The sequence below is a fragment of the Centruroides vittatus genome, unplaced genomic scaffold (genome assembly GCF_030686945.1).
Source record: "Centruroides vittatus isolate TY-2023 unplaced genomic scaffold, ASM3068694v2 contig_1832, whole genome shotgun sequence".
Classification (NCBI taxonomy): domain Eukaryota; kingdom Metazoa; phylum Arthropoda; class Arachnida; order Scorpiones; family Buthidae; genus Centruroides; species Centruroides vittatus.
The window spans coordinates 1-237,246 of NW_027121128.1; the positions used below are offsets into that span (position 1 = coordinate 1).

Below are 237,246 nucleotides of genomic sequence, written 5' to 3' on the forward strand. Positions count from 1 at the left end.
GCTTGAATAACAGATAAGACTGCATAGGCTCACATGGAATTACTCTCCCCAGATATCATGCAACAACCTGGAAAATAACACCCAACATTCTTACCTCTTTCAACGCTTCGCCTACAGTTTCACGCATCTTCCAAGAATGGAAGAGATGCCAAGTGGTTACTGTGTATACTACAACCTCGGAGATTACAGACTATTTTCCTCTTTTTACCTGACTCAGGAAGTAATGGGAACAACTGCCTTACAAATCATACTCTCTTTTTATCTTTTTTATTTTTTTTTCTCTATACTACTGAAGCTGATAACTTCTATTTTGTGTTTGTGGTATATTATATAGGAGTTTAACTCAACATTATCATAGTGGCAATCAACCAATAATCAAAAAGGACTACTTCACATAGAATAAATATGTATGGACTTACTCAAGGTGAACTATTCAGTCGTTGTGTCACTAATAGTTTTAAAAATCTTAGTTAATATATTTTATTATTAACTATACAAACTCTTTTATTTTTATTTCTATTATTATGGGGGTGTTGAGGTAGTGGTGCTACTAAGAGTGATTAATCAGAGTTATTGAGCAATCATATTTTTTTATCCTATTTATTTGCTTTAACACAAATTTTTTTTTATTCTATAATTTTTTTATTATTTTTATTTTTATATATTTTTTTCTTTCTTTTTTTATTATCTCCTATTTATCTATTTATTATAAATGCTTGGAAATTTCGGGAAATGGGACAGATATAAAAATTTTTTTATTATATTTTTTATTTCTTTTTTATTATATTATGTTAGTATCCTAGTAGTATGATATATCTGAGTTTTATATTGTTTGCTAAAAGTTGTTAATCATAGGATAATAGCAATCAAATGCGTAACTATTCTGTATAGTATTTAACACAAATATGAAAATTTTCATAAGTGAAAAGTGTTGGGTGAGGTCATCGCGGGGAAGATACAGTTAATACCTCGATTTTTCGTTGACTTGGTTTTCGTATTTCTTGCAAAAAATTTCCTCGGGGATTTCGTCCGAGTGCCTACATGATCTCGTTGCCTAATTTCTGCAAAAATCAAGAGCAGCCCCACTATTTTTTATCTATATTATTCCCGGTGGCGTTGTTTTTTTTTGCTGTTTTTTTTTTTTTTTTTTTTTTAATTTTTTTTTTTTTTTTTTTTTTTCTTTTTTTTATTGAGCCATATACTTTTTTTTTTTCTTTTTTTTTTTTTTTTTTTTTTTTTTTTTTTTTTTTTTTTTTTTTTTTTTTTTTTTTTTTTTTTTTTTTTTTTTTTTTTTTTTTTAATAATATTCTTTTTTTTTTTTTTTTTTTTTTTTTTTTTGTTTTTTTTTTTTTTTTTTGTTTTTTTTTTTTTTTTGTTGGTGTTGTGTGTTGTGTTGTTTGGTGGGGTGGTGGTGGTCTTCACCGCGCGCGTCTAGCCAAACAATTCCATTGCTTCCATTCTTTTTAGTTTCATCGTGGGACCAAAGAAAGTTTCCAGAGCCAGTAGCCCTTTGAACAAGGGCAGGAACATGATCTAGTTGAAGGAAATCATTAAAAAATACGTGACCGGCATTAAGATTGCTGAAATCGGTCACTTGTACTGTACGGGAAGTCGGCATCCACGATAAGTTTCGTTGTGGTGAAAAAGAAGCAAAAAGGAGGCTAATGTAGCGAAAAGGCGTAAATGTGCTAATGAAACAGAGACCGCAAACAATTTGAACGGAGGACCGAACAGTTATTGTTAATTTCGATCAATCAAAAACAGTTAGATGCGATTCATGTTTCGGAGACCATTGTATTAGTTTTTTATACTCATTTTATATTAATTTTTTTTAGTATTAAACACTACGAAAACAGGGTATCACTGTATTACATTTACAGAGTAGAAGAAGGGAATAACTCACAATTAAATATTATAAAAGATTAGATATATTACTAGTTTAACAATGAAATTTAATATAAAAGTATTCGATTAGATAAATATAAAGAAAAACAATCGAAACGTTAATAAATAAATAACATTTTAATAGATATATTTAAAAGTTATTATATTCACAAATTATTAGATGGGCAATCTTTACATGATATTTTTCAACAAAGCAAAATAAACAAAGAATCTGTAGCATCGTGCACATTTAACAAATCGAAGATTTTCGCAATTACTCTCGACACAATTTAAATGTCAGTGTTTAAAAAAGAAAAACAAACTTGTTTTACATTTAAGAATTGACACTTTTCATTTATGAGTCCAGAAGCGAACCATGCATGTTTAATCAAATTATTAAATATTGGCGCAGATAACTGATGATGAAGAATCGAATGTAATTTTATAACGCCATTTCTAGTTGTCCAAAACAATTTCATCGAAGAATCATTACAGAATAATTGTATAGCATTTAAAATTTCTTTAGCTAAAAGTTTTAATTGTCTATGAAATCCGACATCTAAAGGTTGGCATATAGACGTACACTTTGGTGGAATAATTAATATTTCGCATGAATTTCGATTTGTAGATGTTTGAAATACTGTATTATAAATATTAATATTTGTTTGTCCACTCCACGAGTCAATTATTAATAAAGAGTTTTCTGTTATATTTGGAGATAATACGTCTTTTACATAGTTTGTAATAATTGCTGTAGATAATTTGCCAGATGAGCTAGCTGTAACAGTTACGTTTGGGGCATTGAACAGCGATGCTTGAACTCTACGTCCAAAGGTTCCACGAGCCTCTTGTAAGCAAATAAATACATTACCTACAACTTGTCCGTTAGCATTAATTAAATATTGAACAGTGTAGGAATGCGTAACTTTATTACTTGGAGAATGTGCAAATCCAATAGTGTTTTTTTCTCCTTTATATGAAAGTGTTCTTGGTGAAATCATTTCGTATGAAAAACCACACTGATCCGTATTGAATATGAAGTTACGCGAATAAGATGGCAATAAATTTTTTACTGTTGTTTGAAATTGCGCAGCTTTTACTAAAATATCCTTTTCGTTCACTATTTCTGTTTTATTTACAAGTTTTGTAATCTTTCGAGATACTAATCTATATTCTTTTTTAAATTTTGCAACCCAAGAATCACTAGCTGTAAATTTAATTGAACTATTCAGTTGAAGAAATTTCTGTAATGCCCATATTTTTAATTGATTTCCTTTAACAATTTTATAGCTGCCTCGAGCTTCGTCAAACATTTGTTTAGTATGTTCTTTAATGATTTTTAACGTTTCAATTCTATGCTTTCGAGATTTAAATTGTTTTTCCCATTTATATAAATCACTAAAACGTTTTAATTCTTTAGCTCCTTTCCGCTGTAATGTGTGTAATTTCCATTTTGGGTGTTTCTTATGCAAGTTAAGAATTCTTCTTTTCGTTTTGTTGAGATTATATTCTTATCGAATTTTTCATCATCTGAACATCCCGATTCACAGTCAGTGTCTGTGTTATCAGTTTCTTTCTCTAGAAGCAGACGTGTTATTTTATTATCTGAAATAGGCCTATCTATAATCAAATTATTATTTCCATCTGACAAAACTCTTCGTCATCTCTACTTACATAACTACTTAAAATATCGCTAAATGCATTAAAAAGCAGTTTGGCTACCTGTTTATCAACGTCTGAAATATTAGGCCTACAAATATTTTCTGTAGGCCAAACATTATCACATAAACGTTTAAATTCTGCTATAATGTTTTGAATATTTACATTTAATTCTCCCATTTTCGAAAACTAAAATTCATTCATAAATGTAATAGCGCTGTCTTCCTCCGCAACCGTTTCACTACTAAAAATTTGCATATTTGTGTTAACACTTATAGTAAACATTACAAATTTGATATAGAGTTTGTATACTTTTAACCTAATTAAACTAAATTTTATTAATTCTTCTCCCATTTTCGAAAATTTCAGCATTTATTCTAAATGTAATATCGCCGTCTTCCTCCGCGACCCTTTCACTTCTAAAAATTTGCATATTTGTGTTAAACCACTATAAAATAGTACGACATTTGATTACTAATAACTCTGATTAACACTTTTAGTGAATTCTAGAAATTTGTCATAGAGTTTGTATACTTTTAACGTAATTATTAACTAAATTTTATTAAAATCTATTAGATGACACTCCGACAGTTCCCTTGTTAGTATAGACATCCAGAAGGCATTTGACACTGCATGGTGGCTATGATTCTTTATAGACTAAGGCAACTACAATGCCTCACAAACATACTCACAAATATACTGATGAAAGAATACCTTCATGAGAGAACTATTGCCATAAAAACAGGAAATATTACTTTTGAGAATGAGTATAATAGGGCTGTCCACAGGGCCCGAGCCCTGTGGACAGCTTCTATGGTGCATCCTTTTCAATGATTTTTTGGCTCAGGACTTCAGACAGGACAAAATCATTGCATATGCGGATGACACACTTGTGCTGTTGATGGGGAACTCTAAAGGAAAGGAAAGCAGGCTATGTCAAAAATAAGCAAATGGGAAGGAATCGTCTGGAACTAGCCAGGTGCTCAAAACTTGTACAAGAGTGTACTGACAATTCAGATGGGGTTGGAAAGTATAAAAATAGAGAAAAACATTAAATATTTGGGGATTATACTTGATTTTAAGCTGCTTTGGACCAAACATATTGAGAACATTTGTAAGAAAACAGGATTAATCTTTCAATCTTTCTCTGAGGTCACTAAAAGTAACTGAGGGCTTGACTCTCATGCTATGGACTCAATTTATAACATGATATTTATTCCAATAATTACCTATGCCTGCCAAATTTGGGAAGAAGCCACTCACAAAATACATAATAAAAGGAAACTAATATCAGCCCAAAGGAAAGCACTTACTGATTCTCACCAAAGGTTATAGAACAACTCCTACTAACAGCCTCCAGATAATTGCTAGAAAAGCCCCATGGATCTTGAAATCAAATACCATGCATTAAAATAGAAACTGAAACATGATAACAACATTACCATTGGGGATGAGAGACTTAAAAAACAACGATTTTGAATGGAAGATCCTTACACACTTATCTAGAACCCAAGTGAAAGAAAATATTTTTACTCTGAACCATTGACAGACAATCATATAGACGTATACACAGATGGGTCTAAACTCGACAATAATGTTGGTGCCAGTTATGTAATATATCATAAATATATGGAAACTGAGAGCAAACTTCTCAATTAGATGATACATCCAGTGTTACACAAGCAGAATTGTTGGTGATTGCCACTGCAGTGGAAGACTGTATTGCTAAATACCCACATCATAACATTAACATCTATTCTGACAACCAAGCAGCTATTTACATAATTCAAAACTCTGATACTCACCCAATTATGAATAATATTAATACTATGATACAAAATTCAAATGGTGACTTTTCCCTTAATTGGCTGAGAGGATACCAGGGAAATATTGGCAATGAAAGAGCTGACGAATTAGCAAAGAAGGCAGCCACCAACCAAGAAAACACCATAATATACAGCAAATTACCACCAGTGATAGGATTCAAGGCTATAAAAAAACTATATATTAAAAGAATGGCAAATGTTTTGGGACAACTTCTATAATGAAACAACTTACTCATACTTACCAAACATTAAAAGTATATACAAGATGAATTGGCTCAAAATCGATCACAATATAACCCAATTTATAACAAACCATGGCTGCTTTTAAAACTACTTACACAGATTCAAAATTACTGATAGTGATAAGTGAGCTATTTGTGACAAAACTGATGAAAGCAACCACTACCTGTTCGATTGCCCTGTAGTCAAAAAAGAAAGGAAGGACTTGGCCAATTTATATGTTTGTAGCCTAAAATTTGCTGCATGTAATAAAAGTCTTCTCCTGCAAGACTAAGAAATCTACAGGTCCTTCAAAACTCTTATAGACTTATATTTCAAATGGACTATAGTGCAAAAATTATACTGAACACTGTCAGTTTTCTGAGAAGCTAGCCAGCCCTTTATTGTGTTAAGTCCCACATTTCGAGTAGTGACAGAGTCCACTCTCACCCACACCATTCATTTACTGTTACACGCATTTAACATCTCTTTTGTACAATGATGACTGTAAGTAGTTTGCCGCCCAGTTGTGCTAAGCGGACTGGGTATGTACTTGTCACTAATTAATAAAAAAAGATACTAAATGGCAAAAATTGAGTAGTCATAATAAAAAGTTCACAAATTCTAACAGCAACTACAGCAAATCACAAACTAGAGGCATTAGAAGGTGAAAATCTTAGACAACCCAGACAAAAATGCAAAAATTGGCCACGCAAAGACTGCAGAGGTGTAGAAACACCAAATGATCATAAATATGACTATTGTTGCATGTAAATCTTTAAGTGAAATTACGAGTGCCAATGCCCAAGCCCAACCATCGAGTAGTAATATCTGACATGGTCGGGTATTTCCACTCGATGGATATCATTGGAAATTGGTTAGTAAAATTTTTTAAAATAATTTGTAAGGGAAATAAAACCAAATTGTAAAGAACACTTTGAACTTATACTTTAGTAATAAAGTTTTGACGTTTGTAAATTTGAATGCATTATTTTAGTTCGTAGTGACATGACATCACCCTACTTTTCCCTGAATAGAATAGCCAGGCAAATTCTTACCTTGTTCTTGCAGGTTATCGAAGAATCCATAGAATTAAAATTTCGGCGACTATAAAGACAAAATGTATCTTTTCAATAAAGCACTTCATTTTTAAAATTCAAAAAGTAAATTCCAAAACTATTTATTCTTGCTTTCTTAACTTTCATCGTTGGTAAACTATTCAGTAACAGTGCATCTACAAGTACAAGATATCATTGTATGAAAAATTCCATAAAAGAAGTAATAATAATATAAGTTATACAACTTTCGAGAGAGTCAAAAATTTTTAACAGTTTTCTTATTCTATACAGTAATTTTTTAAATTAAAAAGTGTGCAATATATTACAATAATAATAACTATTATTTAAAAAATATGTTACTTTGCATAGGCTCTGTTTTGTAGGGTCTGTCTGTGTGCATTCATTGCCATGTTTTCCCAAAAATGAATTTCCTCCCTTTTAAAAATTCTTTTTTGATACAAAGCTCGAGGAAAAAAACACGATTTTTCATGGCCCGTTTCTTAAGATGCCTCCCTCAAATGTAAATTCGATTTGGAACGAACTTACTTCTCTTCTCGCCTTCCAGCAACAGATTACTCGAGTTTTGTTCTTACAAAAGCAGTTTAATTTCTCTTCAAAATAACTCATTGCCCAATAAAAATCTACCAAAAGTTATCAATTACCAAGTTCTTAAATTCTCTCTTTATAAGTTAAATTATAATCTAAATAAGTAGACCAATTTAAAAATACTTTCAAATATTTTGTACTCATTCAATATTGTTTTTATATTGGACATTTCCCACATTTGTTTTTGGAAAAAGACTTCATTTAAGTCAGAAATGCCAAAATAGCATCCTTAAAAAAAAAATAATGTAAGAAAACAAAATGCATACAAAATGGAAACAAGCAGCCTTTAAATTCTCCTTCATATTGAAATTAAAGGCCACCTTTAAATTTATATTGCACACACAATCTGGAGATTGCAGGTCAAGAAATCTTAACATAATTTTGATTTGTAGCGATTCTAAATTTCTAAGTCCTCAAAAGTGCAAATGGAATGGACTGAAAGAGGATCAAGTGGATATTTAGAATCGCACCGTTAACTCGACCTTATGACAATTCCGGTACGGGGTGGGCAGAATTATTTAGAGCTGAAACCGTGACAAAGAATACACACGGATCGACCGAGAAAGACGTTGGGGGTTGGCTAATATTTAAAATACCATCCAATTTACATCATACCTATACATACAAAATGTTCTTATAATGTACATTAATACTGTATAAGTAATTTAAAATATATTTATATATGTACAAAAAGAAAAAAATTACGTACACCAATGATCGAACTCCTAGTCGAAATGCTTGAGACAAACGATTTTAGATTTCTACATCGTGCCGTATTAATACAACGCAAAGAAATTATTATTATACAACTAATAAAAAATACCGTTCTGTTAAATGTAAACAGTTATTAAAAATACCCTATAAAGTTTCCATCCAAGTGTCGTGTCCAGTGGTTCTTAAACTCTCAATGTTAAGTGGTGGCCTTCTAAATTAAAATAACAATTTATAATATTTAGATTCAACAATTTGTCCAATTGTTAACTTAAGAGGACAGAGAAGTAGGCACTGTCTCTACTACGATTTACCATATGCCATGCTAACACTACAGCCGCCACTCATATTTCAAACGTAAATTGGCATTTTAAGTGTGTAAACTCCAAATACACAGTAATTGGAGTTTAGTGTCACCGGTTCAAGATAGTATTTTGCAAGGAATGTCTGAATTTGTATATCAGCTTTATATTACTGCCCCGGTCATCGAATGTAGTTTAAGAACCACTGATCGAAACTAAGTTTTATTTTTATTTCTTTTTTAAGTGTTTGTCGCGTGGTTTGCATATTATATTGGTATTATATTGGATTTATAAAATGTTAACCATCTTCGAATTACGTTGAAAAAATAAATTCTTTCTTTGAGATAAATATGGGAAACCTCGAAACGACGGACTTGGCGCTATTTATCAACTGTCATCTGTTTTATCTCGTAGAAATCGTCATTTTCTTTCTCGATATTTCTGCAAAGTAATAAGTGAAAGCATTAAATTCTCAAAATGCTGCAAGCAGTGGCAGAAATAATTCCAACTTACACTATTTTGCACGGTAATGTTAGTACGATTAAAGAGGAGAAATAACGCGAGAGATCAAAGACAAACAAGGAATAATTTATTAAATACTCAGAACTGTCTTCGTGTACTGTAATTTGGCCATTATTTTCAATTACTGTAGCTTTGAAATATTAAATTATGTTGAAGATAAGAGTTATATGAGGGTGTATCGGAAAGTTTTGACCTGTTTTTTTTCCAAGACACTTTCCTCGGTAAATGCATGATTCTGTTGACAGGGTGAGACAATCAATGAGAACTTGTATCATGAAACCCTCACTCATTTGCATCAAGCTATCAGGAGAAAGAGGATTGCACCAGAAGAACGTGGCATTTTTCAGCTCCTCCATGATGCCCATGGCTGCAACTGTGTCTGAAAAACTGGAATTTTTCAGATGGTAGATTTTGAATCACCTGTTTTATGACCTTCCAATTAGCCTTTTTGGCACTCTTTATCGGGAGGTGCCACCTTGGCTTTGCTCACAAGAAACCACATTTTTGGAAGACTGTATTTAAAATTCATGAAATGGTGGTACAAATCATATGTAGAAAAATAGCCTATTATATGTTTTTTTTGTGTGGTGTCAAAAAAAACTTTCCGATATATCCTCATAAAACAGTAGACTTTAACCTTCCCAGACAGTTTTAAATAATAATATGTTATTATTATTATTATATATTATTGCATTTAATAATAACACAATAATAGTTTTAAACCAAAGAAATTATCAAATATCACCAGTTTCCATTTTAAGGCCATAAATTAGTTTATTACCTGACAGCTTACTAAGTACCACAGACAGCCAGAATAGTTTTAAAAAACTTAGGATCGTATAAAGTATGCATCTAGAAAGGAAAAACAACTCAGTATAACATACCTGCCCCACTTTTAAGAGTTGCAAGTCCAAATCCTCTGGGTTGGTCTTTTCTTCTAGGCCTCTTCTAAAATTATTAATTCTAATCATTAAAATACTTACGAGACAGAAGCTCCTCACACCTCTGTTTCGATTGCGCGACAATTAATTTATAGCCTTAAAATGTGACATATGACAATTTCTCCATATAACAAGTAAAAGGATATAAACTTTTGTCTAGACGTTGAAGAATATTCAAAACATTTCATTGTCAGCATCCACCAATGTTCAAAAATATAACTTCCATTCAAAATTTTATTTTGGCCAACTTTTTAATGAAATTGTATAATCGAGTTAGAAGTATTTTCTCCAAGTCTTTAAGAGCATTTATGGTTTTTTCCCTTAACCATTCTTAACCCTTTCCATGCGGTTATATGCCTTTAGGCATGTGTCACGTGACTTGCCGTTAATTCGTGATGCGGCATACGCCTTTCGGCGTAATTAATCAAAAAATTCTATTATTTTGCGTTATATTTGATTTTTCAGCGATCTTAGCTTTGATTCGCTATTCTGTAGGTTGATTGACTTTGTTTAAGCCAAAAAGTATTTTGTGACCATCCCTGGGCCATAAATATTTTGGTAAAATAGCTCCTCTCCCTGCCAAGTAATTAGAGACATAGTGTAAATAATGGCAATAACTTCTCCCCCGCTCTAGCTAGAGAGCTGCGGTTTCTTTTATTTAAAAGAAGACAGATGTATCTAACTAACAAATGTACAAAGTTTAGCGATTTTCTGTAAATTAATTATTTTTTTCTTTTGTTCGTAAGCTTAAAATTTTAATATTATTTTAAATTTCTATTAAACTAAAAATTAAACAATTGTAAACCGTAATATGTTCTTAATCAAACGCAAAAAACAGATTAAACATAGTGCGATTTTAAAGCGAAATATCGCGATTTAAAAATTATCCAAAAACTGCAAAAAATGCGCCGCATGACGAATTCCACTCAATTATTTCCTATAGATCGCCAGCATGGAAAGGGTTAACCTAAATTCTTATAACTTTACCTTTATGTAAGTTACTATAAATTTTGATCATTTTAGTAACTGATAGCCAAATCAATTAAAAATAACTTTCTTTAGAAACTCTCCTCTTATATGTTTAGATTTAAAATAATAATAATTCTAATAAACTAAATAATAATAATAAATAATCACTTTTTATAATTCTCTGCATCTCCTATGGTGTCCGGGAGTTGTCGGTTGAAGGTTTCGGGAAGTAACATAATGAATCCTCCTGCTAGGAGCGACAATATTCCGTATACTATGGGTGGAACGTAACTATGCGTTGCTTCGCCCTGCGTATATATCCATTATAACCGAGTGCGTTATGGCCATTGCATTCGAAATAAAAATGGCACTCACCAATTCTTTGACGAAGGGTGCAACTGCTGCTCCTATTCGTCCCATCATCAGACTGCTTCCCACTCCCACTGTGCGCACCACCGTGGGAAATATTTCGGCCGCAAAGGTGGCCAATATCATAAAGGCTCCACTGATGCACAGTTTTCCGAGCATTGCAGCAGTTATTTTCAACCAAAGCAATTCTGGAAGGTACAAACGATCAAAAGCTCTCTTGAATTTTATCAAATACTTACTGAAAACTGTTGTCAAAGAAAATGAATTCAACATGCATATTTGTATGTACACTGGCTGTGTGCACCTGAAATTGCTTGGGCTTTTACAGGTATGGGGGATTGGGAGAGGCAAAATGGTCTTAGTAACAAAAATGTGCATTTATTGAGTATTTACAATAATGAAATTGCAAAAAACGAAAATTTGTTCGGACTTAGTTCAGAAAGGATGGGAGTGAGACCACCACAGTATTTTTTCTAGGGTGTCGAAGAATACTCGTTCCAAATTTGTTGCCGATACGTCAAACAGTATAGAACTCTACCTAACGTACATACAAACATACATATTTTGACTTTTATATAGAGATATACACATACCATCAGTGTTTGCAATCATAAAAAAGCAGGACACTCCACCGATAACGTAAAATCCGAGAAGGGAAGTCCTTCGATACACATACTTGATCAAAAACATACAGATAACATAAGCCGGAAATTCTACAGATGAACCAATAAAAAAATTCAAAAAGGGATTTCCACCCAAATTAGTCTGTCCCAACGAAAGACCGTAAAATACAAATGCAACCGAGAAGCTAAAAAGAAAATAAATACGTCAGTAGCTATCGTATACAAAATAAATATTTAACAAATTTTTGGCTTTGTAAACTTTTGTAGAAAATATAAATAAATCAAACTGATTCTGCCAATACCAACCTGGTCAACACAATGAGAATTCTTAAAATTCTCATTACGTGGAAACAAAATTTGGAAGCGCAAACCAAAAAATGTTAAAAATTTAGTTTATAGATTTACATAAATCCTAGAAAATTATTTCTTGTATACTTACTAACAGAAGTATATAAAAATTGTATGTTTTCGTAAATTTGACGTCCTAAAGAGATCAAAGACATTAGGATTTTTCTTCTGCTCCTCCTAAAATAAATAAATACTTTTAGTATATGTCAAGTTAACAGCAACTTACCATTAATTATACAAATGCATATCTATAAAGCACATACTTATTTAAATTTCTGTACATAAAACTGCAGCTTAACACTGTTTTACAACATTTGATTTTAAAAAAAATTATCCCTTTACATCTTTTCTGACAAAATCATTCCAAAACTGAAAATTATTTTAAAAATAACAATAAAAAGTAATTAAATCATGAGAAATTTAGAGATTTATTAACATTCATACAGTAAAGATGGAGTCAAAACATTTCATTTACTCTCTTCATTAATTTTCTCATTTGCAGTTTACACGGATTATAAAACTAAATCATAGTCCAAAATTACCACCAGGCAATAATATAACAGATTTTATTCGAAACTCAAAATGAGAAAGCATGTAAATTTAACTTAACATTGGTCAATTACATGAAAATATTTATAATAGGCACCTATTACACAATATACGTGAAGTGTTGGTTGAATATTTGATAAAATATGTAGGATTCAAACTACGATTTAATAAATAAAGGACATGTTCTTAGTGTGAAGATTGTTTCTGTAATTCCAATTTAGCAGACCCAATGAGAATTCATAAATTCTCATTACAAATATCTGGAAGATTAATTCTAATGCCTAACTTACTTATTATAAAAAACATCAATTGAAATTAAGTTTTGTTTTTAACTGTCAAGTTCAAAATTGGTTAAATTTTGTATTTTGTGAACTTAAATAATTTTTTTTTGACATACTATAAAATGTTTTCATAACGTTTATTGGCATTTTAAATTCAACTTAAAATGATTAATGTATTAAATATGTGGTGCCATGTTGACAGAACCAGTTCTAACAATAAAAATCAAAAGTTTTTTGAAATAAACAGCAGATCCTGCTTTGCAATGGGTGGATGGCCAAGGCGGTAAAGATACCACCTTGGCAGGAATCCGTGTTCCAGCCAAGATAACCTAGTCTTAATTTTGGTAATATCGATGTTTTGGTACCCAAGAGTGAGAGAAGGCTTTGGCGATGCTTCTAAAAACCACACCATACAAATAACTGGATACTACCTTCTTAAGTACTCCTGTAATGTAAGTCTTGTATTGCCATTGGATTCAAGAACTTCTATATTACTGAAAATATCAATAATTAAGCTAGGAGCCTAGTCTTCACTCAGTTTTCATGAGGGGAATTTCCTAGATTGGTCAATTGGTGAGGGATGGAACTTGACATGCAAAAACTGCTTTTCAAACTGTTAAATTTTTAAATACGATTATGAAAAGCTAAATTTAAACAATTTTTTGTAGATGGTTCTGCCACAGTAATATAATTCAAACTGTATTTCCAGGATCGAAATCTCAATTCATTACATTGTAAATTAAACCCTAATCTTCCAAAGATATTCAATGATGAGGGGAAATTTGACAAGGTTTAAAAATGACCAGTCTACCATCTAGTAGAACCAACCTAATTGGTTTGAAAAATTGCTATTAGGCAAACAGTTGCATATTTTCCGTAGGCTCACGTGACATGAATTGAAACTACATTGCAGAAATACAATTTGAATTATACAATACAATACCAAGATGGCCAACAAAAATATATGCTATAATATGTTGCAGCATCTCATGTAATCATAATACAAAATACACACCAATCATAAAAGTAGGATTCTGCTATGCTACATTAGATGGAGTTGCTATTACTAAAATACTATACAGGACTCAAATTAACACAAAATTTAAAATTCATAACCAACATAAAATATTTGTATTATATAAAAACATTTATTCTTAAAATATTGATTGTATAGTCTCAAAAAGATATTAAAACAACACTGAATATTTATATAACAACAGTAATGTTCAGTTCTAAATGCAGAAAAATATCATCAGGTATTTTATTAACTTCCACAATTAAATTACTTTAAAAAAAATACCATAATTTGGCAGCAGACTTGAAAACAGCAGTAGGTAATTCAACTAATATTCTTCCCCAACCAGGACAAACAACAATGCATTAGATATTATTCATAAGCTCTTGTGATATTCTATCAAAAATAATGTTTTTCAAGTGGAAAATAAGAGGTGGTCAAAAATGACAAGCGTCGTCACAGTGGATACGACTGGAACAATCCGTTTGTAAATCAAGCATTTGTTTATATAAAGATTCTGTTACTCGAAAACACAGCCACCAAGATAAGAAATTAGATGGAAGTATTAAACCAAAAGAAATTCTTTCTAGCAACATATATTGATATCCTTACTTTACAACTCCCACATCTATGGTATGAATATATTCAATATAGCATTTTATGAAATCAATAAATACTGTATTTTTACAAACAAAAATTACAATAATTTCTTGGATTCCTACTTTATAATAGCATGTAAAATTCTACAAGAGTAGAGTGTGTTATATAAGAATTGGAGATGACTGTATTCTTAAAAATATTTAATAGAGATGTAATTATAATTCATTTCTTGTAACTTTTCAATATATGAAGTGTAAAATTCTCCATTTTTTGGCCATTTGAGAAGCCAAAATAAAAAGTGAAGAAAATTGTATTTATCTAAAAAGTTGAATATAATTAAAATTTATGTTTAGTCAAAGAGAATCATGCTAAAGGTGAAATTATGACTTCTTTTTAACAAACAAAAACACAGTCTGAGTGAAATAAAATGAGTACAGATGAAATAAATTTGAATAAAATTATTCCATTATAAATCAGGAAGCTAAAGAAAGTTACAAATTTTATAATTCAATGGCTTATTAACAAAACCTTTAGATTCATTTAAGACTATAAATCATATAATTGATTTAATTGTTTTTAATAAATTTTATTTTAATAACTAATCTAAAAATGAATATTTCACAAACAAGTTTAAATTAGAAGTTTTAAATAAATATGCATTTACAGTTAATAAATAACATATACAATACAGCCTTGCTATACACAATAAATTCCAAGATCCCTCAGGTAAAATAGCAAATTCTGTTAATTATTATTTTCTAAACTAACATAACTATCACACATTTTCATAAATCATACCATAATCAGCAATATCATAAATCATAGAACAATTTTTTAAAATTTTGGGAAGCTGATTTTTTTCCCCCTTTTCTCACTAAATCTAAAATTAATTTTTTTCCTCTAAAATAGCCACTTTATGGCCTTTTTATTTACTTATCAGAGCTATCTGCATCACTATTCTTGCATTTTGTAGCCTCTTTTGCAAAGTTATTAGCATAAATGAAACTAAGAGAAGCACCGATATCAAAGGACACCTGTTACAAGCGAGAACATCACACAATGACTGATGTGAGTCCCAGTGTTTACTGAAAAACAAAAAAAGGCATTACAGTAATACTTCCAGAATGAGTAACACTAACAGTCCCAGAATGAGCGAGATGCTGTGAAATGAGATTAATCTTAAAAATGGTTTGGATTTAGTGCACAATTAAGAATTCTTTTTTATCTATTTTTTTCAGACTGCCACCAGCTAAACCTGAAATCGTGTGGTGAGTCCACATATGGTGGGATCATACCATATATTAAATTGTAATAAATAAAATAGTAAAAAATATGAGGAGATTAACTTTTTAGTTTTTGAGTTGAATGGTTTATTTCCTATAAGCTGTATACTGGTTAAAGATTATTTTAATATTATAATTTTGTTATTTTGGTAAATTATTTTTGTTTTAAATTTAATTAAGTATTTTCACCAAAACAGATCAACTTCTGTCAATTAAATCAAACAGAATTCTGTTCAACATTATTAACTTAAAAACATTGTTTATTGTAAAAAAAAAAACTTGATATATATTCTAAATTGGTAAAAATAACAGAACAACAAACTATAAACTTATTTATTTTCTCAGTAGAACAAGACTTTAATAATTCAACATTTATTTATTTATTTATTTATTTTTAAACTGTAAATTTGTCCATTAATTTTAAATTAAGGCATTTTGTTTTAAGGTTAATTTTTAGTAATAATAGGTTCATTTTATCTGCACAGAATTAAATATTTTACCCATACATCATTTGTTGATATTTAAAAGAATTGGAATAAAAGAATTTGCACTCAAATTATTGAACTGCATAGTTTAGAAGGTGATACAGAATATCTTCTGTCTTATAAAGTATAAAACTTATCTGTTATTGCTTTTCTTGAACAAAGTGAAATGTTATTTGCTTTTTGTCTTATATTTTAATTAATCTTCTTAGTAGCTATTTTTAATTTGCTATAAATAACAATGCATAGATATCTGTATGCCAGAAAAACTACGAGGAGGAAACGGATTGTGTTAAAATTTAATGTCAAGTATAAATTGGAAAAGACAAGAATACTCAAAATATAACCAACTGAGAAAGGGTAATAATCGGCCTGAAATGTACATATTGGTTTAATAAAATCTCAGTAAACTTTCCAATTGAAAACTGTGGTCTGATAAGTCCTTAAAATTTATAGTAAATTAAAAGTAGCTATTAAGATTAAAGTGAAATATAAAGTGAGTGTCAATGTGAATAAGTGTTTGATAGTATATAAAGATTCCTTACACAGACAGTATGACAGTCACAGAGTAAAATATATATATATATAAGTATATTTAGTACTTTAATAAGAATTCATTATAACATGAGTTTTAGCCATACTAGGCAATCAAATAAAAAGCTAACTAGCAAGAAGTAGACTTGGCAACAGTGATTCAGCCTTGCTACACATTACAACAAACACTTAAATCTTAAATGTTTATTATGGATTAAGGATAACAGTTGATACTCTTCACTAATGTCATCAAGTCTATTACTCACAAATAAACTTTCTGTTTAATCATCCTGTGTAAGAATATTTAAATCTAAATTATATATTAATCTAATTTCATTTACGTAGACAAACTTAAGAGTTAGTTGTAATTTAATGATTTTGTATTACTCATGCAATTAAAAAAATTAAATTTATTAATTTTTAAAAAGTTTTAATGAATAAGTCATTGAAATCTGTAGAGATATGAAATAAAATTGACTTTTCAAAACTATCTCACTTGTACACATCTGTTTTTCTGAAGAATTCGCACTCAAATTTCAATGCTGTTAAAGTACACTAAAGACAGAACACAAACAAGTTTTTCTCATCATTGAAAAATAGATTAAGGAATTAGAAAATTATTATTACACTTATAAAATTGTTTTGTATATTTATGTTAATTAAGTGAAACAATTAATATGATTAAAGTGTATTTGAACTGTGGCAAATGTTTACATTATCACTGTTATTTTTCTTATAATAAATACTTACACAGAGTTATTAAATGTTGCAGCAGAAGGCTTATACCTTTTCTATGTTTTCCTTTAGTTGCACAATAGCTTGCTGCATGTTTGGAATTTCCATGTTATTTTTGTCGGCGGCAACTTTTATGATGTCTTCAGCACTCTTGTACCTTCCTCTGGTCAACAGCCATCTAGGAGACTCTGGAATAAAACTGTGAGAAATATAATAATCATTTTACAATTGCTTAATTGTTAAGTTATATTTGGAATTTAATCTATTAAAAATTCCAAACCATTACATGACAAATTTATTTATTTAAAATTATAATGACTAAGAATTAATTTTTAAAACTAACAAATTACAAATTAGAAAGACAATTTTAAATTAAAGTAAGATTTATAAATAAAAGACTTTTTTATTTTACCTAAAAACTTATTGACAATAACAATCATTAACAAAACAATTCCATTTTTAATTCTTTCTGCCCTGAGCTAAAGAGCCTTTTTAATCATATCCATTACAAGTTTGTTACACACACATACAATAGGAATGGCTGGATAATGAGGAAAGGAGCCAAATAAGTAGCTTGAACTGGCTTGCAAGACCTATAATATGGGCCCTTAATCAAAAATCAGATCTAACAAAATTCTTGCAGCCAGGCTCTCAACTTCTTAGTTATACTACTGAGTTCAATACATCTGTGAGACTGCCCACAAAAAATTCCCAAAATGACTTGGACTAACCCATGTCCCCAGGAGTGACAGGCTGATATCTTTACTACCTTTGCCAACCAGCCATCTAATAAACAACATTAATTGTAATCAAAAGCTAAAAATATAAAAAATAAATTTAAAATTTTCTATTTTAACAAAACTGCTTAATATTTTTTGCATTAAATAACAATTCCTATTTTAAATACAAAAACAAAAAATATATGTAAACTGTAGTCACATATAGTAAACTCTCATTTTTTCAACTGGTATAGATTTTTCTATTATTGTATGAAATAATGTAAACAAATGCAATATTTGTCTTTGTTAGCCATCTCTGTGTGATAGTAAATAGTTCATATTGCCTTTCCAGGAATATAATTTTAATTTTACACTAAGTTTATGTGAAATAAGACTACTTATTTAATGGCAGTTTTCCATGAACCAATCTGAGTGCTTAGTCTACAGCTATGCGAGTAGCAACAAGAATCGTGTTGACAGTGACACATGATACAAAATTCAGTGTAAATTAACCCAATAGTTCCAAGTGATAAAAGTAAAGCTCCACATGTTTCACTAGAAAATGCTTTGGCCTTCATATACAAAGGCAGTTTTGTATCAAAAATATAGAAAACTGGAAATTTATGAATCAATTTAAATTAAAATAATAATAATATGCTGCTTTCTAATATTTAATATAAAATATTTTAATTTTATATTCATTTGATTTCTGAATGTTAATAATTGTCTATTTGTTTTACATAATTGTTATGAAACAATTAACTTTCTTAAATCTGTCAGAAACTTGAAATATTTTTATTTTTTTAAACTAATTTCCTGTTGCACATGAAAATATTTACAAAATTCAATTTAAAACAACAATTTAAAAATACAGAAAAACAAATAAATATAACTAGATTCTTGCTTAATATCCCCTTAATATAATTGTAAAATTTCCCCACAAAAATTTATTATATTAAAAAATAACATAAATAGAATAATAAATATTCTGGCAAATCATACTACTAATAAAACCATTAATAATTTATTTCAATAAAAAATAACCATCTTTAACAATGATTTGCTATTTGAAATGTAAAAACCCATCAATGAATATGTAAATAATATGTTTCCTCTTTTCATTATAAGGGAAAGTAATACAGTAGAGCGTCATTTATCCAAAAGCCGGTCAACCAAAACGTCGGTTAACCAAAAGTTTTCCAGTCGGACTGTGTTGTGCTGAATCAAACATTTTTGATACTAGATTAACTTCTAAAGTATAATTTTCATGTTTTTATATTTTTCAATATACCATATTTTACGGACTATAAGACGCTATGGACTATAAGAGGCACCTTAATTTTTAAACAATTTTTTAAAAAAATACCCATAAGACGCTACGGACTATAAGACGCACCTGAATTTTGGAGACAATTTTTCAAAGAAAAAAGTGCATCTTATAGTCCGTAAAATACAGTATTCATTTTGTTTGTACAAAATAAAGAAATAATTTTTAACGATACAATAGCCTCGATTATTATTATAAAAATTTTCGTTAGGCTTAAAATTGACAAAAATTCAACACGGAGCAACACCCAACGGAGAAAAATTTCAACATGGGATAGGTTAATATATTTTTTCGTACATAATTGGTTATCCAAAAAATCAGTTATCCGAACAACCCCAGTCCCCAATTGATTCGGATAAATGACGTTTTACTGTATTTCAAACTTTGAAAATACAATTAAAAAATTAAAAAGAATAACAAAGAATGCATGAAAACAATAAATCAATATGAGTTCTATTCCAATTGCTGGTAAATCTGTACAAAATTTCTATATATTTACCAGCAATTATACTATCTATATAACAAAATAAAGTCATTACAAATTAATAAATGTAGAAAAAAATCTAATAATGCATTATGCAATTATTAAGATTTGTAACTTAAAGACTTGCAGTACAGAGACTGAATGAAGACACCTAACTATCAAATTTGGTTCTTTATTTATAAACAAGGAGGTTACTTATAAAGAGTTAGAACTCACATTTTAAAAATACTTTAGCTGATAGGAATGAGACAAAGATCCTGATATTCATATTAAATAATATTTCTGTAAGGTATTAATATAAATCAAAGTAAAGTTATATTTGAAAATTCAGAAAATGCAATTGAATGCACAATTACTGTAAGTATGCAATTTAACACAATAATAGAGATTTCTTGACAATTACAAAGTTATCCAGGCAAGAAGTTTACATATAACATGAGCAATTATTAAATATTTATTGTGACATTGTCACAATGCCAGGCTGCAATTTTTAATCATATTTTTAAATTTATTTAATTTAAATATATACTTTCAATTTTAGTAGTCTTGCTCGTATACATCACACTTTTTCTGTTAACAATAGAGTTGTGACAATCATCTATCTAACTCTGTTTTGGAGAAAATTTTTGAATTGAAATAACATGATTTCCAGTCCAAACGGGAAGTTTGTATACAGTTAATCGGTGCCTCCTGTCCTAAGCTTTCCATATCCAGCCTCGACTTTCATCTACCTAACTCTGTTCTCGTGATTAAGAAAGGATAGACAGACGAATGCCAATGGAAATTTATAGGTCTGTAATTTGAAAATTGCAGCCCAATTTGTACAGCAAAGTTTCTATTCTCTCAAAATTATATATATACAATCACTTTCTTCAATGTTAAAAAGGAAAGGGCTACTTTAGAAACATTAAAAATAAACTGAAAAAAGAAAGAAAAAGCTTACTATGAGAAATTTTCTAGTAAACCAGCAAAATTAAGCATATATTGAGGATGATGGTTTATTTGAAATATCATACATACATACATTTGGTGCTGAAGATTATTTATGTAAGAAGGTATCAATATTTCCACATTTTTATTACTTTATTGCTCAGAACACTGTTTTCGTTGCTGGCATAAATTTTATGTTATGTTTGAATAAAATAATGTACTTAAATACTTCACTTTTTGTTGGGTATCTTAACAATGGGTTATATAGTTCAAACTACACTTTTATCAGAATACTTCTATCTGAATTCATAATACTGAACCTGTAGGAAGAATTATGGCTTGCTTACCAGTTTTCAGAGAATAAATTAAATTGTAAAGTGTAGGTAATTTCTTTCATATTGTCTTTATATTAACTAAATTATTCATACTACGAATAAATAAGAAATTAGTCTACAAATATTGAAATCTTAATGTAGGTGCACATAGCCAGCAGTATTAGATGAAAATGAACTTAGACAGACTTAACCAAGCATCTCTCAATTGTCAAAAGACAACTGATAGAATCAGTCATTCATGCTCATTGTCATCTTAATTTTGCCACTCATGTGAATTGGCTTTTAAAATGATAAAAAATTTTACACTTACCACCAGTATGAAAGTAATATAGATCCTAAAGCAGTACTGAATATTTGCAGATAGACCCAATCTCTTAACAGATATGCTATTCCAGGTAGCAACATTAAACCTGTAGCCCATCCAAATGAAAATGCAAAAGTAACTTTTGTTCTGTATTCTGGTCCAAGAACTTCCATCACTAAATGGAAGGATGCAATTCATACATTAAGCAAGTGTGTTTCATTTTTTATTTAATATTTGAAATATTATGTAGATTTAAGAAATACTCACATAAACAGAAGGCTGTATTTTGTGCACCGGCAACACCGAGAGCAAGACAAAATCTTGCAATATTAAAAAATATATAAGTAGGAGAAAGTGCTGTTGCAATACCCGCAATCAGCATCAGGGTTACGGAATATCTTAGAATTGGCTGGCGCCCAAATCTTGAAAAAAAAATTGAATTAAAATATAAATGATAATTTAGTTTTAATCTATTTATAATATCCAATAATAATTTTCTAAAAAGAATAAGTTTCTTTAAAAATTTTTAATTTACCTGTCAGCAAGATGTCCAGATATAATAACTCCTGCTGTCATCCCTCCCATATATACACTCTGAGACAGAGAAATAAGCCACCCATTTTTACAAACTAAATCAAACTGAAAATAATATTAAAATAGAATATTACTCTGAAATCCTGGCTATCATCTTTATATTTATGTTTATTATTAAATATTAACAATAAGTATAAAAATTAAATTAAAATACTTTATACTTAAAAATTATAAAATGTTTAATAACAAAATTTAATACAAAAATTCATATGCTGTATTTTAGATCTGTATTAAGCCTTCTTAAAGGTGCAGAAAACATTCTTTAAAATAGAAACGATTGTAAATTTAAGTCACTAATGACATATCAAAGCCTATTTTGACCTCCTAGAAGTTATGATGTTAAAAAATTAAATATGGAGTCATTACTTTTTACTTTGATGTATCTTATTTTAAACATTCTTACAACAAAATTATGAAAGATTTTATTTTGAAAATTTGATAAGAAAGAGCAAAAGATATCTGTTCTGAAATTTAATAGACAAATTATAATTTACTAGAGTGGAAAATTATTAATCTATCAACTCTTTAAAAAGAAAAAACTTAAAAGTTTAGAGATTATGAATGATAAATTTTGTTAACAATAAATATTTGCCTCTAATTGATTTAGTCATTTCATTGAAATGACTCAGCTACAAGTTTTCCTGAGTGAAATGAGAAACAAGTAGATGTTCCGAACCAGTTTTAGCCATATGTATTAAAATAATCTTAAAATATATCTCAGTTAACTGACAATAAGTGTATGTATACCATATTGAGTGCAATAGAATCAGCAGAAAATATTTAGATAAATGCTTTCTAGTCAAATTCATTTATAGAAAAAAAAGATTTACTCTAGATTTCATGCTAAACATGTTATTATGAAAAGGTAAAGCCTTAAGAATCAATTATAACATATTCTCATTAAATATTCAAAATAAAATCTTTTCTTGATTATTATTTTCACTTGGGCCTAAAACTAATGGGTCTATTATGTATATAAATATTAGTTTTCAAATTTTTTTTTTAAATTTAAAAAGAATATGAATTAAAGAATCTAAACAGATTAAGAATTTGGATGAATTAATGGATTATGAACTTCAAATACAGTATTATATTTTGCTAATGTAATATTCATGAAGACATTTTACATTTACACTTGTGAGAATTATTTATAAATAGAACTAAAACAAATGAAAATAGGCTAGTTTATTTTTTATTTTGTTTGTCTACATGCAATGTTTTAAATATTAATATTAATTTTATTTTTACTTACATCATTAATTATTGTCGACTGATAAAAACTTCTATCAAATTCCCACGAAGAACAATATACAGTTTTATTTTTATTAACATAAATATCTTCTATACTACTACTACTGCTACCATTTAATCTCTCCAGTTTGTACATGTAGCAATGGCTATACTCTACTTTATCGTCATGATTTTCTAAAGGTATGGAATAGTTTTTCCAATCTGCTATACTCCAATTTTGAAAAAGTGAAGGCCTCTTACACCAGTGATCCACGTCAAATGCAAAAAATGGAGTGCTGAGATTATGGAATGCAGTAGGTAATCCTCGTAAAAGAAATAATATAAAAATGACTCTCTGCCATGGTCCATACTTTCCGATGACATCAGTCACGTCTTTCATTGCTTTCTAAAATAAATAAAAGAATAAATTATCTTACTTTGAAATTATTCTTATAGTGATGTGAAAATGCTTTCTACATTTTACAAACAAAATAAAATGATTCAATTTTTATACATACTGTAATAATCAATACATATGTTGTTAGTGTTTTATATAATATTGATGATAAAAATAATAAATTTATTAATATTAATAGATTTATGCATTTGCCAATCTTAACAAAAACAAAAGTTTTGCTATACAAGGAAAGGCTAGAAAGCCTAAATGACTAGGGTTTTGGTGAATTGAACAAAAAAATTGGCAAACATTTGGCAAATACATTATATATATACAGTATGCCCACCAGTGGCCAAGCAGTTCCATCCCTGATCACTGGGAGTTCGGTTGTGGGAGTTCGCCACGTGGCCAGCCTGTGGCGTTTTCCAGGTTTTCTCCACATCTGTAATGCCTGAATAGGGACCAGTTACCCTTAAAAAGACCTCTCGGAAGGCATTCCTCCCCTGCATAACATCGCATATCCAGAGAAGGTAATAGGGAAACCACTCTGGTATTAACTTCCCCCAAGTCATCACTTTGGTGTGCAAACTAATCTGCATTAACCTGCACCAGGTGTTCGCCAACATCAGTGACTCGATATGGCACATGAAGAGAGATATATACAGTATACAATCATTTGAAACAATATTTAAAATATAAAAACAGATAAATGCAAAATATATAGCATATATATTTATTATGTATAGATTTGGTTACTTTGCTGAAAGTGAAATTACAGATAGTGTACAGTATGAGACAGCCATTCTTAAAAAAAAAAAAAAAAAAAATGCATTGGTTAACTGCTTTTTGGGTAACCCTGTGCTGTATCATTTATTAAAAATTATATAAATATATTTAATTAAATATGTAAGAACAAGAACAAATTATACAGCAGTAAAACTATCAAGTTAAATTTAATTTTATAAATCATCTAATTAAACAACAGTTAGTCCAAAGCTGATGTGGCTATACCTGACAAGTTCTTAAGCTTAAAATACAATTAAACAAATTTATAATCTAATTAAAACAAAATATGATAAATTTCAAATATATTTAATTATTAATAATGAATAAAATTCTAATTTCTTAAACTATGACTAACTTTTCTAAACTCAGAATGCTGCTTTATAAGTTAACAAATTCTAACAATTCAGTTTTGTGGTTATATATATTTAATATCGTCAAAAAATCCAGCAAGTTGCTTAACTTTCCCAGCAACATTTAGTGGTGCCCTCTGTTATCGTATTTTATTTTTAAAACTTTTTATATTTTTAACTATTATAAAATGGCAAAGAGCTTAATTTTGAGGGTAGGAGTGGGTTTATAAAACATTGTAAATGCTAATAACAAGTAAAATAGTCATTAAGTCCTATCCCATTCGAGATACAATACATGACCCCTTTTATCTCCCCACCAAAATTTAATAGCATCAGTCCCCCTAATATGCAAATCTCCCTGCAAAATTCAGAAATTCTCGACAAATATGAAATGTAAGAATCTTGCAATCATTTTTTTGACCAATTGCCATACTTTTCCTGTGTTATATATAATAACTGGAAAAGTAAAAAATTACAATGAATAAACTCTTCATATTATAAATTATTTAAATGTCTTGGAAAAATATCCAGATTTTTATAAAAACAAAAATACTTCATTAAACAGTTCTATATGGAAAAATTTATTAATCACAAATTCATTGTCAAAATAATGATTCATTTTAGACATTAAGTTGCAATATTATTGTTTAGAAAGCATTTCAAACCATTATGAAATGCTTTCTAAACAATAATATTGCAACTTAATATTGGAAATTTCTATATTCATCATTAGGATATCTTTATAAATTTACCACAATTAAAAAAATCTTAAAAAATAATATGTTTAGAAATTTGAATAGCCTAAATATCAATAAAAATGATTTCATAATAAATCATCATCATTTCAAGCCTATATCCATTCACGTTGGACAATTATACAGAAATAAAATTAACTGTGTATGTAGTGTTTATATTAATATAGTGACCACTGAACATTAAAATTTAATACCGGTGTACTGTTATCTAGTCTGATAAATAAATATTTAGTGTATTATAAGTAGTACATTAATTAACAGTTTGTAATCTATTTTAGCATTATCATATCTGTTATATTTATATCACATACACACAGGTGACTCATGCCATTATTAAGACATCTTTTATTTTACATTGATGTTTCCTATTTGTATTATTTGACCTGATTATAATTCTATTGGCTGATAATAAAGGATGCCTTGATTTTCCTACTGTATTAAGACTTTTTCTAATATGTTATTTCAATTATTTACAGTATATAATGTATAGTCTTGTTGTTTGTATTCCTCATACTTTATAATACATTATGATATACAATTTTAATTTTTTTGTCAGTTTATATAGAGTCTTTTTTGTTTTTATGGCTGAAATGTTTCAAATAACTACTCAAGGTTCAAATGGCTTTTGAATACTTGCATGACAGTACAAACAACACCTTAACACTGGGGTAGTTAAATCACTTTACTAAATGTTTTTCAACTCTATCGACAAGCCCTCATCGGTAAATAGTGTTCAAATTCAAAACAATTTAACATCAAACATTTAATATTAAACTGTAATGCCACTTTCAATTAGAAAAAAGTCTTTGCAGACAGTGCAGAGTTTTTTTATGAAACAATTGAATGTAAAATTCTATCTACATTTGCATTAAGTTACTTTTTTTATTAACATATTTATAACACAGACTTTAAATAATGCTATTCATTACCCATTTATGTAAGAATTTATTTACCTTTTTTATATTAATTATGCATATTCACTTATTAGTTTCTAGTTACTCATGTATTAATTTATATTAATTGTGCTAACTTATGATGTTGGGATGAGTTGCAACAAGTTATGAACTGCTGACAAGAGAAGAGGAGAGGCAAACAGGAATGAGGGAAGGGATGGAGACATCGAGGCAAGAATCAAGAGAGCTGTGAGCAAACAGGAGTAATCTGGGGAGTAGAAACTGGATGGTAAACAGGAAAATGTGAATTTGACATAATGGTTGAAATTTTGAAATTTCGGACAAAGACTAAGTCGGATCTAAGAACTAAGGTATGAGTTCAAGCATCCTCAAGAATAAGGTATGTTTCAAGCATCCTTAAGTGATGTTTGTCACAGACTCACTTTATTATTTTTGCTTCATTTAGATTGAAGATTTTGAAATTTTGTAGTTTGAAATCAAAGATAGATTTATAAAATAAACTGAAAACATTTGTTCATTAGACCCATATGCTGGAAAAGCGTGAATGATCTTGATTTTACAAGTTATCAGTTCCAGCTTTGATTTTGGATTTTAGTTTATTAAACTCTTTTTCATCTTGTAAACCGAGTTATCTTTAGGTAGACAAAGAAAATAGTCTGAGAAAACTCTGTTTCTTTTACATATAAAACTAAATAGAATTTATCTTTATTTTGAAGTATTCTATTTCCAATATACCTAACAATTAATTCCAAATAGTATGAAGTATTTTAAAAATTATAAAAATGTTTGTATGCAACAGGATATGGTACAGGAAAAGATGTATATACATTAGGATATGGTACAGAATATGATGTAATATAATATTTTTGTTACTTTGGTAATAATATTTAACAATTTAGAATTGTTTATATTAAAATAAACATAAATAGAATTCTAGTTATGTAAATTACAAATATTTGTTTTAGTAAGACAACTTAATGTGTTAGTGTTAAAAATTTTTTTACCTGTTTTGATAAAATTCAGCCACACATTTTCTTTTACTGACTTATACAACATTATAATTTGCATTTAAAGATGAGAAAACTATAATTTTATTTATATAAATATGGTATATGACTATATAAATATGGTATAGAGCAGTGTTCCGCAACCGGTGTGCTGCGGCACACTGGTGTGCCGTCACATGGTAAAAGGTGTGATGTGAACTTTTACATATTCTGTTAATTTCAAGTTTTATTTATATATTTTTATCACAATTGTTATGTTTCTTATGCATGTATTTCATTCTCTGCTGCAGCACTGATGAAATAAGATGATGTTTGTTTATTCACAGGTTTATTAACTTTATTACAAGTTATGCATTTTTATGTATTCTATTCTAAAAAATTATATGTAAAATAAATTTGCTCACAGGTGTACAGGTGTTGATGTCTGTTTAATAATAATAATAATAAGTTAGTGGCATTACATAATTCTATTAATAGTATCACATCATACATTTTTTAGGGGAATAACATTTTGGTGTGCCCCGTTGAGTCATGGGTGTGCTGCAAGTAGAAAAAACACTGGTATAGGGCATACTTATGGCATGCATGCCCAAATGAGAAATCATCTCGCACCAGTGGCAAGCCATGACATTTGATGATAGGGAAGCTGTGTTTCTGTACAAGTCGACTTCCAGGGGCAATCAATTAATTGTGCATCAGTGATGGTCTACGGTCAATTCGTACATGCATGGTGGCAGAGGAGACAAAGACGACAAGTATCTGACAAAAACTGTTTATTTTATGTTAAAATAAACATACACTAGTTTGTTTTAGGACAATCAGCAGTCCTGGGCATCAATATGGTTCTTCGATCGTTGATCGAAGGTGGCCCCAGGACAGTGGCATTGACAAGTCTGTAAGGCATGGGGAGACTTCGTCTGTTGGCGTCAGGGACATGGTCCAAGTCCGAAGTGGCATGGGTTACAGGTTCGCACAATAGATGAGAAACTGTTTTTTTTTTTTTTTTTTGCACGTTGACACATGATGTTTTGGTTATTCAGAACATTAACCAAGTGCGAGGTATCCTCGATTGTTGGGGATTATATCAATCTTCGTTCTTTCTTTCGTCCATTTTGATTGGTCATTCTCCCTCAATCATGCTTCCCGAGTGGCTGGTCCCTCATTACTAAGCATAACGAGACTCCTACCTGAAGCGCGAGAAAGGTCAAAATAAAAGATGAATTCGATCTTCCACCGATCGTAAGACAACTTCCTTCTGCGATTTATAATTTCTGCATCACAGTTCATATATCTAAACAATGGGTGTCCAACTACAAATGATTTTTTCCTGTTTTTTAAACTAATAAATTTTTCTCTAAATTAACAGATTTTTCGCATCTCTTGTGACGGTTCGGACCTGTCCGGAACCTCACATTTCCATAAAAATTTTAAACAAATACTGGAAATGACAAAAATAAACAATTTATGTATTTTAGTTCTAAAACACGAATAATACATACATAATACAAATTGATATGATACAAACAATGATAGAAAAACTTGTTTTTTAATTTTTTATAAACTAACTCTATTCGGCGAATTTTTCCGCAAAGTTGTTAATTACTTTATCATAAAAGTTGCTGGTTGTCAACTCCATCAACGTATTTGAAAGCTCTTTTTCTATCAAAAGCAACACTAGTGACGACAATTTTTCCTCCGACCAAGTGTTCCTGGCCAATTTATGAATTTGCTTCGTGGTTGAAAAACTGCACTCAACAGACACACTGGTAGATGGTACCGTAAAAATTAATGATATTAAATCATATAATTCTTTTAGTACATCTTTGTTCGGATTGTCATTAATTATAATACTTTTTATGTCTAAGAGTTACTTATCAATATAGTCTGGACACGAATATAAATATTGCGATTCACTACGTAATTTAAATAAATCAAAAATTTTTCCATAAAATTTACTTAATTTAAAGAATTAAAATTCGCTTGGGAAAATTGTTTTTCATAATATTTAAAATTATTAACATCTAAATAGTGATGAAAATTCTAAAGATTTTGTCTGAAAATCTCTCAATATAATTATAATTAAAAGAAAATTATAATTAAATATAACTTTGCAAAGAAACATACATAAAAATAACATTGAATATTCTTTACTTGTTAAATCTTAAAATAATTCACTTAGTCAAATAGCTCCCTACCAGTGGCTAAGGGATAGAATTGTTGGAAGCATTATGGTGTGTAACATCCACAGGCTAAACTGTGAGAGGTTGGTGCTCTGTAAAGCGCGTACGCCAATGCCTGTAAATTGGCTGCTTTACACCATTCAAATATTTTTGCCCTGGAAGCTGTCCTGTATTTGACAATACAGCGCTTCCATTGGGAATATGCATACACGAATTTAGATTCAAATATACAATAGCAATCTTATCATTGTTTTTCATATATATTTTATTACACATTATGTATTTTATTAATTTCTATGTGAAATCTGTAATAAAATACATAATGTGATTATAATAAAATATTAATTTTAAGTAATTCAAAGTACATTCAAATATGAAAATAATCGCATAATATGTATTTATATTTTAGAAAATACAAGGAAAGCGGCACTTCCACAGCTTCCAATGACGACATGCCATCTAGCACGTAACATATCATACTATTTTTTGATTTATCATCTTTTTCTGTCATCCTTTCGGTTTATCACCCAATCATCCTTTCTCAATCAGCTTTTTTACATTTATTCTAATTAAAGGATATTCATTTAATTTATTTAAATATCATTATTTGAAATCTAAAACTTTCTTCACATCTTTAATGCTAAGTATGCTTACTATATGGCACACAGCTCAAAAAGGTTCACCACCCCTGGTATAGCGAATATAGTGCAATAATATAAACTAAAATAATCATTTTCTCCCTTATATTTCATGGGGCAAGAGTATTAAAATAACACACTCTTTACAAACATTTTATTTACATTTTATATTCATATATATATCTATAATACAAGCTTAAATTAGATATAATAACTAAGAAATAGTTTTATTTCATAAACTATCAGTATTTAATTATCTATTAATTTATCAATAAATAAAAATTTAATTTACTGCATTATCATCATACAGGGAAAACACTATGAACTTTAAGAGTATAGAAAAAAACAAACTGTATTTTTTTCTATACTCTTAAAGTTCACAGACTTATCACAGTCTAATAGAGGATATTGTTCTAACAGGAGAAGTTTTACTTTACATTTCTTATCGTTATATCGATAATCGCTATATCGAGATTTGATTATATTAGACGATGATAACAATATCCGCGATTACAATAATTGCATCTACTGTATTATGATTTATACTTTCCCATTAAAAAAAAGTAAGCCGATTACCATCAATTTTATCAATATTAACAAGACTTTTGTGCGTATTAGTTAATAAAATGAGATTTTTTTCTGTTATAAGTACAGTTAATATTAAAAAAAATTCCTCCAAGATGTAGATAATCCTCGACTTTCGGACATAATTCGTTCCTAAAAATGTACCAAGCGAATGCCAAAGTATAGCAGTTGAAAATATACGAAAATGGGAATTTGTCATACTAAAAATTAATTAGGAGTATCATAGTATTAAGTACGAAAGAGTGAGCAGTCTGTATAAAATTATCATAAGACAATTCCTTCGATTTGAATAAAAATGTACGCAAATAAAACAAAAAATTTGCTCCAGACATCTTTACATAAATTTCATAAAGTAGAGAGGTTGCGGCCGACGTTTTCATCGCAAAAATGTGTACGTTGGACATTTTCGCGATGAAAACGTCGGCCGCAACCTCACTAGTATCTATCCTGGAATTTAAAAGATTGCAACCCAGTTAACTGATCTAAATTAAAATTATGAAAAACTTTTAAAATATAGGCTTGTTTTTATACAATAGCGTTTTATTTTCCGCGCCGCTTTCCTGTAAGCCTAGAAGTTTGACAAAGGCGTTTGGAATGTCGAGCATTATTCCACTCACTTTCCAAATGCCATTGTCAAACTTCTAGGCTTACAGGAAAGAGGCGCTGAACGTCCGACGTACACGTTTTCGCGTTTAAAACTTCGGCCTCCAACCTCGCTAATATATCAAATATTTATTATGTATTTAAAAAGAAAACGAACGTGTTCTTTGCATATATGTTACACACAATATAACGAAGAACGAAGAAACTCGAAGATTTCCGTGAACGGTTCGCATAAATTAACTTAGAACCTATTAATTTAGTAATCCAGAAGAATTTTATAGCAATATTCAATAAAATCAATCTTTGGACCTCTAAAAATAATTCAAGAAAATTAACAATTTGTCGATAATTTATCAATTTTCGAACACTCACGACGTTCAATATTACGCATTTGTTTTTTAATTAAGCAGACTAAATTGCATTTTAAAAATGCACAAATATACGAAAAGTGATAGAAAAATTAACAATAATTATTACTAATTCAATTAGATCCATAATGAATGATATTATCGCTGCTAGAGAGTGAGTAGAGATGTTTAATACACAAATAATTTGTGTAGATAAATTTACGTTGAGCATTCAGAGATGTCTGTAACATTTTCAAAGTCTAAATTTAAAATTAAAGACAAGACATATTCATTTATTTCTTAAAATATTAAGCAAATTGCTTGAATTAATCATCCTAGGTCAAGAATTCTTAACATTTTACTCCTTTGCTTTCGTCGAAAGTGAAATTAAATAATTCCTTTTACCTTTATGTCCTTACTCTTTTAAATTTCTGTGTATAAGAAGTTAAATGTTTACACGTCTTTCCCCAAATTAGAATTTTATCCACTGAGAAAACAACTGCAAAAATTTGAGTTAACGCATATCTTCATGTAGCCGCTGCAACCCCCGTCGGAATGATTGTTTTTAAACAATGCCTCTTACATTTATGTACAGTACATTTGTACTTAATCAATTCCCCCTGTAACAAGGGCTCATTTATTATGAATAAAGACTATTATTATTATTATTATTACATTTATGTATATTTTATGTATGTATGTTATCGGCATATAATAGAATAATTTGTAAAATTAACAGCCCATAAAAAAATTTGTATCCTTTTTATCGTTTTAAAAACAGGTGCACGGAACAAATTATGCCGTTATGGCTACATGAGAATTTTTGAAGGTCAAATAATTAACACGCTTAAAATTCGAAAATAATATGAATTTAACCTTGTATAGCATATAAACAAATACCAAACTACTGACGAAATAAGTTACTAAACAAAAAAAAAAACATTTTAATATAAAAATTTGTTAGCTAAAGAAAATTTACAATTGAAATTTGAAATTTTTCATGGGAAATAAGGGACAGATTTCCCATTGTTCTCATTATGGTCAAACCCACGACTGACATAATTAAAAGACCTTAGTACTCAAAGGGCGAAGGAATGAAAAGAAAATAAAAGAGTTACTTAACTTTCCCGGTAACATTTAAAATTGCGTGTGTGCCGCCATGTTATGATATAATAAAAATACAAAAAGATTTTTTAAATAAGATAATATGATAAAAAAGCTTAATTTTGAGAGTTAGGACGGGTTTTATGAAAAATTGTAAATGCCAATAACGAGTAAAATCGTCAAAGTCCGACCCTACTCAAGATACGACTCACGACCTCTCTTTATCTCTCCACCCCGTAGACATTTAACCATCAAAATTTAACAGTATTAACCCCACAATAGACAAACCGTCCTAAAAAATTTCAGAAATTATCGACAAAAAGCACGGGAGTTATTAAGCTTCAAAGTGGGTGAACAAAATCGCGCCACAAAAACACGCTAACAACCGACCATACATACAGGAAATTGTTTTTGCATTTTCTCAACGTTTCAAGGTCCAGAGTCCAAAATTGTAAGAATATTGGAGGGTCATTTTTTGAATGATTTCCATACTTTCCCTCTTTTATATATAACAGAGCCGGGAAAGTAAAAATTTATGGATACAAACACAATGTTTACGTGTATTTGTAATCTATTGTATTATGTAAAACGCGATTTTCGCGAAAACAATATTTATTTGATGGATCCAAAATGGAAAATATAAACAAAGCAATACCAAAATAACAATAGTATCTAATTTTTGTCCTATTTTAAGTCAATTTTATCACTTTACTAATTGACAAAAATTAAATTTTATCAGGCAAAAAAATTAATACCAAATAAGACTGAACTCATGAAGCTTATAGGAAATTCTTCAGCTAATCAGAATCGCAGAAAGAAGCATAGGCAATTTTTCTGTGCTTCTGGTAAGCTGAAATATAGAGAATAAGTTTAAAATATTTCATGGAAAATGCATATGAAATGAAAAAGCAGACAGTATATTACATATTGCACAAGATAATGCAACGGGACGTTATAAGAAGGTTCCACAAATAATACAAATATTGCACAATTTGAATATTCGTTTCCATTAAAAAATATATTTTATCTAATGAAAAAAGTGTCAGACACACGAAAACAATATCATAGCGAAGACGAAATCAAAAAAGTAAATAAACAGTCTTCAAATTTCGGACGTAATGAAATTAATTTTCACAGATGATTTTGACGTTACCGAAACCAAAATTGGTGGAAAGTACAACGTGAGAGCTCGAAACTTGTAAAAAACCCCGTAAGAAATGTGTTGTCCGCAATAGAACTGCTTGCACATCAACTAATTCGCAAAAATATAAAACAAATTTTAATATTTTTCACAAGAACTAATGATTTTTTCGAACTTTTTTTAAATTTTAAATACACCCAGAAATGCTTGCATTTTAACAATATTAAATTAAAAAACTAAATATTCATTTAATGAGTGTACTCAAACACATCACATATAATATTAAAATACTTTCCTGAAAACAATATTTGAAACGATTTTAATACCGTTTTCAACACATTATTATTCTTGAATTAAAATTCAATAACTCCATTATTAATTTCACATTCAAAAATTAATTAAAGAAAAGACAATTAGTTTTTCCAAAAAAATAAATTCTACCTCTTCTAAATACCATTTCAAAAAAATAACATACATTTAATAGGCAGAAACTGTTTGTACTATACATCTACTTTAATGAATGAATGATTATGAATGCTATTCAATATTTTGCAATTATTTATAAAATAAATAAAGATAACTGACACACAAATTATTTTTTGGGGTAAACAAACTCTAATTTTCAAGCTTATCCTAAACATAATGAATTTCCTTTCATAATATTTTTCTAATTACTTAAGGAATTCTTTTCATTTATAACAGATATATATATTATATAAAACTCTAAATTTATCACTACTATTAATTCAAACAAAATTTATCTTTGTTTAAATAAATAATATAATTAAAAATTGATTGTTTAACTATCCTACCTCAGTTAAAACAATATTAATTGTGACATTTTAAACAATTTAACAAAATTTTTAAGATTTCTGTATGAAATGGCTATTTTTTACTATTAATATTAAATATTCTATAAAATAAACTTATATCTTTAAAAATACAAAGACTTTATAGACATTTTACTTAAAATATAGTATAGAAATTATACTATTAATTAAGCTCATTAAATTCAAATATACAAAATGCTTACACTTCAAACAAAAAAATATTATTAAATTAAATTCAACACAATTTAATTTTATTCTTTTATAAAAACCAGACAACTTTCAATAATAAGTTACTTATCATTTCCCATTTAATGAAATTTGAAAACAGGTGAATCATTACTTTATGTAATTCTTATTAATTTTCTCACATTTACCTTTTTTTTTTTTAAAAAAAAAATATAATATCATAATCAATTAGAGAAGTTATAAAGGTCATACATATGGACAGATTATAACCTAACTTGTGTAAAATTTCACTTATAAAGATCAATTGAGATTAATAGAATAAAAGAAAAACAATATTAATTAAAGCTTGATTAATTTAATAAAACATACCTTGATTAAAGCATTATTAACTGCACCGTTTAACATGGTAGCCATTTCTGTATCGGTCATGATGTTTATAAAATACTAAAGAACTTCATCACTTGATATTCGATTTAATAAAGTCAAATATCTGACAGAATATAAACAATATATAAGCAAGGTATCTATTATCAAGTACAAAGGTAGTTTACGTAAGTAAACATTCTTGGAAATTCTATATACACATCCTCTCGTATTTATCGTGGATAAATAAATCGATCTATTTATAATTAAAAATGAAATTTAAATTCGTCACGTTCATTTAAGCTTAGCTTCAATTATTTAAGTGCATTTATAAAAAGCTATTTTTATTTTTTTTTTTAAATTATTAAATTAGCCATGCATCGGTTCTGATATTTTAAGCAGAATTTATAAACGAAATCAATAATTTTGCTACTTACTGGTCATGACATTTAGGTTTTTTTGTTTTTTTTTTAAATCACGGTTTCATTTTGCTTAGTATAATGCCTATCTCTTCGCCTATCGAAGTAATTTTCCTATATATTACCGAAGAAATGGATGGTGCAGTATTGTTTCGTCAACGCTCCACGATATGACCACATCTCGTAGCAACAACATTAACCACAAACGCATGGTCGAACTACACATGTACAAAATGCCGGTAATGCGCCACCTAAGGTTGCCAGCTCGAAAGAAAATAAAATTTCTTTCAATTTCCGGTTGTTTGCGTTTACCGCATCATTAAAAAAATTTATGAATTTCTCTTCTGTATTAGTTACGATCGAATGATTTTATTTTCGGATTTTTGTACACGTAAAGTTTTAATTAATATTTTTATTGTTTTCATATTATTATTTATTTTTCCAAAAAAAAATTTATCTCAGTCATTCAAATGGAAACGTATGTGGAAAGGCGCTCTGCTTTTTTTTCGTCTTTCTGCCTTGTAGACACTTAGAGGGTCTTTTTTTCGGGCCTCTAATGAGGACAGGAATAGATCTGAAAGTATTTTTAATGATTTTAATGATTGAGCAGTTTGCGGCCGAGAAGAGTCAGAAGTTGTACTGTACACGATAAACTGTATATTAATGATGAGTTTAATTTTTCCTTCAATTTCTGCCTTTCTTTTGACTTCTTGTTTTTCAGTTTCAAGGGACCTCGAAAAATTTAAATTACTTGGGGTCTCTGCGAAGGTGAATCTGGCACTGACCCTATTCAATAGGTACAGAGGTATTCGTATGCGGACTTTTGAGGTTATGCCTCTATCTACAGACATTTAAAACATAAAAATTGTACTATTGAACTTCTATACAACAGACTAAGAGGTGAAAGCGATGATCCGATAATGACATTGTCTACCGTATCCAAATATGTCATGACCATCAAAAGTCAATATCAGCTTAATATGAGATATGATAAGAAACACAAATAGTCTACATTATAGTAAATACGAAGATACAAACATTATAGTCACAATAAGGAACGTAAACAATAGCTAAGACGTGCCTACTAGCGGATATTCCAAGCACTAACAGCAGTTTGATATTCTGAAGTACTGTACACTTCCGGTCCCACAGATGTCTCGGGACGAATAATTTAGTCGTAATCAGGCTTCGTAAAATCGAGAGTAATTTATAAATGATTTGAGATTAAATATACATTATACAACTTCTGTTATCTGAATAAGTTTACATTAAAACGTATGTAACAAATTAAAAAGTGAAACTCTTGCGATTAATAACTTTGTAATTTTATAAATATCATCATCGTAATATATAATCATTCCGCCGGCGAAAAGAGAGCCGAGTTTTGGCTCACTTCACAATTAACCATGAACACTAAATTATTTAAAATGCTATCTATTATCAGTTGGAAGCATTAACTACCAGGTTTTTTTTGTGTGTGTGTGTGTGTTTTGTTACAAAACTGGGAATAAATTATTAATTAGAAGATATTAAAATAAAATTCCGAGAAAAATAATCAGCATAATATATTAAAATATATCGAACGCAATATAATGTTAAATTCGCTTCGTATAGATATTAATTATAATAGAAATGAATGGTAATTTTTGAGATTTTTATTTATTTTATTCATCAATTTGTACAATTTTTAGTATTTTGTTTTTTGACACGTTCCATTAGTCGTTACTTTTTACTGGAATTCATTAAGTCACGGATAAGCGTCAGCGTAAAATCCACCCTGGAAGCTTTCCAGCAGTGCAACGATCGTTAACCCTCAGATCCATAGACAATGAGTCAAGTCACGAAGAATATGACGTCACCGTGCTGTTCGTCTGTAGTCTGATTTCGATCAGTCGTGTGCCATGCACCTTATATCTAGTATTTGCCTGTTTAAAATGATACAGATGACTTTAAAAAAAAATTTATTTTTCATTAATTTAAAATTTTGAAATATAGACAAGTCTTTCAGGTATACTTACAACAATAAATTTTTCTCTCATATTTTTGTAATTGTTCATTTTTTAAAAAAAAAAAAAAAAAACTTTAAGAGTATCTGCATCCGTATCTTTTAAAACAGATGAAATACTAAATATTAATGTATTAATAGCACGTAATTGACTATTAGATATTCATAATACGCACTGAAGAACATCTCAGCTGACAAATAATTCCATAAATGAGCGTGACTGAAGGCAATGGATGCTTCCAGTTACTCAGCTAAGTAAGCAAGAGCACCTTATTGATTCAGAGTTACTCGGATCCATAGACACCGAGTCAAATCGCGAAGAAAAAGTCTACGTGGTATTAAAGTACAAAAATTCCGAGGAAAGGTGAATTATTTGAAGATAATGTAGCTTCTTCGGATTTAAAAAGAATTTACTTTTCCTCGGTAATTTCATCTTTTAATACCACGTGGACCTTAAACTAGGCGGCGCCATATTGAATGCTACAAAACAGCGAGAGTAAAGATTGCTAACTTCACTTAGCAGCGAAGTCGGCGATGACAACGTCATTTCCGTTAACAATTATCGACTATAGACGGCGATTTTATTAAGCAAAGTCATCCAGTTGTTAACGGAATTTATGAATAGCAAAATAAGCGAAGCGCTTAGTACCTTTTTTTTTTTTTTTTTTTTTTTTTTTTAACTCTTTCCGCCCTGTGGGCACTAAGAGGGCCTCTTTTAGTAGGCCCATTATGGGTTCGGCCAGGCCCACAATGGGGCGACCGGGTGGTGAGGGACGGGGACCGACATATCCGAACGGACCACCCCCCGAAAAATTCCTGGGGATTATTCGACCCGTTCGGATTCGATCCCGGGTCCCCTAGAGCGGTAGGCTGCCACCTTTACCGCTCGGCCATCCGGCCGTCGCGCTTAGTACCTGAAAGCACCCATTATCCTTCCAGATAAACATGATTAAAATGTCAACTGTTATCAAAAATAAACACAAACATTGAAAAAATTAAGATCTAATCATATTTATACAAAATTAAAAATACAAAAAACATAGAAAACATTTAAATATATAAATATTACAAAGGCAAATACTGAATTTATCTTATTACAAGGAATTATTTTAATATTTTATTTAATGAAAAAAACGTCACAGATTGGATGTTGGATTCACAAACAAACACTTTTCTAGATTCGATAGAAAATGTTTATGTTTCCTTCGATGTTTCAATTTTGAAAAAAATCCAAAAAAATAAAAAAAAGAATTGAGTCAAACGTAAATAATAATACCGCATCACTGCGGAACCAATTACAATGGACACAAATAATCTGGAAGGTCGTTCTCGTGCAAGAAACAGCTTGCATTTTTAAATGTAAATAATAAATGCGGCGCATTTCATTGATTAATAACTCTGGGCTACCCTCTCCAGTAGAGTCATATTTATGAAATCAATAAGAGGGAGGAGAAAAACTAAATGGTGTACAGAACAGAAACGGAATCGAAAAATGTAATTGGAATAATTATCCATTTTTAATGGATGCCAAAAACGTCTTCCATAAATCGTAGCAATTGATGCTACGATTTTTGTATGTTGCAAGTTACATTTTATAAATTCATTTAAAACTAATTTTTAAATATATATATTTGATTTATAAGAGTGCTAAAAGATTTTTTCTAGTTCTCTACAACCTTTCCTAGTTCTCGCAAACTGCTCCAAAGCCTACTTTGGAGCAGTTTGCCAGTGAAGATTATTGTTTGAGAGAGTGTATCTGTGATTTTAAAATGTGTGCTTTTATTCTAAATTAAAATAGATTTTAATGTATTTTTTCTAAAAAAAATTTTTTTAAATGTAATAGAACTTGTAAAAAGAGCTTCGTCGCTTTTTCAGTTAAAAAAAATCCAATCAACTATAAAAACAAGTTCATTATGACGAAGTAGCTGCTTAATTGACAAAGTGGCATCACACAACAGATCTTTTTAAAGAGGTGTTTTGTCATTTTGAACTCGTTCTTATAGTTTAAACGAGCAATTACTTATCGTGACATGATCACAATGTCGGGCTGCAATTTTTTAATCATATTTTAATTTTAAAATAAGCTCTTTCCGATCTGGTCTCGACTTTCACTTATCTAACTCCATTCTTGATATTAAGGAAGGATGACGAACGACAATACGAATGTATCTTATTTGAAAATAGCAGTCCAATAAGAATACATTTTAAAAAATTCCAATAATCTCTATTCTTATGAATGTAATACATTAAACTTTACAATGTCTAATTGAATTTCATTGTCATATATAACATTCTACAGTCCTTGAGGAGGAGAAAAAATAGGTTGATGCATGTAAATGGTATAAGCCACACGCTAAAAATTTTTCCCACAGTTACAAAATATACATTCAGCAATAATTATTACCATTGATTTTTCCACAGTGTTATGACTAATCGTGTGAGTATTTCCTGTGAAAATCAATGATAAACAATCGAATTTCAGAAGTAACAAATAATGGATAATAATAATAACGAGCGAATATTTGCAAAAATAATGGTAATTCTGAATATTAGAAGAATAAAAAAATAAATTATAATTGAAATTAAATACAATATCGTTTTTCAAATGGAACAAATAACGTATAATTATATTAATTTTATCAAATCCTTTCTCATTAAAAAATAGTGAAGTATTTGAATACATATATTAATTTTTTTTTACTTTTGGCTCTTTCCACCCTGGGGGCATTAAAAGCTAAAAAGGGTATTTTTCCCATATCCATCGTGTGTTCTCTAAGTCCGTAATTAGGAAACTAGGTGATGAGGTTCCCATAACAGCAGGATGATTCCTTAACCCCGTTAGCCTGATTGTCAGTTTTTAAATATTGCCACACAGTTTTTGAAATCTTTCCTCTCTGTGGCATTAAAATGGCTTATATAATAGATCAATTGTGGTCTACTATATTAGCCATGTGAGAAAATTTTTTACAAGAATCAAAAAAAGAAAACAGAATAGTCAAATGTAAATAATCATACCACGAATCACTGCAGAACCAATTACAATGGATACAAATAATCTGGAAGGTCGTCGTCATACAAGAAACAGCTTGCTTTTTTTCGATCAGGAGAGCAATAGAGATACCCGGTGATGAAGAAGAGGATTCAACATAGCTCACTTATGAAAATTTCTGAGAATGCGACTCATATTCAAATCCAAGTTTCTCAAAACTGCAGGTTGAACCTCGACCTCCGATGGATTCTTATGTTTTATTTATAATGTGACATTTAAAATTTCTCCCATTAAAAAATATTATAAATTAATTAAAATATTTACGTATTCATTTATCGTCTCGATATGTGAACGAAATAATTGGTTCGGGCTCTATCACGAGGAGAAGACCCGAGCCTCCTATTTAAACAGGTCTAAAAACATTTGTTACAAATTATTCGTTCCATTGCACTTCTTGTATTAAGAAAAAACTATTTTAAATTAAATTTTAAAATTTAAAAATATAATACAATTTTTAAATGCTGACTTTTTTAAGTACAAGCTGATTTTCTCAGAGTAAAAGAGAAATATTAATTGCACCATGTCTTGCAATGTAATTATTACATATTACGTAAGAATACGTAATACATTGCAAGACATGGCGCATAATTATTATATAATTTTTAATAAGTCCAAGATAGTGTTTCTGTTAAAGAATATAAAGTGTTTAAAATCGAAAAACTATTTTTGTATTTTTAAATAGTTTATGTTGTATTTAATGGTTTATATATTGACTATACGATATATATATTATAATGTAAAAATATATAATGATATGTAAAGGTTGTATTCTTTAATATCTATAAATTGTATTTAGAATTTAATGATTTTTTTTATCTGGAAGTCGTCCATTACTTTGCGACATTTTGTCGATAAGAAATATTCATTTTCGAATATTGAATAATCTAAAACCTTCTATAGTTAAAAAAATTTAAAACTCTAAATAAATAATAGATGTTCGAATAAAGAAATATTATTTAACTTTTACATTACTTAGATATATCATATATACAAGTATAATATGGAGAGTAACCCGTCACGCCCCCATACAGGTTAACTGACTTTTAGGCCACCATGTCAGTTTGACTTTAGATTTTTCCCCTAAATACTTTACGTAGATTTTCATAAACGAATTTATCGTTATTTCTATCCGTAACAAAATTTTCAAAGTTAATTTAAGCCGAATTACGTTTAAATTCAATAAAAATTATCGTTTTAGCAATTGAAATCTAGTGCCATCTGGTAGCAATATTTGAAAACAATCAGGAGAATTTTTATGAATGTGTTAGATAGTGAAATATAATCGAATGCTCAATTGAATATCTAACAAATTTCTATTACTAAATTGAATATGCACTCTTAGTAGTAACAATTCAGTCTACTATTATTGCTAGACAGGATGAATATATTAAAAACTGCAAATATGGAATACAAAGGGCCTCATTAACGCATGGACATAACACAGCTAAGGTCTGGCTTTCTTAGGATCCTCACCTCATGATCATTACTACTTTTGTTCCATCCATATCTGTAGCTGTATAATGCCTCTAAAGAACTTAGGCTGGGCGCTCATACATACTTAAAACAGCCCTGAGAAAAATCCACGATTTACAGATTATAAAACTAAGAAGAAAAGTAATCTGAAAATTACCTCACACCAAATATGAAAATCAGAATATCATATTAAAAACTTATTTTATTTCTTTTCTGAAGAGCAAAGCTCACCAGTGGCCGAGTGGATGAAACCACCGAACACTGGTAGTTGATGGTGGGCAGTGGCGCGTTATGGGTAAAAAGGGCAATTGCCTGGGCCTCCACCAACAGGGACCCCCATACCAATCTTTTATAAACTCATTACAGTACTAAGAATATCGAAATTTAAATTTAGACTATATATGGGACCCTAGATTGCCAGTGTGGCGCAGGCGCAGGGTGCACTGGCACAGAGCAGAGGTCGCGTTAAAAAACGAATGAGAAAACCGGGGAAATTCCCCCAAAATCCCCCCAACCAAAATGTTTGAAGTTAACACTGTACTGTACATGGGCCCCTAATTCAAATTTGCCTGGAGCCCCATGAATCTATAACAACCGCCCGTTGGCGCTAGGCCAACGGGGAGTTTTCCGGGTTTTATTGACGTTTATAACACCTAAATAAGAGCCAGTTTCCTCAAAATTCCTCCCGGGAGCCATCCCCCTCGGTAGATCTCCTGTGTTGCCGTAATCAAATAAATCTAAACCTAAAGAGGAAAAATAATTTTTAAGAGGTATAGATCATAATTATTTATAAAGCATCTTGTAATACGGTTCCGGTTTCATTTATACCGAACTTACACTTTCAAAATCTACATGCAAATTTTTCAATTTCGCAATTTTTTGCGAAATAGTTTACGTTGTTTCACGTAGCGAATTGACGTCAATTGATCGCATACTAAAACCGCTCAATCCGATATGCAATAACTTAAATCTAACCAGGGATAGCCAAACCTTGTCACTATATGTGCTACATACCATGTGTCAGAAATACGTGAGAGCCGCATCCTATATTGAAATGGTATTTTATATATATACCAATTAGGAATATGGGTAGAGGTCCGATATACGGGAGTTGCAATAACGGTCTAGAAAGAGCCAAATACGGCTCGACAAGCCATCGTGGCTATGCGTTATGTGCTGTAGTCACTATGCATATGCATTATATACTGTACAGTACATGCTTTAGATAATGCGCTGTAATTACTATATAAGTTATATAAATGTATATATACAGATTACGGAACATTATCTGAAGAAACTATACTGCTTGACTAATAAAAAATAATTTAAAATGCATCTTGTTAAATATTTCATTCATAAGGAAAACCAACATCACGCGAAGAGTATTACCTATCTTATTTCTTCTCATAGAAGAAATATTAGTGTTTGTCTTTTTCATTTTATAAATGGAAAAATAACAAAACTAATATACATAAGATATATTTTAAAACGTATGAAAGTAGAATTTTATTAAATAACCAAATAAAAGTGTAAAGAAATAACTTTAATAAAGAAAATCATAGCGCAGTATTTTAGTAGATGTGATTTTTAAATTAACTTCTATTAATTAGAAGAAAAGGACCAAAAAGGAAAAAAAGTAGTAAATTCTTTCTCCATTGCATCGAGGTAAAATTTTATACCAAGATTTAAAGGTTGAAACCATTCGTATGAATAAATATTTTTTATTTTTTGAATTTCACTCCCATTTACATCTCCACACTTAACGAATCTTGTATTCTTTCTGAAAATTCAATTTTCAAACTGTCTTTTTCTGTTGAATAAGAATAAAAAATAAAGTTATTTCTGTAATTTAAATTATAAATTAGCTAACTTGTAAGTACTAACTTGTATTATTAATAGCAAATAGACAGGATGGACAGTAGTATAACTAGACATTTCTCGTGTAACTTTCAGTTTAAAAGGTTTTCGAGAGTATTGAAACTTATAAGTTTAGAATATGATAAATATTACAATGCTATACAAACTAAACGCAACTGTTACGATGTTAAGATTTCTAAATTTGCCCAATCAAATTAAATTTTTTCTAATTAGGAACTTATTTTTTATCGTGTGTTTAGTCCAAAGTGTAAACAGTTTCATTAATAGTCATATCCTGTTGAGTTATGGTTCCAAAAATTAACGCATTAAATTTTTGGATCCATAATTCAGCCTGCTAGATACTTTCGTGATAATCATTTACGTGCTAGGAAAGGTGTCTCACAAGCTAATTAATCACATTTCATTCGTGTTATTCTTATGAAGTTCATCGTAATTATTGATAAACGAAACACCCGTGACAATGTTAACGTGTTGCATTAGCACGATAGTATATCGGTCACATTAAAGTCATTAATAGACAACAAGATATCGGTGTTAAAATAATTACCATACGTAATTATGTTTTAGATTTGTACTCGCCCAACGATTGTAAACAGTTATATGTTACGCTGCTGTAATTTTATAATTAATTGCTATTGTTTGCTAGCGTACGGTATGTTTATAAGCTAACACATGGTAGTGTAGTGTAAACTTACATATTTTCAAGCAGAAATTTGATAATTTAAACCGGTGTTGCTCGAACTTTTTAATTGGCGAGCCAAATTGAGCATATACATAGAAGGACCACGAATACTTTTTATATTGGTCCAGGGGGACATAATTTCAACACTCATCTAAACAATAAATATCGGGAAAAATTAAATAATTTAATAGTAAATATAATTTTTACTACGTTTCTATTCAATCAGAGTGCCACTGAACATCCCGCGTGCCATAGGTGTTCGACCCCTGTTCTATGGTAAAAATCACCTGTTTAAAATGGAAATATGTCATACAGGAGAAAAAAATATTTGGTACCGGGCGATTCCGTTTACACAGATTTACTGTAATTTATTTAGTTAAGTAAATTTAAAAGTTAGAAATGTTTCGCTTATATTTTTAAATCACATTCTGAATCTACCGTTTTTCAAATGATAAATAATGACGTAAAAAGTTTTCTAAGCCGAAAATTACACGAGAAAACACCTGGTTAAATTGTCCTGCAACACCCTAGAGTTTTTAACTATATTAAATTTAAATATGATCGATTTTAAAGCAAGACACAAAAGTACATATGTACGATCGGCAACGATTAAAAGAAAATAAGTTCTAATTTTTTTGTATATTTTTAATTGTAAAACGTAAATTTTCTGATACACAAAACTCTTATTTCCGCGTTAGACAGGTTTCTGGCTTATAATAATATTTTACATATAAAATCGTTTCTTTCCGAGATTTATTTTCTGTATTTTTAGATATATTTTATATATATATATATATATACTGTAAAACTCGTTTAAAACGCCCGTTTTACTGTACAAAACCTCTGCATAACGTAAATACAATACAGGTATACCTCACCTTACGTCGGTAATTGGTTCCAGGAGAGGCGACTTAAGTCGAATTTACTTGCCTCCGAATTCACTTGTCACAAGGCTGAACTACAAATAACCATTTCCAGTTCTGTGTTTTATTTATAAATGCATTTTTAATAAGAATCTATTTTAAGCTTACAAAAAAATAAATTTTAGTTTTTAATACAGTACAGAAAAAAAGTAATCTAAATTTACGAATACATGTACAGTACATGTTTACAATTTGGCGACGTTTACAGTACATCGCGGACTCTATTTGTGAATGTGGTTTGCTCTAAGACATTATAAAATAAAATGATTTTGTAAGGTTAAATAACAAAAACAGTTATTAAAATTATTTTGCGATAGTGGAAAAAACTAATTTATGTTAAATTTACTAATATTTACATTCAATTTTTTTATTTACATCGCGGACGTAGATGGCTGTGGATCGTTAGCATCAACAGCTGATTCTGATATTTCGATTCTGTATTTTAATATTTTTTGTATTCGATTCGAGTATTTTAATATGATTTTATATACTTTTATTCTTATTTATTGTACAGTAACATGACTTTATGCGCTTTTAACGCTTTTCTAGTGATATTACGACTTCATATTTGTGACGGACAGAGGTGAAGTCGAATAAAATGACTTAAACTTGATTTTTATTTTTCCATATATATATAATATATATATATATTGACAAACGACGTATAATCGAGAACGACTTAACTCGAAACGACGTAACCCGAGGTATATCTATACAATTACTAACGTTTTACTGTACTGTACAGTACATTTTATGGGGTGGATACCTTTCCGAAAAATCAATGTAAAAAAGCACTTTGAAGAAGTTATATTTTATTTTTAAAAACTTTTTATTTTTTTAATTATTATAAAATGGCCAAAACCTTAATTTTGAGGGTAGGGATGGGTTTTATAAAATGTGGTAAATGCTAATAACGAGTAAAATCACATTAAGTCCGACTCTACTCAAGTTCGCCCTTTATCTCCCTACCCCCTCGACCTTTAGCCATCAAAATTTACTTTCCCGGCTAGATTTATGCTATAAATCTAGCCGGGAAAATAAATTTTGGTACCTTGACCCTATAGTAGCGTATCGAGCAGAAAAACACAATTTTAAAACTGATTTTTTAAATTTTAATTTATTACCAAGTTATTAATTTTGTATTATTATTATTGTTATTTTAATATTCTATCGGAAAAAAGAAATCTTACACAAATAATTAATTGCTGCTCTTTTATAATCAGTTTGACAACCTTGACTTTTCTATTCATATTTATATAACACTACGGTTACAAAATTGATTGATGAAATTCTACCTTGTTCTCATAGAGAAATTTTATTACTTGAATTTCAAGAATTAGTAAGAGAACTACTTGCAATTATCAAATTATTTATACAGTAATTAAATAAGAGTGTCTAATTTATATAAATACGTGCGAGTAACGACTATGACTAGTTATTATATAACTAAAATGTTATTAATAAAGATTATGTAATTGCTAATTAATGCTTTCTAAAAAGAATTAAAATCAAATTTTTTTATCGATTTTCACTTTCCCGGTTGTTATAGGCCTATATAACACAGGGAAAGCATGGCGATCGTGAAAAATGGCCCTCTCCCCAAGATTTTTACATTTTTGGACTCGGGGACATTCAAACGTTGAGAAATTCAAAAAAATTCAGGTTTTTTTTCTGTATGTATAAATGTTAGTGTGTATGTGAGTGGGGGTCGATTTTGTTCACCCTCTTTGAAGCTTAATAATTCCTGTTCCTTTTGTCGAAAATTTCTGAAGTATTGCAGGAAGGTTTGTGTATTAAGGGGGTTAATACTATTAAATTTTGGTGGTTAAAGGTCTATGGGGTGGGGAGAAAAAGAAGAATCGTGTGTCGTATCTCGAGTAGAGTTGAACTTAATGACGATTTTATTCGTTATTAGCATTTACAATTTTTTTTATTAAACCCATCACTACCCTCAAAATTAAACATTTTGCCATTTTATAATAATTAAACATAAAAAATTTTTTAAATAAAACGTCCTAACAGATAGCGCCATACACACAGTTTTAAATGTTATCGGGAGAGTTAAGTAACTCGTTGCTGGATTTTTAATCTGTTTATAATATTACTAAAAATTATAAAAGATAAACATTTGTTTTCGGACATTATTGGTCATAATAAACAATAGTAGTAGAATGAAGTAGAGTCTACCATTAAAAATCTATCATAAATATATAGGTCTACTGCTATATCAATAACAGAGAAGAAAATTATGTTTAAACCTTTACTAGATGACCTACACACTGTATTAAAGTTATAACATTTCTTACATATGTTTCGGAGAAGAAAGATAAAACGGAAATTACTACCATATAAACCATCTAAACATGGACGAAATATTGCTTATATAATGGAAATAAGCCCATTTGTTCTAGAATATAAACATTACTTTTTGCAGAAATTATTTTCTATAGTGTATTACTGCTTATATAGTTTATATTAAGGTATCATGCACGTTAACAATGCTATTATAGAAAGTCAACTCTCGTATAATTCCCGTTAATGGGAATTTTACGAGAGAGATCTTTAATTTATAAAAACACGTGGTTAAAACCACGTGGAGTAACCACGTGTCTTTATAATTTATAAAGACACGTGGTTCCTCCAGAAAAATGAATTTACATTCTGATTATCATGTTCAAGTAAAGTTGAACACGCTCATAATGTGAAATTTTACGGAGATAAGTCGTTGAAAATTGAATAATTCTTTAAAATTATCGGACGTGACTGCGATCGACATCGTTCTATTTTATTTAATAAGTGCCCAGCACACTACCTAAAAATGCGAAAATGATAATTAGCACGATTTATTTATTATTAATAGAATATTATGTAATTTTAAAATTCAGATACACTAATAATATATTAGCCTAATTATCTAAATATACCATCTTTAATCACGTTAAGTGACTTAACATACGGAGAATGTGAAGTCAATGGGATGTATCGCTATTCCTCTTGGTTATTAACATTAAATTACACGCAATAATTCGAAATTTGAAGGCAATTTAAGCAATTTATTTTTGTTCGAATTATTCGAACATTAAGTAAACTGTGCCAGACATTATATATGATGATTATTGCATAAAAACGAAAAACATGGCTTAACCAAGTGACGTAATTGATCCTTCTAGTCACACCTTGCTTTATATCTTCCCCAATTAATCTGTAGTGGAATATTCCTGGAATGTTAACCTTTATGGCAATCTGGCAAAATTGACCTCCTCAAGATTTTTACATTTTTTGGACTCAGGAGCTTGAAACGTCGAGAAATTCAAAAAAATTCGGGAGTAATTTCTGTATGTATTGATGTTAGTGTGTGGGGGGCATGCTTTTGTTCACCCTCTTTAAAGCTAATAACTCCCGTGTTTTTTGTCGAAAATTTCGGATATTTTGCAGGGTGATTTGTTTATTAGCCCCAATTAACTATGTACGAGCTTCCATTCGGACCACAAATCACGTAAATTTTTAAATTAAAGGATGATTAAACATTACAGATAGGCATTGTGATGATGTCACAATAATATACATTCGATTCTTATAATGATTTACCTTAAAAATTCATTTTTATTAAATTTTCATAAATTTAATAAATTCCATAAAAAATTAAATTATAATTTACTAAAGAACCATCTAAATTCGGAGCAATAATAATATATATATAAAAAATGATAATTTTGAATTCTAAAACTAATTTCCTGATAATTTTTTTATTTAATTTTTTAAAATTAATTCACATATTCTAAATTTTATGCAAAACGACATTTTTAATGCAAGTAACACAATATTTTACATTACATACTACTATGTTAATAATGATATATTATAATCTTCATTACTCAATATTATTGTAATAGTTGTAACAATATAAACGGCAATTAATCTAGAAGTAACATAAAATAGGAAAGTTTCAAGCTGTAATCATGACTTTGTAAAATGTTAATTAAGTTTGCATTTACATTTAGACTTCATAAGGAAAAAAATTTGGAGATACTATAGATTACCACCTATGGAATTTCGGGACTTTGAGTATATATCTGAACTGAAGAGACCGAGACGAGTTCAACAATACCCTACTTTTGGACCGGAGACGAAAAATAAGAAAGTTATCATAGTTTTTAAGTTATCATACTTTTTTAATGCTTTCATGCAGACGGCACCATAGTTGCTAGGCTGCGATCTCGCGGGTAAAGTCTGAAAACAAATTTTAAAAAAGCACTCTGAAAGGCAAGAAATTGCACGAACAGTCGAATGCCACTTCCTTTTTCTTTTCTTTTATTCAAGAACTACCGTGAATCAATAACTAGTGACGTTACACAATCGGCGGCCTGCCGGCGGCTCCCCTCCCGGGTGGAGTCCGTCGGGAGCACGAACAGTCGAACGCCAATTCCTTTTTTTCAAGCATCGCGACTCCCGATCACGATAGCACGGTCGGCTCGTAGTACTAGCCGACTGCGAGCGATAGCGAGACTGAGGAGCCGTAGCCCCCGAGGTCGACGAGTACGAGGGTGTGCAAAAAGGACTTAACTCGAACTGTAGACGATCAATGTGCTCGTGGATCAACATCTGCCTTTGTTGAAGGTATATATGGCCGAGTGCCGGACTGCCTGTTAAACACGCAATAGGCTTAGCGGAGAGAGCGACGCGACTCCCGATCATCGCGCGATCGCCGAAAAAAGTGTGACAACTTTCTTATTTTTTGCCTCCGGCTCAAAAGTAGGATACCGTTGAACTCGTCTCGGTCCTCTGAGTTCAAATATATACTCAAAGTCCCGAAATTCCATAGGTGGTAATCTATAGTACACCCAAAAAGGTCCCGTAGAAAAAGTATTTATTATTTAAAATATAAAAACAAATATTTTAATTTTGTTCAATACAATTGATACTTAAATAAGATTATTTATTTCCCGTTTTACGACCTAATTGATTCCTTGAAAACCGTCGTTAAACGAGCCTTCGAACTAATTTCTCGTAACTTCGGTATTAAAACTTGCGATTTTATTCATGGAAATGAACTCTAATCGCTGGAATGACCAACTAAACACAGGGTATTTAAATGAGATATTTCATACAATCGTAGTAGAAAATTTATACCAACGGTATAAATTTTCTACTACGATTGCAAAATCTACTACGAAGCAACAAATCGTAAAAAGAGCGGTCGTAAAGCAATGTATAAATGTATATACTAAATTTAAATAAATATTCGAAAAAAATATACCTTTTCCATCGTTATTTATAAAATTCCACTACAACATTACAATTCCAACACTAGAATGAATTTTTAAAATTTATATACATGAAATCCCACTGATGTTTCGTATGTAGAATTTTTAAATTTTGCTTACTTGGCATATTTTTATCATTTAATTTATACATAGTCATGCTTATACTATTTCTTCCGCATAGAATGAAATACATAAAGTAGAACAAAAACCTAAATAACCGATCCATATTTTTAAATAAAAAATTCATTAATAGAGTAACAACTAATTATTTAGAGATTAATTCAGCTTCGACCTTGCCGAAAAAGGAAGAGGTAAGTGCACAGAGACAAAAGTATCCTCCTACTAAAAATATGATAGTTAATTACTTAAACTGTATTGAATCATGTACGGTTTATCATTTAAACATTCGAGTATCATTAGCTAGAAACTGAGATTGAAAACATTTTCAAAATGTCAGTACGTTAAGGACGAGGATGGATGGAACATACGAAAAGTTCTTTGTGAAGTTTAATACAAAATAAATTTATTCCAAAACTGTTTTTTATGTTAATTATATCTGAAATTCCCAATTTGATAAGTTTTTTTGGAACATTTAAGCATGAATTAAATATATTGAGTCATAAGCAAAATAGCTTTGTGATTAAGTGCTTGTTGTATATTCCAATTTTACTTTCCCTCTGTTATACTCCTATATAACAGAGGAAAAGTATGGCGATCGTGAAAAATGGCTCTCTCCCCAAGATTTTTGCATTTTTGGACTCTGGGGACTTTCAAACGTTGAGAAATGCAAAAAAATTGAGTTTTTTTTCCTGTATGTATAAATGTTAGTGTGTATGTGAGTGGAGAACGATTTTGTCCACTCTTTGAAGCTTAATAATTCCTGTTCCTTTTGTCGAAAATTTCTGAAGTATTGCAGGAAGGTTTGTGTATTAAGGGGGTTAATACTATTAAATTTTGGTGATTAAAGGTCTATTGGGTGGGTGATAAAGGGGGATCGTGTGTTGTATCTCGGGTAGAGTCGGACTTAATGACGATTTTACTCGTTATTAGTATTTATATATATATATATTTTTATTAAACCCATCACTACCCTCAAAATTAAACTTTTTGCCATTTTATAATAATTAAACATAAAAAGTTTTCTTAATAAAACGTCCTAACAGATGGCGCCATACGCAGTTTTAAACGTTGCCGGGAAAGTTAAGTAACTCGTTGCTGGACTTTTTATTAACTGGCCCAATCATAGACATTAAATTGGGCATTACTTACAGAGCCACAAAAACATCTTTTACAAATCATTCATTCCCTGGAATAACATACACGTTAAGGAAAAATCATTTAATTTTTTGTTGAACGTTATTTAAAGAATATAATACAATTTTTAATGCTGTTTCATTTTATTGTGTAATATGTTGGGGCTCAAAAAGGCAAGTAGTCTAGATCTCTCCGCCGATCTCGGACAGGATGACTTGATATTTTGTATTTAGTCACTTACTGGTATTTAGAAATAGTATTTCATATTTTTCTCATTGTTTGGACTTTTAGCATTCGTATCATTTATCAAAAATATAACTAATTAATAATGTTCTAAATAAACATTGAAAACTATACTCATTCCGGATTCATTAAGAATATTTTTCATTCATTCACTGATCTAAATTTTAAATTATTATTAAATTGCTAAAGGAAGTAGCATGCCTCTACACAATTTTTATTTATTTTTGAACTTTTTATTATATTTTTTTAATGATATAAGAATCATTTTAATGACTTCGTTATCATCAGAAAAGAGAGAAATTGATTATCATTAGGAGCAGTTTTTTTGACCCATTTCGACCGACCTTATACGTGTATAATTGTCTTTGGCATTTCTTCCGTGAAGTGCCAATTTCACCAATTTATCCTGTATTAAATCAAGTTTCATTCTTCTTTGATTCTCTATCGCATCGTCTTCATTAAAAATAAAGCGAGATATATATATTTATTTCCATACAAACTCAATTATCTACTCGTATATAAAAAATAATTGTGTTTCATCATAAGCATGGAAATAAATTCACTAATTTTTCTTGCTGCTTTCAATAAAGTTTATTAATTCCTGGTGATAATTTATTGAAATATCAATTTACTATACTAATTAGTAACTTTAGCCTAAATATTTCGTCTGTTCGTTTGTTAGAGAAAATATACAATTTAACGCCAATATGTCGTTACTCTTTAGTATTGCAAATGAGAAATTCTGGAGAACGACACTAAATTTCAAAATATGCGCTACTTCAATCAATCGAACAGACTTATATTTTGAATTATTTCTCAAATAATCACAATAATAACAGTGTTAAATTTTATTCTCTTCTAGACAAGGGTGTGCGCAGAGGAGGGTAACGGGGGATTTACCCCTCCCTGGAATAGAGCATCTTTACTCTAATTCCACAAATTATAATTGGATTCCTTGGTCTGTTGTAAAAACTTTTGGTCTGTCGTAAAAAATCCAGCAACGAGTTGCTTAACTTTTCAGGCAACGTTTAAAACTGCGTATGGCGCCATCTGTTACGATATTTTATTCAAAAAATTTTTATATTTTCAATTATTATAAAATGGCAAAAAGCTTAATTTTCAGGGCAGGATGGGTTTTATATAAAAATTGTAAATGCTAACAACGAGTAAAATCCGACCCTACTCGAGATACGACACAAGATTCCCCGCTCTATCTCCCCACCCCTCGATATTTAACCACAAAAATTTAAGAGCATCAATCCCCCTAATACACAAATCTTCCTGCAAAATTTCAGAAATTTTCGACAAAAAGCATAGGAGTTATTAAGTTTCAAAATGGATAAATATATCGTATGCTCCCCCCACCCACAAACAAACATCCATACATACAGAAAAACCCCTCGAATTTTTTTGCATTTCTCGACGTTTGAAGGTCCCCGGAGACCAAAAATGTAAAAATCTTGAAGGGTCATGTTTTGCTCGATCACCATACTTTTCCTCTGGTATAACATAGCCGGAAAAGTAATAATTAAATAAAAATTTATTAATATAATTGTCTCCAAGCTTTGTAATCCCTTGGAAAATTTTCCTCGGACTCCCATGCTTATAGATCTATAATAATTCTATAATCATAGATATCTACAGTATATTAATATATATTATATATATATATATATATATATATATATATATATAAAGATTGTAGGAAAAATAGTTTTTAACAAAGATTTAAGAAAATACCCAGGTACAGAGTTGAGAGCAAAAGTAAATGATTTAGGTTTTTATGGCCAAGTAAAACATTTTAAATGACAATAAACATTTTTTAATATCAATCATGGGTTAAATAAATCGATCATATATCATATATGTCATTTGTATATTATAAAAATATATATAATGTAGGTCACTATAATGTATCACCTAGACTTAAGACGTTCGCATTATTTCTTTTCTACGCTTGACTGACGTATAAGATAAACGAATACGAAATTTCAAACAACTTATTCTTAACAGATTTGTCACATGAATAAATCATTAATGTTTAAAAGCATCAAAAGATAGAAAATTGTTCCTGCTTTCATTTAATGTACTAAAATAAAGAGGGAAAAAAGTAGATCTACTTCCTTGTAAAATTGAAACTATAAATTAACTGAATGAAGTAGAAATTGCATTATTTAGAGTAATTCGACATAGCATAAATAAATATTAGGGTAAGTGTAATTTTATTTTTATTTATATAATTTCATTTTAAAAATATATTTATCAATTGATATTTTTTACTATTTTGTTAAATTTATAAATGTAATTTTGCCATTTTAAGCTCGAATTGGAGAGAAGGAGAGGGAAAACGATAGGTGTTCTTATATTTATCTTCTTCGGTACAGTAAAATAACTTGAAAGTTGTATAAACTTGATTAATTATTGTTTTTTGTACAAGAGTCTATTAAATTAGAATGCCTCATAATATATTAACGTAATAAGGAAAGATCAGCCATTAAAACGTCGACTTATACACTTATTATATAAAAATTATAAAAAATATTTTTGTCATAAATTATCTAAATTATAAAGATATTATCTAGCATATCGGTTATAAGGTATAAATATTATAATTTTTAAGATTCTTCTAAAATTATAAAAGTCCTCATAAAATTGTGTAGGTAATTGGGAGAAACTCTTCTGAGAAATATTACATTTAACAGTTTAAAGAAAAAAATTATTAATAATATATAAATATTTTTTTCTAAGTATATTTTATAAAACAGGACATATTTATAGATCGTAAACAATTCTGTCATCCTAGAACCATATCTTAATGTCAGAATTCGAAGGTTAGCTAGTGTCTACTTATAGTTGATTATTTTTTATTCTTTCGGATCTTAGCTAGATTTTAAATCCGAAATTTCTTGTAAATATTCTCATTTATATTTTCTTAGAAATAATTTAAATTAAATCCTTCTCAAACCGGTTAAACTGCATTATCCCGTCCATCCAAAACGGGATGACTCTTGTTTAATGGCAAATTTTAATAACTTGCAAGGCAATATATTACATAAATAGGTGATAATAATAAAGCTTAAATCACAAACTTTCATTCAGTTACTTTGCATTAGTTTTATTTTATTTTGTTTTTTACTAATAATGACTTAGAAAGTTTTAAAATATCAAAGTCATTCTTAGTAGAAAAGAATATTAACTTTCGAAGCGATTTTAAACTTTTATTATTATCTATTTATGTAAGAAATTTTAATAAAGAAATATTGGCATCAACCTTTGGCATGATAATTATATTGAAATTTTCGATAATAAGGTAACTTTTGATGTATTTACCATGAAAATTTTTATAATATTTAGTAAGAAAGAAGCGAGACTTGAAAAGGAGGTATAAATTATATTCAAATTTCATATAAAAGAATTAGTTAATTTTATTACAAATTCTAGAAATACGTACTGTACATATAACCCTCAAAATTATTTAAATATTTCCACATATCTTAGTTCAATTCGCGGGGAAATATTTAAATATATTCTTTCTACTTACGAGGAAATATTTTTAAAATAAATCTAGAATATTTTACTCGATAAATACGGAAAAATAACTTTTTATATTGTGAAAAACTGCTTCGAAACGATGAAATAACACGTCGCATTTGTATAGACACATTTCCATCTTTTATTTGAAAACAATAGAAGATTTTGGTACTTTTAATTATGCAATTCGTTTAAAGAAAAAGGAAAGAAAAACCTTCAAAGACCTATAAATTTAACAGATTTTTTTTTCAGCTAAACAAATTTATAAGATTTGCTTTTATATATTTCTAAATTCGATATTATTGATAGAGTGGTTAAAGTTCATAGAAAATATTTCCGATAATTTTGACGAATTAATTGACGCAAAAAAGCACTAAACTTAATTAATTCTTAAATTTATTGACACTGATTAAGGATTATAAATGATCTTCATTCTTCTTAGAAACGATTAAAGAGAAAAATAAATAAATAAATAACAGGAATATTAAGCAACCTTTAAGAACAAAACTCATAGAGGAGCTCCATTATGCAACTTAACTAGAATTCCGTCAAGACTACCTTGTAGTAATCAAGGATTTTTTTAAAAAATTACTGGCAATTTGCCCGTAAAATATCCCTATACACCGCACGTGTAAAAAACATTAGGAAAATTTTCCAAAAATTTTCCACCTAATATTTTGTTACGCCAAATTTCATGAGAGGAAGGTTGAATCTTCAAGCCACTCGTATATTTTTTTTACGCTTTAAAATACGAGAAAATTAGGAATAATCGTAATAAAATTACGCATTTAAAACCGTATACGGCCTCGTATAGAAGAGAAATATTGAAATTATTCGCTAAACAACGTAACTATTTATTATTTATAGGCACGGCACGAATTCTTACTCATGCTAATGATTGTCGACATAATCGTACAAGTAGGCTATATTAATAATAAAGGATAGTGACCTTCTGAAACGCAATTTACTTCTCTTTCTTTGTGCATATTCTTAGACACGTGAGTCTGCTTCGAATATTTATCGCACAGAACTTGACAAGAATTTTCTAATACTTTAATAGCTGTCAATTGAAGAGAATTTAATAGAATTTCTTCAAGTGAATTCTCCAATAAAGCTGCTAGAATTAATTACATGACAGGACTAAAAGACAGCGTGTAAAATGTATTATAATAGCCTTAAAATATATTTTTATTTTCAGATAACCGTATCCGTGGTCTATAAATATATTAAAACTGCATAAAAGTTTCGTCTTTTTGGTAGAAAATCTCTCGATAACCTTTTTAAACTTGTAATCTAGGTTATTTTAACATTTACATCATTTAATAATTCTATTCTTATGTAAAAGTTATGATAAATACTTAAAGAAACTATAAGTAAATGTGTAAATTTATGCATAATTATGAATAAATAAAGAATGAATTGAAAAATAGACAAGTATTTAAACTGATGGGTGGTAATTTTTTATTTTTTTTCCGGGTTCGTCCCTCGGAAAATCCTTAAGGTTGTGAATTTAACTTAAAAATTATGAAGATATTCTTGATAACACGATGTAATGAGGACGACAAAAGAATAATAAAGTACTTTACCTTAGATATATTTGATGTCTCTCTGGACTGCCTGCCTGCCTGTATTTGATGATCTTAAATAAGATGTATATATATGATTTGAAAAGATTCTCTTGCATAATTTTTTATCTTTAAAGCTCAGAAGTTATTAATTTATGAAGCAGAGTGCCAAGGGTAAAACATTTTATCACAATTTCAACGAAGATAATAAAAAATGGTCTCTCAACCACGTTGTCTCAATTTCGAAGTGATTCGGCAGAAATTCTGTTATTCTGTGTAATTTCCTGTTTAAACTGCATATTTAGATGCCAATAAAATTTAAAAAGAACATTTAAGTAATCACAAACCTTACTTTATACTTAAGAAACGGCAGGAGGCAGGGATACTGATACCAAAATTTTATTAATGCACGTGCTAGGTATGGATATATACCGTAAATCGATCTCAGGCCCTCCAGGTGGTGAGCAACAAGGAATATCGTCAGTTACGTAAGGAATAAACATAACTATTAATCAAGAGGTAGAACCGTAACGTAAATTTACTAACGGAAGCGCGATAAAGATACATAAACACATATTAATCAAGCGGAACGATACAAGAGGAGTTAATTTAGAATATAAGCTAATTTAGGAACACGACCAATTCGATTCTTTGTTTCATACGGGTCAAGAATCGATGTTTATAAGAATACTACAAGGAAGATAACTTACAAAAATAGTTGAAGAACGTAAAAAAACTTCCGAAAATCTTTGACCTTTCACTTTTCCTCCAACTCAGATCGGTAGAGATTTTTTCCTTTCTTTTTTGTTGTTGTTGTTGTTATTATTAAAATCCTCTTCGCTGAGTTCAAGCTCCTCTTCGTTTCAACTCGGGTTCATCCGACTTGCAAGTGCATTGTAACTCGGACCTATCGCAAGTTTTTAATCCCTGCTAAAATGACGCAATCGATTCGTTGAATGGTTGGCTATCGTCTACTGCGAAACTGGTTATGAACCGTTTTTAATTCGTCCTTTGTTCGGAACGAGTTCCTTTTTTTATATATATATATATTGCACGTAAATAAAAATTTGACTTCATTGCCATCAACTATTCACGGATTTCCAAGCTCAGTCTACTAAAATTAATGATTATAAAAGGATTTTTTATGACGTATAGAGATTTTAAAATAGTCAGTGAGAGAATTCGATGGCTACTTTTAATTGAAACAAGAATGTAACATACTTTATTTAAGAAAACGTTAAAATATAAACTAGTCAAGGGATTAAGTTTTAATTATTTTTACACACGTCCAATTATTTAGTTGTGACTTTTTCAGAGCTTCCCACGACAATTAAATTTAAGTTAATAAATTAAATCAGACAGAAAAAACTCATAGAGTAATAAATATTAAAGATTTACTCGTCACAATTTATCTAAATTAATTCATAAAAATATTCGTATTTTTAAGAATTTTTTAACTTAAACTTAAAAACCGAAAAAAAAGTAATAATAACAATAATTTTGAGAGAATTCAAGAGCAAATTTTTTATGAATTTGCTCTTGAATTCTCTCAAAATTATTGTTATTAATATTATTATTGATTCGATCATAAATTGTTCATTGTACCACGTATTAGAACAGTTTGATCACATTATCGTCATATTACTTCGTTAATTAAATGAAATAATAATTATTTATATCATAAATTCGTCAATCTGACCTATAAATTTAATTTCTAATTAACTTCATTTCTCAGTATAAAATTAAGCGTTATTTAACAATAAAATACATATACAGTATATAATAGGCGTATAATCCAAATTTAACGCACGTCTTACTAAATAATCACTATCTGGAATGAAATTTTATATATTTTTGGGAAATTTTTTTAATGAAATTCAATGACGTTTCTGAGGAAAGAAATAACACGTAATCACGTACAGTACTTTAAAGAAAATAATAGAATACTTTTACACTAATTTAACTTAAGCTTATAATAATAAATTTAATATTAAAAGGGTGAATTTTAACCGGAAGAAAATTGTAAATAAGGGAAATTCATTTTAGTTTTACTTTCCTGCTTACGAGTTAGAGGAAATAACCTTATTCAAGAAAAATAATATCATACGATAATCCCTTTTACTTTACATTCTCGATTCGAGTATTTTGTAAATAATGTAAATGACTAATAAAGTTAATTTACTTCCTTTTTACTTCGGCATTAAAAACTCGTCACATTAGCTAATTTATTATAATCAACCTAGAAATGTTATTTAATACAGTTCTAGTTTTAACGAAGTGGCACAATTCGAAATGAACGAAATGACAGATCACAGAAAACTGTTTTTCTCTGAATATTTTGTTATTCTTTTATAATATATTTCAACTTTTAAGTTAAAATCACATTTAAGTTCCTACGCTTCGTGTATATTGAATTTTATACATTAAAAAAATTTGTAACTCAAAAAGTGTATCCAGAATTACAAAGTTTAAATAACAAAACTTTGTCCAATTATTTTTAAATAATTAAAACTTTTGTATTTTTAATAAAATATACAGTTTAATTTTTATAATTTTGTAATTTTAATGTAAACACTAATGTTTAATAGAATTTTAACACTAATTTAACATTTTATTAAAACAATTAAGCAAATTTCATTGTTAAACAGTATAATAATTGTTCATACAGAAAGCATAATACTTTTTGTATTGATGATTTCGGAAGACATCAGTGAGGACACAACACTGCGATAAATTATATATTTAAGAATTTTATTCCATTCTGATATGATTTTTGATATTTTTTTTATTTGTTACAAACGTCCTTCTCAACTTTGTAAACACGCTGTTGTATTTTTAGTATTATAATAAAAATAAAATAACTATTCAAAAATTAACCTCCATTTTAAATGAATCTATTTATTTTATCATAAAATTAATGTACAAAATACTCATTAACTTCCTAAAAATATTATTTATAATGCTAAGTATCACTTTAATAATATATTAATTTTAATGCGCATGTATATATGCCAACTTATTAAATGTATACGAATAATAAAATTTTTATGGAATTCATAAAGCATTAAGTATAATTTTTTCCATTCCACTAGTAGTAAAATCAAGATCATCGTCCTTCTTAAGGATGCAATATTATAGTTACCCGTTTAACTTGCCAGAATATATGCCTATTGTTACTATAATTATATAAATATTCCTGGCCACAACAAGTTACGAATATTTATATAATTATAGTGTTCCATTTTTTATTCCATATGACCTAAAGCTATAAATAATTGCATGTTTATAAATAATAATATTGTCGTGTACTGTACGTTATAAGTATAAAAAGCGTATAACAATGTAATTATATGTTATTTAAATCTTTCCATTATATAAAGATGATGTTAGAGCTAATATTCTGTTTTTTTCTATCTGTATATTGTACATCAAAAGAAAGAAAAATGATAAGGGAATATATATTACTCTTATGAAACGTGTATAAAATTAATCTAAACTTTTGCAAACAACTTTTATGTAATCATTAAATGTTATTTAGAAGTGTATGAAAATTTTTACTTGACCTAATAAAGTATTGCATTTATGACATTACTTGATATATTTATAATTGTAACATATAATGATAAGGTAGATATCAGTTTTTTTTTTTAACATAAGAAATAAAGAATTTATATATAGTTACTCAATATATAACCTTCTAAATTTTTAATTAATATACACTCTTAATGATGTAAGCATTGAAACGTTAATAGCTTAAAATTAAAGTCTGACATAAAATTGAGGAAATTAAATTTAATAATCCTAATTTTTGATATATTATATTCTGTTAGCGATAAGATATTTTATTGTCTTTCAGTACTTCCTAAGGTTTTATTGCTAAATTTATTGCTTCCATATATTTGTGTATTCATGGTATTCAGTATAATGCAGTGGTTTAATTAGGCTGTTTTGTTATTTTTTTCATTCTGTATGGTTGCAATTAACATATTTAAGATTTAATTTACTTATATATTCGTAGAAATTATTGTTTATGGAGATTATTATCAGAACTAAAGAATAGGTTAGTCATATCTCATTAGTACCAGTAATAAAAGGCTATAAAATAATTTTAAATAAATGCTTTAATTTATATATTTATATATAGATATTTTAACGTGTTTAACATTTTTTATTATTAAAACAATTAGCAGTTTATATCTCTATTGTTTTATGCTTACGATGACAAGGTTACTATCTCTTTTAACATTCTTCGAAAATGATTTAAAATAAATTCCCAAGTGGTAGCAAGGAATGTCTAATGAATGTAATTATAATCATTCCATGCCTTCGAATCGATAACGACATTTCTTACTTAATATTGTGTAATAGTGAAAATGTATAATATAATTTTCTCAACTTGATGCAGAAGAATCTGTCAAAGTTTAGTTTTTATATGCAAATGTTAATTTCTTGATTTATATATATTTATCAGTGGCATAGACAGAATTTGCTGAAGGAAGGCCAGATATTTTGGCCTCCCGAAAAATATTGATAATTTAAATAAATAAATTAAATTAATCGTTCTTTTTATTAGTAGTATAAAAAGTAAGTTCTGAATATCTAAGAGTGGAGTCCACACCCACAGGGTCTTATAGTTACGCCACACACACACACACACACATATATATATATATATATATATATGTATTTTTCTATATATGTATAATAAAATACAATTTAGTTTTATATATTTTTTCATTTATGCATTAGCAATATAAAAATGAATAAAATGTAATTTTCTGAAAAATTTAAACAATTGCAAGCCTTGCAATTAAATTTAGGCCTAAATTTTTATGTATTAAAGCCTTAATTTGAATTAAAAGGCTTAATATTGATTGTAAATATATAAAGGCCTATATAGACCAATACATTTATAATTAATTTAAAGCATTATACAAAATATAACGCATTAAATTAATGAAATAATATTTATTATTCTATATAATTATATAAAATAATCATAAAATTTATATTACATTATACATAAAATTTTACATTATCGTCTGCAACTCATGACAGGCTTATATACATAATATATTAACGAAACCATAATATTATTAAATGTATTCAATATATATTAAAGAAAAACCTCACCCCTTTCAATTTAATGAAATAAAATTCGCCTTCTCCATCTTCCTAAAGCCAGAAATCAACAGCAGATGGAGGCTTTCCCGCTAAATCATCGTCTGTTTCGTCTGTTTCGTTCGTCGATCGATATTAGCGTCATCTCTGTTTTCGTTATGTAAAAATAAAATTAAAAATATATTTTTAATAATACTAATTTGTTAATTATTAATTTTCATTAATTTATTATTTATTTCTACATAATATTAATGTTTTAGATTTAGAGTCAATTATTATGCCTGTTTTTTAATTAAAAATTTTTTGTCTCTTGGGTATTTAGATCACCATTCTTTACTGCTTATTTTAAAAGCTGTAGCTTTTAAAATAAGCAGAAAGTTAATCAGTTTGAGCCTTTGCTCAAATTAAAACAGGTTTAACTTAACCTTTCGTTCATGTTAACACGTAAAAATGAGGCAAAAGTATTAAAAACTGGAAGTTTTAAGGTGTTCATCGGTATGCTTTCGTAGGCGGTCCTCGATTTTCGGACGTAATGCGCTCATAAAAATGTGTACGGAAATCGAACAATGGAGTTTCGTGTTCCATTATCAGAGAGCCAAAATAAAAATATAAAATTAAGACGAGAAACTTTTATTTTATTTATTTACTTCTTTTGGCAGTTCATATGTTACAATGCATAACACGTAATTCCAAACGTTAAGACCATAGATTTAACAGAAAACAAGCAATATAAATTAATTTTCATAGATAATTTTAGAATAGATAAATAGAAGCGAAAACAGGCCATGCATGACTTTGGAGCCGGAGTTGCAACTGAATCCATTTGGATCTTCTATGTTTTGCAAAAAAGAATTAATAAACAAATAAAAATCCCTGCTTCCTAATCTGAATTTTTAAAGAAATTGAAATTTATTTAGTTTAAATTCGAAACTTATAGGATTTTATCTTGTTTGATTCTGTTATAGAATAGCAGTTTTCAACTTGGAAGTTACACTGACCTACAATAATCAATAAAAGATAATAATTTGAAGCCATCTTTTTCTTACGTATGAATCGAGATTTTTAATATTTTATTTCTACTAATTTTAACAGAATTTTTTTATAGAATTTGACGTCTTGATACGTATTCTCAAGCGATCCGTCATCTATCAATTCTTTCTTATAAAATATAAAAATAAAATTAACACTGTACTGTCTTGACCCTGTACATCATACTTTTCCTTTAACAATAGAGTCGTGCCGATCATCCATCTAACACTTTTAAAAGGAAAATTTTTGAATTAAAACAACGTAACTTCTGATTTTCATCAGAAGTTCTTATATAATTAATTGGGGCCTCCTGTCCTAAGGTTTCCATATCTATCTAACATCGTTCTCGAGATTAAGAAAAGACAGTCAGACAGACGGACGACAGTGGGATATTTGAACACGTTTTGAATCTATTCTGTTTCTATTTATTGTGGAAGATTAAACCAGAAATGCCGAAGATAGAGTTGACGGATTGATGTTTTCCTTCCAAAATGGGGAATTTTCAAGACAATTGGGAAAATATGGGAAAAAGATATTAAGGGAAATTTTGTTGGGAATTTTATATTTTTGAAGGGAGAATTGAGGAATAAATAATTTCTTTGTTTTTCCCATTTTTTCCCAATTGACTTGAAAATTCCCCATTTTAAACTCTTTTTATTTCATTCTATATATTATTTGCTTGCCTAAATGGAAAAAATTTTTAACTAAGCTCGTTAAAACATCTATAGTACTTGAATGTTTAAATTAATATGCCATGTATAATTTAACGTAATTTTAGTAATTAACTATCATAGTTACTTTTTATTAGGAGGCTAATTTTTTTAGTGCACTTCTCTCACGTTTTTTTAGACAGGCTGAGTCCTTGGCCATTCTGAAAGCAGTGCAGCACATCAGTAACACGCCAATGCTGTACAGGAAGGAAAACATTACCATTTTTAGCGACAGCAAGATCCAGCAAATTAGAAAGTACAACATCACCCTTCCAATTGTAAATGACACGGTTTGCTCTCCTTGATCACCTGTAGTGTAAGGTCTGCATTACCCTCTGTTAATTGTGCAAGGCACACGAGGGAAAGGGTCCTTCTTATTAGGATCGTGAAAAGGAAAACATGTATTGGCCGTGCCCTTTAAACTCTCTTTTGGATACTATAGATTACCACCTATGGAATTTCGGGTCTTTGAATACATATCTGAACTCAGGAGACCGAGACGAGTTCAATGATACCCTACTTTTGGACCGGAGACAAAAAATAATAAAGTTATCATACTTTTTTCCAGCGATCGCGTGATGACAGGGAGTCGCGTCGCTCTCTTTTCTAAGTCGGCCTCGCTATCGCGATCGGGAGTCGCGTCGCTTGCCGTTAAAATTGCCTTTAGTAGACGTTTCTCCTTTTTTTTACTTTGTTCAAGAACTACCGTGAATCAAGTGACTAGTGACTAGTAACTAGTGACGTTTAGCACATGGCGGCCTGCCGGTGGCTCCCCTCCGGGAGGTGAGTCGGGACCACGAACAGTGGGAACGGCCGCCATGTTCTCTGCCATAAGTAACATTAACCGAAATGGCGATCGCGCGATGATCGGATGTCGCGTCGCTCTCTCCGCTCTCGTATCGCGTGTTTAACCCTACTGGAGATGACCGTAGTCCGACGTCATGGTTTGCAGACTTTACCGTAAGATGGCAGTACTAGCAACTATGGTGCCGTCTTCATGAGAGCATTAAAAGTATGGTAACTTAAAAAGTATGATGACTTTTTTATTTTTCGTCTCCGGTCCAAAAATAGGGTACCGTTGAACTCGTCTCGGTCCCCTCAGTTCAAATATATAATCAAAGTCCTTCAAATCTTTTTTTAGCCTTCAGGACATTCATCAAGATCTTTAATTAATCTGCGGCCAAACTTATTTTCGGTACGCCCCTTCCATTGTTGGAGGGTCTTTGGTGAGCGAAGCCACGCTCGTTGCTGCAGCCTTTCTGTGGTTTCCTACATGCTGTTACTACGTTGTCTCCAGGTATTTTTATTGTACGGATTCAACATGTGTTGGACCAATGTGGGTCAGTGCTTCTGTAAATACTGTTTATTGTGTAAATAATTTGTATCCTTGTCTGTATGCAATCGTTTTATTGGTAAACGATTCCCGTCAAGCGATCATGGGATCCCACCTCTTCTTTCCTCTTTCCTTATCCTCCCGTTTCAAAATCCTTCATTCCCACCCTCACTCTTCTCTCCGTACTATCCCCACCCCCTTTCTTCTTTTCTTGGCTATACCACTGCGTCAATCCAATTACTTACTTACCTTGTCTAAGAATTCTTTTTCCGACAAGACTGACACTGGATTAATCTTTAAATAATATTAATGTTTTTTTTTTTTATTTAAAATTATGAATCTGTTATTTAGGTTTCTGTTCTTCTTCATGCATTTTATTCTATGCGGAAGAAATAATATAAGCATGGCTATGGATAAATCAAATGAAAAATTACGCTAAGTAAGCACAATTTAAAAGTTCTACATGAAACATAAGTCTGATTACACATATATAAATTTTAAGCATGCATTCTAGTGTTGTTATAATTGAATAAATAACAATGGAAAAGATATGGGCAGGGCCGCCCGAGATATAGGCAAAAATTTAAGGGTGCCAGCATCAGTTAAAGGGAAATATTTATCACTTATTTTAAGTAGACATATTATGTATGCATCAAGAGCTGTCGCTTGTAGGTGTGTAGGTTATTCAATGCTCAAGGAGTCTAGAAGTAAAAGGGGAGGGTGCCAAGACTGAAATTTGCCTATAAGCTCCAAAAATTCTTAGGCCGGCCTTGGGTATGGTATTTTCGAATATTTAAATTCAGTATTCTTTTTTATTTTATACGGTAGACCAGGGGTTCTCAAAGTGGGCGTTACCGCCCCCCTGTGGGCGGTGAGTAAATCTAGGGGGACACTGGAGGCAGGGTACTGAACTGTGACGAAAGGCAAAAGTTGGGGTCACTGATGGGTTAGGGGACATTGGGTATAACTTTATGGAACAAAGGGGGCAATGGATCGAAAAAGTTTGAGAACCCCTGCGGTAGACTATTGTTTTATGACCGTTCTTTTTACGATATCCTGTTTTACGACTGGTATAAATTTTCTGCTTCGTTTGCATGAAATTTTGCATTTAAATATCCTGTGTTTAGTAGGCCATTACTGTACAATATTATATAGTCTAAAAGTTCATTTTCAGGAATTAAATTTTAAGTTTTTAACACCGAACTTACGAAAAATTAGAGTTCGATTTACGAAGGTTCGTTTAACGATGGTTTTCAAGGAATCAATTAGGTCGTAAAGCGGGAAATAAATAATTTTATTTAAGTATCAATTCTATTTAGCAAAATTAAAATATTTTTTTTTAATATTTTAAACAATAAATACTTTTCTACGGAAATGGTTTTCTTTATGTAGTGTTTAAATATAAATGGAAACTTAATTAACATTTTGCAAAGTCATGATTCCAACTTGCAACTTTACACTATTTCTGGGTTAATTATATGGATTATATTGTTATAAGTATTCGTATAATACTAATTAAGATTATTTTTTATATATTTTTTTATTGCTCCGAATTTAGATGGCTCTTTAGTGAATTACAATCTAAAATTAATTTTTCTTAATGGTACCTCTAGAATCATTAAATTTATAGAAATTTAATCAAAATTAATTTTTTTAGATAAATTATTATAAAAATAATGATTCTGATGTTATCATCGAAATTAGTTAAATAACTTTTAAGTATAATTGTTTAAATATGAATGTAAATACTTTGCCAATATGAAAAATATAATTTATTACTGTATAAATAATTGTTATTACGATGTCACTGATACTGTAATGTCTGTTCACGAATAATATTTTAGTATAATTACTTTTTTATTTCATTACTCTACATATAAATAGTTATATTTTTAATTTATTTAATATGCTCTCCACCTCATTTAGTAGTGGCTTGTCTCTGCACATCATACTTTTCCTTTAACAATAGTCGTACCGGTCATCCATCAATAATACTTTTCAAAGGAAATTTTTTGAATTGAAATAACGTAATTTCCGGTTTACATTGAAAGTTCTTATATAATTAATTGGGGCCTCCTGCCCCTAAGGTTTCCATATCTGGTCTCGTCTTTCACCTGTATAACTCCGTTATTGAGATTAAGGAAAGACAAACGGACAGACCGTGAAAATTTCTAGATCTACAATTTTTCAAATTGCAGCCCAATAAGAAACATTCAGAAATATTGTTGACGTTCGAAAACAAAGATATTCTCCGAGACTGGACAGAAAAATTGACTCTAGTACGAAGCAATTCGAATTTTCCTGTTAAATTAGTAAATTTCTAAAATCACTCATGAAAATTTTAATAATTTTATTTTTTATTGACGTTGAAAATGAGGAAAAATTCAAGTTAGAACTTGTTGATCTTCAATATAATAGCTCCTTGAATACGACTTCGTTGAAAATAATCTTTTAACTTTATAAAAAATATATTAAAGTTAAAAATTATGCCAACCTTACAAAGCGGTCCTTCAAAAAATATTTCTATTTGGCAAATTAAAATAAGCTACTTGTAGATAGTTCTTACAAGTGCCTACAAGTGCTTACAAATGCTACTTGCTACTTTCTACTTGCTACTTGCTACTTCCTATTTCCTACTTGCTACACGCTACTCGCTACTTGCTACACGTTACTCGTTACTTGCTACAAATGCTTGCAGATGCCTACAAGTGCATACTACAAGTTCCTATAAATGCTACTTTCTACTTGCTACTTGCTGCAAATGCCTACAAGTGTATACAAGTGCCCAGAGCCGTAACTAGCCATTCCTGTGCCCTGTGTAAGAATTTGAATTTAGGCCCCTTAATTTATTTGGTTTGGGAAAATAAAACAAATACATTACAATAGATTTTTAATAAGATTTATTTTAATTGAACTTTTCTGGCTTTCATTTCAGCAAATTCATTAATTACATCAATTTAGCAATTTAGCAATTAAAAAAATCCCCGGGCAGATTTACTTTTGTTACAAAATTTTATCTTTGCAGATTTCTAGCTCTGCACACTGTAGAAAAATCTAAAAATACGGTTTTGTATATCGTAATAATAATATTCGTTTCCAGAGAGCGCTATAAAGAAAAAATTGTAAATTTGAAAACTGTAAACATAAATTTAAATTTCTCAAAAAAATAATAGATAAATAAATTTCAAAAGTTGCTACTTTTGAAATTTGATTTATCTGCGGTTGCCGCAACGCCACTACGTCCCTCTAAAAGTCGCACGGTTGGGAGCGCTGGTGAGCAGACATCTATGGTCTAAGTAAGGCAAAATGTAATCGCCAAACCGCGCTGTAGAAAGGCGGAAACATTTAAAATTTAAAAATATAATTTTTTTTAAACAGCAGTTTAGGCCCCCCTTTCAAGTGGGCCCTGTGCGGGTGCACCTGTTTCACCTGCCTAGTTACGGCTCTGCAAGTGCCTGCAAATGCTTACAAATGCTACTTGCTACTTGCCACTTGCATTAATTTCCATAAATAAAACAATCGTACTTAAAGAGTTATATTTTATGCTTTGATGTATTGTTAACTTATAAATCAGTCCATATATTATAGATTTCGTTGAATGACCCTAAGATAAGCAGTATTACACAAAACTTATCCCATCTCTCGCTGCTTCAACTAAGAAGACACATGAGAAATCACACGGGAGAGCTGCCATATTCATGCCACTTATTTTAATTTAGTTATTATATTTAGTTATTTAATTTGAAGTTGAGATTTCCAACTGTTCTTGTGTTTAGAGATGTGCACAATTGTTTACTCTTAAGTAACAATAAAAGCATAATATTATTCTTCTAACATTGTTCTAAAATTATTATTAGATGAAGCTTTCTTATTAGAAGATATCTTATTAGAAGCTTTTCCATATTTTTTGTTTTTTAAATTTAAATTATTATTCGTAAGTAAAATCTTTATTTATTTTGTGAAATACATTTGTAATTTGGCAAAGTGTTTTATTAAGAGTTCAAGAAATTTTGAATTTTAATCTCGGGTCAGAATTATAGTAGTTAGGTTACTATAATCAGTACATATACATTTTACCATAAGATTTTAACATATCACAGAAATTTATGTTTCTATAGAAAATTTTTATTTAAATTAATAAATTATTTTTACTTAACTAATTTTTTAAAAGCAGATAATGTTCCAACATCTTCTACCTTTGCTATTACACTCTCACCTTTCGAAAATAAAAATCGACGCAAAACTTAACGAGTGCCCGCCCGACAGTCTCGCGAATACTATAAATGAATTGTTTCTGTCAGAAAAATAAAAGACTAGAATTACAAGGGAGTATTTCAAAGTTCGAGGAATACTATCTGATCAGTATATATCGGGTTGAGCGTCGATGTCGACGTCTCCCGTGCTCCGAAAAGGTTTCGAATTGTTACCTAAAGACAAGGGAAAATCAATCGGTATTTGCTATTTTCGTCGCTTCTTTCTGTGTTTGTTCAGTGAAGTGTTCGTTATTCGAACATATGTTCGTTGTCCAATCATAAAAATCTTTTGCGAAAGTGTTCGTTATCCGATTTGTTCGTTAACCGATCACCTACTGTATTTAAATGTTTAAATTACTAACTTAAATTATTGCTTATAGAAAAATATGTGAATAAAAGTTTTATATTTATTTATTATTAATGTTTATTTATTTATTATTAATGTTTATTTATTTATTATTAATATTTATTTATTCATGTGTTCAGTCGAAACATTACGTGGTATAGACTTAAACCTTACAGTTTCACGTGTTTTCACTTCGTGGATTCTTTTGAAGCCAATTATTCGCTTGTTTCATAAGATCTCTGTTTTAGAAGAAATAGAAATAAAATTAATATAATATATTGTTTATGGTAACACAGTGATTACTTTCTTCATTTTTATGTATACTTAACACTAGAAATTATTAGAATCGTGTCAAGTTTGACCTTGCGGGGGATTTTTTCGAATCTCGACGTTTTGAGATCATTAAATCCAAAAAATCAGAAAAAAATTCCGTGGATATGTAAGTGTCTATTTCTTTTAATATTTAAGATTGGGGTAAAGATTAAAAAACAAAATTTGGCGTGGTAACTTGTATATAAAAGTCACAGATGCTGTTGAATTTTGGTGATTAAAGTTTGAGGGCGTGGACAAAAAGAAGGATCCTGTGGTCGGAATCACCTATCTGAGGTGATTCCGACATAATGAAAATTTTAATCATTTTTGGCATTTATAATATTTTTAAAAATTCATCTCTACTCTCAAACTTAAGGCCTGGATTCAGGAAAGTGTCGTTAGTTACTTCGTATTCTCGCGATATCGTTAAATACGACAGATTTATAACATATCGTATCTGCAATTCACGAAGCTCGTCGTAATTCGATTTACTATTTACGATAAAATAATAATTAAATCAATTATTAAATAAATTAAATTAACATAATTGATTGAAAAATGGATGAAATTAGTGTACTAAATTGAACAATTTATGGGGGCCTCCTATCCGTAAGCTTTTTATATCCGGCCAAGACTTTCATCTATCTAACACCATTCTCGAGATTGAGCATGGACAAACAGAAGGAATTTATAGGTCTCCAATTTTTTTAAATTGCGGCCCAGTGAAAGTACTGGCATGTTACAGTTAAAAATTTTATACTCACTTAAAGCCATCATAAGTTGAATCGGAACGTAATCGCGGAATGAAATCTTTAAAATTCCACTTTACAGAATCATTTTGATTATTTACTTGGCAATTGTTTGGAGGAGAAATGTTTATTTCTTTTGTTTTTCCCTCAACTTTTTTCTATTTAATTTTCAATTATTCCTTAACCTTATTCAAATACTGAATTGCAGCAAACTTCTTTAATTGTACATCAATTATCTGAAATGGTGAATCATATGACAATGAAAAAAGTTCTTCTGAATCATTCTTTATAACACATGAATGTGCGGAAAAATAACGTTCTATTTTTTCTATTTTATTATTGTATTAATCCACAAATAGCATTATTAAGCATATTATTAAATGCAATAAACATTTTAACAAATTGGAAGTGGATAAATTATATTTAATGAAAATTAAATATATAGTTTAGAAGAGAGAAAAGTGTTTTATTCAGTCAATCGACTGTGAACAAAATCACAATAACATTTAAAAATCAATTTTGTCCTTTCAATCAATGATTAATAATTGAATTAAGATTTAAACATTTTTAATATATCAATATTAAAAACAATAATAAAAGAAATTAGGAAAAAGTAGATCGGTTTTAAATTTAATTAATACAGTAAACCTTGATTTAACGGACTATTGGGAGAAGTGTCAGCTATCTTCAAAAACACGTTAAATCAAATTTCTTATAAAAACATATATTAAAAGCATTCTAAACTGGAGTAAGGTGTAAATCTAAAGAGTTAATTTGTATCGAATTTCTCATAATTTTTATTATAGATGTTATCTTGTTAACTTATTTACATAAATGGCATAAAATAAACGTAAAATTACAGGGTGTCCAAAACTAAACTTGACATTTGCTGACTGGCTACAGAAAAAAATATTTTTCGTTCTATTCTACTTTTGCGTTATACTCTACTTTTCGCTCTATTCTACTTTTCGTTCTATTCTACTTTTCCGTCATATTCTACCTTTCGTTTTATTCTGCCTTTCGTTCTATTTTATTTTTCGTTGTATTCTGCCTTTCGTTCTATTTTATTTTTCGTTCTATTTTGCCTTTCGTTCTATTCTGCCTTTCGTTCTATTCTACCTTTCGTTCTATTCTACTTTTCGTTCTATTCTGCCTTTCGTTCTATTCTACTTTTCGTTCTATTCTGCCTTTCGTTCTATTCTGCCTCTCGTTCTATTCTGCCTTTCGTTCTATTCTACCTTTCGTTCTATTCTGCCTCTCGTTCTATTCTACCTTTCGTTCTATTCTGCCTTTCGTTCTATTCTGCCTTTCGTTCTATTCTGCCTTTCGTTCTATTCTACCTTTCGTTCTATTCTGCCTCTCGTTCTATTCTACCTTTCGTTCTATTCTATTTTTCGTTCTATTCTGCCTTTCGTTCTATTCTGCCTTTCGTTCTATTCTGCCTCTCGTTCTATTCTACCTTTCGTTCTATTCTACTTTTCGTTCTATTCTGCCTTTCGTTCTATTCTGCCTCTCGTTCTATTCTACCTTTCGTTCTATTCTGCCTTTCGTTCTATTCTACCTTTCGTTCTATTCTGCCTCTCGTTCTATTCTACCTTTCGTTCTATTCTACTTTTCGTTCTATTCTGCCTCTCGTTCTATTCTACCTTTCGTTCTATTCTGCCTCTCGTTCTATTCTACCTTTCGTTCTATTCTACTTTTCGTTCTATTCTGCCTTTCGTTCTATTCTGCCTTTCGTTCTATTCTGCCTTTCGTTCTATTCTACCTTTCGTTCTATTCTATTTTTCGTTCTATTCTGCCTTTCGTTCTATTCTACCTTTCGTTCTATTCTGCCTCTCGTTCTATTCTACTTTTCGTTCTATTCTGCCTTTCGTTCTATTCTGCCTCTCGTTCTATTCTGCCTTTCGTTCTATTCTACCTTTCGTTCTATTCTATTTTTCGTTCTATTCTGCCTTTCGTTCTATTCTACCTTTCGTTCTATTCTGCCTCTCGTTCTATTCTACTTTTCGTTCTATTCTGCCTTTCGTTCTATTCTGCCTCTCGTTCTATTCTGCCTTTCGTTCTATTCTACCTTTCGTTCTATTCTACTTTTCGTTCTATTCTGCCTTTCGTTCTATTCTACCTTTCGTTCTATTCTGCCTCTCGTTCTATTCTACCTTTCGTTCTATTCTACTTTTCGTTCTATTCTGCCTTTCGTTCTATTCTACCTTTCGTTCTATTCTGCCTCTCGTTCTATTCTACCTTTCGTTCTATTCTACTTTTCGTTCTATTCTGCCTTTCGTTCTATTCTGCCTCTCGTTCTATTCTACCTTTCGTTCTATTCTGCTTTTCGTTCTATTCTGCCTTTCGTTCTATTCTGTTTTTCGTTCTATTCTGCATTTCGTTCTATTCTGCCTTTCGTTCTATTCTACCTTTCGTTCTATTTTGCCTTTCGTTCTATTCTGCCTTTCGTTCTATTCTACCTTTCGTTATATTTTACCTTTCGTTCTATTCTATTTTTCGTTTAATTTGCATTCTAATTGCATTGTAATTTATACACCGTATCTTCTTTATCAAGATTATTTCTATGAATCGTGTTTACACAGCTTCCACATCATCAAATGTCACGGCACGCCACTGCCGCACCCCGAGATGGCCGGCCCCGATTCGGGTTGTTTATTTTATTATTTAATTTATGGAAACAAACGCAGGAGCACGAAAAATTTTAAAATAGAAAAATCAAACTAAAAAAAAATGATTGAATATTTTTAAAAAACTTAACTACAGTATTTACAATATAATAGTGCGAAGTGTATTTTATAAATAAATAATGTTATTCCATTTCGTACGTTTACCAAAATTTTTTTAATTTTTAAAAACGCGATTATCGTTAACATCTCCTGCCACCAGAGGACTCTAACGGTCAAAAGGAAGAAATGGCGCGAAGGATGAAGGGTTGTAAAATTTTTCTTCTATCGCGCGTTGGCTTACGAAAAAATAAATACTACAGTGGCGTGCCGTGACATTTGATGATAGGGAAGCTGTGTTTCTGTAAGAAGCCGACTTCCAGGGGCAATCAGTTAATTGCGCGTGAGTGATGGCCTAGGGTCCATTCGTACGTGCATGGTGGCGGAAGAGAAAGACGACAAGTATCTGATAAAAACCGTTTATTTTATGTTAAAATATATGTATGTACAAAATTTTGTACGCTATGTACAAAATAGTTTCCTTTAGGACAATCAGCCGTTTGGACATTCTGGGCGTCGATGTGGTTCTTCGAGAGTCGATCGAAGGTGGCTTCGGAACAGTGGCGTTGATAAGTCTGTAAGGCACGGGAGACTTCCTCTGTTGGCGTCGGGAACACGGTCTAAGTCCAAAGTGGCACGGGTTACAGGTTGTCACAATAGACGAGAAATTGTTTTTTATTCTTTGCGCGTTGACACACGGTGTTTTGGTTATTCGGAACGTTAACCGAGTGCCAGGTGTCCTCGATTGTCAAAGATTATATCAATCTCCGTTCTTTCTTTCGTCCATTTGATTGGTCATTCTCCCTCAATCACGCTTCCCGAGTGGTTGGTCCCTCGTTATTAAACGTAACGAGACTTACCTGGAGCGCGAGAAAAGTCAAAATCGAAGACGAATTCGATCTTCCACCGATCATAGGACGACTTCCTTCCGCGATTTATAGTTTCTGCCTGGCAGTTTGATATAAACAACGGGTGTCCGACTACAAACGACTTTTACCTATGTTTTTTTAAACTAATAAATTTTTCTCTAAATTAACCGTTTTTTCGCGTCTTTCGTGACGGGACAGACCTGTCCAGTACCTCACATTTCCATAAAAGTTTTAAAGAAATACTGGAAATAACAAAAATAAACAATTTATGTATTTTAGTTCTAAAATACAAATAATACATACATAATACAAATTGATATGATACAAACAATAATAGAAAAACTTGTTTTTTTAATTTTTTATAAACTAACTCTATTCGGCGATTTTTTCCGCAAAGTCGTTAATTACTTTATCATACAAGTCGCTGGTCGTCGACTCCATCGACGTATTTAAAAGCTCTTTTTCTATCGAAAGCCACGCTAGCGACGACAATTTTTCCTCCGACCGCGTGTTCCTGGCCAATGTATGAATTTGTTTCGTGGTCAAAAAACTGCGCTCAACAGACGCACTGGTAGATGGTATCATAAAAATTAATGATATTAAATCATATAATTCTTTTAGTACGTCTTTGTTCGGATCGACATTAATTATAATATGTTTTATGTTTAAGAGTTACTTGTCAATATAGTCCGGACACGAATATAAATATTGCGATTCACTACGTAATTTAGATAAATCAAAAAATTTCCCATAAAATTTATTTAATTTAAAGAATTAAAACACGCTTGGAAAAATTGTTTTTTCATAATATTAAAATTATTAACATCTAAAAGTGATAAAAATTCTTAAGATTTCATGTCTGAAAATCTGTGAATATAATTACAGTATAATTAAAAGAAAATTATAATTAAATATAACTGCAAAAAAACGTACATAAAAATAACATCGAATACTCTTTACTTTTTAATTCTTAAACAATTCACTTAGTCAGATAGCTCCCAGTGGCTAAGGGTCGTTGGAAACGTTACACATGTGTAGCTTCCACCAGCTAAACCGGCTGAGTTGGTGCTCTGTAAAGCGCATGCGCCAATGCCCTCTGGCTGCTTTACACCATACAGTTATTCTCGCCGTGGAAGCTGACCCGGTTTCGACATTCCTTCCGCCACTGATATTCGAATATACAATAGCAATCTTATCGTTTTTTTCACATGTAGTATAGAAATTTGTAATAAGATACATAATACAGTTATAATAAAATATTAATTTTAATTAATTCAAAGTACGTTAAACTATGAAAATTTATATTTTAGAAAATACAAAGGAAGGTCATTGGAAGGTGGAAGCGGCGCTTCCACCGCTTCCAATGACGGCACGCCACTGAATACGAACACGAAAAGTAATGATATTTACATTCGATATACAGGGTGGGCCAACGGAAACGAAACGGCAGTGTGTTCGTGTTCGTCCAAGCAAATCACTCGGACAGGTCGATTTTATTCTCGTGGGGGGGTACAATTCTAGGTCCGAATGAGGGGGTTGGGACTTTAACAGAGCTGTAGAGCATACTGATAGGAACAAAAAAAGTCTAATAAACCATGGGTGTACGGGCGACCCTTCGCGAGATACAGGCCCCCAAAATGACTATATGAACTTTTTGAGACCCTCAAAAATTGGGTAAAATTTAAAAGTGAAAATTTTCGCAAGTACAACTAAAAATTGCGTATCGAACGCTTTCTGTTATAACTGACTAGACACTCCTAAAAACCCCCTAAACACGAGGGTGCCACCTCTCGACCATACGTTAATTTGTTTTTGTAAATTTCAATTTTTTCCTCGCTTGTTGCTAACAATGGGGAACTTGAGGATACTCTCTTTGTTTTGTTTAGCTGTGGAGACCTTTACTTGTGCTATATTGGACAAAACTGTGTTACAGTGCCGTTTTTTAATAGTGAAGTTGCAGCTGACGTTTTCGTCTCTAAAACATGAATGTCGAGCGCCACTTACAAGATAGCGGCACTCGACCTTTGTGAGCTGAGTCTGTCGCTGGCCTGGCAGTCCCTATTAGATGCCGACCCATAGCTACCTCCACCAGCACATGACTGCGCATGTCAGGCGAGATTGACTTTGTTGAAATGACATTCGATCCCGTTGAATTCCGTATGCTCCATTCAGAAGCATTCCTAAGCTAGTTGACCTGAGGAAGAACTGCGAGATAGTTCAAAAACGTTTGTTACCCGCTCTATATCTTATACGTGTTATGTGCTGGTAACAGGTTTAAGGAAGTGTAGATTTTACTCCGGTGCTGAAGTTGGAGTCAGTTCTGTATTAGACAGCTTCATTGTTCATTTACAACATTTCCAGTCATTGAGAATAAATGTTTACATGAAACAGAAGTTGCAATAATGATCGAATATTTTATAGCAACTGTTGTTAAATTTGGATATACTGTATTTGTTTTACATTCATCCAGTATTTCTATGGATGATCATTTTTCTGGGATAGTGGTATTTACAGATAATTATGAAACTTATATTTGCTGTCTTTATGGTTTGATGAAGATCCAGCTTTGTGGAGTCATTCTTGGAGGCTTCATGAAGTAGTAATACATTAAAATACATTTGTATTTAAAACTGATCATATTTGTAATAAAATTTTAATTTTCTTTTTTAGCATGCAACTACACAGGCAGCTCTTCAAGCTGCTCAAGCATCAATAAATCAAACAGCGACTCGAGGTAGACTAAATACTGTTCTTAGCGTCATAGTGGAAAATCAGATCTATCCTGTAACTCTTGACCTTCTTTTTCAGGTATGTGAATGTTCTTATGAGAACATTCACATATTTTATCAATAAAGTACATGGATATTTAAGTAACTTGCAATCATGCTTGCACATGTAATGTACTTATTTCTTTAACGTGCATACATTCATAAGGCAGTGATTTTCCCATTAGTTTTTCACATAATTGCCGTTCCTCAAATTGATGATTTTGAAAAATCTTTTAGTGTGTCTTCTCCACACACAACAAATCTCAACATTATATGCTGTTTTGTTTTCATAACAATATATTGCTGTTTCAAATTCATGTAGTGTCCTTAAAAATCATTAGAAACAATAATTGTTTGCTTTTGAACTGCATAGTGGTAGGAGATTATTATTATTATGTTGAATTATTTTATTTTGAATGCTAGAAATTTTAGAATAATGTGTTTTTTGTTTTATTACATAGTTAATTTACTCTAATTATATTTGAAGGGTTTTTTTAATGAATTTTTACATTTTAATTCAAGGGTAAAATAAGCAAATAAGATTTTATGAAAATGTTCGTTATTTAACAAAATTATTTTATAAATTTACAAAAAATTTAAATATAAATTGGAATTTTTTGTCTTAAAACTCTGATATTAGATATAGCTGATTAAAATGCTGATAATTTAATGAACATTCTTTCCTTATTTGTATTAGATAAATTCTATTAAATTATTAAAGTAGTATATATGTTTATTTGTAATAATGTTTTTGTTCTTTCCAGATATTTTCTAGATTTGGGAAAGTTCTGAAAATAGTTACAATCACAAAAAAATAGTAAGTGCTTTCTTTCATGTAATGGTGTACATTTGTATTGTAATAATTTATAATAATTATAAACACAAACACTTACCCTGTCTGATTTCAGTTTTTAAAAAATCTATTATGGGAGAAATTAGAAAATGTCTTTATGAATTACACATTTTTCAAAGAGAGAGACAAATACTAAATACCCATTAGTACAGAATACAAGAACAATTACAGAATAACAAGAACAATTTATTAAAATTGACTCAATACTTACCTACTTCCAGAACATTCAATTTTCTTTATATTTTATAAAGAAATTCATTTACCAATTTTATTTCCTAACTTTTAGTTTTTATATAAAATGTGGTATTTTGTAATTTGAGTGATGATAATTCTAGGTAAATTAGCAAGAGTTCAGAAAGATTATTATGGTTTGGTTTGGTTTGGTTTGGTTTGGTTTGTTAGGATAAAGCAATGCAACACAAGTGCAATCTGCCAAGAAAAAAGTAATTTCCAAGTGAATTTCTATGGGAAACCAATCTCCATTTAAGTGTAAGTCACATGAAAGAAACTTGGAAAACTCGAAGTAGCCAGGCTATTGATCAGGTGTGAACCTGAGACAATTACCATTGTTGGTGAGTGGCCAAGAAGTATCAGGCCCTTTTCATTATGTTTGCTTTTTATTATTTTTGCATATAAAAAAATCAATAGATATCAGTTCACAATTGAAAAGATTCAACTGGTTTACTAAAACATGAGGAATTATCTAATGAGAACTAATATAAAAGAATACTTTTGATAAGTTTAATTTCTATAAAACAATAGGTCATTCACTAAAACTATATAATTACATATTATTTTATCTCTCAAATACAGGTATACCTCACCTTACGTTGGTAATTGGTTCCAGGAGAGGCGACGTAAGTCGAACTACGGTGGAAAATGCCAATAATGAGCACTTAAAGACTGCTAAATAAGACAACAACACAGAAACACAGATGTTTTCGTGTTTCGTTCTCTAGGATTTATGATGATTATATTAACATTTACTGTAAATGTACATATTTTAATATGATTTTATGTGCTTTTAATGCTTTTCTAGTGATATTACGACTTCAATATTTGTGGCAGACAGATGTAAAGTTGAATAAAATGACTTAAACTTGATTTTTATTTTTCCATATACTTTTTTGACAAATGATGTATAATCGAGAACGACGTAACTCGAGGTATATCTGTATTTAGCCATTGTTACATGAATTACTGTTAATGAAAATTATTATTTTTAAGTATTCATCCAATAATTTGAAAGTTAAAATTATATAAGCAACAGTAATAATATATGCATTAAATTTAAATATTAGAATAAAATTTGTGAATTTTTTTTTATTGTAAGTAATTGCAAAACCATGGTCACACCATTCAATTTCCAGCCATGCAGGCAAATGCAACCGCAACTTTTTGTTCTACTCACACCAATTGCAAATGCGCATCCAATCAGCAAACATCTATTTGTCACGTCATGTGATGGCAACAATGAAAATACTGTAGTTAGAAAATAGTGGCAGAAAGCAAGAAGATGGATAGTTTAATAGAATCAAGATTAATCAGGCTAATTCAGTTTCATGAATGTCTGTGGGATTTTAATTCTTTGTTTTATCGAAGAAAGGATAAAAGAGCGCAGGCATGGCATGAGATAAGTGAAAGTCTCATCATTGATAGTAAGTACCATTTTTAGATTTCTGGATATAAAATGTTGAAAACAATCTTCACCTGTCAGTACCGGTACACATAATGTTCAATACAGCATCATCAACCTTTACATTTCCGGTAAAAAGACGAAAAAATAGCAGAAAAACTAACGTTTTCGAATCTCACATCGAGATCTTCTTCAGGTTCGTTACTAGAATGTAATGGAATTCGAACTCTTTCAAAGTTTAAAAGATCGAACATCTTGAGCGTGCAATGACGATGCAAAAATATATGATAAATTTAATAGACCTGAGTCTACAATCATAACGTCGTAAAATATTCCGAAATAAAAACGTGACTATCATTGCGGATTCACCTCAGAAATATACCGCCACGCGTATGATAAAACGTTGTCTTTGTAATTAATGCATTTCCCCGATTTAGTAGCCCTGTAAATCTCCAGGGTCTCCAATGCCCTAATGTGGTCAGTTTTGAACGACTTCTTAATGAGGGTGGCGTTATCGAAGTCGGCTCGTATATCGGGTCATTGGAGTACGCCTGGAGATTTACAGGGCTACTAAATCGGGGAAATGCATTAATTACAAAGACAACGTTTTATCATACGCGTGGCGGTATATTTCTGAGGTGAATCCGCAATGATAGTCACGTTTTTATTTCGGAATATTTTACGACGTTATGATTGTAGACTCAGGTCTATTAAATTTATCATATATTTTTGCATCGTCATTGCACGCTCAAGATGTTCGATCTTTTAAACTTTGAAAGAGTTCGAATTCCATTACATTCTAGTAACGAACCTGAAGAAGATCTCGATGTGAGATTCGAAAACGTTAGTTTTTCTGCTATTTTTTCGTCTTTTTACCGGAAATGTAAAGGTTGATGATGCTGTATTGAATATAAAATGTTGGTTGTTTTTAGTTTGGTAATGACAATATTGTTTTAAATATAGCTAAACTCACAAAAGAAGTCTAAAACAAGCTACTGTGATTTTATTGGTTTATTATAGGGTCACATGTTTCTGAGTTGCAACGCCAGCGAATAATGTGTGACCATGAGAAGACATACATGACTCATGCTTGTTGCAGTTGTGGTCACCTGTGTGGCTGGAAATCGCATGGTGTGACCACAGGTTAAGAAAAATGTATTCATTATATAAAACAGCATTCATATAATTTTTACATAATTGTAAAATGCACTTTTTATATGAATTAATTGTAAAAATTTTTTTAGATTGTTTTATTATATTTTATTTTTACAATTTTAGACACATACCTAGCTCTCATACAGTATTCAGATATCATTACAGCAGAAACAACAAAATTGGTTAGTCATAATTTACTGTTAAATAATTAGATTGAGTGTTTGTTGGAAATATGATCAGTTGACTATGTATGTTTTTACTGTCATTTAACTGTCATTACGTTTTTACTATCATACTGTTATATTTTAATAATAATCTATTTTTAGTTCCTAGATGGTAAAACTATTTATGGTGCCTGTTGTATTTTGAGAATAGAATATTCCAAACTCCCAAATTTGAGCATTAAGTTTAACAATGACAAAAGCAGAGATTTCACCAATAATAATCTTCCTTCTGATGATGTAACATTAGATTCATTAGGTATCACAGGAATAAAATCAGGTTTGTATATTATTATTTAATTTTTTAATTTAGCATGCCAAATTGATCTTAACATTAGTGATATATTGATAGGTTCTGTGGGTTTGCTTGCATCTATTTTTGGCATACCTGGTTTAGCATCACCACTTTCAGTTTATGCTGCTAGAGGTAATTAGCATATTAAAATTAATTTGATTAATATCACTTCTAATTTGTCTTTGTTGAGTGTTTACTGTAAAGTCTAGAGAGCATGAAATTTATATTGCAATAACAAAATGATAATGTAATACATCTTATTAAGGATTATTCTTAACTATATTAATATATTTAGTTTCTTGCTTTAGAAGAATCTATCCTGTATTTTGGTTTAATTTTTAAGTTATAAGGATATAAAACTAGACTACTGTTTATTTTATAAAAATATTGCTTCACTTATTATAAAAATTGAAATTTCCCCTCATGTAAAACTTATTTTCAGATTAAATATAAAATCTTATTAAAAAAATTGTGTATCCAGAGAATCTCTTACTGTAAAAATATAAAATAAAGATTTGAATTTAAATACTTATGTTGTTTTTCTGGTTTATAAGAAAAAGTAAGAGAAAAACATCAGTTTAAATAAGATTGTATAGTTCTATTACTAAAAACTATCCAATTAATACAATAGTTTATAAATTGAGCAAGATTTATTTTCTTCAGTTAATTTTATTTAAAAAATAATAATAATGTTACAGTAGAAAATGAACTACTAGACTAATAAAAGTGTACACTTTAAGATAATTTTCTGTTAAAAGTTATCTTAAAGTTTACAAGTTTATTAATGAAATAAGGCATTTGAATTGACTGACTTATGTACTTGTTAGTGAAGTAGATGCTTCATAATATGCATAATTCCATACAAAAGAGATACAAATTGTGGTTTTCCGAACGTATTACACTTTTATAAAATACCCATTTTGACTATAATCATAAATACATCTCATTCCGGTTATGTTCTATTTTTTTGTTTTGTTTCATTAGCTTTTTAATTATATACTTTATAAAGTCATTATTTAAATATAAAATCATCCCTTCTATGATTCTAACATGTCTCCATATAGCATTTTTTATGCTGTTTGGTAATTGTAGTGTCCTGAATGGCCAGCCTTCATTCCGTAAGTTACATTTTTTGCTACTAGAAGCCCAATAGAATACAACAGAACAAAACGTGGGTGATTTGCCAAGGAAGGAGTGCATCCTGGACATCTGATGGAAAACTGTCCCATATATATTTAGGTGTTAAACATGAAAAAAAAAAAACAGAAAATTACATTTGGGCAGCCCACGAGAGGTGCAAACTAACCAGTGTTTTCCATTAGAATAAAATGCTCTTAATTAAAGATAGGATATGGAAAAAAAGGTAAATATCCCTAACTTTTCATGATTAGGGATATTTACACTACATATAGTATTTACATATGGTTATATATGATAGGTGACATTTTCTGCTAGTTTTAATTGAAGTAGTTTTAAATCAATTTGTAAAAATTAATTTTTATTGTATTTTCTGAATAATTGACGGCTTTTAAATAAGGTTTTATGTATTATAACCTATTCACTATGTAAAAGTAACAATTTCCTACTTTAATCATAAGTTTTATGAGTTTTCTTTTTAATACTGTAGGACAGAATTTGTTTTTATAACATTCGGAAGTTGAAAAAATGCTTTCGATTGGCTGGCAAATTCTAACTGTAAAACCTCCAGAATTGAATTTGAAAACCCAAACAGCTCCAAAATTTGAAGTCACAAATCACGTATTTATAACTGTACAAATCATATTTGTACAATTATAAATACGTTTAATTAATGTACAGTATATTAAATAATTATGCTTTCACTTATGTAATGTAGTGGTAAATAACATTAACGTATAAGATTAAGAAAAAATATATAGTTCTTTCTGGACTATACATACAAATGAGTCAGACTCTTTCTGTCCTTTCACACGCTTTGTAGAGTCAATAACAAATCCACGGCGAAACAGACCTTTTATTGTAGCCTCAAATAAAAGGTCTGTTTCGCTGTGGATTTGTTATTGCCTCCACAAAGCGTGTGAAAGGACAGATGGAGTCCCACTCATTTGTATGTATAGTCCAGAAAGAACTATATATATTTAATGTGAATTCGTCCTGGCAATTTTTTAATTTAATTAAGTAATAAGGTATCACGGTCGCCAGCACGTCTTGTACGGGCTTATAGAATCGAGTTCGTTCTCAAAATTTAATGGATCGATTTTGATAAAATCTTGCCATTTTCCATCAGTTGAGACGACCAATCCGGAAATGTAATGCGGATCCATTTAAATGTAAAAAATCAGCAACGAATCGCTTAACTTTCTGGCAATATTTAAAATTCTGGTGGCAATATTTTATTTAAACTGCTTACATTTTTAATTATTATAAAATGGCAAAAGGCTTAGTGTGTGGGGATGAGTTTTATAAAAAGTCGAAAGGCCCAACGCAGGGGCATACTAAATTACAAATAAAAATAATATAATACTGAGTATTATACTGTAGAAATATAAAATAATTTATATTGTTAATTTAAATAATAGCTAGTGGCCGTTTTTGGCATACCGTGACGGAAAGAAAATGCCCATTTTTTCAGCTTTATATAGTGGATTGTAAATGCTAGTAACTAGTAGTCATTAAGTCCCACCCTACTCGAGATACGACACACGATTCCCTTTATCTCCTCACCCCCTCGACCTTTTACCACCAAGATTTTATAGCATGAATCTTTCTAATACACTTAAGTGCAAAATTTCAGAAATTTTCAACAAAGTACGGGAATTATTAAGCTTCAAAGAGGGTAAATAAAATCGTGCCCCACATTAAACTGAATGTTTTTGCATTTCTCGACGTTTAAAGGTCCCCTAAATCCAAAAATGTAAAAATCTTTGGGGGGGATTATTTTTTGACCAATCGCCATACTTTTCTTCTTATCTATAACAGAGCCAGGAAAGTAAAAATACGATTCCGTGACTTCGTTTTCGATATACATTGTCACTAATACGTATGTCCATGCTCTGATGTGACGAACAAAAAACAAGAACAAAGCAATTGCCTTCGATTGCTTTGTTCTTGGATCGTCTCCATACCTGGCTAGGTGCAAGGATCGTGTACTTTTCAACACTAAAATGAGACAATAAAAGTTTTAGTAAATCAATTTTGTGAATATTGACTGAAGACTCCACATCTCCGGGAAAAAATCGCTTATTATTAAAAATACTGCTTTCGATCTCGGGTCCCCCAAGTTGGCTTCTACCCTGCCAACTGGGGGGGACCCGAGATTTTCTATTCTGACTGTTCTCTGTTGTTACTTATGTAGTAAAGTGCACATGATGAGTTTCGTCATGATATTTTTTACCTCTTATTTTTATTACTTCCCTGGCTGTTATATATAACAGAGGGCCATCCATCAAAAAATGACTCCTCAAGATTTAAACTCGAATTTCGGGAGAAGTAAATATTTTAATTTTACTACAGAAAATACGATATTTTTAATTCTTTGCATCAAAATATCGAGGTTCACGTATCTGTTCGTGTGTTACATAGAAAATTACATTTTAAAACTTATTTAAATTGGAATAATTTAATACAGTACACACATGAAGTGAACAAAGTCAGTACACATGATACCGTATATCACTTAATTGAAGTGTACATTTGATATTACTGATAAAATAATCTTTAGCGAAATATGAAATATTTGTTTTAAAATTTAAAAAAATTTGTGGTTTTTTTCCTGCATGTATGGAAGTTAGTGTGTGGGTGGCACGATTTTGTTTACCCTATTCGAAGCTTAATAACTCCCGTACTTTTTGTCAAAATTTTCTGAAATTTTGCAGGAAGGTTTGTGTATTAGGTGGATTGATGCTATGAAATTTTGGTAATTAAAGGTGGAGGGGGTGGGGAGGTAAAGGGAATCGTGTGTATCTAGTAGGGTCGGACTTAATGACGATTTTACTCGTTATTAGCATTTACAATGTTTTATAAAACCCATTCCTACCCTAAAAATTTAGCGTTTTGCCATTTTATAATAGTTAAAATAAATTTTATTAAAAAACTTTTTATAACAGATGGTGTCACCAAAATTTTAAATGTTGCCGGGAAAGTTGAGCAACTCGTTGCTGGACATTTTTACTTTAAAAGTTTTATACTTATACATACAATAATCAATTTTATATTAAAGCTGTCCATACATTATGTAAGGTAGATAATTATGATGCAGTAAAGGTGTATGTTTACAAAAACGTAATGCTAGGATGATTAAATTGGCTGGTGTTTGTTAAATATTAATATGTGGGGATTTTAACCCGTTTGAAGTAAGCAGTTTACATTACGTTTAGATTTCAAAGTTCTAGAAGAAAATTTTAAGACTAAATTTTTTAAAATGTCAAGGTAATTATTGGTGTATCTTATTTCCTCGAGTATGAAACTAAAGGCTTGTTTTACTCATAAAATAAAGGGAGAAAATGAATAGCCATTTGAAATGCGATAATTTTATTTATTCCAGAAAACATCAATCGTAATTCAATTAAATTTACATAAACTTTACTGGTAAATATTACTTTTAAGATTGCATTGATTTTAAGCTCCAATTTTCTTCTGACATATTCCTTTTGAATTGGCACTATGTATAGCACTATTATTTCCTTCAGGAGAAGGGTTTTTTACGCATTCCAAGTCTCTTCCACATATACCAAAAATATCAAACGGGCCACCGCAGACATCGCCGATTTTCTACAAGATATAAATAATTTTAGTGATTCTTTAATTAACCGTAAGCAGATAATCTAATTTTTCCTACCTTTGCGCATATATAACAGCATGCACAACCATACTTGGTAACTCCAACTCCGGGGCAATCTTCCTCTGTTTTATCCACGCAATCTACTTCAGAGCAGGATCTGCACTTCAGCGACATCCCAACACTTTAAAAGCAAATAAATTTCTCAGTCGACGACAACTCGAAAATGTAAAAAAAGTTTATGAAATAAGGGCTTCTTACCTGAGAAAACAAGACGTGACTATCAACACGGTAACCAATCGAGCATCCATTTTGCAACTGTATAGGGCGTGATACCAGGATCTGTACGGACTATGAACGGAGAGAAAGTTTATATTCTCGTTTTCCTACAGGTATTCGTCCTGTCTGAAAGGATATTTCGTCAAAGATATACAAAGGTCAATTCGACATTCCGAATGTCAAACGGGTTTTTCAAACTGGACTTTTATCGGGTCATTGTCTGTGTCTAGTGGAGCGTACGGTTGACAATTTACTGTTTATTAAATGTATCCGGGTGATTTGCCCCAAAAATATTTTCATACAGGTTAAGTACCAAATTGCTAGAATCAAAAACATCCTTTCATTCGAAATGTATTATTTAATGATAAATAGAAGTTGACAACTTTATTACTCAATTATCTCACTCGTATTCCTACAAAACACCTTATTACCAATCAAGCGATCGTTTCAAATGAAATCAAGTAAAATAAATGAAGCGCTGATTAGGTGATACGCCGATATAAAAAGAATTAACACAAAATGAGTGAACTTATCACACATTTCTATATTTAATAGTAATAAAAACTACATTTAGGTAATGCCCCAGTAGATAAAACCATGGTCGTAGGTTCTCGCATCACCAACAGGCGGGCCCTGTGGAGTTTCTCGGTTTTTTTTTTCACGTATGTAACACCTCAATAGCCCACCAGTGGCCGAGTGGACTCCGTCTACGCTCATAGCGGCGGAGATCAGACCCTAAGCACTGGGAGTTCGGTCGTGGGTTCGCGTCTCGATCGGACAGGCTGGCGGCTTGGAGTTTTCCGGGCCAGTTCCCCATTAAAGTCCTTCCGGAAGGCATTCTATCTCCCCTCGCGTACTTTTCGGCCGTCTTCTATAAGGCCAGCTTTTCGGTTGCCTAGCGATCAACCACCAGTCTCTTGGAGTAAAAGCGAATAGTAATAAACTCCATATGAACCGCTCCCTACCAACCAACACCTCAATAGGTGCCAATTTTCCACGGAAGACAATCCGCCATACCCGTTAGTCCAACCCAAATTTAGCTTAGATAAATAATTTAATATACAAACCAGAATTAAATTTACAGTATACCGCATATTTGTAAACTAGTCCATTTACGTTGTCAAGCGAATTTTTTTTTTTTTTTTTACACTACAAATAATTAAAAGCACGAATTTCGGGAGAATTAAATATTCGTAATATTTTTGTAGTAAAATTGGATGTCTTTTAATTCTTTCCATCAAAATATTGAGGTTCACGTATCTGTTCGTGTGTTACATAGAAAATTACATTTAAAAACTTATTTATATTGGAATAATTTAATACACTACACAGTAAATGAAGTGAACAAAGTCAGTACACATGATACTGTGTTGCTTAAGTGAAGTGTACATTGGATATTGCTGACAAAAATAATCTTTAGCGAATGATGATTTGTTGAAAAACTTAAAAATTTAAATGACATTTCCTTGAAATCGGTACAGGCCCGGGCATGCAGTTACGGCAGAGGTAATCGAAGAACTAAGTAACGTAGTGCCATCTAGTGGGGATGAGAGACGTAAATATGGTTCCTTTTTATTTGAACTCGGATAACTTTTCCGTAGTTCAACCGAACTTCACCAAACTCTGCAAAAGTATGAAACAACCGTGTGACTTTATATTCCAAAAAACTGCAACCAAAAATATCAAAATACTTTTTTGTTATTAAGCGTCAAAGGAGGCGAAAGTCGACACTTTCGTTGTTTGAAGAGTTAATTATATTTTCCAAAATATAATTTATGCACACGTCAGGATTCTACTGGGCATTTTGACACTAAAATCTCGTGGGAATTATTTTTAAAAATTCGGACAAAAAAGTGTAAACGTTACCCCAGTAGCCTGGGCTTCCCCAGGCAATTAATTTCTTATTTTTACTTTCCCAACTCTGTTATATAAAAGATGGAAAATATGGCGAGCGATCAAAAAATGACCCCACAAGATTTCTACGTTTTTGGACTCGGAAACCTTCAAAGGTCGAAAAATGCAAAAAAAATTGAGTTTTTCTGTATGTGTGAATGTTAGTGTATGTTTGGGGACACGATTTTGTTCACCCTATTTGAAGCTTAATAACCCCGCGCTTTTTGTCGAAATTTTCTGAAATTTTGCAGAGAGGTTTGTGTATTAGGGGATTAATGATATTAAATTTTGGAGGTTAAAGGTCGGGAGAATAGGGAGATAATGGGGTCGTGTGTATCTCCAGTAGGGACGGTCTTAATGACGATTTTACTGGTTATTAGCATTTTCAATATTTAAAAAACTCATTCCTACCCTCAAAATTTAATTTTTTGCCATTTTATAATAGTTAAAAATATAAAAAGTTTTTAAAATAAAATATGATAACAGATGGCGCCACCAAATGTTGCCGTGAAAGTTAAGTAACTCGTTGCTGGAATTTTTACAATTTAATTTATAATTATAAACATACATCAAATGTTACAAAATAGCTGAATAATATTTTTATAATTAATTAATTAAAAATTATTTATTGAGCTATTGTATAACATTCAAAAACGGCAGACAAAAGCCTCTGTAAATTCTTAATTATTTATAGTCAAACCTCGATATTAAGCACTTTTAATTAATGCCACCCCATATTAATTAGAAAATTCTTTCCTCTGTGAATAAACTAAAACTAGAACTTGTGTGTTGACCTCGCTATTACATAAATTACAAATTATTTTGGTTTAACGCCACATTCGATTTATTGGTTATTTTGTAGGCGAACAACGGTGGCGTTTTCAAGGACGACGCCAGCCAATGGGTAAGGGGGGGCAAGATGATGTAAATTGATAGAGAATATGAATTGTATGTAGGTAAAATAGAAACGATTCATAAAGTTTTAATCATTTACTATGTACCGGAAAAGAAATATCTCAAATAAAACATTTTCTTTAACTTACAAGAAGCCTAAGAAGATTATTTTAATTAAAACTTAGCATTTAAATAACTTTTTCGAATTTCTAGGCAACTGCCCCTCTGCCCCTCCCCCTGGCGACGCCCTTGGGCGTTTTATCGAGTTTTCACAGTATTAATGCGTTATTCTAGTAGTAAAATAAAAATATCTAACATTCTGCAAACCTATTCTCAACGCCCCCTTATAACGTTTGCCAGATAAGCCATCCTTATAAGGTCAGAGAACAAGATAAAATTTAGAAACCCTTGTATACCGGCAACAAAAAATAAAACAGCTTTAAAACGGGGTCTCACCTCTTGTAGGGACCCGTAAATTGCATTATATTAAGGCATAGTCGAACCTAAATTCATTCTATAGAGGAAAATCTTAATAAGGAAACTTACGATTGGCACGTAAAAACAATCCAATTAGCAAAACCAGTCACGTGGTGTCTCGTATAAGTAATATATGAGATAAAGTATAATCTAAATCATTAATCTATTACGAAATTTGTATTTCAATGACTAATAGTGTGAAATTTAACCCTGGAGTTTTTTTGCATTTCTCCATGTTTTGAGACCTGAATCCAAAGAAAGGAAACAAATTCAATGGTATGTTTGCGCGTTTGTGACAACTCCTATTTCGTTTAAATATCTCAAAATGGGGTAATGATGAAGAAACGAAATTTGGCATGGTAACTTGTATATAACGGACACTGATGTTGTTAAATTTCGGTGGTTAAAAGTCGACGGGGCGAGGAGGTAGAAGGTGTCATATGTCATATCTCGAGAGGAGTAAGACTTCCACATCGTCAACTGATTTGGAATAGAATATATTTTATTAGGTTGAAAACATTCACGAGTTATGTTTTCCAGATTTCAACATGGATAAATTTGTGGAAGATTCACATATACATGAAGGTGTGAATAAATTATGTGAGGAGCAATTTGATCCTCCTGATCTAAGTACGAAATTACAAACAGATAATGATAATCAGGATGATTTCATCAGTTGAGTCTTGGAAAACTATCAAGAAACAATCATTTATTGTGACACGGTCACAATGCCGTGCTGCAATTTTTAATTACATTTTTAATTTATTTAATTTAAAATAAACGCTCTCCATCTCAAATTAGTAGTGACTTGGCCCTGTACATCATACTTTTCCTTTAGCAAGTCGTGTCGGTCATCTAACTCCGTTCTCGAAATCAAGAAAATACAGACAAACAGACAGTGGGAATTTATAGGTCTACAAATTTTTTAAATTGCAGCCCAAAAAATTAACGAGAAATTGCTCTCAACAGATAAGATCTTTATATTTAATTTAATGCGTATTTTTATATTATTTTCTGTATTGTTTCTATATTATAGAGATGAAATAATTTTAATAATATATTACAGAGGAACAAAGATGATTATTTATTATTAAAATTAATGTGAGATTCAAAATTTTTATAGACATTTTTCTACGTATTTTCCCTCCTATTTTAAAGAACTCGGGGAAAAAAAACAACTTCGCCGGGAAAAGAGATCGAATATCTCATCAACAACGATAGAATGCTATAACTCTCCTTCCTAACTGTAAACATCCACTCATCTAAACATCATCTAGCTAATATTGCAAGAGATAAGTTTATAGGTAAGTCCGATTTTTGCACTTTGTTATGGTCCCGGAAACACTTTTTTATCTTTACACCTGCGAAAGTAACCTTTACTTCTAACAACAGTTAATCACATGACGTATTTTCCCAAGACGAATCTATAAAAGCCCGCTTCTCCCCCCCTTCGGGGGAAGAAGCGGGCTTTTATAGATTCGTCGAACTTCTAGGCTGTGACAAATAGGAATAGACCGAGGAACCGCTTCGCCGATTTTGCCTATTCCAAGTGCGCGTTACGAATCTAGTCGCGATTTTTTTTAAAATTGTGTGCTCCAATGACATCAAGGACGGATTCGAACCTCTGACGAAACATTAAAGAGATATGATAGTCAACCGTGTAAACTCTCTCTCGCCCCCCCCCCTTCTTGTACTCGGAAGTTAGAGAAAAATCTCGATGGATATTTGATGTTCGTATTTGTGATCGTCCAATTGTTATTCAATAAATTTTTGATTTTCTTGTTAATTGATGTCCTTTGCTCGTTTATTGCCTATGTCTTACCGACGACCTCTCTCTCCTCCTCCACTCTACGTGACATAAAGAATCCCGACCCCTCGGGATCATAGATACCTTTATATCTCCTCACTCCGTCGACCTTTAACCACCAAAACTTAATAGCATCAATCCCTCTAAAACACAAACCTCTTTGCAAAATTTCAAAAAATTTCGACAAAAAGTACAGGAGTTATTAAGCTTCAAACAGAGTGAAGAAAATCGTGTCACTCCACACACTAACATCCATATATACAGAAAAAAAATCCGGATTTTTTTCATTTCTCGACATCCCCTGAGTCAAAAAATGTAAAAATCTTGAATGTGGAGTCACTTTTTGATTGATTGCCATAATATCTTTCTGGTATACTCGTATATAACTGCCGGGAAAACGATACAGTTTATTTATTTACCAATTGATGATATCTGATTATTTCATACGTATCCTTACTTATCTTGCGAAATGTGCTTATTTTCTTCCAAGATTCTGTGGTAACACCATTGAAACTCCTCAGGACTATACCGAATCTTCTCCTTTATGTTCTGTAACGTTTCTTTGCTAAGATTTCCAAATTTTTTAGTTTTCCTGGGATAATGATATCAGTTTCAATTTGTGGCACAGAGTTGTATCGAATAATATTAACTTATTTAAATGGTACTGTACATAAGGATCATAACTTTCTCTGAATGGATAAGAAGCAAATTTATCAATTCAGCAGTTAGCATAGAGCTTCAAGCTTCTGTGCTTCCATGATGTGTTATATCCTCTGCTCAGGTGAAGAATATAGTTATGTCTGTATCACAAGAATTAGCAAATTCTAAAATAGAATGCTAGAGCTACTAAGTTGTGGGAGAAGCATTTGCTAGTTAGCTGGATTAATATATTCTGTATTTGCATTACTTCTGCTCTCTTCTATAGAATCCAAGGCAAGTTTTACAAGCTTTTTAGCCCCACACAATATCCAACTTGTAAAATATATTAAACGCCACTGTGTGATAGTAAGGTTTTGCATTATTTTTAACACTGTTTATGTAGATGAAGGCGTTATGTTTTATAATAACAGAGAAAAAGGTGGTGTTAGCCTAGGTCACTTTATTCCACTGGAAAACATCATGTCAATGTAACATAACGCCTTCATTCATTCAACTGTTGAATTCTATTCTAGATAGATGAAAGTGAAAACAGTATAATGTAATCAGGGGCAAGCCACTTCTAATTTTAGGTGGAGAGCATAAATTTTAAGTTAAACATATTAAAAATATAATTAAAAATTGCTGCCAGGCATTGTGACCTTGTCAATGAGTAATTGGACCGACATTATAATACCAGTAGGTACCGAATGTATTTTGTACCAATTTCAGAGTCATCATAAATCAAAACATGCCACCTATGAATTGAATAATAGATTATGACACAACGTTTACGGACATACCAATTGCGACTAACCGGTAAACGTACCAATTGTGAACACACTCGAGTGATGACATCCCGATTTATGGCATATCAACTGTACCAATGCCAAGTTTACTGATTAACTATAAACTCTCTAATCAACTAAACCGACAGCTTAATGTTTGTTTAGTTGATTCCTGAAAGTATCTTATAATTAAAGTAGCTATATGTGTGGTCGTCATTGCTCGGGCTTTTGAGGGGGATGGAGATTGTTGAAGTTGTGTTGTGAGAGGATGATAAAAACAATGCACTTAATAATTGAAATATACGTTTCTTGACCCTATTATTTACAATAATGAAACTGCAAAATATATTGCTCTGGCTTAGGCTAAGTTGGGGGATCCTCACAATATCTTTTTTCTATAATATCGAAGAATATTCATGCCAAATTTGGTGCGGATACATTCAACTGTATAGAATTCTTTACTTAACCTACATACCAATATATTTTGACTTTTTATATACAGTAAAACCTGTGTACGGGACTCGCACGGTACCGAATACTTTTTCCGTTTTGGCAGGTTTTCGTTTAATCAATGTTCCGTTTTGTACAGATATTACTGTAAACATCTACATATTATTCGAAGAACACTGTTTAAATTATATATATATATATATTAAACTATTTAAAATTATATTCTGATAATAATTTTACTTAAATATTTCCTGTATAATAACTCGTAGTGACTCTTAAGATAATACTAATTAAATAAACTTCCCGGAAATCGAATTCGTAATATGCGAACTTGTATAACTGCTTTTATCGTTTTGGTTTATCGGACTATTTTCAAAATTGCTATTATTAATTAAATCTACATTATGAGTAAGTTACGTGTAACAATTTCACGTATTTTATAAACCAGAAGGTGATTAAATTTAATTAATTATTGCTACGATAAAAACAATTATTTCGCTAAAAGTATGAGCAGAAAATTTCTCGGCTGTTATATACAACGGAGGGAAAGTATGGCGATCGGCAAAAAAATTCTCCTACCCCGAGGAATTTTACATTTTTGCACTAGAAATGTCGGGAAATAACAAAAAATTTGTGGGTTTTTCTGTACGTACGGATGTTAGTGTGTTAGTGTATGTGGGGGCGCGATTTTGTTCACCCACTTTGAAGCTTAATAATTCCTGTTCCTTTTGTCGAAAATTTCTGAAATTTTGCAGAATGGTTCGTGTATTAGGGGATTGATGCTATTAAATTTTGGTTAGTAAAGGTCGAGAGGGTGAGGAGAAACAGAGTGATCGTACGTTGTATCTCTAGTAGGATCGGACTTAATGAAGATTTTACTCGTTACAATTTTTATGCAACTCATCTCTACTCTAAAAATTAAGGTTTTTTTTATTTAGAAAAACTTAAAAATTACATCATATAACGATTTTATTTGCAATACAAGCTTTATTTACTCATTAATATTCAATTGAATTATTTATTCAAACAATTTACTGATTATAGAAAGGATTACGTTAGCATTAAATGGATCGGCGTATTGCTGCTAAACAACTGGTTTCTCCTGGCACGTTCCTACTGAAAAATTAACCATATCCTCGTCGATTTCTTCTGAAAGAGGGGGTTTTACGCATTCGAGATTTCTTCCACATATACCAGCATTGTTAAATATTCCGCCGCATTTCTGGCCGATTCCCTACAAAAATGTGTAGACATTTTTGTGTTACTTCCTTCATCCTCCAGTTAACAAATATTATTTCATCACAATATATTTCTTACCTTGGCACACACTTTACAACATTCGCAACCATATATAGTAACTCCAACACCTGGGCAATCCTCTTCAGTTTTATCCACACAGATTACTTCGGAGCAGGAACGACATTTCAACGACAGACCCACACTTAAAATATAAATTTTTATGTATTTAAGACCATCCAAAACGTTAAGAATTTATAAAATACAAAAACAGTTTCTTACCAGAATAAACAAAACGTAATTACAAAGAAGGTAACCAATCTGGGATTCATTTTTACAACTGATCTAAGGATCTGTGTGAAACAAAGAAGACTTCCTGTAGACGTTTCTTGTCGTTGAGGATGTTTCGTCATTCACCACTCGTAAATGTATCGAGGGCAATTATGAGTTAACACTATTTTATATTCAGAATGCCGGAAATGTTATATTCCTATCAGTTTATTACTTACAATTAATATTTCTAAACTTCCTCCCAGGAAATCAATTTAGTTTCAAAATTTTCGGACTTGTCGTTAGATTAATTTAATTTAATTATATTCTAACTAATTTCAATGCTTTCCACACCACTTAAGAGCTTCAGAATTCGAAATAAATGGCTGAAATCAGCCAGGAAATTTTTGATTAGGTCACGAATTTTGTGTTAACCGTTTAATTATTATGCCTTTGTGTACTCTATCGTAATTTAAAATTTATTTTGTATACTAGTACTTTTTTTTATCAATTAACAGGACTTATTATACTGGAATTATGGATGCAGATATTTAATCTTACAAATCAGAAATAATATGTTTTATTTAGTTCACCTGTTTAGGTCATTTAGTTTTTTTATTTAATACCAGTATAATAAGTCCTGTTAATTGATAAAAAAAGTACTAGTATACAAGATAAATTTTAAATTTGTGTTAACCGTATTTATAAATAAATTTCACAAAAGTAGGCGCGCTATGATTTATTATGTAGGGAGTCGTTTGGGTGACTGAGTTACCACGGATTAAAAAATGATGTAAAACGGAAACAATTTTAAAAATTTGTGCTTACTTAGTAAATCCATACTTTAATACTTGTATGCGAATACATATAATATTTAAAAGAAACATTTACATATTTAATAATAATGCATTATTGAACATTGCTCGTCAGTGAGAGCATACATACTTCAGGCGATTTAGGCTTATGGGATTTTCCACGTAAATTGAAATAATTGCCTCCACACCAATGGATTTTCGCACCATTTACTTTTCCCATCTCTAGCCGTATAACGTTTTCCGTTTGCTCTTCATTTGGCTTCTACAATCTTATTATTCTCTTTACTATTATCATTGCCATCTTTATTTGTGAAAATATTATGGTCCAAAATGTGAATGTTATTCACATCTTTTTTATATCTGTCACAGCTTTCATCACTTTTATCAAAATCCCACGAATGTGTGTTCAGGAAGTCTCAAAACGTGGAGATTTGCAAAAAATCGGAAGGTCAAATTTGACACGATTCCAATAGGTAGAAAATGAATACTGTAAACACTCAATATAACACTTGTAAAGAAGCTTAAAAACTTTCAAATAAAAGTACACTTATCATGATTTCCTTCCTATAGAAACCATCACTACATTGGTGTCTGCACGCAGTTTCAACTACAAATAGAGTGAGTGGCATGGAAAGGCACTGAAAGAGTCACGCCAACCTGTATTGACGTTCCTTCCTTTCTCTTTCTCGGAGAAACAACTAAACAGGTGAATAATTAGAACAGTGGGGTAATCAGAAGTATTTCCAGGAAAGGTACTGGAGTGCCCAAAAATTCTATCTCACACGTATATACAGTACAGTATGCATTACAATATCAGTCACCCCGCACACCAACTGCTGGATAAGTTAAAGATTTCATCATAGGAAGAAGAAATTTTTTTTCTCAGTTTCCAGAAAGTGAAATAACTAAATTATATATATTGAAATTGTCAATTACAGAAATTTCTAAAAGATTGAATCGGTCTCATCATATTGTGGCAAGTTACATCAATTCTAGTGGAGAACATAGAATAAAACAGTTATCTGAAAGACCATTCCTGCACTCAATTCTCATCAAAAATAGTAAATTTCAAAAAACTTAGAAATTCTGTAATAAGACTGAGGTAAATTGCATCTCGTCTAGCCATAAATCTATCAAAATCAACAGTATACAAAGTTATCAAATCATATACAGCATAAGAAAATGAAACAAATTCTCAAACTGTAACGTTTGTCATGAACTAAATATCACATGACGTGGATTGATAAATGGCAAGTTATAAGGAGCGAATAGAAGAAATTCAGCAGGGATGGGCCAGAAGGCTGGAAAAGCTATTGGCACGATATTAGGAAGAAATGAATAAATTCACTCAAGACTACAGCAAGGGGCTGGAAGTGGTAGGGTGTGGTGTGTGCATTTCGATGGAGTGGTTTGACAAATGTAGCTTTTATCTCTGGTCGTATTATTTCCGTAGAAAACTTTATGGAAGTATTTCCAATTTCAACAAGCTATGGTACACACTCATAGTACAAAAACTTGGGAGTGGTTTCTGTCAAACGGTGTGTATGTCATAAACTGGTTCTCATATTCTCCTGATGTCAATCCTACAGAAAACATGTTCTGTATTTAAGCAACCAAAGTATACAAGAATGGAAAGCAATATACCACAGTAGAATCATTATTAGAAAAGGCAATAACTGATGCTTGGGAGAAAATCTTATTGTTTGTTTGAGTTATGACAACGCAACACTTGGGCGATCTGCCTTGGGAGGATGCCTTCCGGGAGGTCTTTTTAAGGGAAACTGGCCCCTATTTAGGCATTACTGACGTGGAAAAAACCCGGGAAACTCCACGTAACCAGTCCTGTCCGAGAGAGGCGCGAAACCATGATGAACTCCCAGTGTTCAGGGAACGAAGACCGCTAGGTCAAAAAATCTTATTAAAATAATGCGAGATAGTATACGAAAATCTTAAGATTTTAATAAGAGAAATCACTAAAGCTTGACTAGAACAGATAGAATTTACGAAATAATTAATAAACAAAATGGATTCATTGCTTAATAATAATAAATAATGTAAGGTCGCCGACAGGTGGGGATAAGTTAATCCCGCGTCAGGATGAACCTAAGGGAAGTTTGCATGTGGGTGTGGCGGAGGAGGCAAATGATGACAAGTGTTTTACATAAGAAAAACCGTTTATTGGATAACATTTATGCTTACATCGACAATTGACAGTTCGACTTCTCTACAGTCCTTCGGAGTGGCGAGGATTTCCCTTCCGTCGAAGCCCCGGGGCGGACGAGATGAGATCGCTGGACAGATGCTCGCAGAGGTGCTGAGGCGTCCTACGTTGTTGGCGGCGACACAACAAAACACAGATTACGGCTCTTTGCGGGATGCGGAGGAGACTCCCTCCGACCTTGGAGATTCCGATTTTTATAGTTTTTCGCTCGCTATTCCAATTTCCGATTGGTCCCTCATCCAAGAATCTTGCTGTAAAGATAAGAGACCGATGGGCTGGCCACTTCCAACAAAAATTCTCTATCACTGTATTGAACAAACCCCTTGGACTATCATTGCCATCAACAACAAGAACATACAATGTATGTTACTCACAGAATACAGTGACAATAACATGACAACAATAGCAATCAACCACAAGAGCAAAAACTGGATAATTTGCACATTTTATATTCCAATGGACTCAAATATAACAGAATACCTAGAAAAACTAGACAGGCTCTGCGATAAATACCAACAAAGTCATGCAATGATCCTTGGAGGGGATAGTAACGCCCACTCGTACGTTTGGTTTGATGATAATTCTGATATTAGAGGTGAAGAGGTAGAGGAATTTGTCAATAGACGAAACCTATTTATATTGAATGAACCAGGTATGGTTAGTACATTTGAAAGTACAAATGGCACATCAAACATAGATCTTTCCATAGTAAACAGCCTAGCCCTAAATGAAATCAGTAACTGGATAGTAAATGACGAAATAAGCTTATCTGAACATCGATATATAGAATATGACATCACCCACGACCTAAGCACAGTAACGACTAAGAAATATAATCTACGAAAAGCACAATGGAAAAATATTATACAGGATATAAAACCAACACTAACACATCTGGGAACAGCAACAAACAAAGTTACAGCTGAGCGCGATATAAAGAAACTTATAGATAACCTAAATAAAGCACTACGTGCACATATCCCGATATGCAATGAAATGAAAAATAACACCGCAAAATGGTGGACATCTGACCTGACAATTCTTAAAAGTAAAGTACGGGCTAAACGAAGAAAATACAACAAATGTAGAGACCCACTTCAAAGGACATACCTTAAGGAAAACTTTTTAGTAGAACAACGGAACTACAAACAACAAATAAAAGAGTCTAAACAGAGGAGTTGGGATAAATTGTGTCAAAAAAGTGAAAGTGATCCATGGGGGTTAATATATAAAATCGCTGCGGGGAAATTAAGACAACATTTTCAATTAACAGAAATGAAGAGCAAAAATGGTGATCTTATAAGTGATCAGGACGAATGTATAAAATTACTAATCAATGAATTTGTCAAAGAAGACAATCCCATATTGGACACCATAGAACAAAAGAGAATAAGAGAACAACTTAACTATAAAACAAATGGACCAGATATACCAGAATTTACAAAAGAAGAAATCTCATGGACCATATCTAATTTTAAGAAAGGAAAGGCTCCCGGTCACGATTTAATAACAATAGAAATGGTGAATATCATAAATAAAAAGATTCCATCGCTATTACACACTCTATATAATAAATGCCTACAATACGCAATATTTCCATCAGAATGGAAACAAGCAAAAATCATACCAATATATAAACAGAAAAACAAAGACAAACGGGATCCGAGAAGTTATCGACCAATTTCCCTTCTACCGGTAATGGGGAAAATTCTAGACAAAATGATAGTCTATCGTCTTACAGCATGGCTAGGTTCAATGAAATGGATAAATAAAAATCAATACGGGTTTCGAGAAGGCTGTTCAGCCGAAGACGCCATATCAAAAGTTATAGACGAAATTGAAACAGACAAACAAAAATACAAATGGGTCATAGCTTTAAGCTTAGATATAGAGGGCGCATTTGATAATGCATGGTGGCCTCTCCTCCATACAAAACTAGAAGAACTAAATTGCCCACGTAATCTCTACGCACTCATATGTGACTACTTAACAAACAGGAAGGCCTTCATAGAATACTCAAATATTATAATAGAAAAAGACATGACTATGGGATGCCCGCAGGGTTCGTGTTCGGGCCCGCTATTCTGGTCTATAATATTAAACGATCTCTTAAATGATAATTCTCTAAAAGATAACAAAATTACAGCCTTCGCAGACGATATAATGGTAGTTTGTTCGGCAGGTAGCAGATTAAGAGTAGAGGAGGAATGCAATAGGACCTTAGAAAAAATAGTTAATTGGGGGAAAAGGAACAAATTAAAATTCAACCCGGACAAAACAAACGCCATTGCCTTTACAAAATGTCAAATTGAACGTAGACAACCAACCATAAAAATGAATGGAAAGGTAATCAGATGCACAACTCAAATAAAATATCTTGGAATAACAATAGATAATAAACTCCTCTGGACACCACAGATAGAACAAATAAAGAATAAAGTAGGTAACTTATTCCAAGAGATTGCCAAGGTAGCGAAAAGAGAATGGGGCAGGAGTGGGAAAGCATTAATACAAATTTATAAAGGTGTCATCATACCAATTGTCACGTATGGTGCACAAGTATGGGGAAAAAGAGTAAATCTAATACACACAAAAAGAAAAATAATTAGTTTCCAAAGAAAAATTTTACTAAGAATTACAGGTGCATATAGCACTACATCTAACGACGCTTTATGTGTAATGGCCGGACTGCTACTGTTGGATCTGGAAGTGAATAAAAGAAGAGACACCAGAAATATAATTAAACAGAATATAAATTCCCACGATATCCTCAGAAACGGAGACATAATAGAACAGAAACTAAAAGTGCATCAACATCTGAAAAGATTCGAATGGAAACATATCAAAATCACACAATACAATGAATCACACCCTCACAGAGTATATACGGACGGTTCAAGAAGTTCGACGGGAGTGGGTGCCGCCTTCATCTATTTTACAAGAACACGTGAGCAATATCACAAAAAATTTAAACTAGATAACAGATGTAATAATTACCAAGCAGAGTTGGTTGCAATCCACCAGGCAATAAAGTGGATCAATACAAACAAGAAGAATCTACAAATACTAGTATGCACGGATAGTGAATCAATACTAAAGGCACTTAATGACCCAAACAATACGCATGAACTTATAAACAGTATTAGACAAAACATCATAATTGGAATAAATAAGATACAACTTAGTTGGGTTAAAGCCCATATGGGAAACATTGGCAACGAGAAGGCGGATAACTTGGCAAAGGAGGCCAGTGATTTAACACTAAAGGAAATATACAGTAAGCTGTCAGAGCAATATATAAAAAGAGAAATAAAAAATAAATATTTAATCATTTGGCAAAGAAGATGGGAAGAGTCAAGAACAGGCAGAGAACTATTTGAATATCTACCGGATATAAACCAAAGAGTTACGAATAGTTACTTTATTATACACCATAAAAATACAAGATTTCTGACAGGACACGGAGATTTTGCAGACTACCACAGAAGATTTAATCATGGGAGTGACGGTCTTTGCGAAAACTGCGGAACTGAGGAAACCCCAACACACATACTAATGGACTGTATCAGATATGAATTACCAAGACATAATTTAATGCTGATATGCAATAAAGAAGGATATCAATGGCCAGTACGAAAACGAATCTTGATCAATAATGAGCATATCTACTATCATTTTAATGAATTTATTAAAATAAGCTATAAAAATAGAATATAGAAAAAAATATAGAAAAAAAAATATATTCACATAAGTAAATAACAGTTAGCTAATTTATGCTGGGAAACCTCTATAATCGAAATTATCTCGATAAAAACTAGCTCTTCCTAAGGGATGAATACAGTCTGTGAATGTTTCTGTTGTAGCAGTTAGGGTAGTACAAATTGGTAACAGGTCTTTAGTGTTCACATTCAATGCTGAGTTTAGGACATTCCATTTCACCTCCATCCTCTTTATAAGTTAATTCTCAGTGCTTTCCTTGGGATTGCTGAACTCTATATATAAAATAGGTCCAAAAGTTCGGTGAAATACATAAAATCTGCAATGGGACTTTCACCTCTCTACCGTAACACATAGGTGATTTCTACACTAATTCAAATTGCCTAGGATACTTTCCGCAAATGTACATAACTAAATCATTTGAACGACATAAATGCCAAATTGTTCACCTCTTCAACATCAATAGTATGAGACGGTGCTAATATATTTCATAGCAGACTTTAGACTATAGTGATATACTCTGCACTGCTCACTTAAGTAAATTAAATCATCAAAACCACCTGCACCACATAGGTGCCTTATCTAACATATTCCTATCAACTATTGGAATAGTTTGTGAAATAAACTTTCGTAGCCGACCATAGATTATAGTGATACACCCTCCACTGTATTATAAAGCAATTAATATTATTATTGTTTCTATAACCATAATAACCGACAACTAATATATAATGGAATACATGTAAGAACTCAACCAGTGCGTTCTGAGAAAACGCGCTGAAACAAGAAATGGTTTCATATGAAATACTAACTGCAAACACATTTACAAGATTAACAACGAAGGGAAAATACCAATAAAACTCCATGATAGAATACATTGTCAGCAGAAAGATATAACACAACAACTAGGAGGAATAATCACAGAATACTATGATAGCACACAACGATAAAGACGGGAAACCCCTATCCTCACCAAAGTAAGTATCGAGAACGTGCGACAGAATATGTCAATGGGAACGACAGAATAGTACGACGAGAAAGGATGGAATACAACGAAACGGAGGACAGGAAAACAGCGATAAAACACAACGGGGAGGAAGAAGAAATACACACTAATACCATAGAACAACACAATAAGACATAAGGATCCTCTTAATACCGAAGTGAGTATTGTGCACAATATGTTAGGGGAGTTCATAGGAGCTTAAACAAGGAAAAGACAAACTGTCACTACTCAAAAACTTAACAAACATTCTAACATGAGTGAACTTTCGAACTCATCAACATTATCCGGTTAAATAATAAATAAATATCAAGCAATGGGATCGGTTAGTGTATACGTTAAAAACAATAATCTTTAAAAATTGTAAAATTTGTAAAAATAAACGAGTTTCAAAAAACTTAAACCAGATTCGAGCTACAGTATAAAAAATACAGATCAACTAATCTCGCATCTGTTATATGGTCAAAGTAAGGAATCCTTTAGACTTATGAGTCTGGATGTAAAATCAATGTACCCATCAATTAAGTGGAACTTTGTTTTAGAATGTTTAAGTAATTATAATTTACCTAATTACATTTTAGAATTTATACAATTCGCTTTTAAAAACAACTATTTTTTGGTTTCTAAAGACTTTTATCGACAAAAAGATGGGATAGCAATGGGGTCCGTTATAGGCCCGAAGATTGCAGATATATGCATGACATCATTAGATCAAAAGATTTTCCAGTTCCAAGGCATTTCCTTCTACGCCAGGTATGTAGACGACATATTGTTCCTGTATGATTCCAATATTACCACAGCCAAAAACATTGAAACTTATGCAAACAGTTTAAACAATGACATTAGATTCACCTACGAAGAAGAGAAAAATAAAGAAATTAACTATTTAGATGTTACAATCACACGACAAGAAAAAACACTACTATTTCGTAAGTATACAAAGACTTGCAATAATGATAAAGTAATCAACTATAAATCGTACTGTTCTTTAGGTATAAAAAGAAATGTTTTCCTAATGGAACTAAGAAAAATTTTTAACAGAACGACATTGCAGAAGTATATAGAACTTGAAACTGAAAACCTGTTTAAAAAATATCTGCTTAACGATTACCCCCAACAAGTAATACGTAAGTGGTACAATAGTTATACCATAAGTAGATATAATGTAAAAAAAGAAAAAAGTAATAATCTATACATAAAAATTCCATATATTAAAAAATTTTATGAAAAATATAAAAATAACTTTAAAAATTGTTCTGTCAACTTAGTGGGTGAGCAGAAAAATAGATTAAGCAAAAGTATTTATGTGGTGAACAGAGAAAGGGTAGGACATTCAAGCGACCCTTTGAAAAAAGCAGGAGTCGTCTACAAACTAATATGCACATGTCCAAGAAGTAAGATCTATGTAGGTGAAACAGGAAGACAGCTTGAACAACGTGTTAAAGAGCATGAGGCGGCAATTCGTCTGAAAAGAACCGAATCCCCATGGTATCAACATTGTAAAAATAATAATTGTATCATAAATAGAAGTAATATTAAAATATTGTATAAAATAGATAATATTGTAACAAGACGCATCGCAGAACATTATTGTATCAAAAGTTATGCAAATGTCATCAACCTGAATACGGGTTTATCTGTAGATGCATGCTGGGAAAACTTGATAGAGTATAAATGTAACAGTGTTGAAAAGGTGTAATATCCACTGAAGAGGCAAAGAAATTTGTGAAATGCATTTGGATAGTTCAGATAATAACGTATGGATAAAGAACAATAAAGTAAGGAATATTTGTTAATTTTCAGTGTCCATCTCAGTTCTTGGCTCATTCGAAATCGGATAAAAAAGAGTTAATTTTTTGAAACTCGTTTATTTTTACAAATTTTACAATTTTTAAAGATTATTGTTTTTAACATTATCCGGATACAAATAAATTATAAATTAGATAACAATGTCGGGATAATAATATAGCGGCTACGTCCGCATGTATGTATTTAAACCCTTGCAAAGCAAGATGCGAAGCAAGGTCGTGAATAAAGTTGGAGTACCAACCTCCTGACGAACTGTCAGGAAGGATGGACTGCTCCATTTAAGTAAGTAAGTGGTCCCTCATCCCCTTTCCCGTTTTCCGATTGGTCTCTCCTTTGTTTCTAGGCGAAACTCGGGACGACTCGGGTCATGGGAAAGGTCCGATTCGGGGTGTCCATCTGGCGCCTTTTTGACCAATGTGTTCGGAGATTGTTGATAAATTTACAAGACTCGAACTCATAATTTAGCCCGTTAATTGCGATTTCTGTCATCTAGGAACTTTTACGATCAAGCGCGATGTTTTTTTATCTATTAAACTGTCCCCCTTCCGAAGTTGTCTTCTTAGATTGACTATTTATGAGCACTCGAGTCAGAATTTCACCTATTTATGAGCTTTCGTGTCAGAATTCTACCCTTCCGTTTGACATAGACGGGTCGTTTTTAACACGTGTTTTGGCACGTGTTCCGGCACGTGTTCCGACACTCGTTGTTAACATTTTGCGTCACGATGTCTAGACCGAGTTTTTTTTCCCTCACTCTCTCTTTTCTATATAATTTATTGTTATGATTTAAATGCAAGAATTTCGTGATTTACGGACCTCGTCTGCAAACTCACAATAAAATCATGTATTACTTTAATGTTTAGTGGTTCTATCATTTTGGGATAAGTATAACGTTGTTAAAATTCATTTTATTATTGTGGTATTTGATAAAATTATTATTATTTGCTATCAAAATAAACCGATAGCCAATCCTCTTTCATTATATTGTTATGTGCTTATTATCTTCTTTATTAATGTCATTATTTCACAGTGCCTATATCACTTTGAAACGGACTGTACGTATAACGCAAGGCCAATGTCGTGAAGAAGCAAGAATTTTGAAATTCGATCTATGAATTGAGAAAAAATAGAGAAATTTTGTGTGACGATGTTCACTAGTTCTGTAGTTTCGAAGGGTGATACAATACGAGTTCGGGTTTCTGTGCAAATGTACGGACGGGTGTCGGGGGTTCGTACCCATTCCGCACGAGGTTTTACTGCGTATTAATTTAGTTTGTGTACGATCTCGCGTGATCCCGGCTTGTAAAAACGTTCGGGATTGTTTATAATGATTTATTAAAGTTATTCTCCTCCGTATCAATCTGATGTGTGGCAGAGAAGTGTTATTTACAGGCGCGGGGGGTAAGAACGATGGATTTTTGACATTGTTAATACAGAGAAAGTACTTTTTCGTTGATTAAATTAAAATACTATATTAAAATATACTCTTTATTATTTTTATTCACTCGTTGGGATGTTTGTCTTCTAATTTAGTGTTCTATTCTTGTTAATTAGAAAACGTATAAGAAGGGACCCTTCAGAAGAGGACATATGTAAGTACTTAAATGGTTCTTTGCAGGATGAATTTGGACTGGCGTCAAAGCACATTAGATCAACGTGGACCCGCTTCGCTCAGCAACAATGCGTCTACGTAAGCTGGAGTCTACGTCAACAATGCGTCTACGTCCCATTGGAGTGGATTTCTGGTGAGGACTCCCCTGTGCTGTCTGTCAATGGAAACATTGTTCAGAAGAAAGCATGCTCTAACATCCTAAATGGCCTTGTGAGACTCAGGCACTTAAAATCTCTTCATGATAAGCCTGACCAGGGTAAAGCTTACCGGATTACCAACGCATGCAAAGAAAGCAACCACTTCATGCGGGACGGGAAATACACACAATTTGCGGATTGGCGTTTCATCCACCGTGCCCGCATGAGTGTGGTTCCACTCCATGGCCACCGGAGATATGGCAACTTATCTAAAAAGTGCAGACGCTGCACCCCTCGAAACGAGACGTTAACCCACGTCCTCTGCCACTGCCTTCCAAGCATGGTAAGCATCACGAGGAGGCATAACAACGTTTTGGACCGTCTGGCCAATGCCTTCGACAAAACGGGTGGAAGACTCTTCATTAATCAAAGAATACCTGACTTTCCTGAGAATTGTCGCCCGGACCTGGCTTTCCTCAACGACGCAACGAGAGAGGCTACTATAATCGATGTAACTATCCCTTTTGAAAATGGGTCGGACGCCTTCCAAACTGCAAGGGAAACAAAAATACAAAAATACAAATCTCTGGCAGACTTCTTAAAAGGTAAGGGTTATAATACCTTTGTAGATGCTTTCATCGTAGGTACCCTTGGCGGTTGGGATCCGGCCAATGAATCCATCCTGAGACGTCTAGCCATCCCAAGACGATACGCTGCCATAATGAAGAAATTGATGGTAAGCGATACCATCAGAGCGAGCCGTGAGATCTACATACGTCACCTAAACGGCAACCAAGAAAATAGCAGCTGGCAATGCAACCGCCCAAACAACTACACCCCGAGACATCACCGACAAGCAATCTCAAACCCAGCTGAGCGTAACTAGTCCTCTCCGCTGTATTCTCCTCTTGTATCATCACTTAGCTGGCGTGTGCCCATGGACGCGATTCTCTTTTTGTACATAGTGTACGCGGTTTCTGGCAGGCTCTGAGCCCCTGTAAAGCGCGTTTCTTATCTTCCACTGTATATACCTCAGCAGGCTCTGTGCCCATGGACACGCGTCTATTCAGCAACTTCGCTGAATATACATCTAGTTTTTGTTTTATATAACCTCTATTCATACCACAATTGAAGTATTTTAGCGCTATGCAACTGATTTCATAAAAGTTATCGAGAGAACACGTAAATCGCGCATAATTCTCGTTCCCTTAAATCCCTGAATGTTCAGCGAAGAGTATCGCTCAAATGGATTATGTTGCTTTAGCCGTCTTGAACAAAAATATAAATTGTTTTTTCTATTTACAGTTTTTTATGTTCGACGTTTTATATTACTTCAAAAATAAAAAGAATATATCGTTAGTTTTTATATTTAACGACGTTATTCTATCATTGTGTATAACTTGATATAGTCTGCACGTAATTCTAGAATTTTAAATTAAAATATACAAAAATATTGGGCAAAATTATCAACTAATTTAAAATAAAGGAAATAAATTAATCCTGATTAAGATATTTAAAAAATGACTATTCCCTCTTAATGGAAATTAATCAAAACAGCATTAAAATCCCGAAGGAAAAGCATTAAATATAACAGAGGGAAAGTATGGCAACCGATCAAAAAATGACTCCCCTCCCCAAAATTTTTACATTTTTGGATTGAAGGGACCATGAAACGTCGAGAAATGAAAAAAAAAAAAATCAGAGCTTTTTCTGTACGTATCGATATAAGTGTTTTTTCTTTTAACTGTTTCCACCCTATGGATACTAAGAGGACCTTTTTGCAATCCCATTATGGGTTCAGCCTGGCTCACAATGGGGCGGCTGGGTGGTGAGGGACGGGGCTCGACATATCCGGACAGACCACCCCCGAAAAATTCCTGGGGATTATTTGACCCGTCCAGATCCGAACCTGGATTCCCCAGAGCGGTAGGCAGCCACCTTTACCGCTCGGCCATCCGGCCGTCGGATGTAGTGTGTATGTGTGTGTGGGGCACGATTTTGTTCACCCTGTTTGAAGCTTAATAACTCCTGTGATTTTTGTCGAAATTCTCTGAAATTTTGCACGGAGGTTCGTGTTTTAGGGGCATTGACGCTATTAAATTTTGGTGGATAAAGGTCGAGGAAGTAGGGAGATAAAGGGGGTTGTGTGTCGTATTTCGAGTAGGGTCGGAGTTAATGATTTTACTCGTTACTAGAATTTACAATTTTGTTTTATAAAACTCATCCCTGCCCTCAAAATTAAGGTTTTTTTTGCCATTTTATAATAATTAAAAATACGAAAAGATTTTTGTAAATAAAATATAACAGATGGCTCGACTCCCCAGTTTTAAATGTTGCTCTCAAAATTAAGCAACTCGTTGCTGGATTTTTTTATAGTCTATACAAACATAAAAAAATGTAAATTAAATTTTTCCTTATGAAAACGTTTCCTTATTATTTAATTAATTAAACATATCGTATAAACTTATACGATATGTTTAATTAATTAAATAATAAAAGTATTAAATTTCAGTTTGTCTTAAATGTGGTGTATAGATTCGGTAGATTTTATTCAATCCTACTAATTCGAACCTTAACCTGTAAGAAAATATTTAATGATGTAAACAACCTTGATGTATTTAATACAAATTGTCAACACGCACAGACAATTACCTGATAAAAGTATATCTTGATAAACCTGTCTATCATTCTGAATACCAAAACTTACGGTATATATGTGACGAAATACACATGCAGACAGGTAAACTACCCGAAAAATACGGGGAAATAAGCTCTCTCCACCCTCATAGATCATACTAATCATTAGATCAAGACTTGTCAATTGTAAAATGGATCTAGATTGGTCGCCATCTTGATAACGACGTTTTGTTTATTCCGGTAAGAAACATTTCCTCATTTTCATAAACTTTTTACATTTTTTTCGGTGATTTTCAATTGAGAAACGTTTCCTTTTTAAAGTGCGGGGATGTCTCTGAAATGTGTTTCATGCTATAGCGTAAAGTGGATAAAGCAGAGGAAGATTGCCCTGGAGTTGGAGTTACCAAATACGGTTGTGCATGCTGTAATATATGCCCAAAAGTAAGAAAAATAATAGAAGATAAAATGGATATTTAATTATTTGCAGGTAAACGCACCTTTATATGTTACAGGGACTCGGCGATACATGGGGTAGACCATATAATATTGATGGTATATGCGGAAGAGGTCTCAAATGCGTAAAACCACCACCTGCAATAGGAGCCGATCTTGTTGTATAGGCTATAATATCAATTCGAACGGAGTCTGTCGAAGGAAAAGAAGAGTTGTAGATAGGCATAAAAGTTGTAGAGTTGTGTTAAGGCACAATCTGTCTACAACTGTTTTTGTGCTGTTTTCAACTGATTCTTTTTCTATATTTACTGTTTAAAAATATGTAAACTTGTTAACATGAGCTACTAAAATAATTTTTATCAAATTATTGGCTGTTAAAAATATTTAATAAAGTAAGAAATATTTTTTATTTATTCACAAATTTTAATATGAAAATAAACATGATATTTAAATTTAATGAAGTGGACTACAAGTAATGTTTACCTAGGCCAGATCTTGAATAAAAATGTTATCTAGGCCTAATTTTGAATCTCTATCGAATGATTTTCTCTCGTTTTATTATTTTACATAATAAATAGAATGTTGCAATGTTCGTGCAACATTCTATTTACAGGAAATCCTAGTTAATTTCGAATGTACTGTATGTACGGAAGGGAATTGTTGTGTGATATATGCAACAATGCATCGTAAAACGTTGGCGCATTGCAATAGTCTACTAGATTCGACTTTTAGATAGCATACGGAACCTCACGATTATGTTTTTTTTTTTTTTTTTTTCCAAATATACGGCGTAATTTACATTTGTTAATTGTGCAGCATCGACTGAACAATAAAAAGTAATATATTGATTAGGAGCTTGCACGCCGTAAAGAAAACAAGTGATTTCTTCAAAAAGAATTGGTGCAGGTTGCCTAAATTAACCTTATAAAACTCATAAAATTTGTGATAAATGTGGACTAATAATAGATGAAGTAAGTGCAATACCTAATTCCAGTGGCGGATTTTTGCATAGGCGCCTGGGGCCTCATAAATTAAGAGTACCTCAAAATTCAGCTCTCAAAATTAAAAAAATAATAATAATTCTAATTATTTTCGTAGATTACTAGGTTTTTGAAATACAAATCAGTAGTAAATTTAAAGATAAATTACATTTTATATCCACGGATTACTAAATTTTTTTGTTTTAACACTTACCTATTGAAACTTAATAATTCTTGTACCAATAAGTTTCAATTTTCATAATTAATATAATCTGAACATCAGTAACCTTTTAAATACAGCAGGGCAGATGTAATTTTATATTGATTAATTTTCAATGGTATTTCCCTATGTCTCACCTACCAGAGTAAAAAATGTGTGCGTAGAAGGCACACTGTAGGGTATAGGGGTAGTGAAAATATTTAGAGGAGGCCTCAAAATTGAATTGCGCCTGGAGCATCTCAAGTGCTAAATTCGCCACTGCCTAATTCACAATTAAAAACTACATAATTCAATACAACATTCTTCTTCGTATTATTTAATAGATGAAAATTGAAATATTTCACACGATTTTCAGTTTATAATATAAATTTATTAAAACCATTCTTTTTTAAGTTAAAAATTAATCTATAAATACAATTTACAGTAATTTTTCAGTGAATTGTTCAGGAAGGAAAATTGCAGAGGTCGATTTCTTTTCACGATTTTGTATTTGTCGAAGGCATTTCTGCATAAATAAAAAGTCATTAAAACATAAAGAATGCAAGCATTATTACAATTTCATACATAATTTATCAAATACGACTTCTTAAATTATTTATAAAATTTATTTTTCTGCTCTAAATTCAAACAATAAATGTCACACTTTCATCAAACGATAAATGCATCTATAAGGTATTTTATTTTCTAATTTCGCTAAATTCTGGAGGCAGTATTGCGGTAGCTTTATAATAAAACTTGGATAATTTTAAAAAATAAATAAATTATATTTACTAAATTGAAACTTTGAGTTAAACATTAAAAACTGTCGGTACGATATAATTGCAAAACTTCGTAATTGTCACTCAGTTTAAATCTCGATGACACGCAATATCGATTAAAATCGATTGCGTGACATGATGGACGTGAGAAAATTATAAATAATTTTTTTTCACTCGACTTTATAGTAAATTTTGTCACTTATTACTTACTGTTTCGGTAGGATTTACTTTGGGATCGTCAAGATTTAAAGTAGATTTCGCATGGACACGACACTTCATAAATTTCTCAAATTACTGTAAATACGGATATAATCAACGGAGGAAGTTAATCGTATTAATTACTATGTTTGAACTTTCGAATTTATTACCTGTGGAGGCGAATGCCGGAGCGAGCAGACGTAATCGTCGATTTCTCCCAGTGTTTGGAAAAATTTCTGTTGCTGAGCGCAGTTCTTATAGATTTCGCCAACCTAAATATTCATATTTATTAAACACTAATATATAGAGTAATAATAAATGATATTGTTAAAGAAAAATTAATACAGTATTAATAAAACTTACGAGTTGAATTCTGTTTTCAATTTGGCAAAAACGAAAATCGGCTTTACTCTCGGGACTCAGTTCTAAGAATGAAGAAATTCTTCTATCATATACTCTTCCCATACATATATATCGATAATCAGTAAGAGAACATACGTAAATTATGAAAACACAAAGGAAGAAGGTCAATTAAGTGACACTCGAAAATACCGCAATATTGTATGTATGCTCTATAATCTTAATTTCGTCGGTTAATGAATCCTACTGTCTCATAGCCGCATTGTGCAAACATAAAAAAAAAAAAAAAAAAAAAAGCAAAGATAAATACGAACGAGCGCAGAACATGCTCCATATTCAAGGATGCTCTTACTCTGTAGAGACTACGCTTTGTCGGCTTATTTATGTTTTGATAAATACACGTGTGACTAGTGATTTGATATAACACTAGGGAAATATAACTTTACGACAAACAGAAAAAAACCCGAATTTTATTGCATTTCTCGATGTTACAAAATCTTAAGAAGTGATACTGTTTACCGATCGCCATACCTTCCCTCTGTAAATCCGGAAAAGTAATTATTTATCTTATTAATCGTTAAACGTTGAAGTATTAATATATAATTAGCACGACCAGAAAGAAAAAGATAGGTCAATGATTTTGGATCTTGATCGTTTTAATAGTGTAAAGTCAGAAAAATTTACTTGTCAACGTAAATTAATGTTTATTAATTTTCGTTAGGAGTTTACCGACCTAAAAATAATCGTTTAATCAAATTGCCAACACATATGACATATATCTCCAGGAAAAATACCGGTGTTATTCGATTAAACCAGAGTTTTTGTCGATAAACTCCAAGCCTGATTGACATTAATTTATCTCAATAAGTAAATTTTTCTGATTTTTTACTCTTAAATGATTAAGATCCAAAATTCATTGACCTATCCTTTTCTTTTTGGTCGTGCTAATTATAAATACTTCAACGTTTAACGATTAATAAGATAAATAATTAACTTCACGGTGTAAAAAATTAAGTTTGAATAATTTGTTGATAATTACAGTTCACGATACGTAAAATATCTTCGTCTATCAGAATTTAAAAATAGATTAGTTTTGCACACCCGAATATTTATTAATTTCTTCTATATTAAGTAGTCGGAAAGTTACACTTTCCTAGTGTTATATCAAATCATTAGTCACACGTGTAGGTATTTATCAAAACATATAAATAAGCCGACAAGGCTCAGTATTAACAAAGAGCATCGTTGAATATGGAGAATATTCTGCGCTCGTTCGTATTTGTCTTTGCTTTTACTTTATGTTGGCACAATGCGGCTATGAGACAGTGGGATTCATTAACCGACGAAAATCAGGTACTAGATGAATATTGCGGTATGTTTGAGTGTCACTTCATTAACTTTTTCCATGTGTTTTCATGATTTACTTTTCCTGTACGTATGTTCTCTTTCTGATTACCGATATATATGTATGAGAAGAGTATATGATAGAAGAATTTTTTCATTCTTAGAACTGAGTCCCGAGAGTAGAGCCGATTTTCGTTTTTGCCAAATTGAAAACAGAATTCAACTCGTAAGTTTTATTAATACTGTATTAATTTTTCTTTAACAATATCATTTATTATTACTTTATATATTAGTGTACAATATATATGAATATTTAGGTTGGCGAAATCTATAAGAACTGCGCTCAGCAACAGAAATTTTTCCAAACACTGGGAGAAATCGACGATTACGTCTGCTCGCTCCGGCATTCGTCTCCACAGGTAATAAATTCGAAATTTTAAACATAGTAATTAATACGATTAACTTCTTTCGTTGATTATATCCGTATTTACAGCAATTTGAGAAATTTATGAAGTGCCGTGTCCATGCGAAATCTACTTTAAATCTTGACGATCCCAAAGTAAATCCTACCGAAACAGTAAGTAATAAGTGACAAAATTTACTATAAAGTCGAGTGAAAAAAAAATTATTTATAATTTTCTCACGTCCATCATGTCACGCAATCGATTTTAATCGATATTGCGTGTCATCGAGATTTAAACTGAGTGACAATTACGAAGTTTTACAATTGTATCGTACCGACAGTTTTTAATGTTTAACTCAAAGTTTCAATTTAGTAAATATAATTTATTTATTTTTTAAAATTATCCAAGTTTTATTATAAAGCTACCGCAATACTGCCTCCAGAATTTAGCGAAATTAGAAAATAAAATACCTTATAGATGCATTTATCGTTTGATGAAAGTGTGACATTTATTGTTTGAATTTAGAGCAGAAAAATAAATTTTATAAATAATTTAAGAAGTCGTATTTGATAAATTATGTATGAAATTGTAATAATGCTTGCATTCTTTATGTTTTAATGAGTTTTTATTTATGCAGAAATGCCTTCGACAAATACAAAATCGTGAAAAAAAATCGACCTCTGCAATTTTCCTTCCTGAACAATTCACTGAAAAATTACTGTAAATTGTATTTATAGATTAATTTTTAACTTAAAAAAGAATGGTTTTAATAAATTTATATTATAAACTGAAAATCGTGTGAAATATTTCAACTTTTATCTATCAAATAATACGAAGAAAAACGCCTGTGTTTGACTGTCTAATTTTTAATTGTGAATTGGGTATTGCAATTACTTCATCTATTATTGGTCCACATTTATCCCATATTTTATGAGTGTAATTTTGGCAACTTGTACCCATGCTTTTTACAGAAACTCAGCTTTTACTTTTCCGGTGTTATATAGCCAATACTTAACAAGGGAAACAATTGAAATCATGCGAAATTTTATTTTTTGGGTTTTTTGCTAATTTCCACGGTTTGGAACCTCCTAAACACGAAAAAGGTGAAAAAAAGAAAAAAATTGTGGATGTATACTGCCCGCGTGCTTGCGTGCGTGTGTTTGTTTGCTTATGCGCCCATGTGTAGGGGCACACCCTGTTTGAAGCGTAATAAATCCTGTGCTTTTTGTCGGAATTTTATGAAATTTTGCAGAGGGTTTTATGTACTAGGAGGCTCGATTCTGTTAAATTTTGGTGATTAAAGATCGAGGAAGTGAGGAAATAGAGGGGTCGTGTCATATCTCGTGTACGGTCTGACTTAATAACGATCTTACTCGTTATTAGCATTTACAATTTTTTATAAAACTTATCCATGCTCTCAAAATTAAGGTTTTTGCCGTTTTATGATAATTAAAAATATAAAAAATTTATTTAATATAATATAGTAACAGATGGCGTTGCCGGAAAAGTTAAGCAACTCGTTGTTGGATTTTTTTATTTCGTGTAACTTTATAGGAGTCTTTATTACTTTAAACAATTGAAAATGAATCAATGTGTTCTAAACTAAGCTAAAACCTTGAACTCTACATGATAAAATCTATTTTAATAAAGTAGTGATTAGAAATATTTCATAAAATTACATTCAATAAATCACAATTATTACGTTTATAGATTTTCAGTTACGCAACGACTGCACAAATAACTTACATAAACACAACAGATGTATGTCATTTATCAAAGAAAATAGAACCATTCTCCTTCAATTGTTAATGTGGCAATGTATTCGAAGTTGTACAATTTACATTGTCATAACGCACTATTTGAATAATTAGGGTGCAATTTTTAATCATATTGTGAGAAGCCAGGGGCCAAAGGAGTTCCCTATAGACAGCTTATTCGATAGGGTTATCCACAGAATGACAGGTTAACAGGTTAATAAAACGAAAAACTTTAATAGAAAAATAAAGCGATTTACAATAGCTAGTTACCAAGTACGAGTACAATTATAGGCATATGCATCCCTAAGCGTATGTATAACGGGGTCAATGCCCTATACTATATGTATGAAATATTTGAATCAGCAATAAAATGGTACACTCAAACCTGTTTTTGTGCGGTCTTTTTTTGTGCGATTTTTTATACGTGCAATGTGTTTGGTGCAATTATTTTTGCGCAGTATACCAATTTGATTGAAATTCATATACCGCACACAAAAAATCACACAAAACAAATCGCACAAAAATAAACCGCGCAAAAACAGGTTTGAGTGTATATTATTTAGCACATTGCTATTGTTAATATAATAATCGGAGTCTGTGGGGATGTGCGGTTTTGTTGTCTTTCTTTCTCCACAGATGGCGCTAGTTTATACTATTCGGCTTCGCAATCCTTTATTTAGAATTTTCTTTATCTCAATTAAGAAAATGAAAGAATATTAAGGTCTATATTACTGAGATGACAAAGAAAAGGGATCTGACTGCCTGACTGGAAGAAAAAGATGGACCGTTAACTACAAAGTCCCCCTGTCATGCTCGACAGGGCATCTAGTACATAAATATATAAATAATGATAAATAGCTATAAATTAATTTAAAAAACTAAAAAGTTAAAAAAGTAGATCCATATAAACTCACGGTTTCTTCTCAGATTACCGATTTTAAAATAGATTACCGGTATTTTTGTAACCATAAAATATACTACGCAATGCGTAAGGCTGTCGAGTACAGCTTTTAACAAGTAATTCTTGGTAGTACAGTACATCTCTGAATATATTAACGTTGATAAAATACATAGATATGGTAACGTGTATCTGCTATCCTATGTTAGAGTTCTTGTGAAAGAACTCTGATGTGAAAAATAATAGAAAATATCGAAGTATTTGCAAGAAATAGCTAACAGAAGTCTTCTCAGACAACATAACACATTTTGTTATTACAGTAAACATTTTCCCAGAAGTTAATGATTACATGAGTAATTAACAAGAAATAACCAAAATACATTGCGGACAATCGGAATAGTCCCTCTTCACTTGGTATACATATATAAAAGTTATAATACTTAAAATTATATAAGATAAAGAAACCGTTATAAAGGTACCAATATTGAACATTAAATGAGCGCAGAGAAGACAGGCTTAAGGAGGCTTCATAATGTTACACGGTAGCTTGACGTAAGGGATATAGCGGTACTAACATAAACAGTATTAAAATTAGCGGAATAATAAGGTAATGATGTTATACAAAAGAAATTATATCTACATACCATAAAAGTAGTAAGATGGTTTGAAGGTGGCATTACTAGAAAGTGCAGAGCGTTTATGAGGGAGGTGTGGTACAGGCAACATTTGGAGAACAAGTGGTGACTAACTTCTTAATGGCCTTCATTCCATCACCTCTTAATAAACCATATGTCAGTGTTAGTCCGATAGTCCGAAATGCATTTTGGTTATTTCATGTCAATTACTTATGTAATCGATTTTAATGTACACCCTTTTTGTTTTTATTAAATATACTCTATTGATGCCTGGGTGTTTGTGCTTATTATCACTGGTGTGATAAGTCCTTATTATCTACCTCACGCCGATACAAGTATACGTTTCTCGAGAACAGAGTTAATTTGAATAAAGAATATCTTGTGTTCTGCTTGTAATTTTGCTTATTAGTTCCTGAACACGATTACAATACTTTTCGGTATTATGTGATCCATATTTGAGGAATATATTATCGAATTGTATGAATGTCACCATTCGTTGTGACGTCGTTAGCGTTAACTAATGCTTCTATGTCTCAACTCATAGAATCGATTTCAGATAAGAAACTATCGAACTGTAAAATAAATAAAATATATTAAAAACCTGTAAATAGAACTATAAATTAGACATATAAATTAAAAATTTTGAAAGCAATAAGTTAATTCAATTTTATACAATAATTATGCTTGTTGCTTTTATCCTTCACTGTAATTTCTTACAAAAATTTCAAATTAAACCGTCACTAGAATACTGAAAACTAATAGATTTCTATTTACTGTCGCCTTTTTTTTTTTCCTCTCTAAAACTGAAAATAAATTAAGTATGGAACTAAACGAAAGTAACACAAACAAGAAACAATAGCCTATATAAAACAATAAAATCTACTGAGTTTTATTGTCGCATAGCTTAATTGGGCTGCATTTGAAATAATTGTAGACCTATAAATTCCAACTGTCTTACTGTCCTTCCTTAATCTGTAAGTTGTTAATGAAAGAATTCATTTCGAAGATTGGATTTAAATTTCATCAGAGGATTCACACTGGAGAACGACTGTTGTCTTGCAAATACTGTAATCGTCAGTTCAACAATTCTACCAATCTATTTAATTACGTCAAGATTCATACCGAAGAGAAACCATTTAACTGTGATCATTGCAAACAACGTTTTACACGAAAACAACAACTGATATGACATCAGCGAACTCATACAGGGGAGAAGCCTTCCACTTGTGACCATTGTAAACGAAGATTTTCAGATAAAGGAAATTTGATCAAACATTTGCGAATTCAGGAGAAAAACCATAATCTTGTAATTTCTGTTTTCAAAAATTCTCCGTTAAATGTAATGTAAAACGACATATTATTAAACATCATAAGAACAGGAAACTTCAGTAGTAACATCTTTTATGAAGCAAAATGTCAACGACAAAAGTAATTGACTGCACTTGTTTGAAAATATGTTTAATACTCGTGTTTAGATTTTAATAAACGTAATAAATTATTAAAATTTTACTTTCTTTTATTTGTAACTTCTACGTTTTTTATAATAAAAAAACACTTGATTTTATAGACTTAAACTAAAAATATTTTATAGAATTGTTTTTAATAAATAGAAGTTAAATTGAAATAATAAAAATGCATTATCATTTACTTAGTGGGGTAGATTTCATTTCTATTTATCACAAATAACTCAATAAATGAGAGTATTCAGAAACAATTTATTGAGACATCGTCACAATGCCGAGCTGTAGTTTTTAATCATTTTTAATTTATTTAATTTAAAATATACGCTCTCCACCTCAAATTAGTAGCGTTTTGCCCCTGTACTGTACATCATACTTATCTTGCTCCATTATCATACTGTCATCATCAGAGGCGAATCTGGAAGTGATTAAAATAAGTGCATTCTATTGAATACTGTAAACTATTTATTCCATTTCTTATTGCATATTGCTTAAATTGTAGAATATGTAATATCGAATGGTGCTCGAGTTAGTGTAGCAGAGGAATGGTAAATGTTTATCGTAACGGCTGAAAGGATCGAAAGTTAATTGCAGATAAGTGATTACTTTGAGGAAACAATCGAAGGAAAGTTTTCGTTGGTGTGTCTTCGAGTCGGTCGTTTTTGTTTTCGTTCCATCATCCTGCATCGAAATGAACTGGACAAACACAAAGTTGTATAGACCCTGTCCTCTTCTAAGAGTTTCAATTGTTTCGAGACGTTAACACAATCGAAAAATGAAGAATCCCGAAAATTACTTTTGTATATTTTATTCAAAATGTTTTGTAAAAGGATATATTTCAACATTATATAAATGCATATGTTGCTTCCGAGTGTTATAGACTGTAATTAACGCATTGCTGATTTTCTGATTGCACGCTCTATGTTTTTTCAAAAATGTTTTATAAGTCACTTCGTTTAAATCTAAATCGTCTTATTGAACCTGGAATTAATTGATTTCGTGAACTATCCTTGAATATAAATGACAGTACATAAAAACGAAAAAGTTAATTTGTCTGTCGAACAATTTCCACTTAAACCTTGAATTATTCCCAATGCATTAAATCAAATGCTTTAATGCTTTTTTTAAACAAACAATTTATAATTAGAAACATCTCTAACTGCCGAAACATTTTACAGATGAATTGAAAAATTGTAATTATTCTCGAAAATATCTAAATTCTTGTGACGTAATTAAGCATTTTGATACTTCTGAATTACGGTAATTTACGTAAATGAAAATATCCTCAAATATTTTCTTTTATTCTATTAACAATGATGAAAGTATGTAAGAATGGAGAAGCGTTTTCCTTAAGACACGTGACCTTTGTAGCCTCAAACAATAAAGCGACAAGAAGTATATGAGAATAAAAAGATAACTTCTATGGTACCAGAGATGCTGAGTAACTTGTTCAGTTTGTTAAGTTTCATGCATGCGGCCCGAGTCTCTGACTAAGCGTGTGATGCTCAGCAAATCTACATTAAATGTTTAACTTATTGGGCATGTTGCCTGGAAGAGTGAGTTTAATACAGCAGGGTAAGCCAGCCAACGGCGTAGTACGTTATGAAAGGAAATGGGCTGTCATTGGCTCGCTTATCCAGCCGTAATAAAGCCGCTTTACTAGACAACGCTCACATTTTAGTTTTTCAGCTTTTACAAATAATTGACAGAATGTATTTTTAAAATAGTATGGACCTTACTTTAAATAAAGAGGATAAAAAATAAATCGAGAACAAAAAAAGTTTAATTATATGAAACACACCGGAATAGTTCTCATCTCACCGGAATAGTGTCATGCGTGATGACAGTTAACATATAATCTATTGTCAGATGATTAAGTCACTGACAGTGATATCACTTGCACCCCTCGAATTTGTTTGATTATCTTTCTTTTGCCCTACGAGCACTAACAAGCCCTTTTTAATTTTTCGGGGTTGATTCGTTCGGATATGTCGGGCCCCCTCCCTCACCACCCGGCCACCCCATTGTGAGCCTAGCCAAACCCATAATGGTCTTGCTAAAACGAGGTCCTTTTAGTGCCCACAGGGCGGAACGAGTTTTAAAAAAAGGCCCTTTTTAATTACACCATCAAGTTTTGCCAAACCCACAGTGGGGTAGGGCGAGGGCCATTAAGGACATTGGTAAGAGACAAATTCACTAATTTGTATTATAATTAATTTATCTTAAGTAGAACAGAATTAACTACTACAACATTAAGATGTTTATCAGCACATCCTGGATATGATGATATTCTATTTTTAAAATACTTCCTTTTTCTATAACATGTTTTATCAATATTTTATTTGCGTTAAGATTACGTCGAAAAATGTAAGAATATGAAATGGTTTAGTAAAAAACTTAACGAACGATTTATAATTAAACTAAAGTGATTCGTTTGTAAATTCTTCAACAATTTTCTAATGTATACTTGGTAAGGAAAGTAGTAGTAGTTTCGTGCTTATTACGAAGTAGAATATAAATTAGAAAATTATAAGATGCGTTCGAACTGATAAGCTATTTATAATTTCCGACATTTAGCAAAAAATTTGAGATTATAAAAAAATTACGTCACGCCACGTGTGATCCAAGAATAAACAGAAACACCACGTCATACGACGCGGTGTTTCTGTTTATTCTGTTCTTATCTACGGCGGCGGATTGACGATTGACATACATTTAAGATTCTGCACGTCGACTCCATTCTTATTCTTGGAAAGAACAACGGTGGTAAACATTTTTATTCTCGATTTCCTTAATAAATTTACATGCCCAAAGGCTAAATGTATCTTCATCCTTTCATAAAGGTAACAATTTAATTTTATAATTTGGATATTTTATTTTAGATATAAAATTAAATCGTTTTAATATTTTGAAAAGCACTTGAGATAGAGTATTGAAATTTTCGTCATTACTTTAAGGATTCCAACATCTCTCGCACAGTTTGATTTTTGTAGGATTGGATGCTTCAATGTAAAATAGTTTAAATATTTATAATTTAAATAAGTTTTTAAAATGTTTAAGCTTAAATTAAAGAAAAAAAATCGGCATAAGAATTTACAGAAGATGTAGTTCATAATCGATATAATCCTATAGCTTCAAAATATTTTCGGACTAAACACAAGGCTATTTAATTAAACAAACTGCCTAGATGCGTCTGGATTTGCTTTTCTTGGTAGACTATTGATATAAAAACGTCCATTATTTAATAGTTTCAAATATTAAACCTATTTAACTCCTTTCAGGGAAAAATTTTCGAATTGAAATAACGTGATTTGCAGTTAGCACCAGATGTTTGTATATAGTTAATCGGGCCTCCTGCCCATAAACTTTCCATTTTTGATCTACTCTTTCATCTGTCTAACTCCATTCTCGAGATTAAAAAGGGACAGACAGACGAACGATAGTAAAAATTTATAGGTCTACAATGTTTTTTTCAAATTGTAGCCCAATTAATATATTATTTTCATTTCTGCTTAAAGTATTACATTATTAAGATTAAAATTTTGATAATCTATTGTTGTTACATAGGATATGGCAATGCAATATAAGAGCTAAGTGCGAAGTGGTTGCCTTCCAGGAGGATCCTTCGCTGTTAGATCTCGTAAATACCCGGCAAACTCCAAGCCTTCAGGCAGTAAATCAAGCGCAAAACCGAGTGATTCTGACCAAAGTAAGTGGCTTTATCCATGTGGGCTCCCAAAGCTTTTGTTCTGATGTGTAATTTTGAATGAAATTATTGGATCGGATTGATAGAACAAGGTAAATGTCCATAATGTACTATATTAGTTTAATGTTTGTGAATTAATATTGTTTTCAATGATTAAAAGCAGTATCCACTAGTAGTGACTTTGCTGTTGTAACTAATCATACGAAGTCGAAGATGGTTACTGTTTTAAAAGTATTTTATTCTCAATTTATCTGTCTGACAGTCTATGTGACAAACAAATGGCTACTGCTATTCATTACCTAAAATATAATTCATTTATCTAAGCATTTGTATAGGGTATTAAGTACTATACTAATACCACGTGTTCTTTGCTTTATATGTTCTATGGTGGTATGTATTTTGACAGTAGATGCTTCGTGTCTTTTTCAGTTATAATTATAGTCGGACTTAATCTTTTTATCTTTTACGTAAATTCATAAAAATTCTAATGAAGTGAGGAGATCTAATAAGCAAGGTAGATTGTCCTACAAAACCACATTAGTTCTACTTCATCAAAGTGTATTGTCGTGCAGAAATTGACGAAAGAAATTACTAAGGGTTGAGCATATACAATTACAGCTATTACTCTTTCATTCTAACTTGTTTTTAATAACAATAATAAGCAAACAATTAATATTACTTGTTTTTTTTTCTTTTTAATTTTGGAATAAAACGACAGAGTTACAATAATTGATAGCTTAATTTTGAAAGAAATGCTTTAAGTAGAAATTACTTGGTTTTTAAGTTAAATGCAATGATATATCATTGCATTTAACTTAAAAATTATGGACCCATTTGAAATTTTAAAGTCTTTCTGACCTCTGCTATCAGTGAAATGGAAATATTAAATTTTGTCATGATTTAAGAGACCCCACCCCCTTGAGACATGCAACACAGTATGATTATTTACGTTCTGTTGCATGGCTTCGGAAATATTAATTTCTATATTTTATGTAGGCATCCTGTCGCCTATATATTATATTTTATCAATTCAAAGAGAAAGTAGCATAAGCAATATTCACTTTTAATCATTAAAAGTTATATTTGAAGTAATAGACAAATGTTCTTGGAGAAGTTTTTATCATATTTATCAATGATAAATTCGTGTCTTTAAAAGGCTAATTCTAATAATTTTAATAAACTTTATTGAAATTTTTATTTCAGAAAAATGAAAACAATAACCAGGAATGTGACGTTGATTTGCATTCAAATTGCGACAAATTTGAATATTATTAGTTCAATTGAAATATCAAAGAACACAAGTGAAATTTTAATTCGTGGCACTCATGACAATTTTCACGAAATCAGTTGCAGAGAACTAAAACACTGCAATTGCAGTATGAATGGCGATTATATTACAGTTAATTGCATCAACCTTCGAAACTTTACAGAACTTATGAACGTCGTCAGACAAAAATTTTCGAATCGATCGATTAGTCACGTATACATTTCTCATTCTTCCATCGATAAGCTTCCAGCTAATGCTTTTGCAGGGTTGAACATCATGAACATATACATAAGAAGATCGACGATAGGATCTGTGGATAATGACGTATTCGTAGGAACCAATCATCTCATTCAGCTTAGATTGGATAACATGCGTTTACTGTCTTTTCCGACATCGATTAGACTCTTAAATCTCACATTAAGATGTTTATGGATGGAAAAGGGAGAACTCAACGCACTGGGTACAGAACTGAGGCAATTCAGTTTACAGATTCTTTCTTTGAAACAAAATAAAATTCACTACGTAGACCCCGATGCGTTCGTCGATATGATCGAACTGAAAGTATTAAACTTAGCTAACAACAGAATCAGAAATTTCGGTCCAACGACATTCAGAAATTTGCAACGATTACAGACTTTAACTCTTTTAAGTAATGAATTAGAGAGCGTCAAAGGTTTACTGGACAATCATCAGTTCACCATTCAGGTAAAACAACTTAAAATATTGTGAGCGATTGCTTTATATTTTATATGCTTACATATATATCTTTTACAGATTATACAACTACAAAATAATAAACTTAGGAGTATTCGGAATATCACTGATCGTCCATTATATTCATTGCAATCACTTTTACTGAGTAATAACCCTATTGAGGTTATAGACGAAAACAGTTTTGGTAACAATTTTCCACAATTGAACACATTGTACTTGCTAAATACCCAGTTGATTAGAATAGAGTCTCGTGCTTTTCAACATTTGATAAAACTGCGTCAAGTGATATTAAATCACAACCGATTAGAATATTTAGACGATGACCTTTTTGCTAATATCATGACCTTACAAGTAATTGATATTTCTTCAAATAAAATTAAAGATATCAAAAATTTGTTCAAACATTCCGAAGGAATTCTAAATTTGCTCTTAAGTAACAACTTAATAAACGATATCGAAAATTGCTTTAATTATAACATACATTTAAAAGCGTTATTTTTAGATAAAAACGAAATAACCACAATAAAAAGCGATACATTTTTCAACAATAATAAACTTGAAACTATACTTCTAGACGATAATAAAATCGAATATCTAGAAAAAGATTGCTTTCGTGGATTGTACAATTTAAAGAGACTCCTCTTATCTCAAAATCGCATCACTACTCTTAACGGCTCTCTCGATAATTTGCCACATTTGGAAATTCTCCATTTGAATGACAATCTTCTAACTGTTTTGGACCCAAAGCACTTTCAGAGAACCCTAAACATTAATACAATTAGTTTGAGTTACAACAAATTAATATCTGTAGAAAAGGCATTTCAGAATCTACAAAATCTTCGATATGTATCATTGAAAAATAATTGCCTGAAGACCCTCACAGAAGAAACTTTTTCTCCTCGAGCAACTCTAAAGATCTTGGAACTAAGAAGCAAGTTCTTTAGAAATATTAATTATTAAAAATGATTTTTTTATATACTAGTTGTTGCTAAATTGATTTTTCTTCTTCTTTAGAGAATCCTATAGCTTGTGATTGTCGAATAAGATGGCTGATAGAAGCAGTCTTGGATCATCGTTTTAAATTCGACAAGGTTTACTGTAGAGAACCAAAATGGCTGAAGCACAAACAAATATCAAATCTTACTCTGTCTGATGTTGTAGTATGGAAAACTGATTGTCCTGACAATTGTAAATGTCAGTGCCACGCAAATTTGACAGATTGGTACGTCGACGTCAATTGTGCCAATAAAAATTTGGAAAAATTTCCAGATCGATTTCCAGAAAGGACGAATTACTTAGATATCAGTCACAATGAAATACAAGTTATTCCATCGCAAATTCTGGGAAATTTAAGTCATCTACAACATCTTTTGCTTCATTTCAACAACTTGACTTCATTGCAGAATCTTTCTGATTTAAAATTACAATCTCTAATGTTGTCTAACAACAAACTCACTCGTTTTCCTGTCAATTTGATTCAAATTCAGTATTTAGAATCCATTTCTCTCTCCGAAAATCTTTGGATATGCGACTGCAAAACGTTGCCTTTTGTTAAATGGATACTCTCTGAACAAAACAAAGTAATGACCGTGATTGATTGTGATCCAATAAGTTTTGCCATTTAGTCAATTAATCATTCCCAATTTATTTTCTAGATAATTGATGTTGACGAGACGAGATGCAGCGAAAATAATGTGAAATTTAAAAGGCACAAAATTATATCTCTAACCGAACCACAGTTATGTCCTTCTTTTATTCTTCTATATTCTGTTATCGGAGCTGCAGTTGCTGGTAAATATATTATGAATAACGTTTTTAATTCGAAATTTTATAATTAAAAACTGATTTTTAAAGGTCCTTTTTAATGTTATTAGTGATTCTTCTATTTCTTGCCGGTGGAAAGATCATCTATAATAAATACAGAATGCACATTCGAGTCTGGATGTATTCTCGAGGGTTTTCCTGCTTCAAAGAAGACGATTTCAACGAAAATAAGCTATTTGATGCATTCATATCGTTCAGTCGATTGGACGAATCGTTCGTGAAGCATATATTGGTTCCAAATCTAGAAAACGGAGAGAAATCGTTTCATCTTTGCATACACTATCGCCATTTTATTGTCGGGTCTTTCATCCAAGACAATATCATGAACGCAGTGAAAGCCAGCAAGAGAACAGTGTTGATTCTATCTCAGTAAGTACATTTATAAAATGTTTTTTCATTCACTGTACATAATAAAAGATTTCTTACAATTTTCTCAGGAACTTTTTATCCAGCGAATGGTGTCGATTAGAATTTAGAAGCGCTCATCATCAAGTTTTAGAAGAAAGATTGAATCGATTAATCGTAATCATCTTGGGAGATTTACCTCCCGATGATGATATCGACCCCGAGATATTGTTATATCTTCAAACCACTACTTATCTACGATGGGGTGAGAAAAACTTTTGGAATAAATTATATTATGCAATGCCCAAAACTCCTTGTAATGTTCAAGATAGGGAGTCAGTACGTCTTTTGAGTGACTGTGATTAATTATCTGACAAATATCCTCGAATACTTTTTTTCAATAGAACTTATTTAACCATGTTCTTACACAAAACAAACCTGCAACCTTTTTCTTAGTTACAAACAAGTTACTTTTTAACCATAGATTTTGCATATTTTTGTATTCGACTTCTAAGTGACAAATTATACAAGTCAAGAAAGCCCAGTTTATATGAACACATTTTATCGCATAAAAATTTGTATAATCTAATGGATTTTTATTGCATTTAGAAATGATTTGCAGAGCAGAGTTAATACCCCTGTAAGCGAAATGATAAAGGGGAAACTTATAACAACTACATAACTTTTATCTAGAGATAAACTCTATATGAAAATAAAACAGCAGCGTAACGTTACAGGCAAATGATAAATAATTTATACTTGCCTTTCTATTTGTAAGTAACCAACTAAACTGTATACTTTGTATGCGCTGAAATGAATGAACAATATCTCGTAATTTCTCCGATTATTTTGGAAACTTAAAGACTATTCGTGAAAATTGCTATTTTCAGAATTAGCATTCTTTCAAAATTTCTTACAAAAAATCGACAATAAAGTGAAGAAAATCGTTTGAGAATTGATATACCATTACGTTTCTTCATTCAATGTTAATATACTGTAGACTTGCAATATTCGAAAATTAAATCTCATGAATCTAACGGAAAATATTCATTTGTCGTTGATTTGTTGATTTTTATAAATACTTTAAGAATAATATTTTTTTAATATTTACATAAATTTATCTATAGTAAGTAATAGAATGCAAAGAAATTCTACTCTACTATGCATCTTGAGAAACATTTAAGCCTAAATAAGGACTTAAAGGCTAATATTTGAAACTCTAAATAAATAAACAAGAAGCTCTTGGACAGTCCTTATTTATTAAGGTTGAAATTTAATTTTTTTTCCATAGTTACTCTGAAGGTAATTCAATAACTTGAAATCAACGCCTTCAATATTTCGTAAATATTACTTCTTTGTGCACGGAGTCTCGACGCAAGTCTTTGCTCGGATACGACGAATTATTTTCTAGTTTCAGCAATTAATCGCAGTCAGTAATATGTAGTGAGCAACGTATACACACGCTAATTATGTCATCAAGTCGTATGCTTCGTGTTCGTGCCATTTCCGTTTGAAAGGCGTAAACAAAATAGAAATTCTTGAAGAATGCCCCGATCGGAGGAAACATTTCATTTTATAATAAAATAAAAATAAATTAATAGATAAAAGTTATCAATGATTTCTCATTACCATATTTGGTGTCCTGGTTCTTGGTTGTTTCCGGTATCATGAATCTTGCGTTTTACTATATATCACGTTAAATTTTGATATAAGATAAGAAGCAAATGTTTATTCAATGCGTAATGCAGATTATGGTAATTATCAGCGGCAGCGTTAAAGCTTTTGTATCATTTGCTCGATACATTTTTTTTAGGTTCAATCGTATTTATTCAAAATATTTTAAGTTCAATATTAAACCAAAGTCGAAATTTTCGGTCCGTAAACGTATAGTGTCTTTTGTTTACAAGATTTCATCCTTGTGTAAATAATAATATTAAATAATTGATGTAATTATATAATATTAATTGGTAATTAATAATTACATTAATCGATATTTATTTAAATTAACAATTGAATTATTTTTGAAAATGTTGAATCTATTCTTAAGAGAAATTTGCTATGGCAGCGTTGAAATTTCAGATAATGATTAATAATTGTGCAATATTTTGTGATGTTTGGTGTTCTAATGCTGTCATTCCCGATATTATTGACCTACTCGAACCTCAATGTATGATGACACGGCTGAGTTAAAGGTCGTTCGTGGATTCGGATAAAGAATGCCCCCCCGCTCGCTCTTGAATTTCTAAATACATTAAATATACTCAACTTCCTGATCGATAGACTTTACATTTATATAATTTCCGGTTTAACATAGATGATAAAGACGATTGCCAGAGTTCTACATCTGAATACAAGTACTAAATCTTAGCTAACGGATGGTCACTAAGGATCCCATGCAGCATGTGGCGGGTGATTAATGATCTGTGGTTGTTCGAAATCCTCCACTTCTTCTGTCCTTCCTGTTCTTCTTGGTTCCTTTCGCACTGTTGCCCTGTATTTTCTTTCTTTCAAATCATTTACGAGAAACTTTCGTCTAGGGGTCAATTCCTGGAACATCTGAAATTTTGGAAGATTTATTTTTCTTCCAATTGATACTAAAGTTGATTCTTACTAACTGTATGTGTCATCTGTGGGTGCGTCATCAAAACGTCTACGAGTTGTCACGAGCGGAAGTATTATTCATTTTTCCGTATGGAATTTCTTCCAGATTTTTATAAGATTAATAGATTTAAAGTCACAAACAAATTATAAAATTAAGCAAAACTTTCGAGTTTACATTATTATTGTTACCCTGCATATTTATCACACGAGTTTTTCTTTTGGAACATTTTTCAGCTGAGGACTGTCAGTTCATCGCTATTAAACATAACCAAACGAGAGAAAACGTTCTTGTTTAATTCTATTTAGTGGTGACGAATAGGAAAAGGAATTGGGTAAAGAATTATCTCATATTTTCTTTTCTCTTTTTCCTATATTCTTTACTTGAGTTCTATTTTAATTTTATTTTTTTTACTTTTCCCGGTAGTTACATATAACAAAGGAAAATTATGGAGATCAGTCAAAAAATGACCCCCAAGATTTCTGCATTTTTAAACTCAAGACACCCTGAAACGCCGAAAAATGCAAAAAATTCGAGGGTAATTTCTGTTTGTATGGATGTTAGTGTTTGGGGGGGGCAGATTTTGTTTACTCTGTTTGAAGCTTAATAACTCCTGTGCATTTGTCGAAAATTTCTGAAATTTTGCAGGGCGGTTTGTGTATTAGGGGAGTTGATTCTACAAAATTTCGTTAATTAAATGTCCAGGAGGTGGGAAGATAAAGGAGGTCGTATGTATCTCCAGTAGGGTCGGACTTGATGACAATTTTACTTGTTATTAGCATTTATAATTTTTTTTATAAAACCCTCAAAATTAAGCTTTTTGCCATTTTATAATAGTTAAAATTATAAAAATTTTTAATAATAAAATATGATAAGAGATGGCGCCACCAAATGTTCTTCTTCTATCTCATATGGAGATTTTAGCACTGATGAGGCTCTTCCTCCGATCTGATGTTATTTCGTTGGTTAGTTAAATCGTCCCGTTCGTTTTATATAGGTTTCCAGACCCAGCACTAGGCGGCGGGGTGTGGTATGCTCAGCCGGATCGTAGATCGAGAGTAGCGTGTCTGCTGAGGCGAGGTTTGTATTTAACGTCGAGCCCAGTTCTTGTCGGGCAGCTGCGTAGTGCGGCAGCGCAGCCAATAATGTCGAGGTGTTTCCCGCTCCGAGCAACGGGGGCAGTTCGGCGTCTCTTTCAGTTTGCGGGAGTGTAAGAAGTCGTTCAACATCGCCGTTCCCGTTCTCAGCCGTGCTAGTAGTGTCTCTGTTTGTCGGGTCGTGGCATGATGGTAATACCAGCTCTCGAATGGTTTGATGTGCTCCCGATTTTTGTTCTTCAGTTCTGCCGACCAGGCGTCCGTCAGCAGCAAGGGAGTGTCCTTGCGCCCCTGCTTTTCACGTGCTACATGGCGGATCTGTGGGAAGCCCTCCCGCCATCGGTCACGACTTTAGTGTATGCTGACGATATCTACATCATTGCGACGGGTACCTCCCAGGCGTGCGCGGCCAAGTATGCGCAAAATGCACTAGACTTCCTAGACCACTGGGCGAGTCGTTGGAGCCTCACCTTCTCAGCAAAGAGCGCAGTCATTGACTTCTCTCCCAAGATGAGACGGCCGGAAATTACCTTGACCTTGAGCTCGGGGATTATCCCCCAACGAGACACGCTACGGATCTTAGGGATCCACTTTCACCAGTCTTTCACGTGGTCAGCCCACGCCGAATATTTAAGGTCCAAACTTACGCGAGCCGGCTCGTACCTACAATATTTTACTTCCCGACGAAACGGAGCTCGCAGGGCGAGCATCCTAAAGCTAAAGTGGTACTAAGCCCAATGGCAGAGCTCGGGGCCCCCCCTACTAGCAGGGGCACCCACCACTACGCTGAAACGCATCAAGGTTCCTTTTCACAAGGCACTAAAGACCGCTCTGGGGGTGCCGAAAACTACCCCCTTACTGTCACTGCTGGCGGAAACTGGTTACGTACCGCTGCGCAGCAGGCTCCGGACGCGTGCCCTCTCGCACGCAATGATGCACCTTTCAAGAGGTCAATTCAGCCCACTCCACAACCTCTTTCGTTCGGCGACCGGCCTCACGTATTACAAGTGGCGTCAACACCAGGAGTCCTACTTCCACCGAGTCCTAACGGAAGCCAGACGCAGGAAAATCCCGTTACACCGTCTATATCGACAGCAGCATGTCCCGCCCGACTTAACAAGCATCCGAGGCCGATTAAGTCTCGAAGACTACAAACACCTATCGGGGCTCCCACCTGAGACAATGTGTCAACAGTTCCAGTGGACAGCCTCCACCAAGTGGCCGGGGTGGGAGCAAGTAGGAGTAGATGCCTCAAAAACTAGCACTTAGACGTCTATCGGAGTAGTCATCCCGAGTCATCAGCTCACAGAGGTGTGGTCCCTACACGAGTCAAGCAGCCTCTTTGGGCAGAGGCCCTGGGTCTACTGAGGGCCTTTACCATCTGCACACAATCTGGCCTACCGATGGCAGTTTTCTCCAACAGTCTGTCGGTCTTGCACGCCGTGGAGAATGTGACTTTCACCTCGCAGCCCTCCATTATCGACCTGGCGGCGAGCATAGCTATGCAGAGGGCGACTGTGTGGCAGGCTGGACCCCTGGCCACACGGGAATCGCTATAAATGAGGCGACCGACAAGCAGCACGAAGCGAGAAGGTTGAATGGTTCAGTCTGGCGGACTCTGTTGCGCGCGACCTTGCCCGGTAGTCCGGAAGGACAGTCCACCAAATGTTACAAGGCAAGGTCTGTATAAGAAGGTCAGGACACGCTCCCGTGATTCTATGCGGCAGCGGCCATTTTGGGACTTATCGATAGAGCTTACTACACGTGGTTCCTGCGTGAGTCGACTATTATCTATATAATAATAGAGACGAGTTGATGATTGATGATGATGATGATGATGATGATGATAATAATAATAATAATAATCAGTGCAGAGCCCAAACAGTTAGGAGTTGAAAGTTGAAATGTGGTACACAGTTAGGGTACGTCACGAGGACGCACAATAAGAAGGGATTTTTCGAAATTCCTCCCTACGGGGGAGAGGGACAGGATTAAGTCTTAACACTTCCATCAACAATGGAAGTGTAAGTGACAATGGAAGTGTCAAGTGACAATGGAAGTGTCAAGTAACAATGGAAGTGTCAAGTAACAATGGAAGTGTCAACAATGAAAATGTTACGTAACAATGGAATTGTTAAGAGAAAGCAACGTGCAAGATGCAGATGCAGTTTTTTTCGTTTTTGCGGGAAATCAAACATATTTTTAGATTCATCTAAAAATTCTCTAATTAATCTGGAAACAGGGGGACCCAATTCTTGCATTCTGTGAAAACGAGTAAGGTAATAATCTTAATCTTCGGTATTGTTACTTTTGCCCGAGCAACGCCGGGCCCACCCGCTAGTTACGTATATGCGTACTCAAAACGTTAAACAATGGGTTTACAAAGTTTACAGCTATCTGTATGTTTACAGAGAAAGAAGTTATGTCTCAGATAAGCTCTGTTAAAAATATCATTAAACTGTGTTTAATATTATCTTTTTTGATAAAGTTTATGTAATTAGGAAAATATGACGTTTAAGCTTTTATAAAACCAAAAATGTTCATTAATTAAACGTTAGTCCAGTATTTATATTTTTAATGCATTAATATTTTGTTGGTAAATGCTTTAAAATAAAATTTTGGATAACTTCATTCTATATTCTTTACTATGCTTTAAATTTTCTTTGATGTTATTCCATCACTTTACGAAGTGCCTATACAGTATACTTAATTGCATCAGTTTAATTAGTTTCAATCAGGACAGCAAATGATATGGATGATTGTTTCTTTTAAACTATTTGATCGACAACTTACATAAAATTGGGGTTGCATAATCATCCGAAATTATATTTTTGACTGGAAAATCACTGGATTTATGCAATTTTAGTTTAATTAATGTCGTATAAAACTGACTGCTCGTACAAGTTTGCTTAAAACATGCGACTCAAAAAACCCCAAAATGGCGGCTCAAGAAGTAGGTCACGCGTGTCCTGACCTTCTTATACAGACCTTGACCGGGGGGGGGAATTAAGCAACTCAGTGCAGGAATTTTTTAAAATTTACTTTACAAGATCTCTCGAATATGCCTTTTTAGTTTTTATTGGCAATTGTTTTATAAAATATTAAATTTCTGTTGGCAAATTTACATAGTGTATTTTCATGAAAACCTAATCATTCGTAACGATTTAATTAATAATTCTTACCGTTAAATCAAATCTATCGAAAAAAAGCCAAATTTGAAAATATTCTAAAATACAAATGTATATCGTAATTTAACAATTATAATTCAGAAATAAATAATTAATGAATATTGCTCTTTTGTATCTTTATTCGTATATTTATTAATGGTCTATATTACTATAACACAGTCAGCATTTAGGTTCGGTTTGGTTTATTTAGTTGTGGCAAAGTGGGCAATAAGCGAAGGGGGTGCCTCACGGGAGATCTTTTATGGGAAATTGGCCCGTAGTTAGATGTTACTGACGTGAAGAAAATCCGAAAAATTGCACTTGGTCAGGCGTGAACCCACGACCAAATACCAGTGTTTAGTGGTTTTTATCTACCGGGCCACACAGTAGGCAAGAGATTTATGGCCCACCAGTGGCCAAGCCTGAACATTGGGAGTTCGGTCGTGGGTTCGGACCTTTAGTCTCGAGTCTTCCGTGTTGTACTCGAATTGACGTCATTGAATTCACTCGTGTTACTATGACTCACATAAATTGGTCAGTCTCGAGTTAGACTCATGGAGCGACCCACTTAACCAAGTGAGTATGACGTATTTCCGCTCGCCTTTCGAGGTCGCTCGAGTGGCGAACTCGAAAGCGAGCGGAAATACGTCATACACTCAAAACCTGTTTTTTGTGCGGTCTTTTTTTTGCGATTTTTTATTTGTGCGATTTGTTTTGTGCTTTTTTATTGTGCGGTCTAATACACCAATTTGAAATTCATATATACTGCCACAAAACAAATCGCACAAATAAAAAAATCACACAAAAAAGACCGCACAAAACAGGTTTGAGTGTACTCACTTGGTTAAGTGTGTCGTTAAGCGTGATGGGATTATTTACAATGCATTTGGGTTTGCGAGAAAAAACAAAAAAAAAAAAAAATATTAGCAGCATATATATGACAATAATAAAGAAAATGAACAGTGGAAAATTCGACAATATAAATTTACAAGAAAAAGAATTCGATTTGTAGATAGAATTAGTTTAAAAATTAATTGCGTGATGTTGGAGCTAAACAAGTCTGTTGTGTAATGGAAAAAGTATTTTAATTTAATCCGTTTTTTATATAGTTTTCTTCCTTGCATCTATTTCTTAAATTGCTTTGTCTATTAAGATTATTTATTAATCAGAACTTAACATTCTGATTAATAAAATAATCTTAATATAGTGTCTATGCTCTTTATAATTTATACATATAATTTACTATCATTTTAATTCTCTTTTTCGATGAATTAGATCTTTTTATTTTTGGAAAAATTTGCTGTACAATTTTATCAATTACGAATTAAATTTTTTTTTATTAGTGTTGACTTGACATGAAAAGAAATGGCATCTACTCGTGGTCGAAAAATTTGTTGCCTTCTTAAACAACTCTTTCAGCCCTTTCTAATGCTTCAATTGCGATCAGAATAGCAAATCCGTCAGCCATTCTCACTTTCCTGTAGAGATCTCACATGCTCAACTCAAAGTGAGTAGGAACTCACATGATGAGATGGGAAAGCACGTGAGGTATAACTCGAGACTACCAATTTGATATTAGAGTGTGGGATGGTACCACGTGACACTTCAACACGTTGAAAGTTGTAACACGAAAAACTCGAGACTAAGGGCCCAGAACGGGCTGGCCACGCCTGAATATGGGCCAGTTACCCTTAAAAAGACCTCCCGGAAGACATTTCCCCTAGACCAGAGGTGGCGAACCTATGGCACGCGTTGAAGAAATCATCCGGCACGTAACGTATTATACCATTTCAATTTATCATCTTTTTCAATCAGCTTCTTTACATTTACTCTAATTACAGCATATTATTTTATTTATTTAAATATAGTTTATTTTAAACTCTTTTCGCCCTGTGGGCACTAAGAGGGATTTTTTTTTATCTAGCAAGCCCACAATGGGACAGCCGGGTGGCGAGGAACGGATCACCGCCTGAAAATTTTTTGGGGCTTTTCGATCTGTCCGGATTTGGTCTCGGGGTACAATTCTAGGTCCGAATGACGCGGTTGGGACTTTAACAGAGCTGTAGAGCATACTGATAGGAACAAAAAAAGTCTAATGAACCATGGGTGTACGAGCGCGCCTTCGCGAGATATAGGCCCCCCAAAATGACTATATGTGAACAGATCAACTAACTTAAAAATATAAAATATGGCTTATATATTTAGGTAGACTCACAACAAATCATTACCAACATTAATAAATCGCTTTATAAAACTTGTAAGGGTTAATGTTACCTATGGTATCGAAGATGGAGACAGGGAAATTTTTTCCCTAGCGACTCGTCGGCGACGGGGAAATTTCTCCCCTCTCTACTTTCGAGATGGCCGCGTTTCCGGTAATCTCGAATCAGATTCTCGAGTGATAATCTCTACTGGGGGCGTACCCGTACTATCTGTCGCATTATGCAAATTAATACTAATTTTTCGACGAGAGGAAGTTTCGACGTGCGGAAAGTTCCCTTACGAATAAATGTTCGGGTTTCGATAGACGTCGTCTATCGAAACCCGAACATTTATTCGTAAGGGAAGTCATTTTTTTTTTGTGATTTAGGTTTGTATATTTCGAGATAATTCGCATTTTGTGCGTTAATATTATTAACGATTAGCTTTGTTATTTAATTTGTAGTTTTTTTTTTAACTCAAGATATGAGTGATATAGATATTAATTCCGAAGAATTTTGGCGGGATGTACTTCCCAGACTTTTTTCCAATTGTTGGAACACGATTATACTGAACTTGGACTTGACTCGCGAATAGACAGAGGGTTTAAATTAGCTGTCAAATTGGGGTTACAGCACACTGTAGACATTTGTTCGAAATGTTCCAAACCGTGCAAAGTAGTATATCGCAACGACAGAAAATCGTGTGCGATGAGATGCCACAAATGTTGGAACTTCAGCTCTGCCTTCGACGGTACGTTTAAAGGTAAATGTGGAAACTTACCGTGGAATTCGATTTTGTCGTTTATATGGCATCACCTCGCGCTCGATTGCTCTACAAATATTTCTGCTAATGCCGCCGGAATATCTAACAAAGCTGCAGTCGATTGGTCGAACCATATCAGATTTGTAATGCTAGTAGCACTACATAATATTCTATCGTTCAAAATAGGAGGACCAAATAAAACTGTCGAAATAGACGAGACCGTTATTTGTAAAAGAAAATACGAAAAAGGTAGAAAGCTTAAAAGCACAAAATGGGTCGTCGGAGGCATTTGCCGAGAAGATAAAAGCTGTTTCGTTTGCCAAGTAAACGACAGGTCGGAAAATACTCTCAATTGGATTATATCGAAATTTATTAATTCGGGCACTACTGTATTGACCGACGAATGGAAAGGCTACTACAATATCGACAAATTGGAAGGAATCGAAATATCACACAAGACGGTTAATCACTCTGAAAATTTCGTCGATCCAAAAACGGGAGTCCACACCCAAAATATCGAAAGACTGTGGGGATATTTGAAAAATAAAAAAAAAACCTTCCAAAACACTATACAGAAGACCTTTCCGATTCTTACATGTACGCATTTATGTATAGAAAATACCTGAATTGGCCTTCAAAAAACTAGGAGATCGTTTTTTTACCTTCGTTCGACATTTACGGAATATATATCCCGGACGTGGAAAGGAACCAATATGGAAGGAACCCGCGACAGTCCCAGCAGCCCCTATAGCGGAAAAACGTTCGGAAAAAAAGGAATGCGGGGGGGGCAACTAAGAAGATTGCAGAGAAAAGTACTACTAAAAAGAAACAGAAAAGAACGACGACATCAAGTATTTCCGAGTCTTCAACATCGATTTCAACAAAGCGTCGAAGGACCGCGAAGGACCAACGCTAATGTAAGTTTATTTATACCATCTCTCTCTCTCTCTATATTATATATATAATATATATATGTTTAAAATAGTTTAAAATATCTTTTAACATCTAGTTAAGTATAATTTATTGTCGTCGTCGTAGTCGTCGTCGTCGTCGTCGACGGTCGCCATCTTGTTTGCACGTTAGCTTGCGTGCAGACAAGACGGCGACCGGAAACGCGGCCATCTCGAACGTAGGGAAAAAAATTTCCCCGTCGGCGTCTAGTATCTAGGGGGAAAAATTTCCCCGTCGCCATCTTCGATACCACGGGTAACAATTAACCCTTGTAAGTACTCTGTAATCTGGACTGCTGTATGTTACTATGTATATAATTACGTCTCTGTAATCCAAAAGATTTTTGGTAGACGGTCTCACAGCAAAACTTTAAGTTAGGAACTCTCCTCTATTCCTTAAAAAATGACATATGCATTTCGGGTTGGTATATTCATCACAACCCCTCCTCAGTGCTAATTTTTTAAAGACAAAAAAAGGGGAGGAGGTATAATACCCAATACATGACACAAATACATTACAAGATGTCACACTTACTTACTCTTAAAGTAATAGTTGCGTATGAGCTACCACTACATCCACACACCAAACCATTTGCTTTCCATTTAAAATGCACTTGAAGTGTTTGCATAACGCCACTTCTAAAAACCATTGTACATTATGACTATTTTTGTAAACAACCAGTATATACAATAACTAATACAATACATACCTCTAAAATATAAATATCATGCGGACAAGTAAAACACCAGAATACCACTTTTAAATCAATCGCAACAACATCACCATTTCATCACTATATAGCGCCCTCTATCACTTTGTACCATCTAGAATCTATTTGCATTTTATCAGAAATATTTATCAAATTATTTTGGTTTTTTTTTTTTAATTTCTAAATGTTCTTTAAATCTACGTTTATATATATATCCCTTTCATGATGTAGAATTTTAATATTATCGCGATTAATTTTACATTTATTAATTTCTGTGTGTTCATACCAAGGTGAATTTTTATACCTCAACCTGATATAGCCGAATAAAGGAACATTGAAGTTCGGCTATCAGGTTGAGGTATAAAAATTCACCTTGGTATGAACACACAGAAATTAATAAATGTAAAATTAATCGCGATAATATTAAAATTCTACATCATGAAAGGGATATATATATAAACGTAGATTTAAAGAACATTTAGAAATTAAAAAAAAAAAACCAAAATAATTTGATAAATATTTCTGATAAAATGCAAATAGATTCTAGATGGTACAAAGTGATAGAGGGCGCTATATAGTGATGAAATGGTGATGTTGTTGCGATTGATTTAAAAGTGGTATTCTGGTGTATTACTTGTCCGCATGATATTTATATTTTAGAGGTATGTATTGTATTAGTTATTGTATATACTGGTTGTTTACAAAAATAGTCATAATGTACAATGGTTTTTAGAAGTGGCGTTATGCAAACACTTCAAGTGCATTTTAAATGGAAAGCAAATGGTTTGGTGTGTGGATGTAGTGGTAGCTCATACGCAACTATTACTTTAAGAGTAAGTAAGTGTGACATCTTGTAATGTATTTGTGTCATGTATTGGGTATTATACCTCCTCCCCTTTTTTTGTCTTTAAAAAATTAGCACTGAGGAGGGGTTGTGATGAATATACCAACCCGAAATGCATATGTCATTTTTTAAGGAATAGAGGAGAGTTCCTAACTTAAAGTTTTGCTGTGAGACCGTCTACCAAAAATCTTGGATTACAGAGACGTATTATATACATAAAACTTGTAAGACCAATAAGATTATAATGAAAACATGAAAGAAAAATAGCGCGAGTGAATTAAATCTAAGTACAATGTTAAAGAAATCGTTTTACTGAATTTTACCAAAAAACAGTTTCTGTTTTTGATATAAAATATGTTTACTAAAGTAAAACAATCCAGCAACGAGTTGCGTAACATTCCCGGCAAAAATTTTTTTTATGTTTAAGGAACATATTATGTTTAAAAAATTGTGCGTGGCGCCATCTGTTATGCAATTTTATTTAAAAAAATAACTTTTATATTATTAATTGTAATTAAAAAAACAACAGGCTTAATTTTGAAGGTGGAGATGAACTTTTATTTAGTAAACTAAAACTTTGTACGAGTAAAAATATTTAATAACTTGGAAGCGTTCACAGATACGGCCCTCACTCAACTTAATATCTCTCTAATAATTGGTCCTATTTTCCTGAAAATTTCTAGAAACATTTCTCCCCAATATACAAGTTTCCCTGCAAAATCTCAGAAATTTTTGACGAAAGGCACAGGCGTTATTAAGTTTCAAAGTGGGTGAAAAAAATCCCATCCATCAAAATGAGTCCCCAAACCAATCTTTTATAAACTCATTATTGCAGTAAGAATATCGAAATTAAAATTTGGCGCCATATTTGGGATCCTGGAATGTCGATATGGAGCGGGAGTAGCGGAGAACTTAAAACGTTGGTATTGGCACAGAAATATCTTTTCATTTAAGATTGCTTACACTGTTCATTTGCATAACCCTGAAGAAACTTCTAGATGCTATCTGTCAGAAAACGATTTCGAATATTCTAGAGCAGGAGTCGGCAACCTATGGCACTTTGATTGAATATGTAGAATGTAGTAAAAATTATATTTTAATTATTAATTACACATTTAAATGGAAGCCATAGTTTAGTGTAGGCATAGGTACTGTACATTAAAAACGAATAGAGAGAATAACAAATATTTTCAGCTTACTGCCATAGACCATCATCAGGTTTTTTTAAAACAGTTTTAGAAAATGTTCCAAAAATAGAACATTTCATTTAAATATTAACTTTTGAAGTATCTAAATACAAATTATAAGTTATAAGAATTAAATAAATAAATTATGACAAATATAAGGTTAACAACAAATAAAAATAAGGATTAACAAATAAAACTGAAATTAAGAAAAATATAAAATAAAAACTATGAAAGTATGACTAAAAGTAAAGCAAAATATGAATATCACATTGCATTTTACAAGTACTGCACTGCAATTGAAATGTAAAAGGCAATTCTTCAATACCCAAATGTCTTGCTAATAGTCGTGTAATTGATAACAACTTTTCAATCGCGAATAAGCGAAGTGTGATTACAAAACACGCCAATACTGTTACCTGTGTTACAGTCAAACCTGTTTCTATGCGGTCATTTTTTTGTGCGATTTTTTTATTTGTGCGATTTTTTATTTGTGCGGTATAGTTGGCGACTAGTCTCATGCGTTTTGTCATGTCTCACGTTGACTTATTATAGCTAAATAAACTTATTATAGCATAAATAAACTTATTATAGTAATATTATTGCATGAATATGCGAAAAATGAAATAATTTTTTTTTTAAGTCAACAAAACACCACCTGGACAAAAATATGTAAAACAGATGATAGACAAGACGATGCAGTCAATGCTGACATCTGTTGTCAATAAATTTTACATGTGTTTTAAATACGTTAATTAAACCTTCAAAGTGCTTTCACATTCCTGGACCATTAAGATAAGATTCATTTCAAAGCGTAAATTGAAGGTAAACGTACAGCACTGTATTATTTTTTCTATTTAGATATAAAATTTTAGGATTTTTATTTTATGTTTAGACATAATCCCTGAAAATGAATAAGGGCAAAAACAAAGCGAAGAGGAAGGTAATTTCCTTAGAGACTAAGACTACGATTTTAAAACGAGTTTTCTGTGAGACTTTTATGCGGTCCCTATTCACCGCATAAAAAAAATTTTTTTAATTGTGTTGCGAAAACTATTTTTATAGCCACTAGTGAAGTTTCGTGCGATTTTTTTAATGCGTTTTTTATGCGGTCCCTATCCACCGCATAAAAACAGGTTTGATTCTATTTAATTTATGAATGCTAAAACCTTTGAGAAATGCTAATTAAAATGGCATTTTACTTTTTGTTGAAAAATGCCAGTTCATTCAAGAAGAAGAAATTCTTCGTTTGCGTTAAAAGAAAATAATTTTCTTCATTGCTTAATTTATTGATAATAGGCTATAGATAACGTTTTAATTAATATTTAACAAAACAGAATATATTATAGAGAATTATTACAGAAATCTACCCGCAAAATTATATTATTGATAAACAATACTACTAGATTCACATCAAACTTGTCGACTTACATTTCATCAACAACTAATCACGGAATATAATATTTATTTAATGTTGGTTTCATGTAATGAAGTTACCGTGGAGATATCATCAAACAGATTTATTATGTAATCTTAATTGAAATATAATAGATCTGTTTGATGATGAAATATCTTAATTTCTATTCCATGCAATATGCGATAACGAATTAAATTTCTGCAACACATAGACATATTGAGTCAATATTTCAGAAATTTTATTGTTAAATAATGCCTCTTTAAAATATAGTAATATAGTCAATATAGTAAAGCTAAGAAATATTACAAACGATGTATTATGTTTATAGAATTTAGGAAAACTTTTATTTGTAGCTTGACAATTCAAATACTGTAATTAATTTCATCTTACAAATTAACGACATTCACGTTACATAAATTGTTGGCTAACTAAATTACCACAATTCAACGTTGTCTAAAAAGATACTTAACAATCTAAATGAACTCAAATCTGGCCAGAATTATCATAAGTTAAGACATGCGAAATATAGTTTCGTAAGAAATGATATTTAAAAACTTGTATTAAAACTAACTACTATGGCACTTTTGGCGCTTTGAATCTTAAATAGTATGATTTTTGGATGCAAAAACACTTAAAAACTGTGGTTTGTCGAAAATATGTTGCAAATTTGTGTTTTAAGGGTTTACACTTTATCTGGTGGAATTGCGAATTATAAATACGAGTATATCTCTAAAAAGTGTTGAACACAAGTACTTGATATACGATCACCAGATATTAATAAACATAAAACATAACTAGAAGTATTTTTGAATATTATATCATGCATGTAGTCTTTTACAATGTGTACCAGTGATTTTTTAATTGCAGAAAGTGTGTAAAACATGTTGCACAATTATAAAGCTAAATGACTACAAAAATTATCTGTTATTAGATTTAGTGATACCTAATCTAATAAAATGACAGACTCTAATCGAGATTTACGTCTAATTACATTACAAATTGCAAAATCTGGCATTTAATTTTTACATATGTTGCATGTACTGTGAGATGTTGCTTTTATTCATCCGATGAAGACCGTTTGCACCCTATAAATCTGCTCAAAACGGAAATCAAGATTGATCGTAAACATCACAGTACTTTACTAGTGTGCAATTCAATGAGGCGATTCATTTGAAAGATTGCTCTCTCATATGGCACGAGAGAGCAATTTCCATGACATACAAGAGAGCCCTGAAGATTGGTGGTAAAAATAAATGCCGTGCTGAACGATACACGCTTAATTATTAATGCGAGCTTATTATTTTAATATCTTAGCATTGGGTCTCAAAAGTATAACCTATTATTCTATTTGACTAATAGTGATACGCGAATACTATAACAATGCTCTGATAATGGGAATTTATAGATAACCTTCCTGATTCTCGACTGAGTGAAAAAAGTCCTACTAGAGTTTACCGAGGCCAAGAAATACAAGACTGGTTTGTTCGTATACGGCAACGCAACTCATGGGTGATCTGCCACGGGGAATGCCTCCCGGCAGGTCTTTTATGAAAAACTGGCCCTTATTTAGGTATTACAAACATGAAGAAAACTCCACGTGGCCAGCCCGTTGGCCAGGCGCGAATCCACGACTAAACATTACCAGTGTTCAGTGGTTTCATCCACTCGACAAGAGATACAAGAAGGCTGCTTTTTTGAATCAGTTGACTCTTCCGCACTTAATTATTAGCAGTTGATATTCTTTCTCACGAGTTACAATAACAATATTTACAGCTGTACAACATCCGAAGTTACCGTATTTACTCGCTTATAAGACGATCTCTCATATGGGATTGGTGTGACTTTAAAGATCAAAATAAAGAAAATTAGATTTATTAATACAAATTAATTATATTTCGTTTAATCACAAATAAAATATCAAATGCACGTAAATGCACACATTGTCTTGCAAAAATTACTGGCATTTTAAACTTTAATGAAAAATCTTCTAAAATCGACAACATAATTTGTTCGTGTAAAGTTGGACAATCGAGAAACTTTTTTGCCAATTCTTAACAGTCGAATCCACTCTCCGTCTATTACACTTACGAATTTCTCCGAATTCTGATTTTCGTATAATCATCCGTTTTCGCGTGGGAATGGATTAAAACTTATATCGGACTCCCGTGTGATTTTGGAATTTCAAATTGGAATTCAATTCAAAAGCTTTGCTTTTCCTATTGCTATTCATCTTTATTCATGACGATACACAAGAACGATTGAAACGACCCAGATAAAATACTTTTGTTTTTAAACACACAGAGGGTGAGCATCCGGTAAAAAATGCGAACACACGGTTATTTAACAAAAATTATTGCAAAAAAAAAAAAGTAAAGAAGCCTTCGCTCGCGCGTATAGGACGACCTAGGTTTTTGAAGCAATGAAAAATGAATAAAAGCCTCGTTTTATATGCGAGTAAATACGGTATTACATTTCTAAAATGCTACACTGTTTTCTTTCTCTGCGCCTGCGGTATGGTATCACTACGTGGAAACTGTTGAATGTTCACGTAATTATTTGAACATATACAACACAGAAAACTTTCAAACATTGGCATATCATCATTTCAGTGTTAAAAAATTTCGATAATAAATGATTGGTGTGAATATTTAGTGAATTGTTTTATTTCCAATCGGACATTTATTCTTTGCCAGAACTCCAGTTAATTCGATGACGGTTGAGAAAACTGAATACATGCCATTCATCATCTACAGAACGAGATAGAAGTTATAAATAATATCAAAATTAAATTTTCTTTTCTGAAACAAATTATTTCAAAAGTACATAAATAACATAAATTACATCGATACTGTACAAATGCACTTATGCTATTTAATAAGTTCTAACTACAAATATTTTCTGAGAGAATTTTCTATAGTCTTGTGTAACAAATTCTTTCGAAACATGCCATTAAAAATAGTAGTAATGCAATGATTGATCATCGAAAAATGAATACAGCAAACAAGTTAAGTTATCATCACTTTCAATTGCAAATTAACAAATGGCGTGTTAATTTATAACTGAAAGTAATTGTAACTTTTTTAATATTTACCAAATGTAGACCAAAACAAAGTATATTAATATTCGAGCTTCTACTTTACTGTTTTAATATGACACAAAAATTGGGACTGAATAACGTAATTATGAGTTGATTTATTCAATTAAATTTACCTACCCTCGCGACAAAATCTCTCTTAATCACGAAAAAACCTCCAATTGATAATCCTATCGTATTTCCTTCGAATCTCTTCATAAAATCGATTATCTGCGAAAAAATTGCATAAATATATTTCAGTGTATAATAACTTAAAAACGTGGATTTTCAGAAATTATCACAAAACATACTTTATACTTATATTCTAAACTAAAATTCGCATCCGAAAATCTTCCAACAGAAATGAAATTGTCGTAAAACTGAAAATTTAAAATGAAAATCTTTATTTTCAGCCTAAATTATTTCTGCTGCACTACAATAAATTGAACAACGTACCTGAGAAACTAAATTTGATAATGCCCCGGTTGCAGTAATTGATCCAAAGATGTAAAATAAGCATACGACTGTTAAAATAATTCGAATTCCATCGATCATGTCAATGAAAATTATCGTATACAAGAGAAAGCTCGAGACATACATAACATATATGTAAACAAGAGGAAAAAATGTAATCCATTTATCATTAATGTGTTGAAAAAACTGCCATATTTCAAAATGGCTTTCGATCAGATTTTCTATAAATTGATTTAGATGTTCTTTCTTTGCTTCGGCCAGTTTAATAGATAATTGTATTAATCTGTTTCTTATAATAAAAAGTACAGCTATGCCGCACGTAAGAATTGACAATGTCTGACCATTCGCATAAAGAAACCATATTTGTACAGATACTGAACATGTGAAAGCTTCGATAGCATCTTTATTCTCGCGATATATCGCAAAATATACAATAGTTGAGGCAAAAGAACATAGAATAGTAACCACAAAATACATAGCAAAACCTGTTAACAAATGGATTTCTTTTTCTTTGGCCCATTGCTTTTCACTTTCATAACTACTGACTCTGCAATGAAGTGCCAGTTTCCTCCTTCTTACAATGCTCAATTGCAAGGCCATGTATAAAGATATAAAGGACAACAGCGCCTTTACTTGTTTTGAAGAAAATAGCATAGCGTGGACAACAGACGTACAGAAAATGTCATCCCTAAATATTACGACGAAAAAGTTCAATGCCCAAAACCACATCATCGCCTCTATTATATAAGCATAAATCTTATACAAGATAGCGCGCTTCCTGCTGATTGGATGCTCTATATTACACAAATTGCACGGCAAAATATTATCCACCGAGAAAATTAAATTTACCATTATCATTGGTGCCATTAAATAGCGCAGGCAATATGTTTTTTTATATTTCATTCCGCCAGTCTGCATCCCGTATTGTAGGTCCTACTTTTTAATTCAATTATTTTAAGTATATATACGTAAAATATTTTTATTGGTAGGAATTTCGAAACGAAATGTATTATTTAAGTACTTTCTATCGTTTGTACTACGCTAAATACCTCATAATATTATACAAATGTAAGGTAGAATGTACGCTGTAACACATGAATTTTGTAATGAACATGCATAAAATTATCGGTATATCGGGTTAGGTATGTCATTATCATCATCATCTTTTTCTTCAGCTTATTCTACCATTTCCAATTATGGTGTAGCCTCCCTTATATAATCGTCCTCCATTTCTGCCCAAGTTTGCCTATCATTTGCTTCTCTCCACCAAAAAATCAAATATTAAATTCATTTTTTGTCGGTAAAATACAATGACATTACCTTTCATTTTGTAGTTAATTCCACAGTTTAATTTAACTCTGTTTTATTATTTTTTACGTAAATCCATTGTTCCTACGAAAAAGTAATTAAAAAATACTTTTAAATTTAGTATTTACACATTTAATATTAAGAATAAAAGTATTTTCGACTCACAAAAAGTGAATTACTCTTACGTCGTCCATTGCTGTAAAACATTAATGATGTAAACAGTTGTAAACGTCTGAATATATTGTCGTAAATACAACTATCGATATATCAAAATGGTGACGTATGTCTGGTATGTTTACTTACGTAAATCAGTCACGACAACAATGCAGAACTTAAAGTCTGTAAGAATAATTAATTACCTTCACTGAATGTAATTTATAATTGTTTCGCGCCATGCAAAGTTTGTTAATAGACCTATATTCGAAAATAATTTTAATCACTGTTATATATTATAATTATTATAATAATACATACGTAAATGTATGATAATAGGCTATGTCTACGTAATTAAATAGGCCTATATAAATTTTAAATATGTCAATAAATTTTATTTATTTTATATATAAGTTATGTTCTAGACTCACGAATATCATTTTATGAAGTTTTAATTAAATATTCTAAGGCTGACTGTAAACTTTGGTTTATTCACGCGATTTCCAGTAAATGGAGTTTAAAATCTGATGTTTCTAGGGGAAAATCGTTTTTGAAAAATCCAGCAGAGTTGCTTAACTTTCCCGGAAACATTTGGTGGCGCCATCTGTTATTATATTTTATTAAATAAACTTTTTATATTTTTAACTAATATAAAATGGCAAAAAGCTTAATTTTGACGGTAGGGATTAGTTTTATAAAAAATTGTAAATGTTAATAACGAGTAAAATTGTCATTAAAATCGTCATGGAGATATACACACGACCCCTTTATATCCCACCCCTCGTCCTTTTATCACCAAAATTTAAGAGTATCAACTCCCCCTAATAAACAAATCTCCCTGAAAATTTTCAGAACTTGTTGACAAAAAGCACGGGAGTTATTAAGCTTCAGAGAGGGTGAACAAAATCGTACCCCTCTACACACAAACACACAAACAAACAAACAAACAAACAAACACACACACACACACACACACACACACACACACACACACCCATGTACAGAAAATACCCCCCCCCCATTCGTTTTGCATTTCTCGACGTTTCAAGGTCCCGAGTCCAGAAATGTAAAAACCTTGAGGAGTCATTCTTCGACCGATCGCCAGTATAAGAGGGGAAAGTGTGGCGAAGTGTGTGGCACGATTTTTGTTCACCCTCTTTGAACCTTAATAACTCCCGTGCCTTTTGTCGAAAATTTCTGAAATTTTGCAGAGAGGTTTGTGTATTAAGAGGATTGATTCTATTAAATTTTGGTGGTAAAAAGTAGACGGGATGGGGAGATAAAGAGGATCGTGTGTCGTATCTCCAGTAGGGTCGGAGTTAATGACGATTTTCCTCGTTATTCGAATTTACAATTTTTCGTAAAACCCATCCCTGCCTTCAAAATTAAGCTTTTTATCATTTTATAAAAGTTAAAAATATAAAAAGTTTTAATAATAAAACATCGTAACAGATGGCGCCACTAAAATTTTAAATGTTGCCGGGAAAGTTAAGCAACTGGTTGCTGGATTTTTAACATTGTGCTGGAGATCGAGTGTATAACCAAACAGGTTATAATCAACCTTAATTAGAAATAAAATAGAATCATATATAATGTTTTTTAATAATTTTAAAGTAGATTTAAAATATAAATTTCTAGTGGCATGACTATATTATTGTAACACATACATTGCTTGCATAACATTGCATATAGTTATTGCTCCATAATGCTTCCCTTTGTTCACTGAATTTTAATATGTAAAAATCAATAGGAGCTTCTTTCGATATATAATGTATTTGAATAAATGGAATATAATTATTTAAACTAAATAAGGGATATGTTCAAAATAGAATAATTTTAATTATGAGATCCTCGTTATATAGGGCCTTTGAGTGGGAAAACAAGTCCCACAGCCATTAAATATTATTAAATTCAAAATGCAAAATGTGTTTGCTACGTTATTACATTAAAAAGTTTAAAAAACCAATATGATTACTTGTGTCCGCTTTATTTCTTAGAAAACAAAAGCAATTTATTGTTGATGTTTGATTCGCATTTCTACGGATATAATTTGTTTGTATATATAATATATAATTGGCTCAGTATACTTCCGTGAGCTTCAGACACTAATATGATTCTTTTGTCCAGGGCCGCTCCTAGGGCTAGGCAACTGGGGCAACCCAGGATTTAAGAGAGAATGCACTTAAGAGGATGCAGCATAATAATGTTTTATAATTAAAATGTAACAACTTGTATTTCAACGTAAAACTTCATTTTAAAATATAATTGTAAGGTTCACTGGAAAAATCTCATGAATTCTTGATACAACTTTGCCACTAATTAATTTTATGATCTACAAAAAGAATAACTGTTTAATGTATAAATTCAAATATATTCGTTTTTATTAGTGTTCTATTAGTAGTTTTTTTATAAAAGAATAATTACCTTAAAATTAATCAAAATAATAATACAGAAAAAAATAGTTTTTATAATATAAATTGTAAGTTGGCAGTATGTAACCTACCAACAAAACTAGGCGCCGAGTCAGGTTGGTGTAGTTAGCATAGCATAGGACATTCATACACTCAAGCATATTGTAAGCTAATAAATGTTTTAATTGAACAAATTTATGCTGCTTAATGATACTTTTTATTTTAATTTATAAAGATCGTTATAAAGATCGTTATAATTTATAAAGATCGTGAAAGATCGTAAAAATTTATAAAGATATCTAAAATACAAATTATTTAAGCGGTAACCACAAAAGAAAACATGCCGAAAATAAAAAAGATTTAGAAAGTCGTCAAAAAGATTCTTTTAAAATATTTTAAAACTGATAACGAAGAAAACGATCTGGCTATAGCTAGCACTAGTGTACAAAATAAAGAAGCGTTACAAATTACATACAAAGAATTACTTTCATTATTGAATGAAGATAGAGCTATAAATGATGGTCAGGAAATTTTTTTTCTTAGCGCAAGCGAGGAAACTAAAGAATTATCAACCATATTGGAAGACGATCCCGGAACATGGCCATCACACCCCTCTGAGAAAATCAGATTATTATTAATTAATATAAACATTGTTCGAGTAACAAATTACGATTTTCCCATAGATGAACTAGGTAGAAAATTTAATGTATCTTATTATACAAAAGTACATTTAAATGGAGAAAAATATTGCAGAAACTGGCTTCTCTATTCAAAATTAAAAGATAAGGTATTTTGTTTTTACTGCTATTTATATCCTAACCGATTGTCAACATCATCTTTTGCATTAGTAAATTTTTTAGAATCTAAAATGGAAGCAAATAATATTTGTGAAAAAACTAATATTTTAAACAAGTTAAAAAACCGTAAGAATAAGAAAACGTAAACGTTTATTTGATTACGAAGGAGAAAGAGCAGATGAATGTGTAAATGATCCAGAAAGAAACTTCTACAGAAATTATTTCTTAGCAATAACAGATCAAGCCATGTCTTCATTACAAGAAAGATTTGAACAAATTGAAAATCATATTAATATTTTATGTTCAATATTAATATTTTCGCTTTTCTTTACAATATTCCACTATTACAAACAATGAAAGACGACCAACTTAAAAAGTTTTTCACGGATTTAGATTTAAAATTAAGGCATGATAATCGTGATATAAATGGAGCCGGTTTATACGAAGAAATTAAATTTTTTGTTCGATCTGTACTAATGGTAAAAATGCAACACCAGAGGGGGAAGGTGGGGCAGGATGAGGACGTTAAGGTTTGAAAAGTCACAACATGGCAACCACTTTAATGAGAATAATAATTTTTTTATTCTCAGCAACTAAAACATTTGGTAATATATAATACAAAATTTAATTTTTGAAAAATGTTTTTAAAAACAAGAAAATTTACATGTAAATTCGCTATCTTGCCCCACCCATGAGATAAGATGGGGATATTTTTATATACAAGAAGGACAAATTAAAATGGTTAAACTGTCGTTTTCTTCAATATTGGCACAAGAACAGTGCGCCCATTTATCACAACGGCTACATTTATTATTATTTTCCGAATAAATAAATATAAAAGTTTGAACTTACTCGTATTTACTTTACCAGACGATACTGTCACTTTGCGCATGCTCAGTTTCGCTATTTTGTAAGCAGACGATATTTTTTTTCGTGGGAAAAAATTTTTATTTCGATTGTTATCTCACATTTTATTTCTTGTTAAGATAGTATTTAAATTTTAAAAATGTTTTCATAAATAAAATAAAACGTAAAAACGTAAATAATAAACTGTATAAGTTTATTACAGTTAGATATGATTTAAAAGTGGAATATTTCATTTTCTATAAAAAGATCATTTTTAAAATTATTATTTTATATTCGAAAAGGTGATATAGAATTATCGATGACAACGAATTTAAAACTAGTTCACTGCACTATATTGCAATGCCTCTAGACAGCAGCAGAATTCGTGGCCAACCTTGGGCAAGATGGGGTACCACATCTTGCCCCCACCATCTTGCCCCAACGTGCACTTTTCATACTGACTGCAAACACGGGTCAACTTTATTTCAAAACTAAACAATCTCAGTCTCAAAGGTTACTTCGAATACCATAATATCTTCCTCTAAAAGGTAATGTAAAAGTTTACAATGATACTTATTTTGTAGAAACTTTGTAGCAGGCGTAAAATTAGATGAAGTTATGCTGAAACATGGAAAATTGTCTTACTTCCAAACAAAGAGAGCGATTCGGACGTTCTCTCGTCCCGTGATCCCTTTTGAGGTTGGCATTTAGTTCCCCAAATAACAGCTAGATGAAAGCACGTTAACCACGAATAAACAGACGTCCCCGTCTTACCCCATGCCCCATCTTGCACCACCTTCCCCTACAGTGCTTGAATATGCTGAGAAATATGCACGACTCTTCCAAATCTGGCCGTTTGTTTAAGAATACAACCTGTTTTTATGCGGTGGATAGGGACCGCATAAAAAACGCATTAAAAAAATCGCACGAAATTTCACGAGTGGCTTTAAAAAATAGTTTTCGCAACACAATTAAAAAAATATTTTTTATGCAATCAATACGGACCGCATAAAAAGTCTCACACAGAAAATAACTCAAAACCGTACGAAATAGAATTTATTGACAACAGATGTCAGCACTTGACTGCATCCTCTCGTCTATCGTCTGTTTTACATATTTTTGTCCTGGTGGTGTTTTGTTGACTTAAAAAATAAATTATTTCATTTTTTGAATATTCATGCAATAATATTACTATAATAAGTTCATTTATGCTATAATAAGTTTATTTAGCTATAATATGTCAACGTGAGACATGACAAATCGCACGAGACTAGTCGCCAACTATACCGCACAAATAAAAAAATCGCACAAAAAAACCGCATAAAAATCGCACAAATAAAAACCGCACAAAAAAGACCGCATAAAAACAGGTTTGACTATATTATTATCAATTCCGATTTCAACAGCATCGGCAGAACGAAGTTTTTCTAAATTAAAAGTAATTAAAAATTATTTACGGACAACAATGTCACAGGAACGATTAACAAATCTGACACTTTTATCTACTGAGCAAATATGTGAAAAATTAAATGCGATGATTTAATAAAAGGTTCTGCTGAAATAAAAGCCCGCAAAATTAATATTACATAAAATAGTGCGAAAGGTTCATTTAAAAAAAGGATAAAAATAAATAAAAATAAACATACAATCTTAAAATTTTTTTACACTTTTTGTTTTATAATTTTCGCAATTTTATTTAAATAAATTTTTGAACAGTTAACGTTAATTATTTTACTTATTAAGTTTTTTTTTACTAATACTTTAGTTTATTTTTAGAAAGGGCCCCGCAATTTCAGTTTTTTCCCCGGGCCCCGCAAAAGCTAGGGGCGGCGCTGCTTTTGTTTGAAAACAAAACAATTTGCAAGACAATTTGATTCATTCAATATAACGTTATGGAATGGCATGCGAATGGACGTACTACTACACATCATATCTCTGTGATGTGATGTACAGTACAGATGTCATTCCATAACGTTATATTGAATAAATCAAATTGTTATGCTCTGCTTTCTATAGAATTACGAATTCAATATTATGCAATTCATACCTGTTTACCAATCGACATGGTTTGTATAGAAGCCCTTCGAAGAAAATTAATCACATTCTAACATGTTATTTAACATGTTTCTCTACCCTACATTTTGCCAGTAATTTACTAGTAGAGTTTCTCTTTTATTGATATAGAATTTTATCAATTAATAATTGATATTTTGACAATATTAATTGCCTATTATCAATTATTGCACAATTACTATTACGTTTTCTTTCGGCGTTTTGGTTATAAAACCAAAACGTCATCATTCTTTAACTCTTTTTCATTAACAATGAGCATTTATCAAATAGTAAAAAATAGTTAATAGGTTAGGTTAGGTTTGGTAAAAATGGTAAAAAAATAGAGTCCCATTGGACTTCAATAAGCCCTAGGCCCCAAAAACTTAGATCCGCCCCTGCTGTCATGTTGTTACAACACAAAAACGATATCATTTCTTAAAAATAACTCCATTTAGATGCCATCCATCAAATGACATATGGTTCTTCCTGCACTAGGGCAAGAAATTGCTCACAGAAAGCTTTCCTTGCAACGAAATCTCGGTCCGAAACTCCTGTACTAATTAGGTTTTGTATGCAATTGCAAAATGTATTTGCATACACTTGCATATACAAAATAAACTTTCTTCACAAACTCACTTATGTTTCTTTGTTGACTTTTCACTGTGTGTTCACCACAAACATAACAGAAGTTGTCGGGAGAAATTACACAAACTCTGCGAGCCATATTCCAGAAATAAAAATACAAGCACAGTAGTGTTCGAATGCTGGATATAAACTGACACTTCAATAAGACCGAAAGATGACAAAACAAATTGCAGCATTCAGCTTCAAAGATGGACATCTTGATATGAATTTTACAATCGACTGAAAGATTGTTTTTACCAAACATGCAGGAAAAAATTTCAATTCGATCAACATGTGGCAACTTGAATACATCATGAGAATGTTTTCGTAGCAATAAAATTTAGCAAGCTTTATTGAGTGAAAGTGATCCCGAGTGAAACAAAGGACACATTTATTCAAGAAATGTGTGACGCGAGGATGTGGAAGAAATTGGTTGTTCCCTCTCAAAAATTTTCTACAAAAGTTTTCAAATCAACAATTCCAAATGAATCAGTTTTATGTAAAAAATAAATATTGGCAATTTAGGTGGCAGTGGACGAAACAGCAGATTCCAATGGTGGATTTATTGGCAGTTTTACCGTAGGAAAATTGATTTCAACTAGGAAGTCACTTTCTATCTTCTGTCCTATTAAGTAAACAAATTGGATAAAGTAAACAACGAACGGTGACAAAATTTATGAATAATTCCTTACAAATCTTGTAGCCAAAAGGTGGGAATGATACAAAGTTTTTACTACTACAGTACCTCATGATGCAGATCAAGACCCACACAACTTGCGTATGTTTTATCCTAAGCTAAACATGTTGGGCTCATAGGTTCCACCGAGTTATGAAAAATAAACGACGTTCGTTTACTAAAGTAAATAATTTAATTTCGAAGACTAAAGAAGTATCTGTTAAAGCATCTTTGAGGGTTCAACGATATCAAGACATCATACCAGCATTCCTCTACCACAGAGCTTGTGTTAACGCATTGGAGAACGTGGATTGAGGCATGCAAATTCTATAACTATCACATCGACAGCGTCAACCAAAAGGCCTTTGTGGCCTACGAGTCACTTTGTGGCTTCCCAGCCACAAAGTGACTCGTAGGCCATCCACTGCAGATACAAGAACCTCGCCTTTGATCTTAGTCAAAAGTCCAAGAAGAACCCACACATTGTACGTTACAAACTACTGTTATACTATTCCGGCTTATAATATAACACGGGAAAGTGTCGTAATCATCTCAAATTTTTACTTTTACTCGGCTGTTTTAACGTAACATGACTTACGGGTTTTTTGGAATCGCTTCTAAAGCCAAAAAACAAAACCTGTTACTCGAAATAACTCATCCTTATCCTCAAAATTAAATCTGTTGCCATTTTATAATAATCAATAATATAAAAAATTTTATGATAAAAACTCATAACAGATTGAGCTAAAGACAATTTATTTATTATTAGTATGGTCAATAATATAAAAGTTACTTTTTAAATAAAATCTAATAACAGCTGGGAAAGTCAGGAAACTCGTTCCTGGATTTTTAAAAATTACATTAAGAATACTTACTTATAATGACAATTGCTTTCATACAGGGTACATCAAGTTGTGTACCAGTAGCAAGACTCAATTACAGTACACAGAATGTTCTTCAGCTTCCCAACGCTCATTCGCTATTGAAACCTTCTTTAAAAATGGCGAATCTGTTTAGCATTTTGCATATGCATACAAAACCCAATTAGTACAGGAGTTTCGGCCCGAGATTTCGTTGCAAGGAAAGCTTTCTGTGAGCAATTTCTTTCCCGAGTGCAGGAAGAACCATATGTCATTTGATGGATGGCATCTAAATGGAGTTATTTTCAAGAAATGATATCGTTTTTGTGTTGTAACAACATGACAGCAGGGGCGGATCTAAGTTTTTGGGGCCTAGGGCTTATTGAAGTCCAATGGGACCCTATTTTTTACCATTTTTACCAAACCTAACCTAACCTATTAACTATTTTTTACTATTTGATAAATGGTCATTGTTAATGAAAAAGAGTTAAAAATTTATGATGATAATTCAATTTTTGTGGGCTCTTGACACTTGGGGCCCAGGGCTTAAGCCCTATTAATCCCTATGTAGATCTGTCCCTACATGGCAGACATTTATCCTTCCATTACACAGGTCTGCAAGCAAAAAAACTGCATAGGATTTTTATACATTTTCTTATAGACTTCAACTTGGTAAAAACGAATACCAAAAAATTCCATCTCGTCAATTTTTTTTGTTACACTCAAGTTTATGTTTGTATTTAGCGTAAAATTCCTAGTTATGTTAAAATTAAGTATTCTTTTTTTATTTAAAAAAAATGGCCTTAAAACAAAGACTTCTCACATTAATTCTATCAATTATAGCTGGGCAATAAATAAAAATAAATGTTAATGGTTGAACAGAGTAGTGGTAGGGGGCGGTGGGTTAAGCAGTTTTAGCGTTAGGGGGAAGGTGGCATGATTGTGTAGAAATAGGTTAAAAGTTGATAGTGAGTAATATCACTGGTGAGGTTGAGCATGTTTCGACGTTATCTGGGATGTTAGGCCGCGACTCCACTAGCCGTAAAAGGGCCGTAAAACCCCTCGCAGTAAAAGCTTTTAATCACGTGACCAAGATATTTTACGCCTGAGCAGGTCGTAAAACCAACGTAAAAGCGAGTTGAGCAGTGTTCAACTTTCGAAGTGAATACGACCGTAAACCGGTACCATCCACCAATCAGAAGTCAGTGAAATCTAGGTCATCGTGACACGGTGCGAAAATGGCGGAAAACGAGCTTTTGTGTACGTTCTCTCGTGGCTACTCTAGAAGATCTGGGGACCTATTCTGAGTAGTATCGTTAAGCTAACGAATACGATAAAAACCAGTTTCTATCGGAACCACGTGATTCGCGTTTAATCAACTGTGAAAATGCTATTCCGAGCCGCACGTTTCGTTTTCGGTGCCGATAGCCACGTGCGATAACTAACCTTTTGTTTCCGGTCACTCTCGAGCTGCCGTTAGGAACGTAACGAAAGTGAAAACAACATGGCGTCTTTTCGTGTAAGAATGATTTTACTTCACGAGCAATTGGAGAGAGGGGACAGCAGTAACGCCGATTAAATTTAATACTCTTTCTTCAACTTCAGTTAATTTTTGATTATTTTTACCTCCTGTTTGAAACGTTGATTTTTTTTATTTGCGAGGCTTTACTTTTAATGTTTGCTTTCCAGTCACTCCATGTCTATGCAAATAATATTTACATTTAATAAGATGTATTGCATTTGACATTTAATTATAACACTAATTCTAATTTGGTTATAAGGTTTATAGAAGTAGAACTTGTGGCAAAATTTAGTTTGTCGTTTTATTCTTAATGAATGAATTAAAAAATACATTAATTACACGAAGTTATATAGAAATATACAAAGAAACTTAGACATACTTTGTATAATTGTAAAATGTTAGCATTATGTAATAATAGAAATCTTTATTTTGTAGATTTTATCTAAGTTTAATGTCGGCTTTAATTTCTTAGTTTTAGTAAAAAAAAATATATATATATATATTCTATATACGTAACTTAACAGTAAACTATACACTATACATAAAGTATAATTTTTAAAAACAAATATTTGCTTAACGGATGGGCTGACAAAATACACCCAGTAATAGACCCAGACATTTTAAAACAAAACAAAACTATATCACTAGCGCTAGTACACGACAATGCTAAAAGCACGTGCTTCGCTTAGAAAATGGCGGGTCGCAGTCACGTGACAAAATACAATGTTAACTAAACTGTGATTGGTTAAAGCGTAATAGCTATCGATAGCGTGGAACCCAGACGCATCTCGACCGACTACCCGTAGCGAAACCCACTTAACGTGGTGCACAGAATAGCGATTTGTCTAAAGCCCTGGTCACACTATGCGATTTCTAGCCGCGCAGGCGACCGCAACTGCAACAAGCGCGAGTCGCGCGCGTCTTCTCGTGGTCACACATTGTTCGTTGACGTTGCAACTCGGAATCACGTGACCCTATAATAAACCAATAAAACTACAGTAGCTTGTTTTTGTCTACTTTCCTGAGTTTACCGACATTTTACGTTCTATTTCAGAGTATTTACGGAATTTTAGCTACTTTTTTATTATTATTAAAATAGCAAGCAGTTACTTTTCTGGAATGAATAAAAGAAAAAAGGCGATACTTTTGTTAGAGCTGGCGAGAATATACGAAGAGAAAAATAAGAAAAAACGTTCATGCTGGGTTAAAACTTGACGAAATGAAAATCAACGGGCTAAACAATCGTGCTTTCTTTCACTAGCTGATGAATGAATTAAGGCTTTCGGATGCCGTAGGTTATAGGGGATATATCCGTATGAATACCAATACTTATATATAATTTAGGAGAAACGTTTCGTAGTTTGGCATATCAATTTAGAGTGGCCCATAATTCGATATCAGTCATTCTATATCAGTCCCAGAAGTTTTGGATGCTATTTATCAATCTTATAAAAGTGAATATTTGACGGTAAGTGTTGTTTAGAGGAAAGCTCGAATGATTTAATTCATTTATAATCGATATATTTTTTTCTTTTATATAAGCATTTATTTTATTCAATTGTATATTATTAAAAGTAATCAAACTTTTTAAAATAAATCTAACAATAATTTTTATAAATTTAGATTTGATTTATATCAAAAATAGCTTTTAAATGTACTGAAACTGAGTTAATACAAATGTTATAATCAAGATATGTTGACAAATATACAACACAAAGTATGACGTGGCACAAAGACGTTTTCTGATTGGATGCGCGTTTGCAACCGTCGCCAGTAGAACAAACTTTTTGTTTCTAGTTGTGGTTGCAGTCGCGCCGGTTTTCGAGGGGGGATTACCAGTTAACGGGAACAGCCGTCGCGGTTGCAGTCGCCCGCGCGGCTGGAAATCGCATAGTGTGACCAGGGCTTTAGCGAAAGGCAGTTAACGAACCTTAAGCCCTGGTCACACTATGCGATTTCCAGCCGCGCGGGCGACTGCAACCGCGACGGCTGTTCCCGTTAACTGGTAATCCCCCCTCGAAAACCGGCGCGACTGCAACCACAACTAGAAACAAAAAGTTTGTTCTACTGGCGACGGTTGCAAACGCGCATCCAATCAGAAAACGTCTTTGTGCCACGTCATACTTTGTGTTGTATATTTGTCAACATATCTTGATTATAACATTTGTATTAACTCAGTTTCAGTACATTTAAAAGCTATTTTTGATATAAATCAAATCTAAATTTATAAAAATTATTGTTAGATTTATTTTAAAAAGTTTGATTACTTTTAATAATATACAATTGAATAAAATAAATGCTTATATAAAAGAAAAAAATATATCGATTATAAATGAATTAAATCATTCGAGCTTTCCTCTAAACAACACTTACCGTCAAATATTCACTTTTATAAGATTGATAAATAGCATCCAAAACTTCTGGGACTGATATAGAATGACTGATATCGAATTATGGGCCACTCTAAATTGATATGCCAAACTACGAAACGTTTCTCCTAAATTATATATAAGTATTGGTATTCATACGGATATATCCCCTATAACCTACGGCATCCGAAAGCCTTAATTCATTCATCAGCTAGTGAAAGAAAGCACGATTGTTTAGCCCGTTGATTTTCATTTCGTCAAGTTTTAACCCAGCATGAACGTTTTTTCTTATTTTTCTCTTCGTATATTCTCGCCAGCTCTAACAAAAGTATCGCCTTTTTTCTTTTATTCATTCCAGAAAAGTAACTGCTTGCTATTTTAATAATAATAAAAAAGTAGCTAAAATTCCGTAAATACTCTGAAATAGAACGTAAAATGTCGGTAAACTCAGGAAAGTAGACAAAAACAAGCTACTGTAGTTTTATTGGTTTATTATAGGGTCACGTGATTCCGAGTTGCAACGTCAACGAACAATGTGTGACCACGAGAAGACGCGCGCGACTCGCGCTTGTTGCAGTTGCGGTCGCCTGCGCGGCTGGAAATCGCATAGTGTGACCAGGGCTTAAGGCGACTTATCGAATGTCCCGTGTATCGTTCACGTTCAGTTATCGGAAGAGCTCAGAATAAGTCCCCTGGAAAGATTTATCGAAAACATCCGAAAGTATTCATGTATCTACGACAAGAGGTATCCCGATTATAATAATGGATGCCTAAAACACGCGATATGAACGGCCAAAGGAAAATCCTTCAATTTAGAGGAGTATATAATAAAAAAGCTAAGCTTATAAGTGCTGTATATTATCTTAATAATATAATAATAAAAGTCAATATATGAAAGTAAAGATATTACTTTTACTACATTTGTAATTATAGTACAGAGAAAACTCGTAGAATATAATTATTGTCTTTATATCGATATATCACGTATACACCGTAAGGGTGCGACTATGCAGACGCGAATTTAGAGCGAGCGATTTAGTTTTCGCAAAGGAAAACCATGCACAAGCGAGAAGCGAGAAATAACGATGGCGAGAGCGAATTTCTGGTTCTCGCACATATCTGACAGGTTTTGATATTTATCGCGTCTCGCCTCTTCTCGCTCGCTCGCGTCTGCATAGTCGCAGCCTAATAGTACTGTCGCCGTAAAAAGCTTCGCTAGCCGGACATCCACCGCAATCCGAGCGCAAACGCAAATAGGTCACGTGATTAAAAGCTTTTACGGCGAGGGGTTTTACGGCCCTTTTACGGCTAGTGGAGTCGCGGCCTTAGTGGAATAAATATAAACAACCTGCTGTTGGATAAGATCATGTTTCAACAAGCTAAATAAGTTCAGTATCTCGCTAGCCATCTAATGCCACACTCAGTTTATATCCAGCATTCAAACACTACTGTGCTTGTATTTTTATTTCTGGAATATGGCTCGCAGAGGTGTAATTTCTCCCGACAACTTCTGTTATGTTTGTGGTGAACACACAGTGAAAAGTCAACAAAGAAACATAAGTGAGTTTGTGAAGAAAGTTTATTTTGTGTATTTCAAATTGAAACTTGGAGATCAAGACAAAGCATGAGCTTTGAATAAGGTGTGCAGAAGATGTGAGGAATACCTTCGTTTGTGGTTTAAGGGTACAAAAAACTCATTTCGTTTTGGCATTGCTATGATATGGCATGAACAGAAAAATCACACAATCACACAACTGTTACTTCTGTTCGGTAGATGTTAAAGGATTTCATACAAAAAAAAAAAAAAAGGGAAATATTTTACCCTAACCTTGACTCAGCTATTCGTCCACTGTCCCACAGTTCTGAAATACCAGTTCCATAGCCACCTTCTAATTTAGATGACATCCTGAGTAAGTCAAAGGACTCGGACACATTAGCTTCCCAGGACGAACCTAGCTCAGATTTTTCTGTTGATGAAGGACCTCAACTTTTTTCTCAGAGTGAGCTCAACGACCTAGTAAGAGACGTCTTTCAAAAGATGCAGCCAAATTGCTAGGATCAACGCTAAGAAACAAAAACCTGCTATCATCTGGGACCTCATTTTCGTGGTACAGGTATCGAGAGAGAGAATTCACTCAGTTTTTCTCCAAAGAGGGAAATCTGGTTTATTGTAACGATGTCCATGGGCTCATGAAGTGCGTTGAAATAGAATATGATTCATCAGAATGGCGCATATTCATTGGTTCGTCTAAAACTAGCCTTAAACAGTCTTGCTGCATAATGGAAATGTATTTGCATCTCTTCCTATGCGACACTCGGTTCATATGGGAGAAAACTATACTGACTTGGCTACGATTCTTGAGAAAATCAAATATCAAGAGCATCAATGGATGTTTTGTAGAGAATTCAAAATATTAACCATGTTGTTGGTTCAGCAGGGAGGTTATACAAAATATCCTTGCTTTCTTTATGGGATAGTAGAGCGAGACAGCTGCACTGGACAAAAACTGACTGGCCACCATGAGACAGTTTAACTCCCTTTGAGAAAAATGTCGTCAATACGACATTGGTTCCCCCAGAAAAAGTGTTATTACCACCTCTTCATATTAAATTGGGAGCTCATAAAGCAGTTTGTTAAATCACTGCCAAGAGAGGGGGATTATTTCAGATATCTGTGTTCCAAGTTCCCGAAACTGTCTGAAGCCAAGTTAAAAGAGGAAGTTTTCACTGGCCCTGACATAAGAAAACTTTTATCTGATTTCCTCTTTTTGGAAACAATGGGAGAAAAGGAAAAAAGAAGTATGTGACTTTTTCAAGAATGTAGTGCATAAGTTTTTGGAGAACACTAAGGACCCTGATTACAAAACCATTGTACAACGCATGCTGGCAGCGTATGAAGCTCAAGAATGCAAGATGAGGTTAAAAGTTCATTTCTTACAATCCCATGTTGAATATTTTTCCGAAAACTTTGGAGCCTATAGTGAAGAACAGGGTGGAAGATTTCACCAGGATGTCCGTGATATCGAAAGATATTACCAAGGAAAATGGTATGTCAATATGTTAGCTGACTACTGTTGGATGATCAATCGAGAAACCAGAGAAGGAAATCGGAAACTAGTTCGGAGAAGCATCAAAGAGAAAAAGAAAAGGTTTCATAAGAAAAAAGAGTAGACCTAAAATTGTGTATAAATATCAAACAATTTTTTGATTAGTTGTAAGAAAATATAATATATTTAGTTCATTGCAATGAATAAGAGTTTATCAAAAATTTGTTTTTATTTTGCAAAAAACCTATACGTGACGTTACGGAACTGTTACGGAAGTCATTTTTAGAATCTCCGATCTTTAAAACATATAATTCAGCAAAAATATCCCATGCAGCTGAAAAAAATTTTTTTTGTAGACCTGTGTTAACACTATTCTCAATAAATACGATCAATAATTGACTACGCGGTGTACGTTTCAAAATGGTAGGTAGATGTATGCTGTTACACTCTGTATAATTTATGTGGGCATGTGATAACGTATGATGCAATGAGTAATGTACAGTATAATTACATTGTGGCTGTCAGCCATATTGTGGTTGTTTTTTTTTTGTTTTTTTTTTAATAGTTCGTAAGTTCTATATATATACTGTATATATATTTTCTTCTTTCTTCGTTTCTACTTTCTTATTCCATTCCTTTGTCTCAAAGCAATTCATACGTAAATTGTCACCGCTTAAGGGAAAGGATTATCCTTTCCAAGAATCGTGAGTTAAAGAGGGAGAAGATTAAGACTTTCCCGAATTTGGGGAAATAGACAAAGGAAGTATGGGCCCAAAGCAGTGTAAGAGTGGAGAGTAGTCACTTTTTGGGTTGGACCTCGAGGAAGACAGACGTCGGGCGCAGCGCTCCAGACTCGAAAGAGGGTGAAAGACAGGAGACTGCAGTCAAGAGACAGAAGACCTGAGAAGACCAGGGAGAGAAAGAGATACGAGGATCCATAGGACACTAAGGGAGAGAGAATCCAGACATAGAACCGCTCGTTTATTAAAGAAAGAGAAAGAATCACGATTGTGAGGACGAGAATCGTTAAGGACATCGATCAGACAACTTGGACCCGGGTACTTACTACTTTCTTTCCTATCGTTCCCTTGCTTTCCTAAGTCTATCCTTTTCTTTTCCTTATTATTTTAAGCCAGATGTAAGTTTAGTTTTAAGTTAGTCATTAAGGTTATTCGTTTGTACTTTGTTACACGCGCGTGTGGAATTCACCTGTAAAAATAATAGGAGGCGACTCACTCCCCTGTAAAGATATAGAAGTGAAATTCTGTCGAGTTGGGATCAGTGTATTAAAAGAACCGCGTTCGGAGGAAATAAAAAGGCACTTGTGCAATTTAGAGGGTACGGCTATTTGAGAGGTTCTCTTTCATAAAATTAATCATTTCTAGACTAATTTGACTCAATCATGTCCAAAACACGTATAATTTGTTGGAAATTAGCGATATAAAATATGCTATGAACAAAATATTGTCGGAATACTTACCGAGTGTACCCGTTCGAAGACGCCATTGCTTAAGCTTGTTTTCGTCGCGGAGCGGTACATCGGAAGGCGGACGCGTACGAAGTGTCACGTCACGTGACACTCTTCGTACGCGTCCGCCTTCCGATGTAAAGAAGACGAAATTTAACGAAATCTTGAAATTAGATTAACTGTTTATTTTAGAAATAATGGAACAATTTAAACTATGAATATTTGTACAGGTTTCATTAATTTAATACAAGTTTCAGACAAATGTAGACGAAAGACAGACACGTTTTTGGACCTCCACCGAACATGATGATTACGTACAGTACAATGTAGATCACGTGCTCTGGGATCTCCCGGCGCACGTGATCTACATATTGTGACCACATGGGTACTCGTGATACTCGTGGCTACCATTTTTATATTCCACAGTTTCTCAAACTTTAATAAACATTAAAGAATTTCAACATGTAATAAATTTATCATTAATTAGCATTCTTGCTCACAAATATTTCCGTCATAGTAAAGCACGTGATAACACAAATAGTCACGTGGCAAAATGTAACGTTTTTATTTAAATATAAATCTTACAAATGTATTTTTTACGAAATAATTATGGCAATTCATTTAAGATAAAAATTGTATTCCAACGCGAATGATTCTACTAATAGACCACTTTACTGTCACGTGGTCTATTAGTAGAATCTAACGCTGATCACGTGACCAACGAAAAATCATTAACAATTCCATCAACTCCGAATATATTTAAATTATTCTGATTTTATACACGTCTAGAAGTCACCAGGTTTCATTTAAGACCTCATTTACTGAATTTTATTAATTAATAACACGTGTGAACTGAGGACTTTGTTCGCTTTTAAATGTGGCAAAGTGGCGCTGTTCATATTCCATGACACGTTTGCGTTTCGGGACATTCCAATTTTCAACACGAGTGTTGAGTGTTGAGTGTTGAAACCAACAATTTGACGTCATCAACAGCGTTCCAACTTGAGTACGAAGTGCTTAGTTCCATAATTCCATTCTCAGCAAGATGGATTCCATTCAAATGTCGTACCAATTACCCACAATTCATTGGAAAGTAGCAGTCAACATATCTGTTGAGTGCTGAGTGTGTTGAGTCAGCGCTGACAACAGCGCCACTTTAACGTTGAAAAAAGGAACGAATTTTAGCGAACGTTGAGATCAGCGCTGAGTCAGCGTTGAAAATTGGAATGTCCCGTTTATCACGGACTACAAACTAGTTTCAGAAAACAAAGGGCCAAGTAATCATTTACTACAATAGTTTATAGTTCTTCGAAGAGTAAGGGGTGAAAATTTCTCTTTTTGCCATTCATCCTAATTGCGGTATGTACGAAAATTCTACTCGTTTATTGTCGGAACGTAGTGACGACTAATACTTGACTTCGTGCATTCCTTGTCCGCAGAATAACTCTGGAATGAGTTGTCCGATCTTGATGAAATTTTCCACGACGACTCATCATCACTCAAGGATGAACAGATTAAAATTCCAGCTTTCAAAAATGATCCGTTTTTGTAGAACTGGATATAGGTGTTTTTCTTCAGTATGGATCATTTTTGAGAGTTGAAATTTTAATCAGTTCATCCTTGAGTGATGGGAAGTCATCCTAGAAAATTTCATCAAGATCGGACAACTCATTCTAGAGTTATAATGTTGACAAGGAATGCATGAAGTCAAGTGTTAGCCGCTTCCTGCACGCACGTATAGAAGCGTCATCTGTTGGTCGGAAAATATGAAAAGCATCAAAACGGTAATTTTAAAAGGTAAATGTTGTCTCTAACTGGACATATTATTCTATAAAGATTCTTTATATTTGTTGTAAGTTTAAACAAGTCTTCTTTTTAAAACGTGGAGCAGCAGCGATCAATATTGATGGCTTTACGATTTATTCTCTCCTTCGTCTTCCTATTGTTAGTACGAAATTTCGATCTCTAAATGGAGAAGCTGCGCAGAGATTCCAAATTGAGATGAAGTCGCTCAAATTCATCATCATCGATGAAATGTCAATGATTGGTGCAAGAATGCTTTACATGATCGAGAGAAGATTGAGAGAGATAAACCCCGAGAAAGATGAGCCTTTTGGTGGATTCTTTATCTATTTGTTTGGTGATTTTCGTCAGCTTCCTCCTGTTAAAGATACTCCTCTCTACTCGAGTGTTTTTTACGATGTAATGTCCCAACAAGGTAGATTCGCATTTGATTCTTTTGAGAAGTTCATTGAACTTAGTAATTCTCATAGACAAAATAGCGCAGATAGTTCCTTCACGGATGTCTTACAACATCTAGCTTCGGGTGATTTCTCTGATACAGATCTGAACATTCTGACGACAAGAAATCGAGCCTATTTATCCAGAGATGAACTTGATCAGTTCCAAACGGCAGTAGAGCTATATCCAACAAACGAGCAAGTTAAACAAAGCAATGAAGACTACTTGCAGTCAACTGGATGCCCTTTTGCTTATATAGCAGGGGTGGGCAAGCAAGAGTTCAGTGGGAGCCGAAATGTAGGTTTTGCAAAATGCATGGGAGCCGCAGTTCTGTACTATCGTGGTGGATAGTATGGTAAGGCCGGAAAGGATAGCACTTTCAGCAAGAGCCGCATGTAACTCAAAAAGAGCCGCACTTGCCCATGCCTGTTATATATCATCTGAAAACACTCCAGATATTGCCCTGCCTTCGTCCAAAGATGACTCAAGCTCTTGGTCTCTCGGTCCCTCCAAGTTTTTGAATCTCTCAGTTAATGCCAGAATCATTCTGAGAGTCAACTTATGGGTGCAAGGAGGTCTCGTCAATGGTTCACTAGGAACTATACGCTACATTATATATGTTCCTAATGCTCGCCCTCCAGCTCTTCCTCTGTTTATTTTAGTGGAATTCGATAGCTATCAGGGACCTTTCATCTATGATAATCTGTTTCCAATAATCCCCATAACACGCACTTCGAACGATGGCAGTATATTGCCATCTCGTAGACAGTTTCCCCTTACCTTAGCATACTCGATGACTATACATAAATCACAGGGATTAACTCTTCCAAAAATCAAAATAGATATAGGGAAAAAAGAAACAGCTATCGGTCTTATCTATGTTACATTGAGTACAGTGAAAAAATAACTGACATAGTATTTTTAAAGAGTTACAATAAAGATCGCAACGAGTCAATCTGTAAGTCCAAGGCCTATAGTGATAGACAGAATTTCATGAGACATTGGCATAGCAATTAATTAATGGCTTATTCTGACCTTATATTTGTACCTTTAAATGATCCAATAGAAATCATATATATTGTTGAGAACGAATGATTCTTTGTTTCTTTTTTCCTCATAATCTAGAAAATAAAGGTGCGAGCAGCTTCGTTCCGACTACACGCTGATGTAGCGTTACTTAACTAGTAGTAATCAACGATGGACTGTTGTCTTCCGTTAAAATGTATTCGGAATCTGTTATACCGACGTATGATAATTTTACATTTCGAAGTCATTTTAGAATGAGCTAATGATTTGAATGAGAGAATAACATTCCGTGTATTCAAAACAGCGCGCAGCCAACTTCCGGTTGCTGCCAGCAAACTGCAAGCGTCTTTTTCGGTGCTCGATACATCAGCAAATAAGATGATAGCCACCATGAGACTCGTAAGAGCTCTATTTTGCGTTGACAATTTCGAATTTATTTGTCGATGGTCGATGAATAAACCCTGAATAAATTAATATTCGGTTAGTACGAATATTAGAATATTTTAATATACTAGTATATTTACCTAAGACATCACACAATTTTTTAGTTGTTAAAGTGTAATCTTAGGATTGATTTAATTATTTAATACTCCTACGGAAATTTAAAATATCTTTATCTCTACTTCTCTTTTCGAAATTTTTATTTTTCATTAATCTGTTCTAATTAAAAAGTTCAAAAATCATTTAACGTAACGAGGAAGTCCACCATCATTCGCCATTTTTATTGTTTTTCTCTCCTGAAATTTCCGGCAGTCAGCGTTTGTGTTCTCTAGAAAACGCCGGCAGTTGCATCACTTCCGGCAGCATCTCGCTGGATTGATGCTGAGATTTTAAATACGCCCATAGATGAAACAAGCTGACTTAACTAACTAGAATTCTAGCGGTGGGAGGAATCAAGCAGTGGTTAGAAACGAGTTCAGCATCGCAGCATAACTAGACTTAGCAAGAATTCTGCGTTACTGAACACGGACCATCTCTGAATATCGCCACAGGAACAGTCATATGACGCTAAAACTCCATTTAACAAATATGTGTAAACTATAAATTTTTCCCCTAAATTTCTCTCTTAACTAAATTTCCTTCCATCCTGCTGATTTCCTCTAAATTGGCATCACTGTGCGTTTCGTTTCCTAATTACTAATGGCTGCGTTCAGCAGACTCGACAGTTCCAGAGCTGTTCAGTATTTTTCTGCCGAACGTCCTTTACAGTAGCTCTGTTTCTGAACATGTTTAGTGTTTTGACTTCATTTAGTAGCATCTTTCATTTACGCTACCCATTGCTAGCTGCAACTGACCAATAATAGCTGCTTCCTGTTCCAACGCATACATCATCCATCGTCAGGCAGATGTAACTACGTAACAGCTACCGATTGGAACACCTTTGCTCAGTTAGGCTGCATTCACACTGCCGACGACAAACGACCACAGATTCTAAACGATTGCCAAAGCGTTCACATTGTTTATTATTTTTCGTCTTAGAGCATGCTCAACGTTATTCTGCGGCTTTCTACGCTTCTAGACCGGCACCGTTACCTCGTGTATTTGTTGGTGATGAGGCTTTTCCTTTGAAACGTCATCTTCTACGACCATATACAGGAAAATCATTAGACAGATCGAAACGAATATTTAACTATCGTTTAATCAGGTCAAGAAGAATAATTGAAAATGTTTTTGGAATAACAATAAATAGATGACGTATACTTCGAACAAGTATTAATGCTTTCACAGAAAGTGTATAAAATAATATAAAAGCAATTGTTTGTTTACATAATTTCATTTGTAAAACAGAACCACAATCAGCAGTATTTAAGGAGTATCTAATTGCTGATCATGTTATTTTTAATAACGGCAATGAAAGGAAGACATTTCACGATATCGGGCGTATTTCTACAAATAAACATTCAAAGGATGCAGCCATTAGCGAAGAGATGCATATAAAGAGTATTTTATAAACCATCGATTGCCTTGGCAGGATGACGTAATCGACAGAGGTCTCCAAAACTATGTAAAAATATAAAGAAGCAATAATGTGAAAGTAAATCAAAATTTTATTCATTCGATTCATTTAAAAGCAGTTGTTGCATCGCAATTTGGACCCTCGGTTTTTTATGCTGAGGAATTCTCTTGAGATGTACAGCCAAACTCTTACAAAACAACATATCTCAATCTTCATCTTCTATTACATTGTCTGTTTTTTCAAGAGATTTTGCAATTATCTCTGTCCTATCCATCTTTCTTTTTCTTGAAAGAGTATCATCTTGTATAGCTTGGCTGCTTTCACCTACATTTTCTGTATCGTTTTGTACTACAAAAAACTCAGTATTAAATATTATCTAGTTTGATATAACAAAAAAGTATATATATATATAGTTCATAATAAGCATTCTGACTATTTAATAATCAATAGTCAAAATTAATTTCTGTGCGTTGAAAAATGTTGGATCATCATTTAAAATATAGTATAAACAATTTCTTATACATTTGAAAAAGTAAATTTTTAATATCTTTTCTATTTATTTTATATATCAGTAAATAATAATTAACTTTTATCTTTGAATCAAAGTTCAGAAGTAGTTAAAAGATGAAATTTTATGACTAAAAACTTACATGAACTTTGGTCTATTGATTGTGTAATTATTGAATTATTAGCTGCATCAATATCACTAATTTTCAATGTTAGTGAAGGTTCTGTAAGGAGTCATAAGGAAAAACTTAAGATTAATATACAGTAGGTATATTATTTTAATTACATTTAAATTAAAAAGTTAATACTTTATCATTCAACTAATCATTAATTATTTAAAATTACTTTTATCCATAAATTTTCTAATTTTGAACAAATTTATTTCCATCATATATCTAATATGCAAGAAAATTAATGTTAATTAATTAACTGCACTATATAAATATAGTTACTATTTATAGGCTATTTATAACTATTTAAACATAGATACTATTTAAATAAAATATATTAAATTAGGTTTCAAATATATCTAGCAATACAAATGGCTATATAATTTTTTATATTTTACAGAGATTAGTAATATACAAAAATACCTTGTTTCTTTTATATGTGGATCTAGAAATTCCATACACATTCCATGCCATTTTGATTTTCGTCTCCCTCTGCCCCACTTCTTCCACTTTTATATTACGTGTATTTTGAAATAGATTTAAAAAATAATAAGAAACGAGCAAATATTTATTGTGACATTCTCAGAAATTCATCTTCTATTACATTGTCTGTTTTTTCAAGAGATTTTGCAATTATCTCTGTCCTATCCATCTTTCTTTTTCTTGAAAGAGTATCATCTTGTATAGCTTGGCTGCTTTCACCTACATTTTCTGTATCGTTTTGTACTACAAAAAACTCAGTATTAAATATTATCTAATTTGATATAACAAAAAAGTATATATATATAGTTCATAATAAGCATTCTGACTATTTAATAATCAATAGTCAAAATTAATTTCTGTGCGTTGAAAAATGTTATAACAACCTTCATTTATACCTTGCGAGAGAGAGCCAATGTTCGTTTTTCATAAAAGCGAATCCATTATTTTTTATTATAAAATTAAATCGTATACTTACCAGGTATATTCAGTAAGATGAAACTTCCTTCCAACTATTATTATTTTTTATCAATATCTCGGTAATCCCTCTTACATATGTCAAATAGCCGAAGTCTTTCTAGTGTAGAAAAGTACTGTGCATACACACAGTGGTGATATTCGAAATAGTTAACAAAGGGTTCGCTAGCAGAAAATTTTTTCCTGACAATCACCGACAAACGAAATGGAAGTTTTGGCTAGAAATAAATACCATACCTTTTCTTGCGATATATAATTAGTGGCGTATTTGCAACGTAAGGGGCTCTGGGCGAAGACCAGGTAACAATAGTATATTAGTGCTGTCGACCTTTTTATTTATTTATTTTTTTTTTTTTAGGCAGGAGGACTTTTCACCCGAATGGCACTGCTGATAATAGACAGATGTCATCATTAGGGATTGCAATTGCTGGATCCAGCGCATTTTTCGGCCTGCTGGATCCAGCACCAAGTGCTGGATCCAGCGCTGCGGATCCGCAAATACTCAATTAACTTTCTAAATAATTGCGCAAAAGTCTACGTTGTCGCGTTGCTGCTTTGCTAACTACTAGACTGCTACTAATTACTTACTAATTATTTACTCACTACTTTACTAACACTAATAATTAAATTACTTATAAATAAACTATACCTTAATCAATCCAGCAAAATTTAATAAAATAATAACGTATTCAATCGCTTTTAACGATCTTCTCTCAGTTACAAAAAAATACAACATTAACTATAGAACATAAAATGTGTTTCGAATAAATATAAAAAGAATAGTGCTTAATTACATCCCATTTTTTTAAACAAGATACATAGATGTACTGCCAGGTCTGATAATTTTCGTATTGTATACCGACGTAATCCCACTGTTTTCAAACTTTTAAGAAACGATAAAAAGAAAGAGGATCGGAATTCAACAACGGGTATATATTCGGTGCCTTTACACAACCAACGTTTCAATTCCAAGCTTGTTTATGTGGGTGCAACGATGCGTAGTTTAAAACAAAGGCTCAAGAGCACAAATATACAATCAGTAAGAACCTTGACAACACTGCGCTGACATCATACGCAAGACAGAAGGATGTTATCGTCCAATGGGATCAAGCGGCAATTATAAAAACGACGACGAATAGGCAAACGGTCAAACATCTTGAGAGATTGGAAATCTGCAAGGCGCACATGACAACTGGTTGTATAAACCATAGAGATGCGGACTCATTGTCTACCATGTGGAGATCCTTTTACATTAATTAATGTTATAACAACGAAACCAGCATTGTCCGTTAATATCTTATATACAGTAATACCCCGAACTTACGCGATAGGTGGGACCGAGCGATAACCGTGTAAGTCGGGGTATAACTTCGCATATAAATACATACAAATTATTTTTAATTGGGGCCGGAGACTAAAGAAAACAAAAATTTAGAAAAAAATTAGAAACTGAATTACGACTATTTACAAAAATATAAAATTTTGAGTCCATCTTACATCCTTTTTCACTCCACCACAGAAGTAACAGTGTTCATGTTATGTTCATGTTGTGTTTTTAGAAAAAAATGTTTAATAAAATCTTAGATAATACATATGTATAACAAATTATATTATTAAAATCGTAAATCGAAGTTATTTTGTTATAGAAAGCTTCCTAAAATCTAACAAATTCGTCTGACGGCTCAAAGATTTTTTTCTCCCGCAAAATTTCCTCGTAGCATGCTAATAATTTTTTTATTTTTCGTTTTTGTAGAAGAAATGCGCTCTTCGTTGGAGTCTATATTTTCTAAAATTTGTAACCTCTTTTTAATTAAACTGAGGCCTTCTGTCAAGTTTCCAACCGTTATTCGATCATCTGATTGAACTGGGTCTAAAGGATCAAGTTTTGCCAATTTACAAATTTTCATTTTTGTATCGAAGTCTTTGGAATGTAAAGTTAACATTATTAAAGATGGAGTTTTTCTTTTCTTGTTTGATGCAGAAGAATCAGTTCTACTTCGTTTGGATGACACAGTAGAGTCTCAAGTCTCCGTAGATATAACAAACACAGAAATAAATAAGACAAAATAAATTGTAGCTATGCGATCGATTCCGCGCGACACGTCCGAACCTGTAAGCTGAACAATAGTTTGGGGGGAGTGAGTAATCAAGGGTTGCGTGGCGCTCAAACAAAAGACGAATCGTCGAGATTTGAAAATCGCCTAACTCCGGGTTCGCGTAAGTCGAGGTATTACTGTACAGGGTGTTTTTTTTAAACTGACGGTACTCAGAGACATCTGTAGAGCAATCTAACAGCCGGACTGCCGCCAAATTTGGAAGAGTGACTAAGGACGACACGGGAAAGAGATTCTGCGAAGAAAAAGTAGTACCCAAATTTGCCGGTAGGGGTGGATTTGGCGCTGTTGTAGCAAAACAGCTAAGAATCTGCATAAAATCTATCTGCAATTAACAAACACACGAATGAATAATCAGACACAGGTTTCAGTGTAATAACGAAAGTTTAATTAATCAGCAAATAACCTTCTCCCTTCAATGTGATCACCGTCCTGCTGGAAAAGGCATTGCATCCTGAACACCGTGTTCTCTATGGCCGAACGTAACATGTCCGCAGGAATGTTCATCACAGTTCGAGAAATGTTGTCTTTCAAAGTCATCAAGTTTGGGACGCTACCAAGATAGACCTTGGACTTTAAGTAACCCCACAGGAAAAAGTAACAGGGAGCGAGGCGGTCATGCAAGTGGAAAAAAGCGACTGATGACCCTTTCTTCAGTGAAGTGCTGGTAGCTTTTTCGCTACAACAGCGCCAAATCCTCCTCTACCGGCGAATTTAGGTATTACTTTTTTCTTCGCGGAATCTCTTTTCCGTGTCGTCCTTAGTCACTCTCCCAAATTTGGCGACAGTCTGGCTGTTAGATTGCTCTACAGATGTTTCTGAGTACCGTCAGTTTAAAAAAAACACCCTGTATATATTTTTTCCGCTATTTATTTTGTTTATTTATCTACATTTTGTCCGTTTGGGCGTTTTCCGTTAATTTTTATATTTATTCCGAACACATTTTATATCCTATATTTGATGTTCTATTGTTTTTGTAACCGAGGAAGATCGTTAAAAACGATTGAAAACGTTATTATTTTATTAAATTTTGCTGGATTGATAAAGGTGTAGTTTATTTAACTTATTCTACTTCCAGTACATAGTTTTATATACTTATAAATAACTACAGACTAATATGTAGAGCCTATATATGAAAACTGGTAAGACTGATAGCCACTTAGCTACTGATTATCCGTCCTTATATTATTATAATATATTAATATAAATTAATCAGTAGAATTGACTTTGCTATTATTTAACTTAAAGATTACATTATAATTATAATCTAACTAAACATTTAAAGTTAATTATCTCTATCTCAAGTGTTAAACCGAACCAAAGATAAGTTTACTATCTAAATGTGTAAGAAGTTTTACTGATTTATAGTGACCAGTCTAAATAATAAAAGCTTCTTAAGTATTTTTTTAAAATGTTTTATTTCATTAAAAAAACACAAATTGCAGGATAGATAGATAACACTATTGCACCGAAAATACATCCACGCTGGATCCAGCTGGAATGATTTCAATCCAGCAAAAATCCAGCTGGATTCAAAACACTGCTGGATTGCAATCCCTAGTCATCATCTCTCGAAATACAATATCCTTTTTATTTCGTTGTCCATAGCCCGACACGTGTTCCACAGCCATCTTCTATTATCTCGCGCGCGTGAGATTGTGGGATCTCTCTTATGACTGGATCTAGTTTCAAGAACTCTCTTGAATCGATCGCGATTAAACCTCGTTTCGGTCGAGATTAAATCGGTCGAGAGAGATCGCACCAAGACATAGTCCCCGACCTTGCTCACAATCTAGATTGAAATGCTCGGTGCGAACGGGGTATAAGGTTCTAGTTTAGTAGTATTACAGAGTATAATACGTATATTTTAATATACTTTTTAAAAAAAACAAAGCCACTGAGAAATGTTCCGTGTGTTTAACGAGGTTCGGAAAACTGAAAATTTTAACAACGGGTTCGGCCGAACCTGTGCGAACTCGCTGAATACCACCACTGCATACCCAGACACCACACCAACGAAACGAAACAGTTGGTCAATAACATAAAAGTGTTATCGAGTGCGGGCGATAGGCTTTCACTAATTTAAAAAAAAAAAAAGACATTTAACCCATACTTTTGTTTTTCTATAAAAGCTTATTAATCAACTGTAATAAAATTTTTATTTTGCAAAACATAGTTATATTTATTCATTGCACAGTAATTATCGTTCCAGTTTTTCTCTTTTTAGTAATAACGCTAAGACAAATGGCATCGTTTATTTTTCATTACAAGAAAAAAATTCCAGCAACGTATAAAACTGCGTATGGCTCCATCTGTTATGATATTTTATTTTAAAAAAATCTTTTTAAATAAAAGATTATATTTTTAAATATTTTTTTTATTATTATAAAATGGAAAAAGCTTAATTTTAAGGGTAGTGACAGGTTTTATAAAAAAAAAATTGTAAATGCCAATGACGAGTAAAATCGTCATTAAATCCGACCCTACTGAATGTACACACGACCACCTTTATCTCCCCATCCACTCGACCTTTAAGCACCAAAATTTAATAGAATGAATCTCCTAATACACAAATCTTGCAATATTTCAGAAGCTTTCGACAAAAAGCACAGGAATTATTAAGCTTCGAAATGGGCAAACATATCGTGCGTTCCCCCCACACGCACAAACATCTATACATACAAAAAACCCCCAAATTTTCTTGCATTTATCGAGTTTTCAAACTCCTCCAATTCCTAAAAAGTAAAAATTTTGGGAGATCATTTTTTGACCGACCGTCATACTTATTACCTGCTAGATATAATAGCAGGAAAAAAATTTTAAAAATATATGAGCCTAAACATTTTCGCTAAAAGAAATTGTATGAAGTATCAAATAAAAATAAATTTGTTTTATAAATATCGATTTTTATAAACAGTGTGTACATTTAATTTTTAAAAATTCTAAAAGTGCAAACTCTCTTTTACAGTAACAATATCAAGAGTAAAATGACAAAGAAAGAAAACGTAAAGGATGAGCTTGAATCTTCGTCTTCATTCTCCCTGTGTCGAGCGGGATATGTGTTACAAAATCTTCCTCATATAGTTAAATATATCCTTGATTGCTTGGATAATAAAGATTTAAGACGATGCAAACGAGTATGCACTTTATGGCAAGATATAGCCAAAGAAATCTTGAGTAACAGAGTGATATTCGTAGCTAAGGTAAGATTTTTCAATATCTAGATTTTATAATACAAGTTCGCATCTAATTCGGTGTTCGTTCATTATTACATGTTAGCGTATTCCAAAAGATGTGCAGATGAAGTCCATTCTCAATCCGGATATGTTGCTTCCTTACGTAAAAAACAAATCCACTAGGCAACTTATACCAGAAATAGTAATAAGTGAATTGCCATATTGTAAAACATGCGACGATTTTGTAAGATCTGATAAATTTACAAGACGCAGTAAGTGTACACTATATATACTGTCTTATGCGTTTTCTCAATTGAATATTCAAGAATTTTTTTTTTTTTTCAGCAAGGAAACGTTCATCTAAACCACCTTCACAGTTAGCCGCTATTCCGTCCCTTCTAAAAATTCGAGTGCACCGTTTCTCGTTAACTTCCAAAGAAATTCGAGAGAACATAATAAACGGAATGACAGATTTGGCAGAAATCATAGATATACCTAGAGAAGAACTCAAATGCATTCTGTGGTTTGTAGACGGTGAAGTAGAACAGCGTGTTTTGAACGTGATGCCAAGATGCCCCTTTGCTGGCATCAGCAAGTGCGACGGAACACCAGAGACTTATACAGCACTAGCATTCTCTGGGGTGGGAGTCAATGCTCTCTCGTTTGTTTTAACCGGAGAAGAAGGATTAGAGACGAATATAAGGGCACAAAATGCGGAAGAAATGTTCAAACACTTCAAATCACACTACGAAATCGACCAACGAAAATCCGTGGCATTCATATTTTGCAGTCTTATCTGCAAATGCAACTTGGCATTGACGTTGAACAAGTTTGAAGAATATTTTCCAGATTTGCCGATTTTGTTTTATTACAGCTGTAGATTTTTTGGTGCAAATTATATTCCCAAATTAAAAGAAAAACAAGAAAATGCCATTTTTACGTCTAGTGGTCAACCTTGGCATATAGGAACGCTCGTTCTAGTGTGGTTTAACTGAAACCAATCGGTTCTGTTCTTTATATTTGTATACATGTTAATAAAATTAAATTCATGGATTTAATAATAAACTACAAAATTTTACTAAAATTATGGTTTTATTAAATTGCATTTAAAGTTATAACAATCACCAGAAGATTATAAAACTTTAATGCTTTGTTTGTTTAGAGAAGTCATAAAGATGGCATTCTATAAACTTCAATTTATTTACCTCATTGTTCAGAATACTTTAAAAATTAGCACTATACATTAAAAATTTATAGGAGGAACTAGAATATCCATTATCAAAATGGTATTGTGAAGGCATCCAGTAAGATTCTAGTTTCGTATGTATGCCTATGCAAGTAGCCTTCTTTCTGCTTATCAAATTGAAATTACAGAATGATAATTAAAGAATGAAAAAGTGGCATTATGATTAAAGAAAGAGAGACTCATAATTGTTTCAAATAGTTTTTCAAAGGCGAAAACATACCGAACATTTCTCAATTGCAGGTACAGCAATGAACATGATTATTCTCAGAACTTTATTTGCCCGAATTTTATGTTTATTTCTACTGAAATTACAAGAGAATAAAAAATTATTTTGAAATGTTAACCTAATTACAAAACGTAGGTAAAATAATAATGATTATAATAAGCGTTATTGTGAAATAGCTTCTATCGCCGATTGAATTGGCGCGATATTTTTGCTCATGCTAATTCGAACCTCTCAAATTTTAGATATATAAAATACTGGCATCACCTAATATCGGTAATCAATTTCTGAAAATAATGATCTGAGGAAAATATTTATCAAGTAGCTAATTTCACATTATTTTGAACAGGAAAAATTACAATACGTTACAACTTTATGTATTCTGTTATAGAGGTAATGGTACCTCTATCCAGACCAGTGTTTCTTAAATCTGGGGTGAGATAAAGGTCGGCGATGTCCGGGATTTTCACTACTACCCTCTCGACCTTTGTCACCTTGGACTCATTTGGATTTCATAACCAAAAAAGAAAAAGAAAACAGGAACACAATTATGAATGACGTTGGAGATTGTATTTTGAGATTCAAGGGGATGCCAATCAGTTAAAAGTATAAGAAACGTATATGTATATGTTGATTTGTGAAAAGTTAAAAACTTACAATATGGTACTTGTAACCTTTCGCAGTACTTTTAGCGTGTTAATGATCGTAAATAGCTGATTCATAGGACTAGTAAGTTGCAAAAAAGGTTCTAATTTCTAAGTTGTAAAGCTTGTAGCAATTACAATCGTTTTATGCAGCAGGATCTTTATATGCTCGACGTCCTATGTTCGATACTCTGTATGAATTTTTCTCTCTTTCTCACGATTACCTACATAAATACCATTTGTTTTTACTTCGCTGTCTTTACCTTTATATATTTTAAAGCATTTGTTTAAATATGAAAATTTCCTAATACAGTATTTTCTTCGATTTTTGGACTGCAATTGGAAAAAATTGTAGACCTATAAATTCTCACTGTGGCCCGTATGTCTTTCCTTAATCTCGAGAAGGAAGTTAGATAGATAAAAGTCGAGACAAGATGTGGACACCACAGTGGCAGGAGGCCCCGGTTAACTGTATACGAACTTCCGATGCAAACCGGAAGTCACATTATTTCAATTCAAATATTTTCTCCCCAAAGGAGTTAGATAGATGAGACAAACTCGACTCGATTGTTAAATGAAAAGTATGATGTATAGGGGCAAACCACTACTAATTTGTAGCGGAGAGCGTATATTTTAAATGAAATAAAATAAAAATTGCAGCCCGGCATTGTGACGATCTCACAATAAATAGTTGCTCGTAGTAATTATACTATTTTAAAATCTCAATTACGACAAATTATAGAATTTCATTAATGTTATATAATAAAAATTTAGGTTAATTTATCGCTAGGTAATTCAAGATGGCGGCCTAATTTGTTGCGACTGGCAATGCTCCCGACGGCGACTGTTGGAAGCGAGACGCGATGCCGATGATCCCGACTGAGGCTGTTGCGAGCGAGACGCGATGACGTGACCGCCTCGGAAAAACGCCGACGCCTAACTAAAAACAAATATGTGCGTTGCATGTAAAAACTAGTACTACTACTACTCATTACTATGTATACGAATATATATATATATATATATTACTCACCTGCACGAAGGCTGTCATTTTCGTTTCTTTTTTTTTCGGTAAAAACAGTGCTTCCGGATTCGACGAATTTCGAAATTATCCAATTCAACGTCTCCTCGCTCCTGTCGTTGATCTTGCAAACAAAATATGCGTTATCCTCGCGACACACTCCGCCGACTACCCATCTCGTGCCTTTCAGTTTGCGACCCTTTTCGTATTTACGTCTAGCTATCACGGTCTCGTCGATTTCCACGATTCTGCCGGGTCCTCCTATTTTGAACGACGAAACGTTCTCCACGGCTATCATCATTACTAGACGGAAGAAGTTTGCCCAATTGACAGACGTGTGACTACCGATAGAGCACGCAAAGGCCGCGTTCTTTAGCGTGCATTCCAAGCACAGCAAGTGCCATACGAAGGAAAACACTTTCCCCCAAGAAACGTGTACGCATTTACCCCTAAAAGTACCTTCAAAAGCGGAAGAGTTCTTTTTACAATAGGCGCATTTCATAGCCACGGAGTTCCTGTCGGCACGGTACACCAACTTCGACGCACGGGGACAAGCGGCACAAACGGCTTCGACATGTTGCAAACCTAGTTTTACGGCCAATTTCACGTCGGACGGAATTATCTCGTCCATCCCCAAATCGTTAAATTTGCTTCCAAGCAATTCAAAAAACATTAACGAATCACACCTAGTCCAGAATTCTTCCGAAATTATCACTTCGGTCGACATTATTATTATTCTCAGGTTATTCTCTTTCTTTCTAAAATTCCATAAAAAACGAAATAAACAAAATGCAAAACGTCAGGAATAAACCTCCATACGAAAGGAGAAAAAAAAAAAGAGGCACGTACCGTAAAGAGAGAAGCAGTAGGAAAATTCTAGAGAACCAAACAACAAAAACGTCTCGCATACGCCACACCCTTGCGAATGAAAACGAAAATTTGCATAATTTCACCGCAAGGAAAAAAATCCGCGAGGAACGAAGCGATTTGCATAAAAAAATTGCCAGATTTCTAAATACGCCCTCTACAGTCTCCGGTGCCGAGATTTCCAAACGATTTCGCGATCGCTCGCAATAGTTGCTGTCGGGAGCATCGCCAGTCGCAAAAGGTACTGCCGCCATCTTGAATTACCTACCGACAAATTAATATATATACATATATATTTACTTATCATAACTTAAAATAAATTTCCACGCCATATTCAGACTTAATATGCTATGGGAATTTATATTAGAAATAATAAATACAATATATTTTATTCACATTTCTGCATTTTTTTTATTTTGGTTTGTTTTATATGCACTGTACGTAGATTATGTACACAATGGCCAGTATTCTTACAAATATTTAATTAAACAATTGTGGCTCCATGTATATCTGAACATCGGAGTTGTAGACACTGTACTGTACATAATTCACGCCCACCCTGTACATGTTGAATATTTTATATTCAGTTATGTTTTGTTTTTTATAATAAATTCTCATTTATAATTAAATTATTTCTTACGTTTCTAATCACTTTTCTACTTTAAAATAAGTTACCCAGTTTAGGTATTTGCCAAAAGCACCGAAAACATTGCTACGTCTCCTCATTCTAAAACAATAAAGTGAAGAGAAAACAAGTAAAAAAGGCCCAATAGTGTTATAGAAATCGAAACTGGCAGAAAGCGCTAGTGTCACATCGTTCCAAATATTTGACTGTCGACTGAAAAAGTTCGAAAATATAATTTTGATGTAAGAAAAGAGATTTCAGAACCTCAAAGTATAGGTCATTATCATCGTCAACATCGGGCTCATTGCCTGTTGGTGTTTGATGCCTTTTCCACTAATTTCTTCCATTTCTCTCTATCCATTGCCGATTTTCTCAATTACTGTACATTCGCTCCACACCACTTCTTCACGTCATCAATCCATTCTCTATATGGTCTTCCTCTTTTGTTGGATTGATCCATAGTACCATAGCTACAGTCTTAATTTTTCTGTTTTCATTCATTCTTGTGATGTGTAGGTAGAAAATTGGTTTTTCTGCACGTTTAGTTTCATAGCCGTTCCGGATTAACGATTTTGCCTGACAAGCGAGGTTAATCAATAAAATCAGTCAATTACTAAATGTATATATTCCCAATCTCTGAAGCAGTATTCAGTACTAGAGACTTAAACATAAGACTGACACTATTCAAAAAATTTAAAAAACCAATGGGATCGGTAAAATTTCAATTCTAAAAACTTTAAATTAAAATCCAAGTAAAAAGCTACTCTTTAAAATCCGACTTCGAGTGAGTTAAGAAGACAAAAAAAGGACGAAAAGATGCTATACTTTCATAATTTTATTAATTCCATTTCCCAAATGCATTTCGCAAACGCCTCATCAGTGGGTAGTTGAGTTTTGGTAACCTCCGTTCCTTTTATGCTGGATGATGTTTTCCCAGCATGCATCTATCTGCATACCGTCATTCAGATTGATTAAATTTGCATATTCTTTTATACAAAAATGTTCTATTATTCTACGTTTTAAACAATTTTCTTCTTTATAAAGTATTTTTATATTATTTCTGTCTATGTTACAAAAATTATTTTTATAATGTAGGTACCACGGCGATTCTTCTCTTTTTAATCTTATTGCTGCCTCGTGCTCTTTTAAACGTACTTCTAACTTCCTTCCGGTTTCTCCGACGTAAGACTTCGTTTGTGGACAAGTACAAGATAATTTATAAATTACACCTGCAACATCAAGTTTGTTTAACATATTGGCATCATCTTTGTTTATGACATTAACTATATTCAACAATTTGTTCTTTTGTTTTGCCACGATACATATAGAATACTGTTTAAAAATTAATTTATATCTCTCATAAAGTTTATGTACATACGGAAATTTAACATATATAATATTATCAATATGATTCTTTACATTATATCTGTAATTTACAAATTGATTGTACCACTTACATAATAAATTCTTTGGATAATCATTCAATAAATATTTTTTAAAAAGTTGTTTTATTTCTTTATCTATGTCTTCTTGTAAGGATGTCCTATTCACTATTTTTTTGAGGTCCATAGTAAAGACGTTTTTCTTGGTTTCTACGGGACAATATGATTTGTAATTAATAGTCTTTTTTGTATTACATAATTTTTCGTACTTACGGAATAGCAATCGGTTTTCCTTTCTCAATATAGTAATATCCAAATAATTTAATTCCTGATTTTGTTCTTCTTCACTGGTGAACTTTAAGTTGTTACTCAAACTGTTTGCATAGCTTTCAATATCTTGGGATTCAATATACTTCATCCAAGATATTGAAAGCTATGCAAACAGTTTGAGTAACAACTTAAAGTTCACCAGTGAAGAAGAACAAAATCAGGAATTAAATTATTTGGATATTACTATATTGAGAAAGGAAAACCGATTGCTATTCCGTAAGTACGAAAAATTATGTAATACAAAAAAGACTATTAATTACAAATCATATTGTCCCGTAGAAACCAAGAAAAACGTCTTTACTATGGACCTCAAAAAAATAGTGAATAGGACATCCTTACAAGAAGACATAGATAAAGAAATAAAACAACTTTTTAAAAAATATTTATTGAATGATTATCCAAAGAATTTATTATGTAAGTGGTACAATCAATTTGTAAATTACAGATATAATGTAAAGAATCATATTGATAATATTATATATGTTGATTTTGTCGAAACCGTGTTGTGTTTGATTAGTGTGTACAGGCACGAAGATAACACGTCTAACTAAATAAAGATTCAACTAGCCTAGTGTTGAAAAAATAAACGTCACTTCATCGTGCCTGTACACACCAATATTATATATGTTAAATTTCCGTATGTACATAAACTTTATGAGAGATATAAATTAATTTTTAAACAGTATTCTATATGTATCGTGGCAAAACAAAAGAACAAATTGTCGAATATAGTTAATGTCATAAACAAAGATGATGCCAATATGTTAAACAAACTTGATGTTGCAGGTGTAATTTATAAATTATCTTGTACTTGTCCACAAACGAAGTCTTACGTCGGAGAAACCGGAAGGAAGTTAGAAGTACGTTTAAAAGAGCACGAGGCAGCAATAAGATTAAAAAGAGAAGAATCGCCGTGGTACCTACATTATAAAAATAATTTTTGTAACATAGACAGAAATAATATAAAAATACTTTATAAAGAAGAAAATTGTTTAAAACGTAGAATAATAGAACATTTTTGTATAAAAGAATATGCAAATTTAATCAATCTGAATGACGGTATGCAGATAGATGCATGCTGGGAAAACATCATCCAGCATAAAAGGAACGGAGGTTACCAAAACTCAACTACCCACTGATGAGGCGTTGCGAAATGCATTTGGGAAATGGAATTAATAAAATTATGAAAGTATAGTATCTTTTCGTCCTTTTTTTGTCTTCTTAACTCACTCGAAGTCGGATTTTAAAGAGTAGCTTTTTACTTGGATTTTAATTTAAAGTTTTTAGAATAAGACTGACATTTGCATTAAAAATAATCGTTAGAGTTAAACGTAAGTAAACCGTGCTTTAAAAATCGAACAGAATATAGAAAGCGTTAACAATTGCAGCGTAGACAATCCTAATAAACATGCGCTATAACGGAAAATCGGTGGAAAATTTATATTACCGCACGTACGAAAGAGCTAGTTCAAGAAACAAATATCAAAAATTAAGTATCGCTTTGAATTAAATTCATTTTATCTAAACCTTTTTTCCCTACCTCTTCTTTCTTATAATTTTAACGAAATATTAAACCCCGTTATATCGATTTTCAGTGTTACGATCCAAACAAGTCAACTTCTATATCAGGTACAAAGTGTAAGTAAATGAGAATATAAACGTTCTCTTCGTTCGTAGTCTATACTGATCTGTTCATAACTCTTTCGCAGTTGCAAAATGGATCTTAGATTGGTTGCCATCTTGATAACTACGTTTTCTTTCTTCAGGTAACAAATATTTCTTCGTATTTCATAAACTTTTACAGTTTTCAGTCACTGACAATAGGGAAACGTTTTATTCAGGGGCGGATCTAGATTTTTCGGGGCCTAAGACTTATTGAAGTCCAACGAAGCCCAATTTTTTGTTAGATTAGGAATCTTTAAATTGGGGTTTAAAATTCATTTTTAATAATATCAAAATAAGAGTTGAAATATATTTATTTATGAAATGGTGTTGAATGACAAACTTTATATCGATAAGTGCTCATTGTTAATGAAAAAGTATTAAAAATTTATGATGATAATTCAAATTTTGTGGGCTCTTGGCATTTGGGGGCTCAGGGCTTAAGCCCTATTAGTCCCTATATAGATCCGCTCCTGGTTTTACTTTTAAAGTGTCGGAGTGTCTTTGTCCTTGTACTGAAGTAGAGTGTGTGGATAAAACAGAGGAGGATTGCCCTGGAGTTGGAGTTAGTAAATACGGTTGTGCATGCTGTAATATCTGCGCAAAGGTAAGAAAAATAATAGAAGATAAAGGGATATTTAATTATTCGCAGGTAAATATACCTTTATATGTTACAAGGGCTCAGCGATAAATGCGGTGAACCATTTAATATTGATGGTATATGTGGAAGGAATCTAGAATGCGTGAAACTTTCTCCTTCAGAAGGAAAAGGTAGTGATATATATCTTATGAATTCAACAAGAATCTGTCAGAAGAAAACAGGTGCTTTAAGTTTTCTTCTGATACATCAAAAGCCATTTATTTACCCATTCAATCCACAAATCTAAGAAGAATTTATTTATTAGAAATTGTAAAACAAGCATTATCATATATTAATTAAATCTAACGACCATTATAATTATTTTATCAGATAAATAAATATTTTATTGCATTCCAAATGGTTATTAATTTTTTATAAGGCGTCATAACGCATATATTTTTCTAATTCAAGTAAATTATTGATTTTTATAATTTCATTCCGATAACATATCGCTAATTGAGCAAATCTTTCATAAAAATTTTATAGAAAACGACCATTATACAATATTGCTATACAGGCGAACCAGAATAGAATACTTAAATTAAATCACGATCGTAGCGTGATAGATATTAAATTTCAATTTTTTATTCTAAATTAGATCTTTTATTTAATGAATTATTCCGCGGGTTGTGCGATAATTGTAATATTAATTATTTATGTAAAGAAATTTTGTAAATAACTATCATCAAGTTTTTCGTAAATAAAAGTTATGTTTATTTCAATATTTGCCGAATTCGTCACGTCACTGGTGACGAGATACCTCAAACAAATTTTATATTCTTTTCTTCGCTTTTGGTATTTATATTATTTTTCCAGTGGCATTAATAACTGAAAAACATGTGCGATCTAACTGCCTTCCTTTTCATTACAAACTTCATAATTTGGTCAATTAATTAAGTGATCTCTAGTACTGTGTACATACAAGCAATCACACTAAATGCTTTAAATGGAGTGTGATTGCTTGTGGAAAGATATGAACGTTGAATCCAGTGATGGTTAGCTTTGTTTTCTAAAATTAAACTTGAGTAACATGACTAATATAACCGGTGAAGCGGTTCGGATAGTATAGAAAAATATACCAGCAACGAGTTGCTTAACTTTCTCGACATTTAAAATTTTAGTGGCGCCATCTGTTATCACGTTTTATAAAAATACTTTTTATATTTTTAACTACTGTATTATAAAATGGCAAAACGCTTAATTTTGAGCATAGAGGTGAGTTATATATATTAAAAAAATTGTAAATGCTAATGAGTAAATTCGTCATTAAGTCCGACCCTACTGGAGATACACCACCCCCAATATCTCTCCACTCCCTTTACTTTTAATCACCAAAATTTAACAGCATCAATCCCCTAATACACAAACGTCCCTGCAAAATTTCAAAAATTTTCGACAAAAAGCACGGGATTTATTTAAGCTTCAAACTGGGTGAACAAAATCCTGCCCTCCACACACATACACACATCTATACATACAGAAATTACCCCAGAATTTTTGTGCATTTCTCGACATTGTAAGGTGTCCTGAGTGCAAAAATATAAAAATCTGGGGAGGGGATAATTTTTTGCCGGATCGCCATACTTTCCTGTTATAACAGATGAGAAAGTAAAAATCCAACAACGAGTTGTGTAACTGTCCTGGCTGTTATGAGTTTTTATTTAAAAAAATAACTTTCATTAAAAAATAACTTATTAGTACTTAACTATTGTGAACTATCAACTATTAGTGAACTATTAGTGACTAACTATTAACTATTAGTGAACTATTAGTACTTAAGTATGTAAAAATTTATTACATTTCATGTTGTACGAGGGTTTTACCCAATTCTCGAAAAGTGTCAGAGTGAATCCGTGCTATAGAAATGCCGTGTTATACGGGGGTTACCTGTACTGTATTACGATATTACATTTTCAATTGGTGTCTACTTGAACAATGAAATTCTGCCATTTCCTACCATCTGAGTATCGCGATAAATATGAAAATGGTAGACTGAAATAACCTAACTCTTTATATGGTTTTATAGAGTTCTATTATATAATTTTTAATATTTGTTTTATTACTTTAAACATAATTCAAATATTTTATTTCATGTTTTATTTAAAGTAAATAAATATATACATAAATTTTTACTGAAAACCTTCAACTTTTAATACAAGTACAAGTCTTTTTTTGTTTTTTTAAATTTTATCGTTCAATCTTTTCCCTTCTTATTCTAGCAAATTATGAATAAAGAATTCAATAAAAATATAAATAAATCAAAGTTTTATCTTTTCAGTAAATATGTTATAAATAAATTTAGTAGCATATTAGTAGCAAATTCTTTTTTAAGTAGCATGTTTGAAACGCTTACAACTTATCCAATATTATTTAAACAATAAATATATAATCATATATAAATTCTGCATCAAATTTAAGAAATTATATTTAATTTCATTTCTGATTTTATTTGTTTAAATCGCTTTAAAAATAATAAATAGAATTTGTAATTTTGATATTTGAACCCCGACAGCCAGATGACCGTCTCTAAGGGATCCGGGTTCGAATGCGAACGGTCGAAAAACTCCAGGAATTTTTCAGGGTGGTGAAGGGCCTGACATATCCGGAAGCAGCGGCGGCCTTAATGATTGCGAGGCTCCGGGCAACAGATTTTTGCGAGGCCCCGGGCGGCAGATCTTTTCGAAGCCCCGGGCGGCAGATCTTTGCGAAGCCCCGGGCGGCAGATCTTTGCGATGCCCCGGGTGACAGATCTTTGCGAGGCCCTTGTCCTTTCTGCAAAGTATGTGAATTGAAAATAGATATTTCTGATGATTGACGAGAAATGCAAAAGTTATAAATAAATAAATTTAGAGTGTTAAAATATTATATTAGAAGATTTATAAAAGTTAACAGTCATAAAGACGACAAATTAGTAATGATGATAAAGTAAGGTACATAAATGCCTTAAAAGATATACGCAGGGATTTAAAAATCATGTTTGCGGCTTATAACTAATAGCTAAGGATAAAATAAAAAGTTTTAAATATCAACTTTTTTCTACTCGAGTTGCGCGAGGCCCTGCTCGCCACCTCCTAAGGCCGCCACTGTCCGGAAGGATATGTTTCTATATCTGTTCCGAATATGTCAGGCCCTTCTCCACCCGGCCAATCCATCATGGATCTATAATGGGCTTATTCTTAGTATTTTAAAAAATATTTGAACCACTCATTCTTCTCTGGTCGCCGTTTCATTATTTTAAAAAATTAAAGTATGCATAATATTAATATTATTAGGAATTAATGTTAATTAAAACTATTTAAATAATCTTAATAGTAATAAATCAAAATTTATCATTGAATTCAATTCATAAAAAATAAATATTCGATTTTTTTAAAAAGTAACAAAAAATGTGCCGCAATTGTCGCTGCAATCACCGAGAACAGCAGACGAACGAGCAAGTTTAGTTGAAAAATGTAACAGCCGAGTCGTTCGAATCGCCATTGACCATGGAAAATCAATCAATGATCAGAGCGGCTATATTTTGGAGTTCTCTCTATGTAATATGGTTAACTTCTATAGGAAATTTAATATCTGCGCTTTTAATTGCAACAATGTTTTATTTATTCAGCGGAGGATGGAGATATTTGAAAATGTTGTATAATACGGTGCCCAGAGATCTTAGGTAAGTGTTTAAAATTCTTTTAATATTAAATTATCAAATTAAAATATCCATTATTACAAAATTGCTGATGCTTCTTTATAGATTCTGTGTTTTAGAGATCATTGACGCCATTTTGTATACTCGGTTGCACTTTTGTACATATTCCTATAAACGTCGTCTTCAGGCACAAACACAAATCGAATGTTTTTTTCCGAACAAATTTTAAAGTACAAAATGGAACGGCATTAACCGAATAGAGTACAGAAATTTTTTAAATTTGCTTGTGCAAACGATAGATCTGACACCTAGCGGTATTAGCGCGAACTACATAATGGCGGCTGCTATGGGTATAAAGTAGTTTGTTAGAATAGAAAGTGTTCACCCTATCTAATATAGGCCATCGTCAGGTTTAATATTATAAATGTTCCAAAATGGAACGTACCGTTTTCGAATATTTTACATATTTAAAATTCAAAAAAATAATTTAACTTTAAAATAAATTGAAAGAAGTGTGTATATTAAATAAATAAATAAACAAATAAAACATAGAAAACAAAGCTAAGTAGAAAGAAATGATTTAAAGGTTTTTAAGTGCCATTCTTTTTTCTATTATATATTTCCACACTGTTGGAAGCGCATTAGCATCCATAGCATTTAGGCAACGGTTTTTCATTTTACTTTTATAAATTTCCACCTTTTCCATCTCCAACGCAATGGATGGAGAGTGCACCGTTTAAATGACTTTAGCCTCTTCCCATTTTACAATCGTTCCTTCAGTCTGTGCTATAATTGATAATATTGTGTTGTTGTGTCGTTTGTCAACGTTGTATCAAATGCTCTTTTTCTTATAAAAATCGAGAATGATCTATAAAAGAGCACCTAATATCTGTAGCTTGCTACGGAACGATAAAGACAGCGTAAAAAAGGAAGGTAAAGCTGGGGTATATAAAATTCCATTTGAAAATCAACAGTTAGGAATCGAAAAAGATTATGTGGGTGTGACTAGAAGAAACCTGGCGGTACGTCTGCGAGAACACACATACAATTTTGACAAAGCACTGTGAGGTCGCCGAATTCGAGATTTCCAAATGTCAGGACTTATCGTATGTGGGGTGAAGGAAAGTGAGGCAAATAGCTGCAGTGACAAACAAACCCGTTTATTTACACTAAGTCTTACAATCTAGTGTGTCTTGCATGTCTTGTCTTCTGGTTGCTCTTGATGGTTCGGTTGTTGGCCCCGGGGCAGACAGTTGATGCTCGACCGTGGGAGGTTGTGACGAATGGTGAAAGCCCGAAGTTCAATCGGATGGTGTCCACTTGTAGAGGCAGGGAAAAGTCTGGACAGTTGATTATAGTTGTTAGCTGGGGAAAGTCTGAACAGTGGTTGACACGGACAGAAGCTGGGAGAAGTCTTCACAAGGGGAGGCAGAGAAAAGTCTGCTTTGCCCTTGAGATCCAGGTTTTTATAAGATCTTTCTCCCCTGGATCTCCAGCTCCTGATTGGTCGGTTTCCTGTCTCTAGGCAGACGACCGACCATTTCGAGCTATCAAAGGTTTAAATTCGACACTGTGTTTTATTCCGATCAAGGGAATTTAATCGCAACTTGAAACCTCTGCTCGTATTCAATTGTTTCGAATTCTTATAAGTCTGATACATAATATCAGCGCTGCATCTCCTTTTAAGGTTAAAAAAAGAACATTTTTCTCTCGATTAATAGCTTTAATATTTCCCGATTTAAAGTATCCTTCCAATTTCTACGAGCATCAGAATCAAAAGCTTGTTCCCTTGATTTGACATTTTTATGATATCAAAAACACATGAGCTCGAGTATCGCTCGGGCTTCACAGCACACAACACTATTAGCAATTACGGCACAGACTGAAGGAGCGATTGTAAAATGGGAAAGGCTAAAGTCATTTAAACGGTGCACTTTCCATCCATTGCGTTGGAGATGAAAAAGGTGGAAATTTATAAAAGTAAAATGAAAAACCGTTGCCTAAATGCTATGGATGCTAATGCGCTTCCAACAGCGTGGAAATATATAATAGAAAAAAGAATGGCACTTGAAAACCTTTAAATCATTTCTTTCTACTTAGCTTTGTTTATTTATTTAATATACACACTTCTTTCAATTTATTTTAAAGTTAAATTATTTTTTTGAATTTTAAATATGTAAAATATTCGAAAACGGTACGTTCCATTTTGGAACATTTATAATATTAAACCTGACGATGGCCTATATTAGATAGAGTGAAAACATTTGTATAAAAGAATTTTAAGCTCAGCAAAATTAGCTGTGGTGAAACTGAAGTGAATTGTTTGCTGAGAAAGAGCTGGATAGATGTGAAGTTATCAGTTTTAGTATTTCCTCTCCTTCTGTAAGACATCTTTTTCGATCAGCCACATATTCTAAAATGTCACAAAGTGTAATCATCGTGACTTAAACAACTACGAAATCAACTAGGATTAATGTCGGATACAAATGCGAATAAAACGTTTTGACTATAGAGAGAAAAGTTATTAAAAAGACAACACACAAGTAACTCTCGTACGTTGTCAAGCACGCTATACCCTTTGTGGCAGCCATTTTGGTCGACTCATACGCCACCTATATTTACTGGCACAAGCGAATCGCGCAGCGTCTACGCGCATGCAGTTAGAGACGTTGAGATGGAAACACATGGAAAGATGTGGGGACGATGAAGAAATACAGTTAGAATTATTTATTCGCTTGTACAAGTTGATCCAAATGTCAGATAACTCGAGTGTGGGGAGTTGCACGGAGACAATAACGTGAAGAGTGACTCCGAGCGAGCACCACCATTCGATTTCCCGCAAAAACTCAAAAAACCACATATAAAATAGTACAGTAGAAGTAGTTCAGAGTAATAATTAATTCTCTTCCTCTCCCCTGCGAGGGAGAATTTCCAAAAATTCCTTCTTAGTGTATGTACTGTACATTCGCATGGAGTACCCTGTGTATCAAATTTCAACTCCTAACCGTTTGGGCTATGCGCTTATTATTATCATTATCAACCTATCTCGATTATATTATAAGATATATTTCTCTTCAATTAATCATGCTTACAGTGTTTTGATTTCCACGTTTTATAGTTTTTATCACCTGAGATCTGTTAAGTCTTACACTTGTTTACATTTGTATATGCCACGTATTAATGCCGAAACACAGCATTCTATACATAGTAATTGGGTTTCGGCTGTGTTTGATTTATGAATTTGGAGTAGGCGAAACGATTTATCGATTTGCGGACGTGTTGAAACTTCGCTCTCGGTGGCCCGCTGCTGAATGCTGGGAGTCTGGGTGCGCAGAGTTTTCCGGGTTTTCTTCGCCTTTGCGAAGCCTAAATGGGATCCTGAATCCGGTTTCTCATAGAAAGCCTTCCCGTGTGGCTTTCCCCTCGGTGGATGGCCCGCATGTTTCGTTGCCGTAAACAAATAAACGGGTGTTTTTTTTTAACTCCGCCTTCTGGGCACAAAGAGTGCCTCCATTAGCAAGCCCATTATGGGTTCGGCCAGGATCATAGTGGGGCGACCAGGTCATGATGAAGGACAGGACTCGACATATCCGGACGGACCACTCCCGAAATATTTCCTGGGGTCATTTTTTGAAATCAAGTCGTATTGTTTATGTTTGTTCTATAAGCGCAATAACGATCACTTGGCACGATTCACTTCTTTATTTCAATTTCGTTGAAACTTCTACTTGTTCCATCTGAATAAAATGTTTACGATTTTTGAATCTTTTAAAAAAAGTAACGCGCAACTAATCACTCAAACTACAAATAATAAACACAACTCGCACGCACGCATGCACGCATCTTGAAAACAAATCAACACCAAATTGAAATAAAGAAGTGAATCGTGCCAAGTGATCGTTATTGCGCTTGTAGAATAAATATTTCCTGGGGATTTATCGGACTCGTCTGGATTTGCGAACCCGGATCTCCCGCCACCTTGACCGCTCGGCCATCCGGCCCGAACAGGCAGTTAAAATTGCATACGGTAATTTGTAATTGTAATGTTAGTATGATGTGGACGAAAGGAAAAGTTAAGAAAAACGTGTCGTACGAGGAAAGAAATAATTCGACGAGTGTTTTCTGATATGTAAAAAGGAAAAATAAAATTGTTTGTTTTATAGATGTATAATCTCCGGTTCTTATAAGTGTGACGCATTATTTTATCTAAGCTAGTTTCTTCAGAAATAACTTAGATCTTAATCACTAATTATTTAATACGAGAAGAACAACTGATTACCCTGTCAATGGGTGGTATATTAAAAATGAAATTCTCTGATACAACTCTTGAGGAATTTGAATTTTTGACTGTCCGAATAACCAGGTCTCTCCGCGAGGCATTGAAAAATTTGTTAGTTTTCAACATAATATTTATGTGAGCTCGAATCTCATATTCACAGATATAAAATCTCAAAAACGAGAGACTAATATAGAGATCCTTATTTCTTCGTCTATATCAGTGATTCTCAAAGTGGGGGTCGCGACCCCCAAGGGGGTCGCTGAAAAATTGATGCCAGATTAATTTTTTCAAATATTTTATAAATTTACTATGGATACATGTTTATAAATAATAGAAATAAAAAATATATAAAATAATTTTATAATTTTTACTTAAATAAATTGCACATATAAATAATAAAAATAATATAAATATTTAAATACGAGCCTAACCCCTTCCTCCGGGATGTTTTTCGACACATACTTATTCTTCGGGGGTCCTTTGAAATTTTTAAGTGCAGAAGGGGGGTCGCGGTCCAAAAAGTTTGAGAAACACTGGTCTATATCACATTAGACGTGAAGTCTGGAAAAGCCGACAAGCTCGTATCGCATTATAATTAGTTTAAAGAGGTTCCGTTTTTATAAAAGACTTACTTTACTTAGTTTTTACAAATATAATTTTTAAATTAATATTTCTTTACTATTATGTATTCTGTAATCTATAATTTTTACTAAAAAGGTATGTTCATGCCTGTTTTTGTTGTTGTTTTATGATTTTGGTGGTTTTGCTTTTCCGCAAATTTTTCTTATATTCAAAAGTGTTCAATGACTTCTAAAAGGTTAATATCGTTACGAAAAGCACCAAAAGTTTCTATACTTTTGGATGAAGAATTTGCATATAACGGTACGAATATAAATAGTGCATTATATTAATATAACTAGTAAATAGCCAGGACGGTAATTACGTTTAAAATTTACAAGAAATTCATTAAAAATTCCTATAAGTTTTACATATTCAGGCGGATAAGAGCCTACAATACACGGTCGACTCCGCCTTGAGACTGTTTCTGAAAGTGTGAAAAGGATAAAGAAAGATGATAAATTCCTGTATTCTATTCTGTATTCTATTAATTTCTTGCGAACATTTTAAAAAATTACACCTGTAGAGGAGAGAACAGGTACAATAAGCACCCTATCCATCCTCCATAGATGCCTTATTTCCCGGGAAAGTTCTATGTACTTGCTGACTTTTTCAGTGCATGTGTTTTGTACATTGTGAGTGTTTGGAATAGATATGTTTATAATGTATGTGATTTTATTGTGTTTGTCAATGAGTGTGATGTCTGGTTTGTTGTGGTAAATTGTTTTATCTCTGATTATGGCTCTGTTGTGTTGTTTTCTAATACTGTCTGTGGAATGTATTTGTAGTATAGTTCATGGATGTCTCCTAATTTGTGTTTCTTTGCAAGCTCTTGGTGTATTATATTTGCTACTTGATTATGTCTATGTAAATAATCTGTCTGTGCCAAGAGCTTGCAACCGGAAGCGATGTGTTGTATACTTTCTGGCATGATGTGACATTTTCTGCATGTCTTATTTGTGAGTGTTGTATTTTTGAGTATGTGTTTTCTGTAGTTTTTAGTATTTATGACCTGATCCTGTATGGCAATCATGAATCCTTCCGTCTCCCCAAAGAGGCATCCCCGAGCTATCCAGCTGTTTGACGCAGTTTTGTCAACAAAATCCTGGGCCAGATCATAGGAGCGCCATGGAGTGCCTTTTGAGCCCACGATTGCTTAACGGTGTCTATGCTTTTTATGTGTTGTGTCGTGTCCATATGTTGTGAGTGTAAGTTTAATGGTGTGTTATTTGACTCTGCTAGAGTTACTGCTTTATGTAACTGCGATGTATCTTGCTTAATGTAGAAAAACTCTTGCACTTACTGTACTTGTTTGTAGTGAAGGTTAAATATGTCAATCAGGCCACGTCCACCATCTTTACGTAGAATCTTTACCATCCTAAATCCGCCATAGAAAGATGGCGGATGATGCTTATGCTTAGTAAGTGTTGTTCTCGTTTTTGTTTGGAGTTGCTCAAGATTTGTGTGAGTCCAATGTATAACTCAAAAGAATAAGTGAATACTGGGATGCAGTGGCGTAGCGTAGTGGGGGCGACAGGGGCAGCCCGCCCCGGGCGGCACTTTTAGGGGCGGCAAAATTTCACAAATAAATAATAATAATATCTTGTAAAAATTTGAACCCGTACAATACACAATAATGATGATTGTTCTTGCTGAAAAGTTCTTTAGAATTACTGTATATTTTAGTCTTTTAAATTGAGATACCTAAATAAGGGGGCGGCGAAATTTTCTTCTGCCCCGGGCGGCCCCCGACCAACGCTACGCCACTGCTGGGATGACATGTGTTTCTTGCTTTAACTGTGTGTTTTGCATTTAATTGTGTTCTGAGAATAGCGTTTAACCTATTCTGGTATTCTTTAATTAATCTTCGCTTTATTCGTGTATGTTCTGTTCGTTTGCCTGCTGGAATCCTAAATACCTGTAGAACTTGCCCTCTTCCATGGATTCAATCATATCTCCATTTTCAAGTGCAAAATCTTCTTTCTTCAGGACTTCCACGTGTTTACAAATTTGTTTTGTACGGCTTGCTTTATTTACCTAGAACAGTATTTCTCAACGGGGGCGATATCACCCCATGTGGGCGATTTTCCATGTTGGGGACGATTAGTAATAATTTATATTTAGGGGGAAAAAAACAATTTTTGGGGCGATATAGTAAAACATTATATTAAGAATAATTAGATATTTTATTCGTTATATCGTACAATAATTAAACAAATAACGTTATACTAGTCACTAGTCTATTCAATGCAATACGAATTTGAGGGCTGAGGCTAACGCCCAACAAAATTTTTTTCGAAGTGAAGAGGCGATACTACGTACCGGTTTTATTGAAGGGGCGACGATTCGTTAGAGGTTGAGAAACACCGACCTAGGCGATTCGAACGAAGATTTTGGATTAGAGATATTTTCTTGGATCGAGAAAGAACTGGTGTACAAAATACGCTTATTCCTCGATTAAGATCTCTCGATAAAGAATACTATTTCGAGAGGATTTGGTTGTTTTGTTCTTTAAATTAAATTATATATGATTATTTGTGAAGAATTTGTGTTAAATTTATTATCCTTTCCTCTTTATTCTGATGTTAGTTATCTCGGTTAACCGCGTCGAACTTTCTGCCATTAAAACACCACGTGATTACCAGACGAACAGTTATTGGCTGATAGAAACGCGTCTAAGCGGCGGTCGCCGCAAAAGATAAAATTCAACCAACTTTTGCGGCACGAGAACAGCGGCACAAAATCGACTTCTGCGGCGAGAAAAAGTGACGTCTTTCTGCCGCTTATCCTTTCCGCGCCGCATCTGTGCATCCTCCTTTACAATATTGTTGAAATTGGAGCTTATGGAAGAAGTAACGATGCGAGTGTATTTAATCAAAGTATGTTTGGAATAGCTGTAGAAAATAGTCTCTGCATACCTAAAGACAAATATCTCCCTAGAGGAATGTCCCATTACCTCGTGTATTTTTTTGGTGATGAGGCTTTTCCTTTGAAACGTCATCTTCTACGACCATATACAGGAAAATCATTAGACAGATCGAAACGAATATTTAACTATCGTTTAAGCAGGTCAAGAAGAATAATGGAAAATGTTTTTGGAATAACAATAAATAGATGACGTATACTTCGAACAAGTATTAATGCTTTCACAGAAAGTGTATAAAATAATATAAAAGCAATTGTTTGTTTACATAATTTCATTTGTAAAACAGAATCACAATCAGCAGTATTTAAGGAGTATCTAATTGCTGATCATGTTATTTTTAATAACGGCAATGAAAGGAAGACATTTCACGATATCGGGCGTATTTCTACAAATACACATTCAAAGGATGCAGCCATTAGCGAAGAGATGCATATAAAGAGTATTTTATAAACCATCGATTGCCTTGGCAGGATGACGTAATCAACAGAGGCCTCCAAAAATATGTAAAAAATATAAAGAAGCAATAATGTGAAAGTAAATCAAAATTTTATTCATGCGATTCATTTAAAAGCAGTTCTTGCATCGCAATTTGGACCCTCAGTTTTTTATGCTGGGGAATTCTCTTGAGATGTACAGCCAAACTCTTACAAAACAACATATCTCAATCTTCATCTTCTATTACAGGGGTCCCCAACCTTTTTGTACCTAAGAGCACATTCCAGAATACCGGCTGGACGACGGGCACAATTTATTTTTTCAAGGTGAATTTATATTTGGACATAGTTAACAGCGCCGGATTAAGCCTCTAGCGGGCCCTAGACAAATTTTCAATTGGGGCCCCATTTAAATAAGTTGCTTCTAAACAAATCTTATATAATGTGACATTAGCATGGGTGTCACCCAGGAATATTTCTAGATGGTGCGAGAGATATCGTGGCGGAGATTACTTCTGACACACGGATGGTTGTTGTCCTTTTTTTTTTTTTTTTAGTTAACGACTGCTGAAATTTCTAGTTCACTCCAAGTTACGGGCCGTACACGTTTCCCTACTTTGATTTTACGGTATTCAGAACGGACCGTTTTACTTCATTTCAGGTATGGGAAATTGAATTGGTGCAGATTTGGCGGAGGGGAAAAAGAGATCGGTCGCATTTCGCTTTCTGCTTTCATCTGTGTTGGACGCCATTTCTACTTTTGAATGGTTAATCATTCAAAGTGAAAACTTTTACATAGCATTTTATTGAAAACCGAAATATTTTTATTTTTATCGTGGTCGCACAGTGGCGGGCACACGTAAAACGATTGGCGGGCGCCATGGTGCCCGCGGGCATAGGGTTGGGGACCACTGTTCTATTACATTGTCTGTTTTTTCAAGAGATTTTGCAATTATCTCTGTTTTATCCATCTTTCTTTTTCTTGAGGGAGTATCATCTTGTACAGCTTGGCTGCTTTCACCTACATTTTCTGTATCGTTTTGTACTACAAAAAAAACTCAGTATTAAATATTATCTAGTTTGATATAATATATATATATATATATATACAGTGGTGATATTCGGCGGGTTCGCACAGGTTCGGCCGAACCCGTTCTTAAAATTTTCAGTTTTCCGAACCTTGTTAAACACACGGAACATTTCTCAGTGGGTTTGTTTTTTTAAAAAAAAATATATTAAAATATGCGTATTATACTCTGTAATACTACTAAACTAGAGCCTTATACCCCGTTCGTACCGAGCCATTCAATCTAGATTGTGAGCAAGATCAGGGAGTATGTCTTGGTGCGATCTCTCTCGACCGTTTCAATCGAGGTTTAATCGCGATCGATTCAAGAGAGTTCTTGATCCAGTCATAAGAGAGATCCCAAAATGCCACGCGCGCGAGATAATACAAGATGGCTGTCGAACACGTGTCGGGCTATGGACAGCGAAAGAAAAAGTATAATGTATCTCGAGAGATGATGACACGTGTGTATTTCCAGAAGCGCCATTTCGCGGTAAAGATTACCCCTGCCTAAAAAAAAAATGGTCGACAGCCCTAAAATATTATCGTTACCTGCCCTTCACCCATGGCTCGTTACGTTCCAAGTACGCCACTGATTGTTAGATATACGGTTGCAAGAAAAGGTATTGTATTTATATATATTCAAAACTTCCATTTCATTTATCGGTGATTGTCAGGGAAAAATTTTCTGCTAGCGAACCCCTTGTTAAATATTTCGAATATCACCACTGTATATATATATATATACTTTTTTATGTTATGGACAAAGTGATTAATCGAGCATTATTCATAATGACCAAAAAGGGCGGGTAGTGTAATAAATATTGATTAATTTATCAAATTGACCGGTCATTATGAATACTGCTATCACCTAGTCGGGCAAAGTAATAATATAATAAGTTGAGGAATGATCATCCGACATACGCTAGCTAATCGGCACTCAGTTGCGTGTGCGTATCGTGTTTAGTACCGAATTTAAAATTTCATTAAAAAACCTCCACTTTTTCATTTAGAAATATTTATTTTTTGTGAATTATTTCAAAGTATTTTAAAAAGAACATGTAATCTTTTAAAACGAAGTATTATTAACTATATTAATTAAATGGCAAAATTTTACCTATGTGCACATCTTGGCGGTGGTCGCGACTGTTTGTGCCCTCGACGGATTTCTCCCGGAGGGGAGCCGCCGATTGTTTAACGTTACTAGAAATTGATACATACTAGTTATTGATACGTGTGTTCAAGAACTACCGTGAATAAATAACTAGTGACGTCAAACAATTGGCGGCCTGCCAGCGGCTCTCCTCTGGGAGGAATCTGTCAAGAGCACAAACAGTCGTGACTGCCGCCAAATTCGGTACTAAACGCAATATTAGAAATACGAATATTGTGAAATCGAAACACGTGCGTTGGGAAGTTCGAAAAGCGAATGTTGTTAAATCAAATTTTGACAAACGAATCTTTGAAAAAACCCATTTACCTGTCCCGTGTTATTCCCCACATATTTTTGGTCGCCACGTACTAACCTTGACCGATTGACCGGAGATATCACGTTTCATCATTGGAACTTTTTGAAACTAGATGGCGCGTTGTTATAATTTTATATTAAAACTAACTTCCGAAATAGAATTATTTTTTCTTTTTACATTTATTAATATATATATATTTCGTTTTGCAAAATAAAAAAATAATTCCGAACGATACAATAGCCACCATTATTTTTTCAAACACGTGAAATTTTCGCATTGACAAAAATTCAACTTGGGCGTCATGCAACGGAGAGAAATTTTGAACATTCGATAGGTTAATTTCACTGAAAATGCGTCGTGGATGACCTCGTGGTCGTGGTTGTGGCTGGCGAAGTTTGAATGATCGCGCTCAAAACCAGCGATACCAAAGATGATTGGAGAATGAGAACGAGACCCGCACCCGCCGTGAGCGTCGAAGTGACCCCGCTTAGTAGTGAGTCTCCAAGACATAGTCTTGTCCCAAATACGGCCTTGCCGTTTTACTTGTTTAAAATTACTTTTATCCATAAATTTCCTAATTTTGAACAAATTTATTTCCATCATATATCTAATTTGTAAGAAAACAGCCAAAATGTTAATTAATTAATTGCACCGTATAAATATAGATACTATTTATACAAAGTATATTAAATCAAGTTTCAAATATATCTAACGATATAGTTGGCTATATAATTTTTTTTTTTATTTTACAAAAATTAGTAATATATTACCTCCTTTTTTTATATGTGGCTCTAGAAATCCCATACGCATTCCATGATGAACATTTCGAGTTTTGTCCCCCTTCTGATCCACTTCTACAAATTAATTTTTTTTTTTCCCATGAACATAAGTGGTTCTCAAGTTTTTCCTTTTGTTCATAACTCTTGTTAAAGATATACCACGTATATACTCTTTTATACTGTTATATTGTTTTTATTTTGAAATAGATTTAAAAAATAATAAGAAACGAGCAAATATTTATTGTGACATTCTCAGGGATTCGTTAACACCAGGCAAGAGAGAGCCAATGTTCGTTTTTCGATAAAAGCGAATCCATTATTTTTTTTTTCTATCAATATCTCTGCAATCCCTCTTACACATGTCATACTGCCTAGGTCTTTCTAGTGTAGAAAAGTACACACCAACAAAACGAACAGTTGGGCTATGACGTCAAACTGTACACTAAACCTTAAAGACGAAACTTGGAGCTTAATAGTGCAGCCACAAAAAAGTCTATATAAACATAATTTATGTGATTTTTTACAAGACTATGTATTGTTTATAAAATCTTACTGCTGCTTTATGTTACCAGCTTAGAGATATGAAGGAGTACATGTCAAGAGTTGATATTTGGCACAGAGTATCAGGTGCCCAAATCATTTGCACATAAAAAACATCCAGACTTATAGGTAGTCAGGGAACCGAGAACCGAGTCAAAATAAAATACAAAATGGCGACCCTCTTCTACAAACAGGCAAAACAGGCAACTCACCCCACCGAAGTCAGGTGGGGAAAGTACCACCCACAGTCATTCTACGAAGTGAACTCTGACCTTAGGTCTGAACACGTAGTATCTTCTATGTTAAATAAAATTTGTAATCTAATTTTGTAAATTTGGGAGTGCTTCAAATATGACGTTAAAACGGTTTTCTGTCAATACACGTGGGTTTTTTTAACATTATTAGTATAGTAAAATCGTGGGACCAATAAAAATTTGACGTGTAGGGCAGAGGGCGCCACCGCGTGACCTTCGCCCTTTGACCTCACTTTGCTCCTAAACTCTAACGAGGAGAGACATCTTTTTACTTCATTTAGTTAACCTTTCGATTCGACAGCCGTGCTGATCTTGGATTTATATTATATCTCGACACTATTGTAAATATCGCGTAGCCGATACAAATTAAGTAAATAATCAGTTTCTCAGTTAACTTTTACCGGCAGAACAAAAGACGCAGAACACGTGGTCGCGGTCAACGTGGACATCACGGACACGGTAGGACGTGCCACGTACAGATTTAGCCACGTCACTAAAGACGTTATATTAGGGTTGTCGTTGCATCCAATGACGTTATAATCGGGTTAAACTGTATATTGTTTGTGCAAAATATAAAAAAAATAATTTCGGACGATACAATAGCCACGATTATTTTTTTCATAAACAGGAAATTTTCGTACGAATGGACAAAAATTCAACCCTGTCCGTCACACAACGAAAAGAAATTTCGATAGGGTATACATGGATAGGTTAATTTCACTGAAAATGCATCGTGGACGACCTCGTGGTCGTGGTCGGCGAAGTTTGAACGATCGCGCTCAAAACCAGCGATACCAAAGATGATTGGAGAATGAGAACGAGACCCTCCGTGAGTGTCGAAGTGATCCCGCTTAGAAGTGAGTCTCCGAGACAGTCTTGTCCCAAATGTGGCTTTGCCGTTTTACTTGTTTTATATATAATTCTGCCATACCTCTGAAGCGATGCCACCACCATAATCTACAATAGAGAATTACTTAACATCCAGAGTAAATTTTAGAAAAGTAATGCAATGTTTAGGTTATAATCGAAATAGATCATTACTTGAAATGGACGATGGCCAGTCACAGTCACATTAACGTTAAGCTTGTCAGCGCAAGCTACTGCAACATGTAGGATGAATTCTCAACTTTTACATATGAAAACACTTGCGGTAATACTCGTATCCCAACATAATATCACAGAAATTTTAGATTTGAGAACTAGACACATGAAAAATAATGTTACGTAAGTGAGTCATTTATTAATAAATGAATAATAATTTTAAAAAAAATGAAAATAAAGTCCACAAATTTCTATATTTCTGACAAGCAAAACTTTTATGAATGGCCTAACTATAGTAACGTAATACTAATGTTTTCTTGTAAGCGATAGGCCTTTTGCATTATTCTCAGATCTAACTGTTTGATAGGTTAAATGAGACTTGTTAAACAAACACTCAACTCCAATAAAATTTGTCAAATAAATATCAAATATAAACAAAACTGATAAATTTGTACTGATGTCCTAAAGTATAACCTATATGTCAGGCCTGGCTAATTTATAATGGGGTAAGTGGGATGGGCTTTCACAAATCAAAAAAACCCGGGATTTAACCCATACTTTTGTTTTTCTATAAAAGCTTAGTAATCAACTGTAATAAAATTTTTATTTTGCAAAACATAGTTATATTTATTTATTGCACAGTAATTATCGTTCCAGTTTTTCTCTTTTTAGTAATAACGCTAAGACAAATGGCATCGTTTATTTTTCATTACAAGAAAAAAATTCCAGCAACGAGTTGCTTAACTTACCCGGAAAGTATAAAACTGCGTATGGCTCCATCTGTTATATTTTATTTAAAAAATCTTTTTACATTTTTTTATTATTATAAAGTGGAAAAAGCTTAATTTTAAGGGTAGTGACAGGTTTTATAAAAAAAAAAAATTGTAAATGCCAATGACGAGTAAAATCGTTATTAAATCCGACCCTACTGAATGTACACACGACCACCTTTATCTCCCCATCCACTCGACCTTTAAGCACCAAAATTTAATAGAATGAATCTCCCTAATACACAAATCTTGCAATATTTCAGAAGCTTTCGACAAAAAGCACAGGAATTATTAAGCTTCGAAATGGGCAAACATATCGTGCGTTCCCCCCACACGCACAAACATCTATACATACAAAAAACCCCCAAATTTTCTTGCATTTATCGAGTTTTCAAACTCCTCCAATTCCTAAAAAGTAAAAATTTTGGGAGATCATTTTTTGACCGACCGTCATACTTATTACCTGCTAGATATAATAGCAGGAAAAAAATTTTAAAAATATATGAGCCTAAACATTTTCGCTAAAAGAAATTGTATGAAGTATCAAATAAAAATAAATTTGTTTTATAAATATCGATTTTTATAAACAGTGTGTACATTTAATTTTTAAAAATTCTAAAAGTGCAAACTCTCTTTTACAGTAACAATATCAAGAGTAAAATGACAAAGAAAGAAAACGTAAAGGATGAGCTTGAATCTTCGTCTTCATTCTCCCAGTGTCGAGCGGGATATGTATTACAAAATCTTCCTCATATAGTTAAATATATCCTTGATTGCTTGGATAATAAAGATTTAAGACGATGCAAACGAGTATGCACTTTATGGCAAGATATAGCCAAAGAAATCTTGAGTAACAGAGTGATATTCGTAGCTAAGGTAAGAGTTTTCAATATCTAGATTTTATAATACAAGTTCGCATCTAATTCGGTGTTCGTTCATTATTACATGTTAGCGTATTCCAAAAGATGTGCAGATGAAGTCCATTCTCAATCCGGATATGTTGCTTCCTTACGTAAAAAACAAATCCACTAGGCAACTTATACCAGAAATAGTAATAAGTGAATTGCCATATTGTAAAACATGCGACGATTTTGTAAGATCTGATAAATTTACAAGACGCAGTAAGTGTACACTATATGTACTGTCTTATGCGTTTTCTCAATTGAATATTCAAGAATTTTTTTTTTTTTTCAGCAAGGAAACGTTCATCTAAACCACCTTCATTGATACGTACACAGTTAGCCGCTATTTCGTCCCTTCCAAAAATTCGAGCGCATCGTTTCTCGTTAACTTCCAAAGAAATTCGAGAGAATGGACAGATTTGGCAGAATTATAGATATACCTAGAGAAGAACTCAAATGCATTCTATGGTTTGTAGATAGACGGTGAAGTAGAACAGCGTGTTTTGAACGTGATGCCAAGATGCCCCTTTGCTGGCATCAGCAAGTGCGATGGAACACCAGAGACTTATACAGCACTAGCATTCTCTGGGGTGGGAGTCAATGCTCTCTCGTTTGTTTTAACCGGAGAAGAAGGATTGGAGACGAATATCAAGGGCACAAAATGCGGAGGAAATGTTCAAACACTTCAAATCACACTACGAAATCGACCAACGAAAATCCGTGGCATTCATATTTTGCAGTCTTATCTGCAAATGCAACTTGGCATTGACGTTGAACAAGTTTGAAGAATATTTTCCAGATTTGCCGATTTTGTTTTATTACAGCTGTAGATTTTTTGGTGCAAATTATATTCCCAAATTAAAAGAAAAACAAGAAAATGCCATTTTTACGTCTAGTGGTCAACCTTGGCATATAGGAACGCTCGTTCTAGTGTGGTTTAACTGAAACCAATCTGTTCTGTTCTTTATATTTGTATACATGTTAATATATTGAATTTATGTTATTTAATTTATATTATTATGTTATGTTATATTGAATTTATGTTATTTATGTTATTTAATTTATATTATTATGTTATGTTATATTGAATTTATGTTATTTATGAATTTATATTATGTTATTATATTGAATTTATGTTATTTACATATGTAACTATATGTTATTTTCTTTATATTGTATACATGTTAATAAAATTAAATTCATGGATTTAATAATAAACTACAAAATTTTACTAAAATTATGGTTTTATTAAATTGCATTACCACCACCAGAAGATTATAAAACTTTAATGAATTGTTTGTTTAGAGAAGTCATAAAGATGGCATTCTATAAACTTCAATTATTTACCTCATTGTTCAGAATACTTTAAAAATTAGCACTATACATTGAAAATTTATAGGAGGAACTAGAATATCCATTATCAAAATGGTATTGTGAAGGCATCCAGTAAGATTCTAGTTTCGTATGTATGCCTATGCAAGTAGCCTTCTTTCTGCTTATCAAATTGAAATTACAGAATGATAATTAAAGAATGAAAAAGTGGCATTATGATTAAAGAAAGAGAGACTCATAATTGTTTCAAATAGTTTTTCAAAGGCGAAAACATACCGAACATTTCTCAATTGCAGGTACAGCAATGAACATGATTATTCTCAGAACTTTATTTGCCCGAATTTTATGTTTATTTCTACTGAAATTACAAGAGAATAAAAAATTATTTTGAAATGTTAACCTAATTACAAAACGTAGGTAAAATAATAATGATTATAATAAGCGTTATTGTGAAATAGCTTCTATCGCCGATCGAATTGGCGCGATATTTTTGCTCATGCTAATTCGAACCTCTCAAATTTTAGATATATAAAATACTGGCATCACCTAATATCGGTAATCAATTTCTGAAAATAATGATCTGAGGAAAATATTTATCAAGTAGCTAATTTCACATTATTTTGAACAGGAAAAATTACAATACGTTACAACTTTATGTATTCTGTTATAGAGGTAATGGTACCTCTATCCAGACCAGTGTTTCTTAAATCTGGGGTGAGATAAAGGTCGGCGATGTCCGGGATTTTCACTACTACCCTCTCGACCTTTGTCACCTTGGACTCATTTGGATTTCATAACCAAAAAAGAAAAAGAAAACAGTAACACAATTATGAATGGCGTTGGAGATTGTATTTTGAGATTCAAGGGGATGCCAATCAGTTAAAAGTATAAGAAACGTATATGTATATGTTGATTTGTGAAAAGTTAAAAACTTACAATATGGTACTTGTAACCTTTCGCAGTACTTTTAGCGTGTTAATGATCGTAAATAGCTGATTCATAGGACTAGTAAGTTGCAAAAAAGGTTCTAATTTCTAAGTTGTAAAGCTTGTAGCAATTACAATCGTTTTATGCAGCAGGATCTTTATATGCTCGACGTCCTATGTTCGATACTCTGTATGAATTTTTCTCTCTTTCTCACGATTATCTACATAAATACCATTTGTTTTTACTTCGCTGTCTTTACCTTTATATATTTTAAAGCATTTGTTTAAATATGAAAATTTCCTAATACAGTATTTTCTTCGATTTTTGGGCTGTAATTGGAAAAAATTGTAGACCTATAAATTCCCACTGTGGCCCGTCTGTCTTTCCTTAACCTCGAGAAGGAAGTTAGATAGATAAAAGTCGAGACAAGATGTGGACACCACAGTGGCAAGAGGCCCCGGTTAACTGTATACGAACTTCCGATGCAAACCGGAAGTCACATTATTTCAATTCAAATATTTTCTCCCCAAAGGAGTTAGATAGATGAGACAAACTCGACTCGATTGTTAAATGAAAAGTATGATGTATAGGGGCAAACCACTACTAATTTGTGGCGGAGAGCGTATATTTTAAATGAAATAAAATAAAAATTGCAGCCCGGCATTGTGACGATCTCACAATAAATAGTTGCTCGTAGTAATTATACTATTTTAAAATCTCAATTACGATAAATTATAGAATTTCATTAATGTTATATAATAAAAATTTATCATATATCATTAATATATACATATATATTTACTTATCATAACTTAGAATAAATTTCCACGCCATATTCAGACTTAATATGCTATGGAAATTTATATTAGAAATAATAAATACAATATATTTTATTCACATTTCTGCATTTTTTTTTTATTTTGGTTTGTTTTATATGCGCTGTACGTAGACTATGTACACAATGGCCAGTATTCTTACAAATATTTAATTAAACAATTGTGGCTCCATGTATATCTGAACATCGGAGTTGTAGACACTGTACTGTACATAATTCACGCCCACCCTGTACATGTTGAATATTTTATATTCAGTTATGTTTTGTTTTTTATAATAAATCCTCATTTATAATTAAATTATTTCTTACGTTTTTAATCTCTTTTCTACTTTAAAATAAGTTACCCAGTTTAGGTATTTGCCAAAGACACCGAAAACATTGCTACGTCTCCTCATTTTAAAACAATAAAGTGAAGAGGAAACAAGTAAAACAGGCCCAATTATGTATGGAAAACTGTTCATCACTGTTTCGCAGTTACAAAATGGATCTTAGATTGGTTGCCATCTTGATAACTACGTTCTCTTTCTTTGGGTAACAAATATTTCTTCATATTTCATAAACATTTTACAATTTTTAGTCACTGACAATAGAGAAGAGTTTTATTTTTAGTGTAGGGGTGTCTTTCTCATGTCGTTCTTGTTCTGAAGTAAAGTGTGTGGATAAAACAGAGGAGAACTGCCCTGGAGTTGGAGTTACTAAATATGGTTGTGCATGCTGTAATATATGCGCAAAGGTAAGAAAAATAATAGAAGATAAAGAGATATTTAATTATTCGTAGATAAATATACCTTTGTATGTTACGGGGACTCGGCGATAAATGCGGTGAACCATTTAATATTGATGGTATATGTGGAAGGAATCTAGAATACGTGAAACTTTCTCCTCCAGAAGGAAAAGATAGTGATATATATCTTATGAATTCAACAAGAATCTATCAGAAGAAAACAGGTGCTTTAAGTTTTCTTCTGATATATGAAAAGCCATTTATTTATGCATTCAATCCAGAAATCTAAGGAGAATTTGTGTATTAGTAGAGAGGTTGAGGCGCACGTAACGCCCAAAACGTGAACGTCGGACGTCGAGCGCCGCCATCTGGCAAAGCCACCGTGGCAAATTTCGTTTCTTAATCTTTACCTCATCGTGAGATATTAAGCCGAATAAACTCCAACACACGCACATACGTACTGTCCATATCCACGGAATTTTTGTCGATTTTGAATTTTTAGATTCAGGAGATGTGAAAACGTGGAGATATGTGGAACAGCATTATGCTTCAGTTTTCTAGTTCCATCAACTCTAGTTTTTTACCATTCATAAACATGAAAATGTACCTGAATATCAGATTAAGTGTATCATTTCAAATATTAAGACAACACGTTTTGATTTAAACAATTTATGTTATTACTTATTTAATTGCATGAAATTTATTAAATAATTATGCAAATGTAAACCATATCATAAATAACATATACAAGTAAAAATTATCTTATAACATAAGTAAAGGGTCTTATATATAATATATATAATATTAAATGTATTCTATTGTGAAGTACATACATTAAACAATTTATTTCCTACACAATACACATCATACTTATATACTATTATTATTATTTATTATAAGTGGCTTATTTAGTGTATAATTAAAATATATTTATTATTCACCAATCATTTCAATATCAAATTATATTTTATATTTTATGTTCTAAATTACAATCTACTATAATGTACAATACTTTCTATTAAAATAAAGTAGATTTGTATAATTAAGGACTATATGATATATCACATATTATAAATATTAAACTATATCAATACTCATATTAATTTATGTATACTGATTTTTTATTTAAATTTTAAGCAATTTGGACTGTTTTATGAATGAATATATCATCCGAATATAAATTAGAAATTTTACATACGTAGATGATTGTTAATACTTCACTTACCTCACATAAATAGCTGCTGTCGGTTGCTTTCCAGTTTTCTCTTTTCACTTTTGTTTCCCAATGTCAGGGCTTAAAGTGACTCTCTTTTTTAGCTTTTTCTGAGAAAAACGCACTTTTTTAGCTTTTTTCACTTCCCATGTGAATTTTTTTTTTCGTAAATGCGCTCAGCAGCGAAATATCAACCAGCACTTCCCCGTATGCCTTATGGACCGTGCGCGACATGTTAAGGCACTGTCGTATACACATGTAGTGTACTACATTTATATAGACTAACAAAACAAGGAGCTTCCCAAAGCTTAATACTCTGCACATGCTGTAGGAATTTGCACGTGGGTTCTCTTTGCTTGTATCCTTGTGAAATACAGATCTCCGCAGCGCTTCGATATAATCACGCTGCATTAAGTCAAGTACACTTCTAGTTCAGCGTTAAGAGTGATTTTTATACAGCATTATTTTTAGCATTTGTATTTATTTAAGCGCAGTGGACAAAAGAAAGAAATAGATTTTATTTAATACTAACAGTAGAAACTCATGTTTTAGCAACGGAAAATTGTATAGAACCCAATACTTTCTGAAGTAAGTTGCTAAGCAAACTTCTTCCCAACCGCCTGCTATTCTTTAGCTTAAACGATGACATTTACTCGTTTTTGACTACCGTAGAAAAACCGAAAAAATAATTGTTGAGCGATAATAAATTTGATTTCTACTGTTATTATTAAATAAAACGTTGTAGGACACTCGTTTCAAAGCTTGTATCTTTCTAGCACTCTGTAAAATTAAAGATCGAGCGAATCTCGTGCCAGGAAATACAAGATTTTAAACTAATATCCTAAATATTAATAACTTCTGTAGAGATAATCTTTAGACAAAGACAAAAGTTTGGTTTTAAGTGGGTGCTTATATATTTGGCATGCACCATGGTTTTCTGCATTCTAACGGTGTCCTTCATTTTCCATTTCGACAAACTATAAAACTCTTCATGCACGTGCGCATTCGAACAGCTGCGGTCAATCCGGCACCAAATTAAAAAATTAATTTGTAAATATTTAGCATCGAAAAACCGCTATTTTCACTTTAATCTAGCTTTTCGATATGCTTCTAGTCGAACTCAGTCAAAAAATTAATTTAATTATAATTTATTGAAGATTTTAATATTTTAATATTAGAAAGTAATTAGCATAAATTACATGGTCTCATGTCTCATCTTCGCTCCCGTTCAAGTTTATTGTCCTACACACGCGCCAATGTTTGTTTTTACTTCTGCTGGGGTTTTATTTCAACCTCGACCATTTGGTTACGCAAAGTGGGGAGACGGGCATCATGTGATCGCGTACCTGACTTTTTACAAGTTTCCTTACCTCGAAAGAAACTTATATTTTTTCTTGATTTTAATTATTATTAATTAACTTTTTTGATGGATTCTTATATCTTTGCATTATCTAAAGTTGCAGATATAAATGCGTAAAACTTTATTTAAAAAATTGTTTTTCTTATATTTTAAAATTCAAAAATAAATTAAATATCGAAAATGCTAAACTATAAGTACAGTGTGTTTTACATTGTTTTTCTTTTTTTTTTTTTTTTTTTGTAACTCTTTTCGCCCAGTGGGCACTAAGAGGGCTTCTTATAGCAAGCCCATTATGGGTTCGGCCAGGCCCACAATGAGGCGGCCGGGTGGTGAGGGACGGGGACCGACATATCCGGACGGACCACCCCCCGAAAAATTCCTGGGGATTTCTCGACCGTCCGGATTCGATCCCGGGTCCCCCAGGGCGGCAGGCTGCTAACCTTGACCGCTCGGCCATCCGGCCGCTGTGTGTTTTACATTATCATTGCGAACAGATACAGCCAATTATTTTATAAACGTATTTATTATTTCAATTTTTATAAATTTTTTAATTTGATGCAACGTAATCAATTAATTACTGTGGCGCGTTAACATGGGCGTAGCCAGGAAAGGGCATGGGTGGGCAACCCCCCCAGTTAACCTGGTGCCCCCCCAAAAAAAAAATTACAGCCCGGCCCCACGCAGTTAACTTGGTGCCCCTTCCCAGAAAATTACAGCTTTTACTAGGCCCCCCATAACTACGTGTTAAGTAATATGGAGGCGAGACTCGATTCAATTACTTTTTCATTTCAGACGTTAATTACAGTGTTATTTTAATGTAATTTTATACATAATGTATGTTTATTATAATTAATAAATCTATATAGGAATAATATCTGTGTCTAATAAAACAAAGCGATTATAAAAATGAAAAGCGTGCGTTCCATCTTGATCTTTTGTAAGCGAAATTTTATGATTTTAATTTTTAAAAAATGAAATTTTTATTTATAATTTTTGTAATTTGATCTATAAGAGCAAAAAACTAAACTTATCAAATATCAACTCTCTGTAAATAATTTCATCATTTACTTATTAACGTCAGATTTGTTAAATTTCATGGGATTGTATTATTTTTCAACTTGAGGGTAGTAGAAAGCTTTGTATATTTTCTCCCGTGAAAGTAATAGACTCTGCCAGTTCCCCACTGTGAAGGACAACAAACTGCTAAATGTTTAATTACATTGTTTTCATAAACTCTCTTCTCTGTCAGTTGTGAGTCGAATGACTAACAAATTGTTTTATTGTATTCAGGGGAATAGATTTGCAGACTAGTATTACCAGTAATGAATGCTGTAATTTTATTTTTAATTATTTAAAAAATATTGATAAAATTACCAAATAAATGACTGGATCACAATTACTAGTGGTATTGCTATATAACAGACATGGGCAAATGAGACTCTGAGAGCTGCATGCGGCTCTTTTTGAATTTTATGTGGTTCTTGCTGAAAGTGTTAATTTCTGCTTTTTATTATTATTTTTACAGTTTTATTTCCACAATTTTGCGAAAATATATTTATTAAAAAAATTCAATACTTCTTCTATATTATATAATAAAATCCAGGTACAGAACTGCAGTACAGAATAAAAAAGTACAGAACTGCGGCTCCCATGCATTTTGCAAAACCCACATTTCGGCTCCCACTGAACTTTTGCTTGCCCACCCCTGCTATATAATGAACATGCAACCCACTGATTCTGCCAGAAGTTGTTTTTTTTTCTTTAATTACATTTTTTTATGAAGAAATCAAAAAATGTACCTTGAAATAAATGGCATTTGAAATTTGGCATGTTATATGGAAACACACTCTGGTAGTTATGTTACTATTCCATTTGCTTTGCTGTGTAACGGTGGGAATTCTGTACGGGGCACATGAAAACTTAATGCGGGCCTGTTCTGGCTTAATGCAGTCTTTACTGGTCACTTTCTCTGGAGTATAAACTCAGCCTAACTATTTTCATATTTAATCTTATCAGTCCACTTAATAATCAATCTAATATCATATGCAATGTTATTGATACAAAATATGTGTTCGTTTGTGTGTTTTTTTAATAACGCCTGTTTTCGTTCATTTTAACACTATTAGCTTTTTTAGCTTTTTTTCAGTGTGAACTCTCTTTTCTCACTTTTTTTTTTATTGCCATGACTGCTTTAAGCCCTGCAATGTTTACGACGTGCAGGATCTTTCGAAAAAACTTTCATCAAAAGTCCTTTCTCGCTACGATTTGTGCAGCCGATTTCGTTCCAATTTCCCTAACACGTTGTTTGGAAGAATAATGGCGGCTTAAGGCCACGTAATCACAAACTGTCAATAGAAAAGCTTTCCTTATATGGCCACTCTCTCTGTTCTCTAAGTCACAGCCAAGGTCTATAAACATAAAATCAAGACACGATAACGTGATGCATCGCGGCAGTCGCCATGTTGGGGTTCTTTTGGTGTGTATGGTGTTTCTAGAGCGAAGCTGATTGAATTATTTTTCAAAAACATTTATATTAATTAAATTATTATTATTTATTAATTATTGTAAAGATTTCTGCTGTGTGAGATTTGTAATATAATAATAATTGATTACTTGCTTAGAAGACTATAGAAAATTATTTTCCTCTTCTAGTTGATATTTTCTTTTATCAGGAATAACATCCATACAAGATTACTTGAATATATTCAATAAGAAAAATTCAATTTAAATTTAGTGCATATTTTATAAATATTATTGCTTTTATAAATTCATATTTTGATACAAATAATGCTATTTGCTGCATGTACTGTCATTCAGTGTAAACATGTTGCATTTTCTGAGATGACAGTTTTAGTGAAATTGGAAAATACAGTATCAAATTATTAATAGAGATTTAAATATTTTGTTGTTAGATGAAATCAAAAATCCAGTATATAAATTGCTTTAATATTTAACACATATTCTAAAATGTTTGTAGTATACATCATTAAAGTAGTTTTAATTAATCCTGTTTAAATTACATTAAAACATGGTTCTCAGATCAGTATATAGTCTATAGACTGTTTGTGGTAAAGTTTTGGTTTTCTGACAGGTTGTATAACAACATTCTGTAACTTATTAAACAGAATAAGAGAAACATCAGAATAAAGATTTATTAAACAGAATAAATGTTATATGTTGTTTGAGGACTGAAAATACACTTTAAAATTTAAAATAAAATATAGTAATTGGAATTAAAACTTTCAGTTATTTAAATATTTTATAATAACTGAGAATAATGTAACAGTCAAATGGCATATTCTAATGAATAATTGTTGCTTAATAATCATTTTATTATAAAAATAAACAATAAATAAAGTTGAAGATGATATTTTTATCTGTTGGTATTGTCTACTGTTTAATAAATTTTTGTAAATATATTTATTTAATTCTCTATAAAAATAATTAAATTTAGTTTATATGCGTAACTTTCTTCATTTAGGAACCTTCTTATTATCTCTTGCAAATATGTTTGAAGGTTTATTCTAAATAACATGTAAAGTTTGTGAGAATAGTTTTCTTTTCTCTTCGTCTAATTTTAATTTATAAAAACGTTTAATCTGAGCTCCTGTTTGAAGTTTGTGTAATGTAAAAGTGCATGTGAATATAGAAAATTAAATATACAGTACAGTATTCTTACTTTAACAAATATCTCCAAATTTCTTCTCTAATTTTGCATTTCATAACTAAATAAATTTATCTTCGTACTGTACCATATGAACCATTGATATAGTTTTTTATTTTGAAACCTATTTAGTTAAAGCCTTTAATTATATATATTTTTAGCTATCGAATTTTTACAATTCGGCACCAAACCATTTTAAAAATATATATGGCCTATATATTATTATAAGAGGTAGTTGTTAGCCTATATATATATATAACAAGAAATCCAACTAATTGAGATCGAAAGAAACAAACAATCAGCTTCGCCCTATAAACACTGTACACACCAAAAGAGTCCCAACATGGCGACTGCCGCGATGCGTCATGATATCGTGTCTTGAGACCTTATGTTTATAGACATTGGTCACAGCCACTCTATGTAGTATATTCTAGCTCGTTGACAATTTATACACTCGAATAGATTTAGAGTATAGAAAATCAAAACTGAAACAAAACATTTATGAATGATCTGGTAATTATTGGCATGTAATAGTTCTTACATGTTTTTCCTGTTAATAATTAACTCAAAAAACACATTTAACAACTTCTCGGAAAGAGCGTTGAGTAAAGTAAGGACGAGTTTAGAGATAACACTTGCCATTTCTCAGTATTTATTAAAATATTGCCGATAATCGAAGTATCCCTTTAACATAAAATGTGCATAAGGCATTAAAATATCTATTATTGTTATTTGTCTGTGAGTTCTAAGAAGGACTTTTTTCAAGTCCATTGTGGATTCAAACAGACTCACAATAGAGATAGTGAGGGACATATCCAGCACAAGTACGAAAAATTCCTGGGTTATTTCGATCGGCCATATTAGATTCCGAGTCACTCAGAACATTAGAATAACCTTTACCGACTCGACCATCCGGTCGCCTTTAATTGCCCATTAAATTTAATGCACATCTGTTCGCTATTAAACACATATTTTCCAGGTACACGTTAATATTCTCGAGATAAGATATCAGTTTTAGCTTAAAACAGGATAAAATAAAATTACATTACAAAAGTAAATAATTTATTTGAATTAGCAAAATATGTAATTGCAGTGTCGTCTTGTGAAAAATGAATGACCATTTCGAATGCAATAAAAATTTTATTTATCTGATAAAATATTAATTAAAATTGTCGTTAAATTCAATATATTTGATAATGCTTGTTTTAGAATTAGTCATACACAAATTCTTCTTTTTAGATTTACTGATTATACATTGAAAGCTTAAATAAATTGCTTTTAAGCTCATGTTTTCTTCTGACAGATTCCTCTTGAATTGATAAGATATATACCACTATCTTCTCCTTCTGGGGGAGAAGATTTCACGCATTCTAGATCTCTTCCGCATATACCAGCAATATTAAATGGTCCACCGCATCTATCACCGAGTCCCTATAACATATAAAGGTATATTTACCTGCGAATAATTAAATATCCTTTTATCTTCTATTATTTTTCTTACCTTTGCGCATATTTTACAGCATGCACAACCGTATTTGGTAACTCCAACCCCAGGGCAATCCTCTTCTGTTTTATCCACGCAGTTTACTCCAGAACAGGAACGACATTTTAGACACATTCCCACACTTTAAAAAAGAAAACGTTTCTCTATTGTCAGTTACTTAAAAACATGTAAAAAGTTTATGAACTATAAAGAAATGTTTCTTACCTGAGGAAACAAAACGTAATTATCAAGACGGTAACCAATCGAGGATCCATTTTGCAACTGCAAAAGCGTGATGTAAGGACTACAACAGGAAGAAATTATATTCTCGTCTTCTTGCAGGAAGTCTTCCTAATGGAAAGGATGTTTCGTCACTAACAGATGTAACAAGGTCAATTTAACAAGTTTTAATATTTCTAAATGTCAAACAAGTTTGTCAAAATTTCTGAAAATATTATGTGCTTCTAGTACATTGACGATTTATATTAAATAAAATTCAAGTTGTTTACGGCATAGGATATTTTTGTGTAATTTAAATAGTGAATTACTGCAATGAAATAAATCCTCTCGTTCAAATTCCATACTTATTGATAAATAAATATTTTTCACTTTTATTATTTAATTAAATATTCGATTATACTTTCATATTACATAAGAAATATATGTTTTGATATGGAGAAATTTATTTTGCATTTTGCATAAATATTAAATTTTATTTATTAATTTAGACTTTTATTTATTTTACTTTTTTCACTCTGTGAGCACTGAGGGCCTTTTTATCAATCTCATCGTGGGTTCCGTTTACTTAGTTACCGCAATGCGACACATGCCAATGTGGGTAATGCCTCCCAAGAGGTTTTTTATGGAAAAACTGGCCCCTATTTAGGTGTTACTAACGTAAAGAAAACCCAGAAAACTCCATGTGACCGTCTCGTTGGCCAGGCGCGAACCTACGACCAATTATCAGTGTTTATCCACCTGGCCACTGGTGTGCTCGTGGGTTCGGAAAGTCCACAATTGGAAGTTCGAATGGCGACGGACGGGACTCGATATCTCCGGTACAGATCAGTCTCAAAATATTTCTGGGTTTTCCGTATTCGATCCTGGCTCTTCATAGCGGTAGGCTGACTTATTAACCGCCTCGGCAGCCCATTAAGAGTATCCAAGAGGATAAAACCACTCAACACTGATAGTTGGTTGTGGGTTCGCGCTTCACCAACAAATTTTTCCGGGCTTTTTTCATCTATAAGAGATAGTTTCCCATATGTCCTCTTGGAAGGCATCGTCTCTTGGCAGACCGCCTATGCGATGCGTTGCCTAATCCTATCAATCCTACAATCTTTAACCGACTTAGCCCATTACATTTTATCTTTAGATAGGTTAAGGTAAAAATAATTTGTGGTGGCAACCATCTTAACTTTATGTTTCAGCGCTTCTGAATCTTGCTGCACTAGCGCTGCAGCAGCTAACTTACGGAGGAAATAGCTCAACTGTTTTTTAGCGAAGCAGCTTAACTAGGAAACGCGACCATAATGTCTTCGCATAAAAAGAATGTCAGGCATATTATTCTTGAGTTATGAAAAAAGATATAACGCCGTATAAACAGTATAGAAAAAATGTAATGTGTATGGAGAAGATGCTCTTAAACTTCGAACGTGTCAAATGTGATTTAAAAGTCTCGTTTGGGAAAATTTAAACTAAAAGATACAAAACGTACGGGGCTTCCAAAGCTGTCGACAAAGAAAGATTGCAGGAATAAATCGTTAAAAATCGACGAATAACGCACAATATAGTATATATAACCAAACACACCAAAAATAAACCGAAAAAAAGAATTGAAAACATACAAGCATAATGCGAGAGCGAGAAATGAATTGAACACTTAATGGATTGCGTTTATGCTTCTAGCAGATTTTTCACTGCGCATACAGTTCGAACTCCGAAGCATCTTTGGAACTCTGAGGCTAATTTTTGTCGAATTTTACGTTCGAACTCTGAAGCGTTTGAAGTACGAAATACCACTTTAATATATTATCCCTACACTCTCGCCCCACACCACCAGTCCAAGAAGGTTACGATCTCTGTCTTAGGCCAGAAACACACATGCGTAAAATTGTTTGGCAGAAAACTGAATCAGAAATCAGCTTTCAGTTCAGTTTCTGTTTTACGCTTTTATGCCAGAACACACATACGTAAAAATTTTGGCCGAATAGGAAACACCACTGCCATTAATAGTGTTAATTTTATTAATTTTTTCCTCTCATATATCTATCCATTTGTACCTTCCATTTTTTCTCCGCTTCCTCTGCTATAATATAGAAAATTTAAATTAATACACTTATATTCCGAATTCAAATAAAGAACGTGTGATCTAAATACTAGGCCTATATATCGATTCTACTAGACTTAGCTGTTGTTTGAAATTTTGCACCTATAGCCATTCATAAACGTTGTTTAAATACAGTTTCTTTATACATGACACTGATGTGGTCTAACGGATTCAATAAACTCCTCTATTTCATTTATTTTTCGTTTTTCGAGACCGTCACAATTATAGGGTTAACCCTCATTGCCGCCATTGTTAGAATAAAAACCACGTGTCTACTTTGACGTCACAGAAAAGACTTCTCTTTATTGGAGGAATTTTGGTGTAAAAATTTTACGGCGTAAAAAGTAGAGACATGCTCTACTTTTTTTCAGTTCTGTTTCAGCCAAAATTTCAGAAACATTTTTACGCTTTCAGTTTTATGCTAGATTTTACGCCGAATTTTACGCATGTGTGTTCCTGGCCTTAGACGAATCCTGAAATTAGTTATTAGTGAGGTTTCGGCCGACGTTTTCATCACGAAAACATGAACGTCGGACGTTCAGCGCCTCCATTCTGTAAGCCTAGAAGTTTGACAATGGGGTTTGGAACGTCAGTGGAATCATGCTCGTCGTTCCAAACGCCATTGTCAAACTTCTAGGCTTACGCTGAACATTCCGACGTTCACGTTTCGCGATGAAAACGTCGGTTGCAACCTCGCTATTAATGTAATAATTATTCTGTTTGCTTTTTATTCTAAAGTTTTTTGCAAGAATTTCAAAAATGTGATGATAGACAAATACGCACAACCGTCTGAATAAGTTGGTTTTTTTTAACTCTCCGCCCTGTGGGCACTGAGAGCGTCTTTTAACAAGCCCTTTATGTGTTCGGCTAGGCCCATAATGGGGCGGCCGGGTGGTGAGCGACGGGGCTACATATTCAGACGGACCGCCTCCCGAAAAATTTCTGAGGATTAGATCCCAGAGCAGCAGATTGCCACTTTGACTGCTCGGCTATCCGGTCGTCAAACCGTCAGACTACGTAGTGAATTAAAGTAGCTATTACGGAACAACCATTAATATCTTTATATAAAATATACATTTTATTTTTAAAGCGATTTACATCGATAAATATGAAATTCGTTAAATTTTTTATGATATAATAAAGTTTTATATAATATTATTTGTAAATTTTGAAATCTACCGAACGAAGAGCCTCTACCGTCAAAAATAGGCATTAACGTAGAAAAGATCTGCGAAGAGCACGTTTTATTATATTCTATTTAGAGGTTGAGGTATTTACCTATTTTCTTGATGTTTATACTAAAAAAAGATTACTTTAATTTTTCTGTAAACAAATATTGAACACATAATTTTTATGAAAATTTCATTATTCAGGTTTCATTCAAAAATTTATTTTTATGCGAGACAGTTTTGGTTTAAAACTCTCGGTTAAGCGCGCTGTCATTTTAAATTTCATATCAATGTACCATTTTTTTTTTTCTCTTAAACTTAATAGGCAATGTTTGTATAGAACGTCTGATACTCGTTTTTCGTTAAATTAACACAAGTTCTCTTGTTTGCAGTCAACGTCTGTTTTCGAACATAATTCGTTCCTAAAAGTTGTTCGAAAACTGAAACAATTTACCCCTTTTTTAGGTGTATTTCATGCATAAAAATGCTTACAAATGCAATGTAATATTATATTAATAAATTGTTATTTAATTTGACTTAATCACCTTTAAACATGAATTCTTAGATGACATTTATATTACGTGAAATAAATGATGCGAATGTCAATGTGGGTTTTATTAATACGTTAATTAATACGTTTTATTATTACGTTAATTAATATGTTAATATTATTAATATTAATTTTATTATTAATTAATGATGTGCAGATCTTGGCACCACTATCTTCTGAATCTGTACTCCTATTGCTGACTGGTTGGCCTTCAACTTTATTTAGTGTAGGAGGTGTGGGGAACACTTCTTATCTTTGATAGTTTCTGGACTGACTTATATTTACTATCTGTCCATGGCTTGTAATCTTTGGCCGACTCTGCTGAGTAGTTTGTTTGGCAACTGAGTTATCGTATGGGCACATATGGGCTTGAAATTTTGTTTGTGAATTGATTTGTTCAAAAAGTGAGTAGTTCAAAATGCAAGATTTGACTGCAGTTTGTAGAGGATTGATTTGGTAATTGGGATCACCTTTGCACTGATGTCAATTGTGAGATTACAGTTCGTTCCATTGATATAGCAGTATTAATATTTGATTCGTGGTACTATGTGAGTGCACTCATTTAATGTCTATTGAATGAATATGTCTGGTGTCAACTTGTGTTTTTCGTTGATAGAATATCTACCTAAAGTTCTCTTCTTGTTCTTATTGACACTTGTTCTTAAAAATCCTTTTTCATTGCTTATCATAGATTTTTTGCAATGTATTCAGATTATTATGAGTTTATGGATAAGGTATTATGAAAGAGGATAGCAATTTTGTTGTGAGGCAGATCATCTTGATTGTGGATATGTGGATCATATTGACATGTTCATTCTTTGCCTTGCTGGTGGAGATCTGGGGTTGTATTCTAGTCACTTATCTCTGGTCTCTTTTTCTAGAGAGATTCTGGGTCACTTGTGACAATCTCATCTTTGTTGATGTCTTGATGCTACTAGGTTGATAATACTTGTTTAGGTTATCTGCACACTCAACACAATACAGAATTTTAACTAATAAATTGTAAAATTTTCGAAAATACAGAGTATAAAATTATAGATCACGTGGTGAGGAAAGCCCAAGGTTCAAATGAAGCATATAGTCTTGACAAACATTTGTATTTGTTTTATAATGTTTTATGGATTGTAATGTCAAAATGTTTTGGGTAACATTTTCTCTTAACAAATAGAAATTTTAATATCCTAAGTTAATTAGAAAAGTATGTGTACTTGGTTAAAGAGGAAATTAAATGGCACTAATTTTAAAAATACTGAGAGATATGAATGGCTGGAAGTAACATAAAATTAACAGCATATTCAATGATTCAGTAATTGATGTAAAATTATCTTTAAAAAAATGGAATCAGTGATGTTCCCAAGTGAAATGTAAAGTGGACACTTTAGAAAAAGATCAAAAGTGTTGAAATACTCTTTTCCAAGATAGAGAATGTTCTCAAATGAGATTGTCTAGTGTGAGTAGTATCCAGTCATCCATATTGCATCTAATGAAATTGAGGTTATAGTCGAAAGGTGAGTATCTGTTCGTCTCTGGAAGACGAGAATCTTTGAGAGAAAAAGTCTTCCAGAATTACATTTAGAGAGAAATGGTGATCTCTCAAGACAGACAAATGTTTAGCCAATTTGCAACCAAGCAACACTGTCTCTCAAAGACGAGAGGTGGTGACCAGAATATGGCCTGTTCTCTTGATCTTGATGAAAAAAATAGTTTTTGTTGCAAGATGTAATATAAGAAGGCAAAACTTTGACTGAGCAATTTTGAGGGGGGGGAGATTTGTCAAAGGGAACACTTCTTATCTTTGATAGTTTCTGGACTGACTTATATTTACTATCTGGTCAATTTTGTCATTATGTTGACTTACAGTTTACTCTAGTGTTGTCTGACTGTTCTATTCTTTCTAGTCTGCCTATCATAACACATGGTTTGTCAGTGAGTTCCTCTATTATTTCTTCTCACAACCCTATTCTAATCATTTCTTCAAATGTATGGGGGTTTATTTGATTGCTTGAGTTTGGCATTTAATCTCTGCAAAAATTGTAATCTGTCTTTCTTCTAATTTGCAAGTTTGATATAGTTATAACATTTCTCTATCTCATTCATCAGCACTGGGAGGTTTCAGCAATAACTCAGAAGCCGGGACTTGTAGTCAAATGGCATGTGTGTGTATATCCTCATCAGGTAACTGGATGTAATTATGAAATTTCTGAATGTATTAGAATATGGCTCTCATTTGAAGCAATGTATTGTTTGAATTTGTCATAGGTCATAAGGGTTTAACCTTTCAACAGTGGAATGGTGATAGCACCACATCTGACTGTTCCACTGTTGAAAGAGTTGTGGAGAAGAAATGTGAGAAATTTTTAAAGTTTTTTTTCACGCGTTTTTTTTCTCATTACCGTTTTGGAAAAAGATTTTGTAAACAGTTATGTCTAGTAAAGAAAAGTCTTTTTTTATTGTAACATAATTCATTTTTTATGTGAATTTTTTTTTCACATTAGTTTTTGGCAATACCCCCAAAAGAATTTAGCGAATATATATGTTCCTCACCACTGCCATGCGATTGCCCTTGACGAATATATTTGTCGCTCACTGCTGAGTGGTTAACTGCCCAATTGTATTGTGTGATATCTTAAACTAGCCCAATTAATTTGCATTTTGCAATGCTGAGATAATGCTGCTAGTTCATCTAGAGCAGTGGTTCTCAATGGGGTCCATATAACATTACTGGGGGTTCACTGTGATATTTTAGTGGTCTATAGGGTAATTCTACTTCAGAACAATTGTTTTACTGAGAATTAAATTTCTACAGTACAGTGGCACCTTGGTATACGACCTTAATCCGTTCCTGATGTTTGGACTTATACCGAATAGGACGTATACCAAACCAACCTTTCCCATAAGAAGTAATGTAAAAATGATTAATCCGTTCTCATGTAAAAAACCCCCTCTTGATATGGTATATATATGGGGTTGTAAAATAATTTAAACACTGAGCACATTAATAAAAAAATAAATTTTATTATAAATTTTTAAAGTTATTACAGTATATTGTATTATATTATTGAAATCATTAAATTAAAATCAATATTTTCACTCTTAATTTACATACTTAAGAGAGTTAATAAACAGTGAAATCAGATTAAGGGAGTTGCTAGTGAACAGGGGTGAACAGGTTTTTACATTACAAAGTTTAAAAAATAAAGCAAAAAGGTAATCTCATCTTTAGTTTTAGTTTTGTTAATTAATGTTTTATATTAAATTTAATTCAAAAATTGTAATTAATAGTTAATGTTAGAATAAGATAATAAGTCTAACAGCTACCTCAAAATTGTTTTATATTTTATATTAATTATTAATAATTAGCCAAACTATAGTCTGAATAATGCAGAAATTAATATATTTATTATAAAATATTTGGGCTTGGTCATTGTTAATATAACATTATAGATATACAAAAAACGAGAAAGACAGAAAAAGCAATATTTAAAAGCTTGAGATAGTGACTTCTAAACTGAACATCGTTAATTATTTTGCTTTTAATGGCTTGCATGGAGACATGCGATATATGGTGGTGCAGGTTATAGAGATATTTTTATTCTCAGAATTTTCCAGGGTATATATCGTCATGCGTTATCCATAGGAAATTACAATACAGTTATCATTAATCAAAATTTAAAAAAAAACGAAAAAAGTTACACATTGTATAAATAAAAATTAACTTAAAGAAGCATTTCAGATTGATACAAAATTTATTTAAGTGTAGTTAACAAATTAATCAATCTACAGGGAGCAATTGCATGTATTTTTGATTATTAACTTAATTAATGAAGTATCAGATTTGATGTTAATTTTGAATTTGTCATATAAAAACAAGTTAATTTTTATTATGTTTTCATTTTAAAGATTTAATCATGAGTGAAGAGTTAGCAGATATACCAAGTGCTGACACTTGCCAGGAACTGTGTGAACAGTTTGCTGAAATAACTGAAACAGATACAATATGGGCTCAAATATATCTTCAAGAAAGAAATTGGAATTTACAAAGTGCAATATCTGACTATTTTGAAAAAAATGCAACTGGTAGTCAAAAAAATATCAATGTTTTTCAGTTGAGTGATTTAGATGATTCATCTAAAGTGTGTTTGTTCTCTGCAGAAAATAACAGTCATTCTTCTGATAATGTAAAACATACACTGAAATTCATCACTTGGAACAGTGATGGACTTGATGAAAAAAATCAGTTATTGAGAATAAGACGTATCTGTAAGATAATAAAATGCGAAGATGCTGATATTGTCTTTTTGCAAGAAGTTATTCCAAAAACATTAGATGAAATAGTTAAACATCTACCAGAATATAAATGCATTCCAGGTAACAATGTAGAATATTTTACTGTGACTCTTCTCAAAAAGAATACTGTTTCATATATAGACCATGATATACATGAATATCCAAATACTCGTATGGGTAGAAATTTGCTTCAGGTAGATGTTAAAATAGGAAAAATTCCAATAACATTATTTAATACACATTTGGAGAGTACAGGAGAAGCTTCACAAGAGAGAATGCAACAATTAAGAACAGCATTTGATAAAATGTTGGAAGTTTCAAGTGAAAAAGCTGTCATTCTAGCAGGAGATCTTAATCTCAGGGATAAAGAAATGCCACCTCACAGTATTCCTACAGCAATTGAAGATATGTGGGTAATTTGTGGCAGTCGAAAAGAGTGTGCTTACACATGGGATATGACAAGGAATGACAATTTAACATTCAATTCTGGATCCCGCTATAAACCTCGATTCAGATTTGACCGTGTCTATATCAGACAGTCATCGCCGTCTACAGTCGAACCAGAATATTTTGGTCTAATCGGCTTGGAAAGGTTGCTTCCACATAGATGTTTTCCAAGTGATCATTGGGGCATCTTAAGTAAATTTCAATATCAAAAATAGATTTTGTTGAATAAGCTACAACAATTTCTGTAGAATTTTCCTTCGGTATATTTTGTTACAAAATTTTTTCCATTCTCAAATATTGTGAAAAATTATTGAGTTCATTATTATTATAAAATTCTTTATTTGTTTTAAAAATAAAATTAAAATGTCAATTTGAAATTAAAAATTTATTGTGTAAATGAATATGATTTCTTAAAGACTAAAGAAACTTTTAATTATTATTTTCAGTTTATTTTTCAATCTTGTATAGTTTTTAAAAATAGATTTGTATATAATATACTTCACAGTAATATAAAATATCACACCGACCAAAGAAAATTAGTGGTAAGCACAGCAGCTTCTGAGTAGGGAAAGTCACTTTGATTTTCAGCATCATCTAATGAACAGGATTATGAACTTCATCTTTTGTGTTACCAAGACTGTTATAAATGTTTGTTAACAAATGGCTAATGACTATACTGAAAACATACCAAAAGAGTAGTATTAAACTTTGATACTGTGATGAAATCGATAGTTTCATTAGAATATATATTTTTTTCCAGTTAAAATAAGACTAAAAATAATGAGATTTTTGTTTGTTTTGTAAAAGTAAAGCATGTTTTCATTCTGAAAACCCTCTGTGATTATTTTTCAAGATGTTACAATATCAACCTTTGATATAATGATAAAGAAAATTGAACTGCTGTTCATTTGAGAACTGCAACAACAATTCTTCAAATAAATTTTGGCCCAAATTTAATACTTGGGCCAAAATTTCTCATAATACATTGTGTGAAAGTTGAAAACCTTATTTACTACATCATAGTAACACTGCTGGTGAGATAAAAATTTAATGTTAAGCTTTCTTGCCCACCATTAATTCAGTTTGACACAGACATACAAAATGGATGCTTCTACATAAGCAAACCAATAGGAAGATACCATTGGTTTGCTTATTTAGCTGCATGTCTCAGAAGTACTCAATATGTTCCTGGAATTTATTAAAGAGAAAACTTTTAGATGTTTAAAAGAATTTATATTATGATTTAAATAAAATCTAGGATACATTTAGTATAATTATGTTAGAAAACATATTGCATCGCATTCTGAGCGTGCATTATTTTTCCTATAAAATGATATATAACCTTTAACAGATCTTTTTATTACAGCATAATAAAAATAGTTGTGTCTATAGAAACAACAAGTACAGTCTGTGCAATGAGATTGCCTCTCTAATTCTTCTTTTTATGAAATAGTAAAGAACTTTGTCTTGTTCTGGTTTCAATCTTGAAAAGTTTGAAATCTGTTTTGTTTTTGTTGATTCCCCCTCATTTTAAAAATGAATTGAACTTTAAAAAGAGGGAAATGAGCTAGAAATAAATTATACATACATAGAGTTAAATGACAAGCAGCTTATGTTACTAGCATAAATGAAAGAAATATAATGTTTATATCCAGAGGAAAAAAGGAGGATACAATTAATCTAACAACAGGTAAAAAAGAAACAGGCCTTTCTCTATAAATGTTTTATCATTGGACAATTTTGATTTTTGAATTATTAGACATCTTGTGCACGACTTCATTAAAAACTATGAAAATTTCCTACCAATACTCAGTTACTACCAGTAACAACAATATGAATATTGTTGTTTTAACAATTCATCCTATTGTATTTGGAGAAAATGTAAGAGTAAAATTGAAATATTAACAGAAAAAAAAATTCTGGGATAAAGATGTAATTTTGGAAGAACAAGTTGTTTTATTAATTGTTATATCTGAAGACAATTACAGTGTCTACAATGTAAGTGGAATTGAATCACTTTAGTTATATTATTATTAAAAAATAAACAAATTTATTTTAAAGTAGTGATTATTATTATAAAACAGATATACAATAAAATGAATTTTAATCTGCAGAAACATTAATGGAAATATAATAAATTGGATTTTAAATATACTGGTTTTATTTAAATAACAACTGCCCTCAAATAGTTGTCACAAATACAAATAAAACTGGTAACTCATTTTACATTCAAATCATTCTTTAAATTTAACTTTCCTGTAAAGAGTGGAATCTAACTGCTATTGTGGGTTCATATGTCTTACAGAAGAACCGAAGAGGACATGGTGTTGCATGTTGACTGTAGCTTTGTTTCTATATTCATAAGTAGTATTTTAGTCTTAACTAATCAGTGTTTTTACTAACATCTCTCTTAAGATAGCATTTCTTCTATCTTTGTTTATCTCTAGTAGTAATATAGAATGAAAATTCTGCTATTGTAATAACATGTAAAAAAAATTCATTAGTTTATATTCTTGAATTAAAAAAATAATAATGTTCTATTCTAAGCTGGAAAAAATAAGTCTTTTCTTTCAGTTATAACTATATAAAATACATTATTGGAATAACAAATTATTACTACTATATATATATATATAATAATAATATCATTCTGATAAAATTATATTGAAAATTATAATGTAATGAAGTACAGTAGAGACTCGTAAATCGGCACCCCGGTAATCAGAATCGCCGGTAATCGGCACGATTTTCAGTCGGACTGTGTTGTGCTGAATCGAACATTTTTGATACTAAATTTACTTCTAAAGTATAATTTTCATGTTTTTATATTCTTCAATATATTTATTTTGTTTGTACAAAATGCAGAAATAATTTTTAACGATACAATAGCCTCGATTATTATTATAAAAATTTTCGTTCGGCTTAAAATCGACGAAAATTCAACACGAAGTGACACGCAACAGAGAAAAATTTGAACATCGGACAGGTTAATATATTTTTTCGTACATAAACCATAATCGGAACAAATCCCTAATCTGAACAACCCCAGTCCCCAATTGATTCCGATTTTCGGTTCACTACTGTATATATTCTAATAAATATTAATTCCAGCATTTCACATTTCAAAATTCTCTCGATAGTCCTAGCACTTCAGACACACAGTATGGGCAGTCGTGGTGCATTGTGGATCCATAGTTGAATGTGGGCGTGCATAGGGTCCTCTAATGTCAGTATAGTTACACTACTGGATATCAGCTACAGTTACTAATCACACTATTCAAAAAAAATGGTAAAACATCTAGGACCCCTTTAGAAGTTTTACTGTGTTAAAATTTTGTGAAATACTATTTCCAGACTCATAACAGCTTTCAAGATTTTACTAACAATACAAGTTATCTCTTTCAAGCACAGTTTTTCAGTAAATTGGAATTGATAACTTATCTGACAATTACCAAATAAAAATCTTTAGTCCATACCAGATAAACGTCATGCAGTTACACAGTAAAGAATTTTATCACTAGGTTTAATCTAAATTAATCCAAATTGATTGCAATGAAAGATGGGAGTATTCAAATTCAGTTGAAATTATTTGATTGCAAAAGTTCTTGTTGTTCTCAGAAACTTTGTGCTAGGTATTTTGGATACTTCTCAATGAGTGACATACCCATTTGAGTATCAAAAATGAGTCTCTCTCTCTGCCATTAGAAATCCTAATCACATTATAGTAATACAGAAACCTAGTAATTTTGTGATATTTTCTTGTGGAATTTGAATACTCTAATTCATTTATTGTGAAGCAGGGATGCTATTAAAAAATTATATAAATACAGTTAAACATTCGTACATTAATTACAGATGAGTAATGATTACACACCCATCAAAGAATACTATTACATAATTTTTATATCTTTAATATATTTTTTGAATTAAGAATGAACCCAATTCTTTTTCTTTTTATGTGATGACAAATACAATTCTAATAATAATCTTCCTTGTTGTTAGATATCATTTTACTGAAGAAGTTGTGCTATGAATTCTATATGTTTGTAGTATGCTCTGTGTACTGTACATGAATCATCACTGCAATTTGAATCTCATACATATCTATGATGATACCATTGTGCACAAATGGTCTAACTTGTTTACATTCAACATACAAAAATAAAGCTGGCCAGATGAGTTAGCCTACAATCTGGAGGATCTAGTCAAATCTAAGTAGGTAGAAAAATCCCAGGAATTTTTTGGGGAGGTTTGTCTCAGATATATTGGACCTGTTCCTCACCACCCAGCCTTCCCCTTGTGGGTTGACTGACTCCTCAATGGGTATGATTCAAAAGACTCCCCTTAACAGGGTCAAAAGAGACCAAGAAGACACCAGTACTGCTTATCAGTGGCCAAGTACAGTTCCATAACTAGGTAGGTGCAATAGGTGCACAGACACACTGTCTAGGACAAAAGAGGAGCCTGAGTTGGTGTATCATAAAATGATCACTATTATACTTTTGATTTTAGTATATTAAATTATGCCACCATGAGGCCATTTCCATGTTTTTGGTAAAAGTTAAAAAATAACCAACCATTTCTACTATATTTGTTTTTAATATTTTTCCAAGAAAAATGGAGCCAAAAATTAAATCTTTCCCAGGACACAAAATTCTACTTACATCACTTGACACAGAGAAAACCACTGAATGGTTGTAGTTAGTTGTGGGTTTGTGCTTGATCAACGAGCAGATTGCTTGGAGTTTTCTGAGTTTTTTTTTACATATCTTGCTTTCCACATGAAATGATGATTGGTACCAATCAAATAGTATTTATTTGCAAGTTTAGGTGATGCCAATAGACTGGTACCAATAGTCATTGAACCATTAAAAGTATGCAATGGGTATACTTTTTGGTATCAATAATCATTGTATGTGGAAACCTAGTTTAATGCATACATGGGGCACATTCTCCAATAGAAAGTCCTCCCCTGGTAGATTGCCCTTGTATTGCATTCCTTATTCCAATGGTTCTCAAACTGCATGCCATGATACCTAGGAGCATCATGGCCAAGCTAGTCATTATTTTAATTGTTAGTGATTCACTGACAGCATTTGTGCAGTGCATTTTTTGTTTTCCTGCCTAAATTGTACATCTTGAACACTCGCTAGAACTTTTTAAAATAAATACAAGCTTTTTTCTATATTTTTTTCCAGAATTTCTGGAATGTTCTTTTTCTGTCACATGTAAAAAACAGGAACAAAACACAGACATTTTTACTTTCTCGGTTGTTATGTATATAACACAGTAAAGTATTGGAATCATGTCAAATTTGACCCTTTGAGTTTTTTGCAAATCTGAACATTTTGAGATCTGAGCCCAAAAAAGTCAAAAGAACAGAAAAAAATTCTGTGTGTGTGTTCATGTTTATTACATTTGATATATAGGGTAAAGATTAAAAAACAAAATTTAGCATGGTAATTTTTATATAAGGAGCATTGATGCTATTTAATTTTGGTGGTTAATGGCCAAGAGAGTGAGGAGATGGAGGTCATTTGTCATATGTCAATTGGTGTTGCACTTAAAAATTTGTGCCATTTCATACCATCCGAGTATTGCAATAAACATGACAATATTAGGCTGAAATAACCAAACGCTTTATATCGGGTGTCAAACTCAAACTACTTAAGTGCCAATTTTTTGTCTGGAGTATGACAGCAGGCCAGATGTTTTTAGTTTCTGTAGCCAAAAATTTTCTAAAAAGTAGCCAGCTCAAAAATCTTTTTTAATAACCCAAGATTTGACAATAAATTGAAAAAATTACCATTTGTACTTTTCCAGCAATAACTTTAATCACAGACCAAACATTTTTGGCCAATTTACAGGTCTGAAGCAGGTCTGTAAACTGATCTGAAAATATGGATTGCAAAACTCAAAGTAAAAGGATAAATTGTAATTTAATAATATTTTGGAAACACTCATTTTATATGTAAAATAATGAAAATTATGTAATAAATGATCTTGCAAAGACTGACTTTAATTTGAAATTCAAAAGATGAAATAGAGAAAACATAACGTAAACAAAAAATTTAAAATAAATAACTCTAAGTAATATGAATAAGTAAAAATAAAAAACAATAATAATAATAATTATTGGGTTCAACAATTTTGTTCATTAAGTATTATTTGTTTAAGTACAAAATATCACATTTTCTTTAGTATCAAGATGATAAAATATGAACAAATTGCATTATTAATAGCATTATTGAATTCGTGTCGCAGTCCGCAAGTAATTGTCTCACGGGGTCATGTCTGCTTTATATGGTTTTTGTTTTAATATTTCTTATATCATAGTATTTGATTTATATAACTATTGATACAAAGATTATCTTATGTAAGGGTTTATCACACCGAGTGACCAATCTAACACATTTTAAAAATTTTCTTTCTCTACTGTACACAATTTAATTTTTAAAATGTGTTAGGTTGGTCACTCAGTGTGATAAACTCTTACGTAATACAACCTTTGTAGTTATATAAATCAAATACTAAAATATAAGGGTTAGAAGTACAAAATAATCTAATAATCTTAATGTTTGTGCTTATTTTTTTTCCCAGGCAATGCCCTGCATACCTGCTTGTGTCTAATAAATTGTATCCATGAGTCAATTTCTTCAAACTGAAATTTATAGTTGTTGTTACTGCAAGTAACTTATCATCACTGTAATTTATATAAAATTATCAAATGATCTTTTTCCACAGTTATACTTTTCTTCGTTGCAAAATCGGAGAACAAAATCCTGCTCCCCCACACACGCCAATATCCATACACACAGAAAAATCCGTAGACTTATTTACACAAAATTTTGTTAGCGTTATTAGGCTAAACAGGATTTAATAGGACCACGTCGCATTACTTGTCGTATACGAAGGATGTAAATTTAAAAGTGCAACATTTAAATTATAAAATGATTGGGATACGAAATAATTGAACGAATAAACAATGGACATAATTCGCATTGTATAATAATAATAACTGGCTAATTGTTGGAGATCCTTCTCACAATATGGAAGAAATAAGTATGTTCGACGTCAGATGCCCCATCTGCCCAAGGTCCTAGAATATATTCTAGGACCTTGCCATCTGCCTGGATGTTTACATCCAACCAGTTTCCCTGACATGCGGCCATGTGTTCTGCAAGACTTGTATCGTGCGTGTCAGGGAGATGAATCACTTCTGCCCAGTGTGTCGATCTTGGATACGAGAAATCAGAAAGAGAACGGATCGAGTAAAGGAAGTGAAACAAATCATGGCCACTCATTGCATCACGTGCGAATTTTGTGGCAACGCAAGAATTTTATCGGGAATACGTCAGCACTGGGAACGATGCCAAGAGGCCTCCAGAAATTCCAACCAGAGAACCCAGAAAATCCATCGATGCGCAAATTGTCAAAAAATTATTTTGGCCAACGTACTGTTCAAGCGTCTGGGGAAGAAGAGGAGAAAAAAATCATTATTAGTCTGTTTACGATGTGCTGTGAAGAACATCGTTTCACAATAATCGGAACAAAATTTTCACGAGGGGGCTGATTTGGAAAAAATTTAAAACGAATAATTGAAACATTTTGGTGAATTTGGACGAAAATTTTTAGAATTTTTAAAATCATTAAAATCTTATACTTTGTAAATAATACTTTTATTTAAAACAAAAGAAATACATGCGAGAGTTTTTGTTTACTAAGAATCGTACGAACTTTTAACAATAATTTTGCGCCAACACAAAATAATTCGTGGATTCGGGTCTAAACACAATGGCGGGTGTATTTATAGATTTATTCGGTCGGCAGACAAAAAGGATATGAAACATTTTGGTGAATTTGGACGAAAATTTTTAGAATTTTTAAAATCATTAAAATCTTGGTACAAAGATTATCTTATGTAAGGGTTTATCACACCGAGTGACCAATCTAACACATTTTAAAAATTTTCTTTCTCTACTGTACACAATTTAATTTTTAAAATGTGTTAGGTTGGTCACTCAGTGTGATAAACTCTTACATAAGATAAGATCCCATTTTACAAGTTCCAAAAACTATTTTTTTCTTACAATCTTATCGTAAAATACATTAAGGGTTGGATTCGTGGGAAGAAAGCAGCAGGGACCACTTCCCCGTAAAAGTTTTCCGGAAGGCGTGCCCTGGGCATGCCTCCTGGGAAAACACTAGATTACCGGGCCCTGTAATAGAGTCGTGTCGGTCATCTTTCCGGCTCCGTTCTCGATATTAAGGAAGGACAGACAGATGACGAACGACAGTATTTATAGGTCTACAATTTTTCTCAAATTGCAGCCCAATAAGTACTCCAGTAACCGAGTGGATAAAAACCGAACACCGGTAGTCGGTTATGTGGGTTTGCGCAAGGCCAACGGACTGGCCGCGTGGCGTTTTCTTCGCTTTAGTAACACTTAAATTGAGACCAGCTTTACATAAAAGTCTTCCTGAGAGGCATCCTTCTTGGCAGCTCGCTCACGTGTCGCATTGCCGTAGCCAAATAAACCAAACCAACTCTAATAATTTTTCTATAAACGCGATATTTACGAGGACATGCTTTAACTACCACAAAACTTGGACGTCCTGCTCTCTCCCCTTAGAACAGTGGTTTCCAACCTTTTTTAGGATGCGGAACACTTTCGTGAGCAATTTTCTTTAGCGGAACACTTACTTAAGTTAATATGAAATACATAAGCTTGTCATCAGTTATTTTATTAGAATTGAGCAGTTATAATTCAAAATCTCTACTCATATTATTAACGCCAATTCTAAGACAGGAAAAAATATATCTAAATAACTTCAATGGGAAACTTGTGCCTGATGTTTTTTACATATTTCATTCAGTTTTTATCGTTGCCTTTATCTTATTCGAAACAGTAGTACACTCCGTAAGTACGAGTCGTACATATATATTTAAGTTTATGAAAATTTTATGATTTTAATTTTTTGATATTCGGCGGCTCGAATACGATTGTACACTTTCCGATTTGCGACTAAATCTGCGGAACACTTGGGAGATGCTTACGGAACACCAGTGTTCCGCGGAACACCGGTTGGGAACCACTGCCTTAGAAGTTTGAAGCAATTGGTTTTTGAGTTACTTTCTCTGATACTGCTTAAGATGTTCTAAAATCAGCCAAATTGATGTACTGTACTGTATACAATTTTAAAAATTTTTTAAATGTGTTAGGTTGGTCACTCGGTGTGATAAACCTTTACGTAAGATAACCTTTGTAGTTATTGTGGGGGCTTGGGGGCCGTCAATAATCGAGTTCTTGGAGTATTAGGTAGGATCTTGCCACCAGGTGTGTATTATCGGACACACCTCCGATTTAGACTAAAGACGTCAGATATGTAAGGCGCGAGGGTAAGAGTCACTCAGAAGTTTAGGAATGAGCCTCTCAAGAAAATGAATGCAAAATTAACTTTACCAATTTAAGAAAAAAAAGAAAAATTTATTACGAATAAAATCTAAATATGACATTAGAATTTAGTTTCGTTTAATATTAAACTAAATTCTTTTTAAACTTACTGCTTTCTCTTCCTCTCTTTCACACTTTCCGCCTTTTTTTCGTGATTTCCGTCATTCCGTTTTGTTTTATTCTTTTTCTGATCTATCATGATTTGACTCCGGAGGAAGTTGAGGTAATGAAAGATAAGCATGGTTAGTTATTTTAAGTCCTCCTCTCTCGTCTATTAGGAATATGTGTCCACTTGATATGGATTGAGTAATATCTGTCACCTAACACTTTTTTTTTTTTTTTACTCTTTCCGCCCTGTGGGCACTAAGAGGGCCTCTTTTAGTAAGCCCATTATGGGTTCGGCCAGGCCCACAATGGGGCGACCGGGTGGTGAGGGACGGGGCCCGACATATCCGAACGGACCACCCCCCGAAAAATTCCTGGGGATTATTCGACCCGTTCGGCTTCGATCCCGGGTCCCCCAGAGCGGTAGGCTGCCACCTTGACCGCTCGGCCATCCGGCCGTTGTCACCTAACACTATTGAAAAAGATCTTTTCCTTCGAATGTTGTGAGATGTATAACAATTGATAATTTTTTCTATTCTAATTTGTTTCTCCGGATTATTTTAAATCGGTTTTGCTAAAAATTTAGAAGAGGGGTCCCTAGAATCGGAAAAAATAGGCGAAATTCCTTTACAACGTTGCTTTGTAAACGTAATCCCGGTGTCGCATTCACACACACATCGATATGTGGGTACAAAGAGCGTCTTGTCTGATAGCTAACAATTGTTTGATGAACAACCAGACAAACAAAAAGGAATATAAAATACAAATATAGTTTAAAATACAATAGGACCCACTTAAGCGTTTCCAAAAATTGGACCTTTGAAAATTTAGTATTTAGCTTATAAGTCTGGAACTTTCATATCCAAAAGTGGCGATAGCTGAGTGAATAGAAGCACTGGAGTTAGACGATGTAGGTTCGATTCTTCGACTTGCTACCTGTTTTCATATCACTTCTCTTCTTCGTCCATGTCCATAACGTCTGAAGTTTATTCGCTTGTAAGCACATGGTATGTAAAATACGTGAAAATAAATGTGAAGAAATAAGTTTTCTTTCTCAACGTTCTATTGCAGGGATTTTTTGAAGATGTGGAGGAAATGAAAAAATTGTAGGAACAGAATTTAGTTGTAAATATCTTCTACCGTTATTATAACTGAAGCATGCTTCAAGATGAGTTGAACAAATTCTATTATTGTTTGGTTTCCACGATCGCGTGGCATTAGTATAAGCCATTTTATTAGACAGAAAAGTATAGTGTGAGCAAAATTAATAATTATAACTTACTTGCGAAATGAAATTCCTGAACCTTTCTTGTAACTGTTGCTACAATTGATAGCAGCACAAAAATGTGGAATAATTATTTCTTACGGTATGCTTCGTTTTCTACCCTAAAACTGTCATGGCTTCCAAAAGTGGCGCTGTAAACACTGCTACTGGCACTCTGTTATTCTATCTCGTTGCTCGATCTTATGTTGGGCCCTATTCCTCATCACCTGGCCAAGAAGGGCCTGACATATCCATTGTGGGCTTGGGTAAACCCGTGTGTTGTGAAAAAAATATATATATAAAATTGCCAAATAAAATTTGCAGATCCTTTATTTAAAAGTCCGATCACTTCGATTTAAATTTGTCAATTAAATATTTTTTTTTAAAAAAAAACCTATTAAAATCTCCGTTTACAAATTGTCAGAAAAATCCCGATTAATTGCGTCTCGAAAAGATTATGTAAAAAAAAAAATAATATGAGATCTCAGGAAGGACACGCTAGAAGACTTATTAAGCATAATATTTCGAGATGTTGCAACACACTACACCCGGACGCGATCATCTTTACCGCCGAAAGAAACTAGGCTATCAAATATGGCTTCAACAAATATAAACATTTAACGATCTGCACCGATTTAATGAGCGTCCTTATGATATTACGATCCAATCACTCTAACCCAGTGATTCTCAAAGTGGGGGTCGCGACCACCCAAGGGGGTCATGAAAAATATTTAGGGGGTCGCTGAAAATTGATTCTAGATCAATTTTTTTCAAATATTTTATAAATTTACTATGGATTCATGTTTAGAAATAATAGAAATAAAACTATATAAAATAATTTTTACTTAAATAAATTGCACATATAAATAATAAAAAGAATATAAATATTTAAATACGAGCCTAACCCCCTCCATCTGGGATGTTTTTCGACACACTCATTCTTCGGGGGTCCTTTGAAAGTTTTAAGTGCAGAAGGGGGGTCGCGGTCCAAAAAGTTTGAGAAACACTGCTCTAACCAACCAACCAATCGTCTTCATATGGATTTCGCGCAACAAAGATATATACATCAATGATTTGGTCGAGAAGCTAGCCAAAACTAGACCGACAACTACTCATACCACCGAAATCATCAACTCAGATCTCGTAAAAATTATCAAAACAGAGGACAGCAGTAAAAGCAGTTTTATACGTTAAATAACACGATTTCCCTATCAGGATCGAATCTGGACGGCTTGAAAAGCCCCGAGAATTTTTTGGGGATGGGTCCGGATAAGGTGGACAGAACCACCCCCCGAACGCGGGATGGACGGTGGACTATCCAACGTCCCATTATGGGGCTGGTCGAACCCATAATTGGCCTGCTAAAAAGACCCTCTTAGTGTCACAGGGCAAGAAAGTTTTTAAAAAAATATTGAGGCCAATAGTAATTTTCGAGATTTTATCCGAAGTTTCTTATTTTAAGTTCCAAATGTCCTGGCATAGCAATATGAAAATGAAACACTGGCATTCAAATTTGATGTTGATTTCTTGGGAACAATGATATAATTCATAATTTCAAATTGGGAGTACCAAAATAACATAGGGGCACAAATATAATTCCTCCCACGCAGTTCTCTCATTGTCTGCCATTTTTCTCTTTTGTAGACAGGTAGACCTTAGACCTCTCACTTTCTTCTTTATAATTGATACAGGTAAATTATATTCTGCAACTCTTTCTGCATTTTTATACTCAGATACCACTGTGTTTTAAACGTACAGTACTCTTGGCGTCGGTAGAAAACGATCAAATTTATCAGTTGATCGTTGAAGGGTTTCCGGCGTTGATCTTATTTCTGCCATTTTGAACACAGCTAACAGCAGTGGGAATTGGATTGACTCGTAGGAAAAAGTAAAAACATTTTTAGTCCTAGCGACATTCAAACAAGTTATTCTCAAGTTTGTACAGTACTTTCATAAGCAGGGCCGGCCATCGGGGGGGTGCGGCGGATGCTACGCACCGGGGCCCCGCGATTGAGGGGGCCCCAACATTATCAAGAATGCAGTAATTTTAGTAATTTTTCTGAAGTAATTAATGTATTAGCAAGAACAAAATCACGCTTTAAATAAACATGCATTAATATATGTTCGTGTTTGTAAATTTTTTTATTTTAGAAAAACATTTGGGCCCAAATAGTTTCTTGCACCCGGGCCCCTTTATCGAGAAGGCCGGCCCTGTTCATAAGAGTGAGCACGTTTCACGTCAAAATAGCTCACCGCGTAGTGGAATTCCCTTTATTTCTATCGCAAGAGATAATCAATAATTAATTCTTTAACAATAAGCTTTTAACCCCCCCCCCTTTTAAATATACTTTATTACAAATACATAGAATATTATTACAATGAAATTTGTGTGATAACCCTTTCGTTGTAATAATATTCAATGTTTAATAGGTGGTCGTCTCTTTAATCCGAAAAATTCGGTAGACTGCCTTACAGCTAAACAGGCTTAAAAACTTTTTTATTGGTTTTTCATCAAATGCATTTCGGACCAGTTTTATGAGTCCTGGTCCCTCATCAGTGCTACAGGAAACAAAGGTTTTTTTATTAACATGAGTGACGTGAGTACAAAATTAATAAGATTTATAAAATTCCTTAAAAGACATTCTTAAAAACATATTTTTTTATACCTTTTTGTGAACCCAGTGAGCACTGTAAGGTTAATAATGAGTATACGAAGAACTAAAAAGGTATAAAAAATTGTGTTTTTAAGAATGTCTTTTAAGGAATTTTATAAATCTTATTAATTTTGTACTCACGTCACTCATGTTAATAAAAAACCTTTGTTTCCTGCAGCACTGATGAGGGACCAGGACTCATAAAACTGGTCCGAAATGCATTTGATGAAAAACCAATAAAAAAGTTTTTAAGCCTGTTTAGCTGTAAGGCAGTCTACCGAATTTT

At 32.3% G+C, this 237,246-nt stretch overlaps 6 protein-coding genes across 13 annotated transcripts; 3 read left to right on the forward strand and 3 right to left on the reverse strand.

Annotated features, from left to right (window-relative positions):
* Positions 1 to 6,752: 6,752 nt before the first annotated feature.
* LOC136969937 (organic cation transporter protein-like) lies at positions 6,753 to 92,679 on the reverse strand. 6 transcript variants are annotated; one of them, XR_010879896.1, is made up of 12 exons: positions 35,632 to 35,939; positions 23,462 to 23,845; positions 22,151 to 22,254; positions 21,883 to 22,037; positions 21,622 to 21,790; positions 17,568 to 17,715; positions 12,129 to 12,214; positions 11,660 to 11,874; positions 11,073 to 11,254; positions 10,866 to 11,005; positions 7,573 to 8,706; positions 6,753 to 7,536 (listed from the first exon to the last, which is right to left on the reverse strand). XR_010879896.1 is itself a non-coding variant. In XM_067264254.1 (12 exons), exons 3-12 carry the CDS (start codon positions 23,837 to 23,839, stop codon positions 8,646 to 8,648), a joined length of 1,638 nt encoding a protein of 545 aa, XP_067120355.1. In that variant the 5' UTR covers positions 23,840 to 23,845; positions 58,622 to 58,696; positions 92,669 to 92,679; the 3' UTR covers positions 6,753 to 8,645. The 6 variants fall into 6 exon arrangements, 5 of the variants coding, with proteins under 5 accessions (XP_067120355.1, XP_067120353.1, XP_067120356.1 ...); XM_067264254.1 differs by lacking the exon at positions 35,632 to 35,939 and adding exons at positions 58,622 to 58,696; positions 92,669 to 92,679 and having other exon boundaries at positions 6,753 to 8,706; XM_067264252.1 differs by adding an exon at positions 36,063 to 36,284 and having other exon boundaries at positions 6,753 to 8,706; positions 35,632 to 35,752.
* Positions 77,762 to 82,427, forward strand: LOC136969969 (polypyrimidine tract-binding protein 1-like). The gene is made up of 4 exons (XM_067264326.1): positions 77,762 to 77,863; positions 78,030 to 78,167; positions 82,098 to 82,272; positions 82,345 to 82,427. Exons 1-4 carry the CDS (start codon positions 77,762 to 77,764, stop codon positions 82,425 to 82,427), a joined length of 498 nt encoding a protein of 165 aa, XP_067120427.1.
* On the reverse strand, positions 86,776 to 215,132 carry LOC136969943 (single insulin-like growth factor-binding domain protein-2). 3 transcript variants are annotated; one of them, XM_067264264.1, is made up of 3 exons: positions 214,926 to 215,132; positions 87,104 to 87,227; positions 86,776 to 87,036 (listed from the first exon to the last, which is right to left on the reverse strand). In XM_067264264.1, exons 1-3 carry the CDS (start codon positions 214,973 to 214,975, stop codon positions 86,884 to 86,886), a joined length of 327 nt encoding a protein of 108 aa, XP_067120365.1. In that variant the 5' UTR covers positions 214,976 to 215,132; the 3' UTR covers positions 86,776 to 86,883. The 3 variants fall into 3 exon arrangements, with proteins under 3 accessions (XP_067120365.1, XP_067120364.1, XP_067120366.1); XM_067264263.1 differs by lacking the exon at positions 214,926 to 215,132 and adding an exon at positions 87,305 to 87,460; XM_067264265.1 differs by lacking the exons at positions 86,776 to 87,036; positions 87,104 to 87,227 and adding exons at positions 214,338 to 214,648; positions 214,719 to 214,842 and having other exon boundaries at positions 214,926 to 215,070.
* Positions 95,235 to 95,947, reverse strand: LOC136969942 (single insulin-like growth factor-binding domain protein-2). The gene is made up of 3 exons (XM_067264262.1): positions 95,786 to 95,947; positions 95,585 to 95,708; positions 95,235 to 95,501 (listed from the first exon to the last, which is right to left on the reverse strand). Exons 1-3 carry the CDS (start codon positions 95,914 to 95,916, stop codon positions 95,352 to 95,354), a joined length of 405 nt encoding a protein of 134 aa, XP_067120363.1. The 5' UTR covers positions 95,917 to 95,947; the 3' UTR covers positions 95,235 to 95,351.
* On the forward strand, positions 122,915 to 127,828 carry LOC136969931 (protein toll-like). Its single transcript, XM_067264237.1, has 7 exons — positions 122,915 to 122,989; positions 124,101 to 124,869; positions 124,939 to 125,809; positions 125,869 to 126,458; positions 126,534 to 126,669; positions 126,753 to 127,071; positions 127,140 to 127,828. The coding sequence occupies exons 1-7, from the start codon at positions 122,958 to 122,960 to the stop codon at positions 127,411 to 127,413; spliced, it is 2,991 nt and encodes a 996-aa protein (XP_067120338.1). The 5' UTR covers positions 122,915 to 122,957; the 3' UTR covers positions 127,414 to 127,828.
* Positions 215,133 to 218,249: 3,117 nt separating the features above from the next.
* On the forward strand, positions 218,250 to 224,207 carry LOC136969932 (tyrosyl-DNA phosphodiesterase 2-like). The gene is made up of 2 exons (XM_067264238.1): positions 218,250 to 218,299; positions 222,649 to 224,207. The coding sequence occupies exon 2, from the start codon at positions 222,657 to 222,659 to the stop codon at positions 223,695 to 223,697; it is 1,041 nt and encodes a 346-aa protein (XP_067120339.1). The 5' UTR covers positions 218,250 to 218,299; positions 222,649 to 222,656; the 3' UTR covers positions 223,698 to 224,207.
* The last annotated feature ends 13,039 nt before the right edge of the window (positions 224,208 to 237,246 follow it).

Excerpts from the sequence above, each read along its gene's own strand:
- LOC136969931 (XM_067264237.1), top strand. The coding sequence starts at position 122,958 with ATGAAATTATTGGATCGGATTGATAGAACAAG. Across the intron at positions 122,990-124,100 it reads GATCGGATTGATAGAACAAG|AAAAATGAAAACAATAACCA; the intron begins GTAAATGTCCAT and ends TTTTTATTTCAG. Across the intron at positions 126,670-126,752 it reads TATCGGAGCTGCAGTTGCTG|TGATTCTTCTATTTCTTGCC; the intron begins GTAAATATATTA and ends TAATGTTATTAG.
- LOC136969932 (XM_067264238.1), top strand. The coding sequence starts at position 222,657 with ATGAGTGAAGAGTTAGCAGATATACCAAGTGCTGACACTTGCCAGGAA.
- LOC136969937 (XM_067264252.1), bottom strand. The coding sequence starts at position 35,691 with ATGACCGATACAGAAATGGCTACCATGTTAAACGGTGCAGTTAATAAT. Across the intron at positions 23,846-35,631 it reads TTAATAATGCTTTAATCAAG|AAAGCAATGAAAGACGTGAC; the intron begins GTATGTTTTATT and ends TATTTATTTTAG. Across the intron at positions 11,006-11,072 it reads CACCCTTCGTCAAAGAATTG|GGCGAAGCAACGCATAGTTA; the intron begins GTGAGTGCCATT and ends ATATATACGCAG.
- LOC136969942 (XM_067264262.1), bottom strand. The coding sequence starts at position 95,916 with ATGACGAAACATCCTCAACGACAAGAAACGTCTACAGGAAGTCTTCTT. Across the intron at positions 95,709-95,785 it reads ATTACGTTTTGTTTATTCTG|TGTGGGTCTGTCGTTGAAAT; the intron begins GTAAGAAACTGT and ends TTATATTTTAAG. Across the intron at positions 95,502-95,584 it reads GTTGTAAAGTGTGTGCCAAG|GGAATCGGCCAGAAATGCGG; the intron begins GTAAGAAATATA and ends ACATTTTTGTAG.
- LOC136969943 (XM_067264264.1), bottom strand. The coding sequence starts at position 214,975 with ATGGATCCTCGATTGGTTACCGTCTTGATAATTACGTTTTGTTTCCTC. Across the intron at positions 87,228-214,925 it reads ATTACGTTTTGTTTCCTCAG|TGTTGGGATGTCGCTGAAGT; the intron begins GTAAGAAACATT and ends TTGCTTTTAAAG. Across the intron at positions 87,037-87,103 it reads GCTGTTATATATGCGCAAAG|AAAATCGGCGATGTCTGCGG; the intron begins GTAGGAAAAATT and ends TATATCTTGTAG.
- LOC136969969 (XM_067264326.1), top strand. The coding sequence starts at position 77,762 with ATGATCGAATATTTTATAGCAACTGTTGTTAAATTTGGATATACTGTA. Across the intron at positions 78,168-82,097 it reads CTCTTGACCTTCTTTTTCAG|TTCCTAGATGGTAAAACTAT; the intron begins GTATGTGAATGT and ends ATCTATTTTTAG. Across the intron at positions 82,273-82,344 it reads TATCACAGGAATAAAATCAG|GTTCTGTGGGTTTGCTTGCA; the intron begins GTTTGTATATTA and ends ATATATTGATAG.